The 280555-nt window shown below is 39.0% G+C and overlaps 27 protein-coding genes and 1 long non-coding RNA gene across 72 annotated transcripts in view; 14 read left to right on the top strand and 14 right to left on the bottom strand.

Annotated features, from left to right (window-relative positions):
* Positions 1–6869: 6869 nt before the first annotated feature.
* Positions 6870–11493, bottom strand: purbb (purine-rich element binding protein Bb). The gene has a single exon (XM_056736989.1). It carries the CDS (start codon positions 11320–11322, stop codon positions 10405–10407), a length of 918 nt encoding a protein of 305 aa, XP_056592967.1. The 5' UTR covers positions 11323–11493; the 3' UTR covers positions 6870–10404.
* Positions 11494–12533: 1040 nt separating this feature from the next.
* Positions 12534–14388, top strand: LOC130411762 (histone H2A.V). The gene is made up of 5 exons (XM_056736628.1): positions 12534–12675; positions 13185–13262; positions 13434–13547; positions 13626–13755; positions 13863–14388. Exons 1-5 carry the CDS (start codon positions 12673–12675, stop codon positions 13922–13924), a joined length of 387 nt encoding a protein of 128 aa, XP_056592606.1. The 5' UTR covers positions 12534–12672; the 3' UTR covers positions 13925–14388.
* Positions 14389–14941: 553 nt separating this feature from the next.
* Positions 14942–16526, bottom strand: ved (ventrally expressed dharma/bozozok antagonist). The gene is made up of 3 exons (XM_056736072.1): positions 16265–16526; positions 15400–15659; positions 14942–15286 (listed from the first exon to the last, which is right to left on the bottom strand). The coding sequence occupies exons 1-3, from the start codon at positions 16524–16526 to the stop codon at positions 14942–14944; spliced, it is 867 nt and encodes a 288-aa protein (XP_056592050.1).
* A 5937-nt stretch (positions 16527–22463) lies between these two features.
* On the bottom strand, positions 22464–27664 carry polm (polymerase (DNA directed), mu). 2 transcript variants are annotated; one of them, XM_056736358.1, is made up of 11 exons: positions 27229–27662; positions 26187–26364; positions 26002–26100; positions 25750–25920; positions 25602–25673; positions 25253–25373; positions 25033–25165; positions 24856–24958; positions 24505–24768; positions 24194–24277; positions 22647–23267 (listed from the first exon to the last, which is right to left on the bottom strand). In XM_056736358.1, exons 1-11 carry the CDS (start codon positions 27405–27407, stop codon positions 23181–23183), a joined length of 1491 nt encoding a protein of 496 aa, XP_056592336.1. In that variant the 5' UTR covers positions 27408–27662; the 3' UTR covers positions 22647–23180. The 2 variants fall into 2 exon arrangements, with proteins under 2 accessions (XP_056592335.1, XP_056592336.1); XM_056736357.1 differs by having other exon boundaries at positions 22464–24277; positions 27229–27664.
* Positions 27665–28338: 674 nt separating this feature from the next.
* On the top strand, positions 28339–37519 carry gnsb (glucosamine (N-acetyl)-6-sulfatase (Sanfilippo disease IIID), b). The gene is made up of 14 exons (XM_056736356.1): positions 28339–28514; positions 28941–29141; positions 29747–29806; positions 29913–30116; positions 30753–30818; positions 31346–31444; positions 33769–33936; positions 34762–34844; positions 34918–35036; positions 35124–35227; positions 35320–35421; positions 35582–35692; positions 35778–35885; positions 36586–37519. The coding sequence occupies exons 2-14, from the start codon at positions 28977–28979 to the stop codon at positions 36733–36735; spliced, it is 1539 nt and encodes a 512-aa protein (XP_056592334.1). The 5' UTR covers positions 28339–28514; positions 28941–28976; the 3' UTR covers positions 36736–37519.
* Positions 37520–37825: 306 nt separating this feature from the next.
* mrps24 (mitochondrial ribosomal protein S24) lies at positions 37826–39069 on the bottom strand. Its single transcript, XM_056736359.1, has 4 exons — positions 38943–39069; positions 38680–38748; positions 38454–38565; positions 37826–38324 (listed from the first exon to the last, which is right to left on the bottom strand). Exons 1-4 carry the CDS (start codon positions 38991–38993, stop codon positions 38041–38043), a joined length of 516 nt encoding a protein of 171 aa, XP_056592337.1. The 5' UTR covers positions 38994–39069; the 3' UTR covers positions 37826–38040.
* A 1138-nt stretch (positions 39070–40207) lies between these two features.
* Positions 40208–42641, top strand: nudcd3 (NudC domain containing 3). Its single transcript, XM_056736817.1, has 6 exons — positions 40208–40562; positions 40787–41067; positions 41200–41332; positions 41445–41588; positions 41742–41930; positions 42076–42641. Exons 1-6 carry the CDS (start codon positions 40365–40367, stop codon positions 42184–42186), a joined length of 1056 nt encoding a protein of 351 aa, XP_056592795.1. The 5' UTR covers positions 40208–40364; the 3' UTR covers positions 42187–42641.
* A 519-nt stretch (positions 42642–43160) lies between these two features.
* On the top strand, positions 43161–81851 carry LOC130412000 (calcium/calmodulin-dependent protein kinase type II subunit beta). 24 transcript variants are annotated; one of them, XM_056737057.1, is made up of 22 exons: positions 43161–43405; positions 47647–47741; positions 51696–51755; positions 52017–52071; positions 52531–52596; positions 53902–53974; positions 57755–57857; positions 58040–58123; positions 58632–58726; positions 58806–58928; positions 59052–59135; positions 60130–60172; positions 61369–61461; positions 64632–64669; positions 68594–68626; positions 69810–69878; positions 71396–71440; positions 72173–72221; positions 75858–75933; positions 76016–76110; positions 76199–76433; positions 78774–81851. In XM_056737057.1, the coding sequence occupies exons 1-21, from the start codon at positions 43344–43346 to the stop codon at positions 76429–76431; spliced, it is 1674 nt and encodes a 557-aa protein (XP_056593035.1). In that variant the 5' UTR covers positions 43161–43343; the 3' UTR covers positions 76432–76433; positions 78774–81851. The 24 variants fall into 24 exon arrangements, with proteins under 24 accessions (XP_056593035.1, XP_056593034.1, XP_056593036.1 ...); XM_056737056.1 differs by lacking the exon at positions 53902–53974 and adding an exon at positions 56737–56809; XM_056737058.1 differs by lacking the exon at positions 53902–53974 and adding an exon at positions 56737–56809 and having other exon boundaries at positions 64635–64669.
* A 777-nt stretch (positions 81852–82628) lies between these two features.
* Positions 82629–97426, top strand: ogdhb (oxoglutarate dehydrogenase b). Of its 2 annotated transcripts, none has more exons than XM_056736407.1 (23): positions 82629–82870; positions 83809–84191; positions 85697–85885; positions 86410–86503; positions 88810–88925; positions 89064–89218; positions 89338–89484; positions 89606–89696; positions 91097–91276; positions 92065–92193; positions 92479–92658; positions 92750–92902; positions 92986–93088; positions 93293–93421; positions 94110–94260; positions 94341–94468; positions 94761–94939; positions 95071–95142; positions 95223–95348; positions 95470–95542; positions 95625–95788; positions 95940–96094; positions 96547–97426. In XM_056736407.1, exons 2-23 carry the CDS (start codon positions 83958–83960, stop codon positions 96665–96667), a joined length of 3069 nt encoding a protein of 1022 aa, XP_056592385.1. In that variant the 5' UTR covers positions 82629–82870; positions 83809–83957; the 3' UTR covers positions 96668–97426. The 2 variants fall into 2 exon arrangements, with proteins under 2 accessions (XP_056592385.1, XP_056592384.1); XM_056736406.1 differs by lacking the exon at positions 86410–86503 and adding an exon at positions 86684–86786 and having other exon boundaries at positions 82630–82870.
* On the bottom strand, positions 89602–92592 carry LOC130411627 (uncharacterized). The gene is made up of 3 exons (XR_008905091.1): positions 92459–92592; positions 89968–90023; positions 89602–89719 (listed from the first exon to the last, which is right to left on the bottom strand). It is a non-coding gene; the product is annotated as an uncharacterized LOC130411627 (long non-coding RNA).
* pargl (poly (ADP-ribose) glycohydrolase, like) lies at positions 97269–106831 on the bottom strand. The gene is made up of 17 exons (XM_056736408.1): positions 106806–106831; positions 104161–104248; positions 101982–102374; positions 101801–101887; positions 101549–101671; positions 101339–101410; positions 101179–101265; positions 100874–101034; positions 100657–100772; positions 100490–100562; positions 100327–100402; positions 99595–99742; positions 99139–99217; positions 98414–98522; positions 98166–98274; positions 97951–98079; positions 97269–97810 (listed from the first exon to the last, which is right to left on the bottom strand). Exons 3-17 carry the CDS (start codon positions 102372–102374, stop codon positions 97707–97709), a joined length of 1866 nt encoding a protein of 621 aa, XP_056592386.1. The 5' UTR covers positions 104161–104248; positions 106806–106831; the 3' UTR covers positions 97269–97706.
* A 4796-nt stretch (positions 106832–111627) lies between these two features.
* On the top strand, positions 111628–143559 carry zmiz2 (zinc finger, MIZ-type containing 2). 4 transcript variants are annotated; one of them, XM_056736493.1, is made up of 19 exons: positions 111628–112211; positions 129933–130038; positions 133648–133762; positions 134906–135099; positions 135551–135734; positions 136295–136516; positions 137091–137285; positions 138092–138190; positions 138400–138568; positions 138771–138912; positions 139068–139278; positions 139368–139473; positions 139551–139708; positions 139887–139954; positions 140081–140149; positions 140395–140639; positions 140778–140947; positions 141181–141372; positions 141464–143559. In XM_056736493.1, exons 2-19 carry the CDS (start codon positions 129989–129991, stop codon positions 141569–141571), a joined length of 2697 nt encoding a protein of 898 aa, XP_056592471.1. In that variant the 5' UTR covers positions 111628–112211; positions 129933–129988; the 3' UTR covers positions 141572–143559. The 4 variants fall into 4 exon arrangements, with proteins under 4 accessions (XP_056592471.1, XP_056592472.1, XP_056592473.1 ...); XM_056736494.1 differs by lacking the exon at positions 111628–112211 and adding an exon at positions 120230–120405; XM_056736495.1 differs by lacking the exons at positions 111628–112211; positions 129933–130038 and adding an exon at positions 130065–132327.
* A 2880-nt stretch (positions 143560–146439) lies between these two features.
* Positions 146440–148378, bottom strand: LOC130412003 (RING finger protein 122). Its single transcript, XM_056737083.1, has 6 exons — positions 148179–148378; positions 147646–147798; positions 147166–147211; positions 147038–147079; positions 146874–146956; positions 146440–146745 (listed from the first exon to the last, which is right to left on the bottom strand). Exons 2-6 carry the CDS (start codon positions 147753–147755, stop codon positions 146631–146633), a joined length of 396 nt encoding a protein of 131 aa, XP_056593061.1. The 5' UTR covers positions 147756–147798; positions 148179–148378; the 3' UTR covers positions 146440–146630.
* A 1318-nt stretch (positions 148379–149696) lies between these two features.
* On the bottom strand, positions 149697–154273 carry LOC130412299 (dual specificity protein phosphatase 26). Of its 2 annotated transcripts, XM_056737549.1 has the most exons (5): positions 154048–154273; positions 153848–153946; positions 152808–153015; positions 152373–152584; positions 149697–151624 (listed from the first exon to the last, which is right to left on the bottom strand). In XM_056737549.1, exons 3-5 carry the CDS (start codon positions 152984–152986, stop codon positions 151422–151424), a joined length of 594 nt encoding a protein of 197 aa, XP_056593527.1. In that variant the 5' UTR covers positions 152987–153015; positions 153848–153946; positions 154048–154273; the 3' UTR covers positions 149697–151421. The 2 variants fall into 2 exon arrangements, with proteins under 2 accessions (XP_056593527.1, XP_056593526.1); XM_056737548.1 differs by lacking the exon at positions 153848–153946.
* A 429-nt stretch (positions 154274–154702) lies between these two features.
* On the top strand, positions 154703–170542 carry clip1b (CAP-GLY domain containing linker protein 1b). Of its 5 annotated transcripts, none has more exons than XM_056736599.1 (22): positions 154703–155155; positions 156171–156341; positions 157013–157503; positions 157576–157700; positions 157778–157979; positions 158062–158259; positions 158489–158592; positions 158679–158739; positions 159429–159533; positions 159980–160108; positions 160409–160525; positions 161100–161157; positions 161349–161557; positions 161637–161690; positions 165199–165284; positions 166295–166379; positions 166474–166517; positions 167255–167315; positions 168345–168492; positions 168620–168672; positions 168752–168864; positions 168933–170542. In XM_056736599.1, exons 2-22 carry the CDS (start codon positions 156254–156256, stop codon positions 169159–169161), a joined length of 2760 nt encoding a protein of 919 aa, XP_056592577.1. In that variant the 5' UTR covers positions 154703–155155; positions 156171–156253; the 3' UTR covers positions 169162–170542. The 5 variants fall into 5 exon arrangements, with proteins under 5 accessions (XP_056592577.1, XP_056592580.1, XP_056592581.1 ...); XM_056736602.1 differs by having other exon boundaries at positions 166295–166373; XM_056736603.1 differs by having other exon boundaries at positions 157052–157503.
* Positions 170543–171791: 1249 nt separating this feature from the next.
* Positions 171792–176285, bottom strand: LOC130412178 (B-cell CLL/lymphoma 7 protein family member A-like). Its single transcript, XM_056737345.1, has 6 exons — positions 176118–176285; positions 175006–175087; positions 174836–174929; positions 174323–174487; positions 174099–174199; positions 171792–173748 (listed from the first exon to the last, which is right to left on the bottom strand). Exons 1-6 carry the CDS (start codon positions 176207–176209, stop codon positions 173677–173679), a joined length of 606 nt encoding a protein of 201 aa, XP_056593323.1. The 5' UTR covers positions 176210–176285; the 3' UTR covers positions 171792–173676.
* A 1559-nt stretch (positions 176286–177844) lies between these two features.
* Positions 177845–180673, bottom strand: LOC130411456 (hydroxycarboxylic acid receptor 2-like). The gene has a single exon (XM_056736073.1). The coding sequence runs from the start codon at positions 178814–178816 to the stop codon at positions 177845–177847; it is 972 nt and encodes a 323-aa protein (XP_056592051.1). The 5' UTR covers positions 178817–180673.
* Positions 180674–181851: 1178 nt separating this feature from the next.
* LOC130411457 (hydroxycarboxylic acid receptor 2-like) lies at positions 181852–182933 on the bottom strand. The gene has a single exon (XM_056736075.1). The coding sequence runs from the start codon at positions 182836–182838 to the stop codon at positions 181852–181854; it is 987 nt and encodes a 328-aa protein (XP_056592053.1). The 5' UTR covers positions 182839–182933.
* Positions 182934–183514: 581 nt separating this feature from the next.
* denr (density-regulated protein) lies at positions 183515–187020 on the bottom strand. Of its 4 annotated transcripts, none has more exons than XM_056736310.1 (8): positions 186904–187020; positions 185433–185540; positions 185158–185177; positions 184949–185033; positions 184632–184724; positions 184276–184392; positions 184046–184185; positions 183515–183807 (listed from the first exon to the last, which is right to left on the bottom strand). In XM_056736310.1, exons 2-8 carry the CDS (start codon positions 185527–185529, stop codon positions 183763–183765), a joined length of 597 nt encoding a protein of 198 aa, XP_056592288.1. In that variant the 5' UTR covers positions 185530–185540; positions 186904–187020; the 3' UTR covers positions 183515–183762. The 4 variants fall into 4 exon arrangements, with proteins under 4 accessions (XP_056592288.1, XP_056592286.1, XP_056592285.1 ...); XM_056736308.1 differs by lacking the exon at positions 186904–187020 and adding an exon at positions 186364–186420; XM_056736307.1 differs by lacking the exon at positions 186904–187020 and adding an exon at positions 186249–186401.
* ccdc62 (coiled-coil domain containing 62) lies at positions 186903–191485 on the top strand. Of its 2 annotated transcripts, XM_056736305.1 has the most exons (14): positions 186903–187041; positions 187127–187167; positions 187400–187534; positions 187754–187946; positions 188088–188254; positions 188347–188448; positions 188526–188697; positions 188811–188927; positions 189109–189197; positions 189609–189709; positions 189925–190404; positions 190753–190867; positions 190994–191209; positions 191336–191485. In XM_056736305.1, exons 1-14 carry the CDS (start codon positions 186981–186983, stop codon positions 191348–191350), a joined length of 2004 nt encoding a protein of 667 aa, XP_056592283.1. In that variant the 5' UTR covers positions 186903–186980; the 3' UTR covers positions 191351–191485. The 2 variants fall into 2 exon arrangements, with proteins under 2 accessions (XP_056592283.1, XP_056592284.1); XM_056736306.1 differs by lacking the exon at positions 189925–190404.
* A 123-nt stretch (positions 191486–191608) lies between these two features.
* Positions 191609–203068, top strand: LOC130411575 (huntingtin-interacting protein 1-related protein-like). Its single transcript, XM_056736304.1, has 33 exons — positions 191609–191728; positions 192243–192356; positions 193208–193271; positions 193429–193571; positions 193674–193730; positions 193836–193916; positions 193998–194074; positions 194502–194563; positions 194680–194820; positions 194904–194961; positions 195147–195222; positions 195307–195435; positions 195519–195568; positions 196255–196327; positions 196412–196595; positions 196673–196761; positions 196832–196903; positions 197042–197143; positions 197246–197440; positions 198583–198777; positions 199007–199157; positions 199246–199332; positions 199407–199514; positions 199717–199853; positions 200243–200353; positions 201116–201174; positions 201253–201283; positions 201366–201428; positions 201512–201612; positions 201697–201802; positions 201891–202014; positions 202111–202172; positions 202248–203068. The coding sequence occupies exons 2-33, from the start codon at positions 192258–192260 to the stop codon at positions 202587–202589; spliced, it is 3429 nt and encodes a 1142-aa protein (XP_056592282.1). The 5' UTR covers positions 191609–191728; positions 192243–192257; the 3' UTR covers positions 202590–203068.
* Positions 203069–203669: 601 nt separating this feature from the next.
* On the top strand, positions 203670–212456 carry rilpl1 (Rab interacting lysosomal protein-like 1). Of its 3 annotated transcripts, XM_056736431.1 has the most exons (9): positions 203670–204164; positions 205495–205639; positions 206780–206898; positions 206993–207238; positions 208246–208416; positions 209123–209277; positions 209635–209739; positions 210933–211020; positions 211564–211704. In XM_056736431.1, the coding sequence occupies exons 1-9, from the start codon at positions 203877–203879 to the stop codon at positions 211567–211569; spliced, it is 1323 nt and encodes a 440-aa protein (XP_056592409.1). In that variant the 5' UTR covers positions 203670–203876; the 3' UTR covers positions 211570–211704. The 3 variants fall into 3 exon arrangements, with proteins under 3 accessions (XP_056592409.1, XP_056592408.1, XP_056592410.1); XM_056736430.1 differs by lacking the exon at positions 210933–211020 and having other exon boundaries at positions 211564–212456; XM_056736432.1 differs by lacking the exons at positions 208246–208416; positions 210933–211020 and having other exon boundaries at positions 211564–212456.
* On the bottom strand, positions 212432–215272 carry snrnp35 (small nuclear ribonucleoprotein 35 (U11/U12)). Of its 2 annotated transcripts, XM_056736434.1 has the most exons (3): positions 215237–215272; positions 214608–214723; positions 212432–213401 (listed from the first exon to the last, which is right to left on the bottom strand). In XM_056736434.1, exons 1-3 carry the CDS (start codon positions 215238–215240, stop codon positions 212658–212660), a joined length of 864 nt encoding a protein of 287 aa, XP_056592412.1. In that variant the 5' UTR covers positions 215241–215272; the 3' UTR covers positions 212432–212657. The 2 variants fall into 2 exon arrangements, with proteins under 2 accessions (XP_056592412.1, XP_056592413.1); XM_056736435.1 differs by lacking the exons at positions 214608–214723; positions 215237–215272 and adding an exon at positions 214230–214574.
* Positions 215273–215289: 17 nt separating this feature from the next.
* Positions 215290–218952, bottom strand: kmt5aa (lysine methyltransferase 5Aa). Its single transcript, XM_056736433.1, has 7 exons — positions 218688–218952; positions 217704–217860; positions 217410–217620; positions 216658–216745; positions 216508–216567; positions 216235–216425; positions 215290–216123 (listed from the first exon to the last, which is right to left on the bottom strand). The coding sequence occupies exons 1-7, from the start codon at positions 218694–218696 to the stop codon at positions 215913–215915; spliced, it is 927 nt and encodes a 308-aa protein (XP_056592411.1). The 5' UTR covers positions 218697–218952; the 3' UTR covers positions 215290–215912.
* An 890-nt stretch (positions 218953–219842) lies between these two features.
* sbno1 (strawberry notch homolog 1 (Drosophila)) lies at positions 219843–231877 on the top strand. 4 transcript variants are annotated; one of them, XM_056736526.1, is made up of 33 exons: positions 219843–220382; positions 221157–221273; positions 221393–221494; positions 221751–222087; positions 222587–222625; positions 222781–222881; positions 223611–223707; positions 223846–224006; positions 224147–224280; positions 224362–224452; positions 224536–224697; positions 225285–225420; positions 225568–225673; positions 225785–225938; positions 226145–226327; positions 226415–226512; positions 226660–226805; positions 227045–227233; positions 227312–227488; positions 227642–227814; positions 227893–228024; positions 228111–228246; positions 228367–228479; positions 228561–228632; positions 228702–228801; positions 228884–228958; positions 229038–229184; positions 229273–229367; positions 229448–229534; positions 229608–229745; positions 229961–230037; positions 230135–230328; positions 230623–231877. In XM_056736526.1, the coding sequence occupies exons 2-33, from the start codon at positions 221160–221162 to the stop codon at positions 230763–230765; spliced, it is 4209 nt and encodes a 1402-aa protein (XP_056592504.1). In that variant the 5' UTR covers positions 219843–220382; positions 221157–221159; the 3' UTR covers positions 230766–231877. The 4 variants fall into 4 exon arrangements, with proteins under 4 accessions (XP_056592504.1, XP_056592505.1, XP_056592507.1 ...); XM_056736527.1 differs by having other exon boundaries at positions 219843–220199; XM_056736528.1 differs by lacking the exon at positions 219843–220382 and adding an exon at positions 220414–221011.
* Positions 231878–232394: 517 nt separating this feature from the next.
* On the top strand, positions 232395–234727 carry LOC130411756 (cyclin-dependent kinase 2-associated protein 1). Its single transcript, XM_056736621.1, has 4 exons — positions 232395–232695; positions 233638–233729; positions 233822–233948; positions 234061–234727. The coding sequence occupies exons 1-4, from the start codon at positions 232641–232643 to the stop codon at positions 234126–234128; spliced, it is 342 nt and encodes a 113-aa protein (XP_056592599.1). The 5' UTR covers positions 232395–232640; the 3' UTR covers positions 234129–234727.
* A 584-nt stretch (positions 234728–235311) lies between these two features.
* On the top strand, positions 235312–246161 carry LOC130411458 (M-phase phosphoprotein 9). Its single transcript, XM_056736076.1, has 25 exons — positions 235312–235419; positions 236211–236482; positions 236560–236707; positions 237720–237809; positions 237926–238371; positions 238856–239003; positions 239195–239267; positions 239336–239421; positions 239547–239666; positions 239746–240122; positions 241007–241156; positions 241684–241771; positions 241897–242112; positions 242207–242254; positions 242346–242410; positions 242774–242875; positions 243000–243116; positions 243199–243226; positions 243259–243352; positions 243433–243588; positions 243674–243794; positions 243865–243950; positions 244072–244283; positions 245164–245232; positions 245324–246161. The coding sequence occupies exons 2-25, from the start codon at positions 236247–236249 to the stop codon at positions 245423–245425; spliced, it is 3378 nt and encodes a 1125-aa protein (XP_056592054.1). The 5' UTR covers positions 235312–235419; positions 236211–236246; the 3' UTR covers positions 245426–246161.
* A 3042-nt stretch (positions 246162–249203) lies between these two features.
* The window catches only part of LOC130411537 (membrane-associated phosphatidylinositol transfer protein 2), a 43178-nt gene continuing 11826 nt past the window's right edge, over positions 249204–280555 (top strand). For both annotated transcript variants that reach the window (XM_056736226.1, XM_056736228.1), the window contains exons 1-10: positions 249204–249713; positions 267291–267481; positions 274253–274467; positions 274562–274683; positions 276458–276691; positions 277435–277767; positions 278786–278881; positions 278958–279062; positions 279257–279318; positions 280426–280555. The exon at positions 280426–280555 is cut by the window's right edge and continues 115 nt beyond it. In XM_056736226.1, coding sequence (XP_056592204.1) covers positions 267404–267481; positions 274253–274467; positions 274562–274683; positions 276458–276691; positions 277435–277767; positions 278786–278881; positions 278958–279062; positions 279257–279318; positions 280426–280555 — 1375 coding nt within the window. In that variant the 5' untranslated portion in view covers positions 249204–249713; positions 267291–267403. The remainder of the gene's footprint in view (positions 249714–267290; positions 267482–274252; positions 274468–274561; positions 274684–276457; positions 276692–277434; positions 277768–278785; positions 278882–278957; positions 279063–279256; positions 279319–280425) is intronic.

Raw genomic sequence — 280555 nt, forward strand, 5'->3', positions numbered from 1 at the left:
AACATTTCCACTTTATTCTCGAAACATTTCGACTTTATTCTCGTAACATTTCGACTTTATTCTCGGAACATTTCGACTTTATTCTCGACTTTATTCTCGATTCTCGACTTTATTCTCGTTACTTTTCCACTTTATTCTCGGAACATTTCGACTTTATTCTCGTAACATTTCCACTTTATTCTCGGAACATTTCGACTTTATTCTCGTAACATTTCGACTTTATTCTCGGAACATTTCGACTTTATTCTCGGAACATTTCAACTTTATTCTCGACTTTATTCTCGTTACTTTTCCACTTTATTCTCGGAACATTTCGACTTTATTCTCGTTACTTTTCCACTTTATTCTCGAAACATTTCGACTTTATTCTCGTAACATTTCGACTTTATTCTCGTAACATTTCGACTTTATTCTCGAAACATTTCGACTTTGTTCTCGTTACTTTTCCACTTTATTCTCGAAACATTTAGACTTTATTCTCGTAACATTTCGACTTTATTCTCGGAACATTTCGACTTTATTCTCGACTTTATTCTCGACTTTATTCTCGTTACTTTTCCACTTTATTCTCGGAACATTTCCACTTTATTCTCAAAACATTTCGACTTTATTCTCGGAACATTTCGACTTTATTCTCGTAACATTTCGACTTTATTCTCGGAACATTTCGACTTTATTCTCGAAACATTTCGACTTTGTTCTCGTTACTTTTCCACTTTATTCTCGAAACATTTCGACTTTATTCTCGTAACATTTCGACTTTATTCTCGGAACATTTCGACTTTATTCTCGACTTTATTCTCGACTTTATTCTCGACTTTATTCTCGTTACTTTTCCACTTTATTCTCGGAACATTTCCACTTTATTCTCAAAACATTTCGACTTTATTCTCGGAACATTTCGACTTTATTCTCGTTACTTTTCCACTTTATTCTCAGAACATTTCGACTTTATTCTCGAAACATTACGACTTTATTCTCGAAACATTTCGACTTTATTCTCGTAACATTTCGACTTTATTCTCGGAACATTTCGACTTTATTCTCGACTTTATTCTCGACTTTATTCTCGACTTTATTCTCGTTACTTTTCCACTTTATTCTCGGAACATTTCCACTTTATTCTCGAAACATTTCGACTTTATTCTCGTAACATTTCGACTTTATTCTCGGAACATTTCGACTTTATTCTCGTAACATTTCGACTTTATTCTCGACTTTATTCTCGACTTTATTCTCGACTTTATTCTCGACTTTATTCTCGTTACTTTTCCACTTTATTCTCATTTCGACTTTATTCTCGAAACATTTCGACTTTGTTCTCGTTACTTTTCCACTTTATTCTCGAAACATTTCGACTTTATTCTCGTAACATTTCGACTTTATTCTCGGAACATTTCGACTTTATTCTCGACTTTATTCTCGACTTTATTCTCGTTACTTTTCCACTTTATTCTCGGAACATTTCCACTTTATTCTCAAAACATTTCGACTTTATTCTCGGAACATTTCGACTTTATTCTCGTTACTTTTCCACTTTATTCTCAGAACATTTCGACTTTATTCTCGAAACATTACGACTTTATTCTCGAAACATTTCGACTTTATTCTCGTAACATTTCGACTTTATTCTCGGAACATTTCGACTTTATTCTCGACTTTATTCTCGACTTTATTCTCGACTTTATTCTCGACTTTATTCTCGTTACTTTTCCACTTTATTCTCGGAACATTTCCACTTTATTCTCGAAACATTTCGACTTTATTCTCGGAACATTTCGACTTTATTCTCGGAACATTTCGACTTTATTCTCGTAACATTTCGACTTTATTCTCGACTTTATTCTCGACTTTATTCTCGACTTTATTCTCGTTACTTTTCCACTTTATTCTCGGAACATTTCCACTTTATTCTCGAAACATTTCGACTTTATTCTCGTAACATTTCGACTTTATTCTCGGAACATTTCGACTTTATTCTCGTAACATTTCGACTTTATTCTCGGAACATTTCGACTTTATTCTCGACTTTATTCTCGACTTTATTCTCGACTTTATTCTCGACTTTATTCTCGACTTTATTCTCGACTTTATTCTCGTTACTTTTCCACTTTATTCTCGGAACATTTCCACTTTATTCTCGAAACATTTCGACTTTATTCTCGTAACATTTCGACTTTATTCTCGGAACATTTCGACTTTATTCTCGACTTTATTCTCGATTCTCGACTTTATTCTCGTTACTTTTCCACTTTATTCTCGGAACATTTCGACTTTATTCTCGTAACATTTCCACTTTATTCTCGGAACATTTCGACTTTATTCTCGTAACATTTCGACTTTATTCTCGGAACATTTCGACTTTATTCTCGGAACATTTCAACTTTATTCTCGACTTTATTCTCGTTACTTTTCCACTTTATTCTCGGAACATTTCGACTTTATTCTCGTTACTTTTCCACTTTATTCTCGAAACATTTCGACTTTATTCTCGTAACATTTCGACTTTATTCTCGTAACATTTCGACTTTATTCTCGAAACATTTCGACTTTGTTCTCGTTACTTTTCCACTTTATTCTCGAAACATTTAGACTTTATTCTCGTAACATTTCGACTTTATTCTCGGAACATTTCGACTTTATTCTCGACTTTATTCTCGACTTTATTCTCGTTACTTTTCCACTTTATTCTCGGAACATTTCCACTTTATTCTCAAAACATTTCGACTTTATTCTCGGAACATTTCGACTTTATTCTCGTAACATTTCGACTTTATTCTCGGAACATTTCGACTTTATTCTCGAAACATTTCGACTTTGTTCTCGTTACTTTTCCACTTTATTCTCGAAACATTTCGACTTTATTCTCGTAACATTTCGACTTTATTCTCGGAACATTTCGACTTTATTCTCGACTTTATTCTCGACTTTATTCTCGACTTTATTCTCGTTACTTTTCCACTTTATTCTCGGAACATTTCCACTTTATTCTCAAAACATTTCGACTTTATTCTCAAAACATTTCGACTTTATTCTCGGAACATTTCGACTTTATTCTCGTTACTTTTCCACTTTATTCTCAGAACATTTCGACTTTATTCTCGTAACATTTCGACTTTATTCTCAGAACATTTCGACTTTATTCTCGAAACATTACGACTTTATTCTCGAAACATTTCGACTTTATTCTCGTAACATTTCGACTTTATTCTCGGAACATTTCGACTTTATTCTCGACTTTATTCTCGACTTTATTCTCGACTTTATTCTCGTTACTTTTCCACTTTATTCTCGGAACATTTCCACTTTATTCTCGAAACATTTCGACTTTATTCTCGTAACATTTCGACTTTATTCTCGGAACATTTCGACTTTATTCTCGTAACATTTCGACTTTATTCTCGACTTTATTCTCGACTTTATTCTCGACTTTATTCTCGACTTTATTCTCGTTACTTTTCCACTTTATTCTCATTTCGACTTTATTCTCGAAACATTTCGACTTTGTTCTCGTTACTTTTCCACTTTATTCTCGAAACATTTCGACTTTATTCTCGTAACATTTCGACTTTATTCTCGGAACATTTCGACTTTATTCTCGACTTTATTCTCGACTTTATTCTCGTTACTTTTCCACTTTATTCTCGGAACATTTCCACTTTATTCTCAAAACATTTCGACTTTATTCTCGGAACATTTCGACTTTATTCTCGTTACTTTTCCACTTTATTCTCAGAACATTTCGACTTTATTCTCGAAACATTACGACTTTATTCTCGAAACATTTCGACTTTATTCTCGTAACATTTCGACTTTATTCTCGGAACATTTCGACTTTATTCTCGACTTTATTCTCGACTTTATTCTCGACTTTATTCTCGACTTTATTCTCGTTACTTTTCCACTTTATTCTCGGAACATTTCCACTTTATTCTCGAAACATTTCGACTTTATTCTCGGAACATTTCGACTTTATTCTCGGAACATTTCGACTTTATTCTCGTAACATTTCGACTTTATTCTCGACTTTATTCTCGACTTTATTCTCGACTTTATTCTCGTTACTTTTCCACTTTATTCTCGGAACATTTCCACTTTATTCTCGAAACATTTCGACTTTATTCTCGTAACATTTCGACTTTATTCTCGGAACATTTCGACTTTATTCTCGTAACATTTCGACTTTATTCTCGGAACATTTCGACTTTATTCTCGACTTTATTCTCGACTTTATTCTCGACTTTATTCTCGACTTTATTCTCGACTTTATTCTCGACTTTATTCTCGTTACTTTTCCACTTTATTCTCGGAACATTTCCACTTTATTCTCGAAACATTTCGACTTTATTCTCGTAACATTTCGACTTTATTCTCGGAACATTTCGACTTTATTCTCGACTTTATTCTCGATTCTCGACTTTATTCTCGTTACTTTTCCACTTTATTCTCGGAACATTTCGACTTTATTCTCGTAACATTTCCACTTTATTCTCGGAACATTTCGACTTTATTCTCGTAACATTTCGACTTTATTCTCGGAACATTTCGACTTTATTCTCGGAACATTTCAACTTTATTCTCGACTTTATTCTCGACTTTATTCTCGTTACTTTTCCACTTTATTCTCGGAACATTTCGACTTTATTCTCGTTACTTTTCCACTTTATTCTCGAAACATTTCGACTTTATTCTCGTAACATTTCGACTTTATTCTCGGAACATTTCGACTTTATTCTCGAAACATTTCGACTTTGTTCTCGTTACTTTTCCACTTTATTCTCGAAACATTTCGACTTTATTCTCGTAACATTTCGACTTTATTCTCGGAACATTTTCGACTTTATTCTCGACTTTATTCTCGACTTTATTCTCGTTACTTTTCCACTTTATTCTCGGAACATTTCGACTTTATTCTCGTAACATTTCGACTTTATTCTCGGAACATTTTCGACTTTATTCTCGACTTTATTCTCGACTTTATTCTCGTTACTTTTCCACTTTATTCTCGGAAAATTTCGACTTTATTCTCGTTACTTTTCCACTTTATTCTCGGAACATTTCGACTTTATTCTCGAAACATTACGACTTTATTCTCGAAACATTTCGACTTTGTTCTCGAAACATTTCGACTTTATTCTCGAAACATTTCGACTTTGTTCTCGAAACATTTAGACTTTATTCTCGAAACATTTCGACTTTATTCTCGAAACATTTCGACTTTATTCACTTAACTTTTCGACTTTATTCTCAAAACTTGGATTTTCTTTATTTTTAACGTGGCACTTAAACGCCGTCGTACAAATTGTAATACCATTATCATTTTTAAATACATATGTAGAATGATTTACCAACAAAAATACACTATCAGATTAGCGTAGTAGTAGATTTTATAGGGGGCGTAGCGATATGTCGATTATCGCAGAGGAGTCATGCTATTAAAGCCTCTAAATACCGAAGATCTCAAAACTCAAACATTTTTTATCAGATTAACTCAAATCCAGATTATTTGACCTATACAATCTACATTCATTTTACACATCTACACTCTTCATGTGTGAATTATGATTTGAATCTCTTTTTATTTTTCGTCAGCAATTTAAGCAGAAACATCTAAATTGATATTTAAATGATACTCAACTAAGAAATCGTATGAGAAAGATCAACATCTGAAAAATGACATTTCTCTCTGGGCTATACTGGTGAACCAGCAACATATAAAGAGCTCTACGAGATATACTTTTATCTTAAAATGAACAGTGTTTTTATAAACAATCGTTTTAAACAGATGAAAACAATTGGGCAGATGGCATTGGAACAATGTGAAGTGTTTGGTGTAATATTTGAGAACACCCCTCCCCCTCGAAGCTTTTGCGCGCTCACATGCGGCTGCTGCAGAATGTATGTCTCACATTCCGGGCACATGGCAACACCAGCTAAATATAGCCTGCCACTGCCAGCCCAGCAGCATGCTGGGATCAGGATTTCTTCCTGTGAACGCAGAATCCCCATCACGTAAACCCTCCTCCCGTGTCTTCCTCTCGTGTACCGGGGAACTCGATCTGAGTGCCAGACGTTCATTTACAGTCGAGCTGGACACGTCTCTCAGGACTCCATTTGGCACAACTGTGATGTTGAAAACGAGATGAGATTCTGGAAAATGATCATGTGTCCTCTTTCTGAAAGAAATTCTGCCATCCACACTTTGATAGGTTTTAAACATCATCAGAATATACACTTTTTTAAAAGAAGGGTCGCACTTGTTTCATAATGTGACCTACACTTGTGGTTTCTCTGAGCTTGAGAAGCGAAGATATAAATAAAGGTTTAGCTGTTTGCGCAAGCCACTTGGTTTGATAGTTTATCATCTAATGCAATGAAGTTCAGACATTTTAAAATAATGGATTAGTTGTCCAAATACTAATACAATTATCATTTTCTAAACTGTGTGTACTTTAAAGTATACTTTACAGACAAATACTGCAGACATCTTTGTGACCAGAGACGCTGCGACCACACCTTCACTTAACACTGGCTTGATTTAAGTCAACACAAAGCAATGGATCTTACTCCTGTAATGTGACACATTTGGACTGGACAAAAAAAGTGAGCATTTCATTAAAGATCTGTGGCTAGACCAACTTCCCGGTCTATTAAACACAATTTTAAAGATGTGGACACATCTAAATGAATCCCAATAGTAATGATTGAAACCTATCATTATTTGGAATGATCATCATTACATTTTACACAATAACCTATATTTTATAACTAAATTGTTGATTTTAAGATATATTGCATTGCAGTACAGTATATCAACTCACATAAGTTGCACGTAGACCTATACAAGCAAAAAAAAACAGTCCGGAAGATAAAGTGCTTGCCATCATTTATAATTTCCTTTATTCTGTTACAAACATACATAGCATTTTCTAAATATAGACTTGTAAATCTCCAAAAAAATGAAAAGCCAAAACAAATGGTGAAGCCATGGTTGAAATGGAAGACTGCCCGTTCTTATGGATCCAGTCTGACATGTGGGCGGGGCTTGATGGGATGGGTTGGAGATACTTTGAGTATCTGAGACCTGAGCTCTTGACAGTGTCCTGCAGTGGCCGTGAAATCTTCTGTGATCTCTCTCTCTCTCCGTTTTAAATGTCAGTATTAAGGAACAGATCGAAAATGAACTGAACAAATATATATATGCTGTGAGAATGCCAAGAACCTGAGTTGAAACCAGACGAAGGCATTCCGACATTAAAATCTCTGCCGAAAACATAAAATATATTGGAAAAATTGCTACCTTTTAAAAAAGATTGATCAGTGAAAGACTGCGCTTTTGCATTCGATTGGGGTTGAATAAACTGGTTTGAACATGGATGCTGTAAAGAGCTCGGGTGCATCGCCTGAAACAACGCAACATTCTTCCCAAAGTTCTCCAAGAGTTCGGTACAGAGCGCTTGGACACATGGCGACACCCCACGGAACTTTGCAGAAATACCAACCGCAGGAAACAGGAAGACCGATCGGTCAGGAAATGACCTCATCATCCCATGCCTCTGGATGAAAAGTGCTTCCTATCCCTGGTTTCTTAGCGATAATAAGGCGGAAACAAAACACGACGCTTTACAGCACATATTCTATATTTATATATCTTTACTCACAAAATACATCTGAAATCAACACAGCCAAGTTCAGTCCTATAGAATGATAGCAAAAGCTTACGCTTGACCGTTTGTGCCCATTTTAAATGGACGGGTTGGTTTAAAAGTGCTGTGATATTCTACTCCGTCCCAACATTGAGCGGCCTATATAGAGAGGATTTAACGGCGTTATGTACATTAAAGTGAAGAAACCACTCAGAATGAGGGCACATGGCTTATTGTAAAGAACCTGTCAAAGCAAAAATCATCTTTGTTCTTGTGTCTCTATGAATTTAGCTTATAAAAGTAAACACTGCAGACGTGACTGATGAAGATGTTATTGATTTAGACCTGCCATTAAAGGAATAATTCACCCCAAAATTGTGTTTATTCACTCTCATGTGGTTGTTAACCCGTTTGTGACTCACCAAAAGGAAGATATTTTGAGAAATGTCTCCATGGTTTTATGTACATAGTACATTGGAGATCAATGTGGTTCGATGTTGTTTGGTTATCAACATTCTTCAAAATATCTTCCTTAGACTTCTGAGGAAAGAAACGCATACGGGTTTGACATGAAGATGAATAAATGATAAAGAATTCTCGTGCTGGAAATCTCTCTTTGAAGTCACAAGTGCTAAAGAAGCACAAATCCATTGTGTTGTAAAGCTCCAGTACAAACGCTCAATGTAGTGAGGGAACATGAACAGCAGTTTGGGGGAGGGACGCAAGAATGTCCTGCCAACAGCTGCTGTGTCATGCTTTCACTTGTCACTTGATCAACCATGGCTGCCAAATCGGGACACATTACCGTAACACAACCAGCACAGCCAAAGCACTTCAGTAACTTTGAATTCCTATCTCATCAAACAGATGTTCTCTACTTCTGCTCGGCTGCAGCGGCGTGTGTCCATCTCAGTGAAAAAGCTCTGCTGATGTAATAACATTTGTAGTAGAGCGTTGAAAACAATCGAGCTCTTGTGTCTCCACGAACACAGAGTTAAATCCACAGCTGAATCAATCCACGGCCAGCGGGGCAGGAATGCTCTTCACGCTTCTCACATTAAAATAGCCGGCATGCTAAGTCAGCTCGTTGTGGCAGAAAGACAGCTGCTGCCAGTGCAGAAAACCAGTCTGGATCGGGCCACAAATAAGGATACTGGCATTTGCTACCAACGGATAGACGGTGCTAAAACCAGACTTTTTAGACGATAAACCACAGGAACACACACAGAGCTGACAGCAAACACAGAATCCTCACACATCAGCACAAAACACTGGTGCTCCTAAAAATGATGTTTGAATCTCTGCTCTTGAGTCCGACCAGATCAGCTTTACACTGACCCACAACGCTTCTGTTCTTGCTAAAGTGCACAGAAGAAATGTCCGTAACAATCTCCATCACGACCCACTGGACCACTTAAGTTATTTCAAGTTTGGTGAAAGGCTAAAATTAATGTTGAGCATTGGTTTTGTTGAGCAACAATGCAAGAGAAAGCAATAAATTAAATGGAAAATGCAGGACGGGCGTGCAGAAACATTTGCTTAAGGACCACTGAAGACTTATTAACTGCAAAATAATACAATAAAACACGAATCGATGTAAACTGAGTTTATGACTCATTGCCAATGTGAAGATGCAGATTTTTAAATCTGCCATATCTTTTCACAACACAAATACAATGGACAATTATTCAACCCCAGCTGACTTTTTTACAAAACTAGCTTCTTGAGCTTTAATAATTCTGATATATAACTTTGCGTATTCAAAAATATGCTGGTGTGTTATGTATTCTCTCATAAAGAACAAGCTTGCGTTAAAAAAAAAAAAAAAAAAAAAAAACACACACACACAACAAGGGGAAAAGTCTGAAAACACACTCAGCCATGTAACGCTGCCCTCTATATAATATTAATATGGAGTGTTTAACACTATACTTCTATAACTCTTAAATATTCATTCTGAAATCAAACAAGGGCATACAGATTTGGACCCAAGTCAAGAAAAAGACAAAACTCTGTTGTACGTCGTCACCGGAAGATCTCACAGGGAAGCTTACAGCCATAACGTTTATAATTCATAACACTGGAAAAGTGTTCACTTCCATTCTACTCGTGTCTACAGAACAATAATGATCTTTATGGAAGACCCCGCCTGACAGATTCAGACTTCATTTTTTAAAAACTCTTTGCTGACAAAACAAATGAGGGGACAAACTTTTCAAATCTGAATTTAAAACATTTCTAAACCACAGAAGATGGACACATGGCTTGTCAATTGAGTCCTAATGAAAGAAAAAAAATAACTTAACGGACCCATGAATATCCGTCTATAAAACACAAAATAAAACACAATCAGAGAACACAATTATACGACATGATTATGAAGTTCTTCTGATGCACGCTTGGATAACATTTGGAGTCCCGTACTGCCTTGGCAGAAAACACACACCATGAAGACCTGTGACACTATATATATTTTATATATCTTTTAAATATCATCTAATTATCACTAACACCCTTTCAGTCTGTTTCTCGAGATGTATTAAAGGTGTAATTGTCGGTCGAGACTAATAAACTTGCTGGTTTGACAGGACAGGGCAGCACAGGAATAAATCGAACCCCCAATATTCTCCAATGAAACCCCCCAACCCTTAGCACATTCACACTTTACATATCTATTTCTCTTTCAAATGAATAGTTTGCCACAACATTTTAACGGGCTAGTCGAGTTCATGCAACTTCTTGTTTCATCATCACTTCATCAGTCATCGTCCACATCGTCGCCCTCCGACTCCTCTCTCCTCTCGTACATCTTATCCCGGTGTCTCTCCTGGATCTCCTTCATCTCCTCCGCGTAACGACAGAAAGCTCCTCCGAACTTACCCCAGGCCTTGAAGGGGATCGTGATGGAGTTCCTGTAACTGGGCTTGACCTCGCTGACCCTCAGGAACACCCCGTATTTGTTGGAGCCGACGTCGAAGAAGAACCTCTTGGAGTCCACCATGATGGACGTGCCCTCGGGAAGCTCTCCGTAGCCCCCAGCGGCACCGGGCCCGCCGCTCAGCTCGTCGTCTTCCCCGCCGTAGTCGTCGATGAGCTTGGCGAGCGCGTCCCGGAACTCGATTAAGCCCTGCGCCGGGAGCGCGATGGTCTGGCCGGCCTGCACGCCGCCCCCGGGGCCTCCGCCGACCCCAAAGCCTGGGCCACGGTTGACGGTCTGGCGGATCCGCAGAAACCTCCCGCGCTGGTTCTCTTTCAGGTCGAGGTAGTATTTGCGGTTCTCCCGGACCAAGAACTCGCTCTTGAGCGCGCGCCGCGGCCCGCCGTCTTCACCAGCGCCGGACGACTGCGCGATCTGCTCCGGGCTGCTGGGCCCCAGCTGAGCGTAATGCTCGATGAAATCCCCGAGGTAGTCGCGGAACTCCGCCGCCACGGACATGGACAGGGTCAGGCGGCTCTTGGAGCCCCCGGCGCCCACCTCCGCTATCTTAATGAACCGACCCTTCGAGTTCTGCTTGACGTCCAGGTAGAAGCGCTTGTTCTGGATGTCCAGGCGCTTGGACGCCAGCTCCTGTGTCTCCTGCTCCCGCTGAAAGTGCTGGAAGCCCCCGCCACCGCCACCGCCACCGCCTCCTCCTCCGCTACCGCCGCGCTCGCTCCCGCTGTCTCCATCCGCCATCTTCGCCACCTCCAGCCAACTTCTCCCGCAGAGAAAAGCTCCTCTCTGCCCGTGTTTCTGCGCACACTGCTCTCAGCGGCACGGCATTGGCCTCAAGTCTGCCAATAACGGGGGCTGCGGACGCGGAGGGTCGGTCATAGGTCCGGGCGCCTGTCATTCGACCGTGAGGGAGTTGCGCTCGGACTCTATTGGTTAAGGACATTTCCGCTCTGTGAGCTTGCATTTCCTGTCCATGATAGCTGACCTTATTTTATTAATATTAATAAAAACAAAATAATCTGGGGCTCATTTAAGATGTTGAAGCATAATAAACAATAACCTAACTCTAGATCATTATTTCTTAAAAAAGACACCTTTCAAATAATGTAACGAAATCATACGCTATTATATATAATAAAAGAAAAATAATAATTATAAGAAAAAACTATAAAAGCGCAAAATACCTATACACAATGTATCCTCGTGATTACGATATGATTCAGGAATAGCTATTTTTATTGACCGCTAGATTATGAGCTTTTGTAACATGATGTATTTCAGTTCCTCCAAAACACCCGTTCACACTGAAAAAAAAATACAAAATAAAATACAAACTATTTTGAAGGCTGTCAATATGGTCATGTCATTTAAATAAACTATCTTCGTCCACTAGGTGGACTCAGACTCGGTAACTCAGGCCACACAAAGTGATTGTAGAAGTACGCACTACGCACATGAATATTAACGATTATATCCTAATAAGAAAGATTTATTTTAGGTACTTTATAAAGGCAGAATTATCTTCAGAATTTATAATAAATATTTTTGCAAAATATTTAATGTACAGCTATTAGCTAAACATAAATAGTTTGCTAAAAATTGAAAATTATTTGCTAAATTATTTGACATGATTTCGAAATGACGAATATATTTCATGGTAATCTTACAATTATTTGTTCTGTGTCACAAACGGTATGTTTGACTAACTATCATTTCTGAAACCAACTTATTAAATCATTATGACGTTCAATTTGCCATTAATTATCTGCCATTCCCTCGCCGCTTTTACACGTGTTAAATTTATCCAGATTTGATTTTGAACGCACATCAAACATGATAAACTGTATGGTTTTGCTGTGGGGATGACAGAGCGCATGCGCACAAAAACGCTGCGTTGGTGGTCCAAAAAAGAATAAAAAACGAAAAAGCAACCACGCATCAAAAAGAACCGTTATTGGTTGAAAGTGAGTTTTCAAACCAAGAAGGAGCTCGCTGATTGGCTGGTACGCTGCCCTGTCCCGCGCTATCGGTGAAGTGGACATCATTGTGTTTTCCCTCCGTTTCGAGTGAAAGAGAAGTTCATCGGGCGACATGGTAAAAGATATATTGTTTTTATTCATAATCATCATGTGTACGGCAGCTAAGTTCGTTGTAAACCGAATTAAATCGAGATTGCAGGTTTAAGCGCGTGTGCGGTGAGTGTTCGTTTTTTGGCTGTGTTTTGATGATAGAGCGCCCATACCGTGGTAATAAAGTGAATGTATTTTATCTTCGTTCTGTGTTAAAAGAGACAGAAAATGCTTCATGCATTTAGTATTCAACACATCTCTGTTAAGTGCTGTGCATTTCTATTTATTTACATTTATTAAATTAACTGAGAGATGGAAAGTGAGCACAGTGGAGTTACATTTAAGAAATAAACTAAAAGCATCTCTATGTGAAGTTCCGTTTAAAATGGCAGAGAACAACCACAAAAACAGCTTTGATGAACCCATTTGCTTGTTTTGATTTGTAAAGATGCATGACTTGCATTGAGCATCATGTTGTTAACGTAAGATTGTTTTGTGTGTGTGTGTGATTTTTGTGTAATTCTGTCTCTACAGGCAGGAGGAAAGGCTGGAAAGGACAGTGGTAAAGCTAAAGCCAAAGCAGTATCTAGATCACAGAGAGCTGGTCTGCAGGTATGTATGAGCTCTGTTTTTTTTTGTTCTTTCTTGTGTTGTATTTCCTATTAACACAGGAAGGTGGGGTGGGACATATTTTAAGTATCCAATAGCATTTACTTCGAAGTGGTGAACTGTATTTTTTATTTACATATTAGATCTGATTTTAATTTCACGCGTCTATTTAAGTTCCCTGTAGGACGTATCCACAGACATCTGAAGACTCGAACCACGAGCCACGGTCGTGTTGGTGCTACAGCAGCGGTGTACAGCGCAGCTATCTTGGAATACCTCACAGCTGAGGTAATGTGTTTGCATGAGCACATTTTCACATAGTTGTACAGTTCCCTGGTCTCTTACACTGTAAAGTCACATCTGCAGGTGCTGGAGTTGGCTGGCAATGCCTCTAAAGATCTGAAGGTGAAGCGTATCACTCCCAGACATTTACAGTTAGCCATCCGTGGAGACGAGGAGCTGGATTCACTGATCAAAGCCACCATTGCTGGAGGAGGTCAATTTCATTTTGATACTACACATGTCTGTATTATTAATACTGATGTGGTAGAATCCATGACTGAACTTTAATATTTTATACTTTTATTCTTCCCTTTCTTACAGGCGTGATTCCACACATCCACAAGTCTCTGATTGGAAAGAAGGGTCAGCAGAAAACCGTTTAAGATGTATAGTTTCTGGACCGGGTCTCTGTGTTGTATGTGTCAATATGGAGACAGAAATTGTTTGTTACTTTTCCTCTTTTTGTGGTTCTGTTTTTAGAATAGTTTGATTCCAGTTTCATATACTGTGTTCATAGTGGGAGGGTAATACATGTGGGGTAAATCTTTTTTTGTAGGTGTGTTAAGGAATAGATGTTGGGTTTTGTTAATGATTTTTTGAAAATCTGTTTACATTAAAATAACCTATTTCTAAATGTCATGCCTTTCTGTGATTTTGTTTGATGATGACTCCGTAAACTCATGTCATGTCTTACAAGACACATTTCTTTTGTATTTTTTTTTGAAGTACTGAGGAACTGTTCTGTAAGAAGCTTATAATGGAATTCTGGTTAAAATCTGGGTATTGTCTATTTTGTATCTAAATTTAAATTGTATCAAAATGAATACACACTTTTAGTGAAAACATTCCCAAATTGCGTTGATGATTAAATGTTTTGCTTCCTTTCAAATCATAACATAAGGAAACTTTATTTTTTTATTTTATAAAGTGACCCATTTCATTTTTCTCAATGCTAATAGTTAGTTATTTTAGAAATACAATCAACTGAAGTGAATATTATGTGTCCTTCCTACAATATATGTTAGGGTGAAATTTTAAAGTTGTGACGACTATCAAGTATGCGCGTAATAGCCTAAATACAATTTAATGGAGTTAAATACATGCTTTTGAAATAAAATTGGGTGAGAGCATTTAGCTTATTACTTAAGTGAAGTTCTTAAATAACTAGTAGAGTAGAAGAACTAAAATATTTAATTCCCCCTAGAAATCAGACTTGTGTAGTCAAATAAACGATGATTTATTATACAATCCTCTTGTAGAAATAGACATAAATGAAAGACATTTTCTCAAGATTTACAAACGTTTAAATAAACCAGTCTGAAAAAGGGTTCTTCACATTCATTATTGCACTTCACCCTGTATTCACAAATGTAAACAAAACTCTATGACTGTCCGCTCTCTCACTGTGTGTTGTAGTACTGGGAGTGGTAAGGCTGGTACGGTGTCATCATGGAAGGGTTACTAGGATGGACGGGTAAATTCTGTAGGGTGCTGTACTGATACAGAGCTTCCACAGGTAGAGTTGCTGTAGCAGGACTGTAGTGGAAACCTGGAGGGCACTGGGCATACGCTGTCGAGCTCTCCTGTACCCCGGGGTAATAGCTGTGATACGGGGCTGGTCGGAAACTGTGCAGCTCAGGATAATGCATCATATGAGAGGCCACCTTCACCTGACACGCATGAGCAAGACTGTCCTGAACCGTCCTCTTGAGTTTCATGCGTCGATTTTGAAACCAGTTTCTAATCTGATGGAGACAAGAATGTGGAAATTAGAAAACTTAATTTTGTGCCATTTTTATCTGCAATACCTCCCCACTCCCCATCTGATGCAACTGTATAGTAAATATGAGCCACATACCTGTTTGTCGGACAGGTTGAGTCTTTTGCAGAGTTCAGCTTTGTCTTGAGCTCCGAGGTAAGCGTTTCTTTTGAAGGCTTTCTCCAGACTGTTGATCTGCTCGGCTGTGAACGCCGTTCGAGGTCTGCGGCTGGTAGATGGAGAAACATTTTGAGTGGACGGTTCTTTCAGTGCTCCAGGTGAGAGGGAACGTCCACCCTCGCTCTCGTACCCCGACGTCTCCTCCTCCTCTGTACTGCTGCTGAAATCCACTTCCGATGCTGTGAGAAAAAAAAAAACACGTCAAGATAGTGTTTTGAAAAAAGAAAAACAGTTTGAGAAAAAGCTGCAGGTTTCCAATAAAAAGCTTAAAATCACAGACGGGATCTCTTTATTATCTCATTACTGTACGTTCTCATATACATCAATGAGAATAAACGAAGAGTAAATGGAAACGTTTGCTTAAGTCTCATCTGCGTCTCAGATATGAATTCCCCCGAGAAAAGAGTCTGAAAAGTCACAATATGTCCATCATTGGAGTTTCACAAACTGAGCTCAGATTTTTCTTGTCTGCAATCAAAAGTCAATATGATTGAATATCTCAATATGAACTCAAACATTTCTCATCAAATTTATCCAAATGCAGATTCTTTTCATCGACAATCTACATTTGTTTTAGGTGAAACCATCTGAGACTAATTGAAGACTTCAATAAAAGACAATTCAGAACTCCATCACATCAGATCTCCAAAGAGGAACATCTGAGCAATAACATTCAGGATCATAATAATGCTTAATTTTGAAATTCACTATTTGCAGTTTTATATAAATTTCACAAATCTTTCAGTATAGCACATCGAATTGACTTATTAAGACCGTTTTTTACCGTGAGTGTGTTGTTGGCTGATGTTGCTGGACACAGTTTGTTCAGTAGATGTACACAAAGAAGTGTTTGTCGGCTGCTCGGCAGGCATCTGGTTTTCCATGTTTTCTGCTCTCCGTCTGCTGTAGAAGCCGGGCAGGCTCTCAGAAGCAGTGCCAGACGTGCTGGGTCCCTCCTGTCCAGAAGACATCCAAGAGCTGGAAACATTTGTGGACGAGGCCTGACTGCTTTGAGAGAGCCACTCGATGGAGAACTGTCCCTTCATCTCCGCAAATACGTCCAAATCCAGCAAAGAAAGAGAAATATCCAGCAAAAAACAGAGGGAATCGGAGGTTCTGCTTTACCAAACTCCTGCGGATGTGTCTGTGTTGAGCGAGGGTGTCGGATCTGTTTGTGTTCTGCTTTGGCTTCAGTGATTCACACCTTCAGTATGGGGCTCAAGTATTTATAGGGATAATCCCAGCTCATTTACAATTCACTTCGTCCGAGATCAAAGGAAACATCCTCCCCTGTCCTGATCTCCACCCCTTCAGTTTTCACAAGTGTGGTAATGAAGACGTCTCAATCGGCCTTGAGTGAACCCATTAACTCCTGGCACCAGTGAGTCTGGAGATGTAATCCCCCTCAAACCCATCTCTGATCCGGCCTCTTCTCTGACGTGTGCATGTGTGTGTGTGTTTCATATATTCACATTAGGACTCAGATGGTTGAAGTTCAAGGTTAAAATCTATTTGTACTGAACTGGACTTCATGAGCGGCTTTGATATTATGCATTTCTTATATTTGAGCAGTTTTTAGTTATTTCTCTAATAAGTGCTGCAGGACAACCAATGAAACCACAGATACTGATGTAATCAATGGAAAAAACAACAACAAAAATAAAGCAGCATTTGAAAAAAACACTTAAAAAATGTATTATTTTACAAAATTTTAAATAATGACTTTGATTCCAGTATAGCAATAAATATAAAGTGTTTTATAGTCCCTTTGTACCTACCATCTTAAAAAGAGATGATCAACCCTGTAAATATACAAAAATTAAATGCAATATTAAAATGAGATTGTCTAAAAATCCTATTATTTGCAAAGTCTTCAGAAAGAAACGTCAAACAACAACTTTTTAAAAATATTATTATTATGTCAATAATTATATCATATTGACAGATGCTCTGGAATTTTTTATATTACAATCATTTGACCTGTTAAACATCTTTTCTGCCTTCTTTTTAAATACAATAAAATCGTCTTTACAAGTCTTTTTTTATTCAATGTACTATTTTACAATTTGTGACGTGGTTGAGGCGATGTAATTTAAAATCATTTGAAATTACTTAATGTTTTTGATGAGCAGAGGTAATGTAAGGACATTCTTGTAAAGACAAGTGCCTTGTCATAAGGCAAATTGATTGTGCACATAATTTTTTGAAAAACTTTACGTTTTTAAAGTACAAAGAAACTGTTTTTGTTTTTTAAATGTATCAGGTTTATTGTTACATTTGTCACAAAATTACAGAGACATTATAAATAAAACAAGTAGTGACGAAATCCCAAACAATAAGGTTGTTTTAAAATCTCTCTCTCTCTCTCTCTCTCTCTCTCTCTCTCATAGACACTTAATGTTCCTGTGAGTGGCTGTAAATGTGTGTAATACAGTCCTTGTTTATACTCTTTTCAGTGGGTATTGGTATCAAAGCACCCGGCTCTTTTGAAGTGGCAGGTAGAAGTTAATGGGCTGTTTTAGAAACACAACACGAGTATGGAGACAGTAGTCTGTAGAGACTGATGGAGATAACTTCCAGGCCCGGGATCCATTCACCCCCCTCCCAAATGGGATCATTACACATCTGATCTGATTCATCAGCTGCTTGTTGAAGATTGAGTTGATCAGTTGCAGTTTAAAGAAAGCCCGCCAGACACTCCTGATGAGCAGACAAGCCAATAAAACGGCCACAGATCGTCCCGTTATTGTTTCTAAAAGACCTTAAGGGTTTGATCCCCTATAGAACACTGAAGAAAAGAAAAAACAGAAAGACGGCGCCACGGGTGGAGATCTTCTGCATACAGAGCAGACGTCCGCCAGACGTCACTCACAGCTCATTTGTTTTTTTTGCATTTTTATTTGACGCTTGTTTGTGTGCTTATTATAAAATCCATCTTAAGCATATTTTCTTGATCATTTTAACCTGAAAACAGACCATGTTGTATTGTAGGGTATTTGTAGATTCATGTTTTAGAATTTTAGTACTTTCTTTGGAAAGACTTTGCCACATCACATCTTCTGAAATATAAACTTTTTTTTTCTTTTTTTCACAATGGGTCCTTCCAATTGAAATCTTATTTGAAATTCTATAATCCGTCTGTCACGCCAATAATTAAATCTTTCAACTTTACGGTTGAGTCTGAATTTATTCCACTGTCTTCAGTCCATTTCTAAGTTCAAAGGGCAGATAATTTGTTGACACTATCTCATCATATCTTCTTTTCTATCTTTCTCTCTCATTCACTGGGACACCAAACAAACAGGCCAATTTCATTCCTGTCTTATCACTCAGTGCTATCTGTCTGTGTGGTTTCTATATTGCGTTTCCGCTCTCCTCGGGCTGTGATATGTGACTTTGATGTGCGTGTCAGCGGAGGCATGAGGCAGCACTACAGACAGGAGCCTGGTTTTATGGAGGGCAGACGGGAGGGGTTGGAGACGACAGAGCCGCTTCTCATCTCACCAACACTGTCATTAAAATACACAGATTACAACGTGTCACAGACTCTCTTTATTCCTAACTATGACAGAACAATACGGTGGAATTAACCCTGAATTACAAAAACAAAATACTGCTAACTGTTGTGGATTAACTGTGATTTAAGACCATTTAAAGGGATAGTTTGGCCAAGAATGAGACTTCTGTCATTATTTATTCATCCTCATGTCACGTCAAACCTGTATGAGATTCATTCTTTAGAATGAAAAAGAAGATATTTTGAAAAATGCTGATAGCTAAACAACACTGAACCCCATTGGCTACCATTGTATGAACACAAAACCACAGAGACATTTCTCAAAATATCTTCTTTTGTGTTCCACTGAAGAAAGTGTGCCACACAGATTTACAATCACACGAGGAGGAAAAATGATGACAGAAGTTTTATTTTTGAACTATCCCTTTAAATCTTGATTTTGACGCTTACTAAATTATATATTTTTTGTGCCTATTTGTTCTCTTCAAAACAGTCCTCCATCCTATTTATAAACAGTTTATTACAATAATTTGACGTCCGATTTAAATTTAATTGAAACGTATTAAAAAGCCATTATGAACCATAACAATAATAATGGATAATATGAACCGAGCGTCCATGGATCTCCTCATAAGAGCTTTACAGAACCACTGGACTTTCTGTTTTGTGATCATGAGTCCAGTTAGACGTATTTGCATTCATTATTTCAGCTGTTAGTAGAATATGGGATGTCCGTTGAGGAGATGATCGAGTGACATCTCCTCCCTCACATTGAGTCTGAAGTGTTGCTACAGACGGCGGTCTCTCACAGTAATGACCCCCAACGGTCACAGCCTTTGATTGTCCTCAATGAGCCTCTTTCATCTCTAATAGGCCTGTTTGCTCTTCTGTTATGACGGCAGATGTATTGTGTCTCTCCGAACACAACCAGCTGTGCTACATCCACAGTACAGGTGGAAAATACGAAAAAAACGTTTGAACATAAGGACAAATCTGTGTATCAACACAAACAGAAGCTTTCTTTAGTACCATAAATATTATTCAAGAGCAACCTTTTCAGACTGGGTTAGTTTTGGGATGTATGTGTTAAACGACTACCATCCCATCAGAGAATACATGCATGTGTTTATCCCTCAATTGGACAATCGCTGGTTTAAGACGAATGGCCCTTTAAAGTGTTTCTGCAACATTCTCTCTCATTTCTTATGCAAAGAGCGTCCATCAAAGCGACTAATCCGGTTAATCCCATCAGTTTGATTGCAACACGTCCAGTAAGCATTCATTCACTCCGAAAAGATGGATCAGACCTGTGGAACCGGCCCGGTCGGTGAAGCAGGTCTGTGTAGACACAGGCAGGGCGAACTCGGGTCACTCGGACCGTCAGAACCCTGGCAGAACGTCAGACCCAGAGGTGTCCAGAACTCTCCGACGGCCCATTGAGGAGACTTTTGTTTCAGGGGGGGGTTGGGGTGTGAAGACGACATTAAACTCTATTGAGCATAACTGCCGATTCCCACCCACCCTTCACACACATCCACAGCCGTCTGTTACGACACTCCGTGTGCAGGAGCCGGGGCCAGTTAGCCATGTTTGTGAATGCCTGCAGATGATGGATACTTGAGCATCTCTGCAGAGAAAGACGAGGGAGGAGGGAAAACTACTTTTGGGTCTTTCCTGTTCCTGTTAGGGCTCTCATGAAAACGCCGGCGTGAGGTGTGAACCCAGAGGTGCGCCCTTTGAAGTTAAAATGACATTTAGAGGTCAATTATGTTGTTAGCAGAAGGCGTCTGCTGCTTGCAACCAGCGTAAAATACAATTTAAAGACGGAGGAGATGAGAGCTGCTGGTTTAACCTGAAATTAGACTTTCAGTTACCAGAGGAGGCAGATGAGATGAGATGTCCGCAAAATCTCAATTATTCCATAAAAAAGAAGAGCACAACTTGAATCTCATCTGTGTCTCAAATATTTTCCTGAGAACAAGAGTCAGAAATGTCTGTGTCATTAGAGTTTTAGAAGAGATTTGGTTGAGATGTCAACAATGTGTCAAACTGAGCTCAGATTTGTGAAGTCCGCAATCAAAAGTCAATATTATTGAAGATCTCAATATGAACTCAAACATTTCTCATCAAATTAACTCAAAACCAGATTATTTTACCCCGACAATCTGTTCATTTACACCTCCATACTCTCCATGTGTTTCAACAGTTACACTTCATTTGATTTACACAACATCTGAGACACAACAGAGAACTTCATCAGTCTCCACCAATCTCTGAGGAATAACCTGTTTTTTCCTAAATAAATAAAAGAATCAATAAAGATAATAAGTTATTAAGTTCCCCTTAAAAATGTCCAATTATTTATATACTTATTTGTATAGATGATAAAATGATAGAAAACAGGAAAATACATGGTATAATTACAACTTTTTTTTATAAAATTGCATTACCAAAAATAATCAAAATTTGATACTTTAATGGACTATTTCAAAATTAGATTAGCAAATTCCTTTATTGAAATGGATTATTAGGATAGTTTAAACTTTTTTAACATATTATAAATTGTAATAATCTTCATAAAATGATGTAATCCAACCGAGATAGCAAAGAGAATTGATTTAATGTTCCTCAATGTCAAATTGATCACTTTCAACATTGATTTAACATGAATTATCTTTGCAATCTGAGAAGTCATTTCTTTACACAGTCACTTCTTATGACTAAACCTGAATATATGAGGGTACACCAGTGTGTAAAAACTTTAAGAGCTTGGGTAAAATATATCTGAATTATAATACCAGTGAATAAACTAAACCCAATGAAGCACAGTCAATATTAAACATCACAGATCATGTTGCTGGTGTTCTGGGTCTGATACAAACATTCATTGTGTCATGAGACAGTTGTTGCTTATGTAAAGACTAAATAAACACTGCTGGAGACGATGAAAGAGGTGAAAGAACCCCAGCAGAGACAGAGACGGCCTTTTGCAGTTAGGCGGTGGGTGTCTGTATACAGTAAGGCAGTAGAGATACACAGTGCTTGAAGAAAATGGGTCACAATCATCCAGGTGCAAACACAGAACGTTAAAACAACATCAAGCATCTTTTAACCTCAAACGCTTCCTGTAGACCCTACGTGAGCATATATATGAAACATAAACACACTTTTGAACATATATGTCTCTACATGATATTGAACTGGAAAAAATAAATAACTGAAGCAGAAAGAGTCTTGACAACGTCTTCATAATTCTTGTTTATTAAATGTCAATTGTATTATTCTGCTGATAGTGCTCAAACTTCACAAGTTGACTCAACTAAAAATATGTTTTTATCTAAGATTTGTTATTTTAAGACAGGCTCAGACTTGTAGGGGTGGTTTCCAAGACAGGGATTATCTTAAACCAGGACTAGGCCTTAGTTAAATTAGGATATTTAGGTAGTTTTTATAAACATATCAACAAACATAAATAATGTGCATCTTGAGACAAAACAATGGCACTGATATATTTAAAGATATGTAAGTGAAAGCAGTTTTCAGTTAAGACAGCTCTAAAATGTACTTTAGTCTGAGACTAAAACACTGTTCGGGAAACCACCCCGTAATACTCACATGTTGGTCTTCATGTACATGTCATGTGTTCAGATAAATTGAAACGTCTAGTTTTGGTGGATGTATCTTTATTTAGATTTTGTATACATGAGGTAATCACTTCTGTGTGTTGCATAAATTACAATAAAATAGTTGTTAGACAAAACAAAGATGTGCCAGTGAGAACAGAATGAGATTTTTACAGCTATTTTTCAACAGCTTTATACGGCGCATATAAATACAAACAAACAAAGAATTTCATTTACAAACATGTTTATTCTGAAAGGGTTTCAGTCCTTATCAGGTAATAATCAGGTTTTGAAAAAAGGTAAAGAATTTATCTCTTTTTTATCTCGCTTGAAGTTTTACCTGCAAAAGGGATAAAACCTCATACAAAGTCATTAAAGCACCGGACATGAAGATGCTGAAGAATCCTGATCAGATCATGTGCATTAAAAGAGTGTCCGACATCTGATCTTTGCTTTGTCTTGTTCCGTTACTTACTACACAGGTTTATGAAGGACACATGATCTGATCAGGCGGTTTGAGAGCAGAAATTAAGAGTCTACACACAGGCTCATCTCTAGATTCATGCATTGCGTTCACAGGGAGGAATAAACTCCAGACCCAGATATGCAAAGATCTCCTCCTCCGACTGAGCTCTGACATAACACCTCTGTATGATTTTACACAAGATAGAGAGACATTGAGAGAATGACTGTATGTATTTACATTCATGCATTTCATAGAAGCTTTCACCCAAGAATATTTCAGTTTACAAAACGTTTCTGTTCAGTGAATTCAAATCAAATATTGTCCTTAAGATTATTGGATAAACTTAAACTTAATTAAAAATGTAAATGTTATCTTAAAAATAAACTGAATTAAATTTAAAGCACTAAAATTATAATAATAAACTAGGGCAAACGATGAATCGTGACAAATCGCATCCAGAATAAAGTTTGTGTTAACATAATACGTATGTGTACTGTGCATATTCATTTTGTACACATAAACATAAATGAATATATTTAAGAAAAATATAAATATAACAATTAATAAACTTTTATTTAGAAATTCAATTACTGGTAAATATAAATCAATAAATTTAAATATTTCCAAAATATATGTGTACATTTAAATTAATATGGACAGTACACAGATATATATTATTATTTAAACACAAACCTTTATTCTGGATGCCATTAATCGTTTGACTGCCCTATAATAAACGAAAACTAAAATAAATATATAACTAAAATAAAAATATATGAATCTTATATAGCAACATAAAAAATAAACAAATTCATTATTAACTGACAAAAGCTTATAAAAAATAGCTAAAACTGTACCTAAAATGAACCCAAAAATAAAGCTAATTTAAAAATACTAATAAAACTAAAAAGTGTCCAAAAGTGATGACAGAAAACAATAATAAATCTTAAACTATTGATTTCCTCTGTGGAAAAAAAATCAAATCTGTGCATTTTATAATCAATATACAATCATTTATATTAAACCTAGATGTTTTTCATGTATAAATAACATAAATGTACAGTTATATAGAATTAATAGTGGATGTTGAGTATTTCTGTTACTCACCTGAACGCTGTCGTATAGGGCGTGGCTGCTCAATGACATGTGCTTCTCTTGCCCCGCCCACCGTCTCAACTCTCTCTCAAACAACTGCCAAACAAACACAGAGCATCATGAGACGAGAGAAACAGCATACGTCAAACACGGAAAACATCATCACAGTTGACCAGCGGTAAATCAAACCAACCAGTGCCAATATTTCCATTAACCAGAATAAAAAAGAACAACAACACAATATTTGCAAGATGACAGTGAAATCAAGTGCACATCTTCAACTAAATAAAACTCACAACTTGCAAAATATACGCTTTTCAAACCTTTGATCCCGTCCAACCAAGAGTAGCGAAGGCAAACTGACTGTAAGGACTGACCACCAGATCAACTCGCACGGCTCTCCAGTTTGAGGCCTCCGATTGGTCGCTGGGTTTTACGCCGTCACTTCCTGTGGTTTCTGCGTGTCTCTGAAGCTTAAATATAGAAAAGCATCTCTCGAAGCGATCCATGTTATTAGGTGGCCTTCCTGGGGCGTCTTTCTTTTCTAAATAAGAGTTTCTGGTGGTTTTCTGATATAAAAGTAAATCCTGAAAAATCAAAATGAAATGCATTACTACAGATCAAAAGACTACAAAAAAAATGTAATTTGACCTAAATAAAAAACATTTAAGTACCCGTTCCTCCAACCAGCTGATGATTTTTGGCATAAGTTCTTCCTCTTTGCCTTCCTCTGGATGCGTGATTAGAAAGTCCACATCATGACCGAGTTCTTTCCCCCTAAAAGCACATTCAATCTTAAAGATCTCATTAATAACTACAGGGTTATGGCCGTGCATCACAAGTTATTTTACCTCCTGAATCCTCCCATCAGCTGAATCTCTGCCCCGGGCAGCACCGCACCGACGCCTTCCTTCACGATATGACCGATCAGATCCGCCTCATGTTTAGTCACAGGTTTGTTGAGCTCATCGTAATACTGCACTCCTGAAAGTACAAAATTCACCTTCAAACTAGCTCAAGTTTGATTTCATTATTTTATAGACATTAAAGAATTAATTTTATAATAATCACCCGCTTGCTGCTCACGGTTCAACTGCTGTCCCGTACGGATCAAATCTGACGGACAACGCAAACCCTCCCTAAACCAGCGATCTGCCGTTCTAACACCTACCCCGAAAATCCCTGTCAGTGCCTGTCGAAAGAGACCGATACGAAATCAAACAAACCATATGCGATACGCAACTACAAATATTTCAAACAACGCTGCATACTGGAAATGAATGGCAGAGTGTGTTGCATTATGGGATTGAGTAGTCAAACCCAAGCCAGCTGCTACAGACCTACAAACAACTTGTTGCCGCATAATAAACTAGAATCGCATTTTAACCTCAATAAAATGACACACATGCCCATTCTTCACCTTCATGGCCTGAAATTGCTCAGACTGTCGCATCGATTCAACTTCCCTCGATGTGCCGTCTTCTAAGATCTCCTGAAAGAATCGCAGGGAGTGACACGTGAATGATGCGTTCATACTGGATTCTGGTAGATTTGACGGAAAGTCTAACCTTTATAACTCTCTGTGAATGGTCACCCAGGCAGGGCAAACACTTCAGCTCATCCATAGTCTGCACTCGATGGGGAAGTGCCTTTAAAACTGATGCCGCCCGTCGGAACGCCACACTCCTGCCCTCATTCTCACTGTATCCTGCATTTTCAGCCAGAAGTTCCAGAGCATCCTGCAGCACACGGACAGAACACTGTTAACCTTTAAGACTAAACGAAATGCACAGTAAAGCAGCGTGCGTTTATAAACTCACCGTCAGATGTGAATTGTGGTGTTTCAAGGGTGTTCGTCTCTGACAGGCGTAACTTTTCATCTGAATTGTATTGACGTTCACATTTTGCTTTGTGGAAACCTGCAATGACACTGTAAAGTAAATCACGGTAGATAAAAGATAAGGTGTTCATAACAAGAGTCCACACCTGAGATCTGCTATAGCACCTTTAATCTGTGTCTGTCCTCGACTGGAACTGGTTGTCGAGCTTCCATGCTCTCTGTAAACCAGGTGATGTCCAGAAGATGCTCTGAACTGGAAACGTCTCGTGCGGTTTGGTGCTCCAGCCAGGTCTGAACTTCATCTCCGCTGTTGTTTTCTGACACAACATGTGTGACGGACAAACTGGAATAATAACCACATGAAAACAGGAACTTTACAATACTTTCTTAAATACCCTGATATTTACATTGTTCTTAAAATAAAAACATGTTACATGAAAAACATTCTATAAAATGTCTAATTCTAGTTTTTAACAGTATATAGTAAATATAAGAATACATGACAGAATTCTCTGCAGTTTATCAACAATGTCAGGTGTCTTCACAAGAAATGCTGCGTGCATTTAACAGACTTTCATATGTAAACGCAGTTGCGGCATTACGCCACAGTAGGGGCGCTGTTTCGTTATCAACACACTGAGGCGCTAAAATGAGTTGCAGAACAAGAGCTAGCTTCTTTCACCGCTGTTTGTTTTGCATCCAAATACGTTTAATTTCTTGCAATTTCTCAAATGAACATGACGCACATCATTGTAATGTCTATAGATGTGCAGTTGGATCATTGAATCAGCGTATACTGTACACAGCGAGTTCGCCAGTATGAACACACATTGCGTTTTAGAACGACTCGCACACGAATGACTCATTTGAACCGACTCATTTGAACTATTGAACTTTTCAGTCACTAGCGAATACAAGAGATCATTGAATCATTTAAAGTGAAACGCAGACAATCCAAGATGTGAATGAGCTTTGCTCATTTAGTAAAACAGGTTAATTCAGTTGGCTTTTGTGGTCTGAAAAGTTAGTTGAAAATGATACAAAATATGTACTATAATAATAACACAAGTATGGACATGGGAAACAGGACCCTAAAAAAGGGGCTACCAGTTTTGTTCATGTGGGCATGGTAGATGATACACAAACATGATAAAGCAATGGTAACGTTTCTTTCGTTAGCGTGTTTTTTTACGTAAAGTTTTTCTACCTGTACGTGTCTGTAATGAGAAATCCTTTGCTTCGTCCTAGTCTCGTGAGAAATGCTCGTCTGCTTGATCCCATCTTCCTCTCCAGGATGAAAACACAAACATGAGGAAACTTACAGGTTTGCTTTGGCTGCTCTACAGTTTCAGATAACGTTACTTTCCTGCGTTTTAATGGGATCATCGTGTCCCTATCTCAAATCTGCGCTTTCGAGTTGATCTCGCGATACTTCAATGTCATACGGTTTGCGCAGTGCACACATGACTTGGCCCGGAAGTTATCAAAACTTCTTGATGGTCAAGTGCAAAGGGGCAGAAAAATAAAGTATTTAGTATGCGAATTAGTACATTCAAACTATGATTCGATTCAAAAGTATTACTATAGCGCGTTGTTGCAAATTAGACAAATAAAAAAAACATGTTATTAAGATACATCCCTTTTAAAGAAAAGCATACGCTGGTTAGGAAGGCTTTGAAGCTTGGTAGCTGGTTCGTGCTTGTTTAAGATGGCCCTGAGCTGGTTTAAGTTGGTCCTTAACCAGATCATGACAAGCCTAAACGAGTACAACCTGCTCCCATGCTTCAAAACCTTCCTTACCAGCTGAATTTTTCAAAAGGGATGGCATCGTTACTAATATTACTTTTTTATTTCATTTAAATATCACATCATGAACGCATTGGTGTTTTGAGACGCTGAGCGCCCTCTTGTGAAACACATTTATCATGCAGGATTATAGAACAAAGTCCCTTTATGGAAAGTCTCCGCACTCGGCTGCCATATTTGCAACACTTCCGTGTAGCGCTTTTGGCAAAACAAGGCCATGTCCAATTTACTTCATTAAGATACGACTGATATCTGTAAAATGGCTCGTTAAGGCAACAATATGTCAGCATATTTTCGTCCAGAAATAAAGCCTGACAGAAAATGTACCATACATTTGGTTAAACTCAAATTGCGATAAAACACCAATCCCAGGTTGCTCCACAAGCACTCCACAAGATTCAGTGCAGAGCTCGACCAACTTTTTTGGCACTTTTACTGAAAAGCAGAACTTTTTTCGATCGAGCTCGTTCATTGCAACGTCTTGTTAATATATATGATCTTTGGCACGGCTTGAAAGGTTTCGGTGCGTCGCAAAACAGCTCCGGCTGGATACAGAGGCACGTCTCACAAGATCCGACTAAATGCCACATGTAACCTATCATACAGCAGTTACATAATAACAGCAATAAACAAACATTCTATCGCTTGTAATGTGGCACTTCATACAGGAGCAGCAGTCACAGAGGGGTATGTTTTATGGCTTCCCAGTTTAAACAACGCACTTTTAAAAAGAAATTTAAACGCGTGTAACACGTGATATTTAAACAGTAAAAACGCAAGGGTTATGACCTTTTCAATAAAGCACGTGGTCACACAACAAAAACACGCGTTCGTGTTTGTTAATTGTTAATTTTGTTTAAGCTAGAGAGATATACTTCCCCCACTTTGTTTCTTTATAAAACTATGTAAGTTATCCATGTGAAATATCTCTCCGTTAAACGATATTCCAGAGTTCCTAAAAGAATTCAGATTTATTTTGCTGTCGTATAGGGCCTATGATGTATCATCTGTGGATCAGCTGCAGTCATATGACTTTTAGTGTCTCACTTCCTTAAAGTTTCTCGGCCCATCCCACTCTTAATCGCTTTCGCGTGTCCGACTCGTTCTCTGCAGTCTATTAGATCGCAGGTTTCGGGGTGTTTTCGGGTCATGGCGAGCTCGTGGATCGGTCACTGGAGGTCCAGCGGAGGTGTTCTGACCATCTGTCTGTTCGTCACGTTGCTCACCTGCACGTTCAGGTGTTCAGACTGTGCAAAACGCAGCAATATCATTCTCATTCTCACCGACGATCAGGATATTGAGATGGGTGGAATGGTAAGTATACTTTAGTATATACTACAGTAACATGTTGGGTTCCTTGGCATACCATGTTAAATATTGAAGTACTAAAGTAATAGGGTTAATGTGCCATTAGTCATTTTGTTCAAATTGTATACCCTGTTGAATAAAACAGCATATGCTGGGTTAGGTAACGTTATATTTTTATGCTGGTTTGACCACCTTAAACCAGCACATGACCAGCAAACCGGCCTCAAAACAAACTAACAGGTTTTTTTCAACAGGGCCTGCGGTTATCATTTATTCGTCTTCATGTGGGTGCTAACATGTACGTGGGTCTTTCTTCAGTGGAACATAAAAGAAGATATTTTTAGAAATGTCTCAGTGGTTTTGTGTTCATACAATGGAAGTTAATGGACTTCAATGTTGTTTGGTTATCAACATTCTTCAAAATATCTACTTTTGTGTTCTCACGAATAAAGAAACTTGTACAGGTTTGATATGACATGTTTTTGTGACATGAACATTTTACAGGCCTGATATTAGTGTGAACTTTGACATCCTGTCAGCAGTGTAGTTGTCAGAGATGAAAAAAGATTCTGATGTACGACATCTCATCTCATTGAGTTCTGTATTCACAGACACCTATGAAGAAGGCCAAAGCTCTGATCGGTGATGCTGGAGTCACCTTCTCCAATGCTGTGAGTGGTCAGCCGTGAAGCAAAAACCTTCATTGAGTTAAGGCTCAACTAATATCTGTCAGTGACATATCACATACGGTGACATATGTTTGTGTTTTCTGTTCAGTTCACTGCCAGTCCTCTGTGTTGCCCCAGTCGCAGCAGCATCCTCTCAGGAAAATATCCACATAATCATTTAGTCAGAAATAACTCCATATCTGGAAACTGCAGCAGTGTAACTTGGCAGAAAGAGGCAGAACCCACTGCCTTTCCCGTGTATCTCAGCAAGATGCAGTACCAGACCTTCTATGGAGGAAAATACTTGAACCAGGTTTGACTTCATTTCTGTGGGTCTATAAATGTGTCTCTAGTATGAGAAGCAAACACAACTTTGTTAAATATTTGCGAAGCCTTCAAACCATTGAAATGGTCTCAGCCAAGAAAAATTGTCATCGGGAACTGGTGAGATGAATTGAATAAATCTCTATATATATATGTTAAGATCTTACAAGGTCAGCGTGTTTCAATTGAAAATCGCTAGGCTTGGAAAAATCCTTCTAAAGCATTTTTACCATATAAATATGATGAAATTATCAAAGTGAAATGCGCAGGTTTGTTTGATGTTTTGATGCAATTTCCACTGCAACCGTAAATTAGGGCGGGACATATCGAGTGGCTCCTCCCCCTTTTAAATTAACCATCACCGATGCTTTTTGGGGAAATGGTGAAATACGAAAAGTTTGAAGGGATTTATCTTAAGCATGAATTTTGTTAACATTTTGGAGCAGACTAGTTTCTATATCTCACCAAGTTATAACATGTTCACACTAAAAGCTTTAAAATTCATAAAGTAATTTTACAATAAAAATATATTTTTATTATGTAAATGCCAACGTATGTTTTTGACCGATTGTATGAGACTGTATGAGCTTTTTCCAATTAACTTAACCCGTGTTTGTGTGTTCAGTACGGTTCTAAAGAAGCGGGCGGTGTGGCTCATGTTCCTCCCGGCTGGGATCAATGGCACACTCTGGTGAGTCATGGGAACAGCATCAGACCCTCATCTTTATCTCTATATTGTTGTTTTACACTGTCAGCATCCCGTTGAAAAACATAAATGCAGAACTCTGTGTTTTATCACCGGGTCATGTGATCACATTACATGCTTTCCTCTACCTCATTGTTTAAAGCATAGCGCTAGCAACTCCAAGGTCACGGGTTCAATCCCAGGGATTGCACATACTTAGAAACAAATGTGTCGTTCATTTATATTACATTTATGCATTTGGCAGATGCTTTTATCCAAAGCGACGTACATAGCACTATCCTATACATTTGTTTCTAAGTATGTGCAATCCCCTGGGATCGAACCTTTGTGTTGTTAGCGCAATGCTCTTACCATTGAGCTACATGAAAGCTATGTATGATGATATGTAAGTTGCTTTGCATAAAAGCATTTAAAATGTAAATGTAGCAACAGCGCATCCAGTTTTAAGCATGTGATGGTTTAAACATTGACATGATCTATAAACCTGTGTCTTTTTCATTGTGTATCCACAGGTGGGGAACTCTAAATATTACAACTATACACTTTCTGTGAATGGAAAGGAGGAGAAACATGCCGATAGCTATGAAAAGGATTACCTCACTGACCTGGTGGTACGTATGATTTGCTTCAGGGATGTGATTTTTACAAAGAAACACGGATTTCCGTATTTTTTGACCTTGCTGGGATCACCCGCGTGACGGGAATGGGGGGTGGGGGCTTGGCCAACAGAATCCTATCTACGCTATCTACATTATGGACATGCTTGTTATAAATGCAGAGCAATCGCTTCATTCAGAACATAAATTTGTGAGTTATCTTAATGTATCCAGTGAGTCTGTGCAAAATAGACACCAAACACATCTGTTAGGGTAAGCAATAAAGTCATTTTGAATTAAGTGGGGAACTGAACGGCGTTTTGTTACGTATAGAGGTTGAAACTCGACGTAAACAAACAAGTAACTGTACATATCAGAAAACAATAATAGCAGTGGAGTGTGATCCTCCCAAGATGGCGGCGCCACTGCAACATGCAACATAGGGCTTTACATACTCTATACAGAAAATCCAGAGTTTGAAAGTTGAGACGTCTATATGATATGATTTAACATTATAACATTATAACATTTTTTTAACGCAATTTAATGGCTTGAAACTATACAAATGGTCAATCTAGTCAGTGTCTATATATAAATGTGTTAAAGTTTCCACTGAATGCATACATTAAAATGAACTAAAACTGCAACATGCAGCTTTTGCAAATACCTTTATTTCATGCGGATTAATGCGGACAAACGCAGTATGAACGACGTACATGCACCATCTAGTGGCTGTGTATGGAAGTCTCTTGAGGCCAAAATATTCTTTACTTTTTGTGTTCAAATATGAAATAGAATTGCTTATTACAATAACATTAAAAGTAGGTCTAATAAGAACCGCTCAAGGGGTGCCATTTGTCAGTGCCATGACATTAACATACGATATTAGAAATAACTATTTTATTAAATATTGTTTAGGTGACTGCTAAACTAGTAAACATTTGAACTGATATTTCCAAAATTACCAGTCAGAATTGGATAATTATAATAGTTTGTTTTTGTGTTGCCAAGTGAAAAATATAAATTTTATATATCTATCTACAGTATTTTTTTTGGGGGGGGTTTGGAGTTTTGTGAGGGCGCCTGCAGTCCTCCTTCTTTTTTTTTGGCCATGGCTGATCACATGCCTGATGCTTCTTAATCTATATTTATTGTGAAACATTTTAAATTAAAGAATAGGGTAAATGAATGACAAAGTATTTAAGGAGAAATAAACAGAAGTGCGTGTGAGGAGAGAGGATGGTGAAATCTGTCGCAAGAAAGTTATTTCATTTAGAGCTTTCATGATATCACATTTTCACAGGACGATTATCATGGCCAAAATAATACATGGTTATGTTTATTTACAAATATGTATTTCTACAATATAAAAAAATGCTCAAATTCATCTTTAGTTTTGTATAGTGACACCACTAATTACATTTTGATAAATGATCACGAAAATATTTTTTTAATTGGTGTAATGTAAATGGATGAATTGGTTATAAATCAGTAGGATTATTGGTAGCACTTTATTTTACAGTCCTGTTTCCCGTATACATACTGTGTATTTATTACAGGAAATATAATAACTAGGTACTTACCCTGAACCTACCCCTTAACCTAAACTTATACCATACCTTATGCTACCCAGTAATTTCTTAGATAAGAACACTGCAAGTACACTATAGATACACGTACTGTAAAATAAAGTGCAACCGGATTATTTATTATATATATTATTTGACATGTTGATGTTTAAGAGAAAACCATTTTGGAGAATGCTGAGAATTATGTTTTTTTTTGCATACATTTTAGGTTCTTTACTTCCTGGTAAATGTCAAAACAAGACATTTGACTAATTTCATGTCAGACTTGTTTTTCTTGCATTGAGCGTGCACTTTACAGGAAAGCATTATGACAAAATCATTTACCGTTGATGTTTAGGACCAGCTTCAACTGTTTCTTTTACTTTATGAATATAATACGACAGTTGTAGGAGATTCAGTGTTTGTACAAACATGTCAAACTGTGAGACACATGTTTTCATTCAGCTTCTTTGTATCAGTCAGACAAAGTAACCGTCACTGAGAACGCTATTATTGACCAAAGGTCTGGTGTCCTGAAGACAGATTAACATTAGTCCACTGACAATAGTGACTGTTCACATTTAATCTCTTTTTAATGCAATCTAAGATGACGAATCTGTGTGTCTGCAGCTTAAAATACGACCTGATAATATTTTCATAGTCATTTATCTTTTTGTACGTTTTGGTTTAAAAGCATGTTCCATTGTCTGAAGCCGTCTTTTCGATTTGGGGCATGCTGTTGTTAACTCCTGTCTTGTTTTTTTAAAACAGTTAAATCGGTCGCTGCATTTCCTGGAGGAGCGAAGCCCCATGTATCCGTTCTTCATGATGTTGTGTCCGCCGTCCCCTCATTCCCCCTGGACACCCGCTCCTCAGTATCAGAAGTCCTTTATTGACGTCAAAGCTCCACGTGACGGAAGCTTCAACAAACCCGGGAAGGTCATTTGCTCTTTCATTTGATCTTTAATAATGGGAAAGCATCCATTTATTTACATCATAGCCTTCATAGTTTTGTTATAGTAAACGTTTAGTCATCATGTTTCTTTGGAAGATTGAGACCCATTGGTTTTACCAAAGTGTTACTACAAATACAATGGTTAAATAGTAAGGTTTTTGCTACTATGGTTTTGCTACCAATGGGACCTAAAATGTTTAATGTTTGTAAGTGTATACTTCCTACACCCTTTAAAAAAAACTGCTTAAAAGGTTCTTCACAGCGATGCCATAGAAGAACAGTTTTTGGTTCCAAGAAGAACCATTCAGTCAAAGGCTGTTTAAAGAACCGTCACTTTCTTACTTTTTTACAATCCGAAAACCCCTTTTTGGCCACAAAATACCTTTTGTGAAAAGGAAAGATTCTTTATGGAACCAAAAGGTTCTGCTACAGTTCTATATATTTTAAGAGTAATACAATTCCTAGATACTACACTCTTAAAAAGGTGCTTCAAACGGTTCTTTGATGCCATATGACAACCTTTTGATGCCATATGACAACCTTCTTCAGATTATAAAAACGGTAAGAAAGAGTTGGTTCTTTAAAGAACCTTTGACTAAATGGTTCCTCGTGGAACCAAAAATGGTTCTTCTATGGCACCACTGTGAAAAACCTTATAAGCCCCTTTATTCCTAAGAGTGTATATTGTTTTTAAACCATAGCATAGTAGAATTAAAGGTATATCGCAATATTTACTAGTTTTTTTACTATAATATGTATAGAAGTAATTTTTTTTCTCATGTAAACTTGAGGGTTCCTGTGTGTTTCAGGACAAGCACTGGTTATTACGTCAGCCTGTGAACCCCATGCCCAATAGCACCATTGAATATCTTGACAATGCTTTCCGCGGCAGGTACAGAGAGCATTTTTACATTTGATTAAACATGCTGTGAAAGTAGTAAATAATGACGTGGTGTCTCTGACAGGTGGCAGACGCTTCTCTCTGTGGATGACATGGTGGAAGCAGTGGTGAAGAAACTGGACTCAATGAAAGAGTTAGAAAACACTTACATCTTCTACACTTCTGATCACGGCTATCACACCGGTGAGTCATCATCATCATCATCTTGTTGTCACGGTTTAATCCCACCTGTTTTCATAACATTATGTTTTCGTCTGGTGCGGTCTGCAGGTCAGTTCTCTCTGCCCATTGATAAGCGACAGCTTTATGAGTTTGACATCCGTATTCCTCTCTTGGTTCGGGGTCCGGGCATCAAACCCAAGCAAACGCTTCAGGTCAGCACACACGGATGGATGTCTCTGTGTATGAACACGCATGATTTGTGTGTTATATCTGTGTTTGTGTAACGTGTTTGAATGTTCATCAGTCTCCAGTGATGAATATAGATCTGCCTGTGACCATCCTGGACATCGCTGGAGTAAATCTGTCCGCCGTGAATATGGACGGACAGTCTTTTCTTCCACAGATGGTGAGTGAACGGGAACAGCCCATGTTTCTTATCAATCACACTATTCTTTAACTGTTTATTGTTTTAATACCGTATATTTTTCTGTTGCTTTTAATCTATTTCAAGACATCATATCTCACACATTTTATTTTTACAAATGTGTCACGTTTTCTTTGTGAAGGCTCCATCGTTGCGTAACGGCACCGAACGTCCGTTCTTTCTGGTGGAGCACAACGGTGAGGGATATTCCTCTAAAGATCCCAGCTGCCCTAAACTCGGCCCTGGATTAGCTGTAGGTGTTCGGTGAATGATCTGGTGTCAGTTATTGTTCTCTCGGAGTTCTTTGATGTATTGAGCACTGCTTTGTTTCTCTACAGCAATGTTTCCCGGACTGCGTGTGTGAAGATGCTTTCAACAACACATATGCTTGTGTGAGGACACTGAAAGATGGAAACCTGCAGTACTGTGAGTTTGCAGATAATGAGGTGAGCCATCCGGTCATTTGTAAGTTTAGTTTCACTTCCTCTTTGTGCATTAGATCACATGTTCTTAGTCTTTTAGGTGGTCATCCTTGTTTGAGAGATGCTCATCTTAAAATTGAAAAACATCTAAATTATAAACGCCCAATTTAAAGACAGTAGATGTAATATTATAAATCTACAATTAGATTCTGTTAAATGTATTTATTATGTTTAATTATCAGTTAGTTGTTTATTTACTTCTTTTTTAAATAATAAAAAATATTTATTTAATTAGTACTTTTTATTTACTTTAATTTAATGTTTTATATAATATAACGTTTTTATTTGAATAAAATGTATTTACTTATATATTTCAACGTTATTCTATTATTTGATATGTATATATATAAATAAAATGTATTAGAAAAACTAATAATAGCATCACAGTCCTGGAGAAACAAGCAATGCTACAGTGAAATAACTAAAGAAGCTGTGCAACTTCATCTGTGCTTTTCTTCTAAGTTACTCTAGGATTTAGTTTGAGACATTTAATATTGTTTAAATATTATACAACTGTGGCGAAACGTAGGAATGATACTTATAATTATTCCCCAGGTGATGAATGATAGAACATTGACAGCCAAAAATCTATTTGAATTCAAACGGTCTCATGCTTCGTGTGATCAAACTGACTGTCACTCATTTTTCTCTGGATCTCTTTCAGTCATTCGTGGAGGTGTACAACCTGACGTCTGATCCCCATCAGCTGGAGAACATTGTGAAGAAGGTTGACCCTGCTCTGTTACAGAGCATGAACCAAAGACTGATCAAGCTGCAGTCGTGTGTGGGAGACAGCTGTCGAAACATCAAATAAAACTGTGAGCATCAGGGGACGGGCCGGATCCCAACCCAACAGAGAGATTAGTGTTTCTGTCATCTATCTGGTTGTCCACGTAATTCTTCTGAAATTCATTAGGTCATCCTAAAATCCAAATGTTGCAATTGATGTACTCGCCCTCATGCCCACACAAGAAACGTTGTTTTTGTTAAGAGCGACACGAGGGTGAGTTAGTGTTTTCTTTTTGGGGTGAACTGTTGATCCTGATCTTGTGAAGTCATGCATACTTCCCTTCTTTAAATGTGAATGTACGTACAGTATGATTCTGATCATTAAGATGCAACGTTATTCTTTCTGGGCTGTCATACAGCTACAGAGAACCAGTTGAACTTGTCATCAGACTCGCTTTAATACTATCTTTCATGTGTTGTTGTCTCTTTGAGCACTTTTACCTTCAATGAAAGCTTAAACCAAATCTTGTCATGTGCTGAATATACTACCATCAAACACATATTTCACCTCGTGTTTTAATAATCTGCTTCTCTTATGGTTTGACATGTTGTCGCATGGTTGTTTTATTACATTTTCTTCATGCTGTGAATCGAAGCGTAGCTTCACATCCAACCCCTGACACCTGATGTTATCATTTTTAAATGGACTGTGCTTCATAAAGGGAATGGTCTGATATTTATGGGAATTTTCCCATTTTGCAGTCTTTGATTTTAGCTTTAATGATTGTGACTTTTGCACTACACCCGTGTCCGTGCCTTTGTACAATACAGATGTCTAATTTTGAATAATCAATAAATTTACAAACGAACTAGGTTTATATTATCTTATTTATTGCACTTTTAAACGTATTTAATGTGCTGCTCAAGATAAAGAGATCAAGTCTAGATGAAATAAAAATGACCTCATGAAATAAAAGTTTCTCTCTGCATTGTAGATGTTATTCCAACAACAAATATCTCCTGAAATATCTGTTTTCACTTGGAAATACAGTACATCACATATTTCAGAAGAACAGTGGGTTGCAGATTTTAAGGTTGCTACAAGTAGTTAGATCTCTGTTGAACTTCAGCCTTCTGTAACATGCATAACAGTTAAAAAAAAACACAAAATACAATTATTCCATGATAAATTTATTAACAACAACGTCAATCACTAGTATTTTGATAGTATAATTTGAAATTGTACAGATATACACATTGTACAGATGCTTGTTTGACCCTCATTTGAATCTTTAACGTGCATACATTTCCAAATATGCAAAACTCATTCAACATGCACTTTTAAACACACACACAAAGATGACATTACAGAAATCCAGCACACACGGTCTCAGAGATATTTGTAGACCACTTTCTCTTCCACCGTCTGCACCTCCATTTTAACCGGACACTTGTAAAAATGAGAGAGCAGTTCCTCTGTGTACCCAATGAGAAAATAGAATTTTGGTGGCAAGAGTTTCTGGATCATCACGGCACAAATGACCAGGATGTTGCCTCTGCGTTTTATCACCAGTTCATCAGCCAAACAGCCGTGAAATGTGCCGTACATGAATCTTCTGATGAAGAGGTCCTCCACGACCCTATCAGCCGCTCCGCCTACACCTTCAAGATTACCTGTGATATTAAAAAATATGTTATGAACTTGCCACAGTGACAATCCTATTGTTCTGAACCCAATGGTGATAGTTGTTAGATCAAACCTTCAGAAACTGAATGTGATATAAAACATAGACTGGTTCTTACTGGTGTGTTGTGAGAGCCAGCCCTTTCTGTGGCCAATGTGATGAGGATGATACGCCTGTTCATAAGTCAATGGTCTGTCACCTTTACCTACTCGAATACGAGCTGCACGGTTCTGCCAGAGAGAAGTGAAATGAAATAATACGTTCTGATAGATTCTTATTTCATACATAAAAGGGAAATTACACCATGAAAGAGCCCATTAAATATTGTGAGTGGGATTAAACACCTTTAAACAAGCTGCAGTGGAATGAATATTCCTGAGACAGGCAGCTGAAGTTAACTGGCTGGTTACCGCCTGCAAAAACAGAATTAAATAAATGACATTATACATGTAAGTTTAACATGATTTCCACATGGGCTACTTGATGTTCGGTCGCAGTCTATTTACATTTTTATAACAATTTTGTTATATTCCTCAGAAATGTAAGATTAGGTAGATCCTAGATAACAGAATAGCTGAGAGATTACAGAAATATAATGAAATCTTACCGACAAGAATTTTGTGTGTCTTATCAAGGGCGCCGCCATGTTTAGTGCCATAAACTGCGCGAGAGTATTAGCGCATTACTGCCACCTACCACCTTGGGGCGATATTACATAGATGATAAAAAAAGTAATTATAACTTACATATTTATAACGTAAAATAAAATTATAGAAACGTTATTATATTATACGCTTTCACAAATATATTTTTAAATGTCATATATAACTGAACAATATAGGCTCGTTTAAAAATAAAAATTTTTAATAGCAAATAATGAATATTCAGTACAAAAAATATTACGATATTATAAGCACAATTGGAATGCAATAAAAACATAACAAATATTATTTCATTATAGCACAAGCGTGTTATTTAAATAAACAAATTGTAGCCATGTAAAAATACATTTGTAATAGTAAATAATTAAAACAGAAATAAACAGATGAATAAATAAATATGTTTTACGGAAACAAAACCTCGGTGGATTTGTAGATTTATAATTTTAAATTCGCAAAAGGACTCTTGTTTTGTACAGATCCTACAGGAAGTGTGTAATCTCGAAGCTTCTCTCAATTATATTTTTAAATGTCATAAATAACTGAACAATATAGGCTCGCTTAAAAATAAAAAACATGTAATAGCAAATAATTAATATTCAGTACAAACAATAATACGATATTATAAGCACAATTGGAATGCAATAAAAAAAAAAAAAATATTATTTCATTATAGCACAAGCGAGTTATTTAAAGAAACAAATTGTAGCCATGTAAAAATACATTTGTAATAGTAAATAATTAAAACACAAATAAACAGATGAATAAATAAATATGTTTTACGGAAATAAAACCTTGGTGGTTTTGTACATTTATAATTTTAAGTTTGTAAAAGGACTCTTGTTTTGTACAGATCATACAGGAAGTGTGTAATCTCGAACCTTCTCTCAATTATATGTAATATATAACGGAACAATATAGGCTTGTTTAAAACTAAAAAAAATGCAATAGCAAATAATTAATATTCAGTACAAACAATATTACGATATTATTAGCTCAATTGGAATTCAATAAAAATAACACTAATATTATTTCATTATAGCACAAGCGTGTTATTTAAAGAAACAAATTGTAGCCATGTAAAAATACATTTGTAATAGTAAATAATTAAAACACAAATAAACAGATGAATAAATAAATATGTTTTACGGAAATATATATATATTTTTTACATTTATACTTTTAAGTTTGTAGAAGGACTCTTGTTTTGTACAGATCATACAGGAAGTGTGTAATCTCGAAGCGTTTTCTCGAAGGTCTGTTGTTGTACGAGACGATTCCCCGCGTCTCGTGTGTTTTTTATGTGTCTAGAAATCATATTGATGTGAGAGAAGTTAAAGCAGCTTGAGGACACATTTGAGTCGCTCGTCATGTCTTCTCCAGTGGAAATGACGGAGCTGTACGACAACGCGCTGCTCGGGATCCTGCAGCATGTGGGAAACATTCAGAGTTTCCTGCAGGTTTATTTTGGTTTCCTCTACAGAAAGACGGACTTTTATCGCCGCCTGAGCGGCCCCAACGACCGCATGGGCTTCCCACCAGGAGTCGCTGAAAAAATGGTTTTCAAGGTAACGTTACCTGATGTAGAGACTTCAGAGAGATTGAGTTTTTGATTCAGTAAAGTGACGTTACCCTGACTGTACGGTTTTACCTGATGTCATATATGATGTCATATGCTTCTTATTCAGTAAGGGTATGTTAAGTCTACACTCAAAAAATTAACCATGGTTTTACTATAGTAATTTACTAATATAGAGACTTCTATATAAATGTCTTCTTTTTTTTTCTTCAGACATTTAAGTTATTTGAAAAGCTGGCTGATGAGGACAGAGAGAAAGCAAGCAGACGTCTGGAGGAGTGCAAATCGGCGCCTCCTGTAGTACAAGAGCTGGAGGTTCAGTCAGAGCAGGAGGTTGAAGCTCCTGTAGAAGAGAGGATTACAGAGGAGTCCACACCTGTCACAACAACAGCACCAGAGACCGATGGAGAGACGCCACACAGCAGTCACCCAGAACCTACAGTAGACATGAAAGCACCTGGAGACACAACGATGGATTCCAGTGCGGCTGCATCGTATGTGTGTTTTTCAGACCATGTGCCCTAAAAGATACTCTCTATGCTTATTTGATACAGACTACATCAAAATCTTTGAAGACTATCCATCGTGCAATTGTTTGTAAATTTGTATTTATGTGTACTGTTTAGAGGGCACGACACCATTCAGGCCGACCCAGACAGTTACAACGGTGCGGTTAGGGATTCTTACACCTGGTCGCAGGACTACACAGACGTGGAGGTTCGAGTGCACGTCCAGCCTGACATCGTTAAAGGCCGACAGGTGTGATTTACCTCCTTATGTATTTCACCGTATTACAGTCTGGCTGCACTCATGTTTATGGTCTCAGTCATCCATTAAAAACAATCTTTCTACTCCCTGCTTTCGCGTGCAGGTGTCTGTGGACCTGCAGCCGGGGAGAGTTCGTGTAGCGGTGAACGAGAGAGGATCGCAGAGGGTCCTGATGGAGGGAGAATTCACGCACAAAATCAACACGGAGAATACCCTGTGGAGTTTGGAGCCCGGCAAATGTGTGCTGGTACAGAATCTGTTTGACCCGCCAATTCAATTGACCCTACCTTCGTGATAAATATAACAGCTCCTTTAAAGTTATTTGCATTTTAATTCTTTGATGTGTGTGCTCAGGTGAAGTTGTAGAGAGTATTAGTGGTAACTTGGTATTTTCTCCCAGCTTTCTTTGAGTAAAATCGGGGAGGTCTGGTGGAGCGCTGTATTGAAGGGTGAGACAGAGATTGATGTGAACCAGATCAACAGGGAACGCTCCATGGCAACCGTGGATGAGGAAGAGCATGCCGTGCTTGACCGCCTAACATTTGATTACCACCAAAAACTCCAGGGCAAACCACAGAGTCACGAGATGGTGAGTTTATCACTTAAAATAAATACATGTGTGTGCAGCACGTCTGAAGGGTTCACATTGAAGGTTCTCTGGGTCATCTTTTCCACCTTTTTAATGAGATGACTATCTAGATGTCTCATTGATAGAGGTTTTCCCTGTATTTCAGAAAGTTCACGATATGTTAAAGAAGGGCTGGGACGCTGAAGGATCTCCTTTTAAAGGACAGGAGTTTGACCCCTCCGTCTTTAACATCCCACCTAGTGCTGTTCAGTTTTGAGACACAGTCGAGTACACACATCAACGGTGACAGTTTCTTGCAATGCTAGAGAACAAACAACAACTTTGTTTCCACTGCAAACCTTCTAATGGACACTTTAACTGTTGTCTGAAATATTACAGCTAATGTACGGTGTTAGGCCAGTTGTCATTTTCGATTTTGAGTGTTTTATGAAATAAAGTAATTATGTCTGCCCAGTTTCTTACAAGAGATGCAGAGCTTATTATTTGTTTGTTGTTTTTAAAGGCGTTTCCTTAAGATTGAGTAGAAACCATCACAAATATGTCAGTGGTGTCTTGTCAGATTTTTAAGACTTTTGTCTTATAGCCAATTGCGTAGATTCACAGATGAGGGTGGGAACTCTTTCAAGTGTTATGTGAGATATTATTTTCCCCTCATTTGCGTCAAAGTTTTGTTCAACATCTGTGACTGAATCTATTAAAACGTTTTGCAAACACTGAGACTATTGTCTTTTCTTGTCTAGTGAGAAACCACAAGTAAAATGATAATATGATTTTTAAAAGCTGTTCGGCGAAGCTTAAAACACGTTTATTGCATTAGATAACTAAACAGAGTTCTAGTTATGTGAAACATAAAGACAAAATTATGTTCTTATTTCACACCTTGCATTTAACTTTATTTAAAATGCACGTTTTGTTTACATGTTATGATGCTATAGCAACTTTATCAGTTTTTATTTTATTAACCTTGATGACTAATATTGTGTTAATACTTTAGAAATGATAATGTTGCAAATAATGTCAGTAACTTGCTCATCTTAAGGAAAGCAAGTCATATACCTCTTGAATGGCATCAGGGTGAGCAAATGATGAGTTAAGTGTCATTTTTGGACGAGCTTTTCTTTAAAACGCCAAGACGTTGCAGGTGCAAAGCTCCGCCGCGCCCTCTGCCGGTGAGATGAGGCATCGTCGCGTCACACAGCGGAAAACCAACATACTGCAGCTGAACGGCGCATTCGGTGAGAGGTTGGGAAGGCAGTCGGCTCTGCTCGTTGGAGAACCTCTCCTGCACTCGAACCCACAGCCACACTCGAGTTTTATCCTCCAAACCCCACAGTTCGGACTCGGAGACACAGAAGCGCGCTGGAAGACGGCTCGGATATCGACACGAAGCAGGCAAACGCGGAGGGCTGAGAAATGGCAACGACAACCTGTACGCGCTTTACCGACGAGTACCAGCTTTACGAAGAACTTGGAAAGTACGGTTGTGTTTCTACTTTGCATGTTACGTAATGTCATATGTTGCTTTAACGATGGAGGTTCAAACGAAACGTGGACAGAGAGCTCGTGAGGAAACATAACAGTACTGAGTGTAACTATATATGCAGTTTCTGGTAGTAAACGTGAGGAATCTGACAGGATCGTGCATATTTTTGGGGGCACGTTTCATGCAAAATGCATAGATCAGTTAAGATCAGGAAACATTTGGTCCTGTAACATCATCTCTCACTATAATTGTAAAGTGGACAGAGAGATACACTGTAGCGGTTGTTCTACTGCTGTTATTGGGAGTTTAAAGGTGTCGATGGGTTTGATACTTTGTATCGCTCAGTGATGTGACGCTCGCTACAATGTATCAAACTGTTTCCCGCCACGAGGGAAGGGTCATTCTGTCCCGTGACATTTGGAGCTGTCAGAGCGGCTGTTTGCTGTCTTTAATGTGTGTGCGGGCGCGTGTGCGCTGAACATGCCTGCAGCCTGACGTTAGGACATTATTTTACTCTCTCTGTCTCTCTCTCTCTCTCTCTCTCTCCCTCTCCCCCCTCCCTCAGTCACTCCTCCTCGCAGTATTGCGTTTCTTTTTGCATGTAATCTTGAATTATTAAAACATTTATCACGGATAATCTGTTAACATCTAACATCACGAATAACATCTCTTCAAGTAAAAAATAACAACACGTTTTTTCGACATTTTAAATAAAAAAATATTTAACGTGCTTCCGTCAATTCTGTAAATGTAGGGCTGAGGGAGGGAAAAAAGCATTTTTTATATTACACTTGTGTGACATTTCACAGTGTGTGATCTTTGCTATACTGAATGTTTCACCACATCCTCCGTTTGTGGTGAAGTCAAGCGTACTGTCTATCTACTTGACCATATTTAACATTTTCTTCTTATTTTTATTGTTCATTTGCAAAATGCAGATATTTTCATCGCTTCTTTGGAGAGTTCAGAAATGTGTCTGTTTGTCGTGTAGTAATGTTCATCCGTGTTGTTGAGAGATATGTCTTGCCAAAAATAGAGGAAGAAAATCATCATGAGGTTCATTGGAGTTCCATGTAAACAGCATGATAGTGGAATTTGGTAATCATTCAGCATAATGGTATATATATATATATATATATATATATATAACCATAAAGTATATACTATGTATTTATATACCGTATATTTATAGTGTAAATACAGTGATAATAAGGATGTTAGTATTCTCAACACAAGGCTGAACACTAGCTGATGTGGCCAGCAAAAACTGGTGTGATGGTGAAGACGTTAATGTCTTTGCACAGGGAAGCGTTCTGTAAGTGCACAGTCCAGTAAATCACTCCAAATCTCCTGTGAGACCGGTTCAGACGTTAATGAATCTACACGTTTACTATCAGACAGATCTCAGATTTTGCCAGCTCTGAGCGTTGACCCGGTCAGTGACAGCTCATCACCACAACCTTTCTTGACCTTCTGTTTTATCATAATTTAAGTTTCTGTTCCACTTTGGAGTTTCAAAGTGTTCTGTCACTCTGACTACTTGTCTGCAATGTTTTACATAATTCTGATGTTTAATGTTCACGAATGTTAACCATAAAATAAATTATGGTGCTTGCCTAGGCAGCAGAGTTAAAGGGTAAGTTCATCCCAAATTTTTTTAGGCCCGATTCACATTTCACGTCTAAAACCACGCGGCAAACGCTAGCTGCACTGTGTTAAACTTTTTTCCCAAAGTGCCTGGACTTTACACTCTCCTGGCGTCTGTCGTCGCTAAGCAACCATCGACCACAATAGCCTTTTAGACGAGGAGGTAAAAACAAAGTATCTATGGATTATATGCACTGAAAATACCTTGCAATAACTGATCATCTGTGTCTCCATCTTCTTTGAGCTTGTCTATATTGGCTGGTTGGTTCTGTCACATGACCTGCGGTGCGCTTGCGGCTGTCTGAAAAGTTGAGATTTTTTCATCTCGATGCGGCGCCAACCTGCCTGAACAAAATATACGTATACGTCGGGACTGCGTCGCCCCCTATCGATAAGATGTGAAATGTGAATCGGGCCTAACTCACCCACATACATGTTGTTAAACATGTTGTGAGACCTCCCGGCGTCTTCAGAGCACAAATAGAGATATTTAGGTGACATCCCAGAAATTTCCAGGCCTTCTAATAGACATAATGGTTATAGTTGTTGTCAAGGTCCAGAAAAGTACTCATGACATCATTAAATTGGTTCATCTGCTCAAAGTGGACAAGTTGAATATTTTTAATCGGCAAGATACTTTATATGGGAAAAACAAACCAAAGTAACGACTTTAATAGATGCACTTTGACTCCTTTTGTGGTAAAAAAAGTGCAAGTCTTACACAATATCGAAATCATCTACATTTTGCAAAGATCAGCTTATATACAGTGTGCGTCTTCTTGTAAACTCAGAGTTGCGCTTCCTGGTTGTCAATCAGAATGCCAGCGTGTGCCCCCACAAATTGCGCATGGGTTGAAGTGCTCTCGTGAACCTGGACCATAGACTGACATGACAGATGAGAATATATCTATCTATCTATCTATATATATATATATATATATATATATATATATATATATATTTGAAGTCGTTATTTTGGTTTGTTTTTAAAGCATTCTCGTCTTTAAAACTTTAATTGGCCCACTGTGAGCGGATGGACCAATAAACAATGTCTTTATGTCTTTTCTGGACCTTGACAACAACTTTGACCATTATGTCTATGAGGAGACATGGAAATCTCTCGGATGTCACCTAAATATCTTATTTGAGGTCTGAAAGCATGTTTAGCGTCATGTGGGTGAGTAAAAAATCACACAAATTTAATTTTGGGATGAACTTACCCTTTAAGGTTCATTCCCTGCTGGACAAACAGGTAAAAATGATATCAGATTGAAATACAGACAGACTGCAGGAACAAAAGAAGAACCCAAGCCAAAAATCTAAAAAGCATAGCAGAGGTTAATAGTCTCTGATACTCGATGAGCGATGGCAAACATCTCGGAGGCTTCCTTCTTCCTGTCGCTAGCAAAGCCAATGAGGCGCAGGTGATCTGCCCGAGGTCACAGAGGGGCATATATCTGTTTTTATCACATGTTATCATCGCATGGGTGTTTCCAAGGGCAATTTGAGCCTGTGGGTCTGTGCCCGTTTTCAGGGGGGTTGTGCGTGGGCAGTCGTAACAGATCTACTTTAGAGTTGCTGCTGTTTAAGACACGCCAAGTGCATTGTGTAACTGTAACAAGGTGCGCTAAAATAAGCCTGTATTGAATTACATCAGAGGATTGTCACTGCTGTAATGCACTTCTTTTTTTCTAGAGCCTCTTTATGTCTATTTTCAGTCAGGGCATGATTTACATTTTGTTCCCTGGCTGTTGTTTTAGTGTTTTGTCAGGTGAAAGTGTGTGCGTGTGTGTGTGTGCGTGCTGTTCTATTGATACTTGGGCATCATACACTTGCCTATTGGATTTTCTGTTTTGATCTGATTTGTTGTTCTGGTATCTATATCATAGATATTGGAAGATCCTATATTTGTGTCTGATTTTAGGGATTGGGGTATTCACTTTGCAATGTCAATCACTATGTAACGATTAACTCTGCTCACAATGCGATGCTATTCACGATACTGATCTCACTATACGATTCATTCACAATTTCCTTTGCATGTGCTGAGACAAATTTGAAATGAACAACTTCCCTTTTATTATTTTCTCAAATGCTGCACATTTCTTTGTAAGACAAAAACATATTTTATGTCAAATAACAAAAATAAACAGCAATTTTAAAATAAATTCCAAATCAAAGGAATTATACAAAAATATCTTTAAAATAAATAAACAGAACCTTTGTCGGTGCTTATCTTGGATTTTTTACATTTAAGAAATATCAGCATATCCACGTTTTCCAAGTTTGCATTGAACACAGCTGCCCCTGCTGTTCAAAACATGAATTGCAATTCAAATAACATCTCAACCGGCTTGAATCATCACATATTTTAATCTATTTTTAACCGGCTCATGGTGAATCATTACATCCCTATCAATCACCCTTACTGTATGTTCTTCCAAACCCGTATGATTTATTTGCCATCATTGAACAAAAAATAAGACCTTAAGCAAAATATGCGAGCCTTAACTGTATTATTTCTTGTTTATCTTCACTGAGAATGTGCTGATCCTCAGAGATTTTCTTCTTGTGTTTTTTTCTCAGGGGGGCTTTCTCAGTCGTGCGACGTTGCATCAAGCTGTGCACAGCCCAGGAGTTTGCTGCCAAAATCATAAACACCAAAAAGCTCTCGGCAAGAGGTAAATCAATCCTGCTCAAAAATGTTTTGGGGAATGCGGTTGGTGTGGAATGAATCGAAACTCAGTTCTGTATAACCCTTACAAATACAATTCTTTCTATCACGATAATATAGTCACTACAGTTTGTGTTACTACTGTGAAATCATTACTGTAAGCAGCTATACAATAAGAAGTTGCTGTGGTGAAAGGGTGTTTTTGATGAATGAATAAGTCTGGTGAAGTATATATAGACGTCAGTGCTTTGTTCTGGTGCCATGTGATATTTCAGGAGAAGGGTGTTTGTGTGTTTTGAGAAGTGTTGGCACACACGCGGAACTGAGATGATCAACAGGTCAAGAGAGGCAGTCTGACCATTTGGTGCAGTTCAGACTGCGTGTCTGTGTGTCCCACACGCCAAGAGCATGACACACATGTCACCGACATAGACGAGCACAAGGAGATGCAAACACACGCGTGCACGGGTCTTTGAAATGTCATATATATCATTTCAATTGTTTATTTTTTCACTTCATCTCAAATTACCATTGTGAAAATAATGTTTATTGAAATGTAGAATTGCTCCACACTGACCCGTTTTTGAAATATGTTTCTTTCGCATTACAAAAACTTTGAATAGGTAAAATGTGAGGTGGAAACACCGGTGCAGAGGGGCTTTAAAAGCAGAAAAAAGCATGCATGCAGATCTACTTTGTGTTCGACAGTTTACGAACTGCATTTGTGCTGAAGCTGTGGTGCCTTCAAGTGGAAAAAGTTCAGATTGAAGCTTCATCACCGCAACTTTTGATTTGATTCAGCGTGCAACCACATCTGACACCTGTTGTCCCCTGAACACCCATTTGACAATCGGTTTTAGTGAGACATGAGAGTGGCATGATGTTCAACTTCTCATGATTAAATCTTATAAAATGTGCGAAGGCTGTGTGTAGCGGACCCCGTCTGAATTATAATGGAAACTTTACTGATGATCTTTAGATTATTGTACATCACGCACGCATTTAAGTATATTTATAATATTTTATCTGATATTTTTGTCATATTTTATACATGCATTTTACACATCCCCTTTGGGGGGGGGCTTATAAACCGTAAATGTTTTAGAGGGAAACCATGATCCCTTCTTATAGCCATTTTATCAATTGTAACAGCGTTATCTGACAATTCTAACAGATTAAACGGACATTTGCGAACTACCTTGACATTTTAAAATCCACAACAAATCAAACTAAATAAAGAAATTGTTCACAGTTAAGCTCTGGAAGAGTTGCTGTATGTTGCAAGTGGAGAAATAGAGCTCATTTTATGGGGGCGGAGCTAGAGATGGGTGATGCACACCGTCTGCCTCTGATATCCCAATATTGAGAAATGAAGTTTATGGGGACAAATTTTTTCTTATGTAAGCGGTGCTTTTTGGAGGTTGTGATTGGAGGACGTTCGCGTGCATAATGAGAGCACCTGCAATGCAGCACCGAGATGACCTGGATTTACCCAAAGTGTCAAACACACACACTTAAAGACGTTTAGCTCTGTGTTTAAAAGGGATGAATCCAGCAGGCTCCTCAGAGCGACTGACTCCATAATTGTTTCCAATTATAACGGCTTACTGCTGAGATAAATACTAATAAACGTGATTATTTGAGCTGTAATTATGGCTGACAGGCCCATTATCTAACAGGCCATGTTTCTGTGGATGCAAACAGGAATGCAGTTATGTTCGATCCCATGGAGTCGATTTCAAGCGAGTGAATGCTGGCAATCATCTCCGGTTTACCCAAGCTGTGTCATTTTGATGTTTCGGGCCGTTATGTGGAATATGGACTCGTGAGATAATGTTGTAAAGAATGTTAGCCAGTTTAGTCAGTTATGAATAAATGTGACCCTGGATCACAATACCAGTCTTACACCGTGTCCACACCGGACGCAACAGACGCCTGTCGTGTCCGGTGTACATACGGTGATAAAAAGCATAGGATTTTATTTGAAAAAGACAAAGATACATTGTATGGGTCAAAATTATCGATTTTTTAATGCCAAAAATCATTAGAATATTAAGTAAAGATCATGTTACATTAATTAAATATATAAAAAAAATATTTGTGTTAGTGGATGGCCTGCCACAGTGCACATGATTAACAACTTCAAAGGCGATTTTCTCAATATTTTGATTTTTTTTGCAGTCTAAGATTCTTGAGTTTTAAACGGTTGTATCTAAACCAGATACAAATCTTATTTATTCAGATTTTAGATTATGTTATAATCTCAATTTCGAAAAATGACAAGTAAGGTTTTTGTTGTCCAGGGTCACAAATATCTATACTTTTTTTGGTTAATATTCCATGAATATATTCAAATGTAGGGATTTTTATGACAAAAATAATAATTGTCAATTATTCACCCTTGATATTGTAATTACGATTATTGTTTCTGATTAATAGATTTTATATGGAAGCTTTTAAATGCTTTATAATATGATGAAAAGAAAACAACAAATTTTGGGAGTTATGTTGTTGATCAAAAGCGAAGGCATTTAATTTGAATGTCTTTGTTTCGCCACTGTACTCGGTGGCCAAACACACTGCCGAAACAGAAATGAATGCAAATAGACAGCCGTAAATGAGGCTTTCTGTGATTATGTAATTGTTTAACCATATTGATTCGTTTTTCGATTAATTGTGTTATTGTAGGCTCACGTATGTAAGTTTTGTGCACAGCTTAGATTTGTTTGTTCAAAGCTGTAGATGGATGATGAGGTTTGTGGGTCTGACAGCATTTCTTTCTCTGGAGGTTCTGTGTCTCTTTCGTTGCAGAGGTGTTTTTTTTCTTGTGGTGTTTAGATGTCAGCATTCTCATCACTTCACACCAGTCTCACTGCTCGATGTGACAACTTCACAAGCTCTCTCTTTCTCTCGGTCTGGATGTATAAGTGTTTTTGTAGGGTTTAATTAAGGTGACAATGTTTTTTTAAGTCACTTTGTTTTCCTAATTCTCGTAAAATTCTTCTTTAGCTCATTGAACATTGCTTTAGCAACAAAAAGGTTGTGGGTTTGATTCCCTCCCTAGTAACACACAAACTGATAAAAACGATACCCCTTGAACGCACAGTAAGTTTTTTTTAATGAAAGAGTCTGGCCGATGCATCGTTTATGACATTCTGAAAGTAGTATTATTTATTCCCAAGTCCCTCCCATCCAACCCTTCCGTCTAATTGAAGAAATTTAATTTCACAACCCCTGTTGGATCCCCGAGCAAGTTTTACATTTTGTTAATTGTAGAATATCCATCAGACAATACATCAGAATGGAAATGTTTGACTTCTATGCCGTTCCACTGAAGACTAAATGATGTTGTGATGATAGACAGCCTGTTAGCCAGCCAATAGGAGAAGACCACAGGCCTCTTTAGGAACGGCAGCGTGGTTATGTGTCCAGTTTCCCAGCTGTCCGTTTTCCCGTATGACTCACGCATGGCAGACAGCAGGCTTCCTCCGCAGGGTGCACTGGAGCATTCGGGCCTGTCTGCAGGACGCGCGTCTGTATCTTCATATCTGCAGATCATGAAGTACAGCACACGAACAAGATTACAGCTGAAGTCAGCTACAGCGCTCGTGAAACCTTCAACCAGCGGTTGGCTGTTGTGCTCGTACTGTGTGGTCGGGCTGATGCTGAGTGTAACCATCTCTTTGAAGTTTGATCTGAAAACTTTTTAAATGTGAACTTTAAAAGAACTGAAATAAGTCTGAATGTGAATGCTGCATAATGGGTTTATTTAAACACTAAAAATGAATGTGTTGTGATATTGTGCATATCTTCGATCTTCATGCAAATTGCTTATCTAACTGTACACGATTCTCTCGTTTCCTCCAGAAATACGTCACATCACAGAAGGTTCATCCCATGTCAACTCAACCAAAAAGCAACATTCTCAAACCCAAATTAACTGAATTTCTCTTTGTTCCAGATCACCAGAAGCTCGAACGAGAAGCTCGTATCTGCCGCCTGCTCAAGCATCCCAACATCGGTAAGCTTAAGGCGGCGTACACGGTTCCTTTTCACACAGGACATGATATTAAATGAGCATTAAAGTCCCAAACCAACCTAAACTCTCAGTCATCATTTAAAGCTCAGCCCAGATGTGAATGAGCTGATCGGACCACAGGGGACATTTATGTAGAAAGTACTTCCTACTGATTTAATTTCTATCGAGTAGAGCTCTTAACATCATGATGGATGTGAAATGAATGGACGTGATGACATTATCTCTGTTTTATCTCAAATGCAGTTCGGCTCCATGACAGCATATCAGAAGAGGGCTTTCATTACCTCATATTTGACCTGTAAGTGCTTCTCTTTAATGCGGCACATGCTATCTCGCTGTGCTTTGTATTTGCCTCCATGCCTGCCACAGACGCCCACTCTTTCCCCAGCATCGCTCTCGCTCGATCGGGAGCCAGTTTCCATAGCAACAGAGCTGGGGTGCCCAGCTGAAGAGAAATCCTGCAGCAGGGGTTTCCCCCCGAAGCCCTGGTGATCTCTCTTCTTGAGGATTTCCCCGTCCTATAATGCTCGCTCTCTATCGCTTGTTTTGTGCACTGCTCTATTTTTCTGTCATATTGAATTATACACACGCAATTGTTGCACACTTATAAAAATATGTATGAGCAAATGTTTTGCACGCATCATTTTTACATTGAATGCATACAGTATGTGAAAAACCAATGGAAGATGTTGATAAAATGTACAAATTTCTGGATGTAAATTGAGCTCATGAAAGTCTTTCTGGTGTCATCCTGCAGAGTGACGGGTGGGGAGCTGTTCGAAGATATCGTAGCAAGAGAATATTACAGCGAAGCTGATGCCAGGTTAAACACTCTCTCCGTTTTCTCGTCTCCGTCTCCTCTGTCAGATCCTCCCCATGGCCAATTAACGTCCAAACCTCCCACCCACATACAGCTTTCTCTCCTTCATTTCCATTCCCATCCTTACCAGATAAAAATATATATTTTCTACTGCTAAAGCGTAATGTTCCTGTGCTTGCTAGTTTTTTTTTTATTGAGCCGTTTGAGCGTGGGCAGCAGAGCTCTGCCTCACCCTGTGTGTGAGTGTGTGTCTGCACTCCCTCATCTCCATCCGCTTCATATGTTTCATCCATCCATTGCTGTCTTTTTCTCTCTCCATCACACACACGCACATGCACACACGGCGCAGTCGCCCTCCGGAGAAATGCTTTAATCAATTTGACTGTGTGGATTTTCGAGCATGTGGGAGGGAGACGCGGTGAGAAATAGAGAGAAAAGTGGAGAAAGAGAGACGGTTATGAAGAGCCGGCGAGTGATGAGAGCTCATCGTCTGTATCTGTGGGCGCAAACTCGACGCGATGCCGCCCACCCCGACTTCAAGATGGTGAAATGAAGCCGTCCCCGATGTCATGAGCCTCTACACCTGCCCCCTCCCCACATATGAGTGAAAGTAGGGCTCTAATTAACTCACATAATGATGTCGACTCAGATTCAGCTCCGGCATGCACACATACTCGCACCTCAACACTCGCTTTGTGTGTTTCCACAGAGAGAAACACGATTAAGGTTTAGATTTTTTTATGAAAATGTTAGCGCTTGGGTGGTGTATGCAGTTGCCTGGGAGTCACCATGCGGTTGCTAAGGTGATGCTTATTGATCACTGTATCACGTTGCATGAAATGTAAAACTTTGAGGTATGATTAATTTCTGTAACACAAACAGTGGGATAATACGTTTTTTAAGTTATAACTTTATTTAGCTAAAAGTACATATCTGACCTTTGGCTCAACAATCTCATCCAAGCTCTTTGTATAATTTCGAGTCAGAAACCAGCTCACACACAAATCATTTCCATATTTTCACCTGCTCCATTTAATCCACCCTCCCTCCAGATCTCTCCATCCCACGTGTGCGTGTCTGTTCCCTCGCAGGGAACCATCCGTGCCCGCCCGACTCCTGATCTATTGTCGTGTAACCACAGGTTTTCAGCGACGGTCGGCGTTATCACATTTCATCAGCGTCTTATATGATACGCCTCTGGTCTTACCGCTGTTTGTCCTTTCACACGCTGTGACTAACTCACCCCCTCCGTCTCCGCTCGCCTCCCTCATCTTTTCTTGTTCCCTGTCTCTCCTCTTGTCGTTGCAGTCATTGTATCCATCAGATTCTCGAGAGTGTCAGTCACATTCATCATCACGATATAGCGCACAGGGACCTGAAGGTCAGTACAGGAAGTGCACTGGGCCACTGCATGTGTCATGTGACTCCTGCTTGTTTTCAAACCGTTTCTGCACTCTGTGGCTGTTCTATTGCTTGGTCTGAATTAGGATTCGACTTAACAACACTCATTCTGCCAGGTTTATTTTCTGCAAAAATGACAATCGCTGTTTTGATAAAATGTCGTTATGGATTTAGTTTTTTTAGTTTTTGGATGCATTAGCAAGAGATGCAAAGTACGCCTATCGTGAACCGTTCATGTGTTTTTAACCCTGGTACTCCAACCGTCTGGTACACTGGGAATATCTACTTTCTTTTGCTTAAAAACAAATCAATTTATCTTTGTCATTGGGCAGCTGTCGGCTGTGGAAGACATTGTTTTATTCTACACTATATTGAGGGTGACAGACCGCTGGAGGATAGACAAGTTGTTTTGTGTAATCGTCATTTGATTGAAGGGTTCTTCTGGAGTTTGATTCAGCCTGTTGTCAGAGAAAAGCGGCTCATTGCACACACAGTGTTTGGCCACACGGCTACTTCACCGAAAGAGAAAACAGAGTCGCGTACCACCCGCTGTCACTGCATTTGATGGGCCTGATCATCAGAATACATTATAGTATTTTTGACTTGCTGTAGGTGTGACTGTATGACTTTCTTTCATCTGTAAAACGCAAAAGAAGATATTTTGAAGAACGTTGATAACCAAACAGCATTGACCCCATTGACTTCCATAGTAGGGTGACAAAACCACAGAGACATTTCTCCAAATATCTTCTTTTATGTTCCACTGAAGAAAAAGTCACATATAGGGTTATAACCACATGAGGGAGAATAAATGATGATTGGGCTGAACTGTCCTCTTTTGAAACAGTCAAAGAGAAAAAAAGTATTCCTCAGAGGCTGCTTACTTGTGTTCTTCATTCTGTTTTCTTTAAATATGAACTAAAAATAAATATATGTTCAGAAAATCGTCTAAACAAGAGACTTTTTAAAACTGTTAAATCTCACTGCTGTCTAACACCGGACATGACCGTCGCGACACGACAATGGGATAGTCGCGCCCCATCCAAATTTTAAAATTATAATGGGTTCTAATGCGTTACATTGCACACGGTGTCAGAGAAACAACTGAGGCATTAAAGAGATCATATGCAAATCAGTTATTCAATATCAGGCCCAATTGTATTGTTGGTCAAATATATATCGTTTTCTTTTCATGTGCATGATAGTAATTGTTTGTTACTGATTGGTAAGGAAATGAAGTTGTGGTCCTTAAAGCAGAGTTTTTTGTTGTTTTATAGTGGAATAATTTTCATCCTAAAAGATAAATGGAAAATAAGTCACATTTATTGAATCAAACTACAACTCTATCTCTATTTCTAACTGGAAAATGACTTTGTATGTAAAAAAAATTTGCGACATACACGCACGCACGCACACACACAGATCCACTCTTTCTAGATCAGCAGCAGACGCCTACACAGACTGACTCACGCCGTCCACCTCCCTCTCCTCATAGTTACACAGAGATACATTTCCTCAAGCCCTATCTCACCACACAATTGCTACCACTGCCAAAACACACACACATCACGTACTGTGCTTCGCTGGAGTGTCTGCGCAGATTCCAGGGCTGTCTGCCAATCCTTTCTCTCTTTCTCATTTCTTTACAGTCTCTCTCTCTCCTGTCGCTCTTGTGGTGGGTGGTGAGATGGTCTCACCCGTGAGAGTTGTTTTTAAGTGTTGTAGTGTTGGAGCTTCCTATGTCAGTAAACCAGCTTCCACATCATCATATAGTGCACATTTGAATACTTGTACTGAGTTTAATATCTCAAAAGAACTGATTTTGTTATAAAGGTTCAGTTCACCCAAAAATAAAAATTCTGCTGTCTTTTATTCAGTCGAATTTTAAAAAAACCCTTTCTTTTTCTCTGGAACACGGGGACCTTTTTATTGTATTCAAAAATACTGTTTTCAAATCATCTTTTGTGTTTCGTGTGTGAAAGTCACTCAGGCTTGGAAAGATGAAAGAGGAATGTTTTTGGGTGAAGTATCTCTTTAAGATAGTAAATGTCCTGCGGGATGTCATTATCAGTCTTCCTCAGGCCCTATGTAGTTCATTTTACTGATGTGTCGTGTATTTTCAGTGAATGTTGAAGTGCAAACTAGTTAAAGACATAATGTGAAAATATGACATGTTGTTCATATTTCACCCCAAATCTAAATAAAATGATATGAACACGAGGAATGACATCAAGTTTATTTTTAGGACCATTAATTGTGACATTATACCGCAACACCCTATGACTCCATTACAGTAATGCAGAAAATAACACGTATTACTGTAATGAGCTTACATTTTTTATACATATTGTTATTATTTTATCATAAATATTGAATCGAATAATAATTAATTTGTCAATTTGCAAATAAAAACGGTAAAGAGATATTTCACAATAATAAATCTATAGCTAATGAGAATTTAAAATGTGTGTGTCATGTCACAAAATGGTGCTAAACGTAGGTTTAATTTACTTCAATACATTTTTTTCAAGACTTTGAGGTGTATAATGACCAGCACATGTTTCGTGAGTTTTACTCAAAACTCTCACACTTAAAAATATTCTGGACTTCTTACGTTCCATCAAGTTTTGGTATGTTTAGTCAAAATGAAAATGAGCTCCTCCTAATATTCCGCCTGTGCCTGTGCACGAGTGAATGATGCATTGCTCACACTAACATGCACCTCCTGGTGTTTGCATGCAGTCATTGCATCCAGCAGATCCTGGAGGCGGTGCTTCATTGTCATCAAATGGGTGTGGTGCACCGTGATCTCAAGGTGAGTGACAGGTGTCATTCAGATTCCTCCGTTGTCTGTGCTTGTGTTAAGCATGCTTGCATATTCTGTTTGTGAGTGTGTTTGTGTTGTCAAAACATGTCGTATATATTGTTCAACCACAGTATGATGAGATTTTTGGGAGTTAGAGGAATATGGAAGAGGCGTGGCTTACTTCAGTATGAAGCAGAGATAAGCTTGGAGTTTGGCATGGGGGGCAGTGCCGTGCATGGACGTTAATGTATTTTCATGTTATTTTGTACTGGGAAGAATCATACACAATCTTACCAGCGACAAGCATTTTAAAAGACACATTTTGATGTCTTCCTCCTAATCCAGTTTAAAGTCATTTGTGACATTTTTTAAATCAGGTTTTGAAAATCTCTGCCATCCTGTCGGGCCGCGCTTCTGGTGTCGTTTTTCCCATATATAACCCAAGGTTATTGAATGTTTCAACACCGTTTTACTGATTCTCAACCCAAATCATGCCACATCTGAGATCCACGAATAGCTATGGCAGTCGACAGCGGTGCTTGAGCGGCAAAACGCTGACAGTTTTCATGTTTTTGGAGGGCAGCAGCTGTAGCGGAGAAAGAAAGACGTCTGAGATTGACCCATGATGCTTTGTTCTTCTGGACCTGATTTCCCACCTGGTTTTACTCGCGCCAGAACAGAATAGAGAGAATGTAACCTACTTCATGCAGAAGTGTTTCAACCAAATACTATACAATCTGAGTGTCTGAGAGAAACTGTAAACGTTGGGATCCGGATCATTTTAGTGAACTCTTCAGGTGACCGAACAAGGCTATATCTCCAGGACAGCGTATATATTTTTGGCGATGATTGTGTTTGTTAGCTTGCCAGCAGCTGTGGTTGTATGTTACGTGTTCAGTGTTTAAAAGTGACATGTATCAGATTTTAGTAATATGAGTGTGATCATCCCCACAGCCTGAGAACCTGCTGTTAGCCAGTAAATGCAAGAACGCAGCCGTCAAGCTGGCCGACTTTGGCCTGGCCATCGAGGTGCAGGGAGACCAGCAGGCCTGGTTCGGTACGTGATAAACCTCTGTATTCTTTCAAATGTGGTTTGCATGGTTTTTACAAGCACGCAGAGATGGTTTGGTCAAGTAAACCTATCTGATTTTCAGACAGGATGGGTTAAATGCAGAGGTCACATTTCAGGTATGGTCACCATATCTGACAAAAATGTCACTTTCATGTGTTTACACGCAGGGTTCGCCGGAACACCGGGTTATCTTTCCCCGGAAGTTCTGAGAAAGGAAGCGTACGGTAAACCTGTGGACATCTGGGCATGCGGTGAGTCACTCGCTAACCCCTCATCCATCCATCTATTTCCATCTTCACGCTCTTTCTCTCTCGACGCCCCACGCACTTTCAGACACGCGCCTCTCAGATGTTGAGGGCTCTTATCTCGCTGATTTTGTCGAGTGTTCGGGCGTCACGGCCCTGTTCTGCATCCACTGCTTCATGCATCATGTCGATTTTTGTTTGTCTTACACATCAGAAGGTCAGACGTTACCTTTTGTCTAGGTGAATCATTTCATTCAATCAGTAAAACAATTTTTAAAACCAACCGAGGTTGAGTAAGAGTAAAGACATGTAAATGAATAACGTTCTACGGATCAGTAATAAAAAAAAAAAAAAATCTAAATCAAGTGTTGTTTTGGATTAGATTAAGTCTAAATTGTGTCTGAAACTGTTGTTTAAACGTTTAACCCCTCCACGTTTAGTGTGCTTGTTAATCTGCTGGAGAATTGTGTCCAAAGAGTAGCACAGAAGTGAAATATCAGTTGTGTCATTGCAGGAGTAATCCTGTATATTCTGCTGGTGGGTTATCCTCCGTTTTGGGATGAAGACCAGCACAAACTCTACCAACAGATCAAAGCCGGCGCTTATGATGTGAGTTCTCTCTCTCTTACGCCATTGAACTTCCTGTCGTTATGTCAAATATGTGACCTTGCATTCGTGTGTCCTGCAGTTTCCCTCTCCAGAGTGGGACACGGTGACGCCTGAAGCCAAAAACCTCATCAATCAAATGTTGACCATAAATCCGGCGAAGAGAATCACAGCCCAGGAGGCCCTGAAGCACCCGTGGGTCTGCGTAAGTATCTCCAGCCGCAAGTTCTATGTTCAGAATTGTTTATGAAGTTACATCATCGCATACACACACCAGAGCGCAACATCTGACCAAATGATTGACCTCTGATCTTCATTTCTACCGCAGCAACGATCCACCGTGGCATCCATGATGCACAGACAAGAAACGGTCGAGTGCTTGAAGAAATTCAATGCAAGGAGGAAACTCAAGGTCTGCAGATATCTTCTCTGATTGGTTGTTTTGTTATATGATTGATAGTCGGCACGGAACGGAAAAGAAATAAGAGACCATTCCACATTTTAATTTAATCATAATTTTTTGATGTATTGTGGTCATTCCTGTCCAGTTTTTGTTGAATTTCAACAATATGAAACCTAAGGAGTGACAAAGTTATCTAAAAGCATTGTGAAAGACTGATTGCATGACGAGACGCATGAAATCTATCTGTGATTAAAATTATAAATACATGTAGAAATATATTAATGAATAGTAATAAGTGCACTGTAAGTCGCTTTGGATAAAAGCGTCTGCCAAATGACTAAATGTAAAGTAAATGTAATGTTGCTTTTCTTAAATGTGAACCTGAACTTGTTTTCTTTGCAGTATTTGAGGTCTGAGAAAATCGAGAGCCTCTTTTCTGACCTGTTTCTCCAGTTTTCAAGAAACAAGATTTTTAGTTGAAATTTTGGAGAAATATTGTTTGTTGTTCACAGAATGAAATTCTTTTTTTATTTGACCTAAGCACATACCTATACATAGTACATTTTAAAATCAGAAAAACGGTCTCTGAAATGATCTGCTCCAGACTTTAAAGTTCCGTTGTCCATCCATCGCAGTCTTTATTTCTTAAAAAAAACCCACAAAATTTAAATTCAACAAAATGATGGGAAACCTGTTTACAAGTGAGCATATGTTTCCTTTGTATTTCAGTTTTACAGGTTTTCTCATTACGGTCACTTTTTATCGGCGTCTTATCTAACACCTTTTTTTCTTAGTTTGATCATGTTTGTGTCTTCACAACAGCACATTTGACCGTCATACATGTGTATAACTAGGGTTACAGAATTAAAGTTAACTAAAAGATAAACAGACCGGCTTTGACTTTTCCAATGTACAACAATAATGAGACATCAGGGCGTGTATATCTATTGTTGGCACTGCTGGAAACGACGTTAACTGTTTGACTTCTTTTCAACATCCACAGGGTGCGATTTTGACAACGATGCTAGTGTCACGAAATTTCTCTGGTAAGTTCACATCAAACCTATTGCATTTTAGTAATCACATGGACTTTTTTGACTCCCTATTTGACTACAGGGTTAAACGAAAATCAGACGCATTAAAATAATCAGACGTTTGTTCTGAAGGAAGAAACTCTCCTCTATATAGAGAGACGGGTTTATGTTTGAGACCGCTGAAGTGTAGACATGATGACTGTTGATAAAACCATTTGCTCTGTTGGTTTGTAAAACGTTGGACGGTTTCTTGACACCTGTACGTTTAAGAGCAGTTAGTCGTTTGTGTCATCTCCTGATAGACTGATGAACAGATCAGCAGGAAGTCTCGTCTGGAGAGAAGGAGAATTCTGCATGTGTTCTGGCTGTGCCAAACGCCGAATGTGATAGCTGGCGTTTATAATAACATGTGATTTATTTCTGCTGTAATGAAGCATCTGCTCTCTCACATCACACACACAGACACACACACTCTCACTTCAACAGCAGGCTGGTGGGTGGAAGCCACAGTGTTCTTGTTTGAGGAACGTTTAGATGCTCTCTCTCCCTCTCTTTCTCTCTCTTTCTCTCTCTGTCCGTGGCATGTCACACGTCGTGTCTCTGGTCTCATTACTGTAATTACCTCATCCTGTGGAGTGACTCAGTGGTAGAGGAGGCGTGGGAGTGTCCGAGCGTCACTCCACGCGTTTGGCTCCGAGTGTAATTTCTCTTCTCCGTTCACTCTCTTAAAGGGGCTGTATTCTACCATTCTGTGTCCATTTTGTATTTTTGTTGAAGTTTCTTGTGTTTGGTTTATTTGCAAACCTTGCAATTTATCTTAAACTCAAGTATTGAAATCAAGTTTTATATTATTGCCTCTTTAACAGATTTCATCCAAATAAGTTTCCTTCTGTTCTGTGACTTTATTCTTCCTTGATTTCTTCTTCTGTTTTTGACACTTGAGTTCGTATTTAAGGCTCTGTGTTGCCGTGAGCGTCTCCCAGAGAAAGGAAAATGAGTCTCGTCTTTATTCCAGTGTGACGGGGATTACACCCTCTCATGTTCGTAATGGGTTTTCTCATAAGCCTTCTCAGAAAGTCCCTCAGGTTGCAGATGACAGCAGTTAGACGCTCTCCACACTAACCCGCTGATGTACTTCTCTTCCTCTCTGTCTCTTGGTTTCTGTGTGTCGTCGTATGTGCCCCGTCCGTCTATGTGTGTCCTGGCAGTGGGCAGACAGACCACGGCCCCCGCCTCCGTCTCTGCGGCCGCTGCTGCAGCCGCCGCCGCTGCAGGTACCACCGCTGGTCTGGTGGAACAAGGTAGCACCGCCCCCTCACTTCCTATCGGAGCTCACCTTCCGTCACTCTTCACCCTTCTCTCTGTCATACATCACGTTCATGTTTAGCATGGAGCTTCCAGCATGCAGCGGTATCACCGGTTTCAAGCGCTGCACGGTGGACGCCGCTGGCTGTTAGATCTTTACTCTTTCTCTTCCGTTTCTCTTGCAGTTAGCACACCACACCAAACTTTCTCTCTTTCTCTACCCTGATGGAGAAACCAGGTGTCAAACTGGAACACACCGGATCTGGCTTTTCCAACAGGGTCTCTATACATCCTTCTCCTGTCTTTCAGTTTCCATTTAAGTCTTTCTGTCTTTTTGTTCTTTCTTTCTGTTTGTCTTTCTTTCTTTCACTATATCTTTTTTTGTATTTCTTTCTTTTTCTTTTCTTCCATCTTTTCTTATTTTTGTCTTTCTTTCCTTTCCTTTCTTTCTTTCTTTCTATATTTCCTTATTTCTGTCTATTTTTCTTTCTTTCTGTGTTTCTCTCTAACTTTCTTTCTCTCTGACTTTCCTTCTTTCTGTGTTTCCTTTCTTTCTTTCTTTCTTTCCGTTTTTCCTTTCTTTCTTTCTTTCTTTCCGTCTTACTATCTGTCTTTCCGTCTTACTTTCTTTTCTTTCTTTCTTCTCTCTCTCTTTCTTTATTTCTTTCTTTCTCTCTCTCTTTCTTTATTTCTTTCTTTCTCTCTTTCTTTCTTTCTCTCTCTCTCTCTCTTTCTTTCTATATTACCTTTTTTCTGTCTATTTTTCTTTCTTTCTTTCTGTGTTTCCTTTCTTTCCGTTTTTCCTTTCTTTCTTTCCTTCCTTCCGTCTTTCTTTCTTTCGGTCTGTCTTTCCGTCTTACTTTCCTTCTTTCTCTCTCTCTCTCTCTCTCTCAGACCCTTCTTTTCCTTTTTTTCCTCCTCTCTCTCCTTCTCTCTCTTAACAATGATCTCTGAATTCTTTATTTTTCTTCTCTTGCCTGTTTCCCGTTGCACGAGAGCACACGCATGTGTTGTGATGCAGAAGAGTGTGGCGTGATCTGATCTGAGTGCATGTGTGTCTGTGTTCAGGAACGGGGTTCAATATCCTTCAGTGTTTAAAAGCTGTATTCATTTTTATTCTGGGATGAATCCATAGAGCTGATTTCAAAGAAATATCCCTACAGAAAGTTCTGTGGTGGTGATGGTGTACAGTGGCACTTTAATATATTTACTCTGGTACTGTAATTAATTTACCGTGGTATAAAATGTAGCACTATTTATGTTTTTATCTAAATGTCTAGGGGCCACATCTGTGGTGTGATGTCAATTGATGTCAAATTAATTTGATCCTTTTGAAGCCTAGGAGGAAACTTGTCTAGAACATTGCACCATTTAATAAAAATCTACGTCGTACGCTACTTCGATGTGTTTTTATTTCCGTGTGTGATTGGTAAAGTTTCTATAATGTTTAGACAATATTTTAGTTTCAAGTATGTGTAGCAGTTTGTGGTCTGGTTTACTTTCAGTGCAGGTCTTCACAGTTTTCATCTCTCCTCCCACAGATGAGCAGTAATAGTTATTCTCTAAACGCTGCTGATCTTTTATGATTGTGTTTTTCTTCTGTTTGTGTTGGTCAGTTATTTTAGGGTGAATCGGGTTTGTTGTGACCTCCGGATGTCAATATAATAGTGTTAGACTTGAAAAGCAAAGATTTGTAAACGAAACCAAAGATTTGTCAGTTTGAGGTGACTGGCACATATTGGAACACCCTGCCATTCATCCACTGAACGAAAACCTCTTTATCTTTCTATCTTAATCTATTCTTTCTCCATCTCTCCTTCTCTTCATTCCTCTCTGGCTCTAAAACTTGTGGAAGGTAAGGTTCTCATTCTCGCTTTACCCCTTCTCCTCACGACACCTTCTGTATATGCACAGATGATAAGTCAATTGACTGCTTTAGAAAGAGAATATTTGCATCTCTTCTCCACTGTGTTGCCATGGCAGTGAGGATGTGAATAATTTAACATCTGAAAATCGGATTTGCTGACAGTTTCATTTCATTTAATTCCATTTTAGTGTTGTAAGAATCTGCTGCAGGTGCCTTAAAAAGCTTTTAGTCAGTTTGACAAACTTCAGCCTTCTTGCTCGTGAGAGAGAAATGTAGTATTGAACAGGAGCAGGTGCATGCTGCCTCATGAGCTCACTATTTAAACATATTACACTTATCTGTGTGTGTGTGTGTGTGTGTGTGTTAGCGCATGCGTGTGTAGCTGAAGTTCAGAGACACATGTCCAATGATTTCCTTCATTTAACAAAACCTGCTACAAAATTAATGTTTTTTAAATCGGGTAAGCATACTTTCATCCAGCATTCTCAAGTACTAACAAATAATACTTGTTTTATGAGTGTATGCCTTGAAATAAGTTTAATCTTTTACCTCCTCACATGAAAGAAATACAGTAGTAGACTTAAGTATTTACTATAGTAACTTATTGTTAAATACCTGTATAGTATAGTGTGTGAATTCACTATACTAAATACTACATTACACTACATTTTACTATTGTAAATACTTAAGTATGCTATAGTTTTGTGTGGGTCATAGTTTGACAAATGTGTAAAATGAATAAAAATAATAATAATTGGCCATTGGATAAGAAAAATAAGATAATGTTAATATCTTATTAAAATATGAATGGCTTATCCTATATAACTTTTTATTTTGTGTACATGTAATTTGCTTTAAGGCTGTTTAGATATTTTTACTGTAAAACAGGATCATCATCATGAGAAGTTGATTGTTGGCGTGTAGTCAGTAAAGATTAGGCATGCCCTAATTCAGATATTTGCCTGTGCGCGTACACATTTCAGACATTTGCATGTACACCAGTGCATCTCCTGCACATGCATGTTAGTCTCTAACCCTTTCACTCTTGTACCAGATTTTAAATCATATTCTTTGAGTTGGAGTCAAACCGGACGCCGTCGACTGTGATTCCTCACGTAATGTTTTTGATGGCTTTAATCCTGTGGATGTGGGACGGGAGGGGAGGGGAGGGGTATTTCCCGGCTGGCACGGACAGTTATGTGACATGTTTAGCCGAGCACCATTAACGCTCTATTAATGTTGAGTGTCGCTGCCATCCCATCGTGCTGATGTTTTCTCTTCCTCTTTCTCCATCTGCAGCAGCCAAGAGTCTGCTCAACAAGAAGGCCGATGTCAAGGTAAGACCTCCTCCACTCTTCTCCTCTTATGTCTCTGCTCTGCTCTTTTTCTGTCTTTCTGTCCTCATACTCCTCCTACCAGCTTGATATTCTATAAAGCAGACTGATTCTCGAAACTTTTGAGCGTTGATAACAAATTGATGTACAGTATGTCTGAGGGTTGATGTGTGTTTGTTGTTAATTTCGCAGTTGGTTGCAGTTTGTGTTTGTTTCTTCTGTAAGATTAGATAGATGGGCTCTTTGTGGTGACCTGGTCAGACCTGTGGCAGTAATGACCAAAATTGTATAGATAGAGGTATGAGTAGTTTCTAAACACAGTTATACTTGTTTTTTGTGTGGAATTTCAACCAAACAAAACCTGTAGTGGCCTAAAGTGATATAAGGCATATTTACTCTAACACTTGTTATATAGGTGTATGGTATAAATAATGAAGACAACAAGGTGTTAACTTTGAAGGTGTTCACTTTTTTTTTACTACAGCAGTCCTTCTCCTGACCCTTTTCTCCTGTGTTTTTTGGTAAATCCACCTGAAATTCTTGTTAATTCTCTTTAAGAAAAAAAGCTTCAATTCTCACTACAAACACAACATACATAGAAAATGTTAAATATGTTTTTAATAATTATTTTTCATAATATTTTTGAAATAAGTCTAAGTTTTTTTTTTAAAGCCCTGAAGACATACATTTTCCAAAACTGGAAATCCCTTTATTAGCCATAATAATGGTTTTTTATGTTGCAAAAAACAGTGTATAAAATACTTAAAAATGTTCTGATCTAAATCAAATCATCTAGATTTGATGTTTTTTTATATATTTATAGGTTGATAAATGCAAACCTAAAAATATGAGTAGAATAACGTATGCGCAGCTTCACACAAAAACAAACACACTTTAATAGAGTTTACGTGTACGTTCGGATGTTAAATTGCAAAATAAATCGATATATGCTGAATTGTTAAAATTTTAAATAACATACTTTTGCACAATCTGCGCAGTTTGGTGGTTTATATAATTTTTATCGTTAGATTTATTACTAGTTTTACCTCCTGCATTTTACCCTCATCTTCCTTAAATTTCTTCTCATACTTCTTTTACCCATAATGCCTCTTTCATCACTTGCCCCATTACCTCCATGTGAATTCCCATTCTAAGCATTTCAGCGCTCGATATAAAGTCCCGCAGGTTGGTCTTTGATGGAGAGCACGGCAACAGATGTTGACCTCTGACCCCTAATGAGCTGTTAGAGAGAGTGCACTTTAGAGGTGCATTTGTTCTGTTGACACATAATCCTCTCAGACAGAGTAAAGGTCGGCTTATACCTCCATCCCGCTGTAGAAGTAGAAATGAAACTCTGTGCGTTCAGGATTGGTTGAGGAGTATAATCTGTGAAATAATCCTCTACAATCGGTCAGGACAGACTCTCTCCCAGCATTCATCATACCTTATGTAATCTCTTAGCATGACGTTTTTATGAGGCTGGTGCTAAAAAGACCGTCCATTTCTCCAGCATCACTGTATATTTGTAACATTTAAAGCCCTGAATAAATGAAGTGTTTCAGTCCTGGAGGTTATTTTCATTTGTTAGATAGATCGGTTATTTTACTTAAAATGTCTTCTCTCACTGATATAGGAATAAGAGAATATGACCAGTTTTTATAATAGTTTCTAGATCATTTTTAATGTCCAATAACAGAAGCGGATGTTGAGGATGCACCAATTTTTGTTGTGATGGATGACGTGTATCTATTTTATTTTTGTATTGGAAAAAAGGCAGTTATCAGCCAGTGTTTGTTAAGAACTATGAAGGTTGATGAAATCTGAGCATATCAATTCTATATTTTATTTACATTGTGTTACACAATAGACACGGTTGCCTTTAAATGTAGAAAAGATTTTGAAGCTTCTGAAGCCTGACAAATATGATTTATTCAGATACTCTGCGCTATTCTGAAATCAATACAATAATAAACAATAGGCTGATGCTGATATGGTTACTGATACAGCCACACTTTCTCATCTCTTTCTCTCTCTCGCTGTGCGGTCGAGTCTGAATCAGCACCGCCTGCCGCCCACGTCAGCATTTTAGTCCGATTGTGTTCCCTTCCCAGCGTTCCCTCTGCCCTCTTTCTGTAACTCCACCACTGATTCACTCAAAAACCACCCTACGGGCACCTGCAACAGTAATGTTCATTTTTCAGCCGTTCTCATTAGCTTTTCAGGCAGGTGCGACTTTCATCGGCCTGTGATAGTCGGATGCATTAATGAGACGCTTTCCCACTCTCATCACCAATCATGCCATGCTTTCCCCGCCTACGCCTCGCTCTCTATCCATGATATCTTTCCATCCCGATTCCGTGTGTGTGTGTGAGAGATGACAGAGGAGGGTGGGCCACCTCAGTAGGGAATGTAGCTCTCGCTCCAGGAATAGCTGACAGTCTGAACCCAGGGAACCAAGAGACAGAAATAGACACCTCCGCTGCACCTCACTCATTGCTTAGCAACTAGCTCGCTGCACTCCTCCATTCTGACATTTCCCTCCTTTTTCTGTGCTCTCGTTTTCTCACGTCTTGCCTTTCGCACAGCAGTATCACACAGAACATCACGGCAGGAAATTGTGAGGAAGTGGTTTAGGGTGATTTATCGCTGCCCTCACAAATACAAGATAGCTTGATAGTCACGCAGGGTCTCACCTGAAATACCTGCACTGGTCACAAGTAACAATAATACATTTACACAGAGATACTGAAGAAATTCTGTGAGGTGAAAGTTTTAAAGGGATACTTCAGCCAGGACACAAAATTTCCCCATGTTTTACTCGCCCTCATGGCATCCTAACTGAATATGACTTACTTCTTGAGGAATAATGCAGTGGGAGTTATTATACCACGTATCCTTTCTCTTCCAGGCGAATGGGAGTCATTTGGGGACAATTTTTTGAAGCTCGAAAAAAATGTGTTTCTTGGCTGAAGTATCCCTTTAAAGAGAAAGTACACCTGAAATTAGAAATCACACATCCTCATGTCGTTGCAAACTCAAATGACTTTATTGTGATGGTTTTAAGAAATATCCTGATATGGAAAGACTATTACAGAGGATTTAAAATTAATTTGGAGTGCCATCTATCAGGATACAATTATATTTTTAATTATTTATTTATTTATTTATTTATTTATTATTTATTTATTATTTATTTTAGTCATTTTAGTTATTAATATTTGTTATATTTAACTTTTTATCTTTAATTTTATATATTTTTTGTATTCAGTTTTATTGGTTTTTATTTCATTTTAGTGAAATAAAAATGTCGTTTTATTTTTTTATTTGTTAAACATTTAATTCATTTTATTTTTAGCTCAGTTTTTATTTAATAATCTTCGTTTCCTTAAACGTTTTAATTATTTTTGTTTAGTTTAAATTTTTCATATGTTATTTAGGCCTCTATTTTCATTGATTTTAATGATCATAAATGGTTTAATAGTTTCACTTAATGTACAGACGCTGACTCTTTTTTGTAATTTTGGAGCTTGACATCCCAAGTTCTCCTTCACATTTTATTACACGCAAACATGTTTTCATTACATGCAAAAAGTGAATAGGGTTAGCACGATATGAAAACCATTTCTATTGTGGGAAAACTAATCCTCTCATAGGGGTGAATGCGGGTTAATTGGGTCACTTTTTGATATTCATCTCAATGTCAAAATGTGTCCCAATCAACCTGATCTCACCCTAGATGATCTTTTGTGTACGTTAACCTCGTTTATTCATGTCTTTTACCGTTCAACATATCGATTTCTTACCAAAACACACACACGCCTTTTCTCAACTTTCCACCCCCTTCATTATATGTTCTGTGTAACGAATGTTCATCATAACATGTTTTAACACTCTCATTCCATCCCTCCATCATCCCCACCCACCCAGAAACGGAAATCCAGTTCAACCGTTCAATACATGGTGAGAATGATTTACCGTCTTCATTTCTTTATCAGATTATTCCAGTCTCATTATCCAGTCCTTCATTTGCTTCTCTGTCGGGGTTGTTTGTTATCTTTTATGCTCAAATATCAAGTGATTGATTTTAGGGTCAGGGGGCATTAAATGACTCTTCAGACGCAGGTGAGGTTGTAGAGTATAGTTAGTAAATGTTGTGTTTTGTCAGAACAGAGATCGGTGGTGGTCTCTACGTTTGGCTTTTCGTATTGGTGCTGCTTTGTGCCTGTTTGGATGTTTTGTATGATTGTTCCTTGTGTTGTTTTTCTGGGAATTATTTTCTTTATGGATGAGATATCCTATGGCATTTTTGTAAACATCTGTTCTCTGGACTCTCATTTACATTTCTCTGATTTATCCTGCTGGAACACAGAGTAAAGTAGCCTCAGGTCAGGTTGCTTTATTGGGTTGATAGATGGTTTGTTGGTGGTCTGTGGTGATTTAATCTATAACCTAGATCGTCTACCAGATCAACCTGGACCGCAACAGTAACCATCTAGACAGGATATAACCGATATAAAACCAGAACTTGGTTTCCAGCTTAGTCATGTTTTACCCAGGTTGATTTTTTTATTTAAAAAAATCGTTATAAATTAATTTTATCTCAAAAACAAATTCAGGTCACAGTTTATTCCCAAACAAAAAAATATATATTTCCATTTTAAAAACTTGTTTTTGCATTCTGCAATTGATGTTTTATTTTTTATTTGGTATGGACATTTTCCTTAAAGTTCTCACTATATTAATGCATTTTATTCTTTTTTAACGTTCAAACTCATGTGAAAATAAGAATGAAGTGAGTGTCGCTATTAAAAACAATTCTTCAAACTGTAAACATCCAGGCATAATTGGGTTTCAAGAATTTTGCATGTTATAAAATCTGTCACTATCCAAACTACAATTTTTTTTCTTCATTAATTTTGTGGGGAAGAATGTGACTTGGTCAACATGTTTTACATACAGCAAAAGTTCACTTAAAGAAATGATGTTGAGGATAGACTATAATTGAGCGCTTCAGATTTTATACAGAGCTGCCCCACTCCTCCGAGCACTTTATCACCTCCTCTCTCTTTCTTTATTTCTCTCTGTCTCTCGTCCTTATGCTCCCACAGACACCCTTTAACACCCTGTTTTGTGTTCCGCACAGCCACAGTCGAACAGCACCAAAAACAGCATAGTCACCAGTCCCAAAGGATCCGTCCCCTCTCCTGCGCTGGTATTTACCTCCTTATTTCTCTCTGTCCATCTTTCCCTTCCACTCGTCTGTCACTTTGGCTTCCTTCTCCTGTCTCGCGAGTGTCTATCTGTGTAAGCGTCTGCCAGTGTTAGACCACCTGTCACACACTCTGTGTGTTAGTGAACGACAATTGGAATCTATGCGTCATCTGTGTCACAGTTCCGATTTCTAAGAGTTGTTTAGATTGTCATTTTAGTTAGCGTCATGTTTTAGTTCTCGTGTTGATACAGGAGATAAGTTTTTGTGCATGAATTTGTGTGTTTTGGCGTGTTTTTTCTTTTCAGACTTGTTTACTTTCTGATTGACTCTGACTGTGCTGTGTTAGAAAGTTTCATTGAATATACGTGTGTGAGTTTGTGTTTGTGTCTGTGTGTGTGTCTGTGCAGACTAACACATCCTTCCCAATAAACACAATACTTGATCACAAAGTATTGGCATGCTTGAGTTTGGTTTTCTGTTGAATCTGTAATAATGTGCAGAACCTGATAAAACAAAAAAATAAGAGCTTAAAAACAGCCACAGAATTTTGGAAATTATTTAATAATGTAAAAATAAATGTATGTTTGCTTCTGTCAGAGTAGCTGTTCCAAGTTTGTGTTTCTTAATTTTTTTAATGTTCTTTAAACTTGAAAAAGTTTTTAAAAGAGTCATCCATATATAATTTATTATATATATTAATATTATTATTTCATTGTGAAATAATCGTATTAAAGGTGTAAGTACTGTAGTATGCATAGTGCGTTTGAGCTATAGTAAATATTAAAATTGTATTTTGTCATTTACCACTAGGCATTAAAACATAAGTCTTAAGATCTTAAATTTAGATGACTTAAATTTGTTTAAAGTCTTTAAAGCAAGTATAGAATATCAGAAGAATATTGTCTAAATAAATCTATGAATTAAATTTTTTGGTTAAACATCTTTTAAGCCTCTGTTGTGGCAAAAGCATCGCTGCAGCTCCGGGCTTTCAACGGCTGACTGTTTGTGTTGTTTAAAGAGTCAAGCTCCTCTTAAAAGCTTCAAAAATATGAGAACAAAAGGCTGCGCTTGCCTATTAGCATCAGCAGACAAACAAAGCTTTATGTTATCTGTATAAAGCACAAAGGATTTAAAATACAGGAACACAGATAAAGCACCCTCCTGTCAGTTCAATGAGCTTGTTTTTCAACAAATCACTTTAAAACAGTTATCTGACTTTATGTAGTTTTTATTAAAATGTATATCTGTTGAGCTCTACATGAATCAGATCGTGGACCGTCATCTTCAGATCTTCAGTTTTGACCTTCAGCAATTCTCTCTCTTGAACTAATATCCACCAATAACTTTCTGCCCTGTCTCTCATACACTGCGAGTGTCTCTCTCTCTTCATCTCTCTCTAATCTCCTTTGGCATGCACGATCTGCTCGTTTTATTCTTGCCATCTCTCACCTCCATCTCATTTTGCTTCTCTTTGTTCTCTCTTTCTCTGCTTTTCTTCTCTTTATTTCTCTCTGTAGGAACCTCAGACCACTGTTATCCATAACCCAGCGGATGGGACCAAGGTACATTCTCTCTCATCCCTCCTGTCTCATCCCTCTGTCTCGCATACTCATCCCTCTCTCCTCTGCTCTGCACTTCTGGTGCCAGCAGTCTCTTTATTCTGGGATGCGGGCGAGATGATGTTTTGGTCTCGTGGGTGAGCGTGTTCTTCAGATTGAGACTGGAGGAAAGGGGGTTTTCACTCGAGTTGAAAATGATAAAGAAAGCTTGTGCAATGGAGTATTCTCAGTGATGAATTTTTTTATTTACTTTTCAAGATTAGAAAGGAATAGAATTATATTCTGTTAGTTCATTTATGTTTCTTTTTTTCCTACATATTAGAGAGAGGGGGCAGGGATTATTAGTTAGGGGTGGGCTCGCATGCATTATTTTAATGCGTCAGAAGCTAAATGAGAGCTGTTTAGCGTGCGCATGTGGGCGGCCGTGTGATCTTTGTGCTGCCACCTGCATCAGAGACATGAAGAAGACGCACAGAAAAGCATTGAGGCTGTATATTCAGTGTTACAGCCTCACCAGGTGGCTGATGGGGGAATGAAAGCCTCTGGTGTGGATCTGGAACTGTTACTGTATTATGTACGACTTCATTTGTGGTTGCATCACACTCATGTCAGTGACAGTATCGGTGTGTTATAGTGGAGTTGGTGACCGTACTTTGAGTGTGTGTGTGGTGTTAGTGGTGTGTGTGTTTTTGATGTCGTGTGATCGATCAGTAATTTGTTTTGTCTGGCTTGCAGGAATCTTCAGACAGCAGCAACACAACAATCGAGGATGAAGACGTCAAAGGTGATGAAGTCTCCTTGATCTAATTTCATTTGATTTTTTTATGAAACTGACGTTGGATCAGCTAGTAATGCAAGTAATGTGCTTTGACATAGAGATCTATTAGTTTTTTAAAGAAAACTGCAAACATGTTCATAGTTTAGTATACAAAACACTGATGAAATTTTTTTTACAAAAAAGAAAAACATTATGCATTTCATTGCATCTGAAATGTTAACCTCACTGTAAATAGTCCAAAAAACAACAAAAAATCTTAGTACCAGTTAGTAGTCTATCTCAACAAAAATTTCTTAGTAATTACAAAAAAGGCAAATCGATTGAACCAACTTGAATGAACTGAACAACAGGCAAATTCGTGAGTTCACTCAACTATGGATTTAAGTCCACTGAACTCAATATATTACGTTTTCTTACCAGGGAGGTAACGATTCACCATGAGCTGGTTGAAAATCGATTATAATATGTGACGATTCAAGTCGTTTGAGATGTAAACCGAATCGCAATATATGTTTTGAACAGCAGGGGCCGCAGAGTTGACTGCAAACTCGGAAAACATGAATATGCTGATATTTCAGAAGTGTAAAAATCCAAGAAAAGCAAAGTCTTAGTTTATTAATATTAAAGAGACTTTAGAATAATTCATTTTTTCTTCGATTTGGATTTTTTTATTGTAGTCTAGTTTTGTTATTTGATGTAAAATACATTTTTATTTTACAAAGAAATGGCACCATTTGAGAAATAATAAAAATGTCATTTGTTCATTTCTAATTCGCCTCGACTCATTTTGTAAAAATAAACCGTACCTCTCTCTCAATCCTTCAGTTTTAGTGTTCACTCAATTCTCTCTCTACCTGCTCTTCTGGGAGATACATTTGAGAACACTCCAAAGGCACCTTGACTGTATTTTTATCTGTAGGAACAAGAGAAGCGTGGGAGATGTGATCTAAGGCCGTGTGTGTGTGGCATGTCACTTCACTTATGCGTTTGTAAAAATGACAAAACTGTGCTGGACTGTTTGTTCACCTTGTTATTTTAGCCCTTGTAACAGATTTTGGTCAACCTCTCTTCGCCCCCTCTATTACTTTCTCAATTTCTTCCCGTTCAATAGGGAAAAGCCTAGATAGGGGTTCAGTTAAAGCCCCCTCTGAGGTCAGCCAATCGCCTCTAAGCTCCGCCCCTCCCGTCTTCTGTAAGTCTTGACTGATGTGCAAAGGTTTGGTTGTGTGTGTGGCATCTTTTATCCATCACTTACATCCCAACAAAGTCCAGAACAAAACACAACATCACCAGAGTAAATGTGCTTGATCTTTCAACGCCCTGATCTGTCTGGTTTGTGCTTCATTAACTATTGCTTTGACGCTGTGGTGTCGTGGTTAAAGCTCAGGATTGGTGTTCAATAGTTCGACCACTGAATTTTTTTGGCTTGACTGATAAAGTTAGTGTTCATTTATTGTCATGTTATTCCAAAGCCAAAGCACAATAAGAGATGCTTTGGCATGTATTTGGAGGCTTCACCTGCACGCAGAGCTCTCTTGAGACGCATGGGTTTGATGAAACGTTGTGTTCTCTTCAGTTATTATTACTCCTCTCCTCTCACGTGTATCCAGCCACCAAACTGACAGACATCCTGGGGTGTGCTCGCAGGGGTTCGGGACCCGCCGTCGCGTCTGACAGTGAAGTCACTCCCTCCCCTCCACACCCCCCCGTCACGCAGAGTGAGTGCAGCGCCCCCTGAAGGACTCATCAACCAATCCAACGTACACGCACTCATGCACATGGTCCAAAATTAACTGTAAATATTGCCTCGACTGTTTGAACTATTTTTGTTTTAACTTTTTTGTTTGTTAAATTTAATTGAAGTTTTAAGTCTCATGTCTTCATTTTCATTTATTCATTTAGCAGATGCTTCACAAATGAGAGAGCATTGAACATGTCAGTGACAATTAGTCAATTTACAATTTAAAATGCTTAATGTTTGGCTCAGTACCGTTTAATAAACTAAAAAGACAAAAAAATAAACAAAATAAGGTATAAAGTCCAAGATAAAAAGAGAATTAAAGTTCCCGTGAACTGGAAGTTCTTGTCGTTTTTACTTCCGTATTTTGACGAATTTACGAGTGAAATGTAATTTCGAATTAGTAAAATAGTGGCCGTGGCTTTTGTGTTTTCTCTGCGTTGAAGTTTGACATTGAACAGCAGCAGATTGACAGTTAATGGGGCGGAGTTAACAGATGCTCCGCCCTGGCCGTTTTACATACGTCATTTAAGACTGATAGTCGCTACAGGGTGAACGTGCATTTTCAGATTTTATCTGAACATTATGAGTGCACTTGAATTTTTTACTATTCTCAATAAAAGCTGCAGTATTTCATTCAATTTTTTTTATTTAACTGGGACTTTAAGAAATAGACCATTTATAAATGTATATAGATATACAGTTATTGGTGAGTGTTTATTTTGGACCATGTTTAAAGTATGTAGGGTAGTTTAAACACACGGGGATTTTGTTTCCCCATCAGAAGATGTTTCCTGTATTGTATCATTTTATATTTTTACATCGTTCCATCTCTCTCCCCTCATGTTGGGTTCATGTCCATATCCTGATGCTCTCAGCCCGGTTCACAGATCTGGTGAGTGGTGTGGGTCGAACACCCACCCATCATGCTCAGGTGGAGTCAACTACCTCTCGAACTTGTGCCCCCCCTCCCCAGCCCTCATTCCCCCTGATCCCGCCACCTTCCGGTCCCTATATCTCTGTACAGAGTGAGTACAGCGTGCTGAGTGCCTGAAATTGAGACTTGAAACACTAACACAACTAAAACGTGTGCGTTCATACTCTAGCATACTTCGTAAAGGCAGGCGAGCATGCTGGAGCGTCCCATTTTCAGTTTTGTGTGCATGTCGTGGGAGGCTGAAACGACCTCGCTTGCATATCGGCAGGGGTGAGCCATATCCATCCTTTAACTTCTTTAATGCACATTCGCTGTCAGATTGGTAAAGAGAATGAAGAGCGTATCGTGATTCCTTGTTAATGGAGCAGAATGCTGGGAATGAAGGGAAAGAGATGAGTGTTTTCATTAGAAGAGATAGAAAATGAAGTGGGAGAACATCTTATCTGAGGGTTCAGGATTGGAGTCAATATTACTCTCACTGATTCTGCCCGTGTTTGACCTCATTGTCCAGCTAATCTTTTTTTTCATACACAACTTGGAGAAATTGGCTGTTTTTTTTAAACAAATGATGTGCTTTGACAAATTGCTTGTCTGACTTACTTATTGCCCATGCATTTGTCCCTGGATCCATTTACCGGGAAGATAATAATTAAAATGCAATTAGCGGTTTGTTTTCAAATGCTTATTAAAAACCACAAAACTTTCTTTTTTTTTCTATGTATGTAATGAGTGAAATTGTTTAAGATTGGAAGTAGTTTCTGTTACAGCTGGTATCTGTAACTTTTCAGTTATTGAAAAAGTGCATTAAACGTGCAAATAACCTGCAATTTTATATGAGAGAAGCAAAGTTATGAATCCGCTTTAACTGTTTGACAGTCCTCAGTTTTGAGTGAGTTTATGGAAGGAGATTATCAAGTATAATTTATGTACTGTATGTGTGTGTGTGTTTGTGTGCTTCCCCCCACAGCACGCAAGCAAGAAATTATCAAAATCACAGAACAGCTTATAGAAGCCATCAACAATGGTGACTTTGAGGCTTACGCGTGAGTAACAGTCTGCTTTTATTGTAACCAACCAAACTACTGTAAACTGTATATAAGTGATAACTCAGCTTATTTGTTGCAGGAAAATCTGTGACCCTGGACTGACCTCCTTTGAACCCGAGGCTTTGGGGAACCTGGTTGAAGGCATGGACTTCCATAGATTTTACTTTGAGAACTGTAGGTGTATTTAAATGACCAAAATTGCATGAAAGTGATTTTTTGTATGATCCAATGACTATAAACCTCAGTATGTGTTTGCTTACAGTATTGTCGAAGAACAGTAAGCCCATTCACACCACCATCCTGAACCCTCATGTTCATCTGATCGGAGAAGATGCTGCCTGCATCGCCTACATCCGCCTCACCCAGTTTGTCGACGTTCAAGGCAGACCACGCAGCAGCCAATCGGAAGAGACCCGTGTGTGGCACCGTCGCGACTCAAAATGGCAGAACGTTCATTTCCACTGCTCGGGTGCGCCAGCCGCTCCTCTCCAGTGAAGGTGTGAATCTGTATTTTTTTATTTATATAGGTGTGAATCTAGATTTGTAATTTACAAAGGTGTGATACTGGTCTTTTAATTTATATATGTTTGAATCTAGATTTGTAACTTATAAAGGTGTGAATCTAGATTCGTAACTTATAAAGTTGTGAATCTGTTTTTTTTATATTTTTATAAAGGTGTGAATCTAGATTTGTAATTTATAGACTTGAGAATCTAGATTTGTAATTTATAGACTTCAGAATCTAGATTTGTAATTTATAGTGGTGTGAATCTAGATGTGTAATTTATAGTGGTGTGAATCTAGATGTGTAATTTATACTTTTAAGAATCTAGATTTGTAATTTATAGACTTGAGAATCTAGATTTGTAATTTATAGATTTGAGAATCTAGATTTGTAATTTATAGTGGTGTGAATCTAGATGTGTAATTTATACTTTTAAGAATCTAGATTTGTAATTTATAGAGGTGTGAATCTAGATTTGTAATTTATAGATTTGAGAATCTAGATTTGTAATTTATAGAGGTGTGAATCTAGATTTGTAATTTATAGACTTGAGAATCTAGATTTGTAATTTATAGATTTGAGAATCTAGATTTGTAATTTATAGACTTGAGAATCTAGATTTGTAATTTATAGACTTGAGAATCTAGATTTGTAATTTATAGAGGTGTCAATCTAGATTTGTAATTTATAGAGGTGTCAATCTAGATTTGTAATTTATAGAGGTGTGAATCTAGATTTGTAATTTATAAAGGTTTGAATCTAGATTTGTAATTAATAGACTTGAGAATCTAGATTTGTAATTGATAGACTTGAGAATCTAGATTTGTGATTTATAGACTTGAGAATCTAGATTTGTAATTATAGACTTGAGAATCTAGATTTGTAATTTATAGAGGTGTGAATCTAGATTTGTAATTTATAAAGGTTTGAATCTAGATTTGTAATTTATAGATTTGAGAATCTAGATTTGTAATTTATAGACTTGAGAATCTAGATTTATAATTTATAGACTTGAGAATCTAGATTTGTAATTTATAGAAGTGTGAATCTAGATTTGTAATTTAGAGAGGTGTCAATCTAGATTTGTAATTTATAGAGGTGTGAATCTAGATTTGTAACTTATAAAGGTTTGAATCTAGATTTGTAATTAATAGACTTGAGAATCTAGATTTGTAATTTATAGAGGTGAATCTAGATTTGTAATTAATAGACTTGAGAATCTAGATTTGTAATTGATAGACTTGAGAATCTAGATTTGTGATTTATAGACTTGAAAATCTAGATTTGTAATTATAGACTTGAGAATCTAGATTTGTAATTTATAGAGGTGTGAATCTAGATTTGTAATTTATAAAGGTTTGAATCTAGATTTGTAATTTATAGATTTGAGAATCTAGATTTGTAATTTATAGACTTGAGAATCTAGATTTATAATTTATAGACTTGAGAATCTAGATTTGTAATTTATAGAAGTGTGAATCTAGATTTGTAATTTAGAGAGGTGTCAATCTAGATTTGTAATTTATAGAGGTGTGAATCTAGATTTGTAACTTATAAAGGTTTGAATCTAGATTTGTAATTAATAGACTTGAGAATCTAGATTTGTAATTTATAGAGGTGAATCTAGATTTGTAACTTTAAAGGTGTGATTCTGAATGTGTAAGTTATATATGTTTAAATACTGATTTTTTATTTAGAAAGGTGTGATTGTGGATTTGTAATTTATTAAGGTGCAAATCTGGATTTGTAAGTAATAAAGGTGTAAATGTGGTTTTGCACATTGATATACTTCGTTCATATACTTGCCTTCCCCGGCTTCAAAGCTGCACCCATGTTAGCACGTCACGTTTGATGTGGTAATTTCACAGTAACGTTATGTTGTGTTCAGACCAAACGCGAATGACGCGTCAAGCGCGAGTGATATACACGTTAAGTCAATGCAAAGACACGATAGACCTACTTGCGTCGTGAATCACGCGAATGAAGCCCTGGTTATGAGATGATGAGGCGGCGCGAATGATGCGAATTGCGCGAATCTAGCGAGTTGAAAAATCTCGTTCTCGCCCGATACAGTGCAATGCAGCTAGGTATACATCCGCGCTAAAATATCAAGGTGAAAGTCATCTTAGCTTGCGTAGTATAGACCCAGCTCCCAAACCAACTTTGAGAATAGATTAACGGTGACATTTTTTTTATCGCGCGATAAGAGTCTCACGTTAACGCAGCACGTTAACGCCGTTAACGGCCCACCACTAATACAAATCAATACATTTTTATAGATTTCTAAATTCTATAAGTCAGGTGATATAATACTTGTGTTTATGTATTTCAGTGGATATATTGGATGTGAACACCCCTCATGGAGGTGAAGGACAGGGACGACTAATAGGATGGCTGCAGGGGTCCAGTGTCGGAGTGCTCTGAAATACCCAGCTTTCCTACTCTGGACACCGCTGTCCTTCACTGCATACCAACCAACAATCATCCCTCGACCTGTGGGCAGCTCTCAGACACCTTCAGCACTCACAGACCCTCTGACTTAACCCGGCACGCTACCACATATATTAAAGCCAAGACTTAACACATACGTGAGAACACCACTGCATAGATGAATCATGAAGAGCAATCATAGACTTGAGGTTCTCATCTGTAACCTTTTCTATATCCCGCACGATTGCCTTTACCCCCATAATCCTTTCCGCTCCACTTTTGTCCTCACTGGCCTTATTTCCCCTTGCACCCGTGTGCTCTTGAATACAGTAAATCATGTTTTAATAAAATCTTATTATTATTCTTATTATTAAAATTATTGTATTAATTATTGTTACTACAATGATTATTAGTTCTGTCAGGATTCTAAATATCGCTGTTGTTCTATTGAGATTGTATATTTGTAGTCAAATTACTGATGTTGTTTTTTTTAAGCATGGATTTTGAGTTTTCAGGTAAATTAAAGTCACCACTGTATAGTGTAGTTCGAGTTTAAGTCTCGCTGTTCAAATGAACGCGCTCACAGCGTCACATCAAACCCTCGCATGTAAGATCGACATCATAGTTACAAATGTGGTGATGGGCAGATTCTCAGTTACCGTGATCAATGGTTGTGTTTGCAGGGTGCTGTTTTTAAATAGCTTGGTGGTCACCATTGACTGATGACGCTTTTCCCATCATGCTCTTGGAGGCAGCTGACATCATTGCACTAGTGAGTTCAGGCCTCAATCGGATGTTTGTGGGTTGCCAAGCAGAACTTTTTCACTAAATCTCTCGGATGTCATTTATGAAACTGTCAGTATCCACCTTAATGTGTTCGGCCCACGGTGACCTGCAGTTGTGTCTTTGTTATCGACAATCTGTGCTGATCTGAGTTTATTTATTGCTCAGAAAGTCATGTTGGGGTGTACGTTTACAATCATTGTATCTCTTTAAGGGTATAGAGTAGACAATAAATGTAGCCTGGTGGTTTCAGATCTATGAAATAAGACTGTTTGATGGCTGATTTTGTGGGACTGAGGAAATGAGTTATGAGAGGGAATAGTGCATGTCGTGTTTTATAAAGGCCTTTATTCTGGAAGCAGCATGTTTGGATGTAGAACGGTGGGATTTTAATAGCCATTTTGGTTACCACGGTGATCAGTAACCTGTGTGTTCTTCATATTGAGACTGGTATGAAAGTCTGAGAGGATTTTAAAGTGTTTGTTCAAGAAATCTTGTTATTCACCTCGACTCAGGCACCTACAGCGATCATACTTTGATTTGATGTTTTTCTGTATTTTTATGTCGTGGATTTTAGCCGGTTTTGTTTCTTTGTTTTATTTTATTGAGTGTGTGTGTCTTATAATGCAAGGATACAGCTTGGATGCATGTCTACCCGATATCCCGAATGTGAAAGCGTAAATAATGCTGAAAACCATCACAGACCGTTTGAATGACAGTAGAATTAAAGGATCAGCAGATGTGGTTTTTTAGTCGTGTTTGTTTTCCTTTCATCTGTGAATTGAACGTTACTCGTGTCAGTTTGAAAAGAACATCATGTTTCTTCACTTTGAGAGATTAAGTTTGGATTTGGCTGAACACGAGGGCAATTCGTACTGTTCGTTTTTGACGTCCCGTCAAAAGATTTCATTCAAGTATCCTGCTGAATGTGGGCCTCAAGTCATTGTGTCTTGTGTTGATTTTCATTATACTCCGTTTTATTTTTGAAGTCGCAGGGTAAACTCAATTTAAATGGTGACGAATGCCACTTGTACAAACCGCAAATCTCAGCCGCATGTCGACAAACCGGTGTCGTTTCTTTCTAATATGTGCATTTCGTATTTCAAATAATCAACGAAAGTTCAATACAAGTTTAGCAAAACGGATATCTTGTAAAACTACAGCTACTAAGTGTTCACTTAATATAGGTGGCAGTTGTTTGCATGATCTTTGCAATATTGGAATTTTGGTGATTTTTTTTCATTCTTTTTATTTTTTACTGAATGCTGGTGATCTATTTTTGAGCTTTGTAAGTGCATATAACTATTTTTGTCTAAAATAATGACTATATTAATGATAATGACTGTATCATGGTGTACTTCTGATGATTGTATGGCATGCTTTTGTAAAGGCGTTTGTTGTTTGAGCAGTGTTGATTGAGCGCGTATAATATGTGAAATGATGAAAAATGTGTTCGATATTCAAGTGTCACACTAGATCACATTATGCATGTATGTTAATATGAAATGAATCGTGCTTTGGCTGCAAAAGGGACCTCGATTAATGTCTGTGTTCAATGTGCGTAGCTCTGCTAAAATGTTCATATTTTGATCAATTACCTTCTTTGTTCTTTGAGAAATTATTCTTTAGAAGGCGCTATTTACTACAAAGACTTTTTCAGTTACAGTATGAACAACACTGCAAGAATTCACCTGAAAGTATCTTTGCAGTTTTCCACACTTTTTTGTTTAAATGGAAACTTGTAAGAAGGCCATGCACTGATAGTAATGTGATTAGTATTAATGAACCTAAGCCATCATAGATATACAGTATTTACATTGTGTGTATGTCTGCGTGCGTGTGAGAGGAAGAGAGAACCGGTGTTGGTTTTCCAACACACAACTGCTCCAACAACATCAAGCCGGCAGAAATTTCTAGTGTTCACATTTTCTCCCGACGTCCTTTTTTATCTTTTGCTTACCTTTGACTGCTTCAAGTCCGTCTATAGATAAGACAACTTTTTGCAGTTTCTTTGTACATAATCCCAAATCCTGCAATGAGATGTGGATTTTATTCAGTTATGAAAAATAGATTAATGTAATTATTCTCATGAATCTTCATATCTGTTCTTCCAACGTGCTATCTCTCTTTTTCTCTTTATGTGTTCTATAGGAGATGTACTAAGATGTTATCAGTATTATCAATAAAAGGACTCCTGTCAAAACTCTTTGAATTCTGTCTTCCGTTGTATCAAACGAAATCCCCTCCAAAGAACTACTGTATACGGTTATGACATGATAGACATGTATAAGTTCTAACCTCGGTGTTATCTTCAGGAGCAGTGAGGGTCACTCTGAAGCTGATTAGATAAAACTGTGTGAGTTTATTTTGCAGCGGTGCCAAAGTACACTTGTGATCGTCGCAACTATCCATTTGTGTTCAACAGAACTTGGTGTATATATCCAAAGTATAAACAATACCTCTGTACCTTGACCATTTCAATCATCAATGTGATTGAATTAATCTAATCTTCATTTGTAACATGTTTTTAAAGAACGTGTTTCGGAACGGTCTGACATATCCATGCAAAAGATCATCTTTTAAAGTGTACAAAGGTCAAGCTGTCCTTAACCTCACCATCGAACCCATCACAGACTTTCTAATGGAATGGAATCTCTACTGATAATGCAAGTTATTACTGATAAGATGTAATGTGAACCAATAGTACACCTTTAAATCCAACTGGAATGAGACACAAAGCACTCTTTATAGTGACATTGTACTGGTGTTGGGCTATTATACTATGGAAACCAATAGAATTTGCATTGTTTTTCTTTCAGCACGGTTGTTCGCCACTAATGTTTGTTCGCAATGTCGTGTTTTGTGAGGTAGGTTCATAGTATACGTCAAACGTGGTAAAAACTGTCCGTATCGCATACATTTACATCGATGCACCCCATTTCACGGTATTTAACGATTACCGTTTCAAACCACACGTGGCTCCAAGGTCTATAATAAAACAAGGTAACGTGCGAAATTACGTCCAATCGATGGTCTCGTGCACAGCCCTGACGTGACGCGAGCTGGTGACGCAGAGAGGGATCTCCTGCCCGCGTCGCTGCTGCTTAGAAACGACTCCGAGTGACACTCACCACGAGACGCTTCTACCTCCTGTTATCTCACTCTTTCATATTTTAAAACGCCATTTTACAACCAAGCGAACCGCGTGAGCTGAGCGTAAGTGTTTATTTGATCGTTTCATTTCTGTTACATTTTGGTTCCTGTCAGTGATGCTTTAGTGCGGCGCTTCTGCTTCTGTCAGCAATCCCGTGACGGCACTGAGGAAAAACTCTGCAAATGGATATGAAGTCATGGGTTGTTTTTTATTTGAGTTGTAAAGCTCGCCATCTTCCGTCTTTACTACAGTTTATTTGCTTTTTAAACATAAATTTGAAGCTTTTGTGAAGAGTTTCGCTGTTTAAGCGAGTTAGCTGATGCTAACCGGCGTTCTGTCCATACGTCACAGAGGCATTAACTGCTGACATTACATTAAACTCCTTTATTTGTGTGTGTTGTGCGCATAATTGTGTGTTTTTTCCTCCATTGGCTGTTGAATGTCTGTTTTCTTATTTGCTTAGAAGAGTTTTTCGTCTGTCATCAAAAAGTTTTGTTTGAATTGGACACATTTGCATGGGGTGGCATTAGATCAGGTCCGATTTTAACACCACGAATGTTTAAACGCCCTTGGCTTGGTAGGGATAGAGTTGTTACGTGATCTTTAAGCAGACATAACATGGATGCAAATAAAGCTTTGCCATTAGCTCAAGCCCAATATGGTTCTGTGCTTTTATTGGCTGTAGATGTCATGTGTTTTGGGGGGCTTAAATATTTTAAGCAGCCCTTAAGAAGATGATCAGACACAGGTGAGACCTCTTTAATGTTTCATATATTTATCATAGAGATCAAATGGAAATTGTTGCTTACGTGTTGTGTGTCTATCGCCGTTATATTTCTCCTGAGAGAAAGAGCTTAAAATCTCACAAATATCTCCATTTGAGGAAATGCCATTGAACAGAATAGCTCTGTTGTCCTAGAACACATGAATTGTTACTTTAACATGAACGACCCCACAAAAACATACTGACATGTCTAATTTATTGTGTCGTTTTCTTTAGCCGCCGTGAGCACGCAGGACTTCAAGCAGACAGGCTGGAGTGGGAAGACAAGCAGGATTCATTAATACACACATCCTTCCGGATTTAGTTTTGAGAGGGAGTTTGTTGTCTTGCTGTTGAGTGGCCGTGGAGCTGTATTTCGGACTGCGATGCATCGCTTAAGGACTTGTGCCGCACGGCTGCGGCCGCTCACATCCACTCAGAATGCTCAAAGTTTTTCACAGCAGAAACCCGCAGTGGCACGTCGGGGCCTAAGGACGTTTCGGACCATTAGGTGCTACACGGCTCCAGTCGCTGCTGAGCCTTTTCTCAATGGAACAAGCTCCAACTATGTGGAGGAGATGTACTATGCGTGGCTGGAGAACCCCAAGAGTGTGCACAAGGTGAGATGTTGCCTCGGGATAAAAGAAAGTGGCCCTGTGATTCTGTTTTTATTTTCTTCTCGTCTAGTGATTTGTTGATGGATCAAAGCACAATGTCACAGTGATGATACTGACATAAATGAATCCTGGTTCTATTGAAAGCGTCATTCCAAACCTGTTTTTCTTTCTTGATGAACGTTGGTAACCAAACAACACTGAATACCATTGACTTCCATTGTATCGACACAGAACCGCTGTAACATTTCACAAAATAGCTCCATACGTGTCAAGTTTTAAACTATATAAGGGAAAATAAATGATGACAGAATTTATTTTTTTGGTGAGGTATCGCTTTAAAAATGCAGTGAATTTACTGATATGAAGATGTTGCTCCAGCATATAGAGCTATGTCTTCGGTCACCAAGGTCATTCTTAAGGAGGTTTTTAATGTCACCGTTTCTTCTCTCAGAGAGTAAGCTTAGCCCTTACGGGTAGTTACGTGATGCTTTTCTGTGTCAGATGATCAGTGTGGTTTTCAGAATGTTTTCACAACACATGTTTTCTGTGAAACTGGGATGACTACAGTACTCTGAAACAGCTGTGCTCATGAACTGTGGTTAAACCTTCTGTGTATTTCTGTTTTTAAAATGTTACAGGTCGGTTGACATTCCTCGCTCAAATATTGCTTTAGTTTGTTTTCTAGCCACTGTGGCATTTAAAGGGAGTGAGACACTTGACTCAAGGATTTGTAATCTAAGAAGGAACATAAGCCACACAAGTGGTTATAAACAATAACGTCTATAAAAGCTCCAGACTGTAGGCAGAAGTACCTGTAAGAAATTCTTGTGGCACACAGCGAAGGAAAGGCATTTGCATTTTGCTTATTATTTAAAATAGGCACATCATGGACCTTGGCTGAGGTTGTTCTGTGAGCAAAGGAAGTCTTCAGTGACTTGAGCAGGTTTGAGACGGTCTCGATCACACACAGTGATACAGCACCGGCCTTCCAAATTTAACTCTGTGAACCCTTTAAAGCAGGAAAGCCTATTTGACATTTATCAGGGTAGAATGAGGTCATACAATGATGTGTCAGTGAATCAGAATCACACTGTGTGTGGGGGAATTTTCGCTTTACCAAACCAAGGGTTGGATCAACACAAGCTGCTCCTTGATCCTCTCATCCTTGTATGAACCTGACATTTTGCAAATGTTTCTTTGCCGTCTTTAGCAGTTTATTGAACTTTGGTTTCTTAAGTATGTTTTGAATGAAGGATGAAGCCTGGTGAAGAACAAGTTCCTGTGTGTAATGATGCAAGACACCAATTCTGCTATTCTTCAATCTCCCTGTCAAGTCTACAGAACAGTGATTTAGTCCGCATGGAATGACAACATTTCCCCCGAAACCTGTGCCCATAAACATTTAATTTCTAGATTACATTGCATATTTTTGATAAATGGATGGATATTTTAATCAAGTATTGTTTTCAGCACTTAAAATCTAGATTTTTTTGCGGCCTTCTCAACAGTCTTGGGACATCTTCTTCCGTAATGCCAACGCTGGCGCTCCCCCAGGCTCAGCGTACCAGAGCCCTCCTCCGCTGGGCATGAGTCTGACAGGACTGTCTGAAGCCCAGGCTCTGGTTGGAGCTCAACCTAGTGTTGAAAAACTGGTGGAAGACCACCTAGCCGTTCAATCCCTCATCCGTGCATATCAGGTATGACTCTCAATTGAGCACACACGTATTTTATTAATGTATGTGTTGGTCACTCACATTTTTGAAGGATACTGCGACCTAGTGGTTTTATTAGAAATTAGGATTTGTTTTTAAGTCTTTTAACCTTTGCACGTAAATCCTCATAGTGTTTTAGATTTGTGTGTTAATTTTAAACTGGTTAATGGAATCGTGAATACTTCAGCAGACAACGTTCTATTTGAGCACACACTTGCTTAAGTGTTATGTAGTCACTTTGAGTTCTGCCAACACTTTGTATGCCTCAGAGATTACTACTACTATGTAGGGCATTTTAAATCTTTCACCAATAAGCTTCCATCTCGGCTAGGATGCTTCCTATGTAGGCTGTAGACAACAAGATTTGGAGAGATTCAGTCATTGGTTAAAATTATATTTTGATTACTTATTTTTTTATTAAAGTAAAAGATAAAATCGCATTAATAATAAAAACACTAATGTGATCCTTTATCATGGTTAGTCTGTGAGTACTGTTGCCTTGTTCACAGGTCAGAGGTCATCATATAGCCAAAATCGACCCTTTGGGCATCAGTTGTGTAAATTTTGACAATGCCCCGGTTACTGTCGGGTTCCACCAAGTCGGTGAGATATGCTTGTTGTGTGCAGTGTGTTTGTGCAAGCATGTGTTAACACAGCTTTATGTCCTTCTGTCCTTGTTGTCCGTCATCTCTCTGGTGTTTTTATCTTCACTCTGACATTCTCACATCTGCCCTGTGCTCTTGGGTTTCTATCTTGTCTGGTCGTCTTTTCTTTGGAAATCAGATTCGCGGGCACCACGTCGCACAGCTGGACCCTCTTGGAATTATGGATGCCGATCTCGATTCATGTGTCCCAGCAGACATTATCACGTCCTCTGATAAACTCGGTGAGGTTTTTAAAAGTTGTTCAGGAATCTGTTTTCTGTGCTGTGACTTGGTTGTTTGCAATTTAATCTATGAAGTAGACAATACACACTCCTCATTCCTCCAGCATCCATGGAACCCAAACCTGTTTGGATATTTGCAATGGGTGAAGTTTAAACCGAATCAGTAGTCATTGAGTACTTCTTGTGTTTATGTTCAGCAATATTTAAGGAGTACATAGCTAGGTCCTACTTTGGTTTATTGAGTGTCCAACAACAACAAGTTTATGTACATTGAGTGTCCAACAACAACAAGTTTATGTACATCGTTGTGTAAAAACTCATTCAGAAGTGTCTGTTTGTCAGTGTTCAGTAGATGTCCTACAGTCAGTTGCTCTTTTATCACACTGTAATGCTTAGGCCATTATTTCATCTCTCTGGTATCTGAATAGCCTGTAGCGTTGGAGACATACTGTTTGTAGAGCTTTATTTGTATGCACACATTTGACATGGCAACATTTGGACATCCTTATCCAGATAAGTCACATACACACAATGTCTGATCATCAGGTCAGCTATTTTACAATGGCCAATGAGATGAGATCATAAATCTCTGATTCACTCCTTAAGGCAAAGCTTGAGAGCCATTTTTATCAATGACAGACTGATCTGTAGCGATCTGTAATGAATTGACAGGGAGGGATAGTTAAGTGCAGCATTTGGGGTGATTGAGTTTTCGACCATTGGAGGGAAATTGTTCAGCATCAAAGATCCGTATAGGTTTCGGCAAGTTTTTTTTAGAACATGAAAATCCGTTTCGTTTGAACTTTTCTTAGTCCCTTATTGGCCAATTCTCTAGGAAAAGCATGCCCACGACAAGGCGAAAGAAATAGCCTGCTCATGCGTCGACCGATGAGCGATAGAAAGACCTGCCTACCATCAAGATCGGCTGTGCTGTGGAACTGCAGCTGCAGCTTGTTACTCTTGTTTCTTCACGGCATTTCAGTGATGGATGTTATATAAACTGATGAAGTCATTCAACGGTGTGATGTTGATACCATAGTATTTTTGAACTCTTCTTACCCTTCTACATTCCTCATCTATGTTTTTACAGAAATCACAGAAGCCCCAAATGATATATATATGTCAGTGTCTCTCATTAACCTTGCCCAGGGTCTGTCTCTTATGTAATGTGACTTGCAAGTCTTGCAGGAATATGAGTGTGGCCTCAGAAACATAACTGTCAGATGCTTCTAAAATCACCTTGGATTGGTTTCCATCTGGTGATTGTATAGTTAATAATGCTTTCTGAGGCAAACATCACTTCATGATTGATCATACTTTGATACTTTGATGTCTATAATAGATGTTCCCTGGGCACATCCGTTCATGCGATCATGTTTAAAATAGTGCAGTCTTGTTTTTCTGGTACGGCAGGAATCTCCTTTGGATTCTTGAAGGTTGGATGCACATTGATGTTGTTTGAATATACACGCCCATGGTACACAGTGTTACAGCTCATTTACTGTTAAGGTCACAGCTGCAGAACTTACTGCTACGTGGTAGTCAGGGGTTTACTTTAGGTTTAAACATTCTCCCATCTTACAGTGGTCCTCGTATGCTCCCAATTAAAAATTTGGGAAAAATAATATGTGTAGAATATGTTCATAAATGTTTGACCTAACATGTCACATTGAACGCTAGGCTATGTTCACCCCCTCACATGCATGCATTACCTTTGGCACTGGTGTACTGTTCTATAGATCTGTTGTTTATCTGTATGACCCTTAACCCTGTTAATTTTCCTCTGCTAACACTGTGTTGTGTCAGCATGTCTGCATTTTTTGCTTGCTTTGTGTCAATTGTATTTAATGATCTGTTTACTGTGATGTTGCTTTAATCATGAAAATAAGCTTCACAGCACACTCCAGCCTACTTTAACTAATCCTGTTTTATTTGTCTTTCATGTTTGTGTGTGTTTCGGTCAAATCCGCTGCGGTGTCTTGTTCTGGGTTGACCCCTTCTATGTTCTCATTTCTGCTGTCAGGCTTCTATGGTCTGGATGAGTCGGATCTGGACAAAGTTTTCCGGCTCCCCACTACCACCTTCATCGGGGGCAGTGAGAGCGCTCTTCCGCTCGGAGAGATCATCAGACGTTTAGAGGTATCTACTCGCCATACTCGAAGTGAAACTGCAGCCTTGCAGCCCTGTCTTCTGTTTCTGTGTTTTGGAATGTGTTTTTTCTGCTGAAGAACAAAAAGACGTTTTTTTAAATTACATCTCATTCGTCACTCTGTGTAGGTGGCGTACTGTCAGCATATCGGGGTGGAGTTCATGTTCATCAATGATCTGGAGCAATGCCAGTGGATCCGACAGAAGTTTGAGAAGCCAGGCGTGATGCAGTTCTCTCTGGATGAGAAGAGAACTCTACTGGCCCGTATGACCCGCTCAACCAGGTCATTCACATGTGATATTGTGACCAAAAAACAATTGCAGCCGTTTAATTCTGAGGTCTCTGTGTGACGAGTTTATGCACATTATATAAATCTTTCTGTTCATACTGTGTTTCTGTCAGGTTTGAGGAGTTCCTGCAGAGAAAGTGGTCATCAGAGAAACGTTTCGGGCTGGAGGGATGCGAGTCTCTCATTCCTGCGCTCAAAACCATCATCGACAGATCCAGTGAGAACGGAGTGGAGAGTGTTATCATGGGCATGCCACACAGGTAAATCAACAATCCACCCTGCAGCACTTTGCTAATGCTTTTACTTTGCTTAGCATATATGGGTGTAAAGAAGAATGAAGGGAGGTACTTAAACTTATCTGATTTTTCTGTTCATCATCAGAGGCCGTCTGAATGTTCTTGCTAATGTGATCCGTAAGGAGCTGGAGCAGATCTTCTGCCAGTTCGATTCGAAGCTGGAAGCTGCTGATGAGGTGAACCAGAGACCTTGTTGTATCTGTAAATAAGTTCCAAACCAGATCATAAAATGCCAAGCATCTCACACCACTGTATACCTAATGTGCTGCTTTAAAAATGAAAGGAAAAGTGAAGTGTATGAATTATCAATATAGCTGCAAGCAGCAGTTACAGGGTCAAGCCCAACCAGGGCCCAAAGGGAAATATTTTGGATATGTCAGATGATCAGATTTTGAAAACCAAGTCTAAAACACAGGGAGAAGCAGTTAAAACACAAAAAATACTCACAACTTTTGATCATTAGGTTGTGCTGTCACCAAATCTTTGAGGCAGACAAGATGTGCCTGTCATGATACAAACCAAGTTTCGTGTCAATACACAAAAGTGTCGCGAAGAAACAGCTACATGACCCTTTGGCGAGCATGCTTATGAATTCGCTAACGCAGTATTTGATCAAACATCTTTTAATAAGTTTTTGTCAGTACTCTCTCCAGATGCTGCATACCAAATTTTGTGCGGATCTGACAAATTTTGTAGCAGCAGTTCGAAAAAGTATATTTTTCTATATCATTTAATATGGTGGACAGAAAGTATGGTGGAATATGACAACTCTGATATCAAACACCTCTGCTTGAGCCAACAAATATACTAATGTGAATTAAATTCCATTATGTTGATTTCTTCTGTTATAAGCATTTTAATAAATGTCATTATATCTCTTACCACTAAGGGGCGCTGGCCTATAACTTAACAATACCTATCAGAACTTGACCTTGATGAACCCTGCCAAGTTTCATCAATAGGTTATTGTGTTAGTAAAATACATCATTTTTTGACAAAATTATAAATGGGCAACCCCCTCAATAGACGAATGAGGAACATTGGGTACGGCTCGATGCCGAAGAAATCAAATAAGACCCCTCTTATGATTTTACACCGAAGTTTTCAAAGTTTGTAAGCAAAAATAGCCATTTTTTTATATCTTAGGACCAGTAGGTGGCGATGTGCCGAAACTGTTCATGTTACCTTAGGTCATGACTGCGATGACATGTACCAAGTTCCCTGTTACACAAAAGTTTGGCGAAGATACAGCATCAAATCCATTTTGGCAAGCTTCTTGAATTATTTTCCTCTCAAATTACTTTTTTTTTTCAAACTTCAAATCTCTAAATGATTGCTGGTTTGAGGCTGAATAAAAGCTCATATAGAGATATTGTGGGACTTGGTAATGTTTGACTAATCTGTACCTACCTGTGCATTGATATATGAAACATTAGCTCCATAACCAATCCCAAGAATCCCTCCCACATTTCTGGAAAAACTGAATGTGATGCCCTACACTAACCCTGAACTCTATATGCGCCTCAACGGAGACTCTTGAATTGATGTTGTAATGTTTTGATTTGTCATGTCGCAGGGTTCCGGTGATGTAAAGTATCATCTGGGTATGTACCACAGACACATCAACCGGGCCACCGACCGCCAGATCACCCTCTCTCTGATGGCCAACCCGTCACATCTGGAGGCTGTGGATCCTGTTGTGCAGGGCAAGACCAAAGCAGAGCAGTTCTACTGCGGTGACACTGATGGTAACAGGGTGTGTGTCGCACTTATTGTGTTCTGACAACACGTTAAGAAAGCTTGACATATTTTCTGTCTTTATTGATGTCTTATCAATCGCTGTTGTTTTAACGGTTTTTAGTAAGTCTATAATCAATAATCATTTATTCTACATGATATTTAATTGCAGGTGGTGTTGGGGAATTTTAATGATGTCACATGTTTTTTTTTCTTAAAGAGAAAGGCTGTCCATTTTAAATGCTCAAATTGGTTATAGTTTTGATTGGCTAAATTTAACTTGCCATTTAGTCCAGGTGACGAGACCTGTGTTCAAAGATTAAACAAAGACACATCACCTGATGTGATTGGTTGTATTTTGTCAACATTTATCAGTATTGTTTAAAGGGATACTTCACCCAAAAATGAAAAATCATCATTTACTTACTTTCCGGTTGTTCCAAATCTGCATACATTCATTTTTTCTAATGAACATTGAGAAAGATATTTGGAAGAATGCTTATTACCAGACAGATTTTGCCCCCCGTTGACTACCATTGTACCAATGATTAAGTAATTTTTCCTACTGTGGGAGTCAATGGGGGGCAAATATCTGTTTTGTTATAAGCTTTCTTCCAAATATCTTTCTCTGTGTTCGTCAGAATAAAGACATTTATACGGATTTGGAACAACTCGAATGTGAGTAAATGATGACAGAATTATCATTTTTGGGTGAAGTTTCCGTTTAATATACATTGTCTTAAATTGAACAGAAAAGAAAATGCTTTACAGAATGATGTAATGGAAACACTGTTCTTTCTTCTTTAGGTGATGTCCATCTTGTTGCACGGAGATGCGGCTTTTGCAGGTCAGGGTGTCGTCTACGAGACCTTCCACCTGAGTGACCTCCCATCCTACAGCACTCACGGCACTGTGCACGTGTTGGTCAACAACCAGGTGAGCAATATTTCATCATTTCCTAAGTGCTATAATGTCAAATACAGATGTTTCTATTTCCTGAAATATAATTTAGTGTGCTGTTTTAGAAGTGTTGACAGATAAACACCTTTCGTTGTTCAGCTCCGTGGTAACAGCATTGCGTTACAATGGGTTTGATCCCAGGGGATTGCACATACTTAGAAACAAAAAATGTATAGGATAACGCAATGTAAGTGACTTTGGATAAAAGCGTCTGCCAAATGGATAAATGTAAATGTTATACCTGAACCCCGCCCTCTTTAGATTGGCTTCACCACTGACCCTCGTATGGCCCGCTCATCACCTTATCCCACCGACGTCGCCAGAGTGGTCAACGCTCCCATATTCCATGTCAACGCAGACGACCCTGAAGCTGTGATGTACGTGTGCAACGTGGCCGCTGAGTGGAGAGCCACGTTTCATAAAGATGTGGTCGTTGATCTGGTCAGGAACCTGGTTTTGTTTGGAAAAGCTGTGAAGCGTGTATCTAACCCGAACGAGGTCTTAGACTGTGATGTTTGCTTTTGTGCTGTAGGTGAGCTACAGACGAAACGGACACAACGAGATGGACGAGCCGATGTTTACTCAACCACTGATGTACAAACAGATAAAGAAACAGAAACCTGTTTTGCAGAAATATGCTGACAAACTCATCGCAGAGGGAGTTGTGACCAGACAAGAGTATGAGGTCAGATTCAACAGAATGATTTGTGTGACCTGTGTTGGCTTGGCTTCAAACAAGCTCCTGTTGACATGTTTTGACTTTTGCAGGAGGGAATAACCAAATATGATAAAATCTGTGAGGAGGCGTATGCTCGTTCTAAAGATGAGAAGATCCTTCACATTAAGCACTGGCTTGACTCACCTTGGCCAGGTGTGTGTGTGTATTTGTGTTTGTACGTGTATGTGTGTAGTGATGGTCTATCATTATTACATTCATACATTTTTACTAATAAGTATTGTGTCCAAGTACATTTGATGTCATTGTATACGAGTATGAAGTGCTGTTTGTCTGCCCGATGCATTCCATGATCTTTGAGCTTGTGTGTACAATATGCCAATGCATGGATGTCTGCAGGTTTCTTCACTCTGGATGGTCAGCCCAAGAGCATGAGCTGTCCGTCCACAGGTCTGAATGAAGAAGTGCTCGGTCACATCGGTCGAGTGGCTTCATCTGTACCTGTGGAGGATTTCACCATCCACGGAGGTGAGATTCCACTCTTTACTTTGATTTCTGGTGCTGTTGTTTGGACTTTAAATACGTATGTGTCTCTGGGCAAGATCTTAAGGTCCATTTTTTGGTGTATATAACATTGATAACCTTGGTGTATGGTTTATTAGGTTAGGACAATAATTGGCCGACGTACAACTAGTTAAAACTCTGTAATCTGAGGGTGGAAAACTAAAAAGATGAGAAAATGGCCTTTGAAGATGTTAATCAGAGGAGCTGTTGAATGCCCTTGCTAAGAAGAAACCGTTTTGTTTTAACGCTCTCTAGTGGCTTATCGCTGTAATAAAATCGTGGAAAGTAAATAAACCCAAAAGCAGAAATTGTAACTTTATGTAGATACAAAACTTGAGTGTGTTATTCTCAAAGAGCAGACAGCAAGCGAGTGAAGTTTGAAGGCGTGTTTTTGTTAGTGATTATTTCGGTTATATATCGGTTATATTTTTACACTAAGAAATTTACAAAATATTGTCATAATCTTAACTTCATATCCTAATGATTTTTTTGATGAATTTGACCCATACAATGTACATTTGTATCACTAAAATGCTACTTAGGACCGGTTTCGCGTTTTTTTTCAATACCGTCTCTTGCTCAAACTGTATGTTAATGTTATGTACAGTACCTCTGTTCTCTGTTACTTGATCCTATTCTTTTATCCTTTAAGGTCTCGCGCGTATTCTGAAAGGGAGGGCAGGGATGGTGGAGAACCGCTCGGTGGACTGGGCTCTGGGTGAATACATGGCCTTTGGCTCTCTTCTGATGGAAGGCATTCATGTGCGTCTCAGTGGTCAAGATGTGGAGAGAGGCACCTTCAGGTCAGATTGTATATTTAACACTAGTGTATTCAAATACGTAAGTCTTTGTTTTTCTTATATCTTTCTTGTTCTTGCCACAGTCATCGGCATCATGTGCTACACGATCAGAATGTGGACAAGAGGACCTGTATCCCCATGAACTATATAGATCCAAATCAGGCTACTTACACCGTGTGTAACAGCTCCCTGTCTGAATATGGGGTTTTAGGTCAGATTTCATACTTTTTTTTTGTTTGTTTTTTTCCCTTTTACATTTGCATCTATCCACAAATAAACCCTATTATAAGGCTTTTATGTACTAGCCTACAGGTATCTTTAATTGCACATATTTTCTGTTTATTTAGACCAAATTATATTTTGGGTATTTTTATTTTAAATACTTGTTTTTGTGTTAACCATATATGTGCAAGAAATTTGCAAGACTGATTTTTTGTGTATTGTTTTCAGGGCTGGACACTATGCTAGCTTGTGCTCATGTAATTTGTTCTGTGTGTATGCAGGTTTTGAGCTTGGTTTTGCTATGGCGAGTCCTAACGCTCTGGTGTTGTGGGAAGCTCAGTTTGGAGACTTTCATAACACAGCCCAGTGTATCATCGATCAGTTCATCTCACCCGGACAGGCCAAATGGGTCCGGCAGAACGGCATCGTCCTCCTGCTGCCTCACGGCATGGAGGGCATGGTGAGTCTGGTTGATCCTGTGCCCGAATCTAAAGAAATGTTCTGAAATAACAGTCCTCGTTTTCTATATGCACAAGATTATTTTCTCCTAACATTGCCTTACACTTTTTTCTTTTAAACTATTATTCCAAGGGTCCAGAGCACTCATCTGCTCGTCCAGAGAGATTCCTGCAGATGTGCAATGATGACCCTGATGTGTTCCCGGTAATATTTTGTTCAAAATTCAAATAGTATCACTAGAATGTATGCGATGCTTGCCACTAATACACGTTTTGTTCATGCAGAAAATCACAGAGGACTTTCCTGTTCGCCAGCTTTGTGACTGCAACTGGATTGTGGTGAACTGCTCCACTCCTGCAAACTACTTCCATGTTCTGAGAAGACAGATCCTTCTGCCCTTCAGAAAACCTGTGAGATATTTCACTCCATAACCTGTTCTTAAGTTCTGTTCTAAAACTCATGAGAACACTTTAAAACTGTTTTCTTTTAGGTTGATTTGAAATTGTAATCTTGTTTTCCTACTTGTCTTAGCTTATCATATTCACACCCAAATCGCTGCTGCGCCATCCAGAGGCCAAATCAAGTTTCGAGGACATTTTACCAGGTGATTTTCACATGCTGCATCTGAAGTGACTCTCCAACAGGACGTTGTAGTAAAGATCTGATGTGTGTTTGGGTTTGATTAGGCACACACTTCAGACGCTTGATCCCGGAGGAGGGAAGCGCATCCCAGAATTCAGCAGATGTGAAGCGTCTCATCTTCTGCACAGGAAAAGTTTACTATGACCTCACCAAAGAACGAAAGAGCAGAGGTCTGGAGGATAAAGTGGCTATCAGCCGCATTGAGCAGGTACACGGACACCTTTACTGGGGTCTCTATTCAATCGGTCATATTATACACTTCAAAGGTTATTTTTTTTAAGATGAACAGATTTTATTAAAGAATATCAAACATCCCCACACATTGCAGTGTTTATTTAAAGCATGTGTTTATGGCACAGCTCTCTCCGTTCCCCTTTGACCTGGTGAAATCAGAGGCGGAGAAGTTTCCACAGGCACAGCTGATTTGGTGTCAGGAGGAACACAAGAATCAAGGTTACTACGACTACGTCAAGCCACGCATCAGCAGAACCTTCAAAAACACTCGGCCCGTCTGGTAACGCACCAATGCATTTATTTGAAGGGTGAATCTGTGTACATGTCTAGCTCATGACTCACTTCAAATATAAAGATATGCTTAAAGAAAATTAAGTTTTTTTTTCCTTATGATTTGTTTTGCGTTTTTCATGTAGCAATCGTCATTATTGTATTACAAATTCAAATTGTTTTTGTATTAAGCATACTGTAAAAGTAACTGAATTACGGCAATAATATATCAACATGTTCCAGTAATGAGAGTTTGAGTGATAGAGGTTTAAATATTTTAAAAATGTGATTGATCCTAATACGGTTTTATTTTATTTTTGAATAAATAATATATATATTTGTATCAGTTTCTGTATTTTATGTAGATGATGAATCTGTAAGTTTTCATGGGATTCACCCTGACACAGCAGTCACACTGAATTATCACGCATGTTCTTGACATGTTTGTGGTGTTCTCCTCAGGTACGCTGGCCGTGAACCCGCTGCGGCCCCCGCTACAGGGAACAAGCAGTCTCATCTTATGGAGTTGCAGAGGTTTCTCGACACAGCCTTCGATCTGGATGCATTCCGGGACCAGTCCTAACCAGCATTCATTTTCTTCTTTCCATTCCTCCGTCCCTTGTTTTTCAAGTATCAGGGCATGTAGTTGACTTTTTCATGAAACAGAGGATCAATCTAATTTCCAACCACACAGTTCTGCGTTGCACTATATTTAAGACAGGCCAGTCTATGCAGATTTTATTAAATAATGCAAATTAGTGATAATGGCGACAGTAAAGGATCTATAAGTGCAAATTTTTCTCTAAGGCATGTTGATGATGGTTTTAATAAAGCCGTGAAAGTGAGATAAAAAAAGTGAGGTTTCCTTTGGAATCCACCTAAAGAGCAAACCAAACCAATGTGTTCACTGTCGAGGAAACCATGGGACGTTTCTCAGAAATGGGACAGTAACTGCATGAGGACATTTGGGGGCCGGCATGGAACCATATGAGTTTTAAAATTATTGCAAGAGTAATCGTCTTTGCCTGCATTTTATTCAATTTTTTGCATTTCTGCATTTGTTATTGAATGTATCTGGAAGTACCACCTTTGGTACAGTAGTTACCTCTTCTTCATCTACTTTGCTCTCTTCCGCACAGTAAACACTCCGTGCCAAATGATCATGAACTTCACATGACATCAGCAACTGAAACAATCATTTTATTGTATTATAATTTAGATAAACAACAAACAGATTGAGCTGCAGGAATCTCTCCAGAATTCAAGATATTTATTTTCCTAAGACATTTATTCCAAGCTATTATTATTATGATATTTAATTCAATAAAGCATCAATGTTTCAGATTCTCTCTTCGTTAATACGATGTAGCATTTCCATCAAGAGTATATGTGATTTGTATACAGTCCTTTCTGTATTGTAACTCTGTATAGATTAAGGTTCTTGCATCTACTCCACCACTGACCCCAGATTTTTTTACAGCAAATGTTTTTACAAAAATTTCATTATTTGTGTTTATAATACATTGGATCTCTCCGGTAGCTTTCTACATTAAATACGGCTGAACTGTTGATTATTTCTTCATTTGCCGAGTATAATGAATTTCCAATGTTAAGTAGCAGGTTTACAGTTGGCTGATCTGTAGCCCAATCTTCTTAAAGATAAAGAAGTAGAGGTCAGGTCGTTCACGTTGTCCACAATAGTCCATCAGCGCCTTATACAGTTTATCTATTAAAGGAAACAGTCAGATAACATTTGGTAATGCTTGTTTGCAAATGTTTAGTTTAAAACTATGCATTGACACACAAGAGAAAGTGTTTGGTGCTTTCCATTTCTCCTCAATCTTCAGCACAGGGTAATCTACATACCTACTGTCACTTTGTTTGTCTTCAGATGATAATGCGCGTTTTGCAGTTCCTCTGCCAAACCTTCATTTCCAAAAGTGAAGTAAGCCATGTCTCTCTCAGCCACTGCAGCGGCCATCAGCTGGATAAGAGCTTTTAAAGACACAAACATGTTCTGTTCTGTGTTTTTGTCACATGTCATCTAAAGATCAGATGGGATGTCTGTTTGTCTTCTTTACCTTTGAGTTTAGGGTCGCCACCGAAGGCACCACAACCCCAGTTGCCTGTTGCGATGGCTGGAAGATGTTCTGGAGGGGTGTCAGGATCTCTTCGGAATCCCACATATGCCTGTAAGAATTACAGTATGAGCCTGAATAAATGTTTATAACACCGGCTTTGATAAAGAGGTGAATTTATGTACTACATTTTTATTTTGGATTCCAAACATCAATGTTTTACGGTCAAATCATGCAGGTGGGAAACTGACCTTGTTGAGCTCACGAGTGATGTTGTCTTTGGTCCACTGATCCTTCGGGTTTTTAAATTCCAGGGCGTCAATGGCGACAATCTGACGAAAACGTCTTCTCCACTTGTCACTGTCAATCAAAGAATCATGACAAATGTTTGGATAATGTATTTCTCAAGATCTTAAAAATATTTCCATATAACAGCTTTAATCTAATGTTTTAAAGGGATAGTTCAACCAAACATGAAAATATGGTCATTGTTTTAGTAAACACTAGGAAAGATATTTGTGAAAATATCAGTAAGAGATCTCAACCCCCAATACACTATAAATTAATACTATTGGAGTCTATGGCGGATGAGATCTGTTTGGTTACTGACATTCTTCTAAATATCTTCCTTTGTGTTCAGCAGAACAAAGAAATTTAAACAGGTTGGGAAAAATCTGAGGATGAGTAAAAGACAGATTTGTTATTTTGGGTTGAACTGCCCCTTTAAAGCCCCTTTATTTAAAAAATATAAATTTCACCTATATTTGATTATGGCACTAAATATATTTCACTATTACAATACAACTGATGTTATTTCATTCAATGACCTAAATATTATTCTAAAATGTGTGAAATGGTCATAATAAAGATTTGATTTATTAATAAAATAATCCTAAGAATTTTGGGTCATGCAATTACAGTCACGCAAGGGTCATGTTCAATGTTTAAAATATGTGTATTTGTCATTGATATATACCGCTTAGTCTTGTCTTGGTGTGGACCGGCCCACTCAAAGCTTCTGCTATAACCAGAATAACTGCTGTAAATCTGAGCCCCTGAAGAGAAATCAGGAATGAAACTCGTCAGGAAAAAACATTTAAAAAAACATATTTATCATTTAATAATATGCTTACTGTCATGTTGCTTACATCATGTCAACTCTTCAATCTTTTGTTTTGAATCATGTACAATCAGTAGCATTACAGCCATTGTGTAAAATAATTTTTCTATTTTAAATAAATCAACTTAAATGTATTTATACCAAATGTAAATCAATAAATTAAACTTTGGAAGAATTTAGTAGATACACAGTATAGATCACTGGTTATGATAATAGTCAGAACAGAAAAACAAATGTGACATGTTGGACGCAACATGAGGATGAAGAGCTGACTTCATCATGATTTAAACTTTAAATTAACTTGTGATGTACCTGTGATTCTGAGGCATTCATTATGGTCCAGTTTCTCTGTGAAGAGTCTGGACACGATGAGTTCAGGACTCATGAGGAAGAGAATCTCCTCCTGAACCAGTCCTGTCCCCAACACTCCACCACCAATATATTTACAGGCAAAGTCCACCTGTCCAACACAACATTATGATAAAGATTTGTGTTCAAACTAGATTTTGATGAACTGATTAATATACTCTAAGCTTGCAGTTTCAAATTTACATGCGTAACCCGTTTACGTTCAGTTGAATTCTCATTGACTGGCCGGTGTTTTATTGTTCATCAGAAGGAAAAATAATTTGAAACTAATCCTAACCAACCATATCATCCCTCTGTATCTTTACTGTTATAGTTGTGGTGTATTGGCCTCTTAAGGGGACAATTCACTTAAAAACTGAAGTTGTGTCACCATTGACTCCCCCTCATATCATGTCAAACCTGTAAGACTTTCTTTTCTTTTTGAAGAATGTTGACTACCAAAAAACACTGAACTCCATTGACTTCCATTGTATGAGCACAAAACCACTGTGACGTTTCTCAAAATATCTTCTTTTGTGTTCCACTGAAGAAAGAGTCGGGTTTACAATCACATGAGAGTAAATAAACAATGACAGAATTTGTATTTGTGGTTGAACTATCACTTAAAACCAGGGAATGTAGGTTGAAGTTGTCCTAAATTAAAACTTCAAATGTCCGGCTCTGGAAATAACAAACCTGCAGTAAACCAGAACCCTCTTCCTCGATGGACCCTTTTGAAGAGACGTGAAGGTTTCTCAAGAGCTTTTTCTCACTAAAAGTCAAACACGGATATTACGACGTATTAGGACTGAAGTGTGACTCACTGTAGTTCATATGTCGTGTTACAAACTCAACTCACTTCTTCCATTTGGGTAGCTGATCATTAGGTATGGAAATCCTTTCAAAAGTAACCACTCCGTCAGGTTTGGCCTCTGTTGAAGAGAATATGACTTGTTCATTCTTTCAAATATGTGTGTGTGTGTGTGTGTGTCACATTCTTGAGTTTAGAAGTGTTTGGTTCATTACCTGTTGGCTGATGTGGATCATCAGTTGTCACAGTGTGGAAGTATTGCAATATGGCTCTTAGTTTCTGTGCCTTTTGGGCTACTTTCGTTTCGTCTTTCGGACTGTTACCAAACAGACTACATCAAATAAAAGATAGTTTTGCATATTTAATATCTTTAAGATATCAAACTGTGTAGTGTGGTTTCAGTGTATAATGTGAGCGTGAAGAGTGTTCCACCTGCTGAAATTAATAGTTGGGAACGTTATGTATTCTGATCCGGGTTTAGTGTTGTTTCTGTGAGGGAAGGTGCAGAAGAAAGCGTTGGCTAACAGACAAGCTATCTGCTGCTGAGACAATGTGACCGCCTTGATATGTTGACATCTCAGAAGAGGGACGCCCTGGATTTACATTAAAGAGGAGATTTGTATAACTGAAATGTTTTTGGACACTATTATAGCCTGAAAACAAGGCCACACAATTTTATTCCCTAGGCAATATAACAAGCACACAATGTTTGTGAAAGGAAACAAATCTGTACACACCTTTTTAATGAGATCAGGTAACTCCAGAGCCAGTTTAGCCATTTTAGGGATCACCGTTTCTAGATAATTGTCTTGTTTTTCCAGTCTCTGTGGAGAAAAATAATAAATCTGTCAACCACGTAGTTTTCACATTTACCTTTACTCTGGATTATTTACTCACCTGTGCATACTGATGAAGCACTTCAAAGGTCCATTTGTGTTTGTAGTCAGAATTGTAAGACATTATTGCAGTCTAGAGTCAAACAAAAAGACAGATCACACCATCACAGACAGTTACATTTTATCTGGGATCAAACCCCAGATCCTTGCATGGCTAACATAATGCTATACAGGACTAACTAGCAGAGTTTTGTTGTATTTATTGAAGTACCTGAACATCTCCGATAGAGAAATGGCCTCTGGTGAGCTGTTTCAGCGCTTCACGGGTGACGTTCCAGCGAGAGTGCATGGCATGATGAGTCTGATGGGATGTCTGGTGGCCAGCGGGTTGTGGCTATGGGAAGAATGGATACAGAAAAAAGATCAAACGAATATATTAAACAAATGATAGCATACAACTTTTGGAGACTGAAATAAAAACAAGCCACTTAAAATGCAAAATAAAATGTTTTTAAATACTTACATACAAATGCGGTAACTTCACATGAAAACCATCCCAAAAGTCTTTCCCAGTGTGAGGAGCAATACAACCCTTAAGTAGATAATCTGTCTGTAGCGAAATGAGTGAAAAGAACTTAAACCTGTGAATATTGAACAATGAATTTTCCTACTGTAGCTCACATTATGTTAAGATGCAGTCTTACGTCTATCAGAGCTGTATGGTCTCTGATACAGGACAGCCGGCCCATGTCACACGCCTGCAGTTTCATGAGTTTACAAAAGGGGTATGCGTCTTCTGATCGGACCCCTGAAGTGGGAGTATTTAATGAAGAGTTACAAACTGACCCTTCACCCATAGATTGATTATGTGAAGGCTGGTTTGTGGCTCCTCTGTCGCCAGCTTCAGTAGGTTGTGGTTGGTTTGTGGCTCCGCCGGCTCCAGATTTACTACATGTGGGCTGTTGTGTGGCGCTATTGTTTCTGGAGTCATTCTGTGAGGGCTTCTGTGACGTCTCCCCTACTGATGCTTTATTTGTCACACTGTTATCTGTCTGATTCAGGCAACTCCAAACCTGACTGCTGTCGTTTTTGGACATCTAGACCCAAAAGAAAACAGAAATGTGCATTAACAACCATGTCCATGTCATCACAAACAGAAATAAGTGGTGTAGCATAAATCTGACAGCCAAACCCCAATGTTCTCTATTGAGAGAAAACAACCATACAAACAGGGGCGGCGCCAGAGCTTTTTTCTTGGGGGTGCTAAGGGTGGGCATAACACTTTAGAGGGATAATAAAAAATTTAAATGAATAAATGCCTAGCTAGACAACATGCAATTTGTCTTAAAAATATTGTTTTAGCGCATTAGCCTACACTTCTCCCATGGGTGCACATAATGATAGTTACACTGTAGGTAATGTTAATTAAGATTTTGTGACCATTTTAGCTTACATTATATCCTGTGCTTTTTTGTTGAAAACATTATCCAATATGTAAAGTAGCCAACGAAACAAACGTATTTATGAACTAAACTGAAATGAAGCAGAATAAAGCAATGAACATACAAACACATACTGCGTACAGTCGCCGTATGGTTTTGTTATTACTTCACACATTTTGTCAAGAAACAATAGCATATTCACAAGCACAAGGTTCAAGTCCTTTCACTAAGGGTCCTTAAATTAACTTGCCTTATTATTCCTTCTATCACCAAAAAGCAATCTTATCAATGCTACACCGTCTGTTCTTAGTATTGAAATAGAATTCGCAATAAGACGTGCTTATTTCAGCAAAGACCACAATATTATCCCATAATATATTATACAATATTACAATGTAGTATATTCACAATAGGCACGAACTCCATATAATCTGTTGTAATTTTACAATTCTGTAACTCAGATAGCACCCAGACTCCACGTACAAAAAAACACACAACTGAACTGATTTGCCATGGTGGGCATAACAATCCCGTTAAACGTTACCTGAGCTGCTCTCTGGGGAAAGATGGAGAGCATCTCTTCCAGTTCAATGCGATTTGTTTTAAGTGATGTTTTATTGATTTCTCTGCTATCCAAAAGTCACATTTTCGTACGCTAAGTAGCCTACTGGGAAAGTTCCACTGGGCAGCCAAACTGAGTCTTGATAACAGACGCCAATCAAAAATACATTTGATTTATTTGTATCGATTTCGGATGTTTTCAACTTGATTGTATTTATGTAAAATATCATATGGATTCTTCATTGGTGAGAGGTACAAATACTTACCAAAGCACATCCAAAACACAATTGCAATACTTCAAATAAAAAACAATAGGACTGTGACATTTGGCATTAGCCACAAGAAATGAATTCCCAGAATACACATTATTTTCCATCACAATTGAACTTATTGTTTTGTTTAGAATATTGTTTTAAACATGTGTATCTCTGTAAGCATTATACTTTCAAGCAGCTATTTTGTGTAGTTAGTTAGAAAAATGAACCGTGGTTGTATTATAGCAAAAGCAGCATGTCGATTATCCTTTGTGCTTCCATAGTTTAACAACAAATGCAAAGGTTTAAGTGTTTATTGTGGTGAGATGTTTGTATTATATGTTCAACAATGCTTACAAACGAAACCGCCTTCACACAACCAAAATACAACATTACGTCTTTTAAACGTATAAATGTCACATACAGCGCTTCAATGTTTTTACTGTCGTGTTTGAAACCCTTTCACTTTCGTTTCCATAAAATCAAGTTAACTGGTTTTGAAAATATCGAGAATGTAACTTATTTGAACGTGTTGTTTATACGTCACTTATTATACACTTAATTCATTTCAAGTAACGTTATATGCATAAATCGTACATTGGTCTCATTCTGATGCATCGACTCACCTGTACGACTCGTGTTGATACGTTCAGCTGTGGGTGAGAATGTACATCGATTGTGAAAGTGATAATACACAAAACTACATCATGTGACCTGAAAGGATACACAAAAATGCGCATCTCAGTTCGAGAAAATACATCGTAAGATTTCTTTTAAATAGTTATTAATGTATTAACTGATACTATAGTTACTTATTTACAGCGCATCCCTTTAACAAATGTCTCTCATCACGTGACTGTCACTTTAACCGCCAGAAGGCGCTTTTGCACGGACGAGCAAAGGTTTGACTGGAAATGATAAAGCGACATTCACTGGGCATGCGCACTTCAATACCGCATCATTTTTTTCGCTGTCACGAAAAAAATAGTTGATTTGTATTTTAAATTTGTAAGGTTGTAAAGGTTTAGGCGTTAGCTAATGTCATTTATTGTAATTATATGATGAGACATTGCACAACATCCCGTTGCTGTATCCCTTCTAGCAACAAGCTTGGCGCTGTGCCAAATGGCGCACTTCACGCGGTCTCGTGGACTTAAATTGCGCGTGCTCGCCAGTCCCGTTCAGCGCTCATAAGTCTGCTCGCGAGACCTCGATGCGGTCATGCAGACTCCACTGAAGTTTCTACCCAGGATTCCTTGCGAACGCCCAATCACAGAACGGATGGGAGGAGTTCCGTGGATGTCATATACGTAAACATGACGGATGATTTGATAATGTTCCAAATTATTAAGTATTTTTTTTTTTTACTTTTTATTATTAATTACTTCCTTATTTATTCACATTATTGCGTATTTATTGTATATTAAGCCAGCTATTCAAAAATTAAAACTTTTAATGGAGCGCATTTTCTTACTTAAGGTAATAAGCTATTTTTGTGTTGTAGATTTATATCTAGTTGACTCTGGGGTCTTTAAAGCTGAACATCACACCTTCTGTATTGTAGAGAAACATTAAATATCAACATAAATGCATTTTAAGAAAACATTATGCACATTAAGTATAGTGTATACAAATAAATAAGTATACATTAGTAGTTGCATTTATATATATATATCAACATGTGAGATACAGAACAATAAAAACTGGCAGCTCTTGTCCCAAATAACTACAATTGGACAACAAGTGTGGTTAACGCCCTTACTGGGAGAATTTGGCTCGGTTATTGCACACGTTGTGTAAATTCGTCCACTATTTTATACTCTTGTATGTTTGTGTTTATTTGTCTATTTTGGAGACTGTTTAATTACAGTCAATACTGTTACATTTATTTCACGTTTCGTGTTGTTATATTTTTCAAAATCTACTTTTTTAGTATCTATTTTCTGATAGACTTTTGTGTGTAAATGTATTTAATGTTCGAACAAAAAATAAAAAAAGTTTTGGTTATCCCTTCAGTGACTATTCGTTAGTTAACCATGAGATGGCGCCACACTCCAGATATTGTATCTCTTCGCTATTTAAAAATTCATATATTCATTCAGATTAAAATTTTACATCAGGTTTATTACTAATTGAAATGACAAATTAAACCAATAGGCATGTATAGGCATGCATCATTTGTATTTCAAATATTCATACAATTTCACTCCAAATGTTATGACAAAACAGCCCTGCTTCTGTCTTCAGGCACATTTCTGTAAAAATGCTTTTTGGGTTGTTCTTGAAAAGCTATCTTTGAAATGTTCACAGACCTGCAGCGTCTGACCATTGTCCAAAGACTGTTGTGTTGTGTCGAAATGACCTGTGCTCAGCAGGACATCATTCACAGATTCACCTCAGGCCGGAGGAACAACAGCTCACTTTAAATTTGAGAAGCTTGCTCAATCCTGTTGTTTTGAACCACAATCTCATTATCCACAATCATGACCCTATAACCTAAAACTCAACGGCAGAGTCATGTTGTGTCCTAAAGATATCTTGAATATCTGTTTGAGAGTATGTCTTTGTTAATTCATTGTGTTTCTGTTTACATTTTAATAAGGAAGAGCATGCTGAGATTGAGACGGACAGAATGCCCTTATGAATGGCTGCGTCTGCTGTTGATGTGCCTCTTACTGTCTGTATGAGTTATGGGAACACTTATGATCCACCAGCTTTAAACAACACATGGCGCCTTACGTCACATTTCTAATATGACATTGGTTGTTTTATGTCTCGTGACAATAAATTCTGCCTGGTAAGGGATCTTGGATTATGTGTTTTGAATAAGTTGTTTTGTTTCAGGCCCTTCACTTTATATTGGCTATTATGCAAGTATAAAGGTATTTCAAAAAATATATTACTATGAGCTCCAGAAGCCGACCAAAATGCAAAATTATTTAGTAAAGGGACCCAAAAAAATTCTGCCCCATATGGTTGAAAATCTGTGTGACTCTTTCTTCAGTGGAACACAAAAAAATATATTTTGAGAATTGCTTTTTTGTTCATATAATGAAAGTCAATGTGGGTTCAGTGTTTATTATCAACATTCTTCAAAATATCTTCTCTCGTATTCTGCAAAAGAAAGTCAGGTTTGAAATCACATGAGGATGAATACAAACATTTTTTTTTAAGGTCCTATTCTGGTTTATGTAGTGTCCAATAACAAGTTTTGTAGATACAAGGTGTCAAAAAATACAATGACTTTGTTATGATAGGCGGTTTTTCTTACCTTCCTTCTTGACTGACTGGCTCACGAGCGACAATGTTTTGGGGAGAAGAGTGAAGTCTAGCAAAACGTAGGCGGGGACTATATGTAGTGACGTGCATCCGCGGAGGTTCGCCAATCGGACTATTGCATGACTCGTTTGCGTGATTTAGGGTCGACTCCCTTTTTTCCAAGCCAATAACTTTGTTATTCATTCACCTTTGGCTTTACAACTTGGCAGACTGCTTACAGTCACAAATGGCAACATTACACAATGCATGAAATGCAATTTACATGATCTCATAATATGTACTCTTTAATGTCAGCAACAGCAGAAGAGCAATTGAATTGACCAAAAATAAATTCTCCTTCCTTTAAAAGCTTCATTCGAAACTGTGCAGAATAACATGCTTTTATTGCATTTGCTGTCTTTCTCTCAACTCTATCAGAACAGTCCTGTGACCCTCTGAGAACCACAGACACAAAGACACAAACATAATAGATGAAGTACACCTTCATGTTTCCACTCTTTCTGTACTGCAACAAGAGTGGAAATAACCCCCCTCTCTCTCTCTCTCTCTCTCTCTCTCTCTCGGATCCTGCCCCCTTCAGCTGCCGACTGTTATTGTCGGTCAGCCACTTCCCAGGAATGTTCCTCTTCAGGCTGGAGAGAGAAGTCACTGCAATGGAATGCAGCAAGGGCCCCGCTAAACAACAATGTTGACTTAAAAAGGCCAGAAGATGAAATCTTTCTGCGCCTGCGCCTCATTCTGCGCTTTGAACCAAAATAGAACCAATACAAATAATTGTGTTTTTTAAACTGCACATGTGCACGGCAAGCGAGCAAACATCAGTCCATCGCGCCTGATGTACCAGGTTATGCATTTGTCATCTGCACCGCGTCGGGGAGGGGCGAGATGTCTTTTCAGCAGCCAGATTACTCTTTGTCTGCATCCTTTTGGCTCGACCAATAGGAACACAAAGACGGGCAGAGCTGGCAGAGCTACACCACCTCGCAATCTGCCAGTGCGGCTGTGCGGAGATTAGTTAGGGGTCAGACCGATGCCGAAACTGGAAAAACGTGATTCGACAGCCCTCGTAAGGATCAATGGCAGAGAGCTGTTTGACCCCGATACAGTGGGCAATGAGGCTCGCGAGCGTGCGCGTAAAGAAGGGGGGGGTTCTAGCCTGTGACATTGTTGAATGACTGCAGTATATGGGCTGGGGGGTATGCAGCAGGTCGGGGGGGAGGGGTGCCTGTGGGAGGTGCCATTGACATCGATAGCGAGGAGAAAAATGAAAAAAAGGCAAAAGAATCTCAGCACCTGTTTCCAGGGCAACAGGGAGCTGCTGAGCATAAGTCTGATTTAACCCCCCTCCTTCTGCGCTGGCCGCATGCAGTGAGGCACAGACACTTCACACACACACTAATAAAGACTTATCGCAAGAGCTCTCAGATTTAAACTGTTACAGGAACTCAGGAACCAAGTCCTGTACCTCACGAATCTCATCTCATCTTTTTATGGGTTTGCATTGATCATTTTTGTATTTGATTTTTTTGCAAATATTTTGATCCTTGTTTTAGCTGCTATCTAATCACACTAAGAATGTATTATATTCTAAATAACAGATCACTCAAACGTCATCAGTTGTGTGATCAAACATGACACACAGAGAACGAGATCTGAGAGCAGAAAGATTTTCAGCGCTGTGATATTTTGATCTGTTCCTCACACATGATTCATCTCATGCTTTTATGGTGTTTTTATTCAAGATTGACAGCCGTGGTCGCCATAAATTCTTAGCAAACACTTACTAGACAAAATAATACAGTGGAATGTAATGTTTTTTTTAGGACTTTACAAATCTAACACTACACCATTCAGTCAAATGTTTTTAAAATTATATTTTTTTAAATCTGTAGAACCTTTTTTTCACTACCAATGATTTTTTTTTATGTGTTTTATTTAACCAGAAAGCGTGATAAAACATCTTTTAAGGATTTGTCTTTTTAAGAGTGCAGAGTTGGAAGTACAAACGGTGAAAGATAATATGTGATTGGTCTCTGACAAAGAATACACTGCACCGTTTCCTTACATCTCTCTCTTTCTCTCTCTCTCTCTCTCTCTCTCTCTAGTTTTCTCTCTCGTTCTATCTCTCTCTCTCTCTCTCTCTCTCTCTCTAGTTCTCTCTCTCTCTCTCTCTAGTTTTCTCTCTCGTTCTCTCTCTCTCTCTCTCTCTCTCTCTCTCTCTCTCTCTCTCTCTCTAGTTCTCTCTCTCGTTCTCTCTCTCTCTCTCTCTCTCTCTCTCTCTCTCGTTCTCTCTCGTCTGGCCCCAAACCTCCAGACTAGTGCTCAGTCATGCTCATCAACACTGCAGTTCTATTGTTCTTTCCTCAGCAGCTCAGCTCTTGCCTTCTCCCCCGCTCTCCCTCCCTCTCTCCCTCCATCTCTCTGCTGGATAATTCCCATGATATGTTCTTGCCATTGGCATGGGGTGTACCACTTCAAATGGGGGGGAACTACAAACAGAACCTGACTTTTGAACGCTCGGCACTTTGATATTTACCAACCGTTATTTGTTGATTCAGCAAAAAGCTCATAATGACAGACACGTGAGTGAATGTGACTTTAACGTAAGAATGTGTGACACCTATCACACATACCGTGCAGCTCGCACCCTTCTGAAATGCACACGTTGGGCGAGCCCGTTCCCTCACAGTGTAGTAAAGTGCCTGTTTTATTGACTCTGTGTCTTAAGGGCAGTTCTTTTCCCGTTTTTCTCTCATTGCCCTGTGAGATCTTAACAGGACAGGAATGAGAGAGGAATATCAATTATCTCGCTGCATGATAGCAAGCGGGCGATAAACTGGCAAAACGGAAGACATGATCAGTGTTGCGGCCTAACATCACACAGATGCAGAACCATCATAATCATAAATGTGAAAGCAAAAGAGCAAATGAAAGATGCTGGTGCTGATGAATGTCGTCTGTCACTGTCAGCTCAAACCCAAAAGCTCAACATAAACGTGAATATAACAGCACATCACAGCTCTTAGACAACTGCTGTCCTTTCTGCTGGATATAAAGTCAACATCAAATCAATATTCACCCTCTGATCTATCTTAGAGTCAAAGTGAAACCTTGTTCATCATTGCATTACTTTCATGTAGATTATTTTTATGTGGAATAATGTGCACCTGTAAATTGTTCACTGTAATACCATAAATAATATCCATGCAGAGAGAAAACAGTGTCAATTTGAACAATTAATTTGTGCATTTAGTTTTTATCTTATCTTTAATTTTATTTAATAATTATATTCATATTTGATATTATTTATTTAATTATTTTCATTGATGTTTTTCCTGATGCGGTGGGTCAGGTGGGGGAAGTGGGTGAAGTAATAGTTTTTTTTGTTGTAATGTGGTTTCTTAAAGAAAAATATATTACATGTTATTCAAAATATATGTTGGTCTTGATAATCTTTCATATAAAAATGTTAAAATTTTGCCTATTGCATTTTCTTGTTCACTTGGACACATCACATTACAGAAGTAAAAATGGGTATGACCACTGTTTCATTTCAACTTTAAGAACAGTAGTTTACATTTGTTAGAATTATTCCTTTATGTTAAATAGTTATATTATTATTTATCAGCATCACTAGGGTAGGTCTTGAAAATCGAATAACATTAAATTGAGGAATCAGCGCTAGTGGAGTTAAATATCTGAGGAGATGGAGTTGAGTCATCTGAGCTTTTTAGGGTTAGAAGTTGAGTTTGGCCTTTCCTGACCTCTAAATTGTGAGATGCGCCCCAGTCTGAACCAATCTATTCTTTACCAATCAAGTCCGCACACAACAGACCCACTTCAACACGGAAATAATTTATGGAACAGTTCTCTTTTAATGGAATTTTTATTACGTTTTAATATTATTTTACTTTTAATGTTGTTAAATCCAAATGTTACTTCCACGTTTGTGGTGGGAAATAATTCACTTCTGAGGTGACGTCTTGAATGCATTCTTTGATTTAAAATAATTGTTTTGAAAATGTAATATAATTGTGAATAGTTATAAATAATATTTGTTACACAGTGACCTAATCATACAAACTGATTAAATAATAAAACAGGTATAAAGTTGTGTGATGTGACATGCCATATGCTGCCAACTTAACGTTTATATAATGAAGCAGCAGTGCGCCATTTTGGCTCATTTCGTTTTCAGCACTCACTAACAATTCACAGAACAGAACAATCCTCTCGAGCCACAATGGCGCCATCCTCAGTCATAACGTGCAGGTAACACACAACATATGTGAAATTTGGTCTGATCTTTTCCTCATAATAAAAAAAGTAATCTTAAACTGCATTGGTTTATAGTGATGGCCTTTGTGTTTTTGTTCAAACCTTCTCTAATCAGTTTTGGTCTAATTTCTGATCTTTACAAAAAATAACTGAATATCTGTGGTATATTAGATAAATGTTAATTGTCCCTTATCCACACCTCAAAATATCTTTATTTGTCATATAGCAGAACATTTAAAAAATATTTTCAAATAATCAGGGTTTTATGTCACATGTGTGGCGCAATTTGGGTAAAACACTCCTGTCATAGGCTACCGTCATTTTAGAGAAATGTTTATTTTGTAAAATAGCTAGTTTAATTTGATTTATTTGAAAGGGATGATCGCATGTAATACATTTCATGTCCACTTTCGTCGTGTAGTCAAACGTGTATTCAAAAATTCACATGTATTAAACGACACCATCGTCGCTCGCTCTGTGGCTCGACGATCCGTTGATCGAGTCTCGCGCTCGGAGGAAGTCAGTCAGCTGGGGGGGGGGTGCGACAAAAAAGAGAGAGAAAGAAAGAAAAGAAAGCGAGGAAGAAAGAGAAAATACTGCCTCTGTTTCTTCCGACAGAGCACCTCCATCCCCATGATCTCATGAATAAATTATAGCGGCTCATTGTGCAATAGAGGGAGGAATGCGGTCGAGCGGACTCGTGCGCGCACACACGAACACACGCACGCGCGCGCAGAAGCAGCAGCAGCAGCAGAAGCAATAGCAGCAGCGACTCTCTGGATTTACTCAAAAACATTTGACTAAAAACACACAAAAGCTGCGCGACAGAACGCTAAGGTTTTATATACCCACACATGGATCGTTTGTGAGGAAGTTTTCGTGAATACGATCCGTTTTTAAACGCTTTTAATGTCTTACTACAGCTTCCGATTTCTGAGGTAACCGTAGATATCCAAGACAAATAGACACATCGAAGGGCTTTTATTTGTATTCATCCGCACCCGCCGAGGATCGCAGCAGATCCGAGCATTTGATTTTTTAACATTCTGAGGGGAATTTCTGACAAGAACACGGAATCAAATCCAGTCAGCAGATCAACCTCGGGCAGCCGGAGTGGAAGGTGAGACGCTTTTATTTCATTAAAGGTGTCTGTAAGATCTCAACGTCGTGTTATTATGTTTCGCTATGTATGTTTTTTGTCTGTATGTTTGTGTGCAAACGTGCTTGGTGATCTTTAGGACCATAATGCACGTAGTATCCACCGTTCCCATGTTGTGTAACGTTAAATGTAATGGCCCGGTGCAATCGTTTCCTGCTTTTCTTTGCCTTTAACTTATTAAATTGCCTGTCAAAGCACTGATCGTCTCTGATAAATAATCATAAATGTGGTATCCTCATATTAAATGTTGGAAGGACGAGCATTTTAGCCCTTGCGCGTGAGCTTATTGTAGTAGCAGGGTCCCCTAACGTTACTAGACTTAATATAAAGCCTTTAACTTGTATATTTGAAAAGGAGCATTAAGACAAAATCACGATGTAACGTTAGATATTATCAGGGTTATGACTGTTGCACTGGTGCATGCTTATCTGTCATGTAATGTGGCTTTTTGTCTGACTTAAGTTAGCTGAGAAATAAGGGGCTAGACAGTGAATCTCAGTTTTTCTCAATGCAAACCCGAGCTCTGGGCATCACAGCTTTGAATGTGCCAAGATTCAATCTGATGTGTTTAAAAGACACCCTGCCACTATACAGCTAGCACCTTCAATTCATGGAGTTGTTTTTGACATAAAACTGACTTCTGATGTTTAAAGTGACGATTGTAGCATGGCCTGTTATGTAATTTGGGTGGCCCTGATCTCATGCTGTTAGTAAAGTTGCTGTCAGTACCAAACTTTTGTCATAAGAGACCACACGTGCTCTTATCTGTTAAAGAAGGTTTATTTACAAGTTATTATCAGGGTGGGTGAAAGTAAATCTAATGCTGGTTTTCCTTGTTGAGCTGGAACCGTGCATGTATCGGGCTTGGGGTTGCAGAAGTATCGCTTGGGATGGAAGGGAGGGAGTGAAGGGGGTGGTTTGTCTTGTCGCATCACAATACCTTTTGCATTAGCATCATGATAGAGCGCTCCACCCAGATGCTTTACATGCTGGCAGCTCACCTATAGGCAGGTTGGTGTAGTGGTAGGCGTTTTAGGCCGGTAACCACACAGCAGGTGAGATAGACAGATGGTGTGGTGGATGCACACAACCTTCCAGCCACAGAGTCTGTGTTTGTGTGTCACTGGACAGGTAGGCAACAAATGCGTTGGCCATCCCCGGGGGTCAGGTTATGGCCGAGGACGTCCCAGTGTTGACTTTCTGCTCTGAATTGCATGCGTTGTATCTTTCTAGAGCCGCTTAAGTGCTGTTGGTGATAGATCACTCAATTATGATAAGGACCTAAGCCATCTGCTGTTCTTAATAAACAGCGTCTGTGGGCTTATGTTCTTTTAACTTAAAAGAACAAAGTAATGACATCATTGCATCTGTCTGAGAAGGTTGCGTTCAATTCATGCGTGTCAGAAAAATGTGTACGAAATGGTAGTGAGGAGTTAGTGAATTATTGATCGCAGGCCAGACTTGAAGTGTCAAGTAATGCTATGGTCCAAAAGAGGAGCGCTATGGCTTTGTATCGGCTCTCTACAGGGATAGAGACCTAAGCTTAATATCATTAAATGTGTCGGCAGAATGTTGTCATGTATTTGCACACAGGTTAGAGCGTACAGTGTTCACAACAATGCTGGTTTCTGTTTCCCTGCGGTTTACTGTGTCATGATGAGTTTAAAGTAATGTGGTGTTTTGTTTTTAAGATATGCAGTCTTCCCTGTATCATCAGTATAGGATGCATATTGTGTGCCTACCTGAACGACCGTCAACGTGATAAGCTGTGCAGTTTTAAGCAGAGGATATGGGGTACCTGTCCTGTTCCAGTGTGCTAAATGATTTGACTCACTTGAAATGTGCAGTTTAGTTCACACAAATTTGTTTTCCCTAAATTACTTTGTCTTGTGTGTTACACAAACTGAAACCTTAAGGAAATGTTGATGCTTCTCATGCAGAAGAAAGTTACATAGATCTGGAACAATGTGATATTAAGTAAATGACTGTTTGGGATGTCCCTCTTAAGATATTTTACCCAAATTTGGATAAAAATTCAAAATAATTAAAACTGATAGTTAAATGCCACTGAAACACACAACCTAATAAAGTCAAGTGGCAACAATGTAACATGCTATACTGTCTGTTCATTGTTGCATAACTGGTTTGACATGATGTTCTTTAAAATAAAAGACGTTACAGTAAAGTTTACAGTATGCATAATTGTACAATATTCACTGTATCTAAATGTTAAACCTTACTCTTTACTCACCATGTGGTTTAACAGGGGTGACTGGTATAAGTCTTTCATCTGAATTGGATTGACTTGTTAAAGTGATAGTTCACCCCAAAAATAATTTACTCACGCTCTTGTCATTTCAAACCTGTATGACTTCCTTCCTTCTGCCAAGCAGAAAACAAAAGAAGACATTTTGATAAATGTTGTTAACTGTCACCCCTTCACTTGCATTAGTTTTGTGTCCACATTATAGAAGTGAACGGGGTCCAGTGCTGTTCAGTTGCCAACTTTTTCCAAAATCTTCCATTGTGTTCTGTGGAAGCAAGAAAGTCATAAAGGTTTGAAAAGATAAGAGGGTAAAAGAGTGTAAATGATGACAAAATTGTCATGTTTGGGTGAACTATCACTTTTATGATAAGTACTGTGTGTCCGCACGGCTCAGCTGTAACTGTAGGAATACATATGTTAGCATGTCACGTTTTTACGGACAAGAGCTGGGTTTTAAAATAGAGCCATTGCACCCGGAAACCCATCACTTTATTTTTTAACCTTGGTTCGTGCAAACAGTGTGCTTGACCTTGACGCAGAGGTGGTAGTGTGTAGACAGCAGTTTTGCAGAGGATATGTCAACAGAGGCCCTGCTGTATGAACAAAAGGATGAGCAGGTAATTTAATCCAGACCTCACACAAAGAGGAATAAAAAACACATCCAGGAAGAGCCATTCCTTCACACGTAAATCTATTCCCATTAAACTAGAACATTTCTTGTCAGCCGGGAAAGTGCTGGTTGGCTGCACGTTTTAAAATTGGCTTGAAGGACATAATATAATTTTACTTTTAATATCGTACTACTATTTTCGCAGTCTCTAATACAATGTACATGATGACATACTATATTTGCAGAAGTATACAGTTTATATAGGATACTGTAACATTTTTTACTTATTTTAATTGAACTGTCAAAAGTTTATTTAAAACTGGGTTTCAAAATGCAAAAGAAAGACTTATTTCTGAGGTTATATTTCATTGTAAGTACATGCCATGTAGTGCTAAAACATTGTAGTATACTGTTTTCTTTATCATGGCAGAAAAGGAATTGTGGTTAAGGTTTTCTTCTAGGCACAGAGTGTGTTAATATTTGTCCAGCACTAGATTGTAGGCGGATGGTAAGAGTGAACATTTCTAGTGGTTGCAAAGTGTGAGAATAGCTTAAGATCGCAGTAAATGCACACATTAACACGCAGACGGATTCACGGCCTTGTCCTCTCTTCTCCGTCTGCTTCAGTACTCTGGTGGAGATTTATTTTTATATCCACGAGTGAGCAACGCACACACACTGTTCAAATCGACTTCTCTACCACACATATGGATCTTGCCAGCCTATATTTGGTGCGCTGTAGTGCTTCAAAAACTCCTGTTACGTCAATTTCCTTTTTTGTTTTTGTTCAGTGGTCATCATCAGAGTCGATTAAGGCAGATTAAGTTTCTGAGCGGGTTTCTGAAAGAGAGATCGTATGAATCGGGACCCCCGCAGTCCGCCTGGGGAGGGCTGTGATTAAAGGGTTTTATTAGGATCACATGACAGTGGACTTAAAGGGCTCCTTTTGTGATCAAACATTAAGATGTTGATGTACAGATCAATGTAATCGATGCTCAAGCTGCAAGTGCCTTCAGGACAGATTCATTGCTGTTTTTTTTCCGGTTGATGTTGAGGACTAAACGATGTACGATTTACATGGCCCTTAGCTGTCAGGGGTGGGAATCAGTAGGGACCTGATGATGAGAAAATGTTGTGAATAGTTATATTGTGTGCAATTTTAAATTATACTGTGATTGTATTTATTTCGGGCAGCATTTGCAATTTAGTGTTTTGCACAGTTGCGTTTGGTTATGGTTAAACAGAACTAACTTATTTTTAACAGAAATATTGTTGATCATGCCAATCATAAATGTTGATTCGGTAACATTGTTATGTTTTCAATGGAAATACACATTTACATTGTAACATTGTAACGTTTTTAATTGAACATAAATAAATCACATTCTCAGAATTAATTGTACATTAGTTTTGATGCAAATCATATGGATCACAGGACAGTGGTTGTAGATCTTACTTTAACACGGAACGCCAGCGAGCATCATGTTAACAGGCGTGTGACAGCGTCACGCAGTAGCCTGAAGATCACCGGATAGATCTGGCAGTAATCTGCCTGCTGTTTCACCCCTGCAGCCAGTGCATTAGAGGACAGGCATGCAGTAACCTCTTATTGACTGACTGTGTATAGGAGCAGGCTGTGACGACTCACTGCTTTATTACCCACACACCCACACACCTTTATTACCCACCACCGGATCAAAGCCAGAGGTCAGAGGTCAGAAACCTGGATAAATCTGCTTTCCTTTTCACCCTCTAGCTATTACATTTAAAGGCTGACATAGTCTCTTATGGAGAATAGTGCAGCAGATTTAACATTTCTTTGAATCATTTACTCACTCTCATGTCATTTCAAACCTGTATGAGATTCATTCTTCTGCAGAACACAAAAGAAGATATTTTAAGAATGTTGATAACCAAACAACATTGGACTACATTGCCTTCCATTGTGTGAACACAAAACCACAAAAACATTTCTCAAAATATCTACTTGATAATATATCTAATATCTAATATCTACTTGTGTTCCACTAATGAAAGAGTCACATACAAGTTTTGAGCTGAATGTTAACCAATTTTGGGGGTAGGCTATCCCTTTAAAATCTGTTATGAAATCATTAAAGTAAAATCGCAGGCTCTGTATAGCTGAGCTCCTCAGCCACAGGTGACGGGAGCTTGCCAAAGTGTCGAGACTCTCGCCGGCTGCTTCGAGGCTGTCCTCGGAGGATCAGCAACGCCAAATGCTCTCCGCAGCCCCAAAAATCCAGACAGGACTGTCGGTGCATTACAGGGGTTTCGTATATCGCTAACGTTGTGTGGCGTGAGGCTCGCAAACCCCATCCACTAGCAATGCTCTTCTTCAAAGGCACTGCTGCAAAAAAGGGACGTCTGGCAAGAGTACGCTTAACAGGATTAAAGGGGGAAAGATGATTTTGCAGCCCATCCTTTCAAAGACTCGATGCAAGTAGTAAATTCCACTTTCAGAGGTGTGTAGGGGGTGTACATCAGAGATGAACGACTCCACCGTTGGAGAGGGGGTGGAGGGCTGTGGAGGCAGGTAGCTCTCCCTTTTAGAGCAGCTGCTGTTTGCTCTGCAAATTGATGTTCTTCACTCCCCCCTGTATGTTTGGATACGCGGGGATAGCTTTGATCTATCCGGGATGGCAGGGCCTTTTTTGACCACTCGCACAAATTGCTCCTGTAGGGACTGTGGCCTGAGGACTGTTTATTCGGCTGTAACATTGAGAAGAGTAAAGACACTTTGTCTCAGATATCAATGTGCTAAGGTCACAGGGGTCACCCCCGAGTACCTTTCCACCAGCTGCTAGGAATCCTGGAAATGTGTGTTGAAGGGGTGCTCGTGGACAATGAATGGCTAATGGGTTCCCTCTTTTTAGACCCGAACGCAAGGCTTTGCTGCGTTCATTAAATAATTTAATTTACGAGTGGCCTCAGTATCCGTTTCAATAATACTTCAAAATTTCCTTGTTTGTTTGAACGTGCACACTAGTTAAATATGTCTCGATAAAAGGATGTGTAAGACCTGTGCTTACGGCAGCTAAGGAGGACTAGATTCAAGGTTCAATGTAAATCACGCTTTCAAATACACTACTGTATTGGCCACTTGAGAAAAGGCTTAGATACACTGTGGCAGTTCAAACGCCAATCTGTAACGTGTCTCTCTCTAACTTCCTTTATCCTTCCTTCAGGCTCCGACAGACCTCGCAATAGAAACATATTTGTATTGACGGCTCTGAATGTCTCTAATCTTGCGTGCGTCTGCCAGAGTGACGCCGAGTGAGCTTACCAACCTTCCTCTTTTTGATAAGCCTCCCCGTCAGAGGACATTTCTGACCTCTCGTTGGTCTTTCTCGAAGGTTTGTTGTTTACTTTCTAGTACACCGATAAGGCGAGAAAATCGCTGTAGTCTTTAGTGCTGTGATTGATGTACTTGTAAGCTGTGCAGTTCATGGTTTAAGTCAATAAACCTTGTAAGATGATCCAAGTTGAATGTCTAGATCTTATATTTGGACGGAAACGACACCAGAACCAGATACGCGACGGCCACATTCGTGTCGCTTTGGTTCGTGTCACTGTAGATGCCTCAAAACCGGACGTGTTGTCAAAATGAATGTTTCCTGTGGTTTCATCTGCATAGTCAGGGGCTTGTCTAATCTTCCCATCAGTGTAGCGCCGGGGCTGTGACGCAGCTCTTCCACCCTGACACAAGACAACTCCCCGAACAGGCTTATTTCTATCTAATCTGGCCAACGGAGAAAAGCGCTCTATGTCGTCAATTACACCCTCCATATGGCGCACCTCCCCACGTGAGGGACGGCAAGGTGCAATTCATCATTTTGTGGACAAAAAGAGAGCGAGCGGGGGGGTTGGTGGGGAAGAAGGCATGACCCTTGTGTGTGAAGTCTCTATAATGTGCTTTGGCTATTTTGTTGACTGTACAGTGTAATACTTCGCAGGGTCTTGCGGTTTTCTGCTTAACAATTTCTGGGTTTGTTTGTGTGTGTTAAACGGGCATTAGCGTATGCTGATTTGTGTTGGTTGGAAACCCTGGAGTGAATATCTATTTTTGACACTCTTCCTTCTTTTGTTGTTCAGTTGATCATTTGCTTAGTAGTACACCACAGCTTTTGAGTCTGATTTGAATCACAGGCAAATCGATTTCAGACAAGTCGAAATTCGGCTCTTGACGGACCCGCAACCGCACGTAACCATCCTTGTCCTGTGAAGCTAAATGTAACCCTGGTCCAGTTGGATGACTGGCCAACCGGTTCTGGGCTGGATGGCCGGAAGCACTTCTGCAGTAATGAGCTGTTCTTCTGGTTTCTCCTCAGGCCTAGTCAGTGTTGTCTGGTAAGTGTGGAGTGGACACAGCCGAGCGAGGTCGCTTAGGTTAATGGATTCTCTGTTCATGGTGACAGGGAAACCGTGGGCTCTGATAGATGCCTCATTAGCACTGCATCTCTATCTTGCAGCTCTGTGACTGACCAAAGCAGATAGTGAAGCAAAAGCATCGGGTTGTTGAAATGAGAAGGTGTTGTGCAACTGAGAGCGTTTCGATTTGGACCTGTTTTGTGTGTCACCTAATTTACCGATCAACTCTGGTTGAAAGGCATGTCTGTTCTTGCTTCTTGTTAATGAAGGTATATATTATTGCCAAGATTTCTGTGTTAATTCGTAATTCATTTTCATGCTAGTCATATGTTCTTCGTTGTCTACATGGTAGCTAGGCATGTGTCAGTTGTAGCCAGTTTTGTTTAAGGATTTTCGTGAAATGCACACTCTCAATGAGCCAAAACATTCATGCAAAAACACAGTTGAAACTTTTCCTCACTTAGACGAACGCACAAGATGCGAGCTGTGTTTCTCGACGGTAGCACCGCCCCAGAAAAGAGACCTGCCTTAACTTGCATTTTCAAGTGCTTGCTAAGTATCCCTGACAAAATCAAACCCGAACCAAGCCAAATTTGTCACACTAATGCGTTTAGCGCTGCACGTTTTCTGGGCGAGAACGAAGGTGACTGCAGTTCAGTCGCCTTTAGCGCTGGCTGGCATGAAGACGGGGTGAGAGCGGGGACAGAGAATCGTGTCATGAGGGACTCTGCCTCTCCTCATCCCTCTGAGGCCGGTGGATGGGACACGGGTCTGCTCATCACGGACAAGAGAAACAAACAGTATTCAAGTTCACCTGATCCTTTAGCACAAACGGACTAATCGGAGAAGTAAAGAGACTTTCCAGCCTGTTCAAATTAGCAAAGCTAACTGTAAGCTCATCTTTTTCTTTCCACAGAAATGGATTTGTTTATGAATTGTTTACTATTTATCTTGTAGTATTTACATGAACGATATCATGTGAAGGCTTGAATTAAATTAATTTAGATGGTGAACAGATTTTGATGTTACATGTTTGTGAGTTGTAACTGTGTTGTCATTCTTTGGCTCTCAGCAGCCCGGTTGGAAAATAGGTTTTAATGACGCTGACACTAGCACCATTGCAGTGGTTTTAAGAGTATCACATCTGAATTTTGGTTTCAGGCATGTAAGAGACACTTTAGCTGAAAAATGAGTGTTTGACAATTGATCTTGGATCACAGGTACCCTCGGTATCTCTTGTATGTTAGGGTGATCCCGTTTGAACAGTTTTTACACTCGCTACTCGTGAACGTCTGTCATGTTGAAAATCCTTTCAGTGGAGAAAAACAGAGACCGGCTCGTGTTTGTGAATTTAAGGGGGCGTGCGCATGTTTCTCAGACTGAAACGGTGAGTCAGTGCAGAGGTGGGAAACGTGGGACACACCGACATGCTGTTTACTGACAGTGTAAAATCCCAGCAGCATTGCAACTGACCAGTTCCTCTGACGTCGTCTTACCACACAGACAGTCCCTGCCTATACAATCATCAAATGAAAACAAGCTTTGACCACAGCACACCCACCTCATGAGGTGAAGTGTCTTCAGACGACCCTCTGACTAACGTTTCGTCACTGTTCCATGCTTGGTTAGTTGAAGGATCATGTGCTGTTAGTTCCTGTAAAGACTTCAGAAGTCCTTTTTGTCTTCTGAGTAATGATTTCGCCCACTTATAATCTGATAAGGGTGTTGTCTCTTTGGTTTTTAGGGATGCGGTATCGGTATCAGTACCAGACTGAAATGTGTGATTTGAATGTTTTTGACAAACATATAAAAAAGTATTTTTCATAATGTGTAGAGTTATAAGTTTCAGTGCGTTGTGCTTGTAAAACTGCAACCTCACAAAAAATACTAGTACAGGCATCAGTAGTGGCATCGGCAAGTACCAGAAAAAATATCGGTACTCTCTCTTCAAAAAATGGTATCGGAGCATCCCTATTGTTTTTTTTTATTCATACTAGAGGTTGTACAACCTAAGATTTTTTTAGGTCGACTATTATGTGATTAAAGAAACGTCGACTAGTCGCTGACCTCATTAATAAATAAAATAATAGCTAGGAAATGTTTTGCAACAAGATTTAATGGGTGTGGGCAGTAAGACACTCGTGTGTGCGGGCTGCAGGAGAATGGCGGGATTCCCGCAAAATGGTCTCTAAATATATAGTTTCTAAATACAAATAAACTTTTGTTCATCCATTGCACAAGAGCAACAACAACTAAACTTAAATAAAACTATTTTAAAGCGCGAGGTTGGTGATAGCAGGGCTATGCAGTAAAAGAGAAGCATGGGGATCTCTACAGCAGTCTGACCTTAACTTACTTCAGATCTGAAGCGTGTGTACAGACCCAACTTCCCTTGAATTTACAACAAGTTAACTGAAAGCATCATGTGCACTTATAGATGAAACAACAGAAAAATTGTTGAGGTTGGCGGCCTATGACTTGTATATTTATTAGCAAACTGCAGCAGATGCTTTATCATAGCAGACATACAAACGCAGCACCTCAGTGACACAGCAGCAAATATGAGATTTTTATTTATTTATCCCATTTCTTTCATGTTATATTTTAACAGGGAAGAAGCTTATAAACAGACTATTATATTTAAAGATCTGCATGTAGAAGCTAGCGCACTGAAAGTAAGGCTTTACCTGCGAGTTCGTGCAACCCCTAGTTCATACAATGGGTTCAGTGTTGTTTGGTTATCCAGGTTCTTCTAAATATCTTCTTTTGCGTTTGCAAACCATCTCTGTAATATAGTTACTGGATAATGTGTGTGTTTGTTCAGAAGGTCAGTGGCGTTTGTAATAGGTCTAAGATCTGTAGTGTTCGTCAATGTTGTAAATAATCCATTTATAAAATTGAGCCACAAATATGCATGTCTTTTGCTTGTTTCTTCAAACTTTGTTTTGGTTACAGGTGCACTGGTGGTTTGTGGCGTTGGATAATGTTTAGTTTGTACACTCTGCCATGGTTTATGGAGGGACTGGTCACGACGAGTCCTAAGAATGTGACTAGTCATCAGCGAGCTGGTTACTTATGCAATCGTGTTTGCTCCCTTCCTTAATTTGTGCTTTTCCTTCAACTAAAGATACATGAACCCAGAGGCCTGAAGACACCTGCCGTTAAAGTAACGCTTCTGATATGATCCCCACAGAAGCTCTTTAACCGCCCTGCTTCTCTGTCTGATAAAGAAGGAGGCAGGCTGGTAGAAAGCTGTCTCTATGAAAGTCTCCATCGAGTGGCTCTGTCACCGTTCATCAGCCAAACCATCAGTCAGTCAACCTGTTTTTCCCTCTACACCAGCAAGGGAGAGAAAGGCACTGCTGTGTGCAATGTGAGTCACGTTGCAGCATAGAGAGAGAGAGTTGCACAGAAGCCGAATATTGAAGTCAGACAAGTTTATCAAGCGCAGGCCCTTGAACGAACCGGCCCGCTCTGCTTTTGCAAAGGACAGTCAGAGGCGTAACAAAGTCATTAAAGGAGAATCAATTCAATGTGACGCCATTTGCGTTCGCCGTGGCTCGATTCAGACAGACTCGGCTGAGCTAAATGGGTTTTTGAGCCGTAAGCCTTGTAGACCGTTTACTGATGCCTGAGGAGGAATTTGATATCCGCCAAATGAATGCTCTCCATTGTGCACTTCCACTCAACCTTTTCTTACCTCCAAGAATACCAATGCCTCTCGGCTAATAATCTATAAACACACATACGTTTCGCTCTTCCGTGTAAAGGCGAATCAGGTTTATTGATACGTTTATTAATTGCTTGTTCATTTTTCCAGGAGGAATGTCTCATGGGTTAACATTAACTTTGGCGCTCAAGTCATATTACAATGGTTTTGATTGGCATCTGAGAACCCTGAGACCCTCCCACACATGTTAACAGAGGGCAGGAGAGAACAAAGAAGCTTGTGTGATAGTTTTATAGTTACGAGTGAATCCTTGAGATCCAGTTGAAGATGTGGAAGAACTGTATATGTTACAATGTTTCAGTTTGAGTTTTATTTATTTTGGTCTTAGTTGAAATACTTTTTTAAAAGTTTGTACAATACTTTATTTATATTTCTCTACAGGTTGTATATACAGTTCTGCTCACCATTATTGGCACCCTTGGTAAATATGAGCAAAGAAGGCTGTAAAAATAAATCTGCATTGTTTCTCCATTTGATATTTTATTTAAAAAATATACAATATTCCAACAATTCATTAAAGTAAAACAGTCTGAAGTAGGGGAAATATCACATTGAGAATTTTTTTTCCTCTAATACACCCTGGTCACAATTATTGGTACCCCTAGAAGTTCTTATGAGTAAAATACCTCCCAAGTATATTCTCATTGATATTTACATTTTGTTAGCACACCAATGTGACTAGAAACATGACGTTGTCCACTTATGACTTCTTGTTGCACAGGAGAATAAATATTAGTAACACAAAGCCCAACCCCCCTTAATCATATATCACAATGGATAAATCCAAAGAATATAGTTCTGATGTGCAATATAGTTCTGTTGAGCTACATAAAATACATAATGGCTTTAAGGAAATAGTTATAAAAATAAACAATGTCATTTCCAACATCAGGGCAATGAACAAGAAGCTTTTATACCAGAGTTTCTGGACATTTTGTTCAGACACATGTCATCATGTTTATATCAAATACCAAAAAGTAAAAAAATCAAAACCTGACTTGCTCTGCTAGAAATATTCTGATGGGTCGTGGTTTGATGACCTTCCATCAGCACATTGGATCAAAATAAACATCAACGTCAATAAAAAACTGAACACAAAATCAAGATCCTGCCATAGCAATCCCAGTTCCCTGACCCGAACCCTATAGAAAATGAGTTATATGAACTGAAGAAGAGAAATTCTTTATGGAGGAATTGACTAAGATGACTCTCAATGTAATCTCAAACCTCATCAGACCGAAAAGAAAACACTCAGAGCTGATTTTCTTATAAATTAAGGTTGCGGGGTGAATTAAATACATGGGTGCCAATAATTGTGGCCAACATATATGGAAGAATTTTATTTTTCCTCAATGTGATATTCCCCCCACTTCAAATTCTTTTCTTTGAATGAAATGTTGGAATTTTGTAGATTTTTTAAATAAAAGATCAAAAGGAGAAACCATGCAGATTTGTTTTTACAGCCGCCTTTGCTCATATTTACCAAGGGTGCCAATAATGGTGGGACTGTAACTTTGTCTATGTCAAAGATCTTGACTTTATAGTCTGACCTGAAAAGACCCCTGACTGCACAAGTAAATCTGCTGAGCGAAGTCACGGGCTGTTCCATTCCATCATACGTGCTCGGTCTGGCCTGATGCCCTGCCGCTCCGCCAGACACAAACAAATGTACAAACGCTCGCAGATGTCTTATGAAACATAGACGCTCCTTTCGTTCCATTCCGGGTATGTCACGGAGTTGGACCTTTCTGAGTTTAGACTCAGCTGATGCTTTAATTCTCTAGCAAAAAAATGACCTGTCTTAAGCAAACACTTGAAGTGCTTCAACTTAAACTGGAACAGACTCGGAATAACTGGTGTGTGCAGAAAAGAGTGAATCGCCAACCTCTGGCTTTGCCATGCTCGTAGGTGTACGCCGGCACAAAGCCGTGAGCAAAACCGGTTGTGCATCAATTTTTGTTTGCTCCCCATTAATTTATTCACAGGAAGGTGTTAGACTAGCTTTTAGACTATAGTCCTGTGTGTGTTATAGAGAGATTGAGACAACGGCAAGCTGGCATCCGCTACACAAGCAAACACCATCACGATCACCTCACGGCTACACAGGGCCTACACCTCTCCCAAAAACAACTCCGCTATATCTATCTACCAACCAACACTGGGATTCAAGTTACATTTGCATAGTTTTCCATGTCTGAGTCTTTGCGTCGTACAGCGTCACAGCCTTAAGGCGTAGAGAGTTGTGAAGAAAGTGATGGATGGTGTTCACTTTACTCTCTGACGAGGAATGAAATTTGCATTTTTGTCTCCGATGTGCTTGTTAGAGTTTTGTTTTTCTCGAGGTAGATGTTTGGTGCCCTCAAGGCGACACTTTGAATGCGTTGTCGATTTAGCTGTGCTTAATACTGACCCGGCACTCCAGCTTCAATTGGCAAGTCACAACACTCAACAGCGTGTGTTTTAACAAGCTTTGTCAGCTGTAGACGGACAGAAATGGCACTTTTAAAAAAGCAAACTGCTTCCTTTTAAGTATTTAATACGGTTAACCACCTTATATTCTTTCATTCAGGTTTTATAATGCCAGGTTGTGATTTTAGTATCTCTTAAATTATATTATCTGATTGGTGTCTTTCTCGTTCTTTTTGTTTTTCTTACAAGACAGTTTCCATCATATGGTTCCAACTCCGCATTCTTTGCCACAGCACCGTCACTGGTGTTGAGACACTTTTAGCCAGGGAGCTGCGAGTGTGTGCGCGTTTGTGCGCACATGTGTGTAGGAATGTGTTATCAGGCCCGGCCTTCCTGTGGTTCCTAATCCTCTGTCCCCTTCCCCAGCCCCCAGCCTCTTCGCGCTCTCTTTTGGCATCGACTTCTTTACTCTGGCTTAGGCTACGTGGGGGAAGGGTTCTCCAACCATGTGACCCAAGGTGCTCCCCCATTTTGAAGGCATACGAATCTTGGCAAAGCGAGTCTCATGCAAGTCTGCTAGTTATCATTTGCTCGCTCTTGGTTAAGTAATTTCATTCTCAAATTGAGTTTCTGATTTACTAATATTTGTATTTTGCAGATGATGTAGGGATTTGTTAAAGCTTCCAGTGATGGATTTGGAAGGACGATGCCCACGAGGCACCACTTAAGGAACCAAACAGAATTGCAAAAAAATAAACAAGAATTTCCAAACTAGATTTTAAGCACTTTTTGTTGTTTTGGTCCTGCCCCAAAAGCTAATGTTACGTAGGGCCGCTCACCCGTTGCACATCCGTTCGTCTTTAAATCTTCAGGGTCTGATATTCCTCATTGTTCGATTGGCTCTAAGGAATACTATTCCAACCTGCGCTCCACGTCCTTAAAATGATTCTGTCCACAGAAAACGCAGTCCCCGCAGAGAGCTGAATCCGCACTTCGTTTCAAGAGCGCTGACACACAGGCATTTCTCCGGCCTATCAAAAATCAAAGGCCTGCAAGCTTTTGTGTGCTGCTTGGCAGAAGCGATAAGAGTTGCTGAACCTTTTAAAGAGTTTTAAGGTATTTCTCTGTTTTATGTAGTGTCCAACAACAATTTGAACGGAGTAAAAACACTTTAATTTTTTAATTATAGCCAGTTATAACTTATTATTACCTTACTTCTTGACGGACTCTCTATGATTTCTTTCTTTTAGCTTACTCTGATCTGATTGGTCTTATCTTCTGTGATTGGTCTACCGCATGCAGTGTCGCAAATGGAGCATAGGGCGGGCATTACAGGAAGTGACGCTAATCCGACCCAGACCTGAAATTAGAACCACAGACATCGCGTGATTCAAAATCAAGTCATTTTTTACCAAGCCAATAACTTTGTTATTCGTTCACTTTCGGCTTTACAACTTGGAAGACTACTTACATTCACACACAGCAACATTACTCACTGCATGAAATGCTATTTTACGGAGATTGTAATATTTACTATTTAAAAGGGTCACACCCCTGCAGCGCCACGCTGTTTTGGACTCATCAGTCCTGTACGGCGGCTACAGGAGTGCATGTGGACGGACCTCAGAGAGCTGGTGAGGGAAATGGAGGGTAGAGAGAATGAAAAGATGGTTGGAGGAATTAAAGAAAGGGAGGGAAGCCCAGCAGGAACGGGTCACTGTAGGCCGGGGGTGGAACTAGAGGAAGAGAAGAGGAGGGGGTTAGATGGAGCCCGGCAGTAAAGAACAGCGTGTTCTGTTCATTCCAGGGCAAGAACTGTTTGTGCTGTTATCTGTCACACAGTGAAGCGAAAGCAAAAGATGTAGATGCTAAACTGACTTACTGCACAAAAATAAGTCTTCAAGACTGTGAAATAAGACAAGTGCTGTATGTGGCCTTGATAAATGTTTGACAGAACCTTGTTGCCAATAAACTTGTGGTTACACTTGCCACGTGTGTGCAGTTATTTAGTGTGTTCAGTGTTTGTAGTGTCCTGTAGTTGTGAAAAGCAGCCGATTGTTGATTTACAGATAGTAATGACAGTAAATTAGATGAAATGAACACTTATTTTACATATGTAATCATTGAATCTAAAAATAACTGAGTCTGATTAATTGATCGCTTTCACTGGTGTCTGTTCTGCGTTGATTTTTATTGTGTGTGTTATGTTGAGCTCTGCCATATTGTGTTCCCAGAAAGGATGGGTTACTGTCGTCCAGTGTTTGAATGGATGCTCCATCATTGAAGGATTGTTCCAATATGAGGGTTTAATGATTACAGGGGTGGGCTGAGCTAATTAAACATCATTAAAGTTCGTCAGTCGGATGTTCATTAAGTCGGAGAGCTGTAAGGTAATGCGTCTGATAGACATTCTGTAGTATTACATGAGATGCTGTAATGTGTTTTATGCACTCAACAGTATAGTATGAGATACAATAATGCTTAAAGTTTGTAAAATAAGGTTAAATTATGTTCAAAATATTTAAAAACATTTTGTCACTTGGAAAAGAAAGCATCGGTCTGTAAGTCTTTGTAAAGGAATGCATCTCATGACGTTTATTTGGAGAGAGAGCCACCATTATAATAAAGGTTCTGTCATCATTAACTGTTGGAACACAGAAGAAGGTATTTTGAGAAATGTTTTCATACAGTGGAAGTCAATGGGTTCAGTGTTGTTTGGTTATCAACATTCTTCAAAATGTCTTCTTTTGTTTAATGAAGAAGAAACTCACAGGTTTGACATTCCTAGATAGTTTTTATTTCGTGTGAACTATTCCTTAAACTGCTGACCGTCTTTGTAAGATAATCGATTTTAATATTGTCCTATAAATGTTTAGTCACTGGGGAAAAGTAGCTATGCAAAAACAATCTATGCAAAACCTGGTACCATGCTTGTTTTTAAACAAAACTATACAAGTGAATTTGAAAAGCAAAGCATTTAAATATGGCTTAGAGAAACCTGAAATATAAAAATGTTTTATAATATCCTTCCAGTAATTAACCAAATACATGAAATGAATGGCTAATATATCACGCAATCCAAAAACGGCGCGGAACAGCGCAGCAGTGAGGTGGAATTCAGACAGGCGTTTAATAAACGTCTCTTAACACGAGCTGCCTGCTGTAATTGCTAATGAAAATGGCCACGCGAGCATGTAAATATTGCTAAGCCCGCTTCAGTCAAGTGGTTATCACAACACGACAATGGAGGATCTGGTTTTGTCTCCGCCGTCTCCCCCCCCCTCCCTCTCTCATTCTCTCTTCTAGCCTCTCATTATCCCTGTAGGTGAACATCTCTCTGATCAACCCTGTCACTCCGCTCAGTTACTCTTCCTCCATTCATCCACCTTTCTTTTCAAGCTGTGGGGTGTCTGACCTAAATCTGTAAGGATGGGGAAGAAAATGGAAGCAAACAGTAAGTGGGGGGTGGAGAGAGAGAATGGTGCGAGGGGGTTGACAGCCACTGATGTTGGTGGCAAATTAGCATGTGTGCTAATCGAGCTTCACCCCCGAGTGCGGAGACAGACGGGGAGACGATGGGGTGGGGCGGAGGGGGGTTGGTGGTGTGTTGTTGTCATTATTAACGTGTACAATCGAACACACGCGCACAAAGAATCAAGGTGGGCGACCTGGAGGTGGTCAGAACAAGATGGTTTTAATAATTGAGAGGGGTTGAAGGTGTTCTCTCAAAGCGGTGGCCATGAGAACCTCCGCTTCTCCACATCTCATTTTTCTTTTCTGAATCAAAGAGCTATAAATAAACCTCCCTCCCTCCCCGGCTTCTTCGTGAGAATCCTGCAGCAGGACGTAGCGTTCGTGGGTACAGTTGTCCAACACGTTAAACGCGCATGTTTTTAAACACACACTTCTTACTGGCTTTTGTCTCCACTGCTGCAGTATTTCCCAGTTTTGTACAGTGACTGCGGCTCGACAGATGCCACATGCTGTCAGATCTCGCTCCTTTGTGCCTGCGTTTTTAAACTGTGATTGGTGGAGGGTCTCCGATTCACGGAAACGGTTGCAAAACCCACCCCATCAAAGCGCGGAGGTGAGCTGAGAAATATGTGCTGGTGCAATGGATTGTTGATTAACTCCGCGTGCCTCTGGGCCGTACCGAGAGCTCTCCAAATGAAATTGGGTGAAGTGGCTACAGCTAATAGCGCCGCTCTGTTGACACACACCCTGGAGGAAGTGCTGTGGTTCTAACGTTTCTCTTTGTGTGTTTCTCTGTTTCCCCAGACTGCCTGCTTGGTTGAGGAGATTTGGGGTACCTCGTAGACCCCTAAATTCCTCCGATGAACCCCATCAACTCCATGAAACCTGCCCTGCCTCCAACGCCACACAGGTCAGTGGAGACGGTGCACATCAGCTCTGCAGCCGCGAGCGTTTCCTCTTCAACGACATTCTGAACTCTTAACCCCCCTCCTGAAATGACACCTGCTTCCCCGGGCGCTGCACCTAACAGTCTCAACTCTAGCCCTGATGTTTTGATTGTTGTTTTTTGACATTTACATATTTTACTCTTATTTGTTAATCGCCTCGGGGAAGCCGTGTGCATTTGTGTTTTTCAGTCGTATCTGGATGAGATTAACTTCAGCGTGCAGTTCATTTGTATTTTTAAATCTTTTTCTGGGCCAGGTGTTGTTATTTAAAGGGATTGTTCACCAAAAAAGAAGACTTTGTCTTTTGTTCAGTCTCATGTCAAATCCTTTGTGACTTTGATTCTTCTGTGGAACACAAAAAAAGTACAATGGAATCAATGGGATTCAGTGTATTTCGGTAATCAACGTTCTAAGAAATATCTTCACTTTTCCTAGGAGAAAGAAAGTCAAACAGGTTTGGAATGACACGAGGATGAATAAATAATGAAATCATTTTAATTTCTAGATGAACTATCCCTCCGCTTTATAATAAGAGCCATTTTTTCCATGCATCACAACACGCCGGTTCAGTTTAGACACAGTGCAAGTGATTAATTTCTAAGCCAACAATAAAGACGTTACCCGTAATACTTAGAAACAGAATTACAGGTAGTGTCAGCGCCATAAAAATACACAATCCTGTTGTTCTGAGCTCGGAGTGTCATTTGGTCTTTTAAATATTTAGTAAGCGATGCTTCCATATGTAGGTGTACTTGGCAGATGTTTGACATATATTTGAGCAAATAAAGGGAATTATGTTGCTTGAGAGGCGATAATGAAGCAAGCGTTTTGAATGCATAGAAAAAGTGGAAGTTGGCGTATTGCTCTAGCCTGCAGTATGCCAAAGATAAATCGCCTGGAGCGGTGCACGCGTTAGGCCCCAAACCCAATCCCCCCGCCCACACCTCTCCTGTGGTTTACTGAGCCCTGAGTGCCATTTTTTCATTATGATTGGCTGCTCTGTCTCTCAGCTACTGATTGGCTGCTGGAGGGTTTGGCTCTGGAACCACAGCTTCCTGTTTGAGAGTGGATGGGGCATCTGGTGGTTTCCCTGCAGAGGAAGTTAAGAACAACCTCTGTGGAATGCATCTTAAGCCACTGATAGTTCAGCTTGTTTATTTGATTCTGCAAAGACCGGCCACAGTGAGATTCTCCTTTTCAGACTTTTTTTGAACTTCAGTATCCTGCGGGCCGCAGGTTAAGGTGGAAATGTGTCAGGCGAAGGATCTCCACTTTCTTTAAGAGCTTAAGAGAGCGAAAGCTTTTATGTTGCTGTGGGTTTAAGTGTCTACGGTCAGTCAGGGCGATACAGTTGTCACTCCATAAACCCACACGTCTTCAATTTTAAGCGTACTCTTGGTTGGGTTGTTGACGGTTGAATAAGTCGGGAGTTAGAGATGCACCGATGTATCCTGTTTTTTTAATCAATTTAAGACCATCAGTTTATCCGCTAAAACATGAAGAATACTGTTAAACAAACCAATAGTTTCTTTTAATAAGTATTAAAATATATATCAATATTATATATTAACGCAAATTAAATCAATAATTCATGATTTACATTGATGCATCTCTTTTGGAAATATTCCCATCCAGGGTCCAGATTCAGGTCATTTGGCTGTTTCTCAAACTGTTTTTTCCACCTGATTTCAAATAGATCTGATGCATTGCTATCCATCACGTGCATGTGTGTTTGCACACATTTATTGCACCCTCTATGGATGTAGATGCCCAGAGGTCGCTTTAACCAAAAATTCTCCGTCATTGACAGCTTCTTTTACAAGTGATGGAAAATTCTGCAGCCCGTCGGTCATTTTGACAGATTACAATAAGGACAATTTGTAACTCCCCGTTTTGACACTTCCCTTCATTAGAGGTTGATCGTAGGTTACTATCCCTGCCATGAACAGGATCGCAAAGCGATGTGTGTTTCCCATTCATTACTTTACGTACAATGCCTGGTCCGTTTTGGAAAACACGCGGGCGGTCAGCGGAACTTGCTGTGCAGATGCATCTGTCACAGACCTTTGAGTTGCGTGCACACATACACACACACACACAGGCGTGCAGTGGTGCAGTGTTTTTTCCTTCAGAAAAGCAACTAGCTTCTTTTTGGATAAACCTTAACTTTCAGTGAGTCTTTCTTGGCGTCTTCTCTGTTCAGTGAGCGGCAGAAGCAGCACATTCATGACCAAACCGCAGCTTACTTGTGAGTGAGTGAGTACAAAACACCATTTGCAAGCACCTGTCATTGTTACTGACTAGACATATGAACATAAACATTTGTCTTTAATTACTATTTATGTCTGACAACAGAAACTATAAATGAACAGCTTTGTATTCAGTTGTATTAAAGCACAAAGTTCCGAGAGTAAACACAAGTACAGCGTGATGACGTCATGAACATGCTAATTACCACGTAATGCCTCCTTGCACTATAGTGACGTGTAATAATAGATTATGACAGATTTTCTATGACCCAATCCGTCAAAATGACAGACAATATAACTTGACTTAAATTAATACAAAGGTTTTGATGCATACAATCCTTCACAATGTCTTACATTCTTAGTTTTGTTCTTTATCAGTTATATGTAGAGATGCACAAATATATCGTCCAATAATCTGTATCAGAGGATAAAAGCGATTTTTCTGATGGTTTAAAAACAGCCGATGATCAGGTTTATGATGATTACGATGATCATATCAATCAGGAGGACATGGAAATGCAATGAATTTGTGCTCTGTGTATAAAAATTTTCAAGAAACATCACCAGTTTGATGTTCAATATTAAAAGTCATTATATGAATTATTAACATTTAGAAAGCTATGAAAATGTATTTAATTTTCAGAATTTAGTTAATGCGAGTTAATATGACCACCATACTATCTGTATTGACTGATTTCACTAAGAATAATCGGCTATTGGTATTTTGAAATGAAGTATCTCTAATTTTATTAAATAATTTTTTGGGGGAAAGACTTCTTTTCAATCTTATGATCAATTAACACCAAAGCACACAATAGTACAGTATATTGCCCGTACTGTACGTCTTATCCTCACAGCCTCATTTCTTGCGTATACAGCCCGTGTTTTTTGTTCAGTTCAGTGCGTGATGTAGTTGGGCTAATTATGGAAAGATGGAGAGAGATTATTGAGAGCGATCTGGTTTGATCCAGTTACACAGAAAACAGTAGGTACACATACACACACATACACTTACCCCCCCCCCCCCACTTGGCATCGTTACTCTTTCCTGTCTCTAAGTGACTGTGGAGTCGCCATGGTAACATTGAGCCGAGTACCTCCAGAGCATGTGGCTGTGACACGTCTACAGTCACACAAAGATTCGCTCTCGTTCACTCACACTTCACGCCATATGCTGATTTCATACCGGGACCAAAGTAGTCAATGTAATAGAATCTTAATCCTGTTTCTGAGCATGTAAAGCGGATCAATGAGAAGTGAATATAAAGTGTCCGGAGGAAGCACTCAGACACTCTTTAATGTCTGTCTTTTCTCTCCCCACAGTGACGCCTCATACCCATATGATTCTGTCCCCTGGCAGCAAGGCCCCAATCAGCCCGCCGGCTCCCTCTCTGTGGTAACCACAGTGTGGGGGGTAACCAATCCTTCACACAGCCAGGTAACATTCACCTCCAATGTGTTGACCACAGAGCAAAGAACTCACAGAAACAAATGATGTCTGATTTATAAGTCAACTCAGTTTGAGTCAATGAGTCGGTGGATTCATTTGGCAAATGATTCTGAAATGTGTTTACAAAACATTTTGGGACTTTTGGACAATGTTAACACCCGGACAGAGAGATTCATGTTCATTTGTCATCAATTTTTACTGATATTGGTATTGATTGCTTAAATGTTGATATTGTTACAGTCCTTTATTATACTGTATTTTCAAGACAGTTTTTATTGTTACAGTATCGACAACTTTTTATATTGTTCATGTTTAATTGTCTGGAAAAGTCCACTGGCTTTTGACAGCTCCATTTTTAATTGACGAATAAACATCTGCAAAAATTGGAAGTTGAAAAATTGGCAAAGTTGCACTGTGATTCTACGTGAAACAATTTACACAAAAAAATATTAAATGTTAATGCGGTGAAATCAATGAAATATAGTGTTTAAATTGAGTAAATGTAAGAATAAAATTATGTAAATCTAATTCAATATTTCTCTTGAAATTCACCCAAAATATTAAGTGTGTTAAATATAATTTGTTCAAAAAACGTAATGTATGTAAATTTTACAGAAATTAACTAGAAAATATCCTTTAAATATGTCCAACTAAAAAAACAATTAAATATTTTAGGAGGAGGACAAGATGTTAATATAGCTGTTTATTTCTGTGATATTTACTAAGGCCACAGAACAATTTTGTTCACACAAAGAGTGTGGGGTTGTCACAATAAAATTTCCGAAGATGATTTCAGCAGAGGAGATTTTTGATACCGCATTGAACAAACTCCATTTTATACATTGCATTAATTAAAAACTTTGGTATGTAGTTTCGTAGTATAAAACTTAAATGTCCTGACCTCTTGTTGGTTATAAATTGGCAATGCACGGGTGCATCAATTAATTGTTACAGATGAAACAGACTCACCAACAATCTTACTATTCAAAATGAAAGCAGATGCTCTGCTTGTAAAGTAAATGCAGGGTAGAAGAAACAATTGACCTCATGCGTTTGACCTCCCCTTCCTGAAAACCTGTTTACTTCCTGTCCTTCAGTCGGGAGAATAAATATTCCTCTTGTTTTCCACAGGTTTTTGGTGCTCCCATGGGTCCAGGCGGAAACTCAGCCGGTGGTCATATGATGCCTGGCAACAGTCCGGGCATGAACTCCTCTCAGTTTATGAGCCAGCAGGGCTATCCTGAGCCCAACAAGGGCTACATGCAGCAGGGCATGTATGGGCGGCCCAGTGGGGGATACCCAGCGGGACCTGGATACGGGGGCAGGTGAGAAACTCTGAAAAAGTAAAGCAATATGTGTGTGATGATGATGTGGCTGTGTTCGGACTCCACTCCTTGTGGGAGTTCTATGACGTCAAGGAGACAGCAGACGTCACCGCAGTGGGGGATGTGCGTGATGCGTCATCCCACCCCTGCTCTGACTCACGCAAACACACGCGCACACTAGCGTCCCTTAAGATCAATTTGCCTCGCAATAAATCTTTTGAATCACTGACTCGAAGCACTCAACGTCCCCTTTTGGCTCTGGACCCCTCGCACAACACCGCGCTGTCACAACGATGTGAATAATCAGCCCCATTTAAGCCACATTATACAAGCACGCCACGCCACCTCGGGTCACGATACCAGCAGTGCTGTTAATCTTATTTCATGATAGAAATGAGATGTGACTTTACGCGTGCAAGCTCTAACATGATTGTATTTCATCACTCTTCAGTTACCCCAATAACGGAGGAGGTTCCCTCGGGATGCCGCCCCATGGAGTCCGTCAGCCCACAGACTTCACCCAGGCGGCCACCGCCGCTGCTGTGGCCGCAGCTGCTGCCACGGCGACGGCCACAGCCACGGCAACAGTCGCTGCGATACAGGAGAAGCAAAACCAGGAGCTGAACTACGGGCCTGTAAGGAATCTTACTTGTTTGTGCACACAGATGACCTTCGTTACGGTGACTGCACTAAGAGTCAAGGTCTTCTGTGTTTATACCACTTAAACGTTTTAGTGATGAATTGTGCCGCTCGGCTTTATATCCCTCGTGTCTTTTTGTTGTTGTTAATCTGATCAGTGCCGTGCTCGGTCTCCGTTTGTTTTATAATAAAATAGTTTTCCTTTGTGACACACAGTAACCTTTCTTTCATTGTGCTCAATTTGCCCCCTGCTGGTTGAACACAGATTCCAAAAAGACTGCTTTAATTATTCCCCCAAAAAGTTGTTCCCTCTCGTTTTTCCAGCACGTATCACACAGCACATTTCACATTCCCCCTGTCTGTCCGACTTAAGACGGCAGACGTCCCGGCCACACAGGCGAGACGGGACTTGATTGTTTACAGCGGTGACCTAGTTGCCGTTTTCCTTTCATGCCCAGAGCTTGTCAGCCATAAGTCATGGTAGCAGGCATTTCTCCAGCCATTGTTACTCAATGCTGCTTCTGATGGGTGTGGATCTCTGTTATTTGCTTCGCAGATGGGTGGTGCTTCCTCTTACAACACCCAGTTCCTGTCACACTCCGGACCCCGTGGCCCGCCAGGCATGGGCCCCTCCGGGATGGTCGGCTCCAGACCCCCTTCCATGGGACCCATGTACGGGCAGCAGAGCCAGAGGTTACCCCAGCATCCGGTTTACCAGGGAGGCCAGCAGGGTCCGCCGCGACACCAACAGGGCCTGAAACGCCCCTACAACTCTGATGTGAGTCGTTATTCGCTGTTAAGCTGACAGAGTCATGCCAAACATCAGGAGGGAAATCATAGCACAGCTTCTAGTCAGCTGCCTACTTAGACAGCATATTAAAGCATTAAATGCTATTCCAGACTGCTCCAAAAAATTAGGCAAGTCTAAAAATGCTGTCTTTTAAGAAACCTTATTTTGGTCGTATTCATCACATGTATTCTTCATGAGTAAGGCAATCTCATAGTGCAATGCAAGGAGTTTTATATAGCAAGAAAAAAATAAACCAATCTGGATTATGGAGGAGATTGTGGTCTAGTGGGTTAAACCACTGAACTGGTAAATCAAAAGGTTGCTGGTTCGATCCCAGCAGCCACCACCAGTGTATCCTTGAGCAAGACACTTTACTCCACGTTGCTCCAGGGGGGTTGTCCCTGTAATAAGTGCACTGTAAGTCGCTTTGGATAGAAGCGTCTGCCAAAATGACTAAATGTAAATGTAAATTTTACTTTATATAATAAGATCCTAGTTGTGTATATGCAGTATATAATGGAAATATGATCAATATTGGCTAATTTCTCTTTTTTGCATGCAGGGATTTCCCGTACAGCAGTATGGTCCCGGGATGGGAGCCGGGGGCCCGTACCCAGGTCAACCCATGCAGTATCACGGTCCAGGGCCACAGCGGTCTGCCCCTTCCCCATCTTACCCAACCCACAGAATGCCTCTCCAGCAACCCAATATGGGCCAGTATCCTGCAGGACCAGGAAACCCTGGCCAGTACTACAAGGTAAAAAAGAGGCTCTTTGTTTTCAGAGAAACTTAAACTGCTGGGTTAGAAGTAGCCTACGAAAAATCTTTGACTTGCCCTCATGTTGTAAGTGTGAATGACAAGTAAAGACCACTCGTTTTATTCTGTAAGAAATTTTCAAACCCTTTACCTGCATATTGCAACACATTGTAGGCTGCAAACAGTATCGTGTTTCCAAAGAACAGGTTCCCCTGTGTGTATTCAGTGACACACAAGCTGCCGTTTTTAGAGAAACGCACTGCTATGTGATACTTACAAATGCAGCAGTGAACTTTCAACAGGCAACTGCTTGCAAAGATTTTTGGAAGTACCCATGAAACAAAATCCAATGCAGGTGGTTTAAATTCAGAATCTGGAGTTACACCGATAGATGATCGCTACCGTCATATCACTGCGTAATTACCAGAGCAAGTGTTCTTATTACTTCTAACATTTAGGCTTGCTTTCAAAATCTAGTCTCTTGTGTAAAGTGAAACAGCAAAATCACATGCAATCCCATAATGCATTGTTTCAAGATGGCAGACACAGTGATTGGTGATAGAACAGTGAATATTTAACCCTGTATTTGTGTGTGCTGATTTATATGCGTTGGTTGGTTCAGATTTTATTATTGGCCTCACACTAATGCAGAATTTTCTGTTGACATGTTTTGACATGTGAAGTTGCTGCTGCGTCTCAAATGGCTCACTAATGAGATTCCATGACAGTTTGAATGCTCCCTTATAAGCGGGGGTTGGGTTGACTGCTGTACGCTTCATGTTGAAATACTTTTGTTTGTTTAACAGGCGGACCAGTTTAATGGACAGGGAAACAATCACAACAGTCTATCATCTGGAGTGGCAGCAGCCGGCTATAACACCTTTAACCAAGCCGCTGTCAACGGGGTTGGTATCTGCTCTCGAGTTTCACGTGTGTGTGTTCACGTGGCATAGTTCTGGATGAAGCTGCTTGTTCTGAGGCCTGTGGTCGGACTTTGCCTGTTAAAAGTCCAAACTCCACCGAGCTGAATGTCGTGGCAGAATTTTAATTATGAAAACAAGTTTGTGTTGACAATGCCAATGCGGTTAGTAACGTATGCTTCTGTGTCCTGCAGCCTGGACGGGCGATGCCTGGATACCCCAGCTCCCCCCTCCCGGGAAATCCCACTCCTCCAATGACCCCTGGCAGTTCTATGCCCCCGTATATGTCCCCGGGCCAAGACGTCAAATCTCCCTTCCTTCATGACGTTAAACCCAACATCAACTCTCTGCAGCCCCCTTCAGGTAACACATGACTTTACATCAGGGCCAACACCCCTCTTGTTCTCATTGTGAACTAAACAAATGTTCACAGTAAAGATCTAAAAAGTTCATTTTAGTGCTTTTGTATTCATTTACAGATTAAATTAGCAACACAAGTGTCTCTCTATTTTAACTTCTTACGTCATCTCTGCAAATCTGACTTGAATCTTTCTCCGCTCTGTAGGCAACCCGAGTGATGACTTGCGTCTGACCTTTCCTGTACGAGACGGGGTCGTGTTGGAGCCCTTCCGACTAGAGCACAACCTGGCCGTCAGCAACCACGTCTTCCAGCTGCGAGACTCCGTCTATAAGACCCTCATGCTGAGGTGAACGTTTATGCTTGCCATGTGTCTCTGTGTTTGTGGAAGTGTTTGTTAATGTCTCGTGTGGCAGCGCTGCGCTGCGGTTCACGGTGTTTGTTTCCTTTGAGCTCTGATGATGCATACAGGTGTGACGGCTGACATGTGTGTGTGTTTAACAGGCCGGATCTGGAGCTTCAGTTTAAGTGCTATCATCATGAGGACAGACAGATGAACACCAACTGGCCGGCGTCGGTGCAGGTGAGCGTCAACGCTACGCCTCTCACCATCGAGCGTGGGGACAACAAGACGTCCCACAAACCGCTGTACCTCAAGCACGTATGCCAACCGGGACGCAACACCATTCAGATAACTGTCACGGCCTGCTGCTGCGTAAGTGTCATGAGAGGATTAAGTGGAGTTTTACTTGTTTTGAACACCATTTAGTTTATTTATATGTGGTGTTCTCTCTCTCTCTGCAGTCTCATCTGTTCGTGCTGCAGCTGGTTCACCGGCCGTCCGTGCGCTCCGTTCTTCAGGGTTTGATGAAGAAGAGACTGCTCCCAGCGGAGCACTGTGTCACTAAGAGTGAGTGAACATCATAGCTTTTAACCGCTCGCTGCTTCTGTGCTCTCCGTATCAACTCACCCTCTGTTCCTCCACAGTTAAGAGGAACTTCAGCAGCGGTACCATCCCAGGAACCCCCGGGCTCAATGGGGAGGATGGCGTGGAACAGACGGCCATCAAGGTCTCCCTCAAGTGTCCCATCACCTTCCGCCGCATCCAGCTTCCCGCTAGGGGTCACGACTGCAGACACATACAGGTTAGTCCTGAAAGATTGTATTGAAATCATATCTCAGCGCCGATCAGATCTGGATCCACAGCTGAGCTTGAAAATGCTGGTTCTGGTTTTAATTCTGTTAGATGTTCAATTCAGGTCTTGATTTGGATTATCATTGAGTTTGAGTGTTTGACTCTGTGTTGCCATGTTTTTCTCACAGTGCTTTGACCTGGAGTCCTACCTGCAGCTAAATTGTGAGAGGGGAACTTGGCGCTGTCCTGTGTGCAAGTAAGACTTTTCTCCTTTAACTTAAGAATTTATACGTTGACTTTTCTTTTTCCTTTTTAAATAAGTGTGTTATTCTATATGACTAATAGAGTTTAACTGAATGTTTTGTTCTTTTTTTCATTGCAGTAAGACTGCACTGCTAGAGGGACTAGAAGTGGATCAGTACATGCTGGGCATTCTCATCTACATTCAGAAGTATGTTACGTTAGTTCCTCAAATAACAAACTTTGCTTGTAATTTACTCACTCTCAGGCCATCCAAGTGAAGTAGTAAAGAATTTTTTTGCATAAAAGAGTGCTCACTAGCGACTCATAGAACAAATTTTTAAACATGAGCTGAAAGTTGTTAGCATGTCTGCTAAAGGAAGTGTTTAGCCTTCCATGTTCTGGGTGGTAGTTTTCGGTTTCTAGAGGAATGTGCTTTTTCTTTCAATGGTTTAGCTCGGACTACGAAGAGATCACCATTGATCCAGTATGCAGCTGGAAACCAGTTCCAGTGAAACCAGATCTGCATATTAAAGAGGACCCAGACGGCCCTGCCCTGAAACGCTGTCGCACCCTGAGTCCCAGTCACATGATCCTGCCCAACGTGATGGAGATGATTGCTGCGTTGGGACCGGCCTCCTCGCCCTACCAGTCCCTACCACAAGGGGGCAGCAGCAGCACACCTGATTATCCCAGCCAAGGTAAGCGACTGTTGTGACCTGTCAAATTTGAAAGTTCAAGGGACCACACGGGAAAGAGGATTATTACGGATGTGAAACATTTCACAAAAGGTAAATCTGTATTTCAACCTCACTTGTTTTTGTCAATCTGTTTGTCAGGCGGTTCGGGATATTCTAACCAATCAGGCTTTTCGGACTTTGCCAATGCTCCGGGCACCCCCAACCTGGGAGAGTTTGCATCTGGGCCGCCCCCTGTCTCCTACCAATCTGACTTACCTAGTGGTCTCCTCACCCCTGAAAAACCAGTGGGACATCCCATGTCAGGACAGGTGAGTCTCATATAAAGGATCAGTTCTGTCTAATACGTCTCCGTATGTTGTGGTGTATAAGAGCTATTCAGAAGGATCTAGAGATGACAGCATAAGTCAGCGTCTCTGTCCGTCATTCACAGCTGCTGTGTTTAAATGCAAACACACTGGTTTTATTCTAAAACCTGTTCTACTTTTACTAACTTCTAACCATTTCTTTTTGTCTCTTTTACACTCTCTCTCCTCTAATAAAGATGTCCCACTCTAGTCGTATGGACCCTTCCCACAATCCCCTCCAACAGCAGCATCAGGGGCTCCACAGTAATGCCAACATGGGTGGCCCCGGTGGACCCATGCATTCCCGCAACCCCTCCCAGAATCCCCGGATGCATTCAGACAGTTTTGGTCTGGGGGGACCCGGGGACATTCCTGAGCCTGCCATTGATGTAAGGAATGAGTCATGTGTTTGATTTTATATTTGTTTGTTGCAAGCCAACGTGAACGTCTTGACATTCCGAATCCCCTTTTGTTTTCCAGCTTCTCCCAGAGCTGACAAACCCAGATGAGCTGCTGTCCTACTTGGGTCCGCCCGACCTTCCAAACAACAGCAGCGATGACCTGCTCTCTCTGTTCGAGAGTAACTGAGTCCTATCCCATCATTCCTCAGCCCTGCGTCACCGTCCAACAGACAGCCTCCCCTGCCCACTCTCGGCCCGCTGCAGGGAGGTTTGTGAAGTGTAACAGATATCCATTCGGGTCTTTGGGCCGATTCCTCCTGAAGAACGCAGTGACTTGTGGGAAGGTGCAACGGAGGCCTTTTTTTCCTGTGACGATGTTACTGTCCGTCTGCTTCGCTGAACTCTGTCAAGATTTTATTGTGAATTTCATTTAGAAAGAGTTCCTTTCTTACGAGCTGCACTCTCAGATCATTTGTAGAAAGATCTCACATCTGACTCATGAGCTGTAAATGACATTGTGTGTGGGGGGGGGGGGGTGGTGGGGTTGTGGGTCGGGTCCAGGCATCATTCGTTTCTCATCGCAGCAATCTCGATTAAACGAGGGACTAACTTTAGTACTGAACTAAAAAGAAAGAATGCGGGAAGCCAAAGCGTTTTACAAAGCGCTCACTATTTTAAAACAGTTCAACTTGCTCACGTATACTGTAGAACACAAACTTAATTCTCCTAATAAACAGGAAGACGTGAAGTTTTATCTTATTTTGCCCAAAGGCACAGAGCTAGCATCACAGGTAAATGACTTGATCTAAAATCTACTTGAAGATGAACTCAAGTGTAGACTTTTCCTTTAAGCATTTTAAAATAGACAACCACATCTGATGTCGGATCCTAAACAGTAGCATTACAGAAATGCACTATTATATTTTTGCACAAATCAGGCCCTTCAGACGTTAGCAGGCAGTTTTTTTTAACGGATTCACACAATAGAAATCAAAGGTAATGAATTTGTATTTGTAACACACAATTGCTCACCTTCAGTGTGTTTTGGCACAAACTCAAACTTTTACACCACACCCTGCTTTCAGAAACGTCCGTTTGCCGTGTTGTTTTCCCTCAGCTTCATTTGAAAAATAAGTCTTCCTCCCCTTTCGGGACGAGAGGTCTGTGGGTTTCACTGATGCTGTTACTAGACTGCATCTGAATCCTCTCGAGTCGCACCCTCACTTAAACACACATTTCAGTTTCCCTTAAATATGCAAGCGAGAGATTTTGGGCTGTTGAAGAAACGTGATGGCAGAACTCTTTAAAATCACACAGAGCTCAGACTGCCCAGTAGCAACTTGATGACAGGTTATAACCACACAAAGGCATACAAAGAGGGTAAAACTTGGGCATTCTGGGACAGAAACTTTCCCGTGATGAGATTTGGACAAATCTGGGTGGGTAGCTAATGGGAAATGGACTGACGTTATACATCGGTAAACATTGGGATTCATGTGAAATATGTACAGATATAGTATTATTATTGTTGCAGATGTGAACTTTCTCTTAACCCCACGATATTGAAAAAAAAGAACATTTGAAACACTGACAAGAGCTCATGTCATGCTTTTCATTCCCCTGGTTTCCATTCAATGCTCGGAGAAAGCACGGAGGGGAGATGAGTCTACTGTTGTTTCTGGTCTTGTCTCATTTTATTATTTATCATCGCTCTTCGGGCACTGTTAGCAAAGTGCAGTTTGTATATTAACAATACAGGAAACATCAGGAGTCCTCAGATGTGCTTGTTTTTCCTTTGAAGTAATTTGTGTATCATACAATTTTATCGTTTGATTATATAATTGTTATTATAATTATAAAGACAATTGATGGGCCTGTATGCATCTCTCTATCTCTCTCTCTTCTGTGTTAACTAGCAGAGTTTATGAATTTGTAAGAAAGAGAAAAAGAAAATGAATTCGCCATCTGAATCTGTGACCGCCATCATGAGAAATCTGGAGACCAGCATCATGTTCACTTGTTGATCAAACTGTTTGAAAATATGTTTGACTTGTCTTGTGTCGGTGGATCATTCAGTTCTATCAATTGAATTAAACATGTACAATTGAAATCGATTTGTTTTCTAAAGATGTGAAATATTTCCATTATGTTTTATAAGTAAAGACTTAAGCCACATTGAGTTTCATTGGCTTTATTTGAAAATGAGCTGCGGCACGGGGGGGCGTGGCCGGACAAAGGTGTGCTCGTGTAATAATGTTACGTCACCGGCGGATTTATATTCTTCTGATACGTGGTTGATTGCATACGTAAAATTAAAAAAATCTTAAAATCATATTTAAATAACCCGAAAACATGTCATTCGCCTCCGTGCAGCAATGGCGCATTCGTTCATCGACCAGCGCCGTCGTACACGCTCACGCCATCTCCACATCGCCCATTGGGTACAATCAACTCACCCCATTTCCAACGCCCCTGATAGGCTAACCGTCCTGTCAATCAAACGCGCATCCAGTGAACCTAGCGGTTTGAGGAGGTTCCCTTGAGCGCTGCATTTTGCTGTAAAGTATTTAACTCTGATTGGATAACACTCGCGTCAGTCAGCGGGACCACGTCTTCATACGCTCCAATGGAGGAGAGCCGCTTGTTTATATCCAGAAATCGCGCGTGTCCCTGTGAACTGCGGCATTTTGTAGCTACAGTGACCGCATCCGACTGATAATAAAACATCCGTTTGTTTTTTTCATCATGGCAAAACCAAACGTTTATTTTGACATCAACATCGATGGAATAATTGTGAATAATTGTGATGGAGGAATGTCACGTCAAGTGACGTCACGCTTTAACATCTCCTTGGGGCGTTTTCTATTAATGTGTATTTGATGTATTGGAACTGAAGTTAATCATATAATGTAGTACATGTGCAGTGTCTGCGGCGGCTGCGCTGCAGATTTCTTCCGTCTGCGCATTTCAGGCGTGGCTGCGTATTAACAGAGAATTGCGCAACTCGTTGCAGCTTTCCACTATCGCGTTTTTGCATTTTAGAAAACACAGTCCTCGTTTCGCATAGTGGGAAAAACGTTTGCGTTTTGAGTCCCAAAGTGTCCAATGCACAACTTTTGTGAAAATCATGTCCATCTGACTCTGTCCGTCAGTTCTGTTGTTTGTTTAGTCTGGGACTCTACATCAGAAATGACCTCTCGAGTTTTCAACTTTTTTTGATATTAACATTAAACTTGTTAAGCTTGGACATCTCCTTGAGACTAATTCACTACTGTGTTTTTGCTGAGAGCCAATGTGGTACCTAAGACTGCAGTAAATTCTTGTATTTCCTTGTATTTCTGCAATTAAAAAATCTTTGACTTCTAATAATTAATGGATTTATCCTAACAGAGAACTTCCATGCTCTGTGTACCGGAGAGAAAGATTTGGTCCGGCTTCCTATGTGTCATTCCACGCTTCATGTGCCGGGTAAACCCACCCCCAGTTGAAAATAAAATTCACACTTTTGACTTCATTCGTGGTATTGCTGTGATGCATCGCCTGGTGCTGAAGGCTGGAGACTTCATCAACCATAATGGAACCGGTGGGAAATCTATCTACGGCAAGAAGTTTGCGGATGAGAACTTGACCCTGAAGCACAAGGCAAGGGGAATCCTGTTCATTACTGACGCTGGACCCAAAACCAACAACTCACAGTTCTTCATCTGTCATGATAAAATTCCGAGATAAAGAGCTTTGGTTGATTTTTTTTTTTTTGCCGGTGCATTCTTTAGATTTGGGTCTGCAGGTGTACATATTATTTAGGTTTCATATGCATTACAAAGTTTCTTATGTCACAGTCTCGATGGCAAACACATTATGTATGGGAAAGTTGTGGATGGGTTGCCCGTGGTCAACGCCATTGAGACGAAGAGGAGCCGCTTGGGTAAATGTACTGCTTAAATCACCATCGCTGTCTGTGGTCCACTTTAATTCCAATACTCCACCCGATTTATTTTTTTGTTCTCAATTCTTTTCTCAATGAGATGTGGTCCAGTTTTATGTATTCTGACGGTTTTAAGGAATCGATTTGTTTAAACATTGATAAAAGATGACTCAAGATTTCTTTCAACAGCTTTGTGTTCATCCTTTCCTCAGAACTGACACTTATGTTGCTTGAGACGTGTAAGATCTTTGAGGTTTTAAATCTTCATTGTGCTGTTTTGTTTTTGTAATCTTAGACGTGGTACACAAATTAAAGCTTTGCTTTCAAAACCCTTTCTCTTAAGCAGAATTTGCCATCACTTCACTATAGTCTGACCTGACCACGCGGCAACCTTCCGGTTTCTCTCTTTTGGTCTCCATAGCTAATTCTGCTCTTCATGGCAACTGTGAGCAAGGTGAATTTATTTAATAACTCATCTGTTTAAATGAGAAAATACTGCATAATTAAGGGCATGGCCATTTGAGTGACCAGGTGGTTTCACCAACCAGGCACCTCAGCTTCACCCACGTCCCGCCTTTTGCCCATTTTCGATTATCTGGGAGTGCTTCAAAGGCGCTGCCAAGATGGCGACAACCAGCTCCGCCCACTTCAGACTTCAAAATTGCTCTCCTCAACCTACAAGTGACATCACTGACCCTACGTCTATGTTTTATTTAACCTGCGTTCCATTACGAAGGCCTCATCTCTACGCCCTTCGAAGGGTTTACTCTCCAGAGTGAGAGCTTTGAAGGGTGTAGGGGACCATACATTGGGTACGCGAAGTGTCCATCAGTTGAACCCATTGAAACCATTCATTCCGAAGGGTCCTTTAAAATTGCAGGTTATGAGCACTTCGGTTTGCAACGACCCTTCAACATGTTGGCCATGAGTGTTTTCACTCTAAAGTGCCTTTGGAGGGTGATGTATCCCATTTGGAACGCACTGACAGTCTATGAACCTGACACGGTATCTTACGATAGTAAACAAACATCAAATTAAAAATCAACTGGGGAAGTGTATTCATGTGCTGCGAATTGCATTGACAAGACTTTTAAAGCTCACACGCCATTTTATTTTGTTATCTATACCATCGCATTACATTAATGTGTTTTATCTCCACAATCCTAATAATAACATCAAACTACAGAACTGCATGTAAACATTTTTATTTTAAGTGACTTTTTTACAACAGCAGTGTTTTAAATAGGCAGATTTTGTTTTGGATTGTTAGATTCCAGACGGAGAAGTGCTTAACATTGAAAAGCCTTCTTCTGCAGTGTTTTTAAAGTAGTTCATCCAGCAGGTTCTCTGGGCCGTGTGTTTGACCAAACGCCGTGCTGATGGGGTTGTTACACATGGGACAGGCGCATCTCACTTCCAGCCATTTCACCAAACACCTGCAGCAGACGGTGAGTCCCACATGAGAACTGAACACATTTACACTAAGATCTGTTGTTGGAAAGCGAACGGTGTTCTTGTGTTTAAAAGTGGGATTATCATGACAATGGCCGTCTGCGTGAATTACCTTTTGTGGAAAGTGTGTTGGCACGGTAACACCCCAAGCTCGTCTTTTGTCCTGAAGTCCTCTAAGCAGACCGCACATGTTAACTGAGGCGACGGACGAAAGGGAAAATCAGAAAATGAACGGCTAAAGTATCTTTCAGATATTTGAAACGATCAAAAACGTACCCCGTCTGAATGTAGCGTTGTTGTGTCATCTTTAAAAACAACCTGTATACATACAAACAACTTAATATGTTTCAACACACACTTCAAATCAGTTTCTGAAGATCGCTGTATAAACACTCCACACTTACCATCCTGTAACCGTCTCTCTCATTCCGAGCATCATGTCTCAGTTTACTGAAAAAGGCACAGAAGATTGTTGACTTTGTGTCGCATTGTGAGAAAAACTGTACATTGAATAGTGAGTTTACAATATGATTTCTTTAAATTCTTAAAGAATTCCGCACATACATGTGTAAAACACAAAGATCGCTGTGGGAGGGGGTTTGACATAACATCAGCCCAAAAGCCTTCGGTCAAAAATAGCATTGTGGACAAAAAGCATTGAGATACAATCTAGTTGTGAATTGTTTGAGGTAGGAAGTGCATGAGGCCAGAGGAAGCGCTTTGTGCTCTCAGACTGTCAGTCTGTCACAATACACATTATTTACACTCCAATCATTACATACAATGACAAGCAGAGAGGTGGTTTTACATTAAGCCTATGTTATTTATATATAGTTATATATAAGGTATAACTCTTATCTGTTCAATGAAACATTTACACTTGCCTTATGAAGAAGCAGCAGAATATCACAGTGAATACAAAGACAAAAATCCCAGTGCCAAAAATGACCACATAGATGTTGAGAGGAAGTTCCTGAGAGGTTACTGGAGGCATAATGCTTTCAATATCAATATCATGTCCTGAGAATAAAAGAGCCCTAAAAACACAAGACAACAAATTTACAGACACACTGGTTTACTAGATAAACACTTTTATCCCACATGACTAAATAAATGTATGATGCTACACTAATCTGTTTATTCAATGTACTACAGCATTCCCTAGTATAGTGGACTGATAAACTGTAGTAGATATCCTTTACCTTAATTTACTATACTAAGGTTCATAAACACTGTAGTATCTATGATTTGTACTAAATACTAAAGTGTAAGCACGCTTTTTCTTTTATGTAGATAACAAACTTTCGGGAAACGTTTAGAATTATTTTAATAGATCACGTGCTCGGAAAACACGTTGATAATTGAGAGAAATGTGTAAACATCGTAGTTTGGTGTTATAGATGTACAGAAATCTCACCATCACAGGCTGCTGGATGTCTTCAGTGTGTTTTCTTCATACTCTGATGTTTAGATGTTTCTAACGGAACCTTTAAATGACTCACTGTTCAGATCTATTCAATCCATAGTAACCACGCGGTATGCGAATGAGTTAAATATGTAAATAATATCCGGACGGCATCGTGGAGATGATATAGTGTAACAGTCACACAATCACAAATGTTCACAAAGAAATAATCGCTTAAGCCCCGCCCAGCTCGAAGGGGGCGGGGTTAACAGCATCGGGCATGTTATAAACATCAATGTTTCGTCAAATCAATTTATATGGCCAAACATCATGTAAAAGGCGCTTCATTGTCTAGAAGAATCTTGACGTGTCTGCTGTTTTTTTAGCACTGCCTTCATGTGATATAATTTCAGTATCAATCCAAATGCTTTAAAGGTTTATTTTTTACAAATAAAGTTTAGAGAGAATATGTGATCCTGGATCACAAAACCAGTCTTAAGTAGCACGGGAACATTTGTAGTCAAAGACAAAAATACATTGTATGGGTCAGAATGATCGAGTTTTCTTTTATGCCCAAAAATCATTAGGATATCAAATAAAGATCATGTTCCTTGAAGATTTTTGTAAATTTACTACATTGAATATATATAACTTTATTTTTGTGAGTGGGTGGTCTATGGCAGTGGCTCTGATTAACAACTTCAAAGGCAATTTTCTCAATATTTTCATTTTTTGCACTTTCAGATTCCTGAGTTTTAAAAAGTTTGTATCTCATTCAGATATTGTCCAATTCTAATAACTCATACATCAATAAAAATCGTATTTACTCAGCTTTCAGAATATGTACAATTTCGAAAAATTGACCCATAAGTTTTTTTTGCTCAGGGTCACATATGGCCTACATTTATCATGGTGTGTGAATAGTTCATATAGTTTTGCAACATTTAAGGTCAGTTGAAAAGTCATGTTAGGACAGAAAGTTGACTCAGTTCAGTTCACACCCTGCTGACAGACAGATCTCACATCAGACATCATTACAGTCAATGTTTGCTCATTTCATCCTAGTGAATAATTATGGATTAGTTTCATACTTGCATGCTGAAACACTGTTCCTCTTATTATTTTCTATAGACAATTATTTCAATAAAGATAATATGGTGTTGCCTAAAATTATTATAATGCTCACCAGGTTATAACTCGCACTCAAATTCCTACTAAATGACATAAATGCTTTGTGCTACCTCCGCTCGCTTTTTCTCAAACAGCAGCAGTTCTGTGTCAAAATTCAATGTTGAATGAAGTTTCACGTAACACCCGAGTGCAACATTCACACAATGTGACTTGAGTAATCATACACCAAAAGCACATAAATGTTTATAATTGTGCCCCTAATTTGAATCCAACATGGTTTGATATTTTGTTATATAATGCAATGACAGACTTTTGAAAAATACTTGTGGTACTTTTGGGGCGACTGTTTACTAGTTAGTATCTTCTTGCCACAATAACTAATAAAAAAACAAACAAACAGGTCTTCACATTTTTTTATTGTTGATTTAGTAAAAATGAACAGTGGCTACATTTTCTGAAGTTAAATCGCTGATACATTTTTTGCTGCTTTTTTAAAGTAAATGCCAAAGTACTGTCACTGAGGGTTTTCTGTAGGGTTGCAGATCTCTGTTCTTACAAACCTGATCTGTATTTTTTAGCTACTGCATTGTGATGCTATTATTAAGACACAAATTGGTGTGTAGTTCAGATCCCCCTTGTGTGGACAGAGTCCTGGCAGTAGTTAGCTGAAGTCCAGGCTGTTGCGGAATGGTTATAGATAAATACAATAAACAGCAGTCATAAATACAAATGTACAGTACAGACAAGAATAGTAGAACACTGTCATTCATACAGATGCAGATTGTTATTGTCCTGCGCTCAAGGATTCGCTGGATTTGAGTATGAGAAGGGATGCCCCTTTCGTGTAGCTACCATATAATGCAATGCCAAGCAAAACAAGCTTAAGTTCAGACGCGTGAAATACTTAATATAAATGCTTTTTTAAGTATTAATGCAGAAAATGTAAAGCAAATTAAAAGTAAAGTAAAATGTGCTGACGAAAGTGAGTGTTAAAAGTTTGTCAGCAGAGAGCTACATCTCGATCACATTATACAGCCTGTGTGCGCAGCTACATTATTCATTGAAAAACATTCAACATACTATATCACTGTAACACTGCACCAATAATACAGAGGAAAAGCTCTTATTTTTTTAAATCGTGAAAAAATGAAAGGTTGCTCGCCTGTCGCCCTGTGTATTGTTCAGAGCCGTTTTAAAGGGATCCTTTTCCCAAAAAATGAAAATTCTGTCATAATTTACTCACATTGGAGTCTTTCCAAATCTGTATAAATTCCTTTGTTCTGAGAACAAAAAGAAAGATATTTGGCAGAATGCTACTAACCAGACAGATTTTGCCCCAACTGACTCCAATAGTCAAAAAAATACAATGGTAGTCAAAAGTGCCCCAGAACTGTTTGCTGTCCTATGTTCTTCAAAATGTTATTTTGAAAAAATAAAATGATAAAGTAATTTGCCTACTATGGGGGGTAAAATCTGTTTGGTTAAAAGCATTCTTCCAAATATCTTTCTTTGTGTTCATCAGAACAAAGCAATTTATACAGATTAAGAACAACTCGAAGGTGAGTAAATAATGACAGAATTTTCATTTTAGGGTGAATTATACCTTTAAAGAGGAAGGTTTTTTATTCATCCTCATCTCTTTCCAAACCTGTATGACTTTCTTTTGCAAAAGAAGATATTTTGAAGAATGTTCTCAAACAACACTGAATCCCATTGACTTCGGTTGCATGAACAGAAAACCACGGAGACATTTCTCAAAAAAATCTTCTTTTGTGTTTGTTTTAAATGCATCTATAAGTCAGCTTTATCTTTTTAAGATTAGGTGAATCCAGTGATTCACTTCTCTGCTGTTAATTTAGTCGTTTATTAATCTTTTTAGATGCTAGTGCTGAAGGAATCATTGAGAGAGTCACTTCAACTCAAAAAGTCAAGTAAAAACTAAGAGATTAAAGCAACAAGTGGTAAGAGTAAATAAGGCATTGCGCATATTTCTGGAGATCCTGATGTTATAAGGCATCTCTGACCACAGGAGGACAGATATAAACTCGCTGTATGTAAAGATTATCTGCTATCATTTGTCAGGTCAATGCCTGGGCCAGAAAATTTCATGAACTACCGGTGGATTTATGTTGCGTTTCGGCTGGCACGCAACACGCTGTCCAGAGCGCTGAGCTGACGGAGAAAACCGCGGTTCGGAGTGACACCTCGGTGGTCCTTCACGGTTTTAATAGCCTCCACTAATTTCATGTTCTGGCGAATCATGAGGTAGGCCAACACCAGCGTGGCTGATCGACTCACGCCGACAGCACAGTGTACAAGCACGGTTCCTACAAAATAAAAGACTTGCTGTTAAAATCATCTCTGGTGTAGAAGGGCATTGAGCATTAAAGGGGTGGTGCAACGGTGGGTCATGCATTCTGACTTCTTTACAATGTTTTAAACATGCTGTCTTCTCATATATAACATGGTCAACTTGTCAAAACACGAGTTGGACGTATGACGTAGTATCTCTGCGCTTGTTACACTTCCCCAGTGTCCGTTCAGGTTTCTGAAGTTTTTTTCGAACATGATAAATCATTATGCAACAACTTAGTCCCTTATTGGACAATTCTCCCGGAAAAGCACGCAGCACACCCGTGCATCAACCATTGGGAGCGGGAGAAGGAGCATGCGCACAAGTCACTTTCACTTGTGTGTAGGAAAGAGAGAGAGCACATGTTCGCGAAGTTCAGCTGTGTTGTTTGTTCGCTGCATTTGGGAGATGAATGTTATATAAACGGGGGATATAATGCTGGATTTGGAGATGGTTTGAAACTGATAGATGGAGCGACGGTCCCAGCGCCAAAAAATGCCGGACATGAACCGCACGCAGTGAGTGAAACTGATGTCTGTGTTTTCTTGGCAATGTGTGCGCACGTGCTTTAGTTTCGTACAGCTGTATCTGTCTTTTATGACTGTCTAAAGACTCTGCGGATATTTGAAGGGTACGATACTATTCTGTAAGTACTCAAGATTAACATGAGATATACAGAAACTTTGATTTAGGGCCACTTTAAATCTAAAATATGATCTCACCACCAGTACTGAGAGCTCTGTGGATGAATTCAGCCGATGGGTAGAAGTTAACACTCATGTCAAAGGATGGTGAGTCGTGGGCTTCGATACCGTGATACGTGATGTTCATGCCTGCGTAATACTCAGCCCCTCCTCTCCATTTACTCTGTGCGCAGTTGAGGATGTGTGTGATCCCGAGCTTTACCAGCTCTTTACGGTTTGAGGCAAAATCTCTGAAAGAAGCAGAAAATCCTGTGAAAATGGCCTATAGATCTATGTTGTGCCTATAAAACACTTCTTTTAAAACTGAACATTGAAATTTAAAGGGACAGATAGAGGTTTATTAGTAATGCTTTATGTATTGTTTGTATGCGTGTGTGTGTACGTGTTTATATATAAACATAATGATGCCAATGAAGGATCCTAAATTGAAAATGAAGAGACAGAGTTACTCACTGGTCACCTATGTAGAGTCTTGGCCAGACTTCATCAACGTGGTTACAGGCGGTTTTTCCAGTGTACAGCAAACGTTCAAGTTCGGCTACAGTCAGTATAGGACATCCCTTCTCTGAATCCCTTCTGCTGGGAGATCTGGAGTTACTCCTGGACCGGGACAATCTGGACATGAAAGCCATCCCGACTCACCTGTACTGTAACTCTATTACTGTAACACACAAACACATGTCTGGTTTATTATCTCCGTGGGGACAGTCCATAGGCGTAATGTTTTTCATACTGTACAAGCTGTATATTTTATCCCCTAACCCAACCCCTTTAGCTAAAGATCTTAGACATTTTTTGCATTATCAATTTTAAATATTGTTCTGTACGATTTGTTCGCTTTTTTGGGGACCACAATATTGGTCCCCACGGTGTCAGTAGTCCCCATGAGTTGGTGCGAATTCAGGTTTAGGTCCCCACCAGGATATAGCAAAAGCCACACCCACAAACACACGCACACATTTTAAAATCATGTGACTTTTGTTTACATACAGTTATCATAGATTCAACATTTACTAATACACTTTTTGAATTCAAAAGTTGTATTTGTTTACTATTGCTAATGCACAATAAATATATAGATCAATTATATTTACATAAATTATATTTATGTAAAATGATATTACGATCATATTTAAAAAAAAATGTAATATCATAAAAATAAAGGGATTCACATATTTTTAAATAACAGATGTAAAAGAATGTTGAATATTAATACAAATAAAATCAATAGTATATATTTATATTTTTAATAAATATTGCATATAGTAGTTTATATATAAAAATGGACAAATATCGCACTGCCAGTTGTTTTTCAGTGGGAATATACAATGATTTTTGTATATGTGCTTAAATTAAGTAAGACAAATAAAGAAATTGAATGTAAAGAAATTATTGGAGAGATTGTAAAGGCATAACGTTTACAAACAAATACAGATTATTCAGTGACAATGAATAAATAAAGCATGAATAAAACAGAAAAACACGGAACGCACACAACAGCACGTCTTCAATGGCAGCACAAAAACAGCCACATCTCCATCCACAAGTGCAGGAGATCTTCCCACATCTGTTTATCAAATCTTTGTATCAGTCTAAAATGACAATAAAACGCATCATTACGTCTTTCCATCCATTACACTAAACATTCATTGAGATCGATCTTTAATAATAAATACTTCATGTTGATTCTTACCTAAGATGAGTGGATTCCGATCTAAAACAAATCTGTTTCAGAGTCGCTTTATTTTCTGATGTATCCCCGCGTATTACAGAAGCCCATGTGTGTCTGCATGCGGAACATGTCATTAATGCATTCAGACCCCAAAACCATGTGATGCATGCTGCAGTCTCTGTCCTGTTCCGTTATATAAATAGAAATGACTGATATCACAATATTGAGATTGTAATAGAGCAGTCCATGTCAAACGCATGCTGTGTGTATAGCGCCCTCTCGGATATTACAGTACACATGCAGCATTCATGCAGATCTTGCAGACAAATGCAATGCACAGACGCATGTCACAGGTTCTCAAATGTACATATTAGTAAATTTACATTAGAAGTGTTATGTTTAAAAATAACTGAATTTTGCTAAATAAAAATAGTTTTCGTCACAAATACATAGTTTCCTTTCAGAGTACATTTATTAAATCACTGGAGTATTTGTGCTTATTAGTCTTGTGCTTATTTGAAATCTGGGACCTATTTAAAGTATTGAATATTTGTTTAATAAAAGAAAAAACAAGAAGGATTTGAAAATATGAGAGAACTTTTATTTTGGAGTGAACTTTTAACGTGTAGCTAAACGCAGATCACTTTTCAGCTCTGACCTCTAGTGGTCGCCAAAGTTCACTGATATCTTCCGGCTCGTCAACGAACAGTGTTGTTTTTAACCCCGCAGATCATTCGTGAAAATGTGTTACAAAATATTTATTCTTTGTTTTTTTATTTTTTAAATACACCCTAATTGTTATAATTTACCCCCTAGCCTGCTAAACTTTGCCGAACAGTCGAATGATTTCATCATCAAACGTCTTCCGCAACAAAAGTCCCAAAGCATAAATTCGTAAACGTTTGTTTACACTTTTTTTGTGATGTTTAAACACATTTTAGTTGTGTTCTGTCAAATATCGCCGTCGTGAAATGAGTGTTTGTGTGCGCAGCTTTGTGTGGTACTGCCTCACCCACTAACATCATCATCGACTTCATTCCTGTGAGATCATCACACACACACACACACACACTGTAAATCACTTTATTTCCCTAATCACAGAGATATGCTGCACATTAACACACTTCAGGTAAGTTACACAATGACTCTATTCTCTAAAGCTCATTTGTTTGTAAGTACGTTGTGTAGAGGATTTATCCTCTTTGGCTAATGTTAGCAGCAGACAGTCTGTTTCTAACGTACGGATGTACATATATATCATGTGTTTCTGACTAACAACGAAGCTCTAACACATTATTCGGATAAAATGTTAAATTCACGAGCATCTTTGAAATATGACATTTCAGGGTATTTGTCTTGATAAGTGTTTGTGGTGGTTAGCTTAGCAAAATAATCAGTGAAATATTTATTTATTAAATGCAAACTCGATATTGTACACGAAGTCATCTACATTATTTTACGTCTCACCATAATTAAATATCAAGCTTATTAAATAAGTTATACTTATGTGGCAAATGATGTAGTAATGTAAGAAATGAGTCTGAATGAGACGTTATCACAAATATTTACCATGGTAACCATAGTTACCGGAAAATATCGTGATTACTATTGGCTGTGCTTATTTAGATTTATGTTAAATGGAAATAAATCATTTCATAATCTCTTTAACAAATACCATAATGCTACTACGGTTTTAAGTGCAGTGACCATGTTTTTATAGTAAAAGTGTGGCAAGCATAGTTTTATAAAGGATTATCATCTGTATAATCACAGTTTTATGCTTTCTTTCACAAAATAATGGTTCATTTGTGATTACCATTTTGTTTTTATAGTAAATCCATGGTAAGAATTTGTAATGGCTGTACCATAGTATTCTTCATGTATTTTGGAGGACAATGTAAACGGTAAAAGTCAAATATTGTACATATGGTAATAATTCATAACCATGGTGTAAAGACAATCACTGCACTATGTTACCACAGTACTTTATGAAGGTAGTGTAAAAGTTACCATAGTTTATGATACAATAACTGTTGTAATCAATGTATTTTGATGAATAAGAGACTGTATATTTAGTTAGATCTGTGGTAACCTCTAAAAAGAAATAATAATACTTCATACTTCATTTTTTGTCTCTCCTGGAGTTCTCTCAGGTCAATGTTCAGGAAGGGGTACAATTTCAAACCCTGTAGGAATAGCACACGCTCACGTGTATAAAGCCGAGAAGATGAGTACGGCAAAGCCGAGTGGTCTCAAACCACCCACCAAGATTGGAAAACCAGCTGCGGTGCCAAACAAGACCTCGCCCACTGCAGGTGCGCTTCTGAATTTGTGAAACATATAGCTTTCTGCCGTTAAAAAAATAAACAAACAATAATGTTAGAAGTGTTTAGAGAGGACGCACTTAATGACCGATCTTCGCATGAGATGATCTACGTATTTGATTTAAATGGTTCTTGTCAAGGGGGCACGGTGGCTTAGTGGTTAGCACGATCGCCTCACACCTCCAGGGTTGGAGGTTCGATTCCCGCTTCCGACTTGTGTGTGTGGAGTTTGCATGTTCTCCCCGTGCCTCAGGGGTTTCCTCCGGGTACTCCGGTTTCCTCCCCTGGTCCAAAGACATGCATGGTAGGTTGATTGGCATCTCTGGAAAAATTGTCCGTAGGGTGTGAGTGCGTGAGTGCGTGAGTGAATGAGTGAGTGTGTGTGCCCTGCGATGGGTTGGCACTCCATCCAGGGTGTATCCTGCCTTGATGCCCAAAGACTCCTGAGATAGGCGCAGGCTCCCCGTGACCCGAGGTAGTTCGGATAAGCGGTAGAAAATGGATGGATGGATGGATGGTTCTTGTCACCCACATTAGCAGAATAATTTATTGTGTATTTTTATAGCTAATAAAGTTAACAGCCTAATTTTAGCTTATTCTTCAAAGGCATTCACTCGCCCTTTCTACTTGACAACTGTGACATTTTGATTTGGTGATTTCAGTTGGTCCCAAAGCGGTGACGTCTTTAACGTCTCATACAGGTCCAGACACAGCGTCAGACTTCTCCATAGGTGAAAGAGTCTGGGTCAATGGAAACAAACCGGGCTACGTGCAGTTCATCGGCGGGACTCAGTTTGCACCGGGTCAATGGGCGGGAATCGTTCTTGATGAACCCATAGGGAAAAATGACGGTTCTGTGGCCGGGATTCACTACTTTCAGTGCGAGGACCTGCGAGGGATATTCACTCGCCCTTCCAAGCTGTCTCACACTCCTGTGGCGGAGCTTAAGGCCAATGGCACGGAGACACCGGCCAGCAAGACCTCCACCAGCCAGATCACACCCCCCAAAGCTCTTCCAGACACTCAAACCGCTAACGCACCCAAAACCCCAGCAAACTTAACCAGAGCCGCCAGCGGGTCCACCTCGAATCTCTCCGAGGCCGATTCGGCTAAGAAACTACAATGGGAACTTAAACTGGGTCATCGTGTTCTGGTAAGAACCGTCTGTGCTTTGTCTTTTCACATATTGGTTCTTTCATTTAACGTTTCATTGTGTGTCTTTAAGGTGGGTGGAACTAAGGCAGGCGTGGTGCGTTTTCTGGGCGAAACTGATTTTGCCAAAGGCGAATGGTGCGGTGTTGAATTAGATGAGCCGCTTGGAAAGAATGATGGGGCAGTGGCGGGCGTGAGGTAAAAGTTGTGTGTTAAATAAAGCTGTCGGGAAAATAAACAAGTTGTTTTGAGCTGAGCACATGTGAATGTTTCAGGTATTTCCAGTGTCTTCCCAAGTACGGCCTGTTCGCTCCCACGCACAAAGTGACCCGCATCGGCTTCCCGTCCACCACGCCGGCCAAATCCAAAAGCTCAAGACCGCGGTCCACCCTGAAGCGCAGCCCCAGCGCCTCCTCCTTGAGCTCCCTCAGCTCCATGGCTTCCTCAGTCGGAGGCAAACCCAGTCGAGCGGGCCTGGTAAACTATTCACACCATCCACTTCTCTCCCAAAGTTGAAAGTCATATTACGGGAAAATCATATCTGTTCTCAAACCTCCAGCTCACGGAGACGTCTGTACGATACGCACGGAAGATCTCGGGAACCACGGCCCTGCAGGAGGCTCTGAAGGAGAAGCAGCAGCACATAGAGCAGCTCCTGGTCGAACAGGACCTGGAGAAGATGGAGGTGGCCAGAGCCACCAGCCACGCCGGTGAGGTTCAACAAGAGCTGGCGCTGCTCAGACAGGGTCAGGAACAGGTGAGAAGAACAAACGCAGAGCCGACGCTCAGCAGTTATGGGTTCAGGAAATTGAGTGTCCAAAAGCTATATGAGGCTTTGTGTGAAGATCCCAGATCTGTCACCTTTTCATCTTTTTTTATCTTATGTGCAATGTGTGGAGACTAAACTCCACCGTCCATTGTTGTGCGGTGATAAACATGATGGTGTGTTTGAATCTCGGGTTTTTATAACTTGTATTTCTGTTTAGTATGCCCTCGAGATGGAAGCCAAGTTGGATCAGTTGCGCAGACTCGTGGAAACGGCAGACAGAGAAAAAGTGGAGCTGGTGAATCAACTGGAGGAGGAGAAAAGGTCAGCATAAGCTTAAAAAATGCTTCGTTTCTCACATGAGAAAACACTGTTTACACCTTGAATGACGCTTCTTTTGTGTGGTACAGAAAAGTGGAGGACCTGCAGTTTAGTGTAGAAGAAGCTTGCATTACCAAAGGTGACCTGGAGGTAAAGTGACCCCACAACACACGTTGACATCCAGAGAAATCAGATCAGAGTCATCCGTCTTTAGCACATCTGTTTGCATGTCCCTTCTTTCTTATTTGAACATTTTTTATTTTGAATGAATTGACAGTAGTGCATTAGCGGATGTCAGTCACAGATTTACATGAGATATTTAAGAACGGATACATAGATGGTGGTGAATGAATCATTCAGAGGGTTTTCTCACAGACCTGTTCTGAACGCTTCTCAATCTACATTTTTTGGACTTTTGGGGACGTTTTATTTCTTTTAAACCAAGGATCTGCTCTATAAAACCATTCTGGGAAAACATACACTTCACAAGCGCACAACTTCAATCTGAACGATCCTGTCATTGATTCCCTGCTTCATTCACTCTTTTCTTTCAGTTCTTCATTCATTTACTCATTCATGCGTTCGTCATATTTTTCACTCACTCTTTCATTTCTGGACACCCTCCATCTCGCTCTGTGGGCGACACATCATACCGTTGTTGTTTTTCTCATGGTGTCTCCGATCTCTGTGTCTGTGTCACTGCTGTCTTTGTCCGTAAAGGAGGAGGATGATGATGTCAAGTTCCGCATGAAGCTCTCGGTACTTGGCTTTTTTCTGCACGTGACCGTGCTCTTGCTGTTTCTCTCTCTCTTCTCTGTTCTTCTTCTGTCTACTAACAGACGCAGACCAAACTGGAGCATGCCCACATTAAGGAACTTGAACAGAGTCTTCTCTTTGAAAAGACCAAAGCAGTTAAACTCCAGAGAGAGTTAGAGGACACTCGGGTAAATGAGCGCGTGAGAGAGTTTTCGCTTGTGGTCAGATCGTTTAGATGGGTGAAGGGCCTTTATTCTTTATTTTATTTCATGATGGATTGAGGTAGGTCTTAAATTGATATTTTTTTATGTTTTTTTTGGAAAGCAACAGTAGAAAATGAAGTCATCAGAGTGTTATACAATAGAAACAGTTGTCACACTGCTCGGTTTGCACATATATTTTAGTTTGTACTTACTTAACTTTAAAGTGTTGTATTGATTGGAAAACTTGCATTCATTGCTTTTGATATTGTAGGATGTAATATCCACTATTCACATGCTATTGGATATAATAAAAGTCCCATTTGTTGATAATCCATCACATTACAAAAAATGCATCACATTACAGCAGTTTTGCGTTCTTTTCTGTGTTGTTTTATGTTGATTTATATAAACGATGTTGTGTTTTGCTGTAGGTGGCCACAGTGTCCGAGCGCTCCAGGATCATGGAGCTGGAGAAGGAAGTGGCTGATCTTCAGCTTCAGATGAGAACTCTGAGAGCCGAGACCTCCGGATCCGCTTCGCCTCCATTACAGGACAAGAAGGTCACTTCAATTCTACTCACTCATGTGAATTTCACATTCAAGAAGAAAATAAATGCGCTTGTAATAAAAAGAAACCTGGGCGCACAAATTGTGTTCAGTCCGCAGAGAAGTTTCCAGGCTACTACAATGTATTTCTGAGTTTGTGAGGCATCATGTTTTGTTTGAGAAGGATCCTTCCGCTTCAGGTTTGATTTCCAATTGACCTGCTGACAGTTATTTAGAGGTGAAGCGTGTCATTGCCGCAGCAGCTTTTATATCATTGCTGTTATTCGTCCTAAAGTCTATTTCGCGTTTGTCTAGATCAAAGAGCTGAACAGCGAGCTGGAGAACAGACATAAAGAGATGCTTCTGTTCCAGCAGAAACTTACATCATCTGAGCAGGAGAACACTTGTCTCCAACAACAACTACAGGATCTGGTACGTCTCATTTACAAACATGAAAACACCTGCTTTATTTCATATCATGACAGAAAGTTTTTATAATTCAGGCTTACAGATGTGTCACACACCAGCCCATATGTTGATCCAATAACTGCTTTTATATAGGTTAATTATCATATAATTATCTATGCATCATTTCAAAGTCATGGTGTTGTATATTTTCTATTATACCATGGTCTGTTTGAATACTCAATTATGATTGGCTGGAATGCACAGGAAGTCCCAGTCAGTTTGATCAATATTCGTAATTAACTGATGAAAATAACAGTTTCAAAAATTACTCCGTAAACATCAATAAGAGCTTTAACTTTGCAAAGTGACCAGTGTTTAAGCGGGATAATCCACAGCTAGGCGTGCTTTAATGGATTTTAAATGCACTTCACAGAGGCAACTAGGTGTTTTTGGCCCCCCCATCATGCAATAAATTCCTTTAATGCATGGCTAGCCATGGATTATCCCTTACTTAAAGCACCAAGACATTAGAGGTTCTGCATTACAGTGTTTTTATGATACTAGTTCCATAATTTTATTCTATTCTATTCGATTTTAGAAACAAAAGCTTGTCGTGGCATCAGAGGAAAATAATCAAGCTATGCTAACTGTGCAAGGTAACGTTCACATCAAACACGCAAGGCATCACATAACTGTCACCTGATGTGTACTGTCTTTGCATCGCAAACCTGCATGTTTTTCCATGCTCGTGAGATAAAACACAGAACAGGTGAAATTATCATTTTGACACAAATATTGCTGCACAAGCTTCTCTGTGATGTTCCTCCATCTGTGTGTGTGGCGACAGAGCTGGAGAAGAATGTTACAGCGGATAAAGGAAAGCTGGACCGGGTGTGTGAGGAGAAGAAGGAGCTGGAGAGGGAGTGTGAGGAGAGAGAGCGTCAGATGAAGGAGAAGATGGGCCGAACTGAAGGAGAGTTGAACAAATCCACAGAGAGGAACGTCGATCTGGAACGACAGGTGGATGAACTGAAGGCCTACAAAGATCAAACCCAGGTGAGTTTCAGAGTTCTGAGCATCATTGAACATACAGTACTATGAAGGCAGTTGTGTAACCAGAGATTTTCTCGCACAGTCCACAGAGGAGCTGGATCACCTGACACAGAGAAACAAAGAGCTGCAGAAGGAGGTAAACAGGATTTATGTTTTACATCATTTGTTTTATGGTGGACCATTTCTTTGGACGCATGCACCTGGCACAAGTTAACTTCCGGTCTGTGTTTGGTAATAATCATTTATTTTATATTTAATTCAACTAGTTTTTGATTCTTTGCAGAGGTTTACCGGAAGTTAAGTTTGGGCCACATGATGTTTGTTTATGTTGCCACTGAAACTGTCTATAAGATAAGTAAGTCAATAAATGGAACCAAATGAAAACACATAATATTCAAATTAAATCCTGATAACTCTTTTCCTTTATTGATATTTTTTTTATATTTACTTAACTTGATTGTTTATGCGTTCATTTTTTCATTTATTATTTATGTTTTTATTTATTTCATTTCTTTTTATTTGTAGAACACTGTAGAGACAGTGTTAGAATTCAGCATTTATTGCTCATTGCTCAGTGGTCAGATAAACAGAAAGATTTTTCCTATTAAACATTAAAGCCACACGTTTTGAGATAACTTGGTGAAGTTTAATACTTAATAGGGGGATTAAGTAAACCTCGCATCCCTCATGATTATTACTAAAAATGCTGATGAAAAATACATCCAATTAAGCCAAATGAAAACTAGATTTTTCTAGTATTACAGTCCTGTAGATGACATAATGCTTCTGAAACACAACGGTTTGTTTATGCATGTGTGCAGCTGACCGCCTGAAGGCTGCATGTAAAGCCTGTTCTGTGCTCTCATACGTGAAGTTATATAATCAGAAAAGATTTCTGCTCGCGGGACATACAGCACATCTGTACGAAGAGTCAGTGGAGCTTTTACATCAGTTGTACTCAAGTGAATCTGGGATTCTGTATACGGATTCAGATGCTTTAGCTGGTTGTTGAAAGGTTAGTTTATGGGGAAATGAAAATAGTTAAATTTTCTCGCCACCATGTTCTAAACACCACCTTACAAATCTACGTCATTTCGTGGTATGATTTGACTAGGACCGCTCAAGATTCAAGCATATATTTCAAATCATCTTAAAGTAAAATGGTCGCACAGAAAGCGCAGACCTCATGCTGGGATGCATTTATATATCAGCACCGATAATACGACAGCCTTGATTTGAGAATCTTGAGATGAAGAAGCTTTGCCAAATTAGCTCTGTTTACCATCTGCTCACAGATCATAAAAATCACTGTTATTTTGGAGTGTTATTGTAGTGTGCAGGTGTCCTGCCGTTCAGCGTTCAGATTACTGAAATCTTTGAATTCCTAAAGATTATCAGCAGGTGTTAAAAGAAGCATTAGTGAGAGGCTACAACACTTTAGTTGTGACTAAATTATGACAGAATTTGTGTTTTTGGGTGAACTCTCAATTTAAGTTCGACTCTGTTCATCCCCTCAAGGTTTGAAACAGGAAGTTAATTAAGGTCGGCCCAAATTGTGTTCTTTCCTTTTATGTTCACGGGTGATGCAGATCTCTGACCCGTCCTGTGCTGAAGCGTTAAAGAAACAGCATTGATGAAACATCCAGCAGATGTCATTAGAGATTCTCACGGATTCTCTCGTCACGGAGACTGAGAGATGGGGATCTGTCTGCTAGCGGAGCTGAATGAATGAACATGGAGGATGAAAACATTTGGATGAGCGGTGGGCGGGGACACAGGGGGCGGGGCTTCACGTCCTTACATAATGAAGCTACCCTGTGTGATGCTTTTCAGAGCGTGTGTTAGGGGGAACGTGAGCGTGTGTTTAGGAGGCTCTCTCTCTCTCTCTCTCTCTCTGTGTCGGTGTGTGCTGGGGGCCGTAGGGGATATATTATTGATAGGGCACATTTGTTCAGAGAAAACAGGAGGGTTACAGCAGTATGGATATAACAACGCTTCAACAGAACTACACAGGCTGTGTTTATACTCCGCTCTGTCAGGTAAAGATCTCAGTTTTGTAGCGATGCATGTGTGTAACCAGTGTGTATCAGGCAATATAAGCTTTAAAAAAAAAGAATAACATTGACATAAAGACATTAAGCAGAAACTTACAATAGTGAGGAAAAGGATAAAGTCATTAATCTTAGGGAGGCAATAATAATACTAGTAATGACATCTATATTCATAATAATAATGATAAGATTTGATTTAATAAAAACTCTTAATTGATGTTATTGAATTAACTAGAGTAAACAACAGCTATGCATCAATTTGAATATTTTGATGGCTGGTTTAATTTGAAGCATGTGCAATTGTAGATTTGAGATGTAGTCGTTTTTTTAAAAGATGAAAAACAACACGAGCTGCCGCACAGAAAAACATTTGGCAGTTTTATCTTTCATGTTGTTGCTATCACAGAGTGAATGTTTTTACATACGTGTTTCTGCAGAAGTGTTTGTTTAATTTTGTTTGTTAATGACATCCTTTAATCGTCACTCATTCTCGGGAGCTTCTTCAATGAAAACACAGAAACATTCAGAGAAATTCTTAAAACTTCGACGCTGACTCTTGCCATGGATATAAGTCACTATCGACGTGTTGTCGTGTAAACTGAAGGGGGAAATCTGATTCAGATCAGTTGGTTAAAGTGGGCCAACATCAGTTTGATGGATCTGAATTATGGGTTCAGATGTGACGGTCAACATGCATTCATTCATCTTAACGTGTTTTTATCTTTCTAATTTAAAAACGTTAACTGGTCTTTGTATGCGGATATGGTTTGGGTAAAAATTACAGGTGTGATGCATTTACACAACAGTCTCTTTAAACATAGACAGTATTCGTGGAAAGTTGACTTCCGTATTTTTTGGCATCTCGGTTTGAAACATAAAATTGTACATTACTTTATGTACTTAACTTTACGAATGTGATCAAAATGATATTTCCCACAATATCCTTTTGGACAGCTCAATTTATAAATCATTATATTAAGCTCCCCGCTTGGAATCAGGATACTACTTTTTATAAAAAAACTCATGTTTATGTAATCCAGAACAAGTAATGGATTGCGGCTTTAACTATTGTTATTTTTAACAACGCAAGCAAGGCGAGCATCACTATTGCTGTTATTTGGGCTTAAGGGTTTGATCAAATTAATAACCTGTATGTAAAGACATGAATGGTGCTTTATCTCATGTGTTCTTTTATGCAGAGATGTAATGTCCCTTTTCTAAGAAAGCGGAAATTATCATTTTTCTTTGGCAGATTTTGAAAGAATTTACCCATAAGCACAAAAGTGGTTCTGTACACTTGTTTTCAACACCCTGACACCATGCATATTTCAAATCCCATTATCTTCAGAAAATGTACAAAAGCTTTGTGAAATTTGCTCCAGAATGACACTGCAGTGCTCTGTCCTATTGGAGCTTTGATGAAACCACATCAGGCTGCAAAAGATCATTTGACTGTCAAACAAGATGATTTGTTAATGCTCTTTGTCATCAGACTCCACACTAAAGTTTTGAAACGTTTTTCCTAAAAACTTCCCTTTCTCTCGTTGCCTCTCTCTCTGTTTTGTTTTATTCGTCTTTTATTGCTTTATCCAGGTTGAAGCCCTGAAGCATCAGAACTCTCAACACCAGGAGCAGTTGAGTTCAGAGACGCAGCGCATCGGAAACCTCTGCAAAGAAATGTAAGACACGCACAGATACATTTCTCTCTTCAATGACTAAACAGTTTGTTATTTATTTGAGACCATTTGATCAGTTTTATTGAATGTTAAAATGTGTCCGATCCAAGTGCTCATCAGCAGACCACAGCTGTGACTATTAAACTGTCCGGTTGAATGAATAGTTGTGTCTTGATAGTTAGTGCTATAAAAGGATCTCCAATTTCTTGGCTGAATACTGCGGTGATGTCATGATGGTGATTAACTCAGATCTGTGAGTCAGTGGATGACATCACAGTAACAACAGCTTTGATTTAAGAATAACGTCCGTATGGTACAACAGCTCTTGTGCTCATGCGGGTGATGTGGGTTTGATCGTCTTTTTTACTGTAGAATAACCAATTTTGTTCACAAAAAACAATATGATCACTTTTGATTTAATGTTGACTTTTAAGCGTGTGAATAAAACATCTTCAGTACATGGGAACTTTCAGATGCGAGTGTCTCCTTCGGGATGTTTTATGTAACTGTCTCTCTGTCTGACGGTCTTTGCTCCACGTGAGAGATCCTTTCAGAAGACGTTCCGCTTCGCTGATCTTTAGACGCCCATGAATATTTATCACAGAGTTTCTTATAAGATTGTAATTTATCGAATGTTCTTGCCTCTATTTTTAATCAATAATATATTGCATTATGCTTTAATAACAGGTGCATGAAACCAAATGATGAGGCTCTTTAAGACTGATCTTTCAGTTCTTTTCGTTTGACTTCAGTTTGATTTCACGCCAAAGGTTCGACTCCGGCTTGATACCAGATGCTGCTTTTGCGCGCGTGTGATTTGATTTATTCCTGCATCATAATGCATTCTGGGTAAAATAGATTGGGTCATTCGTTACGCATGAGGAGGATGACGGTGACCTTTCTCTTTAAGATTTTTGGGAGCACGCACTTTTAGCAACAAAACACTGCTTTTATTGCACAACTGATTAAAAAAAGCTTTGCCCCTCTCTTTCTCTCTCTCATTCTGTCTGTAGTGAGGAGCTGAAGCTGGCAGCCAATCAGAAGTCTCAGATGCTCCAGGATGATAAAGGGAAGTTGACTTTGGACCTGCAGGTGAAGGTGTTTATCTGTCTGTGTTCTTGCTTACAGCTCTGTTAGATCCACCTGTCTTCTGTCGGCAGTGTCATTCTCTGAACCATGTTTTTTATTTCAGCCTGAAGATGAACCTCTGACCAGCCAGCTGGAGATTACAGAGAGGTAAGAAGATATTACACATTTCTGATGCTGTGTTTGTTTTATTCAATCAAATTCTAAGAGGAGTAATAATTAGATGCACTATTAGAAAATTCTACCAATGAGAGTTGATTTTGAGGACACGAGTATCCATAGTTTAAAGCTCCTATGTATGAAATTTAGCGACATCTAGTGGTGGAGTTTTGAATTGCAACCAACGGCTCACTCCAGCCCTCCCTTTCGAAGCACTACATAACGCTTCATTATGTAAGGTCTTTATACACCTTTAAAGACATAGTTATCTATATTATATTGCATTTCTGTCAATAGATCCTACAACAAAAATCACACACTGGACCTTTAATGTTTATTTTAGAACGAACATATATACATCTTAGAAACAATCTATACATCTCATACGTACTTAGAAAGAAATGTATAGTATAATGCAATGTAAGTCACTTTGGATGAAAGCATCTGCCAAATGCTTAAATGTAAACATCTATACATCTGGAGTTATGTTCGTATTTTAAGATTCCCAAGACTGTTTCTGTATAGCATTAAAAGAAACAAGTTGAAAAATGCAAAAACAATGCTTTTGGCTTGAGTTTTCTGTTAGCTTGTGTTTTAGTGAGCTTTTAATCAGTGGAGCACTGCAGGGGTATGATGCCGAGCGTGTTTTTAGAGTGCATATGGCATTTTTAACATGACTGTAAATCTAATGGATTCCAGTTGTAGAAAGCTGTTATCTGTTCTCACAGGGAGAACTCCAATGCACTGATGTCAGATAAAGACAAAGAGCTCCAGACGTTACGAATTGAGGTAAGATTGAACCGTTGGCTGAATCACATTAATCTTTGCCGTTCATCCGTTGTGGAATGAAGTCATTCTGCACTCAATTAATGTTATTTTTATTTTGTAATTTTTAGGCGTTTACCCTTTAAGCCTTTTTTAAGAAAAAAGCCATCAGTTGACGTTTTTCTCAGCGCTGGTGCTAGGCGTTTTTCCGACGATCGGTGCCGGCGTTCCACCGAGCACCCAGAGTTGAAAAATGCTTAACTTTGAGCAGAACGTGCGCCTGCAGCTGCGTTTTCAGCCGTGCTCCTGCCGTTTTCAGTAGCGTAAATGTGCCTTGGTTGACACAGCCTCTTAATTGTACAGTTAAGTTACAGAGAGGACAGGAAGTGAAGTGGGGGAGAGAAGGGGGTGGGTTCGGGAAAGGACCCCGACATGGGATTCGAACTCGGGTCGCCGAGCAATGTCAGAGCAATGCCGACTAGGCTATCGGCTCCGACTAATTAATGCTATTTTAGTCATTGATAATGATATGTTTAAGTAGATTTATTTTATATAACTCAATTCTCTGGAAAGCTTGATTGGTCGTTCGCAGCATTCCGAGTTCTGTTTAGTAAATATAACCACCCCCTAAAACAGTTACTCTAGATACCGTGTGTTATCTTCACTAGTGCAGTCTAATACTTAGAAATAAATTATATTTAAATATGGCTTATTAATAACATATATGAAAGTATATCTAGAAATGATAACTGCAATTTTCGTCAAGTTTAAACATTGTGTTTTAGCTAAAAGCAGCTAAAAATATTTGAGCTAATAAACTATTGAAAATGAATATTTAGTGTCTAATTATTTACTAACTTGGCATATATATATATATATATATATATATATATATATATACATCCACACTTTCGTTTTTAATTTTTTTCATGAATTGTTTCTTTAAATTTATTTGATTATTTATGGTAGCAAAGTAGTGACTTTTTCTCTGTGTTGAGGCGGGTATAGACATGAATTAATCTGTGACGTAACAAGAGGTTTTGTAATTCTCAGATAGCAACACTGCGTGGGGAAAATGCCATGGCCAGAACGCTTCAGTCAGCGGTGAAATCTCTAGAGACGGACAAAGCCCAGCTGCAGAGTCGAGTGAACAGTCTGGAACAAAAGCTGGAGGGACGGCCGGGCGGAAACGCCACCTCAGGTCAGTTTAAGAACGCATGTGAAACACTAGCATTCTACTGACTAAAACATCACAACATTTTATTCAGTCGTTTCTCCGTTTTTATGAAGTCACGGTGTGCCGTTGAATTAACTGTGTGTCACTTCAGGTGATGCTGCTATGGAGCAGCTGAGAGAAGAGAAGGAGTTTGCTGAGGGACAGGTACAGCTCTCCTCTGTGTTTCTGCTCTTATGTCTAAATGTCTGAAAGTCTAATCTGCCGTGTTTTCCTCCGGGATCAGATCAACTTCTTAAACTCGGTCATTGTGGATCTCCAGAGGAAGAATGAGGAACTGAAGGTGAAGCTGAAGAAAATGGCGCTGACCGAATTCAACGGCAATGATGAAAACGATGGGTAAGTTAAGAATAAGCTATATTACTATATAAATGAGTTGTTTTAAACAATCAAACTGTTTCATTAAGTCTTGGCGATGTTAAAAAGAAGAAGAAATCTCCTCCACGTGTTTTCTGCGACATTTGCGACTGCTTCGACCTTCACGACACAGAGGACTGTCCCACGCAGACGCAGTCTCCAGACTCTCCACCGCACACCACGTATCATGGCTGCCGCGGTGGTGAACGGCCTTACTGCGACATCTGTGAGGCTTTCGGTCACTGGAAAGATTCCTGCAACGATGACCAAACCTTCTGAATTCCCCCTCGCCCCCTCCGCCTGAAAGCAGGCAATGCACAGATCGCTTTCCTCCAGAATATACGCTATTTTTGTATACAGCATATATATATCTATATATACACATTCAGACCTCTTGTACATTCCTTTACACCTGTCCATCTGAAGGCTTAGGTATGCTGCATTCATGTCTTCAAGTGTTTTAAAGACGGGAGATTTTTCAGTGTTGTTTTGTGTGTTTTTAACCGTTGTGTGAGGAATAATCCAATGAAGAATTACCAGCGAAAAAATGGGAAGCTACTTAGCGATACTTAAGTATGTTTTTAAAGCTGCTGTTTGTCATTTCTTTGCTAATAGAATTGAGAAAATACTGACTGCTTTTTAACAGTTCTGCTTAAATAACAGCAAACGAAGCAGTTCTTTTAATTCATTTTTAATTCCGTTTTTTTGTAAAAAAATATCTTAGAGATATTAAACAATAAAGACAATAAAGTAGCAGGTCATCAGGGATTGTAGGCCAATGTTGGTTAACCAGAATCAAAATAGGATTTAAATAAGACAAAGCAAACTAAGCTACAACAACTAAAATCAAGAAATAAACATCACTAGCTTTGGCTTGCTAATAATTTACGTACACATTAAACTGAGGTATTAGATATTATTTGATTGATGCAAAAATGACACACTTCAGCATTGAGAAGTCGTAATGGACTGCTATTGCGGACACTAAAACCAGTGCACCAAACAAAGATGAAGCTAACAACTTTTAACTTATTGCACTCTTCACTTTAAATACATACAGCACATGAGCTGCCGTTCTTAAGAACTGAGTTGTTCTGTTTATTGTCAAATGTAATCCAGATTATGAGACACAAATGTTGTGTATTTTTATGTTATATCCTGTAGATTTTCTGGCCTATTCACACCAAGCTATGAAGAATATGCACAAGATTTTCCGATTGAACTTGTTCTTTCTCTTATGGATTCTAGATTCATTTATTTAAATGATTCATATGCTTCGTTCAGGTATTTCGACTTGTCTTCAAAGAACAATTTGGGTGCAAAACATTGTTGTGAATATTTTTTACATTTGTGTAGTATAGTTGGTGTGAACAGGCCTTCACTCAAGCACAACTTTAATGCACAGGATCATATTGAATCTCGTAATATTTATGTCATATTAACAAAGTTTATTTAGCAACATAATAAACTGCAATGAAGTAGTGCACAAGACTATATGTATAATATTAATGACTATTTCTGTTTTAAAAGGAATTTGATAAAAAAGTGATCGTTGCAAATATGGTCTGTTTATACTAAAATATTGTGGCAGTGTTTAACTGTTGTAACCGTTTATGTACTGTATGTTCCAATGAACTTAATAAAAAATGCCCAACAAATTCTTCTGATGTCATTTCGGATTAATTTTGTGTATGCTAATACTGACCCAATAAACATTCCTAGTATTGAGTAATAGTACAAACAACAAGTAACTAGAAACTTTGGACGATGCTTGCTCAACCATGATGTCATTTTGTTTTGAATGGCTGCAATTTGGTCCAAGTCAATTTAATTTATGTACGAGATTCTTTGCCTGTTATTGTTGGCCGGTCAAAAATTTATACCATATGTGTCTAGAAGAGTGAGAGATTGCCTCTCCTCAACAGGTTTTGTTCATATTTGGCGATAACTGTTAATCTTGATAAACAAGTGTTTTAGTCTTAGATTTGACTTTATTAGGCTGTATTATTAGACTAAATTACATTATATGAACGTTAAAGTGTCCCAGTTTAGTTGAACTCACGCTCTTCTTTAGTATCCAAAAGACAATCAGTTAAAGTCTTTATAAAATCAAACCATTTTGTGCTCATACTCAATGATTTTTTCAGTCTTATATTTCCATCTAGATAAACTTAAGCAATTATTAGCTTATATCAACTATTTGTGCACATACAATACTTATTAATAAAAGATGTTCTGTATTAGGTTTTACTACCATCTAAATAGTAGTTTGACAAACTTTGCTTTGACTCAAGATTTGAGTGCCTTAAGACAAAATTGCAGCCCTGATATCTTCACAATTTCACAGCAGAGTGGTCCTCACCACTTCTCATATGATATTTAATCTCTTTTTTATGCTTTTCAATGTCTTTGAAATGAGCAGAAGCCGCCTGTTTAATAATTTAGGTTCTTTAATCTAAACAGACTGATGAAATCAATCCCTGCAACCTGCCTCTCCCCAAATCTGCTAAATGCCATTTTTCTCATGTAAGTTAGTCTGACTGATGGCGGGATTTCTAAGTCTTTTACCTCACAACAAATATGATAACTCGCATAAAGTTAACACATGCGAGTGCTTGCACATCACGTGGGTGTGGTTTTGGGACGCCAGTATTTTTACTACGATTAAACTATGCCTACTATAAAAAATATTACTATAAAAAATAATAGTTATACTTAACGGTGAGTTTAAGAATTAAGTTTGTGTAATGCAAGTAAAAACGTTGAGAAAAAAAAGTGCTAAATTAAGGACGAAAATATTGTAGACTCTTGGGATCTCCAACCAAACAACGTAAGTAACGTTAAATCAAAAATCTTAAGCAATGAAGTTATGTTACTAAACCAGAAAACGTGGTAAAACGTCAACAACCTTTATATTTTAATTTTTTTATTAAAACAACTTGAATGAGCTTAAAACAAACAAGCAGTAGTGATGGAATAAATAAAACCAAATGAACAATTTCAAGAAAATATCCAGGTCCCAAATGTTTTTGATTTAAATAATAAACAGTAAACCATTGTTGGGAGTTCCTTTAACATTGCTACATTAGCCAGAATGGGCTTATTTGAAAATGACCTTATCTTCTATCGGTAAAGAATTTTTTTCCAGCACAAGTCGGTTTGGAGATGAGGTATATTTTCTACATTTATAACTTGATGTGTAACAAAGCGTTTGTCAGATCAGAAACAACTAAAGCGACATAAAAAACCCATCAGAAAATCTTTTTTCCATACTAAGCACCCTCACTATAACTGCGGCCCATTTCAGAAAGGAGGTTTAGTGAAAACTCAGTATATTAACCATGAAATGAGGGAAACTCTGAGTTTTCCGTTTCAGAATGCGAGGTATGTCAAACCCGAGAAAGCGGGGTAACTCAAGCCCATTTCTAAAAGAGGGGTAACTTATACTCAGGGTCAGTAACCATAGTAACTTACTCTGTGAACCTAACCTGGTCGGGAGCTGGTTTTCTTTGGAACCCCAGAGTTTCTTGGGATCTCCTCCCCCTTTTTAAAGCACAAGTGGTGTCATTGATGGCACACATTTTGATCACGCCTTCTCAGTGACTAACATGTCATATGGGCTTTTATAGAGGATCCTGCATGTGAAGAGGCTGCATTTATTCATAGGGATGCACTTTGATTTCAGGATTTCCCAGCTGAATTTATCATTTTCCTGCGCATTTTTATCTTTATTAAAACTACCATTTTTCTTTACAGTGAATTAGATATATCAAAACATATCCATCAATTCATCAATAACATCAGCCATCGTGCGTGTATTATATCAGAGCATTTTTTCTATGGACGATGAGAAATTACTTGTGTAAATAAAGTGCACAAATAAAGAAATTAATAAATACAGACATACATGCGGAAATGAAGCGATAAAGGAAATAAACAATTTGTTTAGACGTGCAGCCATTCCTACTCAAATCTGAGTCTGACGCCCTACAGATGTCTTATACACCACGGAGTCTCACGCTTACAACTAGAGCACTGATGGAGAGTGAGAACATACAAATATTGTTTTATTATTTCTGTTTTATCATTCATTTACTGATTAATTTGTTTATTGGTACATTTATCTATTTCTTAATTGAAACTCAAGTCATTTTCAGTACATTAGTAAATCCACTGCATGCAGAGCTGTATGTTTCCGCCGCCATGTTGCGTTTTCGTAATATCGGAGCTCCATTGTTCACGGCTTGTCGTAGTCATGGTGCACGCGCTAAACTCAAGGTCAGCCTACCCAGAGTTAAAATAACTTGCTCAAATCAGTTTTTCTGAAACCAAAAACAAAGCTTCGCATCTCGGTGTAAATAAACTCAAGAGTTCACATTTTAACTCGGTGTTGGTTGAACCTCCTTATTGAAACGGGCCCCAGCACGACAACCTTTGTGATTGGCGAAAGTTGCAAAAAGACTACTAGTAAAGTCATAAATGTAATAACAAAAGAAAACCACAGCAGGAAATTCAACGTTTCTCATTCACTGTTAAAGGAATGCTGTATATTGTACAGGAGGGAGTCTGTACGCGTCTCACAGGATCAGGTCAGTGTTTGGGCATCAGTTCACCGGCACAGTGACGTCTTCACACCCCGCTTCACAAACTTTAAGAGGTAAGAAGAAGAACAAGGTGAAGCTCTACTTGGCAATCGGTGTGTGAACAGTGAAGATGAAGAATGGTTGGTTGAGTTAAGGAAGTTTTCCTCATTGGTTGCGACAGTGATGTGTGAGAGCAGACTGGTCAGCTTATTTATTTATCTGATTCCTGAGAAGACGATTCCACTTTGCTTTTCTTAGTGGGTGGAGAACCATCTTCACTTTCCTGATAAAGCACAACAAAAACACATGTTGAGAACAGAACCTCCATTTGTGTTCAAGGTCATTTCTCTTAGTGACATGTGATCCAAGCAGACCATAACCAACTGGATTAAGCATGCTGTTTTCTCACAATTCAATATGTGAATGAATTAGGGCTTGAAGATATACGGATGAATATTAGATACGATCAGGATTAGTGCTGGAGATCTAAAACTTCCCAATATTAAATATTGTTGAAAATGAGGATTGATGGCACCCATTTCAGAAAGTATGTTAGTAAAAGGCCCTTATAGTTTGAGAATCTCAGAATCTGTTCATTGTGATACCTTCATAGGTATTGATGTGCTGATTTACCTGAGTGTTTTTAGAGGCGTCTAAATGAGAGTCCTTCTCCCCTGATAACTGCGGAAGTTTTTTGCTTGCTGACGTCACCGAAGCGGTGGATTTACAATTTTCTGTGGAAAAATAAATCATTTTTATTTTATGCCAATCACATTTCATCAGCCTCACAGCTCAGCTCCTGAAGACACGACAAATGTGCGCAAGCATTAGCTGCATATTGCGTTTGTTTTTCTTACCTTTGTCGAGGGCTGGAGGCTGCTCAGCCTTTTCATCAGTGTGAGAATTGCACTTTTCATCAGTGTGTAAAGCCGCAGTGACCTCTGGTGTCGGGCTCGTGCTACAGCTGGTCTCCATCTTCACAGGAGAGGAGTCGGCTATCGAGCTCTGATTGCTGTTCTCATCTATATTTGAACCATACAGTTATGAACACACATGAGTAAACACTACAAGAAATACGAGACATTTGGACCCAGTTTTCAAAATGTATGCAATTAAGGGATGTTCATATTTATGGTGGTCTTAACGTGGCTAACAGATGTACCAAAACATCGATATGGATGGATTCAATTTCTAGCATATGAGGTGCCTTTACTTTGACACTCTCCACGTCCTAGTTCCCAACTATTGGTAAATGATTCGAATCGTTCTGCAGAAATTTCCGAGGTATCGGCAAATACCGCCAGCTGCCAGAGAAAACCGATACCATAACATGACGTCCGATTTACACCCCAAACAGACCCATGACTGACCCTGCATGTCCATCATTCCCGGAGACGAACTGTTCTCCGGAGTCGTCGCCTCCGATCCGTATTTCTCCTCTCTACCCTTCTTCTTCTTATTCTTCTGCACAGCATAAAAGAAGCCATTTAGATTTTTGTGAAAAGAAAACGCTTGCAAACTTCAACTTTTATAAACATACGTCATCTGCTTTTGATTCAGCCACCGGGACCCATTTGAAGATACGCAGTGATGTGTCCCCGACCGTCACCCATTTCTTCTCCCTGTGAAGCAACAAACAACAAAGTTTTAAGATAACGTGACGTACTCTGTTCTCAAGTCTTTCTCCTAAAGGTCAAACATGCATGGGCGCCGAAAAGGGGTGGAAGGTTAGGACGATTCAGAAGAGCAGACCCCCTTTTAATTTTCCTATTTGTAGGGGGCCCAGAAATTTTGGTTCCCATAGGGCCCAGAATTTCTGGCGGCACCCCTGCAAACATGTATATAAATATTCCCAAAGGTGTAGTGTTCACTTGAACCACTTGAGTGCATGATTTGAAAACGACTACACAAAAGCTTACATCAAAATGGCACTTTATCCTCAATCACAAATATCATTTATTTTTTAAAATAGGTGCTAAATTTCAGTACCCATAAGGCCTATACATGTACAGCTAAACAAATCATTATACAACATATACTCTTTCAAAATGTGCTTAATAACATGTAATGTGTTCCTATAGGTAGAACAATATGTCAGCAACGCAAAGGTTTGGGGTTTGAATCCCAGCAAACACGCACAAATCTTGAATGCACTTTTTACCAAAACGTCACGTTAAATATCCGCCAAGCTGACTTTCCTGTCACATCCCCCACAGTTCCGCGCGCTCAGCTTTATCTGATGTTCACAAACTCACGCGGTGCATTTCGACTCGCTGTTCGTCCGTGCAGGTGTGTTCCCGCGCGCACAGGTGAGCTGTTTTCCCAATATTCAATTTCCTAAACAAACAGACCTCACACGTAACAGCGCGCAAACCCGCAGAGAGAAATGGCTTCATGTGACTGCAACGCAATGGCTCCTGGGTTCGAGATCTACTTCATCTCCGCCGGACGCTTTAAAACCCTCCAAACGTTCTGCTTTTACGTCTTAGTGTTGGATGTCGTGTGCGCGCACATCACCTGGCGTGCGCTCGAGTTCACTTGGAGATCGAGCTCAAAAATGACCCTTATCGTTTCACGGCGTCCTTCTCGTTTGTTCTTTCTCTCCTCCCCCACTGGTGAAATAAACACGGGGCTTTTTTTCTGCCGTCTTACCATTTTCGTACTTTGTCAATAGCCGCCATAACGCGTTTGACGTCATCTTTGGCTCTGCTCCGGGTCTCCGCGCGCACTGACCTGCCAGACATTCCCGCCGCTCGATAATATTTTTAAGCTCGCCGGCAGTTCGCTCACACACAATGCGCGCACTCGCGTACAGTGAACGCTGAGCGGCGCGCTGGGCCGGGAGCGCGCCTGCGCCAAACACTTCTTTTGTTATAGCGATAAGTTTTATTTAAGTGTTTCACTTGTTACATTTTGTCGAGAATATGACGTTTGTGAAGTATTTAAAACGTTAATTAAAACGCAATTTTAACGTAATATTTATTTATTATAAATAAATATATACATTTATTTAACATTTTGTATTATTTAAGAACACGGTTTATTTAAATTAACATTACGAATCACGTATTGTCTGTATAATATGTAGACTTATTAGAAAAGCAGCACTTTTCAAACTAGTTCTTGATATGGATGGGTCGCTTTTCAGCAAAAAAAAATTAAATGTTTAAATTGTGCTGTACATTTTTCTACATTTTAATCAGTTAAAATAAGTAAATTAATTAGTTTAGGTTAAAAGTTTTAGTACATTAAACAAAGGTACATTTAAAACATAGACCTGCTATGTATGTTTGACCTTTTTCACCTCTCGTGGGTTTAGCTTTGCTGACTGCTTTGAAAACATCACAATAAATGTTGAAGTAAGTTAGACTAAAATGGAAAGGCACATAAACCGAGCTGTTGTCCACCTTATTTAAACAATCTATAGAAAATCAAGTTAAAACTCTGGCAAACCAAAAGGAAAATCTTTTATACATTTATGCAAGGGTTGGTGGTTATGGTAATTATTGCACATATATGTTTTTACTACAAAATGCTCTAAACACTTGTGGCACACTGAATATCCAATGAAAACATAGAACAAGAAGACTGTACTAAAAACAGACAGAGTAAAACAATTAAAATTTAGATTACGTAATTTCATACTTTAGTAAGGCCAAATGTGGGCAAATATCTTAAAGGATGATAAATAGTATCTTATTCAGAATGAGATTGATTTTTGATATTTAATATTTCGAGCGCTATACCCAGTGAGATGTGATTACAATAATCAATATTATTATTTACAATATATATTAAAATCCCCTAAATTAAATGACGGAAAAACAGTATTGACTAAACACACCATGTTTAATTAATAAAAGTGAGAGGACAAAAATAATCCTTGTTTTAGTCACACGCAATAAGTATTAAACACATAAGTACAGTACGTGGTTACTTTAAAATATTGTTTTATAATACAAACTACATCGCACAAAGAATTCACCAACATTATTACCCTTAGAGTACACTTTTGTTTATAAACAAAATATCTAAAACATGAAAAGATCATTAATCATTTTAATGTCACTTGTATACTGCAAATGCACTGAAAAACAACACAAAATGCTATGAGTATGCTGTAGTGCCGTCCATATTTAGTTTAATGACAAAGTAAACATTTCATTTGTATATGAACAGGAAAACAATGTGCATTGAATATCACTAAATGTAAGATGTACATTTTTAATGTCTTTTTCAATTTTATCAAACTATTCACTAATAGATGAATGATTATACGTGAATATGCATCGACAGCTACAATGGAAGTAATAAATATGTCACGCAAAGCGCTATAAAGCAAATATTGCCATGTCTACATGAAAATTGACATAATTTGTCTAAGAGACCTTTGTTGATACTGTAGCACAACTATTGTCTTCATCGTCTATTTTCTTTCCTAGGAGTTTCATGCAGAGCTTATTGATGGATCCGCTGAAAGCAGGGCTGGAAAAGTAATAAACTATGGGGTTGAGCACGCTGTTAAAGTAAGTGAAGCAGACGGTGGTGTAAAATGCCACATTTGCGTCTTCGAAATAATGGCACTCGCTATACCAAGACTTGAGGACCCACACGGCAATACGTGAGACATTGCTGGGGAAGAAACATATAATAAAAACCAACGCCACTGCCAAGACAAACTGGACGGCTCTCTTGATTTTACCCTGGGTGTCCACCGTCTTGCTCTTCAACTGCCACGTGATGCAGGTCGTGCAGTAGGTAACAATGCCAGTTGGCAGAAAGAACTGGATAACGTAGAACGAATTGTGCCAGTCGGACAGTGAATTATGTCCCAAACAGATGTTGAAACTCTCACACTGTGTGCGGTTGTTTTGAAAGTAGAAATGTGGGTCTGTTAAGAGGTAGGCGGTCATGGCTACAATAAGAGTCCACAGACCGAAAGAGACCCAGGAGGCATACCGCAGACCCATTCGATTGATGCGGTTGTGAGGGTGGACGATCTTTAAGTAGCGGTCCACGGCGACGGCAGTGAGGAAGAATATTCCAGCAGCCCTGTTTGCGGCCAAGAGAAAGAGAAGAATGCGACAGAAAGCGTCTCCGTACACCCAGTCCTTCCCTCTGCGGTAGTAGTCAGCCCTAAAAGGCAGACAGAAGAGGACCAGCGCATCCGCCACGGCCAGGTGGGCTAGATAAACAGAATTGGGCTTCCAGGTGTCCCTGTGATAGAAGAACATTGCGAGGGCGAGGACGTTTCCCATAAGGCCAAAAATGAATTCTGTGAATAGAATAGGGGGTAGAACTTGATCCAAGATGGGTGCGTCGAAAGCGCAGCATTTCGAAGAGTTATTCATGGTTCTTCAGATATTTGCTGTTTCATCTCAATATGGAAGTGATCCCCCCCAAGACTGGCTCTTAAATATGTCTGCTGACATGCAAATGATGCCGTTGTTAGCGTGCACATGGACAACAGAAACCCAGGTGTGGTTGGTAAATGGTCTCAGGAGGCATTTGGGCCTCTTATGAAATTAATAATCGTATGTGATCTGTTTATGTGGTTTTTCTTACCTATGCCAGGGGATGGCTTCTGTTCTGCCTTGGCATGGTTTACATTAGTGAGAGAAGCATCAGTGGCCTCTGGTGTTTGGTTTGTGCTACGGCTGAAAATCCTTTCATCATTTATTCATCCTCATGTGATGTTTAACCCGTCTCTCTTTCTTTCTTCTACAAAATACAAAAGAAGATCTTAACCAAGATGTTAACCAAACAACACTGAAACCCGTTTACTTCCATTGGATAAACACAAAACCACTGAGGCATTTCTCAAAATATCTTCTTTTGTGTTCCACAGAGACAAATAGTCAGACATGCTTCTCCAATGAAAATGCACATTCTAATATATATATATAAAACAGTTTTGTTTTGGTGGTTGAATATCATCTGACAGATGTCTACTGATATGTTTTTAAACCTCGACATCTGTTGGATTCACTGATGTGGTTTATTTATACATTTCGTAACACATTTTATGTTGGTTACATAAACATCAAGGTTCAACAGGCAAATTTGTTCTCCATAAGAAGAAAAATCTATGTATGGAATTTCAAGTTTGTATCTCAAGCAGGCCGGACACGTTGGGCTTTCAATTGTCAGTATATGTGACCCTGGACAACAAATGGGTCAATATTTCAAAATTGAGATTTAAACATCTGCTGAATGCACAAGCTTTCCATTGACATATGATTTGTTAGGCAGACAATTGTTGGCAGAGATATAATTATTTAAAACTGAGGGGAATGATAGGGTCCAAAAATCAAAATACTGAGAAATTCTCCTTTAAAGTCGTTCAAATTAAGTCCTTAGCATAATATATTATTCGCAATTTTTAATATTTACCATAGGAAATTCACCAATTTTTTTCATGAAACACGATCTTTCCTTAATATTCTAATGATTTTTGGCATAAAAGAAAAATAGGTAACTTTGACCCATACAATTCCTGTGCTACTTAAGACTGATTTTGTGGTCCAGGGTCACATAATAAAAACAGCAGACAGTTCAGATTTGTCGGGTCAACTATTCCTTGGTAATTTAGTTGGCGTGCATGGCAAATTTGTGCAAATATTATAAGGGTGTCAAATACCTGTAGCAAAAAGTTTCAGTATCTATCAAGTTAAATTGTATTTTAAAGTTTATACAAAAAATATTTTGATTAACATTTTTATTCATATTCTTCTTTTTTTGTAGGGCTTACAGTAAAACATGTCTATGTGTTATAATTGTTTGTAGATTTTAACAAAGGGTTTTCTTAAAAAAGGACCTTTATTATTAAAATGTATGTTTGTGCACAACCTTGTGTCATGTGATAAGAACATCACAAGAGGATTCCTGCAGTCCCTTTTGACTCCGTGTCACTTGTCAACTTGCAGTTACGTGTTCGCAACATATTTTTCAAAGATTACATTTCTGAGAACATGCATCTTATCATCTTGCACATTGTCAGCTATCGTTAACCTTAAAATAAAACATTTATACGAAAGTAAAAATGGTAATCCTTGAAAGTCACACTTTAAATTTTACTCAGTGCAGTTGTTTTTGCAGGTCATCTTTTTTGTATGAACGAAGAATAATCTTTAAATTGTGATCATGTCAATGTGTCCCTGTTTAATTGTTTTTTTATTGAACGGACACACATACCTACATTTTTTGGACTTTTGTGATGCTTATGAGTCTTATGGGTCAATTTTTCGAAATTGAGATTTTAACATAATCTGAAATCTGAATAAATAAGATTTCTATTGATGCATGAGTTGTAAGAATAGGACAATATCTGACTGATGCAACTGTTTAAAACTCAGGAATCTGAGAGTGCAAAAAATCTAAATATTGAGAAAACTGACTTCGAAGGTGAAGTTTTTTATATATTTAAGGTAGGACATTAACAAAATATTTCCATGGAACATGATCTTTACTTAATATCCTAATGATTTTTGGCATAAAGGAAAAAACAATCATGTATTTTTGTCATAAACTATGTATAATGTTCCCGTGCTACTTAAGACTTGTGATCCAGGGACACATTTGGTCTTGCATCTCTGTTTATAATTATAATGTTTTGTCCCTATATATGAAAAGATGTGTATGTATGTGTTTGTATATGTAATTTTATATGACCAGTTTTTTTGTGGATATATTTATTTGAATATGTACCGCATTGATATATATTTTGTAAGACCAATCTTTGGACTTTTAGGTGGATTACAGGAATGTCTGTTTTATTAATGAGCGCCGGTGTATGCTTGGAAGCACATGGCACTGAGGAAGGGTTAATATCTGAAAACGTTTTGCATGAATTTGTCGCACTTAAGTGAATTTTTGGCCTCTGCATTATAGAAAAAAATATTTTTTTCAAGCCTTTTTTGAAAGTGTGCAGATCCTTTTTTCTATTTTTGGATACTAGGTGTAACGTTTTTTTAATATTTTCAAATATAGATCATTAAATATAAAACCACCAATAGCCTAAGCAATATCTAGGGAGACAGTCCATTTAAATGCAAAAATTACCACACAAGCAAACCCAAAAGACCTTCGAAGAAATTTAATACATTGAAGTGTTGTTTAATCTGTTTTATTTGTTTTTCCAGTTGAAGAGAATTAATTGTATCTAGAGACATGTTGTTAGTGCAGTCGACAATTTCCTATCAACATTTATAGAGCATTGAATAACAGTAATATAGAAGCATTTTAATTTCAGATTATTCTTCTGCTCAAATTTTTTAAAGACTGTCACAAATGGACAGCATGCTTTGTTAACTATTATTTCTATAAATAATTATTTCATAAAGCATAAAGATTAAAATGTGAAACCACATGTCTACATAAACACTTGCTAACTTTTTAAAGAGGCAGGAGATGATACTGTAAGAGGACTATTATTGTTATTTTCATCCTCGGTTTTCTTTCCTTGAAGTTTCATACAGAATTTTTTTAATATTCCACTGTGAGCAGGGCTGGAAAAGTAATAAACTATGGGATTGAGCACGCTGTTGAAGTAGGTAAAGCAGACGGTCGTTTTAAAAGCCTCATTTGAGTCACGGAAATCTTCGCACTCGCTGTACCAGAGCTTCAGAACAAACATGGCGATACGCGAGATGTTGCTAGGAAAGAAACATATAATGAAAACCAAAGCCACTGCCAATATGAACTGGACGGCTCTCTTGATTTTACCCTGGGTGTCCACCGTCTTACTCTTCAACTGCCACGTGATGCAGGTTGTGCAGTAGGTAACAATACAGGTGGGCACGAAGAACTGAACAACATAGAAGATATTGTGCCAGTTGAACCGTACGTTATTTCCAAAGCAGACGTTGAAACTCTCACACTGAGTGCGGTTGCCTTGAAAGTAGAAATGTGGGTCTGCTAAGAGGTAGACGGTCATGGATATGATAAGAACCCACATGCCAATAGAGACCCATGAGGCATAGCGCAGACCCATTCGATTGATGCGATTGAGAGGATGGACGATCTTCAGGTAGCGGTCCACGGCGACGGCAGTGAGGAAGAAAATTCCAGCAGCCCTGTTGGCGGCCAAGAGAAAGAGAAGAATGCGGCAGAAAGCGTCTCCGTACACCCAGTCCTTCCCTCTGCGGTAGTAGTCAGCCCTGAAAGGCAGACAGAAGAGGACCAGCGCATCCGCCAAAGCCAGGTGGGCTAGATAAATAGAATTGGGCTTCCAGGTGTCCCTATGGCAGAAGAACAGCAAGAGGGCGAGGACGTTTCCCACAAGGCCCAACGTGAATTCCGTGAACATGACAGGGGGTAGAACCTGGTCCAACATGGGTGTATCGTATGTGCAGCATTTCGAAGAGTTGTTCATGATTCAGCTGCGTCTATGAACCCAGACAAGATCTTCAGATCTTTTCTACATTTCACATTAGTATTGTATATTGCATTGATTCCCCCGAGACTGCTTCCTAAAGATGTTTGTTCACGTGCACAAGATGCAGTTTTTAGCATGAACATGGACAACAAAAACCCAGGTGTGGTGGGTAAATGGTCTCGGGAGGCATTTAGATCTCCGGCGAATTTAATAATCTCAGCTCTCTCTACCTTGGGACCTTCCAAAAGCACCATTAAAACTATTATAAGCAAGATACTGTACACTCGGGTATACAGGCAAACAATTGCAAAGCCAACAATACAATTAACAGAACTAAACTGTGTTGTTTGTAGCGGTTGGGCATGATTTTGCAAGTTTAGTTCCTGCTGTGAGAGGTTTGGATAATAAAAAACATATGTCTGTATGATATGTCACAGAATAAAAAAAAAGAAAGGCTTGCTTTATACTATCATATTTTTTGCATCGTGAAACAATTTCAGGCAAATTATCCTCAAAATGTCACTGCAATATTCATACAAATTATTTTTACATGGGAAAATCCTGTTTTATTTGAATATTTTCACATATGAATATACTTACATTTCTCTCTCTAATGTTTACGAAGTCATAATGTTGCATTATAGGTTATAATAAAAGAAACGATAGACAAAGAGCCGAGTGAGACTGAAATTTATTAGTCTATTGTTTGCGTGTGTGAAATGGTTTGTCACATCATTCATGACCTTTGGCAACCAAGAGACAAAGCAGCTAATGAAAACTGAAAAACCCAATGAAGCCAAGTCCACGGAACTTTATACAGTAAATAAAATAGATATAAAAGGGCTTTATGTCAAATGTTTACATTTGGCCAGGTTCGCGGTGTTGTGTCGCATCCGTTTCGGTAAAAGTGCATATTGGGCTTCACTTTTTGACCTCTCCAAGATCATCAATGCTGTCGTCATCCACCTGTAGAGAAGTCGGAGAGGTTCAAAATGAGATTATGTAACAAATGACGAATAAATTTAAAACCGCTGTCTTCAAACATATAATGGGCATTAGGAAGAATAAAATGATGCAAACTCAAAAATAGTTGGTGCAAATGTTGGAGTTTTTGGAACAATGTGAAGTGGCTTTTAGTTTCATGAGTATCTATTTTAAATATGAGTGTTTGGTTGATAATATAACTATTTAGATGTTTGTTTACCTCAGGCCACTTCTCCTGAATGACTTCGATGATGTCGTCTGTAAAGTCTCCCTGAATGATGATTTCATCCTCTGCTGTTACCGAGACACCGCAGGAGAATTTCTGAGCAAAGAACCTTTGAGCCTCTTTAAGATCTATGTCTGATGAAGACCACAAAATCACGGACGCATTACTACAATGTCAAAGCAAAAATATAATTTGACACAATCCCATAAATACAGTGGTCTTACCGAAAGTGGCCAAGCCACACACCCTGGTGACGTATTTCTTTTTAGCCCTGGGGATTTTTGCTATTGTGGCTTTCTGAGGGACAGTCTTCTTTTTTTGTTTGATTTGACCTCTTCCTCCTGCGAAGTAGAAATTGCAACATTTTCAAAGCCAGACACGTTCAAATCAGACATGCCGGTATTCAAATTAGACAGTTTATTTAAAAAAATTTAACCAGATGATCAGAATTGTATCAGTACCCAAGCAGTTGTTTTATACATCAATGTTTAATGTGAACACAGCTCAAAGCTGGACTAGAGAGCTTCAAATTATTGTGAAAACGTGCCATTATTTCTACAAAAAATGTCTAGATTGTGACCTCTTTTCTGTTTCTTCTTCTCCTCTTCCTCTCCTGCAGGGGTCACCTCTCCAGCACCACCTCCTCCTCCTGTCTCCTGCTTGTGTGCTGTACCTACACAACAGCGATGATGACGCATAGTGTTCACAAATCAGGTGCAAAATAAAACATGCATGTTGTTTTTGTGACAGAAGATAAATATCAAAATAGTGCACCGCATGCCTTTAATGGATATATCAATCTTCAACACGAAAGAAAACAAAACATGGACAAAGAGCAGCCATTTTGTTATTCAAAAAGGGTTTATAAAGGAAAATACCTTCCCAATGTAAACTTACCAAAAGTCAGTTTAGCGAACACGTCAGGAAAGTTTTTCTCAAGCCACTGTTTGCATTTGGCTGGCTCAGGCATGTACTCGCAATACTAACGGAGAGATGTAGAAATGTAGTTTGCCGGGTTATTAAATCAGTATGTTACACATTGAAACTACAACACAAAAATATAGGAAATGTATTCAGAAATCTTTCTCATGACTACAAGTACCTACCTCCGCTGGCAAGGAGCACACTGAAAAAAAAAAACAGTATAGATACTTTAGATGTTTAGTATTTTCCACGAAATATTTGTGAATATATGCAAACATATTATTGAGCAGACAGCAAAATACAATCTACAGATCTAAGAATAAATGCATATGCACTTCAAAAACATATGTACGGAGATGAAAGTTTGTTTAGAAATTCTAACAATTTTTATTCACATCTAGTTTTCCCACAAAGTCTTTAACATAGATGATACAGGTACGTCAACAGATGTTCTCACCTCCACAGTAGAGCACCTTCAGTGGGTACTTCGCATCTGGGTCAGACCGATTCACTTTATGTTCTGTTGAAACCTCTGCATTCTCAGTAGTAGCCATATTACGTGAATCTACAGAAAGAACATACACCTTCAGTGAAGATAAAAACAATTCTTACAAAACATCTATGATGAACTTTAATCAGTGAAGATAAAGGAGAACACTTCTATAGCCCTAGATTTGACATGAAGCTTTATTTTCATATTGAACACAATCCAAGATACAAGTCATGCATTGGCTGAAAATAACCATTCTCTCAAACATTTAAATTGTTATTTTCTCTTAGTTTCAGAAATGACTAAGGCAATTCCTTACAAAACCAAAGGTGTGCAAACTAACTAAAATTAATCCAATAATAGCAACACAAGGCCCATCTGACAGATGGGCCACCTTTCCATGTCATATTTATCAACCTACAGAACATTTTCAAATACATAATTACAAGTAAACACGTTGATTATTATCTCATCTTGTTACTTTGGCAATAATCACGTAGATGTGCGTTTCAAGTGCATAACACAAGTGCCAGAAACACCCCAGTGGCCCTTTAAACAAACCAATCAACACACTACAGATCAGATTCAATGGGTCTGATCAAGTCATTTGATATTAATACGTACACAAATTCGTTCCAATCAAGTGTTTAACGATTTGAAAGAGACTGACAGTGTTAACTGGACGTGAAGCATGCAGCCTCCGCTCAATATTCACCCATTCATTAGCCAGCACCGCTAATCACAGCTCTGCTAAAACATGCACGCGCTCAAACTCATACATACCCCGTCGATATTATCTCACTATTATTTGCCTTTTAGTAACGACTTGATCATTATTACATGAACTCGTGAAGATGCTTGTTAATGTTTAAAACAGTTTCACTGTTGCTCAGCACACCTTCACTTGCTCATTTGGCTTTGGGTCCTAACAGCGCGTCTCGGCGAGAAACAACGGGTGTTTGAGATTTTGCCTGCTTGCGAACGTTCCTTGTAATAAAATATCTGTGTTTCATGGGCCTTTATTCAGTTCAATATCTGTGAATAATTCATTAATAGATACGATTTGTCTATTTAAAATAAATATTTTCGTTTTTGATCGGAGGAATTTAAATCAGGCATTGTAGCGGACAGCCCGATGAGCTCGCAACACAACATGCAGTTTAAAAATTCCGAAAAAATGACCACTCGCTTAATGTTATATATTTACAATGTAAATCTGATTTTTAAATGATGAAATACACACTTATTTGCACTTTTATACACATTTCGTGGTTTGTGTGTAGGATGTGTTGGTTCTTCCGGTTCACGTTACGTTTTCTGACTTTTGTTTATACTTAAATTTACCGGAATTTCAAAAACACATCAAAATACAATCAAAAAACAACGTGTCATGTTCATTAAACAACAACAACAACAACACTTAAGGCAGAAGAGATACCGTTCGCCTCGAAGCTGTAGAAGTGACATGAAAGTTTTGTTTTGTCAGTATTTATAGTTCCTCCAGTGTGCGTTGCGATGGATGTAGATAAAGAAAAGAGGAATTCAGAAACACTCGGAAACCTCTCGTCATCAAGAGGTGATGATAAAGTCAAACTATATAAGAAGTGTCAGTAACTTTACAAATTCATAACCTGTAAAATATGTTATCAAATGTTTTTCAGGTTATCCAAGGGGACCCTGGCACAGTACTCCTGTGAAAAAGGTTGGTTTCTCTTTCTTATTGTGTTTTGTGAACTAGGTTTGAATACACCTGACAGAATGCTGTGTTTTCTCATGACCTAAAGGCAAATTTAGGCATCAAAGTGTATTGTTTGTATTGTTTGTTTTGTGTAATGTGTATATGTACTACTCCATGTATTGTTCATTTTAAGGAAAAATATTACACCGCACACTCACTGAACTGATTGTTTTCATTATGATTTTCAACCTGTCAGAATCTTTTTGGTCCTAATGAAACCCCTGAGGTTTCCTCTGCCAAACTGAGAGACGTAAACAGAACAAGACTTGCCGGCTTTACTCCTCAAAACCTCTCAAAACCTTTGCCCTACATCTCATCACAAGATTTCCAGGTAATATCCCAAATCCAAATCACTGCTGTAAAAATCATATATATCGTATTTATAGCTTAAATGTATTGATTCAACGACTTTCACAGTTATGTGAATAACATGTAACATTTAAAAAATCCAACGAGACGATAAGAGTGATGGTTAATGCCACAATTGTATTGTATCAATAGGTATATTTGGAAACTATGATCATAAACATGTTTGTGGTTTTGTTGTTAGACACCAGTTAAAGGATTAGAGATCTCCACCATGCAGAGGCAGAGACTGGAGCTACAACTGTTGATAGCAGAACTGAAGGATCGTGACCAGGAGCTCAACGCCATGGCTGCAGCCCATCAAAAGCAGCTTCTCTCCTGGGAGCAGGACCGTCAGAGAGTTCTGATACTGGAACAGAGATGTGCCAGGCTGGAGGGTAAGACACAGCCCGATCACTAGAACTAAATCATAGATCAACAAATGAAAACTTAGCATTGTTAAGATGTTTCCAGTCATTTCGCAAATGATTTATCGGCTGAATACATCTGTTCGACTTCGATCCCACTTGTGTCCCTAGATGAGCTCCAGAAGCGTAATGAGATGATCAGAGCTCTTAGCAAGAACACGAAGGTGGTGGAAGCGAGAGAGAAGGACGCTTATCGAGAACTCAACAGCACTCAACAGCAGCTACACGAGCTGAATCAGACGCAACTGAATACCAGCAGACACCAGCAAGACCTGGAGGCAAAATCCTTTCCCTCTGTGTTAATTTAAAAACATCCATGTTTACTAATGCCTTTGTTCAATAGTGTATATTCGCATCTTTTTGTTTGTAGGAGAAGAACCAGAGTCTGAATTCGACTATCATGAGGTTGTCATCACAAGTGGGACACCTGCAGGCTCGAGAGGAGGAACTCGGTACAACGCTCAGGCTGAAGGTAAAAACACGTTCTCTTATCTGAAAGAGGACATACCGTCGGCTTCTGTAATGTTAATTTCATGATTTTCTTTTTAGGACAAAGATATGATTGAGGCAACCAGTCACATTTTAGAGCTCTCTGGTCGTCTATGTGAACTTGAGAAATCACTGGATGATCTGCGAACGCGTGAGAGCAAAGCGCAGCGAGAGACAGACGAGCACAAAAACTGTTTCAGAGAGAGCAGACACGAGAACACACAGCTGAAGGGTGAGATGGGATTATAACCACATTAACAGAGTCCTGCCATGTGACTTGTCACTTGTCTCTTGTAAAGCTGTCATGGGTGAAGTTGATGTATTAGGCGTGTTTCTTTTTGACAGCGGAACTTCGGGAGAAAACCATGGAGAATAACAGACAGACAGAAGAACTCATTCGCTTGAAACAAGAGAACCAGCTGTTGAGGAAAGATCTCTCTAGCGCCGAGCTTCAGCTTCTGAGTATGTCATTGATGGATGTTTTGTAGTATTAATCACTCAATAAAATCATTTATTAAGCAGGTGCATAAATACATGTTTATTGCATATGATTTGTAACAATATGTCTGTCTTATATAGAAAATAGATCTTTATAAGTTCTTCTGTGGTAAAATTAATTAAAATCTTAATGTTTGTTTGACAGATGAGGATAAAAGCTGGAAGGATGAATTACTGGAGTTATCCCGATCAAAACAAGCCCGATCCGAATCTGAGCTGCTGTGTCTGCGACAGGTATCTTTGCTTCAAAACTCCCTCATTTACATTATCCAATGACAGCCTGAATTCATTTCTAGAATCTCTCTGCCCTTCCCGTGTGTCCTTTCTGCGCAGCTGTCTAGTTCTTCTGCATACTTTGAAGACTAACTGCATTCTTTTTGCATGAGATCAACCATTTGACTGATCTTTTCTTAACATGCTTTGAAACAGACTGTAACCCTTTGTTGGCATTGTATTGCTTTTAAGTATGAATTGTTTCTTATTTATTGTTTATTCAAGTACCCTTGACAGTTAAGTTAATATTCCTCATTGTTTGTAAATATGATAAAATATGTCTTAACACAACATGACATAATGATCGCTGGGTCACGTTGTTATCTCATGACTTCTGGTTAGTATGTGTAAAAATGTTTGTGTTTGTGACAGGTGTGTGATAACCAGCAGAATGACCTGCAGCTGTTGAAGTTGAACTTGGAGAGTGTCCGGGAGACACTGCGACATCAAGAGGGTCAAAGGTCGCTTGGGAGGTGAGAAATATACACGTTAGACTTGCTTCGCCGCTGAAACGACCCTCTTATTTTTCTATCCCTTTACTTAAACTTCTTGTCCTTAAGACCAATTTAATCTCCAGCTTTACTTAGTCAAATATGTTACATTACAGAAGATAATAGGTTGAGAATACTGAAGTTGTTTTGTGTTTTGATGGAGACACCATCAAATATGAATATTGTTGTGTTTGTAGGACTGATTCTGGTTTAGGAGCCAGTCATGAGATAGAATACAGTGATCAACAGGAAACAGAAATAGACACAGGCTTGATATCCAGCCTCCAGAATCACAGCACAGGCAGAGATGTTCCCTCAGATTTTACACAACATCCTATCGTTGAAGCAGAAACACAGACTGACTATGTGTGTGACTTTGACCGCACAAAAACCCCTGTAGTCACAGAACAGGCAGCAGTAGGAAATGCTGTAGAAAACAACGCTAAAGACACCTGTGCATTGAGCCAGGGTACTATCTGTGAAGAAGAGAGGACCGAAAAGGAAAACCCTGCAAAAGAGAACAGTTGTGATGAGTCTGGTAACACAAGAGACATTCAAACTCACCGCGTGTATTGTGAGCCTGGTGCTGGTCTGGATTTTGTGGCTGTCATTGACTTTGACCCAGACACGGGAACTCCTGTGTGTGTTGTTGACGTGGATGTCAGTCAAATATTTTGGTATGATTCTCTAGCTTTAAACAATTCTGTAGCTTACAAGTAGACTTTCATGGACCCTGTGCTCACTTTTTTAGTGGAAAATGAAATACAAAGAGTTTGGTTAGAGCAGCATCTTCTCTTATTTATGCATTCACTTGGGATCAGAGAAAGTATTTTAAGAAAGAAAAAATACATCACCTTTTGTGAATTTCAGTTTCCGGTAAGGAAAAAAATTTGAAAGCTTAGAATTGACACATTGTATCCTTTATATTACATTGTACAGATTGTCCTTAAAAGTGATGCTGATAAGTGTATTCATGCAATTTTGTTGCCATAAAAAATTATCTTGTCTTTCACTTCATTAACCAGCGCTACAGATCTGAGCCATCTTCACTTGGATTGCCCCTCCCCCTTACCTGAAAGTGGGCGTGGCCCCAGTCGTTTACACGAATCTGCATTATGCATTGAGTTCTTTGGCAATGAGGTAGCCCACCATTTCACAGCACATACTTTGTGTATTTTTTATCATCAGAGCTCTGCTTTGCAATGTACGAATCCTGTAAGGTTTATCAATCTTGGCTTATGTCATTTGTATTTGCGTGTCGTGCAGGAGGGCTACAGCTCATCCACGAGTCGCTTACAGCGTTTGCTGGCCGAGTCTCGGGAAATGGTGGCAACTTTAGAAAACTCTTCCGGGAAACCTGTCAGCAGGACGCAAAGCCCCACAAACACTAATGCTGTCTGTCAACCCCAAAGTAGCCACGACAACGGCAGTCACCACTCCCAGTCCTCCACCGCTAGTCAAGAGGACAGCAAAAGAAGCCCGGTATGTCTCTTTAAAAGACATGATGTCACTGACTTCATTTGCATGATGGGTTGTTTTTGATCATAATGTAAATGATGCTTAAAGATTCACTTGTGTCTGAATGACGTTTCTTTGTTGTTTTAACAGGAAAGTGACTTGTAATGCAAAACAAGTCCACATTTACATCGAGGAGATGAAGAGTGTAAAGCCACGGGGACATGTGAGCTCCTGTTATCATCACTGCTTCTAAAAAATAAAGTTTGACAAGCAAAGAAGAGTATTGCAAAACCAAAAGTATTTTAACTGGTGATGTTTTATTTTTTGTATATCATTGCTGAGCATTCAGAAAGCACTACCTCTCACTTGACAGATTTATTTATGAAATGTTCTCTTCAAGTGTTAAACCTGTCCTACAAGATGGCGAATAGCTGGTTGTTTTTGTCGATCCAGTTTGGCTGTCCTCTAACCTGTCTGGTTGGAAAGGGAACGAAGCGTGATGTGTGTCTAGTTTAGATGATTGTCTTTCAAGCCTGAAATCTTGTGAGTCCTGTTCTCACAATAAAGACTTTCTTTATCAAACACAAGGAGACAAAAGCCATTTCAAAAGCCACTGAAACTCTGAATATTTCCCTAATCTCAGGACAATTAAATGAACAATTAAAGCACTTCAGTTTTGTCATTAATCTTTTCATTTGCACAATGATAGAAATTGACTACAATCTAAATGTGGTTGTTATTTTTGTATTTGTTTGTATGGAAATAAGAAAGTGAAGCAAAATTTAATGAATCGGATTGTATGTGAAAAATTAAAACAAATGGTGAAACTAAGGTGGGTTGAGGAAAGATAAAATCAATTTTAAAGTTTGTTTTGGAACAGTTTAGTTGTGGTAATCTCTGTCTGAGGAAACTCACATGTGTGTAAAGGCATCAGGTGTGTGTGTGTGTGTGTGTGTGAGAGAGAGAGAGAGAGAGAGAGAGAGAGAGAGAGAAGCTTTGACGTCTCAGGTGTGTGTGTCAGGTCTGAAGAGATCATTTGAACCTTTGGTTTCTCCAGAAGAAGAAGTTCATCATGGCTTCAAAGAAAAGCGAATTAAAGAAAAGTGAGAAACAGGTGGATAAAACTGAAAAAGCTTTAGCTGCTGAGAAAGAACAATTCATCAAACTACAGGTAAGATTCACATTCAACAATCTTCATTTTACTAACACACAGTCCGTCACATACGCATTTTTGTTTGATCGATAGTATTTATTTGTTAATACAAAGGTTAATAACACAGTTTTACAGAAAAGTTTTTTTTCCTTTCGTTTCTTGGAGACAAATTATTTTTTGATTTTTTTAAGTCTGTACTAGTATAAGTTTTGGTAATATGGGTCTTATTCATTCACAATCACGGATATGTATTTAAGTATTTACAGGATTATACATTTTTGCTTTATGTTGTTGATTTTATGTTTTTGTTGTCAATACCAACTGTTCCTTTGTAAGTTTATTGTTCACTTACTGATGTTCATATATACAGCTTTTGATATTTAAAATGTACAAACAAAATTTGAAATTAATATGAACTAAGATTAGTTAATGCTGTACATTGTACCAGCACATTACAGGTTCATATTAACTAATGAAACCTTATTGTAACATGTTTTTCTACACTTTATCCTCCTAAACATTATTTTTTGTAACATTTTAACAGTTTTCACAAACAGCAAGTTCACCGAATGTACAAAGATATATTTCAATGTTTTCCCAAGTTTTCTTTGACATTGCCTTTTGAATGAAAATCTCATTTAAATGTCTTAATTGTTATATGAATATGGCCATCATTCAGTGCCATTGTGTCAAACGATCATATTATAGCAGTCTTATATTATTACTTTAGTAACATTTCATTGCATTTTTTCCAGAGCTTACCAAAAAGTCAACAAAAAACATCTGACAGTAAAATAATCGGATATGATCATGTTTGTAATGTTTAAACACACTGACGGTGTTCTGTTGTTTCTTCATCCTCTTCACAGCTACACAGCATCACAAAGTCTATCACCAGTTCAGAAGCTCCTATCAAAGAGAAATATGGACGCAGTATCCTTTAATACATCAACCACGCTTGCATTTTTACATTTGTGTGTTATTGTGATATAAGATATATATATATATATAATTTTACACAAACATCAAGGCTTCACAATGTGCCCTTTGACCTCTAGACTATAGGAAGTCATCCTTAACATTTTCGCAGACATCATTTTAGGAACATATAAGGAAGGAGGTGCCGTCACATTCTGGTCTCACACCGTCAGTCTGCCGCTGTCCAGTAACGCCATCCTGAGCTGGAAATTCTGCAACATGGTGCACAAACTGCTTCGAGACGGACACCCCAATGTGAGTCCTGTCTGTGACACCACATCATCATGAAAAAGGTGTATGGAATAACTCGACTACAGCCTACTTGCATTTAATAAATCCAGTTTGTTTTTCATTCAGACGCTGCGAGACAGCAGAGGTCAAACCACCAGGATCAGACAAATGGGAATATTATGGGTGAGTGTGTGAACCAGACATCTGGTATTCATCTACTTCTGCTAAAAGATGCGTTTCCTAAATAATCATGTTCAATAATTCATGTATAGTGCTTTTGTCTTTTAGGGGAATCTACATGATAGATATGGACATATAGTTGCTTTGTATGCCAAGCTGCTGTGCATCAAGATCGACTTTCATTTAAAGGTGAGTCCATGCGTTTATCAGTATTGAAATATACTCTGTAGAATATGAGTGTATTGATTTCATTGCCTGTTTGTCCCACAGCATCTGGAAATCCCCCCAAATCTTGAAACACCAGAGGAAGATCTTGATAAAGCCATCGCCATTGATATCAATAAAGTGTAAGTGAAAGGCGTTTGATGCTTTTGTGTTGTTTATATTTTGTTTATTTACACGGGCAGTGAACATTAAAAAAATATTAAAAGAATTATCCAAACACGGTGTCATCACCCTAAAAACAAATCATCATATATTGATACGAAAGAGAACCCCACAGGCCCGGTTTCGCAGACAAGAGTTAAGGCTAGTCCCAGACTAAAATGAATGTTTGACCTGTTTTAACTGAATATAACGTCCCCAGAAATATCTCAAAATATATAAGTGCCATTGTTTTGTCTCAAGATGCACACCAGTAATGTATTCTTCTAAGGCATTTTTATAAAAGCGACATAAATATCTTAAATATATAATATAATTATAATATATATAAATATAATTAACCACATATATTATATATACAGGTTTTAATAGTTTTAAATATATATGCAGGTTTGACATGACAGGTGAAGTTCTTGACTACATGGAGGCAGGACTAAAGCTGCAAGAAACTGGTGAGCTTCACGACAAATTTCTTAACTTTTTTTTTAACCCAACCTGAAAATATTCTGTTAGAAAACACATACTGTCTTGTTTATGGTGACACTTATTATTAACTCTTTAAATCCAGTTTTCCGTCAGATGGAGTCTAATTCCACCAGTTCCACCACAGCAGTGGGTCAGTGTCGTCTGGCACCGCTTGTTCCGGTCATTCAGGACTGCGGTCCGCTTTATCACTTCCTGGTCAAACTTCTGTTTAAGCTGCACAGCCGTGAGTAGCACTCCTTGCTGTCTTTATTGTTAAAACCAATGAAACTTATTTTTTTAACAAGTGTTGTATCTACTGTATGACAGGAATACCAGTGGACGCTCTGTTGGGACACAGGGAACGATTCCGGGATCAGTTCAACAGGTGCTTTGTAGTATTTGCACGGATTAGCTGAGAATTAACATTTGGCTAATGCCATTCCCTGTAAATATTCATTAGAAAACTTGTACATATTTTTGTGTAAACTATAAAAATGTAGATTTCAGAACATATGTGCTGTCAGATGTGTTGCTGTTGGTCCGTTAATGGTCAGTGTTTGTCCTCCACAGCCTGACGCAGTTTTTCGAGCGAGCGAGAGCCATGGAGTTTTTTAAGAGTATCATTCAAATCCCAGATCTTCCCAGTGTAAGATTTCACATCGGGCAAGTTCACTGATAATACTTTTAAAGTGGTTTTCGTAAAATATATGAGGGTTTTGTCTTCTTGTAGGAGCCCCCAAACTTCTTGCGGGCGGCTGCTTATTCAGATCACGTGAAGCCGGTGGTGGTTCAGAATCACAGAATGACTGAAGACGAAGACACTCAACTGGACTTTAGTGAAGGACAGTCTAATCAAATGGTAAAACATGCTGGAGTATTCCAGCTATAGCTTTCATAACAAACATTTCTGTCTTAATGATTTATATGTCATGTTGTTCACAGTATAATGGTTACAACCACTTTGACCCTACAAGTGATATACCAGAGCAAAGGTAACAAACAATCTGCTTCTTGTCTACAAGGCCTACAATATATGTGACCCTGGACAACAAAACCAATCTTATGGGTCAATTTTTTGCAATTGAGATTTGTACATCATTTGGAAGCTGAATAAATAAGCTTCCCATAGTGATGTTTGTAGGTGTGTTTCCGCTGTCTTATCAAAATCCTACTGCTGTGAGATAATGACTCCCCTGTTTTCCCCTACGAAGGTTAGGTGTGGGCTTTAGAGATAGGGACCAATCACAAAGCAGCATCCTAAGTGAATGATCAGAAGTAGGGGAGTCGAAATTCGGCACAACACCGGCTATTTTTGTAAGCGATTTTACTGCATCCACACACATAAATAAAGTTTTGATATTCACGGAAGAAAATTTACAAAATATCTTCATGGAACACGATCTTTACTTATTCTGCTAATGGTTTTTGGCATAAAATAAAAATGGATAATATTGACCCGTACAATGTTTTGTCGGCTTTTGCCACAAATACTACTTAAGACCGGTGTTGTGGTCCACTCACATAGGAGATCTCTTTAATATCTCAATGTACCGATGTGACACAAGAATATTTTTTTTCTCGTTTGTGTCTGTTTTATAAAGAAATATACGTCATGGGTTTTTATGTGTATAGTTTTTTGTTTGTATTTATTTTGTTAATACAACATATTCTCGTGCAGGCAGACAGAAGCTGACAGTCTCAGGAAAGAACTTGAGGTGGTGAAACCAGAACTGGAGTTAATGAAAGTGGAGGTAAGCTGTGTTTGTGTAGTCTGAACGAGAGTGTTTGGTCATGTTTCAGTGCTGAATCCCTGTCGCGTGTGTGTGTTTCTCCAGGCTCAGCGTGCCGTGGTCCAGCTCAAGACGCAGGTGAATAAACTGGAGGGGGAGCTGGAGGACCAGCGCACGCACAAGCAGATGGCGCTGGTGGAGAACGAGCGTCTGCGCATGGAGATGGATGCTCTTAGGATGCAGACGGCAGTCGCAGCCAGCCTACAGGCCACGGTCGAGGACGCGGGCAGTGAGTGACCTCTGATCACCAAAACGCACACACGCATATGAATCTCTCTCATTTAGTCTGATCCTTTTGTTTTGTAGGCAGAGCTCAGACCGCTCAGATGCATTTCAGCCGACTCAAAGAGAAACACGCCGAACTGGTCAGCAAACATGCTGACCTCATGCAGAAGGTATAGACGCACACGCTTAAATGAATATGAACATTTGAGTGGTTTCCGACCGTGTTTTATTGCCCTGCAGAACGCAGAGATGGTGAAGCAGATCAACAGCCCTCAGCAGGCTGAAGGAGAGCTTGTGACGACCCAACGGCAGGTGAGGGCCGAGATCGAACACCTGAGACAGGAGAACAGCGCTACTGTACATCTTACACATTTACAATCCTGCTCTTCATTCTGTCTGATAAATCAGCCTAGATTCACAGACATATTGCATTTGTTTTGTCTTTTTCAGCTGGAGGCACACAGAGCAGAAATCGAACGGCTAAAGAACGAGTTACAGACCGAAAGAGCTGAAAAGTCACAAGTCCATAATGCTTTGCAGAGCAAAGAGAAGGTAAGGGTGTCTATAATTCAATAGCATACATATATTTATTTTGGAATATTGAAGTGTAACACGGCCCGTAAACCTCTTCTTCTGTGTGTGTGATTTTTGCAGACAGGAGATCAGTTGAGCAGTGTGTTAGTGGGTCTCCAGATGGAGAAAGAGGCTCTGCTGCGTACAATTAAAGAACAGGAGGCTGAAATCGCTAACTTGCGTCAGGCCGTTCAGCTCCATCAGACCTCACTGCAGCAGGAGAGAGAGACAAATCAGAGAGAAATGACAGCACGGCACAACCAACTGCAGGAAAAAGTATGTAATACTGCTAAAGAACCATTTTTGGTCCCCACAAAAAATGTTGTGTAAAGTTAAAGAAGCACTATTAAGAACATTTAGTGCAACAGAAAGTCATACACCCTGACAAGGAACCTTTATTTTTTTTAAGAACGAAATTTCAAACAAAACTGTATCACTGTAAAAAAAAATAGCCAAGCCAATTTAAAATAATAAGGCAACTTATCACAAGCAAGTTTTTGAGTTAACTCAACAAACAGAGACTGAAGTCCAACCAACTTAAAAAATTATGTTTCACTCATTAGTTGTCACAAGTCTAATGAACAGAACAGTACAAAGTAGTTTTTGTTGGCTGAACTTAAATAGAGAATATAGATTTGTTATTTCAAAATAAACAAATTTATTTGACTGCCATTGCACATGTTTTCTGCTTCAGAAAGACCAGAACTTTGATCAAATAACTGTTTAAACAGTTTGTGTTGAATGCAATTAAAATGGATGTGTCATTGTTTACTTACTGTACATCTCAACATTGAACACACAAACCTCAACCATGGTAACAATAAAAAAAATTAATTCATTAAAAAAAACTTTGAACACACCAGATAACCAACAGTTACAACAATATGAAACCATAAAGTAAGACAGATTAAACACTAATACTTAAAAGAAAAGAAACATAGAATTGAACACGCTGCAATGCATCTTGGGAACTTTCAAATTCTTCCAATATAAGTTTTCTTTCAAATTTAGCCAAAAACAAAATCCAGTCAACAAAATAATCTTTGTTAGAAACAAGTTTAGGCTAGTTTTGTTAAGTATATGCAAAACAATCATTTGACTCCTTAAACTGAAAAATCTTTATGAAGTTACTATCTTTGTAGGAAGAACAAGTTGCGTGTAGATTTCTGTTTTTTTTTGTCAATAAAAATAAGAGACCGTTCACCATGCAGCGTGAGAGCCGAACGAGACGTGTTGTGTTTTGTGTGCGTCTGCTACATTGTGTCGAGAACAGGAGCAGCAGATGGAGAAGCTGAGACGAGAGCTGGAGGACAAGCGAGCGGAGATGTTGAGAGCTGATGATGTCCTCAAGGCCTGCTTACATCTCACTCTGGTGACCGTTGTACCTTTAAAGCTCTATGTTATTATTTGTGTTTTAGGCAGGAGATCAGCTGAGCAGCGTGTTGGTGGGTCTGCAAGCGGAGAAAGAAGTTCTTCTGCGTTCTGTGAAAGGACAGGAAGCTGAAATCTCTACCCTGCGTCAGACCGCACAGCTCCACCAGGCTGCACTGTTGCAAGAGAGAGACAGAAGTCAGAGAGAAATTGCAACACTCCACAACCAAATGCAAGCCAAGGTCAGAAAGCATTCTCTCTAGGTCACAAATGTCTCCGTCATTAGAGTTTCAGACGAGATGTGTCAAACTGAGCTCAGATTTGTCAAGTCTGCAATCAAGAATCTATATTATTGAAGATCTCAATATTAACATTTCTCATAAAATTTACCCTCGTCCAGATTATTTTACCTCTACAATATACATAAACAATATAACAAATGAGAATCCATGTGTGTCTTATCTCCTGTAGTTGAGTCTGGATTCAGGAGCGTTGAAGCAGAAGTTACAGGATGAGCAGTTCAGTCTGTTGCAGTGCGCTGTGGTTGAGGCCGAGGGTATCGTACTGGATGCCGTGGCCAAACTGGACGATCCGGTTCACGTGCGATGCATCAGCACGCCAGGTCCGTCCTTCCCCGCACTCTTTGATTCATGACACATCACTTCACCTACTGGATTTATCATTCATCTCTTCTTCACACCCATCCACAGATTATTTGATCAATCGGGCTGAGCTGACATTGGCATGTATTGATAAAATGCAGCAGAGTCACGCGGGATATTTGAGCAACATGGAGGGTGAGAGTTCAGGATTATCATCAGTGATTGACAGGTGCTGTGAGGTGTGGTTTCATGTCTTTCTCTCCTCTCAGATGCCAGCAGTATGTTGAGGTCGGTCACTCAGTTCTCACACCTCATCTCTGACACCATTGTGAATGGAGCGGGCGCTGCACATTCGGCACCGACGGACCAAGCAGACCGTGAGTTGACGAATAATACTTCAGTGAGAAAAATGTATCTTTAATTATACATTTTATATTGTTCTGTTGACAGAATACTGTTAAAATCAAAATCCACTCTGCTGAAAAGTTTATGAAGCTTTAGATTTTCTAGTTTAGGTTGATAGCAGTTGCTGTTTTATTTGGCTTTATTTCAGCTCATTTCTCTGTTTATCTTTTCAAGGTTTGACAGATAACTGCAGGGATTGTGCGACCCACTGCCTTCAGTTTTTAAAAGAGCTCAAGTTGAAGGCCACGCTCCCGAGAGCAAACCCCACTGGCGTCCGCTGCGTGGTCCAGCGCATCCTCAACCAAGGCCAGGTGTCCTAGACAACTGATGCATGATACTCCACTGCTACTATTGTTTTGATATGTACCGTTACTTGTTTGATATATGGAGAAATCCAAAGTGAAAGAACCAGGGGATTTTCCTGAACAACTCTTTTTAATATGGCAGATTGAACACAGCAAGACAGACCTACAATATTTATATTTGCTAATTAAACAAGAAAAATGAAACACTACATTGAACGTACTAGCAGTCCTGGTTTTCAGATATTTTTTATTCACCGTTGGTTACGATGTTAACAATACCACCGTGATCCGCTCTAGGAACTTGATGGAACTTTGAAAAGATGTACATCACGTTTGGATGGAAACCTGGCTTGTGTGTGTTGAGTGATCATGACTTACTTTCCACTGTTTCGCAGGACCTGCGGCCCAGAGGCGCAGATGTAAGAAAGGAAGAGCTAGCTGATATGGTGGATAAGGAAATGGCTGCAACATCTTCTGCCATTGAAGACGCTGTGATGAGGATGGATGTAAGTCATATTGTGGCAGACTGTGATTTTCCTCTGATGAAATACATTGCATTTATCCATTTGTCAGATGCTCAGTGACTGTGAAAGTGCATTTAAGGGATGTTATCATGTGTGCTGACTGTGAATCAAACCTGTGATGTTTCGATGCAGTGTTGTGCAGGAACAGAGTTGGATTTAAAAACGGATTTACACTTTGACTTTTGAAAGCTGCACAAATAACTTTTTATCCTCCGTGAGGTTTTAATGTAATTAAAAACCAACACAGATCTAAAGCGCCTGAACTGTAACATCAAGAAGTTTTTTAATCTCTAAAACTGCATATAGAAGCTGAAAAACTCAATACAGCCAGTGATGATGAACCTTTGGTGCTAAAAGGATTCATTTTAAGAGTGTTATATTTATGTAAAGAAAAAAAACTACAGAAAAGACGTCTGATTTTCGGTGTTAAATTCTGTTCTCTATGGTTCTCAAACTGGGGGACCCCAAGAGGGACCACAGATTTTGTGGCATTTTATGAAATCTAGAATCATAGATTTAATGCAAATCATGAGACCACCAACACAAAGAATTGATGTTCCAGAAATGTATAAATGTTTTTGGTTTCATTAAAATTCTAGTTTAAGATGAGAAGTCTTTTTTTGGGCGGGCGCAAAGCAATGCATTCTAAACAAAGGGGGTCTTACAACATAAAAGTTTGAGAACCACTGCGCTAGAGATGTTTACAGAAAACATACTCTTATACACTTTTCTCTTGTAATACAGGAAATACTGAGTCAGGCGAGGAGAGACACTTCTGGAATCAAACTGGAAGTGAATCAAAGGTTAGTTTGGTGTAAGGTCACATGAAATGTAAAGTTGATCTGCATGGATAGACTCATTTTTGCGCTTTTTTTTATCAGCATCATTGGCTCCTGCTCGGATCTAATGAAGGTAAGCTTAGCCTTGTAATAAAAATTAATACATTTAAAAATAAATAAATAAAATTCTTACAACTTATTCCTCTCATTCTCAGGCCATACACATGTTGGTTACGGCCGCCACTGACCTACAGAGAGATATTGTTGAAAGTGGACGGGTGAGAGTCATCATCACAATTCAGGAAAAAAATCCTATTTAGATTTAGTCCTGTGTGTTTTTGACCCTTTCGTCCTTTCTCAGGGTGCCGGCTCTGTCAAAGATTTCTATGCTAAAAACTCCCGCTGGACGGAGGGTCTCATTTCAGCCTCCAAGGCTGTGGGATGGGGCGCTACACAGATGCTGTGAGTACATTCACAACTTTAATCTGTGTTCAGCCCTATAAACATTCACCTGTCAGTGTAACTGAGATTTATCATCTCAAACAGAGAATCGGCTGATAAAGTGGTGACAGACAGAGGAAAATACGAAGATTTGATCGTCTGCTCTCATGAGATCGCCGCCAGTACGGCTCAGCTCGTTGCTGCCTCAAAGGTACAATAACAAGATAATGATGCACATGTACTGGTGTAAAGGTGTTTCAAACAAACTTATTGTGACACTTCGATGTTTCATTTTGCAGGTAAAGGCAGATCGAGGAAATAAGAAGCTTATAACGTTACAACACGCCTCCAGGCACGTGAATGATATGACTGCTGTTGTAGTGACGTCTACTAAGGCAGGACAAATGCAGATTGAGGAAAAAGGTGAATATCTTTTGATCATGAATTTGAATGTTATAGTCTTGCAGTCGTTTTATTTCGCAATCGTTGAAACACAAATACTTTGGTCTCTTTTTCCAGACACTATGGACTTTTCGGGCTTGTCTCTCATAAAGCTTAAAACTGAGGAGATGGACTCTCAGGTAAGTCTATCCATCATAGAATCCAAAGCTACACAACATAACGAAGCATTCACCTGTAATCTTGTGTGTTTTTAGGTGAAAGTGTTAGAGTTGGAGAACCAGCTGACACACGAGCGCGTCCGGTTGGGAGAACTCAGGAGGAAACACTATGAAATGGGCGGAATTGGATTGAACTCAACTTTAGGGTCAGCGGTGAATGATTTTGACAGTTCACTTCCTACAGTCTTTCCTGACCCTCCAAGGATGGAACTGCCCAGTCTGGAACAGAACGGACCGGACTCAACGAGATTAGAACCACTAAGACTCAACCCACCTCAATTTGAACCTGTGAGATTAGAACCGTCAGCACCAGAACCTGTCAAAAACACGAACTCTAAACTTACGTTCTTTCATAAATTTAGGAAGCCTCCTCAATAACGCTGTGAGTATTAAAACCGCTCGTCTGTGATTCATATGTTTCATTAGAAATGACATTCAGATTTGAAGTCGTTTGTCCTGATTGTCTTACAAAGTTTAGAGCTCGAGACCCAGATGTGTGAAGAAGCCACGAAAAAAATACATTATTGTGAAAGATATTTTTGTCATTGGAGCTTTTGTATTCTATTTTGTCAGTGTCCTGAGAGACAATAAGGTTTGAGTTAAAAACCTGAACATTTAACACACCGAAATTAAAGATTTTATAGATGTTATCATCTTGAGCCGGGAATCTTCATTCATAACCTGCATTGTTTACCTAAAGTACCCTATTAGATTTGAATCAGTGTCATCTTTATATCATTTGCATTATTTGTCTGCTTAATTATTTAATCTAATGAATTCAAACTACTCATTTAAACTAATGTAATGTTTTGGTAAAACTATGTAAATACTGCATTTAGTTTTTCTATGTGGTAATAAAAGCCATTTGTATTTGGTGTGATTGATCTTTTTTTTGTTTTTGTACCTATGTTTTTGGAAATTGATAATTATTTTGAAATATATAAAATAATTAGGCTAATATGTAACATCCCAAACATCTTTGTTTGTTTTAGGAAAATCATAGATGCACTTATCTAACACATTGTTTAAGTCATGTCTAAACTACAAAGACCAAACCGTGAGTTCAGTCAGAATTACAATAAAATGAATAAATATATATACACACATATATATGCATATTACAGTTAAAATTACAGTTATTATTATATTCATTTAATACGAAGTTTGGGAAATAATGACATATATTAAATAATAACGTTGCATTCTTTCCTTTTAATCATAATATTATTAAAATTTTAAAGTTAAAAGTGGGGCCAGTATTATCCATTATGAACCTAGTAAAAACCTTCAGCCAATGTGTATCAAAAATTATGTTAAATATCCCATATTTAATTTAACAATAAATTAATTTACTCTATAGTACATGTGTGTTTTTGAAATGTCTTAAAGTTATTTCCTACAAACACTCATGTGATGCATCTGTCACCGTTCCTGACATGCGCAGTACATCAAGCGCTCCAGAGGAATAAATAAGGGCAGAGGAAACCGAACCGCGATGGGACAACTCTTATCTCGGTCCAATTCGACCTCAAAACACCCCCGAAATGACTTTTAGCCTCGAAGGAGTGACAATAGCAGGTTTTACAGGTCACTGTTGATCTAAAAGGACCCTCGTAGAGAGACTGAGAAAGTTTAGAAGCGACGGGACGAGCCCGAGTGTCGGTCATGGAAGATTTCGGTTCGTCGCTGGAGAAGAACGTGGCGGATCTGACGGTGATGGACGTGTATGACATCGCCGCTGTGGTGGGTCAAGAGTTCGAGCGCATTATCGATCAGTACGGCTGCGAGGCTCTGGCTCGACTCATGCCAAAAGTCGTCCGGGTTCTGGAGATCCTGGAGGTTCTGGTGAGCCGGAACAGCATCAGTCCGGAGACCGAAGAGCTGCGGCTCGAGCTGGACAGACTGCGGATCGAGCGGATGGAGCGTCAGGAGAAAGAGAGGAAACATAAAAAGGTGCTTGTTTCATGTCAACGATAACAATTAAGTAGGTTTAAATGTCTTAAGTTGCTTGTACAAAGCGCCGGGTGAATGTTTGTCTGTGTTTCTGCACGGATGACGTCAGAGGGGAAGTTGTTACATTGTTTCCAGTGATGATGTTAATATGTAAATATCAAAGACATTGACAAACACTGACGAAATAAATGAGAACATTCAAAAACCTGAAGAGAATAAATCCTTTATACAAGACTACGGTCAGGACACAACCTTTTATTTCTGGTTAATCATTTCCATACAGATCATATCGTGTTTATATGTGAGGTGGGATTTCAAAATCAGTTTTATGTGTTGAGAACACACAGGAATATTACTAGGGTTTGACCTAAAATGAGTGGCTTGATATTACAGAGGATATATTAACAACGGGAAAGGTTATAGATCGTCTTTATCTCCATTATATGGCTCATATATATATACAAGGACAATAAAGTCAGGAATAAAAAGGGATGATGGATTTAAAATAGATCAACTAACAGGCTTGGTGTTTCCTTAAATTATTATATTATTCATATTTGTTTCATCTTGATGGTTTACACAATCTCACTTTCGTGTGCCTTAGATGTAAACGTATATATGTTAAAATGAGGAAATGTTTGACCTTTTGTTCATGTAAAAGACAAAACAATATGTAAAAAAATGCAGATAAAAGTAGGCATAGAAAATGTAATATCTGTACTAATAAATTGTTAAAAATGTTAAGAAATAATAATCGATGGAAGTTGATAGGGCAGTTATGTTTTTGGAGGAGACTGGTGTTTTCTTGGGAATTTAAGAGGAGATCAATAAAGCCATGTTTTTTACACACTCTGTTTTTACATCCTCTGTAACCTGCCCCCAAAAAAATAAATGTCAAACTTTCTGCCTGGAAAGAACCACAAGAACCACAATATGAGCAGAACCAAAGCTCACAGAGTTGATGTCCATCAGTGCTGATATATCCCTTAAAAAAACAGACCCAGTGATGATGACATCAGTCATGTTGTGCTTTGATATTTACTGTTTGGCTGAATTATTGCCATTACTTGTTTTTCTTGTTTTGTTCAGTGTCATGCTATTCCACATCAAGAATGACATTTTGAGTATCAATGTGCAAGAAGGACATTTTATTTCTGTATATTTCCTCTGGCTGGTGGCAGAAGAGTTTGTCCTTCTGAGTGTGTGTAAATACAGTATGTGTCTGCTTTGTTCAGAATCGCTTCTTTGTCAGATGTTCAGCGGTTGAATTCGCACTCATGGATATTTTATGAGCTGCTTCTGAAGCGTGTGCGTGTGTGTTTGGGATCAGGAGCTGGAGTTGGTGGAGGACGTTTGGAGAGGTGAAGCGCAGGATTTGTTGTCTCAGATCTCTCAGCTGCAGGAGGAAAACAAGGCGCTGCTCAACAACCTGTCCATCAAAGAGATGACGGAGGAGGATATACAGAAACAGGAAGGTAGTATTCAAACTCACGCTTTGAATAAAGAAACCTTGTGTCTGAGGTTTTGATTTCGTTTAGTGCCATGTCGTATGTTACCATTGCATTCTTGACACAGACTGTTTACCCAGCATTCCTCTACGGGAGACAAAGTAAACCCATATGATTACACTCTGGAATTTGCGCGCATTCTTTCAGCAGTTTAGAAACGGACACAAACGTTACACAAAGTTTTTTTTTTGCGTGCGAGTGAAGACGGGTCAATTTGTATTACTACACGAAAGACACAGAGACTCTTCAGTTCCTCTGACACGCTCACGTGCCAGATCCACATCCTTCAGAACAGACCATCCTCAGTCCTCTCTGAACCTGCTGGATGAGACTCACCAGAGCAGCTGTCAACACAACACACACTTTCATTAATGATCCAAAAAATACACAGAGCTCTTCAAAATATAGTGCCCGAAACGAATTATTTTAGACTTGGACTCGAACCTGTTTAGACTCGGTCTAGACTAGTCCTGGTCTTGGACTTGATTTGGAATCGACTAAGGTGGACTTGACAACAGCCCTACTCAGTCTCATATGTGTCTCAGATGTTTCTCTTGAGAAAAAGAGTCAGAAAATGTCTCCGTCATTAGAGTTTAAGAAGAGATGTCAACGATGTCTCAAACTGAGCTGCAATCCAAAGGAAATAATATTGAAGATCTCAATATGAACATTTCTCATGAAATCCAGATTATTTGTTATTTACAATCTACATTCATTTACATACTCGTCATGTGTTTCAACAATTACACGCTCGTTTGTTTTTGTTATTTCTCCCCAACTATTTTTGGAAGCCATCCTCTGGTTAAAGAGCTGAAGATGTATTTACTCAGATTATTCTGTTGGGTTTGTGGGTGTGTTAAGCAAGTCATGATATTTTTAGGCCAGTGACAGACGTTAAGTGTGTCAGACGCTCTGCACTATTTTAAGAGCAGTTACATGCCCAGTTATTCTCTCTCTATATCTCCGTTTACACCAACACAAGCGAATCAAATCTCACCCTCAAATTTACACACAATAAAGTGAAGTCATGTCACAATCTCATCTGTTTTTAAATGAATGAGGCTTGGATTTTGATATTGCATGGTGGTTTTTCTTTCATGACGGCAGGAATGACGGAGAGGGAGCGACAGGTGATGAAGAAACTGAAGGAAGTCGTTGATAAACAGAGAGATGAGATCCGAGCCAAAGATCGAGAGCTGACGCTCAAGAACGAGGACGTTGAAGCAGTAAGACTCTATTTTCCCTGCATGGGTCTAAAAAATAACGCCATAACATGATGTCCTGTGTTTTATTTTATGTTTCAACATTATCGTCTTTCAGCTCCAGCAGCAGTTGAATCGTTTGATGAAGATCAATCATGACCTGAGGCATAAGATCACAGTGGTTGAGGCTCAGGGTAAAGGTCTGATCGAACAGAAGGTGGAGCTGGAGGCGTCTGCCCAGTCACGACAGCAGGAACTGAGTAGCCTGCGACAGGAAGTGACGCGTCTTAAAGAACGACTGAAGGAGCAGGGAAAGAGCAGCGCTGAGACTGAAGAATCTGCAGGACCTCCGTCACCTGCACAGGTACATATGAATGTAGAAATGCCAATGACAAAGTATGTCACATTTAAGTCTGTTATATTATTAGAATGGATGGATGAGTCCAAGTCTGGTAATATGTAGAGATGACACAACAGGAAATGTACCAAATTCTTTTTGTCATTATAATTTAGAATGAAATCTGCATTTTAAAGGCTTAAAACAAAGTCAGTAGTCAGTCAAAGTCAGTTTGTGCATCAGAAGTAAAAAAATGACTTCTAGATATAATTTCCAACAGCTTTTTTTTGACAAACCATAACCATAGATCAATAATTATTACAAAACCATTTCTTCATTTTCAAATCCACATCATTTTGAGTATTTATGAGAAACAGAGATTCAGGGGTATGAAGCATCTCCTGGAAAACTATCATGATCTTCTCAGTTGTTTTGGGGATTAAAGATATTCTTAAAAGTTTTATAAAGTGTAGTTTTTTCTCATACAAAATAATAAATTATTTACACAATGTGTTACATTTATTGACCTCTGTTGACTCTTGATATGCATTTGTCATGGTTTCTGTTTGTTTGTAAAGCTGTGAGCTTAAGTTTCAGTCATTTATATCTCCCAACATGAATACAGGAAGTAAATGTGATGTTAAGTTTCAGGATTGTTCACATGTTGATGTTTGAATGTCACCCCACTGAGTCACGGAGGGAAACTTGGAAGAGATCAACAGGCTGCTTCTGTATCAACTCTCGAAACCAAGAAAATGACAAAGGATCTCATGGCGTGGGTTATAGGACACAGAGTTGTGTTAAACGGATACTTCACCCAAAAATGAAAATTGTGTCATTATTTGCTCGCATTCGAGTTTTCCAAATCTGTATCAATTTCATTGTTCTGATGAACACAGAGAAAGATATTTGGAAGAATGCTTATAACAGACAGATTTTGCCCCCCATGACTCCCATAGTACTCCCTCATTTTTTGGTGAAGTATCTCTTCAAGCTGTGGTTCCAGTTTGCTTTTCACATGTTTGTTAATGCAGTCGGATAAAGCGCCTGCCATCTGGGGTCAGGATTTAGCTTCTGAGCTCCTCGCTGAGGGCATGAAGATAGAAGAAGGTCCTCTTCATTTCCCCCCTTTCACAGGGGCGGATCGGCCACGTAGAAATGAAAGTGAGGAAGATGGAGATAATGAAGACACAGTGTTTTTCTGGGTAACCCGTCAGAGGCGGATTCTAAAGATAGCATGGAGTGTAAACTAATATGGCGACCCATATCTGAGTTTGTGTTTGCACGACTCACACAAGGGGATGACCACCCCCTTTATAGTGTGCTTCCATCATACAGCAGATTATATGTGTACTGAGCAAACAACTATAATATACAAGTCTTGAAGTCTCAGGGCACATCAAGTGTGCCATTTTGGGATACGGCCTGCATGGTTATTTTTACTAACTCGGTGTGTAGGTTTGTACTGTACACACACACCTCGTGATTGAATTGAATGTTGACTTCAGAGCTTCAGAACACTGTAAAATGAAAAACATCAATCACGTGTGTCATCTTAAAGATTACAATGTAAAACGCACTTAAGCAATAAAACAAAACTCGCATGACCAAAGTGGATGTTTGATAGAACCTATGAAATGATTTTATTTGATGACCCTTTGGTCCTTAAAGGGATAGTTCACACAAAAATAAAAATTCATCCTCATTATAAGACTGTATGAGTTTTCGGAATTTTGGGCTGAACTGAACCTTTAAGAGCTTGTTTGTTGTAAATGAATGTGATGTGATAGTGTGATGTTATTTTTTATTAAGTGAAGTTGCTCTGATAATGTTCGAGTTGTTTTGGATGCACGAGCAGGTGACTTCTATTCTAGTGTAACTGTGACTGTAAGTGTTTCTCTTTTCCACCAGGAGGCGCTGTGTGATGACGACGCAACTCTTATTGACCTAAAAGACCCAAACCGACCCAGATTTACCCTACAGGAGCTGCGGGACGTCCTGCATGAGAGAAATGAGCTGAAAGCTAAAGTCTTTATGTTACAAGAGGAAATGGCGTATTATAGAAGGTCCGCTCACTTTATATCATATGGGGCCGGTTTCCGGGACAAGGATTAGTTTAAACCAGGACTAGGCCTTAGTTAAATTAGGATATTTAAGTCAATTTAAAAAACAAACTTTACAAAGAAAACGTTACTGGTGTGCATCTTGAGACAACACAATCACACGGAGATATTTTAAGACACCTCTTACGTTAAAGTTAGTCTGGGACTAGGTTTAAGCCCTGTTCGGGAAACCAGCTCAAATAATGTTTTTTTATTATTCATTTATATATTTTCTGAAAAGAAGAATTTTCTCTATCAACATTTTGTTTAAAAAGCCTAGAATTTAATTTTAGGTAACTGTCAGTATTTTGTTTGTTACAGTGAAGAACAGGAGGAGGAAACAGGACTGCCCCTGCCGGACCCCTCACTGACTCTCCGGTCGAACTCTCGCTCTAACTTCCAGCCGGAGTCAGGCATTAAACGACTGTACGTACTGATCAAACACACAATCACACGCACACCAGCCAAATTTAGAATGAGAGAATGTTGTGTTGTGTGTGTATGTTAAGATTAAGATCAGTAGTTCTCAAATTTGTGTAACTCAAACTCTTTTGTAGGAATTATGACACGAAACAAACTTTAATTAACAATAAAGTAAATTATTCAATATTGGTCTTGCACATGCAGATTTTATGAGATAAAATGACACGTGCTGCCTTTTGTGTCACATGAACCGTTTTGTTACTAAAATCTTAATGCATGGTCATCATTAATTCTGTACCATCAGAAACTAAAGAATCTAGTGGTGGGCAATCACCAAATGAAACCTAATAATCCGGTTTACTGGTCTGAACTGGTTTAATCTGGTCAGTCTGAAGAGGTCATAAAGCTGTTGATCTGTCTTTATAGATGGTTTCATCTTAATAACATAAAGGTTACTGCGCTCTTTTGTGACCCCAACTGAACTTCCGGTACACATTTACAGACAAATAGAGTGCCTGTAGATTATTTCAGATAACAATCAAATAATCGAGAAGAACCGTTACTTGGCTAAACTTGTCTCTCCAATATTTTGAATTTAGACTGCAATACCAAGCTCAACCGCTAGATGTCAATGTACCATAGGGTTTGTTTAAATGCAACCAAACTATAGGACCCAAATTGTGTATTTAATAAAATGAGCCTATAACAAAATTCAACAAATCGTTATTAAATACAATTATTATACAGTAAAATAAAAGTTAATATTAACATAAATTAAATATAATTATTAGACACTAGCCAAACACAAACAAGAAGTTAACTGGGGTCATGCGCCCGCGTGTCCAATTAAACGGTCTATAAAACAGTTAAAGGCATAGGACACCTTAAAATGAAAATTCTGTCATTATTTATTTATTTTCAAGATGTTCCAAACCTGTATAAATGTTGAATACTTAAGAAGATATTTAAAGAATGTTTAAAACAAAACCGTTCTAAGCATTTTCCTCATTTGGTGGCCAATAGTGTCCTACAACTGTAGGGATTACAAACATTCTTCCAAGTATCTTTCTTTGTATTCAGCAGAACAATAAAATTGATGCCGTTTGGGAGTTTTCTATCCCTTTAACTGCGGGTGATTTCATTCTTTAGTTCGTGTGTTTTTTTTGCTCATGCGTATCCGTGTCTCTTTGTAACAGGATCTTCACAGCCATTATGCCGATGGTGGCGGCTGGGTTGATTCCAGATGACCCCACTTTACAGCCAATCAGACGACTTATTTCCCTTGTACGACCTTTTGGTGGTTCAGCGTGACCTTTGCTGTTTAACACCCTTGACCTGCCCTGCATGGGATGTAGCTGCATGACCCCCCCCCTTACATCTCACTCCTCCCTCATTAAGAGCTCATTCTGATTGGCTGATTTTGGGGTTATCTGTGTGACCAATCAGCTGGAGAATCGTTAGAATCAGCCAGTCAGAATCGAACAGTCACTAACACGCGTGCTGTACTGTACTGTAGCCAGTCAGATAACAAACTGAATGAGTGCTGAACACATGCACAGAGAGACTGATCGTGAATATGACTAGAAAAAGGCTTCATTTTTTATTTTGTAAAGTGTTTTCTAATCGAATCTGACCTGGATGTTTTTTTAATTCCCCTGGTGGCAGGTGCCATACCACACCTTCAAAATAATAATATAAAACGTGTAATTTAGGAAGTAATGTATGGCTTGAGTTATGCACAGTTGCATATGACATTAATAGTTTGGATTATTAATGATGCGAAAATGCTTCAAACAACATCACATGTTCCGTCTCTTGCGTTCACAGGTTTAGCTTCTTTTCCCGAGATAAAAGCCGAGGCTCACAGAGGAGGACGGGGCAGATGGACGGAGGGTTCGGGTCGTGGACGGGGAAAGAAGACGTGTACACAGAACAGGCTCAAGAAGCATTACAGCACATGTAACAAACCCACATGCTTCAATAATGCCTAACCTGCGTCATGTGAGCGTGTGTGACGAGACTGAAGAGTTACTGACCCAAAGATACTGTAAGAGCGTTTATGTGCCTATTTTGTCATAGTGAAGACATTTTATTGGCATTGCATTGCTGAGTTACTGTTAGTAAAGGATCCATTTTGGACAGAAGATGCCTTTAGTAGATCAAATAAATATCTTTTTTAATTCAAATTGAATTATAAATCATGGAAAGATACCGTGAATATGTTTGTGCCTAAAGAAACAGTTTTTAATTATGGTGCCCACGTCGGAGAATAGAATGTGGCAATATATGTTAAATCATATTTAAAAGGTTAAAATTGCACAAAGTTTTTTAAAATTTTAAGGCATATTTAGGTGTCTGCACTGAATGAATGCAGAACGATATGAATAATTCACGGTTTATTACTGGCTTCTGGTTGAAGTGTAAGTCACATGGTCCTGTCATTCACCAGCTCTTTTGCATTGCTTGAACGGGGCTTTCTCTGGCAATAACAGAAGTGTGTAAGTGTGAAAAAGCATGAAGTTTATCAAACTGTGGTTTAAAGACAGCTAGAAACTCATGCCTGTGGTCTCTTATTTCAAACGTTGAGCTAAATACAACTCAACATGAGAAAACTGTACTAGATTAAAAGAAAAGAGAAACATCCAACTGGATGAAATGGATTGTTATGAAGGATTATGCACATTAACTCATCTCATTGTGTATTAAAATATTTTATATCATGAATTGTCATGTCAAGTCCTTGAGATTGAATGATCACCAGAGAACTGATACAATGGGTCTTTAGTACATATTTAATTGTCCAATGAAAATTCAGCAACAACATAACAGTCATGTGAAAACGTTGAAAAGAAATCCTTTAATCTGAATTCAACCCAGAACCAAGACCAAACAAAGTCTTGAACGTGAAGATGTAAAAGTATTTATTCATAATCTCTGTGTGCGTCTCTGCGTCGTCTATCTTCCCTTCTGTTGGAATCTCTCTCTCTGCTTCTGTCCCTCTGACGTTTGTGATCTCTTTTGTCTTTGTGGTAGCCTCTATCATCCCCTCGTTCCCTTTCCCGCCACCGTCCGTGTTCCCTGTCCTGTTCCTGGACAGCATCTCTCGCGCTGGCTCCTTCCCACCGATCCGCTGATCTGTTCTGTGGCATCATAGAAGTCAAATTGATGGGCTTCCGGAAGGGTCTGTCCCTGCCTCCGAATCTCAGCTGACCGGACTCCTTCTGACCACCATGTCCCCCTCCGAATCGCCGCGGGATCCATCCCTGCAACGTGCGCTCCAGCTCAAAGTCCACAAAGAGCTCGTACTGATCAACCACCAGTTTGTTTGCATCTCTCCAGGCTCTCTTCACCGAACGTTCCTCCTTGTATTCTACGAAAGCGTAGCGTTTGGAGAAACCTGTCACAATGTCCCGGACCAGCCGTACCCTGCGGACGTCTCCGAACTTTGAGAAGACTTCCTGGAGCTTTTCCTCGCTGGTTTGGGGATTCAGACGTGCCACGAACAGAGTGAGGTGAGGGTCACCAGTTACACCCTTGTTAGGTCGGTAGCGGGACAGCATGGCCCTCCAGACTGCTTTATCATGGGGTTCAACATCTGTGCCATCTATGCTGCCCGCTTTGAGGGGGTCGTAAACCTTCGCCACAGGATTCCACTCGCACATCATCTGATGGAGAATAAAGTCATGGTAAGAAAATGTAGAAACTGTTTCTAAGATCACACAATCTGGCTTTTAAAGATTATAGCTAGCCTAGTGGAGTCCAAAAGTGTGAAAATGTCAGAAGAAATAAATGTGTTCTAGAATTAGGGTAAAAACGTATTATACAACATCATTCTTTCATTCAAATTCTAAGACTGTTTATTGTTAAAATTGACAGGAACAAATCAGAACCACATACTGTATTATGCTGTATTTTAATAAAAGAATGATTACACTTTGGTCAAGTATACTACAGTATTCTATATGAATAATAATATACTCTTTTATCTGCTATGGTAAGGTTCATACACACTATAGTATCTAGGAATTTCACTATAGTTTGAGTTTACTATAGTAAATACTTAAAGGGATCCTTCACCCAAAATTCTTAAAATTCTGTCACCTTCGAGTTCAAAATCTGTATAAATTCTGATGAACACAGAGAGAAATTTGAAAGAATGCTTATAATCAGACAGATATTGCCCCCCATTGACTAACACAGTAGGATAAAATACAATGTTCGTCAAGAGTCCCTTTCTTCTGTCCTAGATTCTTCAAAATACCTTCTTTTGGTGTTCAACAGAACAAACAAAAAAAGATAAAGTATTGTTCCTACTATGGGAGTCAACGGGGGGCAAAAGTAGGTCTGGTTATAAGCATTCTTCTAAATATCATTATCTGTGTTCTTCAGAAAAAAGACATTTATTCAGATTTGGAACAACTCGAATGTGAGTAAATGACAGAATTTAAATTTTTGGGTGAAGTATCCCTTTAAGTACACAGCGGCATTCTTACATGTAGGGACTGAAGGACCACGTTGTGTAACATCATTTTTTGAGAACAGTTTAAAAACATTTATCTATAAGAAATAATCCAGTATTACAAGACTAACGTTACAACATGCTCCTTTAAACTACTTATAATCTCTTTTTCAAATTTACCAAAGCTATGTTAAAGCTAATAAGTAATTACATGCAGTCGACACACAGCATTAAAGAAATTTACAAAACCAGCTGATGTTCTTTCACGTGAGAATATAATACTGGTCTATAAAATACAACGTTTAACGCATCATTTATTTAAATTCCCTTTGGACTCAAGAATGATTACGCAACAACAGATTAACCTGTACGTTACGGTATATAAAAATAAATATGAGACGTCAAAACAAACCTTCCGTGCGTCGTTCAAAACGTTCCGTGTGGAAACGTCGACCGTGTTTTTCTTTACTCCCCACAGAAGCGGAAATGACGTAGTTGAGCATCCCTCGCTAACCTTGGTTTGTTCGTCTTGTGTTGTTTTTTGAAAGTAAGGAAATAATATGAATTAAACAGGGTTTTAAATATAAAGACCTTTATAACGAACTAAAAACTTATGCTTTAAAAGCATTTTAAATATTTATATATATATATATATATAACATTAAAAAACATGCATGAAAACAAAATGCAAAAGCTGTGCACAATAAGGCCAAAATATGCACAAATTTAGCATTTCATAAAATACTACTAGTTGTATGAATAAGACACAAGATTAAAAGTAATGAGGGTTTATCTTCAAGAATTTATAGTGACTTTTTATATTTTATGCCGAGAAATGCACCCCTGTCGGGTTATGCACCCCCTTCAATAACACTGCTATACGATTTGCTAATTCTAACCCCACACCTAATCCTAAACCTAACCATTGTGGGTAGGTGGCGTCTATAATTTGTCCATGTAATACCTCTTTTTCTTGTGGGAGTGAATAAAACAGAAAAATCTAAACTAACCAAAACAAGTAATGATAAATAATAAATTCACCCATAAATCAGTCCATCTGGCATAGTTCAAGATAACACAACGGAAGCAAAACACTGCATAAAATCGTTTATTTAAACAATGCATCTACCATCTCATACAGATTGACTGAAACTCTCATGTGGAGCTTTTGGTCGTGGACACTCAGTTTGTGTATAACAGATACAGCTTTGTTCAGGTTTATTACATGACACACAGCATAGTACAACGGTAACATTTCAAATAATATCAAAATTTGGTTTCACGTTCCAGTTTTCTGAACCTTTTAAAATGTTGCTCTGTTTAGCATCACTGGCTTTCTGCTTCAAACATAAACGTTTGGGCATTATAAATAATTATTGCTAAGCCTCTAACTACCATACATTAGATTAAGAAAACTCTTTATAAAAATGCAGAAAGTTGGACTATAACTGCATGCTTTGGAAGCACTGATCTACCAATATATAAAATATACAAAAAGAAATGTGCCGAAACTAGCATGTCATCGAGCAGGATAAATATCTTAAAAGTAGGACACGTTGAATATGTACCGCAATCTAACGCGTTTGACATGTGAGTCACTGCATGACATACCCACACACTTAACTATCCCATAACATTCTCTGATTACTAAGGCAATAATTACATTTAAAAACTGTCTAGTTAAGAAACAAGGTGATTTTTTCCTCCTCCGAATACATTACTGTTTAAGCCAGGGGTGAGCTTCTAAAGAGGCTTTACTTCGGTCACCATAGTCGTAAAGAAGTTCCTCTTCTTCCTGGATATCTCTGGAGGCCACGAGGATGAGGTGAGGTATTCCATTGATGTCGTGGAGTTTGGTCTGACAGTTACCGTTTTTACTGTGGTTGATCAGCCTTCCCAGACGGTCAGACTCTTTAGTAGCATCCACACTGTTCCAATATAAAAAAGGATTTCAGAAAAACAACATGCGAAATAAAAATGCAATAGCATAAAACAAGACGCAAGATAAAAAGGAATGAGGGCGTGGTGCTTGAACGTACCAATATGTTTTGCTGAGATATTGGAAGTAATACATGTAGCAGCCGGTGGTTGGATCTTGTGCGTAAAAAGCCTCCCGTTTTTTGGCATCTGTAATCTGCAGTAGATCTCCATAGTATTCCACAACGTACTGCCCTTTCTGAAACCTCTGGGTGGCGAAAACCCCTCTGCCCTTTCCTTCAATGTACCTGACCTGTAAAGAGTAACGTGCAGATCTCGGGTCAGTCGACAGATCACAATCTAACACTCGCCCAAGATCTTTTTGCCAGAATTACCATCATTCCGTTCTCGATTCCGTTTGTAATTAACGTGTCTATGTGCCGCTTCTCTTCACACTGTTGAAATTAAAAAAACCTATGATTCAAACAAACACACAAACACTTGAATCTTTGGTCCATCTGCTTTAAAAAACATCTCTGCATTACCTTCAGTTCACTTTTGCTTTTTCTTGAGCTTCTTCTGATGGGAAAATAATCTGTAACCTTACGGTTTTGGGGGCTCTTGGTCTCGGCACTGGAGAATAAAATGATATTTGTAATAATAATAAAATATTTCGATGTTACGACTAATGTGCAAATATATATTTCTATGTTTTAAAGTTCTCACTAGGCACCAATATAAAATACACAATTTTGAAAACGTTTCTGTTCATCGAAATCCAACCAAATGTTGACCTAAAAGGTATTTGAAAAACAAACTAAATTTAAAATGTTGCCTTAAAAATAAACTGAAATAACTTTAAAGCACTAAACTAAACAAAAACTACCATAAAAATGAATTAATCATGTAAAACAACACATTTCTATTTATAAAAAGACAAAAGCATTTAGCCCAAATTGCTAGATCTAGAACTAAAATTAACATCAAAACGAAAAAGCTAAAAATAAAAGCTAATTTTAAATGCTAATAAACTCAAATCAAAACAAAAAAAAACCATGCCATGCACAACTGTAAATAACATCTTATGTATATTTCTAAATTTTTATGTTTTTTATATTTAGAGCATTTTGGGATTGTACTCAGAGTCCTAAAACCACAACATATTTTCAGTGTAAACACAATAGATATTCAAGTAAAACATTCTAAACTTATCTGACATGCACTGATTAATTCCAACTTTAATGCAGGGCTTTAAACTTTCTAAAAACTAAAAAAACAATTCTCCACTTTGACTCACTTTCTCTTTGTGAATTTCTTGACTTTCATTTTGCGAGCGGTTCTTTTCCTCTGGTCAGGACGGGTGACGTCACCGTTGGAGTGGATGTAAGATGCTGTACAGTGTATCTGGTGTGTCTGTTCCTCGGCTCGGTGTACAGAATGCTGCAGATCTTCACTCACAGTCATGTTTGGGAGGATGAACTCACCATTTACAGTACTGGGTCTCCTGGCTGGATCGTACAGACAAAGTTAGACTTTTTTCATGCATAGACAGTCATTTTCTAAAATCTGATTTTCATGTGTTCACTCTTACATTCGCCATGCTTCTGTGGCTCGTTTGGCGTGCAGAAAAACCGTGAGGTTTTCCTGTCTTTGATGATTTTCACTGAGATGGTTTCATGATGTGGTGACTTCGACCTGCTGTGTTTTAAGATGTGGTGAAATGGCGTGTGGCCGTTGCATATGACGTCCTGCAAAACAGCAAGTTATACTAATGAGTCACATATTCTGCTGTCATCTATAGAGCATGACGTTCATCTTCAAGTCAAGTTTTCAAATATACAAAAATGAAATACTGTAAACACCGATGACACTATGCAAGAAGCCAAAAGTGAGGACATATATCTACAAGAATAGATAGAATTTCTAAAAAATGAAATGACCTCTCGGGTTCAATTAAACCACCAAAACATGGAACTAAACTTGGTAAATAATTGACAAATTATTTCGCAAAAAAAGTGCATCAAGAAACATGACTTTTACTGAAAAATACATAGATTTGAATAAAACACATAAACAGTTGATATAAAAAATGATATAATATATATTTATAAATATTTATATTTACTCATTTTTCGAAATTATGAATTACAAATAATACTTCATTCTTCATTATGTCTTACTTCTCAAACGATATAAAATGTTACATATGTAACTTCATCATGATGTTATTGATAGTGTATGAACACGCCCACATGTCTGGGCCTTTAAACTACAACTATTGTTCTTTCATCTGCTATTAAACACTGAACCATCATCTATATGATTAACATCCTACATACATACATACATACATACATACATACATACATACATACACAATACCAGCTCGATTGCATAAAATACCAGCAACTCCATAAACAGGAAACAAACGAGCAAGTGGAGTTAATGTGTTTTGAATGGGAGAGTTCGAGGATGAGCCCGGCAAACAAAGCCAGAAAACACAAGCTAATGTCAATCTACAGTCAAACATAATGAAAGTGATCCGAATAAAGGCCAAATGAATGATGTAACATACCCCGTTCATTTCAGCCCCGTTTCCCTTCGAGCCTTATTGTTTCCAGCGATGGTTCAGTCCAGTCTAGTGTTTTTTCTTCTACACTTCTGTCCTTCCGCACGACGTGAAAATGAAACATTCACAGCAGCTCACCGTTCACGGAGGAGAAAATAAACATTCAACTTTCGAGCCGTCTCTAATAAAGCCCCTCCACCCGAGCTAGTTGTTCAGTTTCACGCCGCCATGTTCGGACTTTTATCTCATTCACAGGAAGAGACCATGTGAGCATTTAAATAACCAATAATGTTTGAAAGTTGTGTTTGAATCCACCGGAAGAGGGAGCTGTTACGCGCACGCTTCCTCCGAGCCTTCATTCTCAAAGACCAATGTCTTCTGTCTTTTATTGTCAGTCACAATCTTATCTATAAACAATTGTGACGAAGTACCTATCAATGCATATGTGGTTATCAGTTTTTTTAACAAATATATAATATATAAAAATATATATAAAACAAAAAGAAAATATACTTGTAAATAAACTGGTTCAGATCATCATACAAATAACACTTCACTGATATTTAGTGCGTTTAGGTTTAATATATTTTTTTAATTAGAATTTATTTAATATACGGTTTCAATATATTATTATATACAAAATATATATATATATAATAAATACAATATAATACACACAACTTTTTTTAATTTGCACAAAAAAGCATATGAATTGTATGTTTTATTCTGTGTGTCATATAAGTGTCATATAGCTGTAAATAAAGCAAGTTCAATACAAAATGAAAGAAATCTAAAAATAAAACCATGAGCATCAAAGAGTTCATTTTGTAGGCTCATATAATACATTTTTGTATAGAAAAATATGGCACACGATAAAGCAAAGCTTTAAAAGTTAAGTGTTGTTGGTTGTGGTCATCGGTTCCGGCAGTCACAACCTTCTATACTCTTCGCATCTTCATGACGTGAATGTAGCTAATACTTGCTGAATAAAAACTAGATAAACGAATGATCAGATTCAGTGTGTTCTACATTTTGTTTGTGTGGGTGTCGAGAGAAGCAGAGGTCAAGCTTTGGCCTCCTTCGCGTGAGTTTCTTGACCTTACAAATATGGCTTTCGCAATGTCATTTTTAACGTGTCATTGGAGGAAACCATTTTGCACGGCGTCACTTCCTGAAAATGACGGGCTGGGTCACGTGACATGTCTTCGGCGCTCTCCTTCTCCGACTACTTTTGATTTTAAAATATAAATATACGCCACGGTTAATATGGCCGGGTTTCAAGGCTTCCTGGACGATGGTCGCACGCCGACCCGGCGCCGATGCTCCACGTCTCGCCCGCTTCTCCGCGGCAGAAGAAAACCGAGACGCAAAATCGTCTGTTTTGCAGACTGCAGCGTCACGTGACCCGCACGCGTCTCGGGTAAAGATGGCGCCGAGCGGTTAGAAAACAAGCAGCGTGAGAAGCGGCGACATCCTCCACACCGCCGCGACGGTTGGGATCCAGAAGAACCGAGTGGAGTACGTCCCAGTGTAGCGGACACTAGCTGTCAAACACAAATTCTGCTCTCTGGTCCACCAGGCTCACTACAGTAGCCTGTTTGAGGCCCTTATGAGGAGAATTATTAAGTTTAATTCCGTTTCGCGTGAAAGCTGAGGGCGTCTGGCTCAGCGAGAGTTCACGCGCTTGGCTGCTAACCTGAGGTGAGCCGTTAGCGCACTTTTGACAAAGTCACTGACAGGCGCGATTCGCGTTAGTAAGACGCTTTCTGTTTGACAGCATTTGACGAATACAGTTAAACCGGGTTGTGGTCCATTTGAGCAACGTTTCGACCCGTTTAAAGAGGGAACGGGTCTTTTGGGAAATTAGCTAGCAACCGTCGTTGCCAAGACTGTTGTCACCACATGCAGCATAACACCGCACTGTTTTTGTCAAACGAGACTGTGTTTCGCTGCACTTGTATATAAATGCGTCTTCTCATGTTATTTATTCGGCTATCACTTTGTTGGGAAAAATTCAAAGTGACTAGACATCGGCTCTGCGGATAGCATGTTGACTGCACCGAGTGTCTAATGTTGTGTATCACAGCCATCTGTGTGTATCTCAGTGCAGATTGTTGACGCCGTATAATTTTTGCGTTTTAACGATCGTTTGAGCGTTTTTGTGTGTTTTAAATGGACGTCTGCGCTGAGTGACATTAACGTTTAGCAGCAACGTCATAGCAGGAAGTGTGGATCAGTTTAGGCAAACACGTGCGGAGCTGGATGTTGTGGTGCGCCGTTTGCAGTAGTAGCAAAGTACCTGATGTCTTTCTAGCCTTATTGATTACTGTGTACGTTCCTTAAAACATACAAACATACAGATGTATTTTGAATAGATTGCCGTGTTATGGTACATGTTATCTTTAGGGTCTGCTGCCCATTTGTAAATTGAGATCACTGTATTTTTCATCTGTGGTGTCTTCTGTCTTCTTTTAGACAATGGATCCAGGACAGGATTTGCTTCTGGCTGCTCTTAGTGAAAGTGGAATATGCCCTAATGATCTTTTTGAGGTTGATCCTCAGGACACTTTTCCACCCCCAGCCTCACAACAAGTAAATTACTCAAACATCCCATGTGTTTTTTGATGACGTCATCTGGATTTCTCAGCGTGTTCACAGTGGAATAATTGTAAGTGTTTTGAAACTGAAAGAATATCTGCTTGTCTTTTCAGTCGGTCTCAATAAATGCGCTCGGCATTGGTCTGGGTAATGAATCGTCTGGTATGGTCAGAATCGCGTCTACCGTTCCACCTACACCTACAGTCACAATCAGGGTGAGTCTGCGCATACTTGACTGTCTATTGAAAAAAAACAGCTCATCCAAATGTACAAATTCTCAAATTTTTCATATTTAAAATATGTGTGTTGCTACATATAACATATAATAAGCATATGGAGGCGCTTCTGTTTGCCAACCTGTGTGATTATTTTTGCAATTCTGAGTTTTTCTTGTAATACATTTATATCAAGCAAGGGTAAGTGGAGATTTTATTTCACGTTTTTCTTTGCTGTGTCCTTGCTTCCCTACAGGAGAAGCCTCAGCCATCAACCACTACCTTTGTCTTAAATCAGCTAAATCAGTTGCCATCGCTGGGGACCATCGTAGTCACCAAACCATCAGGTGGTACCACTTCCAGGCAAACCATCACAGTAACCAAGGTGGTCCACACAAGCCCAGCAGCCCAGCGGAGCTTGTCGTCCTCTGCAACCGTTTGCCACGGATTCCCTCCGAACAATGAGCAGATCAGATTGAAGGACCTTCTTAGAAGCAACAGCCTGAAGACGAGCAGCCTTGGAGAGCTCATGAAGTTGAAGCCCCCACCTGACATAGCTCAGCCCGTTGCTACGGCAACAGCCACAGGCACAAGTGAGTGCTGGCAGACGTGTTGGACGTCAGGCTATCGTACATGGTTGTTTTGTTTCTTATGGGTCTGTCGATGCAGCTGTCAGCTTTGTGGCACTCGTCAGATCCGTCACCGAGGGCCAGTTTGTAATCGCCTCCTCCAGCTGTGAAAACAGGAAACACAAGCGTTTGAGAAGGCTCATTGGGCTTTGTTCACTTATTGTTTTATTTATATGTTTTGCTTTCACACAATAATTGGATGAATCATAAGACACCCGTGGGTTACATTTTATCCCCAAATTGTCAAGTGTATCTGTTGTCAAGTGTATCTGTGATTTCTTGATTGTTTATGGTGTTTGGGGTAAAACTTAACCTGGTCGGGTTTGTTAAAACTTGCATGAAAACGAAAACGAATAAGCTTACCAAACGAAGCATTTAAGAGTTGGTTTCTGGGTCAGTGGAGGTTTTTACAGAGCTGTAAATTATGCTGTATTTGTTTTAATGTCAATGCTCTTCCTTTCAGAATTTATTCTGGTCTCCACAAAGATGATGAACAGATCAGGTATGGGTAGGGTTTTAACTGGAGCTCACATGCGCTTGAGTCTGATGTTTTCACAGGTGCTCATGTTTTGGGGACACTGAGGCTCTGCTGTGTGTTTATGTGAACTGAAATGTCTGAGTTTTATTTTCACCGTCTCTCATCTTTGCTTTTTTTAGCGGAATCAAACAATGGTTTGAAGAAAGAAGTGTCTGGTAAGGACGTAGCAAGAATCTGGGTCAATGATGACATGAAAATGCGGAGCTTCTCACCGGTCAATGTAAGTTTATGATCAGTCAAAAAATTGTGGGGTAGGTGTCCGTGAATATTATTCTGTGTTCTGAGATGAATAAGAATGTTAAAACATTGCTTTATTTAAGTGTTAAACCTACCTGACGCTTCTGCTTTGGATTAAAGAGTACATAACTATAATATTAATATAATAATATTCTTACCTTACTACTAGACTGACTTTCAAATGATTCGTTCCACGATTCATCCGTCTAATCTCCTCCTTTCTGCTAGCCTAGTCAGATGTGATTGGTCTGATGGTCTTGTCTGCTGTGATTGGCTTACCGCGAATGAGGCTCACAAGCTACAGTATTTGGAGGAGAAGAGGGAAGTTTTTGAGGACAGTCGTAGTAAAGCGTAGGCGGGTACTATATGTAATGACGTAAATCGGCGGCGGTTCGCAAATCGGACTAGGTACGACTCATTTGCGTCATTCAGAGTCGACTCCCTTTTTTTCAAGCCAGTAACTTTGTTATTCATTCACCTTCGGATTTACAACTTGGCAGACTGCTTATTTTCATAAGCGACAACGTTACAAACTGCATGACATGTCATTGTCATGAACTCATGTTATGTACTCTTTAAATCACCTGAGACGACGTAATGGTCTGCTTCTCTGTCCAATGGCAGCCAAAGGGAGTGTCAGAAAACGCACTTTATCGTGTAATTGGGATACTATCACTCAGAAGTTACTTTAATTGTTGGTGTTTGATTTAAGAAACTACCCGGAATGAAGGAAGAAGATGAACCAGAAGAAGAGGAAGAAGAGGAGTTGGGTCATGCAGAGACATACGCTGAATACATGCCAATGAAATGTATGTATTGTCATAAAACAATATCTTAGGAAGTAGATTGTTGAAAAGTTGTTTCAATTTGTTTGGGAGTGTTTACTCTGTGACTGTTAGGTTTTACCTTGAGCTTATTCCTGGAAAACTTGTTAATGTCGTTCTCAGTGAGGATTGGCCTACGTCACCCTGATTCTGTCGTGGAGACCAGCTCGCTCTCCAGCGTCAACCCACCAGATGTTTGGTACAGACTTTCAATACCAGAGGAGACCATCGACAGAGGCTGGATATCTGCCCTTCAGCTCGAAGCCATCACATACGCTGCCCAGGTTTGTTTCAAAACAACCTTTCAAGTGCATTAAAATGAATTACTTTGTATATACTTATTCATTGCTGTTGTACATCGAATACTTATGTCAAATATATTATGTTAACAATTCTGTAATTTCTGTTCTGTTTTTCAATACAGCAACACGAGACATTCCTACCGAATGGAGACAGAGCATCTTATTTGATAGGAGATGGAGCTGGTGTTGGAAAGGGAAGAACCATTGCTGGCATCATATACGAGAATTATCTTCTTGGCAGGAAAAGATCTCTCTGGTAATTTTAAATCTTTCGTGCTGAATTTGGGTGTCATTTATACAATTTTATATATACATTCATCCCTCTTGGTGTCTGCAGGTTTAGCGTGTCAAATGACTTGAAATATGATGCAGAGAGAGATTTGAGAGACATTGGCGCAAAGAGCATTCAAGTCCATTCACTGAACAAGGTACTACACTTGCATCTTATCTGAAAATGAATTTTTGATTGTTTCAAGTAGCAAATTCATTAATTTCTTCCTTTTTCTTTTAGTTTAAATATGGAAAGATCTCCTCAAAACACAATGGCAGTGTGAAAAAAGGTGTTATCTTTGCCACATACTCGTCTCTGATTGGTGAGAGTCAGTCTGGAGGAAAATATAAGACAAGATTTAAGCAGCTACTACACTGGTGTGGAGATGACTTTGATGGGGTTGTATCCTTTCACTGCAAGACACCTGATGATTGCAATGATCATATAATTCATTCGATCTTACATTGAGTGCGTTAACATGCACAGTCTTACTCTGATTATGCTTCATAAGCTGATAACAAGAAAGATCATGTAATATTATGATATGTTTGTAAGCGCATGAAAACTGATAAACTGATCTTTTATAGACATCCCAAAAAAGCATGTCACATATTTCACAATCCATCTTTATTTTGTGTCTTGATTTACAGCTGACGCTTGATTTCAGTAGTTTATATAGAAATATTTATGAGTCTCTATTTTGTAGCATATTGATAAATACAAATAGTAACGGCTGTAGTTGTTCTATATAGGTAAATTGTGTCTAACTAACTTTTTGTTGTGCTTTATTCTTACATTGTTTAGCTGCGATGAGTGTTGAGTAGAAAGAACTCTAAAGAGTAGTTCAGAGAAAATATGTTATTTTCATATAAATCAAATTAAACGGCTGATATATCTGGTTTGGTGATAAAGCTGAGTGGTAGAGAAACGTTCTTTCTGGAAGCTCTGCTGTAACTATGGTGACTGATTTCCTTGACCGAGTGATTCAGATCGTCTTTGATGAATGTCACAAAGCCAAAAATGTTTGCCCTATTGGGTCATCCAAGCCTACAAAGACGGGCCTGGCGGTTCTTGAGCTACAGAACAAGCTTCCAAAAGCTCGGGTTGTTTACGCTAGTGCTACAGGTACATTTCATGTTACATTGATATTTGCTGCAAGTTGACTAATCCTGCCATATCTGAAGGAAACTGTGTCAAGATGGGCGCAGATCTGTTTCTTTCATCTTTGAGTTTCTTTTATTTTTTTATAAACCTTGCCTGAATCTTGTGTAGGAGCATCTGAACCTCGCAACATGGCCTACATGAATCGCCTCGGGATCTGGGGCGAAGGAACTCCGTTTAAAGAATTCACAAATTTCATCCAAGCTGTTGAGAGAAGGTGAGTTTATGAAGTCTATTGTGCATTTGAATGTCCTTGACCTTGCTTTTTAATAACAGCATGCATCCTTTGAATAGTGTATGTAACCTTGTTTGGATTGGTTTTTTTTAGAGGTGTTGGTGCCATGGAGATTGTTGCCATGGATATGAAGCTGAGAGGAATGTACATCGCTCGACAGCTGAGCTTCACAGGCGTGACGTTTAAAATTGAAGAAGTTCCTTTGACTCCCAGCTACATCAAAATGTACAACAAATCAGTGCGCTTGGTACGTAATATATCAACTCTGTGTGCCTTTCAAAGGTGACCAAACACGCTTATTTATAAAACAATGTCATCTCAGAGGGTAAATCAAGAAGACCTCAATGAGTCATTGAGAGATTATTATCAACACTACCTGGTGTCTAAAGAAATTATTCCGTTTGTAACAAAGTACAACAAATAATGCTGATCCTATGCCCTGTAATCTTGCAGTGGGTGAGTGCCAGGGAGAAGTTTCAGCAAGCTGCTAACCTGATGGATGCAGAACAACGGATGAAGAAGTCCATGTGGGGTCAGTTCTGGTCGGCTCACCAGAGGTTCTTCAAGTACCTGTGTATTGCCTCTAAGGTTCGGAGAGTGGTGCAATTGGCCCGGGAGGAGGTTAAGAACGGAAAGGTTAGACTAAATGTTTCTTGACCGTAAAGCCTTTGGAGAGAGACAAAAGCAGTGATTGGTTGGGATGACATATGACCTTTTCTGTAGTGTGTGGTGATTGGTCTTCAGTCAACCGGAGAGGCTCGAACCCTCGAAGCATTAGAGGAGGGCGGAGGCGAGCTTAATGACTTTGTCTCTACAGCAAAGTAAGTTCTGTTTAATTTCCTGTTCAGAGTTTCAGTTGTAGTGGGTTCCAAAAGTAATCACATTTTAAAACCTCCATGTTAATACTCAGAACACAGAAGTCTGAGCTGATCTGGTTCGTGTGTGTGTTGTGTGATGTGACGTTACAGAGGCGTGTTGCAGTCCCTGGTAGAGAAACATTTCCCTGCTCCAGATAGACAGAAGCTCTTCAGTTTGTTGGGCATCGACCTGTCTGCCAAGAAAACGCCTTCACCTTTAGAAACCATCACTGAGCAGAAAGGGAAAAAGCGCAAAGGTATTATAACAATGACATGCTATATTATGAATGTACTCATGGCTAAAGGGTTGCTGCTAAAAGTGTACAGAATGTGTAATCGCTTCCTTATATTTAGAAATGGATTCAATGTTTGAAAATTTTGAGGAAGCAAAACCAAAACTGTGTGCTTTTGCTGGGTTGCTCAAATTGAAAATGAACGTGATGATGAACGAGTTCTGGTTTGACCGCTGGATATTTGTTTGTGTGTGTGTTCACAGGTACAGAAACAAAGAAGGAAGTGAAGAAAGCCCGTAAATCCGGAGGTCTGTCTGGAACCAGCTCAGATGAGAGCAACTCTGATGTTTCAGATGGTGACAGTAACGACAGCTTTAAATCCGTCAGCTCGGGAGAGGATGAAGACGACTTCAACCCATTTAAGGACGATTCCAGCGAGGATGATGAAGATGGTGAGAATTTATTGACACTCTTTTGCATATTGTTCATAATAAGAGGAAATATTCAAAATATTATCATGTGCTTGACAGATCCTTGGCTCATCAGAAAAGACACAAAAAAGAACAAAGAGAAGAGAAACAAGAAGAAGAAAAAGAGCATCGATCCAGACTCCATCCAGAGTGCCTTGTTAGCATCCGGGCTGGGAACCACCAGGCCCACCTTTACAGCACCTGCTGTGAAACCTTCAAATAACACAGTTCCTGTCGGTAAGTCATCTACAGAACTGTCACAGATGTTTGCATTTTTTCTTCTAGGAGAATTGGCAACTTCAGAGATACAGTACGAGTAGTTTCTATGAGCTGTTATCACAGTAGTTTGAAGGTCAGATGATGTAAGTTGCATTTTCAAATCTGCCACAGCCAAGAACGAGCCAGAGGAAAGCAGTTGTGTGACCAGTCAAGATGCTGTCGAGGACGCTCAGAGGATGAAGAGAGATCTGCTGGAACAACTGGAGAAGCTGGCAGAGCACCTGCCACCAAACACTCTGGATGAACTTATCGATGAGCTCGGAGGCCCTGATAATGTTGCAGAGGTACAGATTAATGTTCGCGCTTCATTTAATAAAAGGATTCTGGGAAACATTTAAAAACGTTTGTCTTGTGAAACGCAGATGACCGGACGTAAAGGGAGGGTCGTCAGCAACGACGATGGCAGCATTTCCTACGAATCGCGATCCGAGCTCGATGTTCCCGTTGAAATCCTGAACCTCACAGAGAAGCAGAGGTTTATGGATGGAGAAAAGGTTTGCTGCTGTTGTTTTACACACATCTGTTTAACGTTTAAATGTCACGAATGGTATCTAAACTATTTTACGTTTGCATTTGGTAGAACATTGCGATCATCTCCGAGGCTGCCAGCTCGGGTATTTCACTTCAAGCCGACCGCAGAGTGAAGAATCAGAGGAGGAGGGTGCACATGACCCTGGAGCTGCCGTGGAGTGCTGACAGAGCCATTCAGCAGTTTGGTGAGTTCACATAAATAAAGGGGCCATTGACATTCTGGTGTGTGTATATCAGATTGAACAAAAATGGATTTAAAGGTTCAAGTTTTCAGTTGAGTGACTCTTTGGACACTGTGCAAACAGGTCGAACGCACAGATCAAACCAGGTCACAGCCCCCGAGTATGTGTTCCTCATCTCTGAACTGGCCGGAGAACAGAGATTCGCTTCCATTGTTGCCAAACGATTGGAGAGCCTGGTGAGTCACTTGAGCGTGATGTTTATTTCTACAGCGAAGCTTCCGAATTTTATAGCATCATTGTGTGTCTGTCTCAAACAGGGTGCTCTTACTCATGGTGACAGAAGAGCCACTGAGACTAGAGATCTCAGCCGGTTTAACTTTGATAACAAGGTAAGGTCTTGTTAACAGCAAGAAGTTTGTTCGTATGGAGTTGTTAGATGACATTTTTCTCTTTTACAGTATGGCAGAAATGCTCTTGAAATAGTCATGAAGTCTATCGTCAATTTGGATTCACCTTTAGTTTCTCCACCTGCTGACTTTGATGGGGATTTTTTTAAAGGTACAGTCACAATTATAGAATTGCAAAGTCGCCAGATTTAACAAGCAGGGATCTTTTAACGCTGCGGTTTTATTTATTTTAGAAATACGGAATGGTTTAATTGGTGTAGGACTGATTAATGTGGAGGATAGATGTGGTGTTCTCTCACTGGACAAAGGTGAGCTTTTCAAAGTCCTTTGAGATGTTGCCATCACAATCAGTCTTTTATGTCCTGTAATTTTACTTTCTCTTTCAAGATTACAACAACATTGGAAAGTTCTTGAACAGAATTCTTGGTATGGAGGTTCAGCAGCAGAATGCCCTCTTTCAGTATTTCTCAGATACTCTCAGTGCTGTTATACAGAACGCTAAAAAAAGCGGCAGATATGACATGGGCATTTTAGGTAAACGGATGCTTAACACCATTGAAAAGATTTCATACTAGCTATACTTGGCATTTCTGGCAGTTTTTAATGTTTGGTTTTATTGCAGATTTGGGCTCTGGAGATGAGAAAGTAAAGAAAGTTGAAGTGAAAAAATTCCTGACCCCAGGATATTCCACCTCAGGACACGTGGAGCTCTATACAGTATGTACTGATTTGATGTTTGATACTAATGTCTTGGTCTTAATAGTTGTTTGGTATAAAGTTTTATTCTGTGTGTTCAGGTGAGTGTGGAGCGGGGAATGTCATGGGAGGACGCCACCCACGTCTGGGCTGATCAGAATGGACCAGATGATGGCTTCTATGTACAGGTGAGGTCTCAACCTTAGACTCATGATCGAGTTTGCAATCTATTGAAACTCAAGTTCGTCTGGTTTCCTCAAGGTGCGGAATAACAAGAAAATTGCCATCCTGGTGAAGGAGGTCGACTCCAGAAAGAGATTCTTCATGGTGCACAGGCCAAATACAGGAAAACAAGTTAAACTGGAGACCTACGTAGACCTTAAGAAGAGAAGTAAAAAGGTATTTTAGTTTGTTGCGTGTTGTGTTGTATGTAATGACACGACAGTTTATAGTCAAATATGCTTTTCACACTAGCTCTCAATGACTGGTGAATGAAATCTAGTAGTAATTGAATACATTTTGTGCATCATTTATTTTGTGCACATACACAGGAAACACTTAGCTGATTGTGTATTTGGGTTGGGTTGTGTTCTAATAACTTCATCTCTGATCAGGTTCTGTCTGATGATGCCAAGCAGCACTGGATCGATCAGTACAATTCCTCAGCTGATGTCTGCTCGCATGCGTATTGGTACATACTTTTCTTTGAAACCTAAACACATTTTTGAATTGTGCATGTCAGAAACTGCATTTTGATTGATCGAGTGATGTGGCGTTCTTTGGAACAGGCGAGGGAACTGTAAGAAGGCCTCTGTGGGGTTGCAGTGTGAGATCGGGCTGCGCTGCAGGACGTACTTCGTCCTCTGTGGTTCTGTCCTCAGCGTGTGGACCAAAGTGGAGGGTGTACTTGCCTCGGTCAGCGGAACCAACGTGAAAATGCAGATCGTGCGCTTGAGAACGGAGGACGGGCAGAGAATTGTGGGTAAGTTGACAAACAGCATTCGGTTTGTTATTGGCTTTGTATAACCAAAACAACACATCTCAAAACCTCATTATAAATCTAACTCAATACAGGTTTAAGAGTTGTTCTTTTCACGTCCTTGTCACACAAATGCTTATTAAAAATTTGCGGTTTGACTGACCAGGAAAAAAGCATTTAGCAACCAGAACCACTGGAAATATTATATAACAGATCTTTCTTAAACATGACAAACCAGTGTTTAAATCCTCATACCTAATTTAGATTTCATGAAGATGTTCTGTATTGTTTGCTCAGGTCTGATCATTCCAGCCAACTGTGTCTCTCCGCTCATAAACATCTTGTCATCGTCGGATCAGTCGCAACAGTTGGCGGTACAGCAGCAACAGATGTGGCAGCAGCTTCATCCTCAGAGCATCAGCCATGGCATCAACACGTAGCGTGACCACCTCGCCCGTTACAGTGGGCCGGCCGGCCACCCTTCCTCACCCCGCCCCGCAGGGAAGGCCTTGAGGAAGCCGGTGCTCGTCCTATTTAGTATTTCAGGGTTCGTGTCCAAAGAGGACTCATGCCGAAGGAGCTTGCTGGACTAGCGAATCGGAACTCTGCGTGCCGGAGCCGTTGAGCGCGAGGAGACCGCACTGAAGGGGTTCGTAAGACAAACGTGAAGACGTTCCATCAGGCGGTGTCTATTTAACAACCTCCGGGTGCATCATCATCGCCCGTGCTATCTACCGAGGACGTACTTGGGGTCTTTATTTCGCAAGAGGGCTGTAAATTCACTTACACAATGTACACAGGACAGAGCTCAGGGTTTTACTCACAATCAAAAGTTTCCTTCCACTTTCAGCTCCAAGGATCTGACGCACATTAAACCTCCATCTCTCTTTAGCCTTCTAATCCAGCATGTCTTGGGCATGGCAGCGCTCGCTTACCACTTCATACAACACCTTGTTTGAAACTAAGGTGAAAGTGGTGTATTCTCAGCCCTTATGACTGTATTTAGGAGCAGAGGCGTTGCATGGTTTGAAAAACCTTTTCGATTTTGTTTAGTTGTGGAAAGAGACATGCATATGGGGTCGATTGTTTTTGCTTCTTTCAGTTTTGAGTTTAATCTGGACATAAGGGTGTTGCGTAACATTTTTGAAGTTGTAACATGCTGTGTTCTCTACAGATGGCTGCATCTATCAGCTTTCGCTCAACAATTTTGGTTGAGGCATTTTCTATTTCTTGGTTTTAATCATTTACAGTCACTTCAAACATTTGTGGAGGAGGACATCTGAACACTTCTTTCTCCAAACTCTCATGATTGCTGTAAATGTCGGGAGTTTGACACACGCTTGGTCTCTCTGGTATATCTCAGTGTACAGTTGCATATCTGTCTAATGTTTTGCTGAACTATAGGTGTCGCAGCACTCTCGAGACAATGTCATTTTCATCCTTGCACGAGTTGCACTACTGATGATTCTGTTGTATAAAGAGTCTATGAAAAATTGAACTGACTGCAAGTTCTCTACCTCTTGCAGATGACCAATAAATCTTGTGATTTACATCAGTTTTTAAGTGTCTTCATTTCCATACAACTTTCGAGGTCTTTGGGAAGTTTGAAATTAAAATGATTTCGATCAGGTTTGGGACCGCAACCTTCCAATTGTTCGTTCAGCATATTTTTATTTTTGTGGTACTTTTACCTGTAATTTGCAGCTCAAAAAAAGTGTTGCACGTGTTATACATGAAATGTGTGTGTTATGTTGAAAGTGGGAAAGTTGGTAAATCCGCTGGGAACTTAATTTTGTAATTAAAATAACAAAAGACACAAGACAAACAAATTAAGTATTTAACATAAAAATGAATTTTTATTGTAAATACATAACATGAAAAGCTTTATCCACAAAAAATATAATCCACCATTAAGTGAAAGTCCTCAAAAAACATATATTAAATATTTAAATAATCCTAGAAGTTTTTTTACAGGCAAAAATCCAAAAAAATCATTCATAAATGCTTTTTTATTAAAGGAATTCTGAAAGTTGTTGCACATCACTTGTCATTTTTCTGATGACATGCGATGCCAAAGATGGTATTTAGATCATTTTTATTTGTTTGTTGTGATGACGGACAGCACTTGTTTATTTTATAAATGATGATTTGTGTTTCTTGTGATGGTAATGATGGACAGCATTGTGGGTGTCGTGAGGAGTGACGCGGCCATGTTTGCCGGTGCCGCTCCGCTGTAAACAAAAAGTGTCTGGCAGACGGACGCTCCGCTCATTTTAGGGACAATTTTATTTCTCTTATTTATTATCTCTTCAGGTATGTCTTACAAACCCAATCCCCATCAACACCTTCCGGGAACTTCAGGGAACCAAGGTATGGCGAAAAAGCGCGGAAAGTGTCGTTCTGGAGTGAATTTAATCGAGTGTAAAAGCTGGCGTGAGAGAGAATACCTGGGGAACAGTCGTGTGTAGTTTTTGTCCGGTCTGATCGCTATAGGGTCAGATCCTTCACATCCGCCATTATTACTAGTGAAAAAAACGCGTTCCTCGAAATCGGCCGGGTTAAATAACGCCTTACGGTTGATGTTCGGGTCCATCCCGAAGGGTCCGCGTCGCGCCTTGGCCGGATGGTGTTGTGTGTAGGCCTCTGGATTGTGATAAAAATGAATCCTTTTAGTGGCTAAGATCAAGCCCGTGCCGTTCCCTCCATGATTGTCTCTCGGGTTGTTGATTGATCGGATTCAGACGTGCTGTGTTTTGTTGCTCTTTGGGGACACCTGGCGGCGGACGGTGGTGTTGCGCCATTCATTGTTCATTTAATGCAGACGCTTTTACACACGGTGCACTTATTCAGGTTTTGTTTCGAATTAGCATTTATATTATTTCATTTCGGTTTCGATTTTATGTTTATTTTGGTTTACGTTTGATTTAGTTTACGTAATGATGTGCTTTTGTCATTATTTATATTGCTATTTAGGTTTAATTCTATATTAGTATTTAGTCATTTCCAGTTAATACTTTCTCAGAAATTGTTAATCTTTTATAATGATTCGCCTAAACTCATTTTAGTGTATTGCTCAAATGCTCATACACAATATGCCATTTGATGTATGAGCTCAAAGTTCGATTTCGACATAAATATGGTATGCGAATATGAAAAGCCTATATCAACAGGACATTTTTACAATTGTATGCTTATTATACATATTAAAATAAAAGCCGATAAGAATGATGTGGTTGTCTAGATATATGGTTTGATATATATTTGTATAAGCAATGTTGTTTCGTGTGTTTTAATGTGTTTCGCTCTTAACAGGAAGCATTCCCTCTCCATCTTCTATGGCAACAATACAGTCATACAAACCAATTCTAAATGACTTTGGACCACCATCACTGGGGTTCCCACAGGTGATTTTTAAACACTGAAATCTTAAATGTCAAAATGTGCATCACATCAATGGATTGAAATATTGATTTTCCTTTCGATAAATAATGTCCAGGGACCTAATGGTAGCCAAGTACCCCAGAGTAAATATGCTGAACTTCTTGCCATTATCGAAGAACTTGGGAAGGAGATCAGACCGACATATGCAGGGAGCAAAAGTGCAATGGAACGACTTAAAAGAGGTTTGTGTTCATTGTTAAAAGAGTTCTTTGTCTGGTTATGAATATTACTGTTTTCTTAAATGTTTAATTTTGTGTGCCGCTTACTGATATTTGATTTTATTCTGCGTTGAAGGTATCATTCACGCGAGAGGGCTGGTTCGAGAGTGTCTGGCAGAAACAGAACGTAATGCGAGATCCTAGCCCTGAAGTCATGTTTCTATACTAACGGCAAAAAGAACTGTGTCTTCTGAAACCCTTTCACAGGGGAATCATGCATGCCTTTCCTTCGAGGGGATTAAACAATCAATGCAGCGTTTATGTTATGAGTTGCATATTTAATTTGTGGTTTGTAGGGAAAGGGTTCATAAAATATACCTTCTGATTTATAAATGCTGACATCTGGAACAGGTGCCATTTGAGTTTTTTATACATTTTACTAGCTTTTAACTTTATTCTTGTTTGTTTTTGACCATATGGTATCTTTAAGAATAAAAAAGCAAAAATGCATGCAACTAGATTCAAGGTCTTAAATTAGAAACTTGCATGGCTTTTACAGGTTTAGACTAGATTTAGAAATAGGTCTCGGGAGATATTTCCTCATTGACCACAACAATGGATAGGTGAGTTTTCTTTTAATTTGGGAGATACTGAAAAGTATTATTATAGTGTTGCCATTACGTTCGTCTTTATTTCTATTTATTACCTTGTGTAATAAAATGTATTTTCATGTAAAGACAAAAAGGTCACTCTTTTAAATTTTGTATATCTGTCAATAAATATGACATTCATTGTGTATTAAATATTTGCCATTGTTGTATTTGCAAAAGACTATACAATATTGTGCAATATTCATAAATATAAGTTACTATGATCATGATCTTTTCACGAGAACACAACAGTCACTTGCGTTTTATATATTAAATAAATTTGAACTATAAATATGGGATCACGTTCAAATTAGAAAGCTTTGAGAATATTTTCAGTATTTTTTCAGCAGCGTTGACCACTAAAATATTTTATTATAATAATAAATTATTAAAAATAACGCATTAATGTATTTTTTGCTTCTTTCTCGGAAGCTTTATAATGATTTAGTATGATTTGAAACACAAGTATATGGTGCTTACACTAAAAGAGCGCCGTTCCATTAATTATTTCCGGGTTAAATTGGGAATTAAACGCAAATCAGCCAACCGTTGCGATGTTCCTCAAACGACAGCCAATCAGAACTACTGTTGTGTTCTTGAAATGCGCAGAATCGTATCAGTTAAGCCAATCGCAGAGCGCGCAGTTAAATCGAATCCTTGTTCTGACCAATCAGGTCAAGTTATACGAAGCCTTTCAGCCAATGCCGACTCGCGGCGCAGTGTGTCGTCGTTGGGTGGTTGAAACGTTAGAAGGATGAGCGAGACACAGTGACAGATGAGAGAAAGAGAGAGAGCGCGCGAGACATGAGGAAAAAGGGAGAAGAAGTGACGATGCAAAGTAACAAGTAAGTGACGCGATAATTTTAACTTATGATGGCCGCGCGAGCGCCCGGGACTTTGAATGGACCGTGTTTGCTGCAGAGGTGATGCGCGAGCTTTCGGTGTGCTCGCGCGCGCTATGGCGCTTCCTGTTCGCTCGCGTGTGTTTTAATGGCAGGTTCATACATCGTATTATCAATCTCGTTTAACACAACCATAGCTGTGCACTAAGTGTGTATTACGTCATTTATCTGTATGTCGTTCTGTATTGTGTACGTTGTGCTAAATTCAATGTCAGACTCTTTAAACTGCACTGCTGCTAACATAAGATCTTTAACGTCACTTCATATCAAATGAATGAATGCTGACGTAATGATTGTTGGTAAAACTTAATGTCAGGGTGTTAATCTATATTCAAGCTCATAGGAATGAATGACATTCGAACACACAATAAAAAATACACACATTTAAGACGCATACAATGCTCTACAACACAATTATCTGTATCAGGTTTATAGGAATAGATGTTTATTCAATATTTAATCCTCTTACTAGTCATATTTAAGACCTTGAAGTTTATATCCACATTCATGAATATTTCTATCCATATGTTTATTTTCATTCATGTTCACAGCTCTTATGTGTGTCAAATTAGATTTATTTTATATAAAGGTTAAAATAGACTTGCTCAGATTTTCAGTCTGGACTTGTTGCCGAAAATATAACAACAGAAGCTGTAAACGATAATACAATAACAGACACCTATAATGCAAAAAAACCACAAAACCAAATGTGATTTCTGTGTGTTGTTCCCCAGCGCTCACACACGGTCACTGTACGCGGCTGTTTAAGCATGTCCACAGATGACAGCATCTCTGAGGACGTGTCCAGTTCTGTGGCCCTGAGCCACGATCACATCAGTGCCGATGGAGGGAAGGAGAGCGAGGTGTCCATCGTCTCCTCTGAGGACACTGTGTCTGGACTCCCCGAAGAGGAGCGGTGCGCCTCCCACCCCGTCCAGACCCTGGAGAGCTTCCTACAGGTGACAGAAGGGGCTACACCAGCATGCAACATTTCGAACAAAATAAGGTCTGTAACTGTTGTGTAGTGTTTATGGTTTTTCCGCTGGGGAGTTTGACTTCGCATGACTCTTTCACGTGCTTCAGGAATCTATGTCTTCGTACCGAGGAGGAGTTCGGCTCAGGGAAAACTTTGCCTTTCATCAACCCCAGCTCTATAGAGACCCTGAGAGCCCTGGTGCAAGAGATCCAGAGCAGTGGAGAGACAGACCCTGAGATCTGGAAGGACTGTGAGGTACACAGATGCTGTTCTTCTATTACAGCTGTCATGGCCCAGGTTTTTTTGGGGTCGTCATCTGGGGTCTCCCGTAGGAGTCTAGCAGCCACACAGATGTTCGGAGCTTTGGAGAACAAACCACAACACAGCTGATCCCCTACAATCCATCAACTTTAGAAAAGATTCATCATGCAGTTGCTTAAAAATGCAGTATGATGATATTGCCTACGTTGCAGAGTTTTTTTGTTTGTTTTAAAGCAGGCAAAAAAACTAGTATATGCTCTTGAGCAAAAGGACATTTTGACAAAAAAGATAGGAATTAATTAGCACTCCAACATGTATGGTGTCCATTCCAGTGATATTTAGTTTACCCAACTCTTCTTAAAGGGATAGTTCACTCAATTTATTACGAATTACTGAGCATCAAGTTGTTCCAAACATAAATAAATGTCTTTGTTCTGTTGAACACAAAGAAAGATATTTGGAAGAATGTCAGAAACTGAAATTTAAATGCCATTAAAATGGTTGTCAAAGGTGCCCCAGAAATCTGAGTTGCTAACGGTCTTCCAAACATCTTTATTGTTCAACCGAACTAAGACCGAACAAATACAGGTTTGGAAAACCTCAATTCATGACAGAATTTTAATTTTGGGACAAACTATCCCTTTAAATACATGTAAAACAGCAGGATTGTGTTGTTTAAAACTTAATATTAATTTATTTTCTTTGCAAGTTCTGAAAACATCACATCTTATTTTAACCAGTATGTCAGTATGTTTTCATTTTCTTCAAATCAATGCAAAAAAAATTGGGAATTCTAAAACTAGAAATAGTTGATTACATTTTTTTTTGGAGGGATCTGTTTTTTTCAGAGCTGTATGTCTAAGAAATGTTCACAATCAAATTATTCAAAGGCCGTGATGTATACCGAAGTAGACTCTTCTACTAAACTGTCAAACAGACCACTGACTCTAATAACAAACGGAGATGGTCTTGACATTTGGTTTGTTTTGTTTCTTCATTTAAACAGGGCCGGTGGCTGCATCTCTTTCAGTTGGTGGAAAAGCAATATCAAGGACAGATTCTTGCTCAACAGGAACAGTACCAGTGCCAAATACAGGTGTGTTATTATTGTGTTTGTGCTTTCACACTCTATTGTATATCAGTATATAATTCTGCATCCAATCGAAAGATCGAAACATTAATAATATCAGTTCCACGTGTTTTGTTGTCCAGCTCATACAGGATGAAATTAAGGCACTAGTGCAGTTACAGAACCGGCAAATCAGCTCACAGATGCGCTCGCCGGACCTGCAATCTGGAAAACACCCCAAGCTTCCAGAACACCCGGCGAATGAAAGCTCTTTCCCACCCTCGACCCCGGCACAGCAGCTCACCGGCCACCCTCATGAGAACTCTGAGGAGGGGATGGTCACCGTGCTGAGCAGCGGATACGGGACTTTATCCAACTGGGAATACGGATTGTACCCGGGCCGGGCAGGTTCAGCAGACGGGAGGGATGACGTGCTGTGGTCTCCAAATAGATTTACACAGTCTCCTATACCTGACACAAGCCCGCTGAGCCCAAACCCGCTGATCAGAACCATCACAGACAATGACAAGCTCCAGACGACCGCAGCTAGTGCGTCTAATACAATGAATGATAGACAGACAGTAAAAAGGTAATTTTAACATTTAGTCGTTGAACATAAAAGCTCCAGTGTTTAAAATTTAGCGGCGTCTAGAGGTGAGATTGCGAATTGCAACAAACGTCTCACTCCAGCACTCCCTTTCGAAGCACTACCGTGGCTGACACAGAACGAAGATGTTGTCATGTTTTATCACTTCTTTGCCGAAGGAGATAACAAATTTACAAAATGCGCTCTGTAGAGCAGTTTGTTTATTTAGGAGATGTTATGGGACTCGCGATGTATGTAGATAGAAATAACTCCCTCCAACGTAATAACAACATACAGCTTTTAATGTAAGGTCTTTATACACCTATGACCACATAGTTATGTATATTTGATATGATTTCTGTCAATGGATCTTCCAAAAAATGACACACTGGACCTTTCAATTGATCACAAATCAACATGAATGGTAACAGATTGAATGCTTGTGCTTTTAGTTGATGATGGTTGCGACATTTCTGTCTTACTGTAGCCAACCCCTGACCTCGTGGGCCCAACGGCAGAAACATAAACAGAGAAAGAACATAAGGACACAGAGCAGGACGTCACATGCGGAGGAGAGAGACGGAAGCTCTCCGGGAGCCGGATCTACTAAAGAGAACGCTGATGCTTTACAAAATGTAAACACACTATTTTTTATGGATCTTAAATCAAATCGTATGAGTCACATGATACATGTTACCTCACATCAGATGGATTACTATACTATACAGTACTATTCAAAGAACAAGAAAATTATGAACTTTAAAGCTTGGTTGAAGTGTCATTTTTTACAGTGTGTTGGTATTCTCTGACCTCTGTGTTTTTCCAGCGTGGATGCAGTTCAGCCTCCTTGAATTCTTTGCATCTGAAGAGAAGTGACAGTTTGATGTCTGAAGCGTCAGGTAACATATTTCACTGTTTGTTGTGAGGTTGTTTTTAGAGAAGGGATTTTCTAACAGTCATTTTGCAGGCCTCTCCTACTGGAAGCTGGATGGGAATGAGTTGTATCGCCCCCTGCCTGACAACTTTGAAAGTGATTCTTTTATTCTACATCAGGTACAAATGAGCTCTGCACAAGGGACCCTTAACAAATCTTTCTTAAAAAATGTGTCTGGTCTTGTTTTCAGAAACCTTCGGTAAAAGTAATTTTCCTCGCCTCTTTGTTTCTCTGTTGCACACAGACTCCAGATGACAGTCAACTCTCTGTATCTCTGCGTGAGATCTATCACAGCAAACACAGAGCAGATCCCAAAGGTCACGAGTGGGACTCCTTAATCAACTCCTCAAACGCCTCCCCTCAGGTCAGAGCCACTGAAAAGCAGAATGAATAAAGGAGTGAGGTGTCTGGAGTGTGTCCTCACCTGTGCATCTCTCCTCCAGGTGTTGACTCTGGACTCCACGGTGCACGTGAAACACTCAGATCGCACGTCAGGCTTCACGTCTCCATCTCACTTCAGCAGTCCGTCTGCACAGATCGCGGCCTGTCCTGGCCGCAGGGGAGCTCCTGTCAGTCCGGAGTCCGCAGCCCTGCGCAGCCACAGCGACACCGACTGCATCTCCAACGAAAGCAGCTTTTCCCCGCTGCTGCCGGCCGACCCCAGAGCCAATGAGGCTTACAGCGAGGATGAGGGCAGTCACACCGCCACAGTCACAGTACAGCACAGAGGACCGCCCGGTCAAGAGATGTGCAGACCTGGATCAACCGACAGGAGGCTGGAGAGAACCATCTCACTGGAAGATCCTGTGGTCCTCTCGCGGTAAACAATGAGCATTTTATTTCAATTAAGTTTATGCACCTTTCGCCATTTTACATTGTGAAGCAGACCATGAATATAACTATACGCAGGAGTGGCGAAACTGTTTGGCATGATATATACCTTATGAGAGCCACATATATGGAAAAAATATTATTAACAAGAACTTTTACACAAATGAAATGTTCGTTTTCGGGACAAAAATCATCCATAACATCATTGAGGCACTCTTTAATGCCCATTATTCCATGCCAGCTAATGTGACGCTCTGAATGATTGTTTAATTTCCGAAAGAGCTGAGTTTGCGTCTCTGACCGACGTTTCAACGTTTTTACCTTGTGCTTTCGAAGTTAACTGCCTTGGGAAATTCCCGTTCCTCTGTAGGATGGAGTGTTGTGAAATGGCGCTCAAGATTTGAAGCCGCTAGTAGCGCGTGATGTTTTATTACACAAATAATTATTTAAAAAATATTTTATTTGAAATTGAATTTGTATACATTTCTGTTAGTTTAGTTCAGTTTAAAATTATTTAAGAAACAAAAAATGCGATTAAGAAGCAACTTTTGTCAAAGAGCCGCATGTGGCTCACGAGCCGCGGGTTCACCACACCAACTAGAGTATTTATGATTGAAACGCAGGGAAATATTTATAATCATAAAAGCAGGAAAATGATATTATACATTGTATTATAGAATACTTGATGTAAATGCTCTAGAGTGTCACACACTGATATAACAGTTAATATCAAATCAAACCTAAAAATTCTTTGGGCTCATTGAACATTTAATTTCACAGTTTTAATATTTTCAAACCTGCAGATGACGCTGGTGAAATGCGTTTGATCTGTACTTTAATAACTGATACAACTTCTTGTTCTTCTTTTTGTAGGTTGAGACAAAACCTTCGAGAGAAACACTCTCGGCACATAGCCGATCTAAGAGCGTACTACGAGGCAGAGATAAGTGCCCTGAAAGAAAAACTGGACCTGGAGAATTTACCTCTGGACATGGAGAAAAGCAACCAGATGTTACATAATAGGTAAGCGATCGTGGTGCACTGATGAACCGCCACAAAAGACAGAACAGTGGATGTCAACGGCATCATTTTTGGAAAAAACACAACCACTGTGTGTCAGATCAGAGCACAGGAGTGCATAAAAGATTTGTAACGTATTCTTTATAAATGACAAAAAACAGACCGGATGCTTTTCTTTACATAATGAACTTAATGACAAACACCATTGAGAATACAAAAAATAAGGAAGACATTATATGATCGTATATGGGTTGTTTTTCTTTTTGGATTTTCAGATCATCACTTCTGACCAACTGATTAAATTGTTTTAATGTTTGCCCAATATACAGTGCATCTGTAATATCACTGCTCTTATTCCAGGCCTCATTCTCAAATCCGATATCTAATACCCAGATAATCTAATGTATTTGTATGTGTTAATAACAAGTGAGAACCAGTGCTGCTGTTTGACGTCTGCAGTATGAGACGATAAAGACTAAAGAGAGTCTACTGATCTCTTACTGATTGTGTCTTTCATCATGGTTTGTCAGATGTCAGCACCTGGAAAGAGCGCTAACAGAAGCAAGCACACGCATTCGAGAACTGGAGATCAAAAACCAGCTCCTGGAAAGACAGCTGGTATGTCTCACCATCAGGAAATATATGACAAAGTGATTTTGGAGAGAGGCGCTTGTGTGGACGTGGAAATTGCTTTTTAACCACAATAATAGAACGGTTTTGGATGATTTGTATTTGTATTGCAGGCGGAGTGGCCGGAGCGGTACGATGCTGCCGGTGCTGCGGTCCGGTCCCTGCAGCAGAGGTTAGAGGAAACCAAACACAGCAGCCGCGAGAAGGACGGCATAGTGACCAAACTGAAGAACCGCCTGCGACAGCTGGAAGACGCCGTCCAGAACGCCTGTAAAGAGGTGGATGAGACGGAGGCACGTCTAATGAAAGAACACAAGATGCTGGAGGATGTGAGCCGCCCATTACGTCATCTCAGAATCTGCTGTTACGCTCTTCTGTTAAACTGTTGGTGTGATGATGACGTGTGTGTTTCTGTTTGTTTAGCTACTACACGAGTACGACGCCTTGAGAAGAGATCACGAGGGAACAAAGGTGACATCATAACACAAATCTATGAATCTGTGCTTCTTTCCAAATACATGTAGAGGAACAGATGATGTCATTGTTTTTTTTTTTTTAACAGGACAAGTTGACTTCAACCGAAAACAAGCTGATTGATGCCAATGAACAAATATGTGACCTGAAAAGGTAAATAATATAAATATAGTTTCAAAAAATTATTGTTGTAATATTTATTTTAAAATGCCTTTATTATTTAGAGGTATTAAAGTCCCAGTGAAATAAAAAATGATTTTGGCATGAAATATTCTAAATAGTCAATGTGTACAAAATTATGTAACATCAAATAAGATTTTATATCAAAAGTAATCTAAATGTAATCCAAAAGTAGTCAGATTATGTTATTGAATACAAATTGATTACAATTCATAAGTAATCTACCCAGCTCTGTCTATAGACACGCTAATATAAAGTGTTATCTGCCCCTAAAGGCTTATAATATGCTAATAGCTCTTGATGTTTAATCTTAATCATTTTTGTATTGTATTGTAGGACCATCTCTAAACTGGAATCTCAAGTGCGTCAGTTACAACACGAGACTCTGGTGAAAACCCGTCAGTCTCTCCACGGACACTCTCAGCCGTCCGGAGCAGGGTACCGAACATCTCCACACAAACACATGAATGAGAGAACATTCAACATTCTGACTGAGAAGCAACATATTGACACATATTGCTGTGATCTCTTCTAATCTAAAACACAGTCTTTGTGTTGTCAGATTGTTCCATCACCCCGATCTTCTGCTGTCTCCGAGCAGAAGACCTCGAGATGAATGTAGCGTGAGGAACGGTGCTGCTCAGACCTCTGGAACATCATTAGACCAAACAGCCAGAGGGTACAAGACGATAATAATCATCACACGATCTTTTCCTTTCAACATCATTTGTTGTATGTCTATCCTGTCCCTCTGTCTCCAGACGTCTGTCTCCTCCAGAGAGTGAGCAGGTTCATCCTGCGAGCAGAGGAAGAGAGACGCTCCTCTGACGCCCATGATGAAAGCTCTCATTCAGATGGAGGACACCAAAACAACGGAGGGTCGAGTTCTTTCCAAGACCAACTGCTCGTCTTCCAGTACGTCCAAGGACGTTTTTTTTATTGGACTGATCTGTTGTTGTGTGTAGTCATCCTTTCTTTTGTTTTGTTAGCTTCAGGGTCGGTTAGAAGGAGACCCACAGTGGCTTTCGTGGAAGCGGCACAGGACAGGACTGGAGGCATGCTGAGAGCTCAGAGGAGTTTATCTCCAGAGGGTCACAGGTCTTCTTCACTGCCCCCCAGAGCACAGAGAGGTGTTCCTCTCTCTACACCCAGTGAGTGACCCCTGACTGACCCCGGCTCCTTACACCTTTCAGTGTTGGAAGTCAAACTTGATTTGATTTTGTTCTTTTATGTTAGCAAAGAGAGACACGTTACTCACGCCTCTGTCAGACAAATCCAGTCCTAAACGCTCCCCGAAAGAGAACTTCTCCACCGTGTTGGGTCACCCTCTTCCTTCCCAAGAGCATCTGCAGAGCAGGTAATGTTTCTGTGTGTCGACATCATGTTCTCGGTAATCTTTCAGATATTTACCGCCTTGTTTTTTAAAGTTTTGATTTAGTTTCTGATCTAAACGGCATCGGTTCGTCTCAACCGTCTTATCCGAGCCCAAGGAAGAGGTTACTGTTTACAGAAGGTATCGTCGCTTTTTTCATTCGAATAATCTTTTCTCTTTAACCTCAAACTTTGTTTTACGTCCTCGTAAGCGTTGGTATTTCCGGCAGGAAGTGTGAGTCTAGTGTGAATTTCCTCCACAGTGAAGCCTCGGTCGAGTGTTTGCTCATCTGAGCCTGCGGAGAGCAGCGAGTCTGATGATCGGACACACAGACACAGCTGGCAGGAACAGGAAGCTGGAGCCACTTCACTGCGGACACAAGGCGACGACCCGCTCCTCTCCTGTCAGCCTCGCATTCGGTCATTGGCTGACGCAGAACGTCTATTTGATGAGCTCACACAGGAAAAGCAGCAGGTGATTGTGGGATATATCCTGTTGTTATACAAAGATCTGTCTTTTTATGATACATGTTGCACATTATTGCCCTTTTTTTGGTGTATCGATCCAATACACTGTAATGGGTTCATAATACGACCGTTTCACAAATCGTATCTCAGTTGCATGATATTTTTGGTTCTATCATGTAACTTGTTGCATAATTTAATAAACAATTGTATAGATCTTTCACCAGGAAATACAACAGAATTTTAACATCAATTTAAAATTAAGTAAGGATTTAAGAAAGCTTCGTTAAAACATGATTATTGATGACACAGGACATGTGTTAGCAACTCAACCAACACAATGATTTTTATATCACAATATATTTGTTTTGTACCGTGATGTATTGTCACGATATATTGTTAAACCTGCAAACATTTCAACACAATAAAGCACTTATGAAGATTGCTTCTTTTAATTTAATAGCATATAAAAGAATGTGCATAAAAGGTTGAATAGATATTCTTCACCTGTCGTACGATAAAAACGTAGAAAGCAAGAGATCCACCATAAAAAAATATGTTTAATCTCTATTAACTATCTGAAGCACAGAAATATATATAATATTTTGTTTATTTCTTCATCATTATCATATATGTGCTTTATTAATACTGGTTTGTCAAAGGTTGCCGGTCGCGTGACTCGCTCACCGGCTGCGAGTGTGGAATCAATGCTGTGACCTCTGCACAGCACGCTATTTTAAGAACAGGCTTCCCTTTTCCTATTCATGCTGAGAAGTGATCATTCAGAAGCGTGTTTTTTAAGCTCAACTGTTTCCATCAGCAGTGCCTTCAGTCGTTTCACTGAGCGCTGTGACGTTCTCCTGCATTATTTATTCATTTATTTCTCTCAGATTGAATCGGCCCTAAGCAGGATTCCAGGGAGTGGGGCTCGAGTCACGTTGCAGAGCCGGTTGGATGAGGTGAGAACACAATCCCATTCCTTCTTAAATATATATAACACCAATAGTTTCTGTACATCAGGCTGATATTCGTTCTTCTTTTTTTGTCCAGGTGTCATTGGAGAATCGCCTGGAGAAAGTGAACCGCGACCTCGGGTTCATTCGCATGACATTGAAACGATTTAACATCCTGAGGTCATCTGTCAAAATCTAGCTCAAAGCCACCGTGAACCGTCATGATATGTGACGGTGGATTACGACATCCCGGACCGTATGAATTAATATTACGATTATTAAAGAAGACTCCGATGTACATGTTCAGTAAATATTTCTACTTTTGCTACCGTAGGATCTATTTTATGTTTTATTACACGATGAACGTACTATAAAGTATATTTTAATATCCAGATTTGTAAAAACCTTTACTTTTTTAATGTGTCAGTAATATGGAAGTTGTCTGCTTGAATGGTGTATATATTTTTATTTTCCATTCGCAGTCTGTTTTATTCATGTTGCATAAATACGTTCCACACTCATACATTCTTGATTCTAAAGATTTTACAGTGTGCTTTTGTAACAGGTTTTCTTCTTTTGCCTTCACTGTGTGTGTCCTATGAACATTATAATGCCTGTGCCATACTCCAGCAGAGAATGATCATGTCTGTATACAATGACAAAATGGCCTTGTTAAAATCATCTTCTGCACAGAAAAGAAACTCAAACCAGCACTGTTTTTTACAAACGTTTTCATAGGAAGGCCTCAGACATGTTGAAACGCAACAAACACAGGATGTGCTGCTAAATTTGATGCATGAAATCTAAAATTGCTCTTCTCTGCTTTTTCATTTTAAGCTGTTGGCAGTTCTTGTTTCTGTGTAGCTCATGGAAGTGATTTACTGTTACACTCAAATGTTTCACAATTAAAACCGCATAATGAATTGTGTCCTTGACATTTTAACAGGTTTATTTTATGAAGTCAGGTTTAGAACAGACTCCTGCGTGTGTCCTCTTTAATATTTGAGGATGCATTGAGCAGTGAAGTAGAAGTGTTTAAATGACCTCAAAGTCATCTGGGTGCATGTAAACAAAGAAACTCATGTTGTGAACATGACAGATAAATACATTTACAACGTGATTAGCTTTTAATCAATAGCAAGATTTTTTAAACAAGAAAAGAAAATTCTGCTACTCCCATTTTTAACCCATGCATTGTTATTTTCACAACATACAAACAAAATAAATGTTTCTTCATCATTAGCAGCGTTTTTCCCATTGACAAATGTTGCTCCGCACAAAAGCTACACAACACTTAAAATAAAGCACAGAAAATTGTGTGGACTGTATTATTTGAAATGGCTGTGACTGTAACTGTGACGTAATTGTTTGGATGTGTTGTCAGCTGTGTGAATACTCATTCAAAATTTTAATTTAAAGGTAAACTATGTCCCCAAAGCTAGACTTTGAGCATCTTAAACTGCATTGAATACTTGCTTTGGCTTGCCAGCTGTAGTCACCATGCACTTTATGGAAGAAAAAAAACAGGTTTGGGACATTTTTTAATTGCATAAAAATGACATCATTTTAATCTTCATATGAATATTCTAATATTTGTTGACAATAAGATCATTAGGACTGAAGATATTTTGAAGTGCATTCACTTTCATAACAAGAAAAGCAACTTTGGAGCTAATTATTTTTTTCCACTGTAAAATTCATGTATTTCATATTAACATAAGGACATCGAATCTTCCTGTGTGTTTTTAAGGCGTTTATTGTGCTTTTTAGAGGTGGACCACCTTCGGTCATCACCACATGTACTGCATGTCAAACGGCAGAGCTCGTATTGAAGCGCACATGGTGACACCAGCAGGTGGCGCTAATGCAATGGAAAATCCAGCACCAGAGGAAGGAGAGATGCACCTTTACCATCCAATAATATTACAGCAGAAATGATGCGTCTCGCGCTTGCGGTAAAGATAGACGAGAGGAAAGCTAGGTCAAGGTTTTGCGAAATAGCATATTAAGATACGACTCGACTCCTATGTAACCACCATCCAAAACATATTTAGTCTTTATTGCATATCTGAAGCACAGAAATATGAGAATATTTTAAATGTAAAATGTGTTATTTCTTCATCATTATCATATATGTGCTTTATTAATACTGGTTTGTCAAATGTTGCCGTGCACGTGACTCGCTCACCGAGTGTGGAATCAATGCTGTGACCTCATCACGGCACGTTACGTAACCGCTGCGTGTAATCATCGATATTTTAAGAACAGGCTTCCCTTTTCCTATTCATGCTGAGAAGTGATCATTCAGAAGCGTGTTTTTTAAGCTCAACTGTTTCCATCAGCAGTGCCTTCAGTCGTTTCACTGAGCGCTGTGACGTTCTCCTGCATTATTTATTCATTTATTTATCTCAGATTGAATCGGCCCTAAGCAGAATTCCAGGGGGCGGGGCTCCAGTCACGTTGCAGAGCCGATGGTTGGATGACGGGAACACGCTCGCGTTCCTTTTTAAATATATATATATATATATATATATATATATATATATATATATATATATATATATATATATATAACACCAATAGTTTCTGTACATCAGGCTGATATTTGTACTTCGTTTTTGTCCAGGTGTCATGGAAGTTACTGTTACCAGTGTTGGGTGTAACGAGTAACTAAGTAATTAGTAACTGTAATTTAATTACTTTCCCCTTACAAAAGTAAAGTAAGGGATTACTTTTAGTTTTTCCATAATATAAATACAGCTATTTCTGATGCAATTGAACTAAATACTGTGTGTAATATATGTGTGTGTGATATTGGAATTGACATCAAAATTCAAAGTATAACTTTAAAATGCACGTATTAATGTAACTTACTCACATTTGTAAAACTTAAGTCAGTCAATAAGAGTACTTTATGTGGTTTTATATTATTGATTTGAATGAATTAAGAGTGGTTTCATGTCTATCCTTGAATCCTCAAATCACGGTCGATATAGAATATAAAAATAAGTAATTAAATACTATTTGGATCGAGATATTTGTACAGTAATCTAACCACCAGTGTTGGGTGTAACTAGTTACTAAGTAATTAGTTACTGTATTTTAATTACTTTTCCCTTGAAAAAGTAAAGTAAGGGATTACTCATATGTTTTCTGTAATTTAATTACAGTTAATTTTGATGTACTTAAACTAAATACTTTGAGAAAATATATGCCTGTACAATAGTGTAATTGACGTCAAAATTCAAAGTCTTACTTTAAAATCTGTGCTCACATTTGTAATACTTTGGTCAGTTAATAATATTATTTATTATTTATTAAATAAGCCGTTTCATGTCTATCCTTGAATCACTTAACTAATCAAGGTTGATGTAGGATATAGAAAGTAATTAGTAATGAGTAACTAAATACTTTTTGGACAGAGTAATTTGGACAGTAATCTAATTACACTATTGAATATGTAATGAGTAACTAGTAATTAATTACTTTTTCAGAGTAATTTACCCAACACTGCTAACCACACTATTGAATGTGTAACTAGTTGTAATTAATTACTTTTTTTGAGTAACTTACCCATCACTGACTCAAATGTTTTGCCATGAAAACTGCATAATGAACTGTGTGCTTGACATTCTAATGGGTTTATTTTATGAGGTCAGATTTAGATCATTCATTATTTGAGGATGCATTGAGCTGCGGTGAAGTAGTTAAAATGACCAAAAAGAAATCTGTGTGCATGACAGATTTATACATTTACAAGTTAATAGCAGTTAAGTGAAGTTAATTCTGCTGCAGCAATTTCATACCCATACATGGCTATTTCACAAAATAAATGTTTATTCATCATTAGTCGTATTTAAGCACTCGTGACACCAGCAGATAGCGCTAATGCAATGGAAAATCCGTCACTAGAGGAAGGGGAGAGGCAATTCAACCATCCAATAATATCAGAGCAGAAATGATGCTGCTCGCGTAAAGATAGACGAGAGGAAAGGACTCGTAGCTAGGTCAAGGTATTGCAAAAGAGCAGATGCTCTAAATAGACGCGCACAGAGCCCACGGGAGCGTGGATCCGCATACCTGTGCACTTTTTTCCGGCATGCTATCATGCTGTAAGCATCAACAATACCGGCAGGAGTGGAAAAAAGCTGCTGATAACACAGCGATACAGTGTGGATGACAGCCGAGCGGCGGTGCGGTTAGACCAGTTCTGTCACTTCCTCTTCGACGAGTGAGTGTTTTTGACTGTAAGCCTACGGAGGACTTCGAATGGAATGCGCGGTTCAAAGCGTCGGCCTGCCCTTTCCTGTCTTATTTAGTCGGCTAAACTGCTAGCCGACTGCTCGCACGCACAGTTCACAGCGGGTGGAAATAGCGTCGCACGGACCCGGAGCCACGTAGACGTCAGCCGGGATGCGCGTGAGCTAAAGCCGCCGAACGCCGATGGCCGCGCCGCTCTGACTCGAGCTGAATTTCCCGCGGCAACGGTAAGAACGTCAGTTCAAACATTTAAATGAGATCCGTTGTGCTTTTAACCGGTCGTTTGCAACCGTCACCGGTGTGTTGGCGCGTCACGGCCTGTGCTGAGCTGTCATCCGTGAGTATAATAAATAAATAGAAATAAAGTCCGATTTTAAACCGATTTATTTAAACGAGAAGGGTTGCATATGAGATCAGTGGATCTGACCTTATGAAAATAAACATTTTTTAATATAGTTAAAGTGTAGTAATATATTACTCGTGACTACTATCTTTATAACAACCGTTTTACCTCAAATGGTTAAAATGTATAGTTAAAGGGGTCATATGACGCGATTTCGTGTTTTCCTGTATCTTTGGTGTGTTATACGTTGTTCATGCATACATTAGACACGTAAAATTGCACAAATTAAACTCTCAAATCAAAAGAGATATAAGATATAAGAGTCCCCATGCAATCAAACAGGAAAATTCTAAGGGTGGGATTCACCAACAAGGATTAAAGTAGACCGAGTTTAGTGCTAATCTAGAGTTTGTTGATCCTTGTTTTATTTTAATTGAGAGTTGTGACAACAATCTAGTATAGATGTATAGATACCGGTTCAACTGGTCACTGGTGCCTCTAAATAACTTTCCTGTCAGGATGTCGGTCACGTTTTAACACAGACGTTGTTCTTGTATATATTGGATTAATAAGCAGGACATCTTGAACTTGACGCTTCACAGTCGACCGCCCAGTTTATCATATCGCCGTGCCCTCGCTCTGTGCTGATGTGTTTTATTTATATACATTTTTATTTACAATAAACACATCACTAAAGCACACACTTGATGTATATGTGTCTGTTACCGATCAGTTTTCCACTCATTGTATTATAGATGTGTTTTTATTATTTAAACCTCCTCTGTAGCAAGTTTAAAGTAAATCCCTAACTGAGAGATAACTCGAACTTTAAAACACAGGGTTGCCATGATTATTATAAATGATTTATCCGTTTTTTTGCACTTGTAATCTTTAATCAAAACTGTTAAGCTCCTCTCCCCCTCTCAACAACAACTCTTTACCACATGACTTCAGAAACAAGAAGGAGGTATGACTAAACTGACTCTCCAATGGCCCAATTTACAACAAGCCAATCAAATAGGGAAAGGCCAAATAAATCCTCGCCCTACATCTTTTTCTAGTTTCAGAAGCGTTTCACTTGGTTACACGTCACAATATGGAAAAGAAGTCAATTTCAACTTCCGTTTCATGGTGACTTTAAAAGTGGAGGCTTCCTAAAACGCCATGTTTAAACACGGCCCCACATTTCTACGTCAGTTTTATGAGAAGCATTGAAGAACACCGCCCAAAACGTAGAAAGGCTTATCCTTCTGTAGTGTTGTTGCTGTCGCCATGTCGTGGAGATGCAGTATGTTTCATTACAAATGAATAACTACATAGTTGGGTCTTCCAAACAATGACACAATTAGAAATTGGTGGTTAAGTTTTATTTACAACACCGTTCCAGAACAGCACAACTCCAAAATACGACTGTGTGCAGCACATTAACACCTGGTTGTGCACAAAGGTTGTTTCTAAAAAGTGGGGCAAATCCAACATTGTAAGGACAGTTTGGCGTGTCTCACTCACGTAAAGTACGTTTGTATTATTATTAAATTTGCAACTGACTATTGAAACGTAAGCGTTTTTGTCGGTCCAACGATCACAAATAAAGAAGTTGTTTTATATTTACGAGGCAGAATCCATCGGGAGCTGGATTCAGCCTCGTATCCTCTGGCTGTTCTGCCCTGCAGCGTGATGCTACATGGAAAAGTCAATATAAGTCATTATATTCAGTAACTATGTCCCAGCTGGATGCAACAAATCCCTTGTCATAGTACGTTTTATTGACTTTGTCGCGTTGCGTCGAGACACAGCGTCAAAGGCAGCTCAAGAAGTTAGCTAATTGTTAAACCTATTAGTTTAAAAAAAATAAAACCTTACCGATCTGCTATGCTCTGCTGGCAAAGTCGCGCTGGCAAAGTTGATTAATCCGCTTGGTCAAATGCGTTTTCTGGATCATATTTGGGCTTGAACTCCCATGGTAACGGTGACATTATCAGCTGTCAATATGCTTTGACGGCTGATGTTCCGAATATGGTAAGGGGCGTTACACTTCCGCCGCATGCTTGAGGTATTCGGCCAATCGCTGGGTAGCTGGCCAATCAGAGCACATAGTGCTTTTCAAATAAAGCTGTTAAAAATCGAGGCATTTCAGAAAGGCGAGGCACAGAGGAGCAACAGTTATGTACGGTATGTGAAAACTAATGTGTTATTTTTAACCGTAAACCGGGTAAACACACTGTATTGCACCAAATTCACACAATAATGTTCGTTTTAATCATCCAATATGACCCCTTTAACTTTTGGCTACCATGTTTTTTGGTTTAATTTGAAGTAAAACAATGAGGGTGACGTGCTTGTTGTGTATTTATTCAGATTATTAACATGCTGTCATTTGGCATATTGTCTGGCTATAACGAGGTTTAAGATTAGATAAGATTCATAAATTGATCATAAATCTTAACAGTAGCACGAGTAGTTCATGAAGGTTATCTCAGTGAAGTCAGATCACTGTATCAAACTCTTGTAATGATTCTTCTACATTGAACATAGGGATAAATATTGTTATTACTTTTGTTAATTTGGGGGGAGTTGTGTTTGTGACCCTGTCTGGGTGACGCATGCTGTTTGTCTATCAAAGTTAATAAACTGTCAGAGAGATAACCTATCTGGTTGAAGATTACAGAAGTCACATTACTGACAGGAACTATATGATCATCAGACAGATAAACACATGTTTGTGATGGTGTAACCTTCTTCTACTGTGCACATTTTAGCGTTGTTGTGTTCACTATTTCTACTGTCAAATAAAACCCGGCAATTGAGTTTTGAAACGTATAGCTTTGTCCAAATCAGAAATATTCCGTCATATGTCATTCCAGATGTGTATGACTTCTGTAATTCTTCAGTTAAACCCAAATGAATAATTTTATATTAAAATGCTCTCATGTTATCTTCTTACAAAGGGGTTTTCATGGTAAAGCTTCAGGAAGCACAAACATCCATCATTAAAGTAATCCAAATGACTTTATTACATGGGTTCTCAACCTTTTTAACTCCTAGGCCCATTGTATTCAGCAAGAACCACTGCTTTATTGCGTTCATTTATATTTATTTAAATTCATGGAAGTGGTGTGAAAAATGTGTGTATTGTATGTTGTTTTAAGTTCCCATAAAATCAAGTCTTTGCGTCAGTATTTCCTATATAGTTTATAGGTTTGTCCAGTAGTCACGTCTATCGGGAAGGCACATGGAAATGTTTTGGTCAAAAGGTGTTTATATATTTAATCGGAATAATAGGCAGAGTTTTGCATGTGTGGTTGTGTTTATAGGTCATAGAGGTGACACTTTATCACAGGTGTTTTCATGGATTTTTAGGCTGTTGAGTTTGTGACTCTAGACTATTGGATACCTGAAGTTATAAGCAGTCAGAGATTGTTTATCTGGTTTAAGAGACGCAATAGTTTGTCCTTTGAGTGTCTCTTGCCGGTCTGTCCAGCCCTCATCAATATTTGGTTACATTCTTTATATCTAGTGTTGTTTCTTCTGTCTATAATGGGCTGTTGATCTGCATTAGCTTGTAATAATTTGGGTCTTGTTAAAATAATGAAGACGTTCTTCATGTCTCAATCGCTGGGTCACTATTATCTTGCCACAAATTTGTTCATTTTAGCCGGCGTTCCACATTGGAGCTTCTCTTCCCTTGCCTGTGTTTTCCCTAGCAACCCACATTTTTAGGTGGGAAAGCCGCATAGTTTACAATGTTCTTTTCGAGCACCATGAAGGAGGAATTTTTTTAGCCTGTATCTAATTATCCGGGCAAAATGATTAGGTTTGGCCTTAATGAATCCTGTTATGAAGCAGCCATCGTAGAAAGAATGAGTCACAGTATTGATTGCCTTCCACCTCCCCGCCCCGGCCGGAGACCGGCTGCTAATGGCTGCGGTTCTGACAGTTTCGTACGGGCGGAGGAGAGTCGGGTCGGTGCCGGACTCGTGACAGCGTGCGTGATTTCAGCAACGCGCCAGTGACACGCTGGAGGGGGGAAAGCCAAATGACGAGACGACACTACACAGTTACACCTTGTTATTTATAGACAGATTGTAAACCGAGAGATACACCCCCCCCCCAAACAAGACAAGCTAGCGTGCCAGAAAAGCCACTAACATACGTGTGTTCATAGGGTGTGTTCTGTGAATGCTTTATTCTGCATTCTGGCTCCTTTGTCATTCCTGCTGTGCTGTACAAATTATTTCCTGATATGTTTGATAATATGTTAAGCTCTCATATAAAGATGCACAATGTATTGAAATCATTGAAATATTACAAATGTGTATAACGTAATGGTTTGCAACATCTGAATGATTTGAATACTTAAAGAAACACTGCAGTGTGTCATTTTTTGGAGGATTTATTGACAAAATGCAATATAATATACATAACTAGGTATGTGTTCAGAGGTTTATATGGAACTTGCATAATAAAGCTGTGTTTTTTTTTAACCGTAGAATGAGCTATTTCTATCTACATACACCGTTTCTACAGTAGCCCTAAACGGACAAACGCATTTCGTAAATTCGTTAACTCCTTCGGCACAGAAGTGAAAACAAGACATCTTGGTAATGTGTCCGCCACCGTAGTGCTTCGAAAAGGGGGAAGTGGTGGAGTGAGTCGTTTGTTGCAATTCGCCACCTCACCACTAGATGTCGCTAAATTTCATACACTGGACCTTTAAAACAGGATGAAGGAAATGTTTAGGTTTTATGTTGGTTTAAAATGTGTTTTTAGTAGTTCAAATAGATTTTGACCAAAATTCATATCACAATTTATTACCTTATTCATATTATGAATGTTTACGTTTAGTTTTTAATCACAACACCAGATAAAGTAAAGGTATATATGAATCGTTCTAATCTCATTTTTCTAATCCGTATATAAACAAAACATGGAAATATTATTTTAATGGTTACTTAAAGCAACACCATGTAGTTTTTCGACCTTTAAATAATGTCTCTAAAATTATTTCAGTGGCAGAACAACTCGTAACTGGACAAATTCTACTGGCGTTGCTACCTGAGGAGCCTCATGTATCCCACTGAACGCAGCCTCATCTCGGCAAGTTCTTCTGAAACTCACTTCTGGCACTGATGTCTGATATCTGTACCGGTTAAATATGATATAAAATTAATTTTGAGCATATGTCTAAAAGTCAGTTTTGGCCTTATAAATCTGTTATTTGTGCCTGGTCAAATCGTTTTGACTGAGGGCAAAGTTTTACTCTAACGCGAGCAGGTTCTGAATGGTGCCAATCTCGGCCAAGAACCGGCTCCAGGACCTGCACCAGCCCTGCTGGAAAAGCCGTAATGGTGGCTACAACAACACTCTGTTAGTTCTGTGTTCGGGGTCGTTACACTCGCCCATCCCATGCCTGCGGAAGAGTTTCCAAAACGTTTCTGCATTCGCCAGTTCCATCAGCTTTGTCAACTAATTCATGTGTAATGGGCTGCCATGGGGAAGCAACAGCATTTATGACACTAGTAACAGACAATTACACTTATCAACCATATGGGGAAACCTCTGAGCAAAAAGTGTTGCTTTAATATATGTGTTTTTTCCTCAGTATTATATTCTGTTAGTGTTTAGCTTGTAGTTCATGTTTAATACTATTCTTTTTAATGACCATAATTTTTAGGTCAGATTGCAATGCCAATATATTGTTTTCTTTAACAAAGTTACAGATTTGGAAAGGGGCCGCATAGCAAAAACCATCGTCTTAATTCAAAATTGCATCGTATTGCATTTGAATTGCTGTAATGCATTTGGATCTGTGATTTGATGCAAAGTCATTGGTGTACAGTGGAATCTGTAAACCTGTATAAAATGTTTCCCTCGAGTGAGTAGAGAATGTAACTGAAACGTTCGACCCCTCCAGACAGACACTGTATATCTATGGGCTGAGACCATTAATAAATGAAGTGTGTAGGTTGTGTGTGTGTGTGTTTGTATCATGTTTAGCGCATGATCTTCTTGAGTCTTGTGTTGTTGGGGAGAGTCATCCAATCGTTGAGGTGTCCCGAGCTTTCCGCTTCTATTTTCTGCCGGATTTCTTGGCCAACGTTCCACCTTCGCTTCCAAATATACCCATTGTGCCCATGTTATAAGTTTACTGAAGCAGGAAATGTGTTGGTGTGGGCACAAGAGCTGTGTGGGCATATGATCGGGTGTTTTGATTTATATAACGTTTAGAAAGTTACAAATCCCGAACCATATTCATTGTCTTTATTCTCTGATCCGTTCATTAGTCACAGCGGTATTGAACGTTCTTCAACAAACGTATTTTGAAGAAAGTTGATAACCAAACTATATTAAACCCTGTTGATTTTCAATGTATGAACACAAAATCACATATCTTAAAATAAACTATTTTGTGTTCCACATACTGATTTACAACCACATAAAAATGAATAAATGATGACAGAAGTTTTAATTTTGGCTAAATCATTTCTGTAAAGTGTTACGGTCTAAGGTTGTTGAAACCGTCTTTCCCCCTTCGCAAAAATTGTTGCATTGGATCGACCCCAAAAGTTATTTCAACCATGTTGCCATACGTCAGTGTCTTTTGAAATTGTAATACTGTTTGTGTGTCCCACTTACAGTAATAGACTGTGAAAGCCAATACACTTTTAGTTGGGACCCGCCTGCTTCAGCGTCCGTCATGACATCAGTACCTCAGGTTTGGGTTTGTGTGTGGGCTGTAGTTTTCCTTCACGAAGCAGAACACCATTATTAATGAATGCATTTAGGAAATGGCCAGTTGGTTTTAATAGATGCTTAATCTTGGTAACAAATGGGTTTTCGGGTCGGGGGGGTACGGGGTTTGTGTCATAGCAGGCTGTGAGCAGCGTGTCGTTAATGCAGTAAGCAGCGACTTGTTATGTTCCGCTCTCTGCGTTTGGAGCGCATCCAGACTCTAATGGTATTGGGCCGAATGTGGCAGTGTGAAGCCACGCCCATTTTGCTTTTGATTGATTGACCGTGGTGAATGTACAGCAAGGGTGGTGATATATGTGGTGGAATCACCGTATATTTAAAGCTGCGTCATAAGGCATTGCAATATTTTTAATGTGCTTTTTATTTGTCTGTTAGGTTTTTTAAAGGGATAGTTCAGCCAAAAATGAAAAGTCTCTCATCATTTATTCATCCTCATTTCATTCTTTCATTCTGACTTCCTTCTGCAGAACACAAGACAACAATACCTAATTTGTTTTTGTGAGTCATAAAGGCTTTTATCCAATAGCGCATCTGGAACTTCAGGAAAAGCTACAGGTGTTATGCATGTGGCGACAAGAGATTTACATCCAGCGAATGTTTTTGTCCAATAAAACATCAATATCAAGTGAAAATTGAGTGCTTTGCACATGATTTTTGTACATTTTATTATTAAAGAATCCTCATTGGCAGGAATACGCTGAGACCCAAAGAAGTAGTTTTAGTTAATAGCAATAAGTTGTTTTAAATATCAGTTTGTTTTTAATATTAAAATTTAACACAAGTGCCTGGATATGGATTTATATTGTTAAAATATATAGTTTCCACAGTCATCATCTTTTAATATTTTTTATCTTTTTGATATAAAATATTCAATATCAAACACCTTACGCAAGATTCAACCAACAGTATCGATTTCTGGGGATGCGCGATATTATCGGCACGCAGATATAATCGGCCGATATTGGCTTATAAATTAAATATTAAAAAAATGACACCGATATGCTTGGCCTATAGAAAAGACGTGTTGAATATGTGTAGGCGTTCTTACATATGAGCGTGCACTCGCAAAGACACCAGCTGTCACATAGCACATAATGACTAAAGTTCAATTTTGTCTTTTATTGCGTCTGAAACTCTGAACTGTCATATACAGTTGTGTTAAAAACAGGTTAAGCTGGTGTTCTGACATTTTGTGCTACCATTAAATTACCCTTCGTTTTTGTGTTTCTTAACTTTTTAATTCACTAAGTATTTTTGTTCAATGACTGTAGTAAACATCACATACTGTATGACATTAATATCATGACATTGAACATTGTTTTATAAAACATATGCTCTAGCAGCAGTAATATAAATTGCGCGTGGAGTGCAAATAGGCGTGCAATAGCAACTTTTTGTTTGCCGATTAATTGCATCAGAAATAATTTCAATAGTCGATATTATTGTCATTTTATAAATATTTTATTCCATTGATTAAGTCATGATAATATAATAATGCAAGTACACCCTTTTAAAGAATAATTAGTATAATATTTGGACATTTAAATTGGAATGTAAATATTTGAAATAAATAGAACAGACACTTCCTGTCCATAATTATAATTGGTTGACTCGCGTTACAATCTGTTATGATGAAGTTTAGGGCAAGCCGAGACCTTGATATGTGAACTCTGGAGAGGGCAGCACGATTGTATGTCATAATGTGGCCGTTTAAAATACCCTTGCCCAATTGAGCAATGAAAAACAATGTCTCTTTATCTGGAACGACTGGGTGTTTGAAATTCGTCCAGGGTTGAAAGACCTCTCTCGATGTCCAAATGCAGCTTTTGTTTTAATCAGTTGTGTTGCTGTTTTCATTACCTCCATATTTAAAGTCTAGAGCATCTTGTTCACATGCTCCTCTGTTTTTTATGTCGGAGTGGGAGGTTTGCGGCTTTAACACCAAGCCGAAAAGGCCTACTACAGTATACCGATCTGGCTTTATTCAACAGGAAAACACAATATAACTCCTCAGACACAGGGCAGCGATTCATGCTAATTCTACATGTCTAAATCGATTCTGAAATCAGTTATGTGTATAATGCACAGCTCTTCCATGAACCATGAACATCCATGAACATCTTCCATGATGTGTAATTGATCAGTAGGAAGCACTGCTCAATATAAAATCACTACGAGATTGAGTCATTTATAACGTGCATTTGAAAAAGCTGTGAAACATCATAATAAATCTACTTTATTATCATGAAAATACCTCAAAAGATTTGCAGAACAGCGATAAAATATGACCATTTCCTGGAACTAATCGTTCTTCTTCTGTTTCCCATATTCTGTGTTATTGCGCAACAGCGCCCTCTGGATTTCGGATGTGGCAGCATTTAACCGTAATTCGTTGAGAAACTGAGAGCATAAGAATCACACGATATATCAGCCCTAGTTGAGACGTCCCTCTAAGGTGACCAATGGAATTTTCTCATCACTCTGCTTGTAATCTCTCATATTCTTCATTGGCTCTTTGATTGATCGATCAAGCATCAGTTTCCGCCGCACATGAGATTTGCATTTTATCATGAGGTTTTAATTTGCATTCGACTGTTCGCCATGTATTTGCAACGCAAAACAATGCAGAAGTAGAATGAAGCGTGAGGACAGAGATTGTCAGGCGATATACATTGCTTTAGGTTTTAAATTTAACACCTTGAGCTTACTGAAGTGTATTTGCATATTTTCACTTCTTCATGTATCTTCAACTTCGAAAGGACCTGAAGTCAGGAAGTTTTTTTTTTGGCTTTGCTTCCGTTTTTGGTCAGATTTGTATGTCATGCTGCTTTTGCATTTTGCGTTTTTCTTTCTGGCCACGTTATTTGTTCCCCTCCATTACCCATCATCAAATCAGCATTTGCGTCAGGTATCCACATTATGAAACTAGTGTGTTATAGCCTCTGCGGAACCAGTGATACGTCGTCTCTAAAACCCAGCCGTTTTCTCAATAGCTTCCAAGAACCGGCCCTAAAAAAGGTTTTTTAATAGCTGGGAGTGAAGGGGACCGGTGGGCGATTATCTGAGCTCAGATCCCCATGAGGTGAGTGATTTATTACAATAATTTAAAGAAACGGGCGAGAACGGAGGAGAGTCACTATCAGCTGGCCTGTTCTATAAATAAACTGCCTTTTCTCATCAACCGCCCCTCAAGTCAAGCGTTTGTTTGCTCTTCCACCATTCACGTTTCTGCAGTAGCGGAACGGCGTCTCTGACTTATTTGCCTCTTCATTTATCTGCAGCTGAAAGAGACTTCAGTTATTCTGATAAGAATCTTCTGGTGGTTTTTAAAAGCTTTGTAGGAAGTGAAGCACATTAAATGGTAGTTTTACTGGTAGAATGATAACGTTTGTTTTTCAGTTGTCGGCAGTGATGCACATTTTCTCATTTATGCAAGATTGTCGTTTCTTTCGGAAATTTCTAAAGTAAATTTGTCTACTTCTAATATGCCCTTGTGGACTGTTTTTGGTATGGAAAAGTATACACATTTAGCCCCCAAATTAAATTCTGTCATCATTTATTCTAGAGAAATTTATTTTGTATTCATACAATGGAAGTCAATGTTTTCAGTGTTGTTTGGTTATCAACATTCTTCAAAATATCTTTTGTGTTCTGCAGAAAGAAAGTCATACAGGTTTAAAATGATGTGAGGGTGAATTAATGATGAAAAGTTCCATTATCTATTTATGACCTAGAAATCATTTAAGCATTGGCCAAAAGATGTCCTATTGAAATGACTCGTCTTTCATACAATCAGTTTTCTTTAAGTGTTACATCAGTTTAAAGTGAAGCAAATGCTGCGCTGTGGGCTCAGAGTTTGACACATGTTTGGGTCGCATTAAAGATCAGTCTTTGTTTTCATTATTCATCACTTCTGTGTTGCAGAAGCAGCATTGTGAGGTGTCCAGTGGCGCTGTCAAGAGTCCTGCGTCTGCGTTCTGTCTGCCGTTTAAAGGCACCAGAACACTTGAGATCAATTAAATTTAACAAATTGCCGTTTCTCAGTGGACAGATCTGTTAACAGTGACGTTTGGTGACAGCAGCGGGTCTGGCATTGGCTTTCACCTGGAAGGATGCGAAATGTCAAAGAAACCCAAAGTCCTCAGCATGCATCCTGTTTTATAATTTCATAACGTCTTTCGAAAGAGACTTGTTGAGGTTGTGGCTGATGTTTGAGTAGATAAAATACCAGTTTTGATGCAAATGTGAAAATGATTAAACAGTTGTTTACTAAAGTTCTTCATTTAAAAAAGTGAACTATTTAAAACCAAAACTTCTAACGGCATCTCTGACAGAAACATGTTACTTGATGTATTTCGTACGTGACGTGCACATCTTTATGTGGGTTGAATTGACTGACGGTTAACCAACATTTAGCATCAATCATACTGCGGCTCTTATAAAAGCTGTCAGTATGATATCACGTGAAAATCAAATGCATAAAAGATGTATTAGTTATATATTATATATTGTTTCGTATATTATTTTTCTACGTAATTATTAGAAATGAATGATGACTAATGAGGAACTACGAAATATTGAGAGCAGTTTTTTGGTTTGTTTCTGTCACGTTTGTTTACTTGCTACATGCCAATCAGAAAGCATTCACACAAGGAATTGTGTCTCATCTACTGGTAATTTTCAACATTTAGTATTGTTTGACATATATATACAGTGTATTCTGTACATTACGAGATTTAAAGCCTCTGAGGTTTAAATGGTTTTTATAGATGAAAAGAGATCCAAGTCATCGTTTGCTGTGTTGTTGACACGCCGGTTCTTTTCCCCCTCGTGTGCAGAATTTGATGTCTGCGGCACTGGCTAACTCAGCCCGATTCGCTGTCGTAATCGTACACCGCTTGGAAACAGCCAATGGCGGGGACGCCAAGCCAGCAGAAATCAATGAAGAGCTCATAGAGTCCCTTCAGAGCTAAAGGCTGTGGCGTATGAAATGTCACACGTATCTAATCTGCGGTCCGACCTCACATTAGCACCGTTTAAGTGAATTAATCTCACGGGTCGATGGGATTCGGGGGGGACAGCAGTGTTGCTATAGCGAGGGAATATTTATCAATGATAGTTTTCACAGAAATGGAACATGTTATTGGATGTTATGTAAACCTTTCCATTGCGTAGCAAACAGCCCTTGCGTTGTTTAACCAAAACAGGCCGTCTGACACATCGGCGGTACGTTTCGATGCCGGCTAATGCAAATAAACTGTCATTCTTACAGATTAACAATGTGATTAAACTGTGCGAATGTATATTCGCAAGTCACAATTTACTTCTGCAGTTTTATAAATAAAGCGAGGTGGCTGTTCATGTTGGAACATGATGTTCTCTAAAGCAACCCAGATGCATGACTACTGTTCACATCAGCCTGTGTTTTCTATTTATAAAGTAACAAAATATAAAACAATATATCAGTAATATTTGGGGGGCTACATTTGCCGAATGCTGCAGAATTTCTATGATTTCAAGAAAGCGTACGTGACGCTGTATGTCATTATGTCATTTTAAGTATCTGTTCCCAGTTCAGTTTTTATGAGATTGTTATGTTTGAACTCATCGATGCGTTCACGTGAAGCCGCAGAGCTCCAGCTCGTCTCCTCTCAGACTCAATCCAATGGCTATCAGTCAGTCTGGATAAGCAGGAGGGGGCGGGGCCGCTCACGAGCGCAGCAGTCAGTGGGCCGTCCTCCAGCCGCTTTCATCACTCCCATCCCGTCCAATCCCAGCACAGCCTTTTGCATTTCCATGGCAACAGAGCTTTATAGCCCCACAAGAGGTGGATAGAGAGGAAGAAGCCGAGGGAAAAGGTTGCAAGTGAGAGGGAGATTAAAAAAGACGTTTGCTTTTCTTTCTTCTTCTCCGTGTGTTGTGTTGAGATGACACTTGCGTTTTCTGGGGATAGAATTGCAGTGCAATGATGTTTGATGCTGGAGTGATTGTGTTTGGGAATGAGATGTTGACTGACTGCTTTCTGTGGATCGATGGGATTGACGGCGTGGTGTGCGCCATCTATCAGGTAAAACATCTCAGATGTGATGTTCTGGGTTTTGAAGCGTTTGATGTCAGCAGGTGTGTTCGAGGGGTTGTCATGTTGTGATTGAGTCTCTAATGGAATGCTTGTGTATAGCCCACAGTATTTTCACATGCAAATTCATCTGTGATGTGCCGAGCCGAGAGTCATCCTTCATGTCTGAGACCCAAACAACATCTTCATATTAAACAGTTTCACACGGCCGATGCACGCCTTGGCGTGTTAAGATGGAGGATTGGGTGGAAAAAGATGGAATTCTTAATTTTGAGTAGTAAAAGGGTTATTGGTGATGACAACATCTTTGCAACACTGTTGCGTGTGAGATTTTAAGGTGCCATGTACTGTAAGCTCATGTAACATGATGTCAAAATTATTTCCAAATCATTTTGAGGGCTGTAATGCAATCCACATCATGGTCTGCCCTTTTGCACTGTTTGTCTGTTTATTCAACCAAATGCCATAGAATTCCCTTCTCTTTTTCTTGTGCTTCTATTCCTGTGATGTGCTTTATAAAGATTATGGCACTAGAGTGGTTTTGTGTTTTTGGACACACACTGTAGTGAAAGAGTGGTCCTGGGAAAGCTGTTCTTACAAACACCGTCCACCCTTGCCAACGGGGGGAATTTTTAGAAACCTAATGGAAAATCTCTTGTTCCGTCGCATGTGATGCAGTTAAAGAGAATTGCATAAACAATGCACCTTTTTCTGCACGTTGTGTTGTTATTGAGCCATGACATTTCACGCTAGACATCTGTCGGTGTTACGCCACGAATCCCAGACGTTCTGAGAATCCAGCGGATTTTAAGGGACTGTTGCAACCAGACAGAAGGGTTTTAATGTTGTCTAGCTCATCGCCAGTGTTTGTTGACTAAATAATGACATTCACGTTCACAGAGCGAAGCAGCATCAGTGTATTATTGTGGCATATGTTTGCACAGTCTGTGTGCGGCGTGTGAGTTTAGTCAAACTCCGAGGCCTTCGTGATTGTGTGTCGGTACATTCGCTTGATATTTGAGGTCTTGCCGTGAGCTCAGAGCGGTCGGGATGCTGCAGGATCTCTGACCTAGTTCAACACTCAAATAAACCGATGCTGTGAGCTCGGATAAATCCAATCCAGCTGTGACCTCTTCCAGTGTAAACATGACACAACCACAGTCCTGTAGTATTTACAATGTAAAACAAATAAAATCAAAGCATGTTTTCATCGGACGCACAAACCGCCTGGACTGCAGTTAACTTCCGGTCTGTGTTTGTTTATCGGTCTGGCCAGTGCCTTATAATATATCAATTTACAGTATGTTTAAATTAATTTATATTATTATTTTATTGTATAATAATTGTATTAAAAAACATATTTGTTGAATTATTGTATGTTCATTTTATTTAATAAACAATTTGTTGAATGGACCTTGTAGTTAAGTCCCTAAGTGCGCATAATGTGTACAGCTCATTTATGTAGACACACTGCTCAATTTAAACTACAGAAATAGTCGGATGGTTTGAATGGTTCATTATATCTCGCGGACGTGTCTGTGTGCACATCGATACGATGAGCGGAGGAGAATGGTAAACCCGCGACCATGTAGAAACAGAACTGACATGCCACTGTGTAAATAAGATAAATAACACAATGCTTTTTAGTTTGTTTAATAAAAAAACAAGGAACAGACATGTACTATAGGACTGGTAACTTCTCTTGTGATCTGGCACTATATAGAAAATAAAATGAACTTGACCTTCAAGGGTGCAGGGGGTGCCGTTGGACCTAACAAGGTATTTTACGGAAAGTTAAGAGCAAACCCGTGCATGCGCAGTAACGTTTGTTTATGTTTACAGTAAGAATAGTTAAATTCTGTCTGTCCAAAGTGTTTGACTCTTTTTTCACTCTTTGACTTCTTTGTTCAGAGTTATATGGTTCATTCAGTCAATTGCATAAAAAAACATTTCATGAGACACATCTCAAACTTTTTTGATACATAAATGAGCTGATAAATCTTGAAAGCTATGAAAGAGCAGTATTTATTCTTTCTCTGGGTAACCACAGTTTTACCATGGTATTTTAAGTAAAACTATGGTAATTCGGATTGCAGCCAGGTTGCCAAAATCATGGTTACTGCACTTTTACTATAGTAAAATCATGGTTGGTATTAATCCGAGTGTTTTGCAGAAACATGTGAGGGTGACAACAAGGTTTTTTGTTGAAAAAGGACATGTGGGTTAAACGGTAGTTTGTTTTATCACCTTTTTTTCCTCAACCTTTTGACTTTTGTTACTATTTCTGGAGTCGCAGTCGAGGCCCCAGCGATCTATTGTAATTGTGTTGAACACTTCCTTTAACCACAGGACAAGATGCTTCAATTACATCGCAAACCTTTGTACCGCACAAGTGTCCGCGTGACGCAACCCAGCCATGTGCGCTTGTCATAGTCTAAATTGCATGCGATTCTTTAAGTGAAGATTTTTAGCTGACAGCTGTTGCATCTAACATGGCCTCTCTTGAGGGGTTTAGTTGACGGTGGGAATTAGTTTGTGTGTGTACACCAGTTAACTGGACACGCACACAAACACACACTCCCTCTTATCTCTTAAGGAAGAGTTGTGTTGGTTGTGCGTGGATAATCCGTCTTACACTAAGCTCTCAGTGTCATGTGACTTCTGTACAACTCCTCACGAGTTAATGTGTCTGCTGGACCTCCAGGTCATCAGCAGGTGGATTTAAGTTTCTCACGACAGCTCTGGCTCAGTGGAAGGCCATTATGGTTTTTCTTCCGGAAAACATTTGCATAGATTTTAGACACTTGGATTCCATTACACATCTGCTTGTGTACAGTAACACTATTAATAATTTGGGGTTGTGCTGCAGAACGGCTGAAACATGCATGTGTGTTTGTGATGTAGTTTGTATTGTGTATGTTGAAAACCATGAATTTGCATTGTAATAAATGTGCAACAATAACCAGGGCTCTCGACCATAATTTATTTTTTTACATCCAAAATATTTGCATGTGAATTCTTATCTTATTGCGACAAACATTATATTGTTGGAAAGTCTATAGAAAACATATTTAATAACCGTTTTATAGAATAATGTGTGTAGGAAGAGTAATTGTTTATTTTTTTAAAAGAGTGGACTTTAAATTGTTTTTGTCCTTTTCTCACAGTATAGTTTCATACAATTTTTTTATTTGTATTTTGTTTCTGTGCTTGTGTATTTTTCCATTGTGTCGTGTCTAAAAAAAGCGTCTCATTGTATGATGTGGTCAAATTTCAGATCAAGTGTTTAAACCAATGGAAATCATATGGGCCCCAGTGGATTTTTGCAATATTGCAGCTAAAAATCTCAGACGCATCAAAATTGTATTAATCAAGACCAAACTTGACACAACAATTAGTGATCCTTGAAACTTTGACTTTTGAAATTTTGGGGCTGATCCGAATTATTTTAATGTATTTTTTATAAAAAAAACAAAGCTTTTATATATTTTTTTGTTACAATAAACATCTTTTTAAAAAAATATATTTCTCATTTTTTAGCAATTATCTGCTAAATTTCTTGTTTCAAAAAAGAATTCACGAGTTTCTGCGATTTTTAGTGTGAACAATGGGTTTTCACGTTTAGGCTCAAAAAGGGCTGTGCCAGTGAAGAGGTTTCATTTTTTTTTCTCCATTTTGCTGGCATAATGGCATTCAAAGTCTCTGCGTTTAGTGTTCTCAAATTACTTTCCCTTCGTTTTTTCAAAGCTTGCATATTGCATATGTCTTGTGAAGCTCAGTCTTACCATAGAGTTGATAAAATCCGAAGTATTTCCCAAAATTTGCCCTCACTAAAAATGGGACGGTGTGTATTTCTTTTACCCCCGCCATCGCTGTTGCTGAGCTTAAGATACGCAGTCTCTCGACCGTCCGGGTGCTGCACAGCCACAATTTCATTAAGAGGTTTTCTGTATATGAAATATATTTACATGTGCATTTACGTTTAGTTTTTAGCAGATTCTTTTATCTAAAGTGACTTGCAAATGAAAGAGCATTTTACATTTTGTCCAGGGAGCTGTTTAGTCTTGTTTAGGAATAGAGTTCCCCCCATTTAAATATTTGTTCACCCAATTGCATGTAAAATAAAGATGATAAAATTCAGTTTGTTTAAATAAATCCTTGGCTGTAGAGTTGTCAGAAATCCTCTGTGGTATTCGTATTTTTGTGGCTACAGCTTGAAAGTTAAGAAGTTCAGCTTTTATCTAATTCTTCTTTTTCTGTGTTTCGTTTGCCTCTTTTTTTTATTTGAAACAATGTCTTCTGTGTGTACGGCCCATAATCCCCTTCATAAAAGATTATTCCTAACAAATGAAACCGCTTGCTTCATTATTATATAACTATTGCGTTAATAAGAAAAGACTCCAAACTAGGATTGGAAAACAACAGATGGATGACCGTATTCTGATCAAACAGTTTGAGGTGTTTTTAAATGCCATCACATCAGTTGAACACAATATCAATGTGACAGTTTGATGTCAATTTAATAAAGGCCTAAACTCGCTTAAAAACAAGCTCTTGACTTTGTACTACACATGTTAAATATAATGAATCATACCCTAGCCTAACGTGTTCGTCCGTCTCTCCTCTTTACAGGTTTAAGAAATGAGCTCGGCCTGTCCTCTCTGATGAACTCGAGCTGAGGGCCGTCCTGCTGGATTTACCCCCTGACCCAGCGGAGTTCGCAGCCGCCCCGCTCCACGGCCAACATGCTGATCAAAGAGTACCGCATCCCCATGCCCATGAGCGTGGAAGAGTATCGCATCGCTCAGCTCTACATGATTCAGGTTTGTCAGTCTTTCACATGTTAAAATTGCTGACACGTACTCAAACCCGTGCTGTCATTAATTATTAATAAATATTGAAAATTGATTTAAATCATACAATTTGAGCAATGTCTCTTTTGAGAGCTGATTCTGAAATTCAGCTAAAGAAAGATAAACCGTAAATGATAACTAAAAAAAAGGTTTTCACATGGCTTCAGAATGCTGGGAATACTGTGCAGGTTTTATTGTGTCATACTTTTAGTCTTTATTGGTTACTGTGAACTGTCATTGGATGGAAAAGAGCTGTGAAGATTCTTGTTGTGTTCCAGGTTTAGCACGACAAAGTTTTTTTTAAGGTTGTAACGCACGAAAGCCGTGACTCACTGTTTGGTGTTTCCTTTCTGAAACGTGCTGCGCTCATGTTTTCTCAAACCTATGTGCATGTTGAATCATTCACACACGTATGCGTTTTCTGGAGCAAAGATGATGAGTGAGGTACGTCAGCTAATCCTGTGCTGTTTTTGATAAAGTGCAAGACTTTTACACAAGCTGAATGTTGCGGCTGATCGGGCTGTGGTCTCTTGAGAAAGGATGTCAGAGAGGTTCCACTGGGGCAGGAAGAACCTCACGCTGACAGAAAATACTGACAGACGTCAATAGAAATCATAACGGCTCTTTGCAATGTGCTAAATTTTGTATGTTTATTTAGAGAGTTGTCTTGAGATTTCAATAAATTTCATCGTGTTCAAGAGATCTTTCTCATCTCGTGATGAGGTTGAGCAGTTGATAGTGAAGATGAAGTGGCCCCTATAGACAGCGATGCAACAGGCGTGCTAAATTTAAACATCAGAGTCTGACCCGAGTGATGTTGACTCCCGTAAAAGACTCAAAGTCCCGCGGGAGCAACAGATTCATTAGCAGAAAGTGCGAGTCATCGAATGTGCGAAGCAGCGTTTATATGACTGACGGTCCAATCGTTTCGCTCGATGCCGAGATTCGAAAACGAACTGCAAGCGTTGTAGTCAAACAACATGTCAGCATGCTAACTTTCCATCGATATTGAAGAAAAGTGCAATGATTTGCTGAATAATGGTCAAATGGACGTTCTGATTGCTGCTTGTTAAAATGATTTAAAATAAGACAAACGAGCATTAAATTAACTGAAATAATACAATATTTATTTGCGTTTTGTAACAAATAGACATATCATACCAAGCTCTGAAATATTTCATTGAATAAATATTGTGTGGGGAAGGACTTCAGATATTGTGGTGGACAATGACGGGCCTTGAAGTTAAAAAGGTTGAGGGAACGTTAACCTTGCGTTTGTTAAAATCAGTTCCATTATTACTTTATTTTGAGCTCTGTTGTTTATCAGAGCCATCTGTACACGTGCCATCGGTGGGCACACAGGGCAGGAACACGGTCGCACCAGCACAATGACCCCACTAGTGTTGTATCACACCATCCTCATTATCCTCTGGTCAGAATGAAGAAGCAGTTGTTCAGTGCTGATGGAAAATAAGCAGAAGAAACCAGGCCGTCGCTATTATATGATGTGCCACATCAGGAGGTGTGTGTTTTACAAAAGTATCCATGAAGAGTTAGGAGGCGTGAAATGAATGTAGATTGTCGAGGTCAATTAATCTGGATGTGGGTTAATATGTTTGAGTTCATATTGAGGTCTTCAATAATACAGACTTCTGATTACTTGACAAATCTGAGCTCCGACGGACACATTGTTGACATCTCTTCTGAAACTCTAATGACAGAGACACTTGTGAGATTTCTGACTCTTTGCCTGTACATAAGAACGATTCAATTATTTGTGATGCGATCTTGGAAAACCTTCGGATGTCGCACTAGGACGTATTTAGGAATATTTCAATTTTTTGGTAAAATTATTTTAAATTATTATTCTAACATCTTGTCTGTCATCTCTGAAAACATTTATTTCTGAAAAATAGCGATTTATCTTGCCAAGCTAATGTTTAGGACATGCAGGTAGAGGTGAATTAAGTTGCCCAAAGCTTTCCCTCTCTACAAATACAGATCACATATATATACCAAAATAAACAAATAATGTGTGGAATGAAGGTGTATCAATGCACATTTTCCACTTGTGTTGTGTAAACTACGGCATGGGAAGTTTGTTTTATACAACGTTATGTTGAGGTGCCGGAGCTCCCCACCTGAAGCAGCGGGAGTTTTCCTGGGTGGACTCCTGGTCAGGTGAGCCGCCTCTGGAACGCGATCACGACACATAGACGGGATGATTAAAAGTTCAGAGACTACATTTTTCCTACACATTTTTTGTGTTCCTGTAGAGAGAAAGCACACGACCTGATTATTTTAAATTATTCTGCTTAAGTAGTAATGTGTCAAGGCCCAATTATGGCAAACACAGTTTAAATATTCAGGTTATTTTTAGCTCAGAGCACGCTAAAGAAATGTAGGAATTTCAAAAGCATCCGTCTGATGGGTCTTTTCGTCACAACACCATCACGCATCCGTCGGTAGCGCTCCATCTCCCTCTCTTTTTCTCCCCCCTCCACTGCAGCGTCACAAGTGAGCTCCGGTTGCCATGGTTACCGGTGACATCAGCCGGAGCGTGGCGCTCGCTGCAGTGGCTTGTTTGCATTGCAAGAGGAGAGATGGAGGAAGAGGTCACGATGATGCAAGCCTGTTGCCTGGGCAACTCCACTCCCGTGATTTCTGTTATCCACAGATGGCCAGTAAAGGTGCGTCGTGCCGAGGTTAAACCTCTCGCATGATCTGGGCCCTTCCGTACCCATATAGGGCTGCGTTCGCCTGACGTTCATCTGCAGCGATACTAAATTAAGAGTGCGGCAGAGGCAAAAATAGAGGAATGTTTCATTTAAGGGCAAATCCCGGGTGGCAGAAATGAAACTGGTGAGCAACAAATCTTTAGGTCACTCCTTGTTAGGGCTCTAGTAGTATTTCATTTGAGTTAAAAGGAAAATTCATCCCAAAATAACGATTCTATCGTCATCTACATCTAATATTATACTCCTTGCATAATATTTTGGAGTTAAATAAATTACTTTTTAATTTTTAATTTTATTAAAGATCTGATTAAGATACAGTAGTAAACCCACCAGACTGGATTATTTCGATGAATTGTTCACCTGGAAAAAAACATTTTCTCATCATGTCTTTACAAACATAATTGACTTTTTTGTCAGTTGTTATTCCTGGAAAATTACCACAAAGCTTTAAAAGTTTGACAATATTGAGAGTAAAACACTGCATAAAGTGAGACCAGAACGTTGTGTATTGTTTTCTTAAGCAAATATCACTGTTAGCTTTTGTTCAGTGTTAGAGATTTAAACAAACTCAAGGATTAAACTCGCATGTGTCAAAGTCTCCTGCATTGTGCTGCTGTTTTTCCATCCGATCTGCTTCACGACTCAAGAAATTCAGGATGGACAGAATGTTGCTTTATTTGATTTTATTGTCACGACTAGGCATAGGCGAAGTCCGGTATTAAAGTAAACCGTGGATTGAAAAAGTCACGGTTTAAAAGCAATACAAAAAAATACTGTTCCCAAAAATACAACTCCCAACGAGGTTAAACAACAGGAAAGTAAGGAGCAAATAATATGAATAGAAGTGAATAATAAAATAAAGGAATGAATACATATGATGAATATTGTAATAAATGGGATAAATGAAATAGAATAATAAAATGAAATAAACAAGAAACAAGTGTATGTTTCTATCCAGATCTATCACAAGGGATGAGCTCTTTTTGTGTCTCATCAAAGAGCGTAAGTGCAGGAATCCATAAAGTTCTGTGCTTTCAAATTGTTGCTTGCTTATCTGCATTTAAGTTATTTAGAAATTTATGTATGGATGTATGTTTTTTACTAGAAAAGCACATAAAAAAGACTAGAAAGAGGTGCCATGCTTTCATAACCACTTATTTGAGCTGACATAGTGTACATGTTTACTACTGTTCCAAATATTTTGTGTTTTAAACAAAAATTATTTAGTATTCAATGTTTTTACCCAGACATTTAAAAGGACAGATTTTAAAGTTGTAAGCATAATAGCGGGGCGCCGCAAACCCGTGATACTTTGGCTAAGGTTATCACATCGTCAAATCTCATACCGGCGTCATGACAAATCGTGTCTCGTCCTGAAATCGTTCCACTTTTGGACCCCAAGTGACTCTTTTTGCCTGCATGAAAGAACGTCTAATGGGTACTCTTTTAGCGCCTGATGGTAATTCTTTCAAAATTACATTACGATTTGTGTCGCTAGAACTTCGCAAAAATGACCATTAACGTCTATTACATTTACATTTATGCATTTGGCAGACGCTTTTAACCAAAGCGTCTTACATTGCAGTAAGCTATACATTTATACATAGATATGTGCAAGCCCCTGGGATCGAACCCACAACCTAAACGCAATGCTCTTACCACTGAGTTACAGGAAAGTCTATGCCAGTAGATAGATAAGACCATAGGTAGTGAAATCAATCAAATCTCGTTCTTTATTTTTTTGTTATCTTACGTATGTACTAGCCTAGGACAAGGCTACGTGGTTAGCTAGAGCTTGCACTTGCACTTGCACTTACTAAACATTCACAAAAAAATTACAATCTGCAATTCTTTATCCAAGCGTTCAATGTCCATATATTTTATATTATTATTATTGTTGGTGTCATTATATGTTGTTGTTTTGGAACAAGGTAACATAGCTTCGTATTATTCATGTAACAAGATATCAAGATTACAACTTTCTGATCAGGCATTTTAACTAGCTACCACTCGGGGTTCTAAAGGGGACCGATTTCGGGAGGGGACTTGATATCTCATGACATCGGCCCATGCCGACTTCCGAAGTTGAGATCCTGTATTGAAATATCAGATGTAAAAAAATTGCTTCTTTTATTGAATATTTACTACTGAATCTGTGATGTTGTGGTGACTAATATGATATTTGGCCCAGTGTTTGTTTGTTGTATTTGGTGTCATGAGAGGAATAAAGAAAGGCTGTGTGCTGCAGACTGTTGTTATTGCGTTTATAAGATTCTCACTGCAGTTTGTGGTTATTGATAAAATGAAAATATGTGAAGCAAAACAAGTTGAGAACTATTGATGCAATAAAGTATCAATGTAATATTACGAGTCAATCGAGACACTACTTTTTGGTGTGTGTTTGTGTGAGAGAGTGTATGTGTGTGTTTTGTGAGTGAGTGTGTATGTGTCATTGATTGTAGCGGGTGCGCAGGGTTGTGATGTCATCTGTCAGGAACAGAATGAAATGCTGGCGCTTTCACGCTGAGAGGACGAAGAAAAGCAGATCCTGCAGCCCAGCACACACAGTCCCTGCCGCCCGTCTGCCATTCGTCTGTCTGTCTTCACCTCCTGACAGCTCTCCTGTCGTCCGTCTCAATGAAGACGATCGAGGAGAACAATAATTTGACTCCTTTTAGCTCGAACAGATGTCTGAATTGAGTCGGCCACACCTCACAGGATTTTAAACGGGAAAGCAGTTTATTGAATAACAATTAGAAGGGATAGAAAACAATATTTTTCATTTAAATAATTGGACATTTTCCTCTTAACTAAGTACGTTTATCTCTATACCAAATCCATGTTTCTTATAAAAAGGAGAAACATCGAAAAGTCTCTTGGAATTAAAGCGATAGTTCACCCAAAAATAGGAATTCGGTCACCATTTAATCCCACTCACGTGGTTGTAAACCTCTATGTCAGTCTTTATTCAGTGAAACACAAAAGAAGATATTTCGAGAGGGTTTTGTGTTCATACAATGGAAGTCAATGGGGATTCATTGTTGTTTGATTATCAACGTTCTTCAAAATCTTCTGTTGTGTTCTGCAGATAAAATAATTTCTATAATTCACATTCAAATTTCAATTGTCTGTCCTGTATTCAGCAGTGCTTGACCCTCACAGGTTTGATGTTCAGTGTGTGTCTTACCGAGCGCCGCTGTGGTTTGTTCTGATGCTTGGGGAGGCTCGGCTGCTGGCACGCCTTACTCATCATGTATCTGCTGATGGATTAAAACTACTGAAACTTGAGGCCAAGTGCATTTCCGAGGCGTCTCTGTCGCGAGACTGTCCGGCGCTCGTCAACCAAATCTCTGCCTCTTGAGTTTCCTCATGTCCTGAACAGATTTCTTCTAACACAGGAACCTGATCAGAACTTGATGAAATGTATTTGTTTTTTATATTTTTATAGAATATCTGACTCTTAAGTGTACAGTGAAACTCATGATGGGATAAAGATGCAAAAAAATAATTTCGTGTTTTCGTATCTTGGCAATTCTCATGCTTATGACTTATTAGATCGAATCACTTTGTCATACTTTTAAAGTCATTTTGGATAAAACTAACAATATTATGCTGGACAAGTTTGTTTCAGTGATGTTGTATTAGACGAACATACGGATGAGATACATGTCTGTGTTTACCGGACCTTCGGACAAATCATGAGTCGTGAGGAAAACTGTCTGACTCAAACTTCGTCTTAATGGAGGTCTTGAGTAACATTGTCTGCTTTAAATCTCCCAGCCATCATCTCTCTAATGCAGAGTCACGGCTGTTTATTCCTGTCCTGACCCGCTCTCTCATCGTCCGGCTTTAATTCAAACTCTGAGGACTCTTTACAATTATACACAGATCAGTGTCTGTTACTTTCAATAAAACGCCTGTCTGTTGATGAAACGTTTTCTTTAACATGATCGTTTCGAGTACTGACCCTAAAAATATACTCTATTTTCTGTCCTCTCTTCAGAAAAAGAGTCGTGAGGAGAGCGAAGGCGAGGGCAGCGGGGTGGAGATCCTGGAGAACCGGCCATATACAGACGGGCCGGGCGGTTCGGGTCAGTACACCCATAAGGTCTATCACATCGGCCAACACATCCCCAGCTGGTTCCGCTCCATCTTACCCAAAGCCGCTCTTCGTGTGGAGGAGGAGTCTTGGAATGCTTACCCATACACCCGCACACGGTCGGTGTCCTGACTGATAATCATAAAAAACACACATCAGGCTTTTTTCAGACATGCTGATGTGTTGTTGACACTGATCTGTTCTCTCCCGCAGATACACGTGTCCTTTTGTCGAAAAGTTTTCCATCGATATCGAGACGTACTACAAACCGGACACGGGCAGTCAGAATGACGTCTTCAACATGTCTGGTGCTGAGAGGAGACAGCGGGACGTAGGTACGGTTTCATCAGATTCATTTCTATTTGCTGAGATATTGACATTTGTGGTTTTAATGATCTCTGTTCTGATGTGTTTACTGTCAGCGATGAGCTTCTGTTTAAATGTGTCAAGATAAGCTAAAACAACTTAAAAGTAAACAGTGTATGGTTAATTTCATATCATAAAATGTGTATGTATTTCTGCCAAGCTCTAGAAAGTTTATTGGGTAAAAATTGTGAATGTGTGGAGCTTTCATTTTTTTCAATGTGTTTTGGTCGCGTTTTTTCAGTACAAATGTCTGCAAAAAAAAAGCAAATGGACGCAAGTTGTTTACTTTTATTCATTTAAAAAGTATTTTGTTTATATCAAGGACACACATCTGCCAGTTAGGTAAGGAAAATATTCTTTACTGCAAAAAATGATAATAAATAAATATCTAAGATTATGAAAATAGGTTAAATCATACATTTACTCGAGAAGCAAAATGATCCCTTTTTTTCTTACCCCATCGGCAGATGTTTTTTCTTGTTTTAAGGAGAATCTTAAAGGGATAGTTCAGCCAAAAGTGAACATTACAAATCTCTATGACTTCTTCTGCAGAAAGCAAAAGACGATATTTTGAAGAATATTATATTAGTTATAAGAATTTTGCTTGATTTAACAATGTAGATAAGGTGAGAAATTCAATTTATGCTTATGCACAAAATATTATTAGGCACAATATGGGGGTATTGAAGTCAGAAAGATGACATCCACTAATCCTTTTATATCTAAACCTACTTTCTGTAACACTTTTTAAATGCTAAACCGCAGCTGATTATCTCACATGAAGCATGCTGTTAACCACATGAGCACCATCGACTTCAGATGCTCGACGGTTTGCTCTGACGGAACCTCTCACGTTCATCTGTCAAATGGTCCAAACAGGAAGTGTTCTTGAGTCAGGTCTATGTTTTTAACATGCAGACAGCGCTCCGTTTCATTTGCACAGACGCACACTGACGAGTAACATGCCAGAGCACGAGAGCCCCAGTGCATTCTGGGACAGGTACTGGAGGTATCTGAGCCGAATGTAGACATACACAAACACTGCAGGGGGAAGCGCCCTGAACATAATGTTACATAACTCCATTCCGACCTGGAGACTTGTGTTCAGCAGTGTACAGCAGAGACATCTAGAGGCCGAAGTATGACATTACAGCAGAAAAAACAACCCAAACCCAGCAAGAGAAGGAATTCAACAACTGTGGTTCCAATTGCGCTTTAGTTTTTTATTATATAACTCAAAGCATGTCCTTAGTAACTATATGCATGTCTCAAATGATAGTTCACCCAAAAATGTAAATTCTATCATCATTGACTCGCCTTCTTGTCATTTCAAACCTTTATGGTTTTCTTTCTCCCGCAGAACACAAACGAAGATATTTTGAAGAATGTTGGTAATCGAACTGTACTGGACACCATTTACTTCTATTGTTTGCACACAAAACCAATGCAAGTGAATGGGGGCCAGTTTACAACATTTATCAAAACATCTTCTTCTGTATTCTGCAGAAGAAAGAAAATCGTAAAGATTTAAAATGACAAGAGAGTGAGTCAATAATGACAGAATTTTCATTTTTTGGGTGAACTCTCACTTTAAATAATTGGTCAAAGTTTGTGTTATCACCTTTGGCACTTTGGTACTCGGTGATAGATGTATTTCTCTTTCATTTATTGATTCTCTAGCAACCCGTTCTCCTCTTTTCCCCATAAACTGCGGTCACTAACTCAAGCAAATGTCTTTTGCAGATCCCATCGATATTGTGAAAGATGTCATGGCCCTTCACGAGTATCTAGCTGAAGAGGACCCTAAACTCTACAAGTCAATGAAGACCCAGCGCGGTCCCCTGAACGACGACTGGATTGCAGAAATCAACAACAACCCCGGGAAAATGCCCGTCATGTGTGCGTACAAGCTGTGCAAAGTGGAGTTTCGTTACTGGGGCATGCAGTCCAAGATCGAACGCTTCATTCACGACGTGGGTAAGTGCAAACGCTCAGACATCTTTATTGTGTGACTTTGCCGACACAGCGTTTATCCTTTTAAAATAAACACTGTGTTTATTTATTCCTGCTATCATACATTGTACATCCCTAATGTCTTTTACCGTCTGTCATCTAATTTTGTTTGCTTGTAAAGAAATACGGATGGTGATTTGTCTTTCTAGTAGTTCCATGTGAAGCATGTTATCTGCCACACATGTGTTTTGTGGTCGTGTTATCGTTGAGCGTGGGTGGGCGGCAGGTGTCAAGCGCTCCGTCAGGAACACAACCTCTTAAACATTAACCTGCATTTAATGAGAGAGAGTGATGCGCTGAAATCCGCCTCCTGCAGACGGGATTCATTTCCTCCGCACGGCCGGCGGTTAATGTTTCATTACTCCCTTATCAGCTCTCTTATTGCCTTTTTTCTCCCATCATTTGCGAGAGGTGTGATGCTAAATTCATCCTTTTTTGGCCAGATATCGCTCGCAGTTTTCTCGCTGTTGAGAAATCGATTTGTCTGCACATCTCTTCACCTGCGAGCTCAGTTATCTGAGGAATTGATTGACAGCATCAATTAATCTTTTATCGATTGACAAAATTTAATCCCTGTCCAGAATTTTTGTAATTTCCATTGACCAAATGTTTTTAGTGTTTTGATGTATCGTGTGAGATGTCACCAGTCAAAACTATTTCCATCAAGTGATATTGTGAAAATGAACATGGGAGTGTTTCTCCATCAGGGTTGAGAAAGGTGATGGTTCGGGCTCATCGGCAGGCCTGGTGCTGGCAGGACGAGTGGTACGGTCTGACCATGGAGGACATCCGACATTTAGAGCTGGAGACACAGCTGGCTCTTGCGAAGAAGATGGCTCAGTACAGCTGCAATGAGGAGGGAGGCGAAAACAACGGCATGGTCACAAGCCCCGAAAAAGAGCTGGATGCCAAAGAGGCCAGCGGCTCCATCGAAGCAGATAACCCATCCAGAGGATTGGGAGATACTCTGCAGGCCAGAGGAGAGCTGACCAAACAATGGTCCACCTCCTCCAGGTCCTCACGCTCCTCCAAGAGAGGTGGTACGTCCACATTCAACAAGTTCAGAGTCCCACCTGCAGTTTTTATTTTATAATACATTGCTTAGCAAATTTACAAGACCAAATATATTAGATTAATGGTTGAATGTTACACTTGATTAATTTCTGACTTTTGAGAGAAGTTGAAAGAGCCATCTCAAATTTGGTGCAAAAATTTGAATTAAGATTTTAGTTATTTGCCTACTAAATGATTCTACAAAATTTGTTTAAGATAAAAAAAATTTTTATTACGACAGGTCATCTAATAAATTTGTGAAGCATTGAATTTCTTAAGATTTTATTTAAATATATTTTTGTATTATATTTATTAAAAAATAGTTGTTTTTCTAGTGAGGACAATCATTTTTGGATGCTTTTCAATGATGACAAAATTCACTTAAAGTAGTAAAATGTTTAATGATTCACCCGTTTGTTTACTTAAAGTGTAACTTTTAGATTTTAAACTTTGACATATTTACAGCGTTATTTATTTAGTTAAGTTTTGTTTTATTTTTAATATTTTAAATTTGCTTAATATGTTTGCAGTTCTAATATTACTTTAGGTTAAATGACACATAACAAAATAGCTAAAAATTATAATATTGTTTTTATAGTTAGTTTTTTATGTTCCAGTTAATCATATAGGTGCCCCAACTTAAAGTTCCTAGGGAAACATTTCTATTTCCTTCAGTGTAAGTTGTTTCAAGATAATATTTGGGCCTATATTTGAATTAACCTTTATAAACAGAAATCACATTTCTTTTTATTACTTGGACTGATAAGTTTATTTGTCAGCTTACTAGTAACAAAAGGCAAAAGACAAAAAAATGCATTTAATACATACATTGTACCAATACAAAAATAACTGAAGATCAGTGAAGTAACACTTTAATAATATTAAGATGAAAACAGTTACCAAGTATGATTTCCACATTTTTAAGTATTTTATCCAGTGTTTGTTGGTGACATTAAAGCGCATAGACATGACCTGACTTTATGTATTTATGTGCATGTCACTCAGGAAGTCCTTCACAACACAGTATATCAGAATGGCGCATGCAGAGCATTGCCAGAGACTCTGAGGACAGCACAGATGATGAGTTCTTTGATGCTCACGGTAACCCTCGGTTTTGTTCTTCAGTGTTAAGACATTCTGACAATCAGTTTCTTACTCAGATCTGTTTCTTTCACAGAGGATTTCTCTGACAACGAGGAGACCTTTGCCAAGGAGATCACCAAATGGAACTCTAATGACATGATGGATAAAATCGAGAGCACAGAGGCAGATGAAGCTCAGGGTATACGGGACACTTTACCTTCAGATGTCTGATACGCTGTGGGGTTACAAGGGCGGGTGCAACATAGAAAAAAAGGATTTTATTTATTTCCTTTTAACAGATTTTTTAAAGCCTGGACTCATGTGCTGTGTCCTTGAGTTTATGAAGTTTTTCTGTGAGAAAATGTCTAGAAGTGCGTTCATTTTTTGTTGCAGGTGAATTCTGTGAATCTGGCATCGAGTTTTCTGGCACTGCCATTGTGGAGCGGCATGGCGAGGTATGTCAGACTAATGTGCCTGAAACTTTCAGTTTTTTGCCAGCGCAACATTTGTCATTTTCATTTAGTTTAAGTGTTTCAGAGAATATTTCCTGTAGCTCATTAGTAAGAACATGGCGTTAGCAACGAAAAGGTCATGGGTGCGATCCCAGGGATTGCCTACTTAGAAACAAATTTATAGTATAATGCAATATAAGTCGCTTTGGATAAAAGCCTCTGCCAAATGCATAAATGTAAAAAAAAATAGGGTGGTCAAACGATTAATCTCGATTAATCGCATCCAGAATAAAAGTTTGGGTTTACATAATGTATGTCTGTGTACTATACATACAAATTTTGTATTAATAAAAACACGCATTTATTTTAGAAATAAAAAATATGAATAACCATTTACATATAATTAAAATTATTGGCATGAATAAATAAATACAGGTAAACATTTTCTTAATACATACATGTTTGTGTTTATAAATACAAAATTAATATGCACAGTTTACAGACATACATGTTAACACAGACTGTTATTCTGGATGCAATTAATCGCGATTAACCGTTTGACAAGCCTCATTTTATTTGAAGAGAAACGTTTCTGTTAAAGTTAATGATAGTCACCCTGGATTGGACTCGTTCTTTATACCCGAAGAACAGCCAGGATGCATTTACGCTGACGTAAAAGTAAAAAAAAATGATATTTCTGGGTCTCTGAGGGTTTCTGTGTTATGCAATAACAAATCTTCACTAAACTCTCCATCTGACCTTGGACGGTTTGTACGGTCGTTTGGATTCATCTCAATACTCTTTAACTCTGGTCCACAGAGACTCAGACCCATGCGACGCTCCACCGCCCGCAAGCAAAAGCGCAGAGCATGCAGACGTGCAGCTGTGAGTGATATCACCGCACATCTGGACGTCAGATTAGATCCGTTTTAGCGTGTTGTCAGACAACATGTAGAGAGAAGAGTGTGTTGTACGGTAGAGATATTTGTTCTGTTTCGTAAGTGTGTCACAGAACCAATCCTACAATTTATGTCAATGTTTGTGAGTTGTTTCCCAGCAGCCCCCTGTCGCGTGTGGATAAAATGAACGTTTTGTAAATGTGTCCCTCAGGATTGCTCCTCACAGCAGGGCTTACAACCCTCAAAGATCCACGTCCTCATCCTCATCCTGCACGGAGGAAACATCCTGGACACGGGAGGAGGAGACCAAAACAGCAAACAGTGTGACGTCAACACCATCA

This window comes from Triplophysa dalaica, chromosome 22, assembly GCF_015846415.1.
Source record: "Triplophysa dalaica isolate WHDGS20190420 chromosome 22, ASM1584641v1, whole genome shotgun sequence".
Taxonomy (NCBI): domain Eukaryota; kingdom Metazoa; phylum Chordata; class Actinopteri; order Cypriniformes; family Nemacheilidae; genus Triplophysa; species Triplophysa dalaica.

Bases quoted from the DNA above. Each gene is read 5' to 3' on its own strand.
- purbb (XM_056736989.1), bottom strand. From the start codon at position 11,322: ATGGCGGATGGAGACAGCGGGAGCGAGCGCGGCGGTAGCGGAGGAGGA.
- LOC130411762 (XM_056736628.1), top strand. The intron at 13,548-13,625 runs GTAATGTGTTTG...TCACATCTGCAG, and splicing joins TGGAATACCTCACAGCTGAG to GTGCTGGAGTTGGCTGGCAA. The intron at 13,756-13,862 runs GTCAATTTCATT...CCTTTCTTACAG, and splicing joins AGCCACCATTGCTGGAGGAG to GCGTGATTCCACACATCCAC.
- ved (XM_056736072.1), bottom strand. From the start codon at position 16,526: ATGAAGGGACAGTTCTCCATCGAGTGGCTCTCTCAAAGCAGTCAGGCC. The intron at 15,660-16,264 runs GTAAAAAACGGT...TTTTTCTCACAG, and splicing joins CAGCCAACAACACACTCACG to CATCGGAAGTGGATTTCAGC. The intron at 15,287-15,399 runs GTATGTGGCTCA...TGTCTCCATCAG, and splicing joins TCAACCTGTCCGACAAACAG to ATTAGAAACTGGTTTCAAAA.
- polm (XM_056736357.1), bottom strand. From the start codon at position 27,407: ATGATCCCATTAAAACGCAGGAAAGTAACGTTATCTGAAACTGTAGAG. The intron at 25,374-25,601 runs GTGAAGAATGGG...CTCTTTCGACAG, and splicing joins AGCAATTTCAGGCCATGAAG to GCACTGACAGGGATTTTCGG. The intron at 25,166-25,252 runs GTGATTATTATA...TTGTACTTTCAG, and splicing joins GAACCGTGAGCAGCAAGCGG to GAGTGCAGTATTACGATGAG.
- gnsb (XM_056736356.1), top strand. From the start codon at position 28,977: ATGGCGAGCTCGTGGATCGGTCACTGGAGGTCCAGCGGAGGTGTTCTG. The intron at 35,037-35,123 runs GTGAGTCATCAT...TGCGGTCTGCAG, and splicing joins TGATCACGGCTATCACACCG to GTCAGTTCTCTCTGCCCATT. The intron at 35,886-36,585 runs GTGAGCCATCCG...GATCTCTTTCAG, and splicing joins GTGAGTTTGCAGATAATGAG to TCATTCGTGGAGGTGTACAA.
- mrps24 (XM_056736359.1), bottom strand. From the start codon at position 38,993: ATGGCACTAAACATGGCGGCGCCCTTGATAAGACACACAAAATTCTTG. The intron at 38,749-38,942 runs GTAAGATTTCAT...CTGTTTTTGCAG, and splicing joins GACACACAAAATTCTTGTCG to GCGGTAACCAGCCAGTTAAC. The intron at 38,566-38,679 runs GTGTTTAATCCC...TCTCTCTGGCAG, and splicing joins CCACTGCAGCTTGTTTAAAG to AACCGTGCAGCTCGTATTCG.
- nudcd3 (XM_056736817.1), top strand. From the start codon at position 40,365: ATGTCTTCTCCAGTGGAAATGACGGAGCTGTACGACAACGCGCTGCTC. The intron at 40,563-40,786 runs GTAACGTTACCT...TTTTTTCTTCAG, and splicing joins CTGAAAAAATGGTTTTCAAG to ACATTTAAGTTATTTGAAAA. The intron at 41,931-42,075 runs GTGAGTTTATCA...CCTGTATTTCAG, and splicing joins AACCACAGAGTCACGAGATG to AAAGTTCACGATATGTTAAA.
- LOC130412000 (XM_056737057.1), top strand. From the start codon at position 43,344: ATGGCAACGACAACCTGTACGCGCTTTACCGACGAGTACCAGCTTTAC. The intron at 53,975-57,754 runs GTCAGTACAGGA...TCATCCCCACAG, and splicing joins TAGCGCACAGGGACCTGAAG to CCTGAGAACCTGCTGTTAGC. The intron at 61,462-64,631 runs GTAGCACCGCCC...CTCCATCTGCAG, and splicing joins CGCTGGTCTGGTGGAACAAG to CAGCCAAGAGTCTGCTCAAC.
- ogdhb (XM_056736406.1), top strand. From the start codon at position 83,958: ATGCATCGCTTAAGGACTTGTGCCGCACGGCTGCGGCCGCTCACATCC. The intron at 93,422-94,109 runs GTGAGATTCCAC...TTATCCTTTAAG, and splicing joins GGATTTCACCATCCACGGAG to GTCTCGCGCGTATTCTGAAA. The intron at 94,469-94,760 runs GTCAGATTTCAT...GTGTGTATGCAG, and splicing joins GTCTGAATATGGGGTTTTAG to GTTTTGAGCTTGGTTTTGCT.
- pargl (XM_056736408.1), bottom strand. From the start codon at position 102,374: ATGTCCAAAAACGACAGCAGTCAGGTTTGGAGTTGCCTGAATCAGACA. The intron at 100,773-100,873 runs GTGGAACACTCT...TATTTGATGTAG, and splicing joins CCAACTATTAATTTCAGCAG to TCTGTTTGGTAACAGTCCGA. The intron at 100,563-100,656 runs GTAATGAACCAA...TCTCTTCAACAG, and splicing joins TGATCCACATCAGCCAACAG to AGGCCAAACCTGACGGAGTG.
- zmiz2 (XM_056736493.1), top strand. From the start codon at position 129,989: ATGAACCCCATCAACTCCATGAAACCTGCCCTGCCTCCAACGCCACAC. The intron at 135,100-135,550 runs GTGAGAAACTCT...ATCACTCTTCAG, and splicing joins GGACCTGGATACGGGGGCAG to TTACCCCAATAACGGAGGAG. The intron at 141,373-141,463 runs GTAAGGAATGAG...TTTGTTTTCCAG, and splicing joins TTCCTGAGCCTGCCATTGAT to CTTCTCCCAGAGCTGACAAA.
- LOC130412003 (XM_056737083.1), bottom strand. From the start codon at position 147,755: ATGCCTCCAGTAACCTCTCAGGAACTTCCTCTCAACATCTATGTGGTC. The intron at 147,212-147,645 runs GCAAGTGTAAAT...TGCCTTTTTCAG, and splicing joins TTCTGCTGCTTCTTCATAAG to TAAACTGAGACATGATGCTC. The intron at 147,080-147,165 runs GTAAGTGTGGAG...GTATGTATACAG, and splicing joins AGAGAGACGGTTACAGGATG to GTTGTTTTTAAAGATGACAC.
- LOC130412299 (XM_056737548.1), bottom strand. From the start codon at position 152,986: ATGGCTTTCATGTCCAGATTGTCCCGGTCCAGGAGTAACTCCAGATCT. The intron at 152,585-152,807 runs GTGAGTAACTCT...TGCTTCTTTCAG, and splicing joins AGACTCTACATAGGTGACCA to AGATTTTGCCTCAAACCGTA. The intron at 151,625-152,372 runs GTGAGATCATAT...TTTATTTTGTAG, and splicing joins CAGAGCTCTCAGTACTGGTG to GAACCGTGCTTGTACACTGT.
- clip1b (XM_056736599.1), top strand. From the start codon at position 156,254: ATGAGTACGGCAAAGCCGAGTGGTCTCAAACCACCCACCAAGATTGGA. The intron at 166,380-166,473 runs GTGTTTATCTGT...TTTTTATTTCAG, and splicing joins CTTTGGACCTGCAGGTGAAG to CCTGAAGATGAACCTCTGAC. The intron at 167,316-168,344 runs GTAAGATTGAAC...TGTAATTCTCAG, and splicing joins TCCAGACGTTACGAATTGAG to ATAGCAACACTGCGTGGGGA.
- LOC130412178 (XM_056737345.1), bottom strand. From the start codon at position 176,209: ATGTCTGGCAGGTCAGTGCGCGCGGAGACCCGGAGCAGAGCCAAAGAT. The intron at 175,088-176,117 runs GTAAGACGGCAG...GTTGCTTCACAG, and splicing joins ATTGACAAAGTACGAAAATG to GGAGAAGAAATGGGTGACGG. The intron at 173,749-174,098 runs GTAAATCAGCAC...GTGCTTTATCAG, and splicing joins ACGCCTCTAAAAACACTCAG to GAAAGTGAAGATGGTTCTCC.
- LOC130411456 (XM_056736073.1), bottom strand. From the start codon at position 178,816: ATGAATAACTCTTCGAAATGCTGCGCTTTCGACGCACCCATCTTGGAT.
- LOC130411457 (XM_056736075.1), bottom strand. From the start codon at position 182,838: ATGAACAACTCTTCGAAATGCTGCACATACGATACACCCATGTTGGAC.
- denr (XM_056736310.1), bottom strand. From the start codon at position 185,529: ATGGCTACTACTGAGAATGCAGAGGTTTCAACAGAACATAAAGTGAAT. The intron at 185,178-185,432 runs GTGAGAACATCT...TTTTTTTTTCAG, and splicing joins GAAGGTGCTCTACTGTGGAG to TGTGCTCCTTGCCAGCGGAG. The intron at 185,034-185,157 runs GTAGGTACTTGT...TCTCTCCGTTAG, and splicing joins TGTGCTCCTTGCCAGCGGAG to TATTGCGAGTACATGCCTGA.
- ccdc62 (XM_056736305.1), top strand. From the start codon at position 186,981: ATGGATGTAGATAAAGAAAAGAGGAATTCAGAAACACTCGGAAACCTC. The intron at 187,042-187,126 runs GTGATGATAAAG...AATGTTTTTCAG, and splicing joins AAACCTCTCGTCATCAAGAG to GTTATCCAAGGGGACCCTGG. The intron at 188,255-188,346 runs GCAAAATCCTTT...TTTTGTTTGTAG, and splicing joins GACACCAGCAAGACCTGGAG to GAGAAGAACCAGAGTCTGAA.
- LOC130411575 (XM_056736304.1), top strand. From the start codon at position 192,258: ATGGCTTCAAAGAAAAGCGAATTAAAGAAAAGTGAGAAACAGGTGGAT. The intron at 195,223-195,306 runs GTAAGATTTCAC...GTCTTCTTGTAG, and splicing joins AAATCCCAGATCTTCCCAGT to GAGCCCCCAAACTTCTTGCG. The intron at 202,173-202,247 runs GTAAGTCTATCC...GTGTGTTTTTAG, and splicing joins CTGAGGAGATGGACTCTCAG to GTGAAAGTGTTAGAGTTGGA.
- rilpl1 (XM_056736430.1), top strand. From the start codon at position 203,877: ATGGAAGATTTCGGTTCGTCGCTGGAGAAGAACGTGGCGGATCTGACG. The intron at 207,239-208,245 runs GTACATATGAAT...TTGTTAATGCAG, and splicing joins GACCTCCGTCACCTGCACAG to TCGGATAAAGCGCCTGCCAT. The intron at 209,278-209,634 runs GTCCGCTCACTT...TGTTTGTTACAG, and splicing joins GAAATGGCGTATTATAGAAG to TGAAGAACAGGAGGAGGAAA.
- snrnp35 (XM_056736434.1), bottom strand. The intron at 213,402-214,607 runs GTTTGTTTTGAC...ATTCTCCATCAG, and splicing joins TTTTGAACGACGCACGGAAG to ATGATGTGCGAGTGGAATCC.
- kmt5aa (XM_056736433.1), bottom strand. The intron at 216,568-216,657 runs GTAATGCAGAGA...TAATTTCAACAG, and splicing joins AAAGCAAAAGTGAACTGAAG to TGTGAAGAGAAGCGGCACAT. The intron at 216,426-216,507 runs GTAATTCTGGCA...TACTCTTTACAG, and splicing joins GAATCGAGAACGGAATGATG to GTCAGGTACATTGAAGGAAA.
- sbno1 (XM_056736526.1), top strand. From the start codon at position 221,160: ATGGATCCAGGACAGGATTTGCTTCTGGCTGCTCTTAGTGAAAGTGGA. The intron at 224,453-224,535 runs GTACTACACTTG...TTTTTCTTTTAG, and splicing joins AAGTCCATTCACTGAACAAG to TTTAAATATGGAAAGATCTC. The intron at 229,535-229,607 runs GTGAGGTCTCAA...GGTTTCCTCAAG, and splicing joins ATGATGGCTTCTATGTACAG to GTGCGGAATAACAAGAAAAT.
- LOC130411756 (XM_056736621.1), top strand. From the start codon at position 232,641: ATGTCTTACAAACCCAATCCCCATCAACACCTTCCGGGAACTTCAGGG. The intron at 232,696-233,637 runs GTATGGCGAAAA...CGCTCTTAACAG, and splicing joins GGGAACTTCAGGGAACCAAG to GAAGCATTCCCTCTCCATCT. The intron at 233,730-233,821 runs GTGATTTTTAAA...AATAATGTCCAG, and splicing joins CATCACTGGGGTTCCCACAG to GGACCTAATGGTAGCCAAGT.
- LOC130411458 (XM_056736076.1), top strand. From the start codon at position 236,247: ATGTCCACAGATGACAGCATCTCTGAGGACGTGTCCAGTTCTGTGGCC. The intron at 242,411-242,773 runs GTAAATAATATA...ATTGTATTGTAG, and splicing joins CAAATATGTGACCTGAAAAG to GACCATCTCTAAACTGGAAT. The intron at 243,353-243,432 runs GTACGTCCAAGG...TGTTAGCTTCAG, and splicing joins GACCAACTGCTCGTCTTCCA to GGTCGGTTAGAAGGAGACCC.